The sequence below is a fragment of the Cuculus canorus genome, chromosome 6 (genome assembly GCF_017976375.1).
Source record: "Cuculus canorus isolate bCucCan1 chromosome 6, bCucCan1.pri, whole genome shotgun sequence".
NCBI classification, from domain to species: Eukaryota; Metazoa; Chordata; class Aves; order Cuculiformes; family Cuculidae; genus Cuculus; species Cuculus canorus.
This window is the reverse complement of record NC_071406.1, coordinates 13317209-13605566: the sequence shown is the minus strand read 5'-3', so window position 1 is coordinate 13605566 and position 288358 is coordinate 13317209. Positions and strand designations below refer to the sequence as shown.

Here is a 288358-nt window from a genome sequence, read left to right as displayed (position 1 = left end):
GCCTCCTTTCCCCCCACATCCTAGATTTGGTTGCTTTCAAGAAAATCTTCTCCAGGCTGTTTTAAGTGACTTGTACATATGGGAGAGTCTTATCTGCCTCTGGAACTTAGCTGTCAGATTTTTTACAGATGATGTAAACTGGCACATCTTCATGTTTCTGGGATGGGGATGAAGGCAGAAATATTTTTTTTTGTTGTGGTGTTTGATTTTATTTTTTTCCAAGTCAACACTGGGGAGATGAGTGTTCTCTAGGATGTAAACTGGAGAATCAGATCACAGACCAAGATACCGGAAATGGGAGCTATTTTTAGTGAGAACAGGTTCATGAGTGGAAGAAGGGGAGATTAAAGATGACAAAGAGAAGAAACTGTCCCCTTTGTGCAGTATGTTCTTGCCCTGGCTGTATCAGTTCACCCTATGTAAGTGTCATTTGTGATGGGGTCACAGAGTTATTCTTTCAGTTGTCTGGAAGCTGTAGGTCACATGAAGAACATCTCTTAAGGATCTGACAAAATGTTTTAGACAGAAGACATCATTTTTTAATTCTTCAAAAGACAAGTTAAATGTATTCATTGCATAAGAAATCTATAATTTAACAGCAGCTGTGCAGCAGCCTTTCCATGCTATAGTGCAGTCTACTATATTGATGATTTCAAATATTTATACCATCATCCCACATTCATGAAAAATATTTAAATTAAACATGCATAGGAACAGATGCCATTCTGTTCTGGCAAGAAAACCTAGTCATAAACTTCTGCTTATGAAATGTTATTTCACTTGACCCCTATCAGTAGGAACTCATGAAAATTAAACTGGGAAAGGAGAAATATTTTATGTAAGCTCTTCTCTCAGTGAAACCTTTGAGTGGGTATGTGAAGACAAGATGCTGCTGTTAATAGCAGAGCAGAGTTTGATTTAATAAGGTGAAGCTCACTGCTTTAATTCGAAAGTCACTGCCCAGTTAGCAGTTTCTTTTCACCTGCAGAAGGTACTTGTTAAACTTTCTAGATCTAATTGCAACTTATTAAGTTCAGTACTTAGTTGTTAATTATTAGAGATGATATACAGTAACTACATTTAGTTTTGTAATAAAATGCACAACTTTAGATCTTGCTATACTAAAAATACCCAGAGAGAGAGAGAGACTTTCTTACTAGTTCTACTTAAAGTGATGTTATAAAATAGGGAAAAGGGAAAGGAAATGTCATGTAAAAATGCAGGCTAAGGATGTCATCATCACTGGTCTATTCATGTTAAGCATTTACATCTCTCTGCGTGTAGTCCATATAGGACTACATATGCATTTGACTGGCATATTTGTAGCAAGGTCTGAACAAACAATTGATTCTCTCTATTGTATCTAATCTATCTTGGCATTTAAACAATCCCTTGAATCCTGTTATCTGAAGGAAGTTAGAAAAATAAGCAGGTGATTTCATGGTTCTCTCCGCTTCTAATAGATCCTGTTTGAGATCTTAGTCTCGGATTTTCTTCTTTTTCTTTTGGCCTCACATTTTAGCAGTGTTAATGGGTTTTGTTGCATTTGCCCTCCCTCCCCCCTCTCTAGCTGATGTAAAAAATCCTGTAGGACTCAATGACACTGCAGTAGTTACAAAGTATGCTATTTGTCATCTTACTCCTCCTGTTTCAGTTTGCAGCGTTTCTGGGGAAAGGGATGTTTTGGATTTATACACTGGCTCTACTTTTTCCATACAATAGTGTCCTAGGAATCAGAGCTGGACTGACAGAAAGGTTTGACTATTCCCGGGGCTGAACTTATCCCACAATACTGAGCAGTGACAATGAACCACTACTGCAAAAAGCATCACCCTGCTACTTTACACCAGTACAGAGCACAGATGTTCTACCATGGCTTAAATGAGATTCTAGTAAGGAAAGGCTTCTTTGGTTTGTGAAGGCGGCTCTGTCAGCCCTGTTGGGGGGCAGCTGTGGGCAGCTCAGTATTGCAACATTTTGGTCTGAAGTCACTGAGTTCTGAAGTTGTGTTACATAAAAGATTGTATGTGCCCGAGAGCATAACGTGCAGTAGATTCCCCAGCTGACAGAAATCCAAATAAATTGCCAGACCTCCTATGAGTTAATAAACTTCAGCCTGCCAATGGGGTACAATTTGGCTTATTCTACTGACCATACAGTACAGTTGCTGGTAGACTTTTCCTTCCTCAATTTTCTTACTATTATCCTAGTTAAGAAATGACAAGATAGCAAGAATAGCAAGATTTCAGGGTTAGGAAGTCATCAGGTCTCTTCTCCATCACCTTTTCTGCGAAATGGCAAAGGCAAAGACAGAACAAGAACTGACTGGTGATATGACAAGAAGGATACCTTCATTTTTTGTACTCAAAGCAGTGTACAGACATTGTTCCTTTTGTGGCCTAAACTTGATACTGTGTGAGTTGGAAGTAACAGCCATGTACAGCAAAACAAGATGCATGACCTGGGCTATGCAGACATATGCTTACCTAGCTCCCATTGTGTCCTACTCTGCTCTTTTGTCCCCATCCTCAAAGGTCAGCTCAAAAAAATTCTTTACTTTGTTGTTCAGGAGTGGAAGATTTGTGAAGTGATGGAGAAACAGGAACAACAGTTAATCGAGCTGGGTTTAAATTAAATCTTATCTTTCACACTGAGTTGTAGCATAAGACTTTTTCATGAGTTGCTTAACTCTGATTATTTCATAAATAGGTACATGCTTACCTGCTCTCTGGGGCCTGGGAGGGAAAGAGATATATTCTTGATAGCAAAGACTCAGTAATAAGAGATTGAATTCCTCAGATAGATATATTTAGTTTATAGTCATAGCCTGCTTAAGAATTTTGTATTTGTTTGAGTATTTGTGATGTCCTTGTATTTACAATATATGTTTAGAATAGGTGATATAAAAACTCTGGGGCTGTATTCTTTTCCTTCTCAAATGGTCTTTTCCTCTGCCAATTACTTCCTATCTAACACCTTTAAAAAGACTCACAAACCTCTAGATTTTGAAAGTTGCCAGGATCTCACAATGTTACAATGAAAGGTCTTGTCAGTACTGTTCTTGGGCACTTTGGGAACAAAACAGGCAATGATCAAAGAATTCTTAAAAATCAAAAAAAGAAAATCGATCAAGAAATCTATCTCAAGGAAATGCCAGAACTTCTGCATATTTAATATATTTTACAAAACAGCAGAATATTTACCATAATAAGTTATGCTTTTACTAGGGTCAAAGAAAGTAGACCCTATTTTCTGTGGACTGCCCCTGGAACATTTGTTTTGTGCATCTTCACTCTGTTATTTTAACATAGTGACTCTGATGTATTATTAGTGTAAATTCTTTGCATTTAAGAAGTAAGTGGATCAGTTGGACTGAACATTTATAGAAGGTCCTAGATTGATAGTCTTAAAAGCCTATAAACCTCTGTTTACATATAGTTGACACACAGTACAGTTAGAACACCAGCGCTGCAGCAATCCTCTCATGAGAAAATACCATGGATAAGAGAATGGGTTACTCGGACTCCTGGTCCAGCCATGGGCTCTCCAAAAAGTGTCAGAAGGGTAATTTGCTAAAGGCCTCTGGATGATGGACAGGACCTGTTCTGGGACCCTCCAAAGTACTTGTAAGCAATGCAGTCGTGGGAAAATGCTATTAAGATGCAGATAGTATCTTCATAGCTATTTGCATCAATGGAAATTAATAAGCTATCGAAACTATTAAGGGTGGGTAGACTGGTTGAAAATGCGCCCTCAGCCATACAGGTGGCAATCTGCAATAATTGCACTGGTTATGACAAAGTTGCTACAGGTTTCAAGAAATGCAACTGAGGAAAGAACTGGCTTTATCTCTGGTCTTTTGATAAGTGGCATTTTGCTAATATAATGTGTACACACCAATATCCTGTGAAATTCCTGCACGTCACCAGTGGTTTTTATTCATGCCCATTAAAATGCATTACAGTGTGGAGGTTGCTGAAATGTAAATTAAAGGCTACGGCGCTCGTAGTTTAACAGCTGCCATGTAGATTGACAGCCTTTGTGCGCCCAGCTGGCAGTGTCAGGTTAGTGGGTCTCTAGTCACAACATTAATCAGCTTTATTAGTGCCACTAATACCAATTTGTAAGCAGACTGCAAGGATCAGACGGCCCAGCTGTCAGGCACTGCATATAGATTATTACAGGATTTCTTTTTATTGTTTAAGATTGGAATTATAATTTAATTAGGGAATTTAACTATTTTTTACACTCACTAAAAACTAGCAAAGATTTAATAAAACAATTTTAAGGTTTTTTTCCTGCCCCATTCTACCATCTTTTCTATTACCCATTCCCCATCCTCCTCCCTGCCTCCAGCCCAGCATGCAGAGGAGAGAAAATGAATTCGCTTCACAAAACCTGTTGTGGTGTATCACTTGCTGAGATGAAGAACTTCTTACACTGCAGCAACAGCTCATATTGTGCTAGTCAGGATTTCCAGTTGATTTCAACAGATTTTCCTTACCGTGTTGATGTGATATACCCAGTGCATTGAAGGACCAAGGAACACAGAGATTGTTTTTATAATTTTCTCAAAAAAACCTGCTATCTGCCTGCCTAGTTCCTGGTTTCTTCATAGTTATTACTAATTTTCAATCAAAATGTGTATGTAAGCTTCACAAATATGATAACTCTACTAAATTAGGGTTGTGTTGTACAGTAAACTCTGATTCAAGAAAAGCAGAGCAAGTTTGAATGCATGGATGTCTCATAAATCTTCCCCTTCTTTTTGGTGTGAGACCTCTTGTCCTTATTACATTACACATCAGTTTCAACTCAGTTTTAATTAATGATTTTAAATTAGGCTAAGAGGATATTAGCTTGCAAAGCCTAGCAATGAAGAATGGATGTTGTGGCTCAGACACAACCTTCCAAAATCTCTGCAGCTCACATCTTATAACACTTTCATGTCGGCCATACAGATTACATTTCCTGCAACACTAAAGCAGCTTTTCTAGTGGGTCAGAAACATGATAGGTTTATCCTTTAGCTTGTCCTGAAAATAAAACTGGGGAGGGAAAAAAAAGCCCTCAGCACCTATGTAAAGCATTGAAATAAAGGAATGTAAAGATGAAATTTCATGGACTTATGAGACTTGTGCAAGAGATATTTTTAATGGGTATCACAGAGTTTTCTGATGCTCCAAAATGCAGGCAAAAGGTAATTCCAGATGACGGAGTCTCTGTGTGCCATGGTTCCTTCCCTAGATCTGCTGTTTGGACCATGCAGAAGTAGGGTCAACCCCTCCAGATTGTGGCCCTACTGGGATTGCTGCAGAAATCGGCAGGTTCTGCAGGGCTGTGACTTTCATGCTACTGACTGTCCTCTGTGGTATGGTGAGTCCTGTGTCCCACATGGAAAGCTAATGGGACACATTATTTCTTGTTTTGTTGGAATTCTGTATATCTCAAAAAAACAGCCAGTACTGAAATACATGTGAAGAGGTCCTATGCAGCTGATATGCTTATCTGATCAAATGCTCAGTTTACCTAACATATTGCCCTTGCTGGGCAGGCACAGAATACAGTTTCTCCTCAGGAAAACTGTAGTTTTAATATATGAATCCTAGCAACCCAAGAAACAGACAAAGTCTAATCCCATGTTTTTCAACCCAAGTGCCATGATTATGAAGAAGTTCAGAATAAAAATAGGGCAAATTCAGTTGACTTCTTCTAGTTAAAGTTTTTGATTTGTAAGGAGGCATACTGGAATTTTTGGCAATTTCTAGATCTTAGGTAGCAGGCCCAGAGAGCGAGTGCAGTGCTAATAAAGGGAGTAATTTTTAAACATGAGAAAAGTATTAAACTGTCGTATGTGAAGTCATATGTCATATGTGTCACTAAAAAAATGAAAGACTTCTTGTGATGAACAGTAACAGTGACCTGATGAACCTCAGATGACCGGGGCAGTGAGAAGATGGTCAGGAATGGCTATCCTGTTATACAACAGAGGCAAGTTATTAACAGATGAAGTTGCAAAGATTACAGTGCTTACTGCTTTCTGGCAGCAAGCCACCTCTTCGCTAAAAGTGCCAACTTGGTCAGTGTCACTGTTAGTAATCCCAGTGAGGCAAGGGTAAGTCCTCATCTTCCAATAAGTAAAAAATCTGGAGAATACTTAAATAGGGGCTGCTCATGGATACTTCCGAGAATTTACAGATGGTGGGAAAAGTACTCAATGGCTGGAAAGAGGAAACCCAGTGCATATATTTAAAGAATGAAAAAGATAATAGAGACAGAGGAGCTTAAATTAATTTCTTCAGGGTATACTGGACCGAGAAGTTAAGGAGGTAATGTATACACCTATGGAATCAAAGGCAACAGACCTGCCGGTAGCAAATCGTATCAAACATCTAACTTCCTACTGTAGGAGAACAATACACCTTTCGAACATTATATTAATTGTCTCTGTTGACTTGGCTTTTTGATACTGTTTCACAGTACTTTTTCATAAACACCGAAGCGTATTTCTGATGAAACCACTGTGAACTGGGTGCCACTTTGGCTGGAAAACTGTAATTGCAGATTATAAGAAGGAAGGACTGGAGACCAGGAAGAGCAGTCACAGATCCAGAAACCACGATAAGGAAAATAAGAATGAATGAATGTTTTTTCTGTGGAAGAAAAGACTAAGGGAAGACAAAGTAGTCTTCAAATACATAAAACGGAGAAAATTAACAGTTTACTTTGCATAAGACAAAAAGCAATAGGTTCAAATTGCAAAGAGAGTTTAATCATTAGGAAAAAAAAAAAAAAACCTTTGTGATGGAAACAATAGTTAAGATTTTTTGAGGAGATTAGGGAGCCTTTGATATTGGAAAGCTTTACAAACAGGTTGGGTAAGCATCTGTCAAAATGATCCAAGCGTTGCTGATCTTGAGTTTGAACACAGAGGTGAGCTAGATTTCTCTTGAGGCCTCTTCCAGCTGCCTTCTCCTATAAAATTTGACTCTGTAACATCAGTAACATAATGCATGAGCTTGCTGTGGGCCTTGCCTTGCCGATATCATCAGTGAGTGCTGCTTGGTGGAAAGTAGCACAGGTTGTCTGGGGGCCAAGAAGCCAGTGACTCACTACCATGCCCCAGAGACCTGATCCACTTGGCATCTAACTAGTCCTAGCCCTATTCGAGCTTGTTTCCTTGTGTGTCCTTCTCAAAGCAGGTCTCAGCTGGAGGACCAGGACATCTTCACATCTCACGTTGAGTAAGGAAAGCGGCTGCTTGGAGGGTATGCTTAGCACTGTCGGTCTAGGCAACATTTCAGAAGAGGATCCTTACAGATCAAGCTGAGCAGTGTTATGCAATCCCACAATGACTACAGTGGAGGAGGTAGCCCATGAGTGTAGAATGTTACTACCTTTGTTACTGGGATAGTGGCTGTTAAATTGCCTAGAAATTGTGTAGGATCACAAACAAGTACACCTCTATGCAGGAGAAGTGCAGGATTCAAAATGTGAAACTAGATTAAACCTGTAAAAACTGTGGAGACTTTCCATAAACTAGTCAGACTGAGTGAAAGGTCATCAGATCCTTACAAGCTCTTGTAGCTAAAGCATAATTATGCCAACCCTTCTTAATTTCAGTATTTAGAGATAAGGTTCTCAAACTCAAAAAACTTATTCTAAAATAAATGTTTAGATCATTAATTGTACATCTTCAATATTTGATGGGCTTAAATGTTTTATTGAAATCTCACAGAAACAGAGAAAAGTTGCTAGAACATACATGCTCTACTTATAATTCCTTTAGAAATTTGCTGGGTTTATTAACTTTATGGAAACTCAGATAAATTGACCATTTTAATTAAACGTAAACAACTTTGTAATAACAAGCCTGACATCTCTTCCCAGAGAGTCATCCTAGGGGCCCAGTGCACTTAGAAATACCAAGGAGTTGCATTACAACCTGCTGAGACACTGCTGTACTGTCAAAATGATGTAGCAGTGAGCACATTTTGAACAGTCCTAACCTGATGTTCTGAGTCTCAGTCAGCTTTAAAAATGTATTGTTTCCTTCCAGCTTTATTAGTTCTTCATCCCTGTGTAAAGGGTAAACTTTTCAAGGCCTAGAAATTTGATTTAAAGTTTTACACTTGTTAGTTCTGAATTCAATAGATAGGACTAGAAGAACAGGAGGGATTTTGATAATCTAAATCTGGTGGGTTTATGGGATGATGGTCCTGTCTCTCTTAGGGATACTGAGGAGTCCTGGGGTCTGTGCAGTGTGAGTTTGCATTTTCTTTCATCACAATTTTCAGAAGTTCTGTCTGTGCCTGGCGTGGGTCTCTCCACAGTCAGGCAGATCAGTATGCGGAAAATCATCAGTCAGTAGTAGTGGTAGGAGTTAGAAGTTAATCTGTTTCTGTTCATAGCGTGAAGTCATCAGCCTGCACATCTTGCGTCTCTGCTGCAGACAACGTGTCACGGCGAGGACATGTGAGTGACGGTTGGCTTTGTAGGCACGTCTTGCCTTGTGCTTCGATGCATGACTTTCAGCGTGGCAGGGGTAAAGAGTTAATGCGTAGTCATCCTATAGCATGTGTTGGTTTTTTCTAGCAAAGAGCTGGTCCTTTCTGGGGCCTGAACCTGGCTATCACTTCTGTTCTTTACAGGCTCTAATCCCTTTCCCTTGACTTCCCTCCTTTGGACCAGCCAGAAATTATATTAACAAGCATACTTATCCTCAAGTAAGAAATACGTTCTATGCATCTCTGCCAGAAACTGAGAGAGGGATCAGTTATGTAAATTATGTACAAACATGCATTATATGTTCAGTGCTTAGCACAGGTTGTTGAAGCAGTTCAAGGTTTGCAAACCTATTATGAGGAAGGGGAGCTGCCGGAGTGGAGGGATTTGTTCATTCAGACAGAGGAAAAAAAAAAAAAAAAAAGGGTCCTTTTTTGCTTTTCCTGTTTCACAGCTGACAGATGCATTTGTCACTGTGGGTGCCTTTTGGCAATGCAATAAAATGGCAGCCAACCAAGCAAGCAACACAAAGGCTACTGACTCTATAAATGCAGGCAGCCCCTTTAAGGGCCAGGAGCAGGGGTTTGACGCTGAAACTGGTTGGAGAGCCACCACTGAGACCTGTGTAGAGCAGGCAAGAAGCAGGTTAATGCAGCAGCTCCTGGAAGGGGAGAGCTGGAGGATGAAGCATATTGATCCTCTCTTCTGTGCTGAGGGGAAAGCCTCAGGGAGCAGCAAAGCAGCATGAGGGTGGAAACTACTTTTGCTTCCTATTTTCAGTTGTTTCTGCACTTGGAAAAAAACCCCAGTGCTATTTCTTTGAGGAAAGTGGGTTCAGATTTCCTTCATGGAAATCACTGTGGCAGAAAGGAAACATGTTATTTGGGAAAAACTTCTGAGGAAGGATTAATCCTACTCAGGAGAGGGGTGAAAGTCAGTAAGGAAGTGGAGGAGTGCGAAGCTAATGTTGCTTTCCTTATTTACATCAAAGGCTCGATCTCTGGAATCCCTTCTGTCCCAGCGATGACATACCCATTGCTGGACCTACCTCGAGAAGATGCTTAGTTGCTACTTGTGTGTGTGTGTGTGTAAAAGCCCATCCCAAAGTAGGTCATAACTATGAGCTGGAAAGGACTGAGCATGGCTACGGAGTTCCTCTCTTGTGGGCGCCATACACAGGCTTGAGATTATTTTAGAGAAATAAAAAACTACCTAGGGAGCTAGCGCTCTGGTCGGGTTTGTTTTAAATGTCAACTGCTTAGTGTGATACTACAGTGGAGCTCAGTCGGCAATAACTGGCATTTATCAAGACAACCCGTTTATTTTTTTTTAACATCTCATTTATGGCAGTTTTACGTTCTTTACATTGGACTGTAGAAAATCCTCTTACAGATTCAGAAATGATCCCCCATATATTTATATAAACAAAGCTTAGGAATGGGAAATCTAAATTGTTAATCACTTATGCTGTTTTCTCCATGGAAATATCAAGCAGCTTTCCTTTGAGAGGGTAAAATACCCTCTTTGCACTCCATACAAAAAGGTTTTCTTTGTTACACCTGCCAGCATGAAAAAGGATTAATTTTAACAGAGCTTAACCTAGCCATCTAGGGGAAAGCGTTCAAATGACTCCATGTCTTGGTTGCTTTTAATGGTACTGCTCTGGTGACTTCATTTCATTTTACAAAATATAAGAGAATTTTTTGACCTATGTCACTCAAATTTGCTGGACTTCTTCACAACTGGTATGGATAATACAAGCAAGCCTTGGCTGTACTTCACTATGGAAAATACGTATCTATTTCTTTGGGATTTTTCTATGCATTCATCAGGAAAAGCAAATAAAAACTTATGACTGCACCTTATTTACCATTACTTCATTTTATAAAGCAATGAACCCTAATCTCATGATGCAGTTCTGGCAAAGATTTGCAGAAGGCTTTCATAGTGTTTTATGCAGTGAGTAAAAAATTGTTGAGTATTGTTTCTGGGTCAGATTATTGGCATCTCCTTCTCTTTAAGGTATTTTAAAATGAACCTGTCTGTTGTGGAAAATGCAAGCCTAGAATTTCTGCCCAAAGGGACAGAGTACTGGAAAGAATAATGTTAATTAAAGCAGGGGCTTAACAATAGACATATAGCAGCTTTTTATTATCTTGACACCTTCAGTAGCCATTAACGTAAGCAAAGAGAAACGCATGGTGCTACAATGAGCACTAGTGTCATGCGTTCAAGTAAAATAACACTGCTCATCAACATAGAAAGGCTGTGGAAATCCTCTAGGAGAAGGCACTGAAGGACCTGCATACTGAGGGCTCTGTAGCAAGAACTGGTGTGGAGCTGCTCACCTGCACAAGGCCCCAGGGACGCAGACCATGTGCATCTGTGATGCAGGTACAGAGCCGCAAATAAGAAAATCATAGGACATTTAGCTTTTTTAGCTTTTGTAATTTTACTGCCTTTAATGTACTAGTAAAGTTATCAGCATATGTAATGAACTGTCAGTTTTAGCTTCTGCTACTAGGTCTTAAGGAAAAAAATTGTGAATGAGCAATGCTGCAGAGGTCATAAAAACCAGGGAGAAGCGTGAGCTTTTTAGTTTTCCTGTACTGAGGCAGAGTAAGCATCTCTTAAACCATCCCTCTTGCCTAGTTAAGAAAAAAAATGTGTCAAACAAGTTTCCCACTGGAAATTATTCAGACTTTTAGGACTATCTAAAATATCTTAAGTGCAATAGGACTAATTGCTAACATAATCTAAATATTTGGATTGTGCTGCTGCAGATGGTATAAGGCAAGAAAACCAGAACTGTGAAGGGAGGGCGGGTTGCTATTGGGTTTTTGTATCCTTCTTGCTGTCTTCTTTTCTTTATTCTTGATCTTAGTGGTGGTGACAAATAGCTTATTTAGAATTTGCTTTAAAATATTTGTAATGAGTAAACTCACTAAGCTGAAAAGTAAATTTGTACAAAGGTCCAGGTGACATCAGCTTCTGCAAATACATTGGAACAGATCAGTAAACAGGAAATAATGAAACAATTTAAGGAAAATAAATATCATGAATTAATGGAATGAAAAAAACTAATAAAATGTTACCTATTTAATATAGAACTTCTTGGTGTGAAATGTTTTATGTCATTGAATAGCCTCACTGTAACTAGCATTTAATCAACTTTTGGTACATTTGGATTTTGTTCATTTTTGCAAAATCTCTTGAACATAATGAAACATGTCACTTCAAATGAAGTTTCCTGAGGTACAAACATTTTAATTAAGCTTAAATATAAAAAAAGAAAAGGAATTTCTATAAAGCATTAGTAGTTCTTGTACTACAAGCAAAACATTTTTAATTCTATTGTTACATTTCCTAGATATGTATTGGCACACAAAACAGTATACAATGAAGATTTCCAAAAGGAACAGAAAATTGGAACTTGTTTTTTTTGAGGGAGTGGCATACCCTTCCCCTTCATATGATTAAATCTCATGATTTCTAAAATTCCCATGACAAATTTAATTTCTTCCTCTTTTATTTTTGTGGAAGTTAAGGCAGAGAGCTTGCCTCTAGTAACTAGTCCTTTGCTGGCCAACTGTGTTGACTTAGGAGCTGTTTGAAAGAAACTATGGACAACCTCTGTGAACTTGTTTTGCCTTGGTCATTATGTGTGGTGCAGCCACGGGCTGATGGAAGCACTGGAGATGTGTGACCGAGGCCAGCTGTGTGGCTGTAGGTCATTTTAGGTTGTAGTGAAACCTCAACAATTGTGAAAGTCATCCTCTTCTAGCTTGTGTGACCTGAAGAACCCTTTTCTTGCTGTCCCTTCTTTAGAAATTTGCACAACATCTGAACTTGAATGTGTTTAGCAGTAAGTTGCTGAAGCCAGAGAGCACACACCATTGTAAAAGTAAAGTTCTAAGCATCTAATGTGGTAATTAATTAAATTTAGAATAAAACCCTTGCCAAAAGGTCATGTCTACAAATCAATAGGGATTTGATCTGTACAAATAGGTCTACAGATCAGTAAGTGCAATGATATTGCACTTAATTAAGATCTGCTTTCAATGAATCACTGAGTGTAAATTTTTATTGCTGAGGAGCAGCAGTGTTAGTAGGAGACACCACTTTCTCCTGTGTCACTCTGCTGCTGTGCAGTTTCTAGACAGAGGGAAGCAGAAAGCTCCTTGCCATTGTGTATGTAGAAGCTGTGCTTCTATTTTTTCTCTCTTGGGACAGAGTGGCCTATTCATACAACAAGTAGTAAGGCTCAAAACACAGACTACTTCACTGGTGACGCCGGGCTTTGAAATCACATTGAGATTGTGAGCTTTTCAAAGCCAGCTTTTCCCCTTATAGTAAGCAACTTTGATGGAAGTGCTGCTAACTTTTAGTTGCATTTTCCTGTGGAATATATGGTTGTCCTCCTGAGCTTTCTTGCACTACTTGACTGAGTTTTGTTATAAAGTGAGAATTCCCAGACATCTGCTTGGTTACATAAATTATTTTTGGGAAACAACTTCATTTTTTGGAAAGCACAGTAACAAATCACATAATTTCCCCCCCCCCCCCCACTACTTTTATTTACAACTTTCTGAAATTAAGTATCCCTTAATTACAGATTATATTTAGTGTTTCTTTAAGAGCTTTATTATTTTCAGTCTCATATTGGCATATTCCGTGTTACATGAAACCTAAAGTTGATCTGAAGGTGGACTTCAGCAAGACACTGTGGTCGAGAGGTATAAAAGGCTTCAAATGGAAAGGAGGTGACAGAATGGAAGGCAGGAAATTGGTTGCCTTTTTGAATCCAGGACTTTTTCTAGTTCCTGGATTTTCATCTGTTCAACACTGATCACTGCTAGAGGAGAAATAGGAATACAACCTTACTTCAGAAGAATTTCTAAGATTAGTATATGAAAGACTGAGAAGAGCTCAGATGCGGTGCTGGAGAACTTAACAATGACTTACGATATGTTATAGTTTTTTGCAGTCATTTAAGTAGAGAAATGGGTTTTAACATATTTCATGCTTGAAATCTTCCCTTTGCAGGTAGTTCTGATACCTTTGGCAACTGTACCTCGCATTACTAGACACCATTGTGTATTTTCAGATGCAGTGAAGCATTTTAGCCTCTCTGAAAGTGTCTTGTATGACAATTTCAGTAGTCCATTTATTCTGAAAGCATTGCTTGTGAAGTAAATTGTGCACTGAAGCGTGCTTTAATAGACATATATGCAGTCTGACAAAAACTTGTCAATGTATCCAAAATGCCAAAGACTTTGTTTTCCTTTGACTTCTGAGAGAATCTTATTGTGCTGAAAAGGGCAAGTTAAGTTTGGGGCTTTTATGGTTTGTTTTTGTTTTCTGGTTTTATTTTTCTTTGCTCACTTCCCCTCTGTCATTCAGTTTCCTGGGGAATAAGCAAAGCCTCAAACATAAGACAACGTCCTTTTCTTATCCACTTTTCTGAAGACTATGGTCAATGCAAAGCTGTTCGGTAATGGAAAGGTGTATTCAATCTGCTGTCCTAATTTACGACTATTTAATCCTTCCTGCAAGTCCAAGACAACATTACAGATGGGATGTCTAGTGAGTTTTCTGTTTTCCCATAGGCTTTGTTTATTTATGAGCAGGGTAATATACTTTTCTATGAATGCATCTATATATGGATCCAGGTGTGGCAAAAGTGTCTCAATCTCAGTGTCCTTTCTGCCTCCCATTGCTGCTCCTGGGAGGTGCCAATCTTTGTAAGCCCTGTGGCACTGAAGCCTATCCCCTGCAGATATCTCTAATATCCCCCAGCCTTTAGGAAGGGCCCAATGTTACATTCAAGTGCCTGACGTGCTCCCTTAGTGTCCCCTAGGTATTCCTTATAGCCCTACTGCAAAACAGATGGCACTGCTCACATTTGGGAGGGATTCCCGTCTTCCCTTTATCTTATTTCTTTAAATATACTTTAATCTACTCAGTTGTGGTGGACAAAGTTTGAAATCTGTGCCTCCACAGTCATATGCTAAATTTTGTTTGTCCTACTGAGCTCGTCACCATCTCATCTTTTACAGATAAATTAATTTCCTTTAACCATAGTGTATTAAAACACTTCTGTGCAGCACCCATATCGTGGTTATAGGTAAGGTCTTCGAGGACCCCCAACTACCTTAACATTTTGAGGAATTGTTGTCAGCGCCCTCATGGGACAGAAACATGTGATTTGCTTGACTACTGCAGTTTGTGAAAATAACTGAGAAATGTTTTTGTAATTATCTATTTAAGCTGCCTTATAGTTCTTCATATAGCATTCAGTGCACTCTCAACCCTTGCCAGTTTTCCTCACTGTTGTCCTTTAGGAATAAAAGAAATGTATCACCAAAGTTTATTAAATAAGTATGCTAACCCTGGGTTTAGGTGTTTATGTAACTTGGTTACAGTTTGCCTGTAAACAAAACCTTTGAAATATTACCTTATAGTAACTTTATAATGGCACAACAAGTAACATATAGCAGGGCCTGACCTATAATTGTTTGCACTTCAAGTGCTTAACAAATGAGATACAGAGCATCTCCCTGGTAAATGTTTACCTTCTCTCCCTGATGATGACAAGGGTTTTCCATCCCTAGCTGATGACAGATGAAGAATTTGGAAAATCCCTATCTCCCGGCTGGGAAAGGCAATTGCAAAGTCACTTGGCTTCTCTTTGTTTCTAGGAAAAGTGAATGAAGGCAGGGATCTACAGGATTCCTGCTTAATCCTTTTCTCAGGGACTCTTCTCTCCTTTTCCTTTGGTTTTGATTCAACAGAACTGTCCTGTCCATTTTACCTTGTCGTGTTTTTGAATCAGAAACACTGTCTCTGCATACTTGCCACTCTATATTTTTGCAGTGACAGTCCGGGGTGGGAAGGAAGAAAGGGGCAGATAAAAAATGGCCATGTATCCCTCAGGGATGCTCTGGTCATGCCTGAAGACTGATGATCCTTTGCAGTATTTATCCTGACTGCTACGGTTTATCTAGGAGGGGGGAGGGGGGGGCACTTTTATTTACACTCCCCCTAGGATATGTGCAAGACTTTAAAAAAATAATTAAAAAACAATTATATATATACACATAAAATAAAGGAAGAGAAAGGGGGGGAAAAAAAAACCCTACCAGAAAGGATCTCCAAGATTATATGCTTGCTTGTGCAATGTAGGCTGAAATGCTTATCCATGCTTTTGTGATTAGCAGACTGGATTATTATGTAACCCCGCATCACCGGGTCTCTCTGCTTCAACTCTCTCTCAACCCTCTTTACATCAAGTTCCCACCGCAATGGAAAGGCTGTGGTGAAATCTCAACTTTAATATCCTTATGTTGACTTAAGCAAGGCTTTATGTGGTCTTGGTTCGTCTTACGGCTCTGATCTGACTTCATCCTACTCTCTGGGGATGTCCTTGTGTTCTGCTAAAGCTGCCATGGATTAGGTTGCAAGGTTTGTGAATGAGCATTTCCTTGTTGGAGATTCACGTAGAAATCTCCCTCTAGGAAATGGGGAGGTTTATCTACAGCTGAAATGAATGGCAAACCTCTCACTGACTCCAAAGGAAGTGGAATTGGACCAAATAAATTGATTTTTCCCTATATTAATCAAATTCTACAATCCACATACTGCCTTACTTGTCCATTTTTTTGGGTTAAATTTAAAACACATTGATGTTTAAGAGTAATCTCAGAATGACAGTTATTAATGATCTAATTCAGAGCCCACTAAAGCTAAAGGGAATTTTTCATTGACTTCAGTGGGATTTGAATTGGGCTCAGAAATTGCATTTTGACTGCCTTCTTTGCTAACCTTTCACATACTGCTGACTATTAGAATCAAGTCATTTTTTGCCTTCTTTCCTCTTGTGGTTCTCATTGCTGTGCATTCTTCAAATAATCTATCTCACTGTAATATACTTGGGGTTTTAATCACCCAGCAAAACCCCATGCCGTGCTCAGATACAGAAACAGGCACTCCTCACCTTCCCCGTGTCCCGTCAACTCAAAAACATCGATACGCCTAAACTATCTTTATACAACACAAATATACAGCCTGTTCCTACGCAGCATATCAGAAAGAGAGCAGACCCAACTAATTGCGAGAGAGGACTGATAAATAAGGACATGTTCCTACTTCCATTATCAGGTGTCACCGACGATGGGTTGGGAAGGGATTGGGTGGGTGAAAGGGTTCCCTTTGGAAGAGTTTTTTCACCTAAATTTGCTCCTTGTCTTGTCAGACCCCAAACAGGGAGAAACCAGCCTGCAGCCTCAGACAGAGGTATAAGAAGCTTCTACCCAAATACAGGATAGGGAACATAGCTAGACAGCAGTTTTACAGAAAAATGTTGTGCTTATGGATCAAAAATGGTCAATAATATGGTCCTAAAGGGCCCACAAACCCCCTTCCTCACCCCAAGGAAAAATTGAATGTCTAGGCAGGAGTGAGTCCAACCTCTTTAAGGGGCAGAACCTGTGCTAAAAATAGAGTAAAAATATGGATAAATATGATTTATTGTGAAAAGCCAGGGTGGTGCTTACAGACAGATTTTATCTGACAGATTTGTTGGAAGTTTCTTTAAAGGAATTGAATACAGACAAATGAAAACCTCTGCAAAGGAGCTGATAGGTACTACTTTGCATTTCCAGAAAGTTTTTCAAACAATTTCTGCTTGATAGCTTTTAAAGAAACAGCTGTCATAAAACAAATGAGGTAATCCTTTTAAGGATTAATAACTAGCTAAAAGATGGGTGCAAAATATGTGGGAATAAATGGTCATCTTGCATGATAAAGGGAACTTTGTAGTATCCAGCTGGTATCTGTGCTGTTCAACATATTCATAAATGAACTTAGATATTAGATTGAATAATGAAAGCATTTGGTGATATAAAATTATTCTGAGTAATGAAATCAAAACTGAGGCATAAAGAGTTGCAAAAGAATCTCACAGCAGTGAGTGACAGCATGCTAGAGTGGCAGATGAAATTTACTGTCAATAGATGAAAAGGAAAATGTAGATGGGGAAACAACTATAATGCACGGAGGAATAAAATTTAACAGATATGGCAAATTACATTTGTAGAAAGTAATGTTGCATTTTGTATTGGGAGTGACTCTAGTAAATGAACTGCCTCTGATTCAGAGACTTTAAAAATCGTAGTACATGTAGAAATCTCAAAGAAATGTGCTGGTTCTTGTTTCAATAGCAAATAAATTTAACTTCAACCAGTATATAACATAAACACACGTAGGACACGTTTTAATGCATTTTGCACTAATGCAGCCTCACCTGCGTATTGTGATCATGTTGGGCACTGCTTTTGAGAAAGAAATGGGTTAGTTGGAGTGATTCCAGGGAGAAAAACAAGGATGATTTCAGCTGTAAATAAGATGGTGATCAAACAAAGAGAAGAATGTGTTATTATGGTATCAGGAGTTCTTCTAGAGTGTGGGGGTTTTTTTATGAATAGGACAAAGAGGGAATCAGTATCCACCCAAACAGCAGATCCTGGGCCTTTGGCTCCAGTACAGCTTGTTAGATGGCAGCTTGTGTGGATCTGGCTATCCAAAACATTTTTCCTCCAGCACTCAAGTAGCTTCTGCAGCTTTAGCGTAGTGTGTCCCAGTCCCAGAGACTGGTAAAGCATTACCTGCAGCATATTTTGTAGCCTAGTAAATCTTCAGATCTGACTCCCACCATGACAGAGATGTGTTGCAGTCTTCATGTTTTTCATTAAAGAGTCCATTTAAAGTTTATGAATTCTTGCTCAGCAGTTCTCAGAAGCAGTAGATATGTGATCAGCTTCTCACAGATCTGGCATCTTCTAGCACAACTGATATTTTTAGATATTTTCTAAATCTTTTCCTTGCATGTTCATCTCCCCCTTTTTCAGCATACTTGACAGAGACTTGAGCAAAGCTGTCCCCCATGCTTTGCCCTTGGTCTTCTGGCTTCAGATTGTGTCTGCCAAAAAATCCACCTGCTTGAGATGCACACTCTGGGAGGCAAATGCTACATATTGTGCCTTGGGTTAGTATGCAGAAGTTAAAGAAGGAATTATTTTGTATATTCTTTTTAAAAAGTTACTAAGTATTACGACAGCTATTACAACTAATTGTTCACATCCATTTTGATAAGAATCTACTTGACCCCTTGATATCTAAAAAAGCGGTAGACCAGGTTGGTTTCTTTGTTCTTTGTGCTTTCAACACAAAAGGCTGAGCTGTTGCATCTCAAAGTTACACTAGAAAGTACAGAAAAGAGTTACATTAATATACTCACAAGCCTACTAGGTAGTTCTGTTTCTGTTTGAAAATGCTTTTGGACTGAGACTTAAACAAGAAGTCGGATCTGAATTTTAATGAGGAGGTTAAAAACATAAAAGAGAACAAGTCTGAAGTAAAGAGCAATAGCATTTTTTCAGGTTTCCCTTGGCGTGATAGTAAATGCGATGACGCTTTCTAAGCTCAGGGTGGTGTAAATACAAAAGATGTGCTGTATCAAATTCTGATTTTAGTTTAGTGGACTAATTTTCTGGTTTTATGAGTTTGCAAACATGTTGTTACTTATTAACATATCATGACTTGATTTTAGTGTTGACGTAAAATTTCTAAATGTAAATGACAGTAATATATACTCTTAATTTTCCCTCCTTTTCCTGACTGATATTAAAAAACAAGAGATATAGATATAGATACGTTACTTGAATTCACTATGTCTTACATGCTCTAAAAGAGCGATTGACTTTTGTTATTGCATTTTGTAGAAGCTTAGTGAAACTGCTTGTGATTTATCCTGCTTTAAAAGGTGGCAGCAGCAATGGCAACTGCCTTAGCAATTTGCCAGAATGAAGCCACATTGAATCCCAGTATGGTTTTCTGAGGGTGAGAAGAAAAACTGCTCTGTGAAAACTCCCTGTGAGATAATACATAGAGTATTACAGCGAAGAGCTGTGCCATGTCCAGAGAGGTGAGCTTAGTCTACTGTGGAGTATGAGCAGCTGGTCCATTGCTTAAACCAGGAGACTAGATGTTGGCTAAAATGATCTTTGTTAAAATGGTGTTCTAATGTAAGAGAACTATTTGTAGGCCGTGTTATCTTGTAACATCTTTCTGTAAACAAGATGAGGCAAAGTTAACTTTTTTCCCATGTGAAAAAAATCTTCCAGATTCCTCAAGAATTATTGCTTACTGCAAAATGAGCAGCGTTGCATAGATAAAATGCCCATCGCCTAGAAATCCAAACTGTTTTAACCGAGGATGTGAATTGCTCGTGGCAGCTCAAATTCTGCCGTGTGTTCCTGCTGCTGAGAGAGGGATGAAGAGCTGCCTCTGAGGGCAGAGTTTGGCCCGGCACCTTTATGAAAGAAATCTGATTTGTATGTTTCTTCTTTCTGCAGAGATCAAAGACCGTTTACTCAGCTAAATAGCAGGGGCTAGTGTAGATTTATGGAACCAATTTAGAGAATTAATAAACCACGCCATAAATCTTGTTAAGGTCACACTGTATGTGATTGTGCCTATATGCAGACGTGGAAATTTGGTATCCTTCCAAGTGAGAAGACTAACTTTCTTGAGCTTAGTTACAGTAAGTAATTAAATTCATGCCCCTTAAATAATGGATCATTGAAGAGAGTGTTGGGTTTTGGGGGGGGTTGAGGGGCATGGCGTTTGTTTTGTTTTGATTTTTTCTTGTAACAGAGATTTTTAAATTATGTGCCCAACCTTCCAAAGTACAGAGGGCTTTCAACTGCCTTGGACTTTGGTGGGAGCTGAAAGCACTTTGCATCTTGCAGAACTGAGGCCTTTAAGAGCTCCTGAATCAAAACACCTATGAATCTGGAAAAGCTTGAGTCTGGATACAAGCACTAAACCCTGTGACTCAGACCTGTTTTTAATACAAATCGTTATTTACAGTTTGCATGGTCTTAAAATGTAGTAGCTCAGCAAGTATGGTCTGTATAATAGACTGAAGGAGCATGAATAAAAGAAGAATCATCTCATGAATAGAGAGGTTTAAAATAAACTGTATAAAAATAGCTTGTTACTTAGGAAATTTCTCATCTTTAAGTCTTACAGAGAGCCAGAGACTTGATCTTTAGGGTTTTCTTGGCTTTAACTCCCCTTAGGTCAAACCCTGCCCTGATAACTAAGCCATTCTCTCTACTGTGCAGATATAAATCTTCTTCCACACAGCTTTTGGCTCACTAATTCCCTGTAATTAACCTTTGACATTCTCTATGTTTTTGTAGTTTTGTCACTTAAAAAACACTCTTTTCTCATCAAACTTCAAGGAAGGTATGTATTTTTACACACATTATATATATCAACTTGGATGCATGAGCAATAGGCAGGGATTTTCCTTATCCTTAGTAACCTGCAAACATTTTCAGCCGTATTTGACACAAGGCAAGAGGAATGTCTCAAAGACAGGCCACCTGTGCTGTTGTGTGTGTTTCCCCTTGTCCAGCTCCCACAGCAGGTGACAAGGTATTTCACATGGTTATTGTGTGGGGATAGGCTCTGGTATCTACGGATCAAATCCATCAGAAAATGGATGTGGGCAGTTCTGCTACTCTGGGACAAAATCCTTGTTTGCTTGATCTGTATTTCAGCCTCGGTGAGGTTATCACAGCTCTGGTGAACTGTGAAGTTGGGATTTTTGTTAATTAGGACATAGCAAAGCTCAAGAGACTGCAGGTATCGCATTAATAGTGGTTCTGTATCTTACCCCTAGCAACAGGGTTGTCCGAGTTTGTAAAAAATACATGCATAAAAAACCCCTCTTTTATAGCAGGTCTCACCACCTCCATTTTTGTATCCTCCCTGAGAGAACAGCCTCTCTCTAACGAGCCATTTCTAACTCTAGCTCTTGGTTTGAAATGCTGCTTTGAATAGGATGTGAAAGAGATACGGTAGTGTGTAGGAAGAGGAGGAAATACAGTGGGAGGAGAGAGACAGCAGTGGAGCTGCATTGTCATCTGTCTTGATTATTGTTCAAAAAAAACTCCCCATGTGTAGTCACTTGCTTTGATGTCATTTAGTCTGAAGACCTAGAGGTCTCGGCCCTGCTGAGCAAGGTAGCTGGGGTAGTTTTTCAGAGTTTTTTTCTCCTCTCTTCTCTCAGCCTTTCTGCGTGTGGTGAATTCTACTTGGCCAGGAGAGATGGTTGCCAGCTCAGACCGTTAGCCATGGGAAAGGGTAAACATCTGACAAGTCGCTGAAGCTGTCCAGGTGGATTTTGAGCTCTTGGATGGATCCTGAGCTTCAATTCCCCTTCCCTTAGAGTGACATTTCTTGTTGCAGCACAGCAGTCCCTCCTCCCAGAGCTAACCAATGTTTACAAAGTTAGTGGGCTAAGATGCTAAAGACATCTAAGATCTGTTGAGGGCATTTCATCTGTCTGCCCGGTTGCATATTAATAGGGTGCACTGTAAACCAAGGCTTGCAGCTGAAGGGCAGGCAGCTTAGCTCAATTCTTTCAAACTGCTGTGAATGTAATTACACCTAACAAATCAGCCTTTGAATGATGCCCACCAAAAACGAAGCGCACACAGATTTATTGCCTGGTCTGTGTGTGAGAAAGGCAGAGAATGTGATCTGAAAAGGAGAGAATAAAAAATTAAAGGATCCCACAAAGTGCAGACTTCTCTTTAGATGTCTAAATTGGAAAAGAGCAGCAAGTTTTTGGTTTTATATTTAATACATCATCGGGTGTTTTGCCTCTCAGAATATGCCATATCAAACGAGTGGCCACAGAGGAGGTACACAGAAGGGTGCAGAACCACACACTGCAGAAAATGGAAAATGCACAGTGACAGTTCTGTTACTGTCAGTCATACAGGCTGGTTCCATACGGAAGACCAGCTCTGCCTGCATACCTTAAAGTGCAGCACTAAACATATGCGCTTGCCTGCTTCTGACGGGGGAATAACAGTTGCATCACTGACTCCAAGGATCTGGAGTGATTTATTTTTCCTAAGCATTCCTGATAGAATATTATTACACACTGGCCTATTGCCAGCAGTCAAGGTGCTATCCAGTATTTTAGCATTATATTCAAAATGCACACATGTATCAGAAAAAAAGGTTTCTAGTAAAAAAAAAAAGTAAAAAAAAAAAGTGACATGAAAACCTTACGCTTTCTGAATGCTATGCACATACTCATCAACCAGGGATAATTAGGCCTGTTGAAGCCAGTGAATACTGAAAACGTACAGAGGGTTTATTTGTTGCTCTGAAGGGGTGCAATAACAGGTTTGGTTTCTTTCGCTGTTTGCCTGTCAATCATACTTTTAATTACCTAATTGTTAGATCTGTTAACAGCCAAGACTGGTTGACAACTTTGGGGTAAAGGGCCTAATAATTTTACTGTCAACAGTACTCCAGTTTTTTCAGTACAAGGAAAGAAAACAAATGCAGCCTTCAACACAAACAAATGGAAAAAACAGCTCCAAAAGCAGCATGAAGCGAACGACAGGCGAGCTGTAGCACACTGAAATGGTCAAGCTGCTGTAAGTGGATGAGCATTGTGCGTGGAGTTGTCCAGTCTGGGGTTGTTGTTTGCATTTGCCTAAAGTCTGAATCGAACACTAATTTGTGCTGAGCGTACAGAAAGTTTGAGAGGTTCAGTTTTAGTTAAAAAGTGTTTTGTGCAGTGGTTTCTACCTCTCTAAAGCTTTTGTTGTCTGGTTTTATTTCTCCTGACGCTTTTGATGGTAGGAAAGACCAAATGTAGACAGTTCTGCGCAAAGTAGGCATTGCTGTCAGAAACAAAATATACCACTCATCATCTTGCAGGAAACTGAACTACAAATGACAGTGTCCGTGCCCCACTATCAGCACAGCTGACAAACGTCTGGGCTATGTTAAAGGGAACTGAGAAACTTCTGAGAAGTTCCCCTGGTGTGTGCTGAGCTTTCTAGACCAGGGAATGATTCAGACACAGAGCCTTATTCCAGGAAGAGAACATAGCTTTAAAGTAATTTCTTGCTTTCTTAAAATCTTTTCTTCTTTCATACCCATATATATACTTTGTTGTTCATACATTGACATACTGTTACATTATTTGCTAGGCATTTAGTAATGAACCCGTATTATCACTTCCTTAGAGTACAGGAGTTCACAGAGGCCAGAATTATGACAGAGGCTTGTCTGTAATCAGCTTTACACAACTGTTCTGTAAGGCATAGTCTGGCCTAAAGATATCACACTCTATTTTAAAAACAATTCATTTTTGCGTTTGCTTTTTATTGTTATCTTCATTTTGTGGGATAAAACCAGAGATTGCAACTTTACTGGGAGTCAAATATTTCTCTGACTAGAATGGAGCATTTGATATTACCAAAGGTTAACTGCTATCACAGGATCCACTAGTTCAGTTTTCTCCTTTTGGATCAGTGTTTAGGCTATTGGAGTTTTCATCACGATGAGGTAATGCTTCTATTTTGTCTTGTATTGATTAACTATTTTCCCACATTCTTCTGGCAGAGCGCAAAGGTTTGTAAAGCATAAGAGGCTTTGTCTGCTGCTGTTTAGTTAGCATTACTCTTAGTAAACATAGTTACATTTACTAATTCCCTGGCATGCTCTTAAATACTGTTACTACAAAACCAAAAGCATGAAATACTCTTATGCAAGCTGTATGCAAACCGGTAACCACTTTCTTCCTCAAATAACAGCCCCTATGAATAATGTCAGTTTACCCTAGATTTTAGCTCAACCATCGTTACAGATTACTGGTTATATTATTTGCTTGTAATGCATAAAGAAAATCAAAAGGAATCTGTCAGAGAGGCAGGCTAGTTGCAGCCTATTTCCTGGCTTGTTTGTGGAAAAGAGGCGTTTGAACCAAAATATTTACTTTTAAGGAATGTAAAAATTGCTGTTTATCGTTAAAGGTTCTGATCCAGACATCATTAAAACCTATTATGAGACTTTTACTGATTTAAAGATGTTTAGATCGGACCTTAACAGGCAACCTCTAAGCACTTTTACAGGATCTGGTGGACTGCAAAAAAAATTATTTCATAAAACCTTTATGTGCTACTGCTGTTGACATCCTCACTGACAAGTCCAATGTCATAATTTCACTGTTTCCAGCTGGCATTAGATTTTGGAGCAGAATTATGGCTCTATTCCTCAGTGTGTTCACTCATCCTGTAGCAGAAGTCATCATAACAGAAGCCAACAGAGACAAGTATTCTGGTACAGTTTGCTGGGATATATACAAGGAGATATGATGATTATTTTTTTTCAGTTTTAAGCTTGACACTTAGAGACAAGTAAATTACTGGAAGTTGTGTTAAACGACCCAAAAGTTAACAGTATGCAATTGTTTCTCATCTTTGCTTTTTGCTCTTTTCTCAGTATCTTAAAACGTTTTATACAAATTGCTTACGGCTCAGATGTCTTCGCATTAACAAAGCAGAAGGTTACTGTTTTATAATACCACTGTGGATTGAGTGACTGCTACCATGGTGTTGCTTGGGGGGCAATGGATCTCTTGCTTATTTTTCCGTCTAAATAAAGCAAACTTTAGTGGGACACAGCCTAATGGCAAGATCCATCTCACAGATACAGATAATGAAAAATGGTCCTCAGGAAAGGGAAAGTAGGTGACTCGTTGTTCAAAGCCTGGCTTTTGCCAGTGTCCACACTTACTGTTTCCTGCTGGATAAAGTGCTTGTAAAACTCATCTGCCTGTTCCTTGATAGATCTGATGTAAATAAACTTATCCCAAATGACAGCCAGGGCTTTTCCTTGGTGCCTCATGGGACATGCCCTGTGCCCTGCCACCTCCGGGTAGGGGGATTGGCTGGGGACGCTGGGGGTCCCCAGGCAGCATTTCCAGGCATGGGAAGGACAGCTCCTCGTGCGGCTGGTGGCTCCCGGTAGCCAGGATTCTGCTTCTGCTTTCACTGCTCTGTGATCCCTCTCTCCCACTTTTCTCTACCCCTGCCCTCGCTTTTGCCCATCCTCTGCCAGCGACTTCCATGTTTGGAGTAATTCTGGGTAATTTTGAGAGCTGGACTGAGATAGCCTCCTACAGGAGCATCAAGTCCATGCCTTCTCTGCGGCAGAGACTGTCTACCCTGGTATCATCCAATGGCTTCTCTTTACTTTCTGTTTTTACAGTGCCAGACTAAATTCTTTCCATGAAAATTTTTTAAGTACTTCTTTTTGGGATGCATGGAGGTTTCCTTAACTCTTAACTTTCGTCTTCCTCTCTATGGCATGGTGTCTATGTTTTTGACAAGTTTATGTCTGTCTCACCTTCTGGATTCCTTTTGTCCAACATCTGGTATACTTGTTCTTCACTATTAGTTCTTCTAGGTTTTACATATGTTTTCAGCTACTCAGTGCTTTCTTTTCAGAAGCTCTTTTAGTTGGATTTGAGCTGTTTCTCTCAGTGGTCAGTCCTTTGTGTTGGAACCATTTGAATTATTCATCCCATGAATGATCTTGTCTGTGTTCAGTGAATCTTTCATGTCTCTAAGGGTAGACACGGATAACAAAGCTCTAGCAATGCATTACAAGCATGGATTTCCTTTGCTGATGCTGGGAGCTGAAATGTTATTCTTCAGTATCAGTAGGCATTTAGCAAATTTGTTTGTTCTCTGTCCACCAATTATTTTGGACAATTGGATCTTATTTTCTTCTTGTCTGTGTTTCAAAATAGTAGGACATCAAGTTATTAATTTAAAAACATCTTTCTTAACTTTCATATTTTTAATACTCGTGATATACTTTGTCATGGACTGAATTCTTCCTTCTGTGCTTATCTTGAAATTTAGCACTGCTGTTGTTCTAAGCCCCTTCTTTGTTCTGTCCTCAGTGATGTTTTTCTTGTCTTGATGTCATTTGTTATCTCCTCTTTGCTGTGGTGTTACTGGACTGAAAGATTTTCTATACTGTTTGCCAGTAAATAATATAAGAAGAGACCAGCTTTGCCAAATGTGTTTGGCTTCTTATAAAAATAATTATATGCAAAGATTCATGACCCGATTACTAGTTATATCCTATGTATACAATTATTTATCAAACTACTTGTCAATCCAGGAGCAAGCAGACTCCTCCAAACTCCTTCCTCCTGTAGGCTATGCTCCCTCCTTCTTGGCTAAAAACAACTGCAGCTAAAAACACTCATCTCTGGAGGTACAAATGTATCTGCTATGCCTCCTCCCTGGTACTTCCGTCAATGTGATGCAGTCAGGTTGCATGCCTTCAGTAGACGATTAAATACATAGTATGGCTGCCTGGATTTGGGAAACCTCCCAGGAACATAAAATTAGTTAAATGTAAATGGGCTAATCTAGAGAGCAGACCACATGGAAGCAACCTCTGAATTGCAGGGACCTCTAAGGCATGTGACAAGGAACACTTCAGGTACTTATCTTGGAAATATTTGTTGGAGGACTTCACATTGGATGTTGAGGCCCAAGGGTTCTTGGCCTCCAGGCCAGCCCCTGAGGATGGATAATCAAATTCTCTGTATTCTCAAATAAAGAAATGATCCTACACAATACAGAATACAAAAAAAAAAAAAGGAGGGGGTTGACACATTCCCATCTCTGAAATAATGTGTTTTCAAGGCTTAACGGGGGAAGTCGTAGAGCAAAGGGCAGGTTTTAGTTGGGTCAGGTTTCTCGCAAACTGGATATGTTGTATAGTGCTGAATATGGTTTCCTGGCTTGTTTCATACTGTTATTGTTTTTATTTTTTTATCTGCATTATCCTAACACTCTAAAATCCCAATTTATAGGAATCCCACTGTGCTAGGGTTTATACAAACAGAATAAAAAAACCAGCTTTACCTGCTGAGTTTGATTTCTGAGTATAAACCAGGAGAAGAACATGGTCTGCCTGAAAAGCCATCATGTCAGACGTGTGGTCTGCGACCAGGGGAATTTGCTATGCAGAATTTACATAGATTTTTTGACAAACTTCCAGAGATGCACACGTCCTTATCGTAACTGTGCATAAGTCTAATGAAATCTGGAACTAATAGTACATAAATCTTCCCACTCAAGCCGTAAGTTGGATGATCGAGAACTGTAGTATCATAATAAAGGTTGTATTCATAGGTTGATTATTCTTTTTTTTTCCCCTGTCCTCACGGGAGCTGTGTTCAACTCCTCAGCTGATGTACTCCTAATCTCTGACCGTGCATTCATTACCATAAAACTTACTCCATGCACTTTGAGCATGAAATAAAACACGAAATTTAATATCATGCTCATTTTAGATACCTATTTCAGGTTGTTTATACAAAAAGAGGCAAAAAAGGAAATTGATTTCTTCAGTTTTTCTTTAAGGAAAATTGACAAGCTGCTTTGAAGACTTGCTTTGAGGCTAAGTTATTAGTTGTGCTGTGGTTTTAAGGAAAAGGTGAAGACAGAAGATGAAATTAGATCAGCAACAGGCTAAAAGTCCTTTCCCAGAACACCTGGAGAGGTTAAATAAACTGCATATGGCCCGCATTGAATTTACACATTGTTAAGACTGCTGGGAGTCAGGGAAAAGTAGGTAGACTGCTAACTTGCCATCTTAAGCTAAAAGCAGCTGGAGGAATGATTATTGCAGTCTGAGATAAGCATAATATACAATGAGATATATGTCAAGCTTATAAAACACAATTCTTTGACGTGACTGAAATCTCCACAAGTCTAATTATGGTCCTGTATGCAAGGTCGTGGAAGCTAACCCATGCAGGGTAAACTTTTGTTTGGTTTTATTGGCAGTGTGGGGAATTTGAGGTTTGTTGGTTGTTTTATTTTTCTGTGGAAGGTGAGTGGGTGCATTTGTTTGTTTTTTTGCTAAAGTAAAAATGCCCTGGCTCCCTATGGGCTTGCAACAACATCAGAGTTTGCTGATGCCCTGAAATAAATGGCAATCACAGTATGCTTTCACTCAAGTATTCATGGTATCAAGGTTGGTTCATTGAAGCACCATTTGGTGCTATACACTGACAATGTGCTTTTGTTTGTAACAAACTCTGGAGCCACAATCTTCACCCTTCTAGTGTTAATCCAAGATCTTGGCTTGCTTTCAGGCTATAGAATTAACTGGGAAAAGTTGGAACTGCCTGAGATCTCCCAGCTGTCTTGCACAACAGCCTTTCTTCCAGTGCAACTCCTGAAGGCAGTCAGAGGCAATTAAATATTTGAGGGATAAAATACTAAGGAATTTTGAAAAACATAGAGATTAATTTAAAATCCACTCTCTTTCAAATGGCAGAAGACAACAGGTGGTAGCAAGTGATATACAGGTTTCTTCTGGGAACAATTAAGAGAGTTACACTTTACTTAGGTATTTTTTGTATGGTTTGATTAGGTTTGTTCTCCCCATATTGCACTCTGGGGTTGATTTTTTTGAGAGTATAGGCTCCCTACTGCTAGGAATAGCTGTGGAACCTGCAGAGCTTTTATTGTTCTGTTGCCACGCATTGGGCCCTTAACTGATCTCACCAAACCTGTAACAATAGCCCGGGAAAGGAATCAAAAGAGCATTAAAACAGATTCTCACTCTAAAATTCTGGGATCCTCATCTACACAGAGAAGCCTAAACTGTTCTGGCTGATAGATTGCATACAACACCCCACAAAACCTCATTTGAGGATCATTTCTCTATAGGATACGTTGGTTGCAGGTGACTATGGCAAAATCCAGTAGAGAGAATACCTCTACTTTGGGTTGTTTCTTATAATTCACAGCTATAAAAATATAGGCACAGCCGAAACATTTCCTGATCTTCGATCTATAAACACATGTTATATGTGTAGCTCTAAGATTGTTCTGAGTTTGATTATCCTGTGATCTATTGACAGAAAGACTATTTTTAATTTTTTTTAGACGCTTCTGAAAACTGTTATGAAGAGGAGTGGGAAAACTTGGCAAGCAAGGTCATGATTTTGTGCTTTGTGGCCAGGTTAGCCTTTAAGTATGTATGTCGGACAACAGGTTATGTAAATGAGCATATTTTTGTGTTTAGCTCAATGGAAGTCAGGCAGTAAACAGATATGTGGTCACTTGTGATATTTTTGCATCTGAATACTAAAAAACATTGAAGAAGCTAAAGACAGCTATGTGAATGGTATGTGGAGAAGAGAAGGCCAGTGAAGTTCATTCAAGAACTCCTATTAGGGTAGAAAGTCTTTTATGTTAGACACCACACTAACACATAGCCAGGTAGAGTGGCTGCCCAAAATGTTTTCACTCTGAAGAGTTAAAGGGCACACAAAACGGTACCAGAAACAAGCACTCTGAAATAATGCAGCCACATGCAAAATCGTACACCTCAATATAGAGAATATAGGTCACACAAGGTGGAGACCATTTCCATGAATGCAATGACTTGAAAAGGGGACTGGGATAATGACAGAAACCCAGGTAATTTTGAGCTTACAAACAGATGCTGACTCTTAAAATAACAAATATCGTTATTGACTATATAAGGATTAGGGAGATAGGGAGCCACTCCTGGGTTACTGAGGGTCAAATTCACAGAGTGCATGAAAAACATAGAAACAGTTTTTAGGACAAAGCTACCAGAATGAGTTGAGAACTTGGAAAGACCTCTTGATCAGTGAGAGAAGTAAGAGTGGTGTTTTGTTACTGATGCAGCAGAATGACAGATGAAATGACCAGAGCTACTATTTGTGGCTTCAACCCTACTAATAAACTTCTTAAGAACACAAACCTCTGGATACCAAATCTGGTGCATTTTATATGGTTAGATTGTGTCTATGCACTAGGGAATCCTTCTTGGATAGTGTTGGACTGGATTAAAACATGTACTGTTGCACAAGACTTCCCTCTTGCATCTCATTTTTCAACTTGATAAGAAGATGCCAATACCTGAGCTTTGCGGGGATGTTAAATCTAAATTTTAGCTTTGAAGTTTCAAACTTTCTCAGCTGTATATGGAAAAGAATATTAATGCTGATGGTCTAGTTTCTTACACAAAATCAGTGGTAGCTAGCGTTTTGATAAGTTCTTAAGAGAGGTGGTTAAAAATTTTCAAAAGTCAAAGCTTTCTATTGTGTTACCAGATAGAATAATAGATGAAAGCTGAGAAGGTATGCCAAGTAATTCCGAAATCAACTTTAAAGCACACGATCATGTCTTGGCAATCTGAAAGCAGTGCGTGGAGGAGAGAAAAGGGTTGGCAGAGGGATGAAGAAAAGAAGTATTCTACAAAAAAAAAAAAAAAAGAAATGGCATGTCTTGGCAGAGAGACAATGTTTGCTAACCTGTTGAAGGGTTCAGTTGTAAAAGAACTGTGTTCATGAGAACTGAAATAGAGCAGAAACCATTTACCACTTGATGTTTTAAAGCAAACTGCCAAATAAAATTCTGAAAGGTTTCACTTTGCAGATCAACTCGACCTTATCATGTGATAACATAGCAGGAAAATCTGTGCTATCACTAGGTTCCTTAATAATGCATCTGAGAAGACGACAAGTCACATTCTGCTCTCAGTTACAGCAGAGTAAGCCATAATATATCTGCTGAATTCATATTTATTTAGGCATAACTGACAAAATTAGTTAGTTCAAAAGGTGCAGATGAAATAAATTCAGTCACTTGGGTGATAAATTAGAACTGTAAACCAGGAACTGGATGTTGAGCAGGGCAAGTGTCAATTTGAAGTAGGTGTGGTTGATATTAAAAGTGCTGGAGATACTGTTAAAATCCAAATCTGGTCTTGCACATCAAAATCCTCAGTGTTTGTATTTTCAGACACATGCTCTTAGTGTGCCTTTTCTTCAAGTGACTTTCTAGATCAACTTTTATACAAATATATTGCATACAATTAGATAAACTTGAGAGAAAAGGGAACCTTAGATGTAGCAGTAACCATTGGGGAAACAACCTGAAATGCTTCTAAAATCACTACGGAAAGAAGTGTATGGGAAAAGTGAAGCTCTAGCAGCCTGGAGAAGACCTGACTTTGTGGTGACTGTGGATGTGGCTGTCTTGTGCAGACTTGCACCCTGGCACAACAGCCAGGCAGTGCCACTGCTTTTCTGCAGCACTGGCAGGAATGCCAAAACACACAACTTGCCACCTCTGATAGGTTTTAAATAAGTATTATTTAGACTGAGGTTTTACTCTTCAAGCAGGAAACAGCTGAACTTTACTCACCCAGACAGAAGCCCTCTTACCCCTATCCAAGGACAGATAACCCTGTTCTTTGCTCACCCAAGTGGATGGGCAGGCACGCAGTGAAGCTATGTTTGGATACGCAGGGGTTTTGTCCAGCTAGAAAGATCCCTGTGTTTGTACTTAGCAATTAACTTTGCTGTTATCTGTCTCCCGTGTAACAGCTCTGCTGTGAGTGCTCCTCGGGCGAGCTCTGCCTTGAGTACACAGCTGAGGATGTAAGTGGGATGTACACAGCGATCCTGTCTCATATGGATTGGTTTTGGTATGCAAGGTGTTTCTTGACTCGTGTTTTCTGAGTAGCAGCTCTCGTTATACAGGGATAAAAGAAGGGTTAATCTAAGCCTTTTTTCAGCTCCCCTCCTTTTCCCCCATGCCAAACACACACACTCTCAACAAAATCTCTAAATCATGCTCTCTTCCCGGAGCTCCAAGACTGAGAGTTACACATAGGACCTCTGTAGCTGCACAGTGCCACGCTATTCTGAACGAGATGCTGAAGGCACTTGAGTTTCTTTTACTCTTTCCCCTCCCCTCCGCCCCAGATTTAACCTAGTTTTATGGCATGAACAGCCCCAAAGAAAGTTGGAGAGAAAAGAGATGAAGGCCAGAGAGCAGAGGAGGACCAATGAAAGAAGCAGTAACCATTCTGTCATTCCTTTGGAGAGCAACACTGGACACCTTTAAATGCAGAGAGTGTCCTCTGCCTTTTTGCCAAAGCCCTTTTATCTGTGTGAATAAAAAGGGAGGCAGGTCAGCCTAGTTTCTGTTGCCAAATAAAAGCATGAATAAATTAGGCTATTCTTAGTAGGCAAGTGAAAGGGAGAGGGGGGGGGAAAAGTCAGTATCTATTTCTAAAGCAATTTCATATTCTGCCCCAACTGTTTGCACATGATAGAAAGGGGCTGGAGCTGCCTACTATTATGATTAGTACTATTGTTATCGCTGAAGGGCCTCATTGTTCTAGAAGATGTTAGGTTTGCACGATTCACAATCCATCTCTATTCATCCAGGAAAGGTTAGGAGAGAGGATCTGATATTCTGCAAAGGGTTTTCTACCCCCCTCCTTCCCCCTGCCTTCTCCTTTACTGGCTTAAGGCAGAAAGCAGGCAGAAGGTCTCCTATTAACTAGAATTAGGAAACAGGGATCTAGGTGCCTGGGAACAGCCGCTCCGTAGCTCTAATCCCAGTGAGGACCTTAATTGTATCTGGTTTAACAGTTATTCATGCAGTTTTACTGCAGGCAGGCACAGTGATTAGGGACATTGGTTGGAAAAATCTGTTCATTAGCCTAATAAAGGCTGCCTAAGCCTGCTTGTTCAGCCACTAATAATCCAACTATTAGTGCCATGCTAGATACCATGGTATTAATATGTGTGATTTACTAGTGTCACAACAGCAATATGGGTCAGTTTAGTTGTTCCTTGGTTTTACAGTCAGGCAGCTTGTGCTGGTGTAGGAGAGAGAAATGAATGAGTGAATGAGTCTGACAAAACAGATCACACCATATAGCAATTCCCCGGTATGGTTTTGTGTGCAATTCCAAAGCAGCCCAGGAGCCTTAGGAACAGGGTTGTTTGAGGACAAGAAAATAGTCCCTTCCCGCAATGAATATTCTTGAAATGCAGTTTATTTTTTCATAGATTGTTTGCTCATCTTCTTCACTGAAGAGCTTTGACTGTATGTGAGATATTAACAGAGGTTAATTGTCCGGGAAAAGGTGCGTTTGACATCCTCACAGCGTCACGTGGTGCTTGGGCACACACACCTCCTGGCATGTGCTGAGACTAACACCCAGCTTCAGAATATCCAGGTTTCCATTGAAGGAGGAGAAATGGAGGTATAATTGTCCTTTTTCTGTCTCCTCGATTTTCCTCAGCTGACCTAAACTTTTCCTTTCCTGATAAAAGGAGGTAAAAATGCTGCTCACACTTCAGGGGATTCATCTGCCCTAAGCATAATCCTTGGGTTGCTAATTAGAGTGTCAGTGCCTCCTTCTGTAGTAAAATCCTGTCATTCACCTTTTCTTTTATTTAGGGGAATGATCCGTTGCATTTTCCAAAGGAAGACGAAAATTATACTAACGTAATATTATAAATAAATTATTGGCAGATATCTTTCTAAAGAAGATTTTAATGAGATATTAGAAAATTAATGGAGGGTAATTACTGCTTTTTTCCTCCTGTAGCTATCTTTCACCTGCTTGTTTTCAGTACTTCTCCCTGTGAAACATCATATGTAATGCATACTTGCCTTGACTTTGAACCAGACTAGATTCAAAACCACAAGCAGGGTACAGAATGAAGCATGTACACACGCTGTCTGTATCTGTTAGTAGCAGTGACACCTATGATAAAACAAGAAAAAATAAAGCTAACAGGCAGGTAAATGATCTGTTATTACCTTTAGCTACCCATCTAAATGCAACAGATGTACATTCTACTACCCTCTGGCAAACCCAAAACAGTTCAAATAGAGAAAAACCAAACTTCTCCATCTTTACTGGACCTTATTTTTTCTCCTCCAAACTCAGAAAAAAAACCTATCCCAAACCCTCCCACAAAGTGCAAGAGCCAAAATCTCTCTTTACTCTGTGCTGGGTTCTCTATGCAGGAATGACATTGTATCAGTACAAAAGAAGCCGGCTGCTGCTCAGTAGATATATAGATCCCTTTTCAGACAACAACTTTATTTTCTATTCTAGGCATGTATTTTAACTGCAATCACTGTATGCCCATTTATAAAAAGATATTCTTTTAATCCATTTGATTAATACTTTGGGGGATCATGTCAATGCTATTCGTAATTTTTTATAGTATTGCATTTGACTTGTTTGTTTAGTGAGGTTTAGGGACGACATACCAGGTGGGCACGTCCAGTTCACTGCTGTGTCCATGTACAGAGGTCTACATCTGGGATGCTGGTGGTACACTAAGTGATGCTAGACATTTCATAAATTTCAGTCAAGTGAATAAGTGTATTTTTCATGCTCCCGTGATCATCAGCTTCATTTCTGTGTTCTAAAACGCTGCTTCCAGAACTACTGCTGCAAATACCACGTAGATTCGGGTACCAGTGAGGGATGTACTTAACTTTCCCTGTGCTGTATTGGCTTGGAAGACAGCTGAACAATATTTACTTGTGAAAAAATAGTAGTGAGAAGCATTGTGACTGATGTTCTTTAATGTCAAAGTTTGGAATTCTAAATGTTAAAGCCTAAAAGTGGGACTATTTCTAGGACTTTACTGAGAAACATCTCGTGCTCATAATTCAGAAATGTCAGGTTTTATCTTTTTAAGTAATTGCAGTAATTTGGCAAATATTATTAATAAAATCAATTCCTCCCTACAGAATTAGAGGCAGCCAGTTATTTAATACATGGAAAACTTCAGGAGCAGAAATAGATAGCATGTCTTTGTATGGTTTCTGCTGTGTCTCCCTGTCTGATGAGTGATATTTTGTGTTGTAATGTATTATAAGATGTATTACATACCTTTGTTGGAAGTAATCAGATTAATTTCTTATGGCTGAAGAGGAAGAAACTCTGATTCTAAATATGAGGTACCTTTGAAAAGTCCTAGATGTTCACTATTACCACATTTTATTATAATAATTTTATTATTACCATATTTGCTTTTGCTCTTTGAGATACACCTCTGTATCTCCTTCAGTCCTATTTTTTCTATTTTGTTTTACATTTAAATCAGCAATGATAGACATAGTAATATGTCACAGAGATAAAACATTGGTAACAGTCTGGAAATAAGACAGATCCCATTTTTAAACAAAAATAACACAGGAATATTGTTACAGATGCTGCTGTGATGGGAATAATTCTGTAATAAGGACAGAAGAGACAGCTCTGTTGTACACTGTTTCCATCACTGAAAATGCTTGTGAAAAAGTTTAGCAAGAAAAAGTAAACTTTTCATGACTAGCTTCCAGAATCTGCAAAATAATTATAATGATATTTCCAGTCTCCATTAGATCTCATAAGATAAAACAAGCTTAGGACTTCTGGATGAAAAGCTCATGAAAACCAACTGTTCTTATTGGCCATATCTCTTACAAACCAATTCCTTTATATCATTAACAGACTGCTTTGTTTACTACTTTGTTTATTTTGGAGATTATCTTAGGTGGAGGAGTGCAAGTATGATATAGGATAGCCCTGACTGCTTTTTAGGAAAAATAAAAAATAATTGCTCCACTAATGCGTTCAGAGAAACTAAAAAGAGGAACTTTTTCTGTTGGGGTATAGCAATAAAAACCTGCACAATAAAAACTGTAGACTCTTCAATGAATTTAATTCAATGAGAATATGATTTTTCCATTGCATACTGAAATCTGGTGGTGCATAACCCCTTCTCAGGGGTCATTTAATGAGCAAAGGGTGCCAGCTGTTCAATCGTGGAAGCACAGCTTCCCTTAGCACCTAAACAGTTCCTGATGGTCCACAGCCTCTTGTATTAGTTCCTTCATTTAGGAATACCACAACACTCAGTAGTGATAGAAACAGTTGACCATGGTAGCGCATGATGGAGAGGACAAATTGCCAATTCTTGAAGACAGTACAGTAGAATGAACCACATCTTGTTTTATTTCAGGCCTGCATCCAGGATTATGAAGGACTAGGACAGAGTTGCGAGAAAGCAAGAAAACATCTGAATTTTGGAGAAGACATCCCAGTTACGTAGATTAGATATCTATGTGGACTGTGACAATGCAAGAAGGTGGTTCTTACCTCTCTGTAGTTCTTTGACAAATAAACTAAGTGTTGGCTAGCAAAACCAAGATGCTCATAGAGTCTATGTTAGAAAAGCAAATGTCGATACTCAAACATTATGGAAAGGAAATCCAGTGCAGGAGTAGTTGCCAATTGACAACTGAAAAATCTGAAAAACACAGAAATCATCTTTCAGCTGTATTGTGTACATGCTCATCAGATGTCTCCTCAAGAAAGTGGAATATAATTTGCTCTTTTAGCAATAGATGCATTCAACAGAAACTCAATGAAACTTCTGATTCATGCTACCAATAGTTCATGAAAAGATAATTCAGTCTAGACTTCAGTACAGTTTTAATTGGATTCCACGGATTTTAGATAAGCTTATGGCTGGAAGCCTAATTCTAAGAACCCTTACGGAGTCGGAAATGGTAACTTTTATTTCAACACCTGCTAAAAACCAACTTTAGACATGTCCAAAAATACATTTCTACATGTACCTTGCACATGCATCTGGCTGGGAAAAAAAAACAAAGAAATCCACTTGCAGCCTCATATTGTGTTTCTTCTGAATGCTTGGAAGTGTACGGCAGTCCACGTGAGGGTTTTCTGAGGCATGTCTTGTATACCTCACTGCTTGTTTTGCTGTGGTAATGATTTTAAATTCAGGCCTCGAGATGAAAAGACAGAGATCATAGTCATTTGTGGTAACTTCTGTGACCTTATTCAGCCTCTAATAAATGAGGGAGGTAAGGACATTTATCTTACCTGCTAGTAGCTTAAAATTGACTATTATTTCTTAGCCAGCTTCATCATAGATGAAACTTCCTAGGTTTTCCTCACACTACCAGTATTTATATTCTCCAATGTATAAGGACAGAGTTATCTAGAGTGAGGAATGTAATTTGCAGAAGGCTGCTGAAAGAGCAGCCAAACAGTGAGTTACTGTGAAGGACTGTGCTATCTGATGGTGAGAATGTTGGATGAGGATTCATGAGACTTGTTGCCTATTCCCAGATCTGCCTTCTGCCTGTTGAATGACCTTCAGCAAGTCACTTTCTCTTTTGCCTCCACTATTATTTTACCTGTTAAAATGTGATAATGAAACACTTTTTTTTTTAATAAACTGCTAGCTGCTGACAAACAACACTGATGAAAAGTGCTGTACAAAAGCTAAGCCGTATTGAATATTTAATTGCACTTGGCTTCATTGAATTATGACTGACAATACAGATACTGACCTGTAAGTAGCTTTCTTTGTCTGGTAGACGTTATTATACAACAACCACATTTTCTAATTATCTACTTTTTTTTAGCCTCCAAAATATTGTTTCACAGATAACACTGATTTTGCTTCCTGCTGTAATCTCAAGAAGAAGCTAAAATCCTGAAATCTCTTCTTTGGCATTTATTCTGCTTGCTGACCTTTGGAAGGAAGGAAGCTCAAGTTGCCTATTCTGATTAGCTAATTTGAGATTGGTTAGTAGCAGGCTGAAGAGTCCAGATGACTTGTATTTAGGTGCAAATTATTGTGTTTGCACAAGTGTAAGGCATATAGTTTCTTCAAGCCGTGAAGCAAATTGTTTCATTGCTCTACCGGACCCACCTGTTGTCCTCGTGAAAGGAAAGAAGCAGAGGTGGTTAGGGTGCTGTGTGGGACATTCTTGCTCCTTTCTGTTTCTGCGTGATAATGCACGGACTTGCTAAAATTTAGAGGCAAGTAACATTAAGGTAGCTCACATGCTTTGCCAGAAATATGTGCTGAAATAAATCTAGCTAAAATTTAGGGGAATGCTGTAGGCGTAGTAGCAGACCAAGAAGCCCAAGAAAACAGACCAGGGATCCATCATGCCACTAAGCAAAAAGATTGCTATTAACCGTAAAGGCTTTTTGTTTTTAAAGGGCACTATCCTGGTGCAACTTTCCACTGACATCTAACTTAATTTCATTCTGATGTTCTCAGCTGTGGATACAGAGAGACTATTGTTTTTCCTAACAATATCTGAAGGTTTGGTAAAATTTAGCCCTAAAATAACAGCTGTCGGTGTTTCTTAATACTAATGCATATATTTTCAATATGGTATATGGTTACTTTATTGGGGGATTTTTTCAGAAACTCAGAAAACAAAAAACTTCATGTGTTTTATTTCACTTGCTGAATTATGAGTTTAATATCTCCATTGAAGTTGGGGGTTTTTTTATTCCCCTAGAGCTGGTACTTTGAACTCTTGGATCCTATCTCTTGACTGGGTGGTCAGTAGCATAACTTTAATTGACAGGTTTTGGACATGATGCAGTAGGGATGTGCAGACTCCTTAATCATGGAAAAATGATAGCGCAATCCTGAAAAAAAGATCTAATAACTTTGAAATTGCAAAGTCATAAACCTGACAAGAAAGAGATATTCAAAAGTTCAAATAGGGTGTAGTGCCCAGAGTCCATCTGTTCTGAGTGGCAGCTAGATGTCTATCACTCATGTCTTTGAATATCATCTTTCCATCTTAGAAATAAAGGTTGTCCCAAGGGGTCTGTGTTTTAGAGTTTCTGTCATAGAAAAGATGTACTTGCTTCCATAGTTATGCAGTGTACTGCAAGAACTAAGGAAAAAACAGTTGATTGATATAAAAATAGTGAACCAATAAAATGTGAGGCTCTGTTAATACTGGCTCAAACACTAGGAAAAGAAAATTCCGTAAAACTTAGACATCTATCCCTATGCTTGGAAGGTGCAATCTAAAAATATTTCCCACCTATGTCTAGATGATGAAAATTACCAGGACAAAACTGTCTTATTTCCTGTTTTTCAAACGTGGAGTATCCTTTAATGTGTATGGAATTTTTATCCCAATGCTGTTCTTTCAAGTTTTGTCTCTGCCATTAATAATAACAAAGCCATATATCTATACACATTTACCCTCAAAGCATAAGATGGTGAAGTTTCTTCTGGAAGTTTATTGCTCACTAATGTCTCCCTGGAAGTCTAGCCTGAGCAGAGGTAATTCAGAAAAGGAATGACAGCTGAACACTCAATTCCCCTGGGTTCCTCTAAGCTTTTGTTTTCATATATTAGTTTCCTAGTTTTGGAGATAAGAAGCTGAACTCCTTTACTTCTGTACTGCCCCATAAAAATTCTTATTTGCTTTGTAATCTGAGCCACCCAGTGAACTTCATAACAAGTAAGAGTACAAAATCCAGTAAAGTAGAGTGTGATTCATCCTCAGCTGAGTTATACACTTGAAGCCATTGCTGAAAGGTATTATTTTTAACCACTACTATTATGCATTTACATTACAGTAACAAATGAAAACTGCCCAAGATTTGAGTGCCACTGAACTAAAGCTCCTTTAAACATTTAAAAAGAGATGATCCCTGTCCCCAAGTGTTGGCAAACTAGTACATTTATTAAATATGATCTTGAGAAATATTGGCACTAAGGCTAATTTTAAGGAAGAGTGATTTCTAATGTTGCTTCTCATTTTATTACATGGTTTACTACATGCCTCTCATCCTATTTAGTGATGTTATGTATAAATTTTAAGTAATATACATTCTGCTTTCTGCTGATCTTTTTTAGATTTGTGAATTTGTTTAGAAGTCGTACTAATTTGGAGGAAAAGGATAAAAAGAAAAGGTATTTGGATCACTTGAAATCCATAGGCTTGTACATAATTTGTAGTACATGTGCCACAGCTGTTAGAAAGACTCCCCAGACAAGAACATAGTATATAGATGTAAACGTATTTATATCTGCATGTATCTGTACTGTAACAGCCAACTTCTGTGTTAAGTCAGGATTTCATTTTGGTCTTTGTTACATTAAATTTACAGGCTGTTTGCCATGCCTGACTTCTTAAGAGTTTCACAAATGTACATGGGTTACATCTTGATGGGGCCACGGGGCAGCTGTGGGTGCTGGCGCTCGCTGCCCCCTTTGCAAGGGCGGAGTGTGGGGCTGCTCCCAGCATTGCACCCAATTTTCCCACAGCCCTTGCTCTGCAAACATCTTGTCTTGATGCCACGGGGTTCATATGACTGTGCATATGCGTCTTGCACCAGGAAAATCATAGCTGCCTCTAGGTCACTTTCCTTCACTTTCTTTTCCAAAGGGGAGAACCAATGCCAAATGAACCTGAGCATTAGCCAGTAAACAGACTACTCTGCTGTTCTGACTTTTAGATGTGTTATTTCTTTTATCTACTTGCTTTGAGCTGAGAACATTTTATGAAATAGTCGTATTTTTCTCTAGAGCCTCTTTTGTTTACTTTTCACTCTCAAACTGGTGTTAAAAGGAGCTGAACTGATATCTGCTACAATTTCTCTACCTCAACAGAACAGATGCACTTAGAGCAGAGTGCAGCAAAGAAATAATTTTAGCTTTATTATTTAACAAAGAAAAGCTAATCTCTTGATGAAAACATCACTGCAATAATATTTAATTAATTTCTTTTACAGCTCTTCCCCCAAGGAAGCTCTTCCTCTATTCTTCCTTGTAGACACAGCCACAATGCACCTTGCTTGTGGTGTGGCTGCAGCACAAATGACTGCTCTCACAGGCACAGTTACTGTGACACAGCTAGTAGTTACAATTAATCTCAGACAGATAAAGTCTCAAATCAGTACAAGTTGATAGATAACTGGTAATGGGAGGAGGACAGTGGTTTTGGTTTATATATTATTGGGTTATGACCCACCATACATTACTGGCTCAATGATCTGGCTCAAAAAGGCCATGTATGTCACTACATCCTTGGGAGAATGACCTGCTGCTGCTGGGGTGTGAGAAAAAAAGACAGGGGCTCCACTGGCCCTCCACCTCCATTGGTAGCCAGGAAAGGCTTGAAGACACTGTGTGCAGGAACACGTTATGCCAAGTGGTTTTGGGATGGAGGGCAGAGCTGTCAACACATGGACAGCAGTAAGATGATGCTGAGTCTCCAAACAGTTGGACACTTCTTGGAATTGATTATCATCTTCTGTACTCTTCTATTGTTCTTAGCAATAGCTCTCCCTTGCCTAAGAATTGTGTTATTAGAGAAAAATTTAGCTTTCTGGCATCGGGTGGAAATGCAAATCTTCATAGTGGTAGACCCCAGACATTCCTATATAGGAGAGTGGGGATGCTTCTTCCACAAAGGTCAATGAACCAGCCAGAGTTAATGCTGTTACAGACTTCATTTCAGTAAGCAAAGAAAATACTACTTTTGAAATAAAGAATTGTAAGAAATTATTACTGTGTCAGGAAATTCTGACTTGTTCCATTTTAAATCAGCTAAAAGATTAAACACAAATAGTACTGTCACTAACATTACCTTGTATTTGAAAACAATTTTTGTTAAATGTGGGGAGATGTTAATGAAGTCCAATGAAGTAAAAAGACCAGAAATATGACACAGAGGACATGCAAAAACTACTTGTCAGTAACATAAAGTCTATCTGGAACTTCTGTTTCAAGTAGAGGAAAAAGAAAAATACACACAAGGAGTTCAGATCCAACCAGAAATGTAATAGTTTCTGAAATTATGTTGATAAACAGAAAGCCTGAGAGTGATTTTATTGAAAGAAACCTATGTCTTTCAGTTCAGAAATGTAGGAATAACTCAAGAGCTTCTAGAAGTCAGCTGAGATTGACATGCACACAAAACTACAACAGTAGGAAGAGCTTTTCAGCCTGAAAGTCTAAGGAAAGGGGAGAGGCTTAGGGAAAAACTGCATGGAGCTGGATATCTTTCCCCAGCCAGCCACAGTCTCCATGTCCCTCACATGCACCACATTGCGATTCTGCTGCTGCTGGTGCCAAAAATGTCTCAACTTGGAATGGGGAGAGAAAAGGAGCCTGAGGTTACAAGAGGAGGTTACCAAGCTGGGCTTTCTCAGCTTTCCCCTATGGCTTTGGTTTCACTAAGCAATTTCTTTCTATAAATGTATTGTGAGTACTTACCTGGGGCAGAAGGAGCAATTGAAGCTAAAGGACAAAACTGGCTAAGAATGAATGAATGAAAAAGCGGACATGGACAAAGGTATGTTTAAAATTAAAAGATGATGCCATTTCAGCAGTGACAGTCCTAAAGCTTCTCTGTCTCTGTTTTTATTAAAGCCTGACTAATTTTGAGCTGTAAATGGATTCTGTAGTATGGCTGTTAGCCATTGCAAGGCACAGATTTGTGACCCAGAGTGCTCCTTCCACAGTTGTGCATCAGAGCCTTATCCAGCAGTAAAAGTGCAAGCCCATAATATTGATTTTTGACTAACTGATAATCAAAATGAAACCGGGAAATGAGCCGATTGATGTCTGACCTGTTTCTGAATATCCGAATAAAGTAAGTTAAGCTTCTTAAAGTTGACATAGATATTATAGAAGGAGGTTTGGTTCTTGCTATAGTTGACTGTGCAGACCATAACGTGGAAGTTTAGGTTTTTTGAACTGTTTTGCACCAGCTCTAGTTCTTTTTTCACCTCTTAGCAAGTCTGTGGCTTTCTCTCTCTAAATTATTTTTTACTCAGTTTTCTTTTTGCTTTAGCAAGCCAGGATTTCTATTATCATATTGAATAACTGGACTTGTCATTTTGCCTTTACTCTTTTGTCTACTTAGAAAAATAATAGCAAGCAGAGGAGCGGAAGAAAGTTTGTCATTGTCTTCATGTAAAAGCATACATTTCACTTGTTCAATAACATTTTTTTTCAGTACAAGCTCTGGACTGTCAAATTGACATACAGTAATTGGTTATTATTTCTTTCCATCCTTTGAAATTCAGCTTTTCTTCAGTGCTAGTTGTCGTCTTCTGAAAAAAATTATCAGACAGCCTCAGCTTGGGTAGTATGTGTTCATCACACCAGGAAATCAGGATTTTGATATTGCATATCCAGCTTTTGGAAATGGCCTCTCCTTTTGAGACATTACTTCTGTCTACCTTTGAAATGCTACTATGTATGTACCTAGATAAACTACCAAATCTTTATGGGAATCTGTTACTGATGGTGCAAAATATTACCTTTCCTATTTCTCAGTGATGAGCAGTTAACCACGTATCATTCATTAGTCAGTTTTTAAATTATGCTTTTGGAACACAAAGCCACCGACTGAAATGAGACAGTACTGTAACCTTCATGAAAATCTGCTTACTTTCTCCACTGAGGCTCTGTGCTTTGGTACCAGTAGTTCAGGCAGGACCAGCAGTGAGTTTTCACCAAACAGAGAATTTTCTTTGTGTACAGCAGCAAGTGACACTGTTGAGGTAGTTAGAAACATGTAATTGGACAAAGTCCTTAAGCCTGTTAAAGTCTAGTCTATAGCAGTCCTACTTGATTTCCATATGTGCTTTTATTTCTATATGAATACAATCTTTTTTTCCACTTTAAATCTATGCTTTATGCTTCTGTAATTTTAACAGATTTTATCTGAGGGAAAGAATAACTCCTGCCTGGGGGTAGTTTGTTGGTTGGACCTGTGAAAATGAGACATAATTCAGATGTGCTGAAAACAATTGTTGGAGTTAAGGCCATGTCAAAATGGAAACTCACTAATTCTGTAGTTTGCGTATGTTCATGTGGTCTCTATAGACGCAAGAAATGTCCCGAGTAGACAGACCCAGGTTTAACTTTTATAAAACCAAACCATGATTCAATGAAGCACAAACCCAGTGTACTGTTTCAGTCTTTAAGGTTTTGCTTCTAACCCCACAAGGCATTTCCTCCTGTAGTCTCTGATCATCTTTTCTATGCCAAAACTGAAGGTCTGGTTATTTTCTTGTCCTCTTTGGTCAATTTTAATATCAATACGTTTCTCGTTCCTTTCCTTTTTTTTTTGCTTGTAAGGTTTATTTCTCTTCCAAATCTGGTCATCTGATGAGCTTATGTTCAATATCTTACTAGCCACACTTGTGTTTCTGTCAGAGACCTACTATCAATTGCACATGCAGCATAAATGTGTGAAGATCAGAGGGAAACGATATTTAATTGACCACAGCCTATTGGATTTGAGTAGTTGTGTATGACTGTGCTCACCAGGAAGTGTTAAAGTTGTACAAAAAGTTCCTGAAGTTCCAGAGGGATAAGAAATTTCTATAAAAATGCAGATAAGGACAGAGGAAGCTAATAGTTTAAACACAGCAAAGGAATTTGATTAATACCTCAGGTTGGAAGTAATTGATTTTATGACTTTCATCATACTGACATTTAGAACGACTTACTGAAAGTTAGAACAGCCACAGCCCCTCAGTTAAGCTCAAGGCTAACTTTAGTTACAGGACTCTGCTTTTAATCATGAGCAACTTGTTAGTCATCATCATATAGTGCACACCAATTTCCAGTTCTGGAAGATCATTGTAGTCAGTTCATAAATATCTGCATTTGTCAGAGAAAATGAATATCAGATAATACCTGAAGTGATGAAGACTAAAAGTTAACATCTTCATCACTTCTGAGAGCATTTGGCATATAGTAACAGCTATAAATATTTTTTAAGTGTAGGGACTATCAGTCCAAAACAAGGCTATTGTTACTGATTTTGTATACAAGTAAAGCTTAAGAAAAACTGTTGAAATAGATAATTTAGAGATGACAGATGTTACAAAGGAATTAATTTCAAGAGATTTTTAACTGGCAACACTAGAATTACTTCATGTATATGTCATTTGTTGCTCTTTAGAAACTTGCTTTGTACTGTGACTAATTTTGTCAAGTTTTGATGAAATGAAGTAGATCAGTTTCTGTTCCACACTTAATGTTTACTTTATGTACACAATTGTTAATTGTTTTTGATGGGGCTCCTTTCTAAACCAAATGGACAGGAGTTTTTAAGCAGCTGAGAGCTGCCTTGCACAGACAGAGATTGATTGAGGTAATGCTTTTTTTTTGCATGTGGGCATTTGTACGTGTTATTTCACGACAAATATTCCTCCTCCCATCAGGACCATATGCATGTTATATGTCTTGTTTCCTAACTAATCCTTATCTCAACTATTCTGCTCTCCTTGTATGTTTGGCTTCCCCTGACTATTATCCTGGGACTCTGCAAATCAAACATTTGTTCCCTTGAGTCTGATATTCCAGTTTCCACATCTTCATTTGTAAAGACAAATGAAGTTTTGATGGCAGTATTGTGTAATCTACTGCATGCCAGGAATATCTAACATACAGTTCTTTAGAAGGACAATCTGGTAATACATGTCACCACAATGTATTTTAAAGATGATTAATGGGCTTTTAAATGATTCCTCAGATGAGCTGTAGATCTTCATTATCTCCTCTGAGGACATTGCATTGGATTTATTTGGAGAAAATGAAATTAGGGTCATGAACCTTTTCTGAAAGGCTAATTTATATCTTCTGAAATATTGTAAAGCATTACACTCTAATGATGTGGTACGGTTATTGATATTATAAAGACAACTGTCAATAACATCCAGAAAATAACTGTTATTTCTTACTTAATAACTTGGGAAGTTGCTTCTGTCTTTAAAGCTACTTTTAATAACTGCTGTTCCTTCTTCAATTTCATCTGGATACAGTCAAATTTTATCTGCCTACCCAATAATTAGCTGCTATCAGTCCAATCAGTGTAAGACTAGTTAAGCTCTTTTTTTTCTAAAATCCAAAAGCTGTCACAACACTGCTTGACAATATTATGTCATGATGACGTTAAGTACTCTGCCACCTCACACACTGCATAATGGCTAATTTGAGTAATATTAATTGAATTATAGGATTTGGGATTTTGATGAGCCAGAATTTGCCTGAAGAAGTCTTGGCACATAAAATATTTCTGTGTAATTTATTGGGATGAAGACCATTACAAGGAAAATGTCATTTCCTATTGATATATTAAACCCTCCCAAGTAAAACACAACAGATCTGAAAATAGCGGCTCTGGCCTATTTTGCGAGTTCCTCATTAGCTGACTGGGAGTTTATGCAGCGAGGAATATAAGCGATTGGGTTTTTGATGCTTTATCGCTATGTGTGGCCACATATTTAATTCTGTCAGGGGGGTATGGAAAACTTTGCACAGCAGATGCCTTGTACCTCCATCGTGTTTGGGAAGTGGGTGGTTTGCCTGGAAGTACAATTCTGTCTTTAAACTTTTCTGCTGGTCTTCAGTTTCTCCATGGTTTCCTGTGCTGCGACTATCTAAACACTTCCAAAAAATTGTGTTAGCTTTAAGTGGTCTGTAGTGGTCTTAAACATCCTCTGTGGTGTAAGGAGGCTTGGCTATTTGGATTGCAATCTTTTTTAATACCAAATACATACGTTTTAATGTGTAACTGAGATTAAATAGGGCTTTAGCTGTGGACTGCTGATTAAACTGACATGTTCTGGGATTTCTGTACTTCACCACTTAATAGTACACTCCAGGCATCAGGCAGCTGCTTGGAAAGGGTGAGTGTTTTGTAAAACTCCAGTGATCTTTCTCTGTTTGAATGGCCTTGTCTCTGGAGAATCACAAGCACCCGCGGAAGTCACTGGTGCACCTACGTTTAAGCATTCAGCCCTCTCAGGGTTTGAATTAGTGCCTGTCACACATGTGCAACACACAGAATGTCTCTCTTTTAAAGACTGGCATCTCTGGCTGTGTTTCTGTCACGAGACACTGGACCCCATAGTAAGCTTCATTGCACCAGTGTTTTGGGCGAGGAGATTGTGTGTGAGCACAATGACTGCCTGAGGTAAAAAGTTCTCATTGCAGTGGCTGTCAGAAGATATCTCCCAGTTATTGGCAAGCACAAAAAAGTCACTTTTTAGGTTTTCAGGGCTACAATGGTGTCTTGCTAAGCACGGACTCTCCATAGCATACGTAACTCCTTCAGCCAGCCCTCTCTGAAGATGGCTTATTGCTCTTTACACATTTAGGATAAATCCATGTCCTCAGTCCTGCACAATGGCTTTCACAGCTTCTTCAGGGTTTGCTTCAGGTCCCCTTCCTTTTGCAGGGCACACATCTTCTGTGCAGTCCACTATGAAAAAAAACTGAGCAGAGGAAGGCAGTATGGACCGCAAGTGTGCTGGAGCCGATTAGCATTCTGTTCCTTTTGTGTGTGTATTTCTGTTTGGTTATAAAGTCCTCCAAAATAATAATATGAACTAATCCCTTCATCTCCGACATTTCTTTTTAAACTGAATACAATCTTTTATTCCAGATTACATCATTCACTAATTAAGAAAACTAGGTAGAGTACTAGAGTATATATTTTTCACCTGAGGTATTTCCAACAGCCCTTAACAAAAGGAGTTACTGTGGTGAGTCTCAGTGCAGTGAAAAGGAAAAAAAAAAAAAAAAGAAAGACATTTTGTGTACCACTGCAGAATAATTGTGGCAGAACAATTGCCGAGTAGCTCCCCTGTATGTTGCTGGAGCTGTCATTGCCTGTGATTTAAAGCTCTAGAAGAGCTTTTTGCTGAGCAGCTCTGCAGCAATGGTTAAAATACCCTTCAACTGCACTATCACTTTCCTTTTTAAAAGTCAAAACAGGTCAGTGAGGGTGACAGAAAGTTCTTTCTCCCACTTGCCTTCATTAAGCTTTTGCTTAAAAAAGAAGAGAGAAGGGACTGAAGCATGCAGCAATTGCTTCAATAACCTTGCAGCAAACTGCCAGAAAGTTTTCCAAGGCTCTCATGCAATTGAACCTGGTGAAAGGATCCTAGTCCCCTACTCCAGCCCACAGCCCTCTCTAATAAATTTGCTCGAAGTTCTCTTTTTTTCTGAGCACTTAATTGCACAGGTCTCCCAACAAACTGGTGCCAGCCTGAGAGAATCAGAGTTGACAGGGAAGGGAAAAAAACAAGCTGAAGGAGGACGCTCAGGGTTGTGCAGGAGGCTGGGAATCTGCAGTCTCCAGTTTCCACTGCCAGCCACTGTGCAGGAGTCACTGGTTATGATTGGGTTACAGCTCATGACTATTTAGACTTGGACATGGACTTGAAGCCACTTCATGTCAGTACAAAGAGAGGAATGTAACACTGTCTCTCCAGTGCCAGGGGGGAGAGATTTGTAGGTTGGTATGTGACCTTCGCTGCTGGCCCATGCAGGTGCTGTTCAGAGGCCCTCCCCATTCAGCTCTTGATACTGATACTAGATTAGAAAGAGAGAATGAAAAAAGTCGTTGTTAAAAACGTTCCTCTCTGTTTTTTCCCTTTATCTCTGTGAACAAGTTGTCTTTTGATTTGCTTGGGTTTGTGGGTTTAGGAGACTGTTTTCCTTTCAAGGACTTACTCTTGTACTATGTATTTTTTCCTTTAGTGAATAACATTTGACTTAGTAAAAGAAGATTTGGCTTGAGGCAATTCTTAGGTTGTGTTAAAAAAAAAATATTTTGTGAGCATGCTGTTCTGTCACACCATTTTTTTACACTTTAAATTGTAGCTAATTAATTTATACCTGTATTTCAGTGTGTGCATGTGCGTGTGTGTTAAGAGAGTCAAAACAAGGAAAAGAGAAGCATACAAAGCTGGAAAATTCACATCACCCAGGGCAATTAAAAGAATAGCTAATGATAATCACCAGATCTTACTGGTTGCTGATCTTACTGGCTGCTGATCAGGTAAGGGACTAGCATCCTCTCTGGTCCTTGACACCATTTTCTCAGTGTCAGTCGTATTTCCAAGCAGCCCGCTGTTCTGCGTGCTCTGGCAATTTGTGGTATTTAAGATATTTTCAGAGATGACGTGTTTGAAAACTGTTTAGCGAATGTGCTGCGCCGTCCTGTAGCTGGAAGTGGAACAGATCAGCCTTCCTCACTCTGTAATGCAAACGTCATCTATCAGCTAAGGAAGACGGCTTAATGCAGATGTTAGAGACTGACTTTTGGACTAGAAAGATCACAGGGTTTCTGAGGAGCTGAAGTGTGCAACAGAGCAAAGTTTATGTTATGTAAATGCCTTATGTTAGTAAGTGCCTGGGTCAAATTTCTTCTCAAGTCTTCTTTAGAAGGCTGAACTATGATGTCATCTTTTAAAGACTGTTCTTTTCTCCATGAGTGCGAAAGGACTAAACTAGGTAGAAGAGAATTGCTTCCTCTGCTTCCAGACTCCCTGCCTGGAATGCAATGCAACGCAACAGAGCAAGCCTGCCCAGCCTTAACAGCAATTTTTTCCTAACTCTTATAGGGTTTTCCTATTGAAGTGGTTGGTGTAATTAAGAAGCAGCTCAGCTGCTGCTGATTTTCTTTGTTTTATATTTACTGGAGAAAACCACTGGGTTGTTGATCTGTAAGTTTTATGATATTATTTAATTACATTTAGTTACAACCCTGCATTTTGGCCAATTTATTCTGAGTGCAGCATTTTACAGAGCCTCATTTGGTTCTAGTATTAATCCCTTTCCTTCACAGAAGTTTGCATACTGCTTTGGATTATTTATTCTTCACTGTGCTTCCAAATCCATTATTAATCACAGAGGTATTGAAATACATTTCACAGATAATACTGGACATACTGCTGTATTGTTTGCTCACATAACAGTCATGCTTTCACTCGTCAGGTTTCTCATACATCAAATTATCATTAGATAAGAAAAAATGTTTCCGTGAAGATTTGCCAACAACTTAATGCTGAATGCTCAAGCAAAATCCTGATGTTCCCCATTCCAGGTGATGACTCCTGGGGACAATAAATGAGCAGATGCTCTAGTTAGATGAGAGCATGTCACCTTCAGGGATGTGAACATTGCAAGGTTCTGCTGAGTGGACTTAAAGAAACCTCGTTTACTTTTTTCTTCTGCAGCAGTCCAGATGACTAAATAAGAGAGATTTCTTTTATGGTTACATTTTGCTTAGAATAGAAAGGGACCATATTTTAGATTTGAGACTGTCCTGCAGCTATCAGTGACTGTAAGTCTAAGAACTTAGGGCTAGAAAGATCCATCTGGATCATGGTGTCCAGTTTCTGGGTCTTCCAGCCTCTAGCAATCACAGGCTGCAGGCTATGCTTCCCCAGGCTTGATTGCATCATTACAAGCTCACAGCAAAAACCTCAAAAACCTCGACTAAAAAGAAAGAAAAATCAAAGATAAAAAGCAGGAGTTTAGCAACACTCTACACCCCTACAGGAGCAGAAAATATATGATAAATCTTGATGAACCCAGCAGTCAGCCCTAGCCTACTGCATGGAGAAAGGCAAATTCTCCTGTCCCCTGCTTTCTTTGCAGGCTTTCCTCCTGAACTCTTGTGTGAAAATCAGTTTAACCCTGTGAGTCTGAACAAGTGCATCGGTCAAACTTTGGGAATCCTAACACCCGTGTGAATCTCACCGTGTGAGATGTGTTAGAGCCAAATGAAAGGACAGCTTTGCATGTTGGAGCCAACTAACCCATTGCTCTGCACCCTCCAGAACAGGACTGTTTGGAGGAAAGCGATGCACCTACGCGATGTGACAGGGAGGTTCAGGTTGGATCCCTCACAGAGTTTTGCCATGTTCAGCTTTGTAGGGATCTCAGCACGGCTCCCTAGCCGTGGAACTGCATGTCACTATTCCAAAAGCCCTTCTCAGCCAGCATTGGCTTAGGTAGCTTAAATATGAGCATATATACAATGCAGGGAATAGGGAAGAATGTATGAAAACTGGAGAATTCAGTGCTGCGGTCAGAGAATAACCTTCAAATACCTGTTTTTCCATTTCCACGTCTGTACTTAAGGGAAGTAATAGCACTTTGATATAAAGGCATTTTTCTGGTGTTTGAATGGATGGCTGGTGCTGACATTAAGATATAAATCTGCTCATTCTGAGGATTGGTTAAATAAGTAAAATAATGTTATTACAGCAACTCTCTCAGCTATTCAAAATGACCTTTTCTTAAATTAACACAAGTGAAAAAGGAATAACTTTTCTGTCTGCCATGCAGTGAGGAACACACAAAGTCATCTGGGTTTATCAGACTTAACAACAGGGTGGAGGAGATCTACTGTGTGATCTTCATTTATTTCTGCAGTGTCTGGCTCTTATCAGCACATTAAAAGGTCAGTTTCTCTGGACAAATAGCAAAAGTAGTAACATCTACATCACTCAATTTGGATCTCTTATCTGAAATTCAGAGGAGTAGCAACAGAGGGTTACAGAATTTCCTTCCAATGATCTCAAAGGACCCTGCAAATGGAAAAAAAGCCTCAAAAAACCCACCTCCACCCAGTCACTGGGCCCCAGAGAAGTGTGACTATTTTGCAGGTGGTGAAGACATGTCACAAGCAAGAGGTGACTCATCAGATATACATAGGAGAGCTGGGACACAGTAAAGAGTAAATGAACTTGACTTTCTTGCCCGACTGTGCTAAAAGCTACTCCTACAAAAGTTAATAAATGCATAAAATAAAAGTGGGGATTTGTTTCTGTTGCCCTTTGAATTTCATTTTAAGTCACGTGCAGGTGACTGTATCCTCCCCTCTAGTGTAATATTAGCTCTAACTTGGTTTAGCCTTTGGGAAAGACGTTTGATTGGCTGAATTAGAAAAGGAAGCTCAGTCCACAGGCAACTACCAAAACCATTTTAAATGTTGGCTAAAGTTCAGCCTATTTTGAGGACTCATGAAGTCTCTTTATATGGTGATATTTATAATTTATGTGGAATTATCCTAATCTTTATAATTTATATAATTACAGTATATTAATGTGGTTGCTCTAGATTCTTTTTCCTGCAGACAAACTTCCCAATGTACAGAATTACTTTTGGGCTCAGTAGCATCCTCTAAGCTGTAACTCTTCTAGCTCAGCAATAGCCTTGAGAGCAGTTTGCCTCTAAGAGTTTCTCAGTCATAATATTTCCTCTCAGAAATATGTTTGAACTCTCCTTGTTTTACTTGCTCTTTCAAAAGCCCAAAAGCCTGCACTGCCTGCTTTTAGACTGTTAGTTCTGGGCTTGAAATAATGGGATTGCACACAGGAAGAAAAGGAGATTTCTTGGGGTGGAACAGTGTCTTTGATGCATCTAGATGGAGAGTTCTCTGGGGACAGGACTATCTTCCCAATTTGCCTGTTGAGAGCTCAGCTCACTGAGGGAGCCTGATCTGGAATAAGAGATCTTTCCAAAAGACAATGCATGAGAGGTTTATAGTAAAAGAGCTCAAGAGTTTTGCTTTTCCTCTAAGAAGGGAAAAGGTTATCAAAAGGAAATGGAAGTTTTATTTGGGGGAATAAGGTTGTTGGATTTATATTTTTTTAAAACAGCAACATCATGACCCCTCTGTGTTCATGTGTCATTACTTCTGCGAAAATTCAAACTTATCTTCTCTGTGTTTGGGTTTGCAACATCAAAAGGACCATAGAACAGGCTTCTTTGATGTTAAATTTTTCTGCTGATGCTGTCTGTGGTCAGGTAATACCACATGACTAATGTGAAAAGGTTTGACCTTTGCTTATTTTCCCATGTTCACTAGCAAGGCAAAGATGCAATGCATCAGTGGGATATGAGATATAGTCAACAAAAAAATTCCTTGGTATTAGAAAACAGATTTTTAGCTTCCCAAAATCAACCCTGATGTATTTTCTTCACATTTAATTTTTTGTTTGTTTGCATAATTGTTTAATATTGAAGGAGAGAGTGTGGTTTTGTCATTTAATTAGTAAAATCAGGCCTTGGGACTATCAGGCCTGTGAAGAACTCGCTACTCTTGCTCTGCTTGGCTTGACTATTGGCCAGCCTAAGCAAGTCATTTTGTGTCTTTATAAAATCAGGATAATGGTTCCTCCATTGTAAAGATGTGAGATCTACTGCTGAAAAGCAGTACATGAGAGTTAGGTAATATTATTTCTGGCTCTCCTACAGATGTGCTTAGTGTTCAGTTTTCCCATCTGTAATGTGGGGATGTTAGAACTAATCTACCTCCCAGGGTTGTTTTGCTTAATTCCATAAAGTACTTGAAAACCTCACATGGAAAGAGTTATAGGAGCACAAGGTTTCTTAATAAAACTCAATTCATGATTAATGTATTTTTGAAGTAAGTGACTTGAACCTTCACCCATAGTTGGTAACCAACATGAGCCAAGTCTTCTTTGTTGTTCAGCAAAGGTTGGTTGATATTTTTTTCCTTACATATTTAATTCTTATGAGGCTTCACAATTCTGGTTTCTGGCTATGATTGAAAGCAGAAATGCCAAAATACCACAAGAGAAGGCTGGGGTTTTTTACTTTTTTCTCTGACCCTCCCAGAAGCTGGAAGTTTTGAAACGCGCAAGAGTCTTCCCCACCATCATCCCCTGTTCAGTCTCCCCCTGCAAAGATGTGTCTGAAGTTGTTTTCTCTGGAGATTGAGATTTATCCAAACATGGTCCATACCCTGTGCCTTCTGAGATCTGCCCAGCCACGCTGGACGTGAGGTACAAGTGACTCTTAGGTGTATCAGGACTGCTCTGTTCAGATAACCACCAGGTGATTTATCAGTATTTATCTACCCTGCCTTGAGCTATACAAGACCACATCCAATTTTATCTACTGCACATTTATTGTTGTTGATTATTGCATAGAGCATGCTAAGGATCTTTTGAGGTGCTGCACAAATACCGAGACTGAGGTGGTCTTTACATCAAAGAGCTGTAAGCAAAAATTAGTCAAACTCATTTATCTCATTGTCAAAAACTCCTACTAACTGGTGAGGAAGCAAAGTTGGACCAACCCAAGGGGCTTTTAGAAAGCCTGGCTTTCGCACCTCGGCATGCATTACAAACCCGGATTTGCAGGATCTTTGCCTGCAAGTAATCCATACTCAGAGCACTCTGCACATATAATTTGATGTGTGTAAAAGAGGGATCGTGCCAGCAGCACAGAAGCTAACTTGGAGCTGAGGGAAGTTTTCAGTCAGTTTTGCCAGGGTTTCCCTCCGTGGGAAGGCACGGATGGCTTTCTCCTGCCCCCTCCTGGTGCAGCCTTCAAAATGTGGCTCTGAAAGCACGGCAGGCAGGGAAGAGGCTGAAAAAATGGCACTTCTTTTCAAGAGATGAGCACCTGGAGTGTACGGCAAAGCTGGTCTGTTTTCATGGCACAAAAAGGAGGTGTTACCGTTTTGGTGGGGTTTTTTTTCCTTGCTTCTTGGCTTTGTAAATCGAGTTGAGCTCTGTGAAAGTAAACTGAAGCTGGCTCTGGTTAACGCATTTGCAGTCGAATGGGTAGCAAAATTTAGCTGCAGAGTCCTTCGGGAGTGTTATCTAACACACTTCATCATGGGAATACGTTGTCTTAGGATATATATTTTTATTTCTTTTTAAGCTAGACTGATATTTAGCCAACTGAAGAATAACGTAATGCAAATCACTTAAAGAATGTAGATAAGAATATGTAGTCCTCTACCAAACATAGGGACTCCACTCCAGGAGGTAGCTGGAAAAGCAAAGTTTAATCTCACAGATGAAACTTAGAAGTTTGTAATTGTGCTCTCGAACGTGAGAGCCCTTAAGCGCTGTGCTACCTGGAGAGATGGCACTGCCTGACAGTGCAGAGGCTGCTGAGCTCTGCACCACCACCATATTTCAGCACAGTCAGGCGAACAAACCAGCGCATGGTTAAGCTGTGCAGTGTTTGCCCACAGAAACAGTAAATCAAAGTGTTACAAGTCAAAATAGCTACTGCATTGCTCTTCCAGGCTCAAACCCTTTAGCCTTTTGAATTGAGCACAGGCTGAATATGTTTGAACACAAACAAAAATGGAGTTCCCTAGAGGTGGGCATCCTTAAATTGGGGCTATCTGTGTCTCCTCTTCTCTGTGTTAAGCTAGTCTACTTTTAAAAATTGTCATAAAAGATAATACAAGGACATTTAGGCATTTTTTACAGTATTTTCTTGAAATAAGGCTAAATATTCTTGTCTCTAGACTAAAAAATCTGTTATGCACTTGATGCAAGTTCCCTTGACACCAACATGTTTCTGCACAACAACTTCATTTTCACAAACTTATAGTTTTCTAATCACAGTAAAAGGAACTGATGAAGAGTTTCTGACCATTTTGTTAAATACCTATTCTGTTATCATGCCTAGGATACACCTATTGTAGAGGTTCAGTCTTCTCCATTTTCTGACAAATCTGTAACATTTTTTTAAGTTTTTTTTCAGCCAGCTGTGATTGTGCTGCATTTTTGGAGACTGTTTCTATTTCATGGGAAGGTGCTGAACTTTCCATCCAGTCCCATGGGATTTTCTGAGCCAGGGAAAGCACTCTTTCTACACAGCTATATTGCAAGCTGAGCTGAAGTGGTAGGTGCTTACTAGGGTGTTACCTTTCTTCAATATGTGTTTGAAAGGTCTGTCTTACAGTGCTATGTGGAGAAGATAGTAGATATGGATGATATATGATATAATGATATAGAATCATAGAATGGTTAGGGTTGGAAGGCACCTTAAAGATCATCTAGTTCCAACCCCCCTGCCATGGGCAGGGACACCTCCCACCGGATCAGGCTGCTGAAGGCCCCATCCAACCTGGCCTTGAACACCTCCAGGGATGGGGCAGCCACAGCTTCCCTGTGCAACCTGTGCCAGTGCCTCACCACTCTCATAGTGAAGAAATTCTTCCTAATGTCCAGTCTAAATCTGCCCCTCTCCAGTGTACATCCATTGCCCCTCATCCTGTCACTATGAGCCTTTGTAAAAAGTCCCTCCCCAGCTTTCTTGTAGGTCCCTTCAGGTACTGGAGCACAGTAGATTCCCCTCTATGTAAAATAACATCTTTTTCACACATTTTGACTGAGAAATTTCCATATGAGGTCTTGTAACTCAGCTTCCTCTACATACCAGGCTTCCTGTCCAGTAGCTGAAGAAAGGTGGGTGATAGACTTTGTGGCCCTGGTGGCTCTGCAGCTGCAGCATTGAAGGGGAGACGGGATACAAATTAATTCCTGCTAAATGGGCAAGGACTTTCCATTTTCCTTTAGTCATATCCAGTATTTTTAAGAACATCTGTCTGCACAAAGATTTCTACTCCTGAGTTGATGATTTTTAGGGAAATTTCCAGAGATTAATTCCTTTCATTAAGTTTTTCTGGGCTTTTCACAGAGATTCTGGTTAGATTTTGGAGGGCCATGAATCTGTGATGCATTTCAATAATATCTGCATCCAGCAGCGTAGCTATTGAAGCTGAAATGCATAGAAAGATCTGAACAAAACCATCAAAATTCTAAGGGGTGAATAAATAGTTCACCACTCAAGTATTCCATTCAAGAACATTTTCTGTAAATTTATGTTTATATGCAACAGACCACAAAGGCAAACAGTTTCAAATCAAATAAAATAGTTTAATCAGACTGATAAAAATAACATTTTTTTTCATAGTTCTTTCCATCAAGAAACAGACATGAACTTCATTTCATGGTTGCGTGAATATTTTTTCTCCCTTTAAGTTCACCTGGCAAATTGAAAAACTATTTATTTGTACAGGTCTGGTTGTGAATCACCTTGAGTCAGATGTGTCCCTGCTGGGGAGGACACATTAGCCCCTGCCACATTTAAATAGTGTGTTTGATTTTCTGCTTTTCAAGTTCACCACAATCCAGTTTGGCCTCAGATGGCCTGAAAAACACCATTGCTCAAAAAACACTTGAACTGCTGCAGGGCTTTAGGGCAGGTAAGAACCAAGATAGGTATTAGATAACCAGAACTGCCATTCCTGATCTTTCCCAGATGCTAGCATATCCAGAGAAGAATATTAAAAAGCAGGCAGACTTACCTTCTAAACAGAGTAAATCAGATATGAATTTTTGTAACAACACATGATCTTATGTTCAGATTTTCATTCTGCATAACAGAGGACCTACTACTCCCCACTAGTTTTGGCATCGTGCCCATGACTTGTACTTGAATCATATGAAAGAAATGATATCTGTAGATGGGACCTTAGGAGGTGACCTAGTCATCTAGCCCTATCCCTGCTCTATGCAGAATCAGTGACACTGAAAGTGTTCTTCACAGAGATTTCTGTAAACAAGTCTTACAAACTCTCGTGATGGTGACTCTACAGCTTCCCCAAATAATGAATCTGCAATGCTTGCATCTAGAAAACATTATTTCTCTGCTTCTCCTTCTGTTGTTTTTTTGTTTGTTTTGGGTTTTTTTTTCCCCCAGTTTTGGGTTGTTTTTAAGAAATCCAGCCTAGTTGTGCAGTTGTTAGAGTTGTAGCATCATCAGCATGTTCAGTGATTAATTAGTCACGTTACTATTTGTAGTTCATTTTCAAATTTGGTTTTAAAAACTTTTTCCCTACTGGATTGCATTGGTGTATTAGATTAGAGGTACCTTTCTTGCAGACATCCAAAGCTTCTGCAGTCAGAGGAGGACCGCACAGTTATTACATTTCATCTCCTGCATGCCATAGACTTCTATATTTCATGCTGTTATTCAATACTTTGCATTTGAATTAAGCGTAGATTTTATTTCAGCTAAAATATATTTCCTGCAAAAGCATCTAATTTTTATATGAATACATCAGGAAATGGATAATCAATCATTTCCTTTAGAAGTTTGTCACAGTGGTTAATCGCTGTCTTGTTTGAAAAATTGTAACCATTTTAAATTTCTGATTTCTACTTCCAGTCACCAGTTCTCATTATGCTTTTCTCTGCCAGATGTAAGAACCCTTTAGTATCCAGTATGTTCTTGTCTGGAAGTAACTGTTCCATGTAATCAAGACATCACTCTTTTTTTTTTTTTTCCTCAATAAACTCAGTAGATGGGTCTCTAAATCTCTCATGGTCAGGTGTCTCCTTCATTCATCAGGTCAGTCTAACACTTGTTCTTTGTTGCATTTAATTTGATAGTAGAGGTTAGTAAAAACTTGACTCGAGACTTCTCTGGGATGTTCTACTGTGAGGAGTACATTGTTTGTAGGTGTCTGTGGACCATGGGAACAACTTGCCTTTTCTTGAGTCTTTCTGGAATTAGTAATTTCATGCTGCCTTACTTGCCCCTGTGATCCCCAAATCATTCTGCAGTAACACAACTATCCAGGGTCCCATCAGCTTTATTTTGCTCTCCGCCTTATATATCACCTTCGCACTGCCTGCACATAGTTCAAATGGCCTCCTTTTAACAAGTGACCCAAAATGCTCTCTGCATGAGTGTTTTCTCTTTATCATTATTTACCCGGCTGCTAATATTTGTGTCAGCCATCTGTCTGTCAGTGCTGACTTTATATTCCCTTGCACAGCATCAGTGAAAATGCTGAATAGCACCAAGTATACTTCAAAGCCCTGCAGAAAGCCAGTAAAGCATCCTCGCTTGATGATGGTCTGATTGATGCAGCTGTTTTTTGAGTTATGCTAAATAGCCATGTCTTAGCCATTTAACATAAGTTTCCTTGATGTTACATAGCATTTAACTAGTAAGTATGTCATGCACTAAGTCTAAAGCCTTGAGAAAGCCTGTTGTATCTGCACAACTAGGGTTTTTTTGCAGACAGAACATGAAACCAGTTTTATTTGAGAGGAGCTATTTCCATAAACCCATGTTGACTGGCAGTAATTAAAATCTTGTTCTTTCATGTTTCAGCAGTTCAGTCCTGTCTCAGCTTTTCCACTGTTTTACCTGGGATTGATGCGAGGTTAACTGCTCAATAACTCCCCTGTAATTACACTTGATTTCCTGTTCTCCCTCTCTCTTTATCTCTCACTTTCTCTTTTTCTCCATGCTACTAGCCTGCTTCCAGTCACCTGGAATCCCTCTGATATTAAATTTTATTAAAAATTAACGTTAGCAAGTGAGAGTTCTCCTCAGTCAAATATTTTAGGACCCCTGGGTGTGATTTATCCAGGTCTGCTGATTTAAAAATGTTTATCTCTACTGGATGATGTTTAACATCCTGCTTATTTCCTAATGGGCTGGAAAGTACTTATTCAATCTTGGTATCTTATAAATGCCATTATGCTGTTATTTTCCAAAATACTAAACAGAGACATTTATTGAACAAGTCTGGCTTTTTGTATTGTTGTTCACAATTTTACTCTGTGCAATTCAAATACGCTCCAAAAAATACTGCTTAGCATCACCGCAGACCAACTTTTCGTAATATCTTTATTTTCCAATATCAGTTTCTTCTGCATCATTATCCTGCACTTCGGAGAGTTGCTGTATTTCTCCCATTCATTGAATCTTTAAAATACTTTTGATTTACTACTGAAGTAGCTGGGCCTTAACCAGTCTGTCCTCGATGATGCTGATGGACTGAGTCTATTCTGAAAGAACTTCTGATTTTCATTCATGTCTTCCTCTTTGATTTCTTCCTCCCACTCCCTGTTTTCTCATAATTTTCCTCAGCTGGAGGATATTAGCCATTGGGAAGCACCAGCTACAATTGTCTTAATTTTGTCCACTTTTAATTACTAGCTCTTGGGATAATGTCACTTTCCAGCTGTAAGACTGATAGATTCTTTGTTAATCAGAACAAGTTGTGAAATGAGTAGTCTATGTTGGATGCAGTATCTTTTACTTATGTAAATGCATAAGTGCATGTTTCCATTAAATCACTTCCTCACTCCCATTTGGATGAACTGCATTATACCTAGGATTAAGGAGATTATTAACATTTCCCTGGAAACACAGGTCAGATCTGGGGATTTCTGCACTGGTTGCAGGCCTGAACTTCAGTTTCCACAAGAGATAACAGATATCAGACTTTGCTTTTCATTCTAGCCTTATCTCAGCTTTGGTTCATTCTTCTCTGCCTAAATTGCTCCATATTCTGATGCCTTCCTCAGGGCTCACTGCTGCAGATGGTGTATTTATATTTACTTAAAGATTGCATTCCATCTTTCAAACGAGATTAATAATTTTTTTCAAGCCGTTGTGGTTACCCAACCTGACCCTCTATAACACAGCCTATAATTCTTCTCCCGGAATCCAGTATATGGCCCTATAAATCGTACTTGAAATGTGGCATATCTTTTTTATAAATGCATCTCATGGACATGAAAATCCATTGTCACTTGGACTTTTCCCTATTTAGAATAAAACCTAGTGTCTCAGCAATGTGTAGACATCACAGTACCTGTGACTGTTCATAAGTTTGCAACAGTGACTTACTCCTAGCTGTATTTCAGTATCTGCCTTCTCCCTATCTAAAATGCTGCCCTTAGTTTCTTTTAAGTGGATATTGTCCAAGCCACTTAGAGTTCCAGATGATTAATGGAAGATGCATGATAAAAAACAAATAATCCAATTACCAATGGTGACATCCTTCTTAGATGCGGATGCAGGGGTATGTCTACTGTCTGTATGTCTTTGATTGCGAAGTTTTACTTTTGTATAATGTCTTTCAAATGGGGATGGAGCTATAGCCGCTGGAATTAGGAGGGCATTGCCATTCGCTTTGTGAAAGGGATACATCTTTTTGTATCTATGGTTAGTGTCAGAAAGCAGGAACTAGGGTAGAGCGTTCAACCTCTTACTCGTTCTCCTGGGTTTTACACTTAATTCTTATTTCATTTAATTTCTTTTTCTGTGGTGAGATTTTACACTGAGCCCTAATATACTCCTGCAGAATGGCATTCTCCTGGGCCTATTTGAAATTCTTGATCTTTTCTGCATCTGTTTAAATCCTGCGTTCATGCACGTACAGTACAAGGTCAACCCTTTTGTTTGTTATTTTTATGGAGTTTAAAGAAAGTCCAAATACCTGACCGAGGTACCTGTCTGGTGCAGCCTTTTAACAGTTGCAAAATGTTCAGACTCGGAGAATCACATGATTAACTGTTTCATGAGCAATACAAGAAACCATAAAATCAGAGGGTTTGCCACATAAAGGGTATGCTTCACAGCTAACGGGTACCTAGGGCTGGCTCATCACTGACCAGAATACAGAAGGCGAAGAATTGTATGCTCAAAGTAAACCAGCCAGGCAGTATGCTGCCAACTTGTGCTCCTAACAGAGCCTCATGTACAGAGAGGTTAACAGTTCACAAACAAACCACAAAGCTCAGCTCTTCCTTAGATTTATCATCTTCAGATTCGATCTTCCCCCACTGCACAGCTAACCAGCTTTAGAGATCAAAAAGTATAGAAGATGATCTGTCTAGACATTTTGGGTTATTTCTGTAGGAGTTACACACTTGAGTCTGGTACTGGCACCTTCCAAGACAATATTAAACAGAGTCACCAGTTCAGTGTTCTTATAGTTGTTGTTTTCCTAAAGGATTGCCATACATCTCAAATAAAAAGCTGGACTGCCTTTTGTGGGACCGCCTGCACTGCTGAAATCCCAAGAAGTTACTCATGGAAGATGTTTTGGAATGGCTACAGTTAGCCCTGAAATTATAATTTTACTTTTTATCTTTTTTGTTTCTTCTTCCCAAAAGATAAACTCCCTTTAGACATTTGAAGGGATTTTGTTATATTTCTGCTACATTTTATTGGTGTGAATCTTTGGGGAGAGGCTAATGTCTAAAGGAAATTTATTATTAAGTGCTAGCTATACTGTTGCCCAGCACAAAGCTTGTTATTGCCATATCTTCACCTAAATTCTGTTATTGGTAATTATGTTTGTCTGACCTACATTCTTCTGTGTAATTGTAGCAAGATATGGTATCTTTCAATTCCTGAGTAAAAATATCCACACCAGTTGTGGAGTGTTGCTGGGCAGTAGCTTTCACCCTCAAAAGGCAATAGCATTTTTGTGGTTGTGGATGCATTTTTTTTAAATGTATATAGCACTAGGATCCTATGGGGGTAAAAAGCAATGTAGAAATAAGTTAGATATAATGACATGATTTTTCAGAACCTAGGAAACTAATGGTCAATTAAATCCCAGTGGAAGGTCCGTATTAGCTTCCTAATTTGTTTTGGACCCATGACTGGAATGCATGCACACATGCTATTCAGTCCAGAGCATTCATGTGAAAGATCCTTTGGGTAATTTAACAGCTACAAATGGCACTTCCATCTAAAATTGTTATTACGTTTTGTTTCTGCACCGAGTCTTCAGTAACAGATCTGATGATCAGGTTAGAAAATTCTCTCTCTCCTACTGATTCTATCATCTAAATAAAAGAGGAAAATTCAGATTTCTTCTGAGGTTCTTCAGAGGATAGAAAGTCTTCTTTTCTACCTAACAGATTTTCTTTGATTTCCCATAAATGACATGAGAAATATCTTCCCTACTTCTTCACCTTGGAAGTTTTCGAAGTTTTGCACCCATGAAGACGAGAGGATGTAATGGATTGTTAGCATTTCCCAGTACGTAGACTAGATAACCCAACCACAAACCTGGTTTCTGAGCCTTTTACACTCTGCCTTATTGACCCAAAAGTTTTTCATCTGTTCCTTGGGGACCACTAAGAATTCTGATATTTTCTCCATCTGTTTCTTGAAATTTCCCCCGTGAGCACTCGGCGTGTTTCCCTGTTCCTTCCAGATGACCCTCTCTTGCTGTTCCCACTGAGTGTCATAAACTTCATGACTACTTCCAAGAAACATTAAGGTGAGTCGCATTTTATTTATTGTGCTGAGTAATGCCATTAACACATTCTAAATTGATCCATCAAAGAAGTCAGCCTGGAGAGCCTGCTCAATGGCAAGTTCAGGTCAAATATTTAGGTGGGGCACTGCCATTCACCTGAGCCCTATGTGAAGTTGTTATTGAAGCATGTTGTCTAAAATACCCCTCTGGGCTCTGCTGGAGTTGCTGGCCTATTCCATGAAGTCGACCAGCTGCTCCTTTTAGAGCCCCCTTCTGAAATGTGAACACAGGACAGTGAAATTGCTGTCCCACTGCATCATTCATCTGGAAGAGATGTTATTAATAAGGAGCGATAGACTTCCCATTGAATTGGGACAAAGGTATGTTTTTTTAATCGGTGTTGTGTTTTCTCTTTTTTTTTTTGGTCCGGTGCTGAGCCCCTGAGCACACCCTGGCTGAGATTGAATCTTGCTTTAGGGGAAGCTCATAATATTGACACATCCAATGACTGCAATGAATGTTGGCAAAAGCAACCCCTTCATCCAAGGGAGAACAAAGTAGTCAAAAAAAAAAAAAAAAACCTAAAACCAACCCAGAATCAGATAATTGCCTGAGATGAATCAGAGATACAAGGACTGCTGTCTGGAGCTTCTTAGAAACTGCTTTTTAGTCTTCAAACTGTCTATGGGACACAAGAGGGAGCTATTTTTTTCCTAAGAAAACCCAAATAGCTTAATTTTTTTTTTTAAATCAATAATTAATTTCTACTAAACCTGTTTCTCTTTGTGTATTTTGCCATGTAGCTTCACTGAAACTGTGTTGTGGTCTTCTCTTATCCTGTCCTCTTCCAGCTGTTCCCCCACTTTGGGCTGCACATACCATGATGTTTCATGGTGCACCCTTTGGGAGAACGAGAAGCAGCCCCTAACAGAAATCTCATCTGCAGGAGTACTGAGCAAGCTGGAAACCTGACACATAGGGGAGAACGGGAAGAATAAGACCACAGAATGATAGTGTCCCTGGTTACCAGGGAAACACTCCTAAATTGGAGCTTTATTTATTTCAATCAGAATATTTGTTTTCACTTGAAATATTTTGCTAAAGGTTTGGGATTTTGGATTAAAAAAATATTTTTCAGGGGAAAAACTTTTTAAAGTATCAACATTTTTTCTAATAAGTCTTTAAAATATGCAGATTTTATTTTAAAACAATATGGTGAATTAAGTCATCTTCATCTTGTCATAAACACCTAACCTTGTTCATAACTTCATAGAAATACAGGCTTCATTGAAGGGACTGGAGGGACTGAGAGAGATTCGTTGGTATAAACCAGGATCAACTACATCTGAGTTTCTCCAAACAGATATTTTTTTAACATGCTCGGTGAGATGTTCCCACTGGGGGCATTCCCCAGTCATCCTAGGTCATCTTAGAGTTTCCCTACCTCTACAGTTAGTAAATTTTCTCTGATATCAATCTAATCTTTGCCACATTTTTAAAGCAGTTCAATACAATTTTTTACTTTACTCTGTAAAGCCATCTTTTGCATATTTGCAGACCGTTATGCGTCCTCATCCTCTTCTAAATGCAGTAATGTCAACATCGCTTTCTCAGTCAGTCTATAATCCATCATGCTTATACTCTTCAGACTCTGCATCCTTCTTGAAGTCTCATGTCCGCAGCCCACATGAATGGTTTTATCCCAGCATGCACATTTCTGATTGCAGAAAGGATCCTACTTTTTAAGCAATATCTGCATCTTTTCCTTTGAGCTGAACAGATATCTCACTATATCCAAAACTGTGTGTTTAAACATATTTTACCCTTCATGCCTATATAACAACAATATTTTGACAATGTAATTCGTCAGTAGCGTCCTCCTGTTAAGAGCTATCATCTATAATCTGAAGAAGTGATACAAATCTTAAGTACTCATAACCCTCTTGACTTGTTCATCAACGATGATCTTACGTAGCCTTCACACCTGCCATTTCTCTGGCATTTTCCTCCACAGTATCCATTTGATGCTCATTAGGTTTTCAAGTTATTTTCCCAGCTTTTTAACTATGTGTGCAATCTTGTATTCTAAATAGAGTTGTTTATGCCCCATGTGTTTCAGTGAGTATTTTGGTAACAGTACACATGCAGGCGATATATTTGTCCTACACGTCTTTGTCCCAGCATTCTGCAGTTCCTTCCCACTCGTGCCTGAAAATTGGAGTACACTGGGTTTTTTTCTTCATCTCATCATTGTTGTTGTATTTTTTTCCCTCTAGCATTTTTAGAACATAACATATTTTCATGTAAGTAGTGTTAATTACGTAACAGCAATTTATCTCAGATAAGATCTTTTAATTTTGCTGCAATTTTGCAATTAGAATGCAGAAAATTTCAGGCTTTGAACCCTGCCTTTTATGTCAAGTTGTCTGCCCACAATTGATGAGTATAAGTATCTGATTTGCCTCAGAAAAGGAAGTGAAAAAAGTACCATCTGTAAATTTATCGGGAATTTAAATATCTTGGAGGTATGGCTGAAGGAATAGATCATGGAGTGGTCAAAGAATTGCTCTGTAATAGTGATCACAGAGTACTCTGATTAAACGCCCTAAGAACTGCTATGAAAGGGCATCGAGAATAAAAGCAGGTCTTGCTTCAGACACATCAGCGTAAGACAATTAGCCAGTGTCTGATGGACAAAGAATTGTGTGGCAAGGAACCTAAATGAATCTTTTTTGCTCGTGCATCATGATTTACTGAGGTTCTTTGGAGGGGGCAGCAAGCATGTGGATAAAGGAAAGCCAATTCATATAGACTACCCAGATGTCTAAAAAGCTTTTTATAATGATTTTGTGAGAGCCAAGTAATGGTTGAGGAAGAGGAAAGGCTCTTGTATGAGTTAAAATAGATTAAAATAAGTAAAATAGAAGAGTAAATGGCAAATCTCACAGTGGAATTCTACACGGATCTGTTTTGGACCTCTGATCCAATTGTGATCTTATTAACCGTTTAGTCAACGCACCATGTTCTCGATTCAGGATGCTGAGTAGATAGTAAGTCTAACTTCATGTCTCCTAAATATGTTGCTTCCACACCAAGTCCTTCTATAAAGGGACTCCACTGGGACTTTTTTTTGTTAGGGACACAAAACTGGTGTGTACTATGACCTCTACTGCTTCATTAGGAAGGATCAGTTTCTAACCTCACTATCAATTACAGCAGATATTTTAGTGCTGGGCATGCAAGCAAATTTGACCAAAGATTCCCTAGCTGCCTTTCTACAAGCATGGACGTTGATGTTGTATCATCTTTAGGACAGGGATGTTATATTAACTTCAGGAGATCTTACTGAAGTGGCAGAGAGCAAGTATGCCGGTCTTCCCAGTACTGATCCTCTTCCCATGGGGAGAGGTTTAATGTTCTGCTATATATTTTTAATCTTATGAAAAGTATCTCTCTAGATGTTCATCTATATCTCACCATCGCTCAGGATACTTAGTGACACAGAGTTATCACAATTACAGATCCTAATTTAGGTATTTTTAACATGTTGGTGGAACACCATAAGCCCCATGTTCTCTGGGATCTGCCATGGCACTGCCGGGCTATGCACAATATTCCTCACTCCACTGTATCTATTGCTGTCAGATTTGACTATCTTCATCAAACTGATCAGCTGACAAATAGACTGTATTGCCTTGAACGTCAGAGTAGATTTTTCTAACTAGGTCTAGTTACTGAGCATATGCGCGTGCGAGAATAGCAGTTGCCTGCCTTTATTTCATCCTCCTCCTCTGACAAAGCTAAAGCAGCTGATGTTCCCGGCCCAATATGATCTTTCAGGCCTTTTGGCATCCTCTATTCAATCACCTCCTAGTTCTCTGAAATTGAAATTGTAGCCCTTTCAAGCTGCTGGGTGGGGATGATGGAGAGGAATTACTTCAGATAAGTAGACCCTTGCACATATGTGACTCAAAGAATAAAATGTGTTACCAATATATATCCTCTACGTTTCTTACAATGTATACTTTTTTAACATCAGACAGCCATAGATTAGTATTCTTGTGACACTCTAGACTGTACATCTAAAAAGAAGTGTGACCTCATCAGTGTCCACTGAAGAAGATTCTCTTGTCTTTTTAGAACTGCTAGCATTGCTGGCTCTCTGCTGATCTGCAGCAGAGCTCCCTGATATACAGAAAGCCCAAAAGGTACTAAGTCCTGATGACCCTCACTCTTTATACCCTGGCAGTGGCAGATCCTGCTTAGCATGGTGAGAAGGTAAGGGTTTTTTTTTCAGGATATGTGTGACTTGGAGAGGGGGAGACTTCCCAGGGTTATACAGTGTCAAAGGACATGAATTCACATTCAGTGGGTGCTGTGGTGCTGTGAAGAATGTACCTATTTGGTATGTTTTTCACACTTAGCCAGGTCAAAATTGGTCACTAGACTTGAACTGAGGGAAGAGTATTTCTATAGCAGGTATCAAGATCTGTCTGTCTGATTTCTACACTTTTGCTGCCTTCTGCAGCATGGTTCACGGTCTGTTTCCCAATGAGCGCATGTCCCAAAGCTTGTCTACTGTATTAACCTAAATTAATTGGCTGAATAGCAATTGTCAACATTACTAAACTAAGATCACCTGTGCAGTTCCACCCACAAATGCCCATGAGGTCAAAGTGTCACCCCTGCAACTGGGTCTGTCGTTAGTGTTTCCAGTTCTTATCCTCTTGCATATTTCAGTCTCTGAAACTTTTGATTTTTGATGTTGGAAGCGTAAAATGAATGTTGTGAACTGTTTTATGATTAGAGATGTCTAGAGCTGGAGGGGGGAGTTAAAAGGAGAATAAGTATTTTTTGCCTTACTAGGGACAGTACTGGTCCTGATGACCCTGCTAGGTTGTTCCAATTCTGTTTTCCCCCCCTCTTGAAGGACTGTAGTTCTTCAGCATAAGATAAATAACCCTGTTTCCTCTGACCCAGAAGTACTTATATGAGTCATAATGTTCTAAATATGCCTGTTGGTGTAAAACTACATGCCAACGTGAAATCCTTCTTTAGGATTCAAGGTTGTTTCAGAAGAAAGTGGATTTTAATTCTTCACAAATGTTTTACTTTATTGTTCTTAGAACTGGAGGTGATGGAATCTATAAGTGATTTTAATAACATAGAGCAAATATATGAATGTTTACTTTTAATCTCATAACTGCACCCGAGTGAGGGAAAAGAAAAGGGAGACGAGGAACAGAGAGCACAGAGATTTAAGCAGTTCTGACAAGGACAGAAAAGAAATCAGTGCTTCCAGAGAGTCTCTGTCTCCTAAATTTCTTTGTGGTCTTTACTGGACCATCTATAATTCTCACAGAGTGGGATTTTCAGAACTATTGGGGAGGTCAGTGGGACCTGGAAGTCTTCTAATTTGTGTTTCTGAGCCAAAGAGATTCCCCTCAATTACCTTAATGTTATTTAGTATAAGCTCATCCTGACTCAAAGTGAGCAACCTCCTAATGAACTCAAGTGAACAAAACATCATAACTAAAATTTGCTCTTGAAACTTGAAGTCCCTTGAGTCAAACTCCTTTGTAAGTGGAAGGAGAGTAGAAGAGAAGGAGGCAGATCAACCTGGACAACTGCTGGGGGTATGAGAATTGTATAAGGCCAGTAATGGATTTATCAAAAAGAAGAGTTGTCTAAAAGCTGTAGGAGGACAGTGACAGCTTTGCCAGGTTTTCTTGTTTGTTTGTTGGGGTTTTTTTATCACTATTTAAAGTTTCACAGAAATTATCTGTTCTATAGAAATAATACTTTGAGATACTTAAAAATACATAGTAGCCAGAAAAGCCTCCTGTAACTCTAGAGGTGTTGCTCTTTCTGTCTCCAGAGAGACTGCGAATCTGCAGGTCTTGAGTGAACCCCCCGAGCCCCCCTTGTACTTCTATTTGTTAAAAAGTACAAACAGTCTGTCTAACATGGGAATTAGCGTTAGGAGATGCTTGCTTAGCTTTACAGCCTGGATCTGAACACTGGGAGGAAAGGAAGTAAAAGTGGTGAATAGCACAGTCATAGTCATTCAGAAGGTATTCAAGATAGAGCCATGGAATATAACTCTATTGCCTTGTGCTCCCCTTTGTAAACAAAGCCATGAAGACAAGAGGATTCCATCCCCCTGGAGATATAAAGTTGAGTTATGAGTACAGGTAAGCAAAGTGCAAGGCAATATCTGTTGCATTAAGACATTAGGACTGAACAAGCAATTGGGTCATTACAGATCTCAACAATTGTAGATAACTGTGTCACATATATCAAGATATTAACAGTCTCCACATGCTTCTTTCTCCAAGATATAATTTCATATCAGGGGCCATAAAATATTATAAAAAACTTAAGTTCAGTAGTGAAGGGTGTGAAACTGAAACTATAATGTCTTGTAGGATAAGAGCAAGAAAGAGACAATTCTACTGATATCCAAGGTCCCTGTGACAGCTAGGCATCTCTGTAAAAGAAAACTCAGCTATGGCTCTTGGGAAGCAGGTCATGGTCCATGGTATGGAAAAGGCAGGGAGAACCCAACAGCACGCCTCTCAAAGAAGTTCCCTCCACATTCAAATCTGGTTGTCAGTTTGCAATGGCGTATGTGCATGGATACCCTGACTATGGACCAGATTTAGCAGCAAGGAAGACAGGAGTACAGGATGTTAATGATCTGTTCCATGCATGAAGCAGAGAGATGAGGAGGTCCTGGTTCCTATTTCTTGTGCTGATTTTTCACAATGCTAAATTCAAGAAGGAAAGTAGAAACTTCCATCACAGAGAGCTGTGATTGTGGTTACACCTGAGGCTGCAGGGATCTGGGTTTTACTATGGGGAAACGATCATTATCAAAGATGGTTTTGAGCTCGCTCGGATGAGGTCAAACAGAAGGACTAGAAGCACAGACAGCAGTGAGAAATATTTTGTTCTGCCTCGCGATGGTTTTGGCACACGCCGTAACTGCTGTACGTTGGTGCCATCTACTGCCTGGCCTGTCCCTGCCCCTGGGTCTCTGTTAGCATCACCAGAGCAGCGTGTAGCAAAAATGCAACACAAGTAGGAACAACTATAATCTTCTGTTGATGCCTTGACAAAAGAAAAGAAATTAGAACTATATGTCATGATGATAGCAGCACTGATTTAAAGAGAATAGACCTGCTAACCAGCAACACAGCTCACTGGCTTTGGAGGTAGGACAGAGGAAACAACAAATTAAGGAAACAAGATTCCTTAATTATGTCCACGTGCTATGGCACGATAAGTGCCATAGCAAATATCAACAGCATTAAGGCCGTACCCTCTGTAGGCAGAAATGCTGCAGCTTTTGCAATGCTGATGGTATTCAGCTGCTTCCCTGATGTCAAAGCAGAGGTTCATGTGGCGTCTGTGCCAGGAGCCTGGCACTAGAAGATAGACCCCACAGCCACTGTGATTGCTGTCATGAACGAGCAGCTATTCACCTTTGAAAACCCTCTTTGCATGCCAGGACTTCTCTGTAGTTTGTGTCTCTCTTTTAATGTCATTGCAATAACCCACATGTAAAGCTTTCATAGTAATCCTTTAAGCTGCTGTTCACGGCTGCTATAAAATTAATACATACAAGGGATGTCCTGATCAGCTGGCCTGAGCTGTACAGCACGGTTCACATCAGTACAGTTAACTTGACCAAGGCTACTCCAGAAAACTGTGTGCAGAGAAGGCAGGAGAAGGGTGTTTTGTAAAAAAGAAAGAGTTTCTGGTTGTACGTAGGGTTACACTATCAGGGGACTACATAATGACTAGGCAGCTCCTCATATATGTCAAATGTTGGCTCCTTAAGTAGCTATAGAAATTGTGAAACTTCTTTTAATCTACCATAATTATTCAGATTAAACTTTAGTATTATCGGCACGTATGTTGAGCTGACCTAAAGGATCTTTATTAAGAGTCAGGTGCTGCCTCACATTCAGCAGCAGCATTGTTTTCAGTAAGCAATGGCATCTGACAAAAAAAAAATCTGAAAAATAGAACAAGGACAGAGAGAAGCAAAAAGAGAAATTAAAGCTTCCTAGCAGAAATAAGGACTGACCTAAGCAAATGGAAATTCAGTGGGGTATGCTTTGTGCCTTTTATCCTCAGAAAATCCTAGGGAGGAACACCTCATAAAATTAAAGGACGGTAAATATAAAGTCCAAAAGGAAATGTCTTTACATCACATATTGTTGGTGCAATTCACTGAATTGCAGCACTGAAGAAGCAGCTAAGAGGGAGGAGGTATGACTGAAGGCCAGGCGACTTGTGGCATTCAGCACACTTGTAGCATCCAGGTCCTGAGATCTTGCTTGGGCTGCTGATGGGCTCCTTCAGGTGGGACAGCTGCAGGGGTAAGAAGAGGGACCAGGTATCCATCCCCTGTGATACAATTTTCCCTTGTAGCACAGAGAACAGGAATAGGGTTAGCATTTCTTTCAATCCATGGCGATTTTGTTCTTAACAACTGTCAGACTGGGTATTTATAAGGTCCTTATCACTGCTGTGGTGAAGGATTTCACCATATTCAATGTATTGCGCCCTCTTTGTGAGTGTGCTATCCTCTTTTTACAGGCAGTAGCAGCTAAAATCCTGATTCCCAGGTTTGTGACCAGACACCAGGACCCAATTAATAAGAGTGGTGCCTGGCAGCAGCGGTAGCAAACATCTCCCAGTAGACCTGCCCAAAGGAAAAGGGGAAACAGTACTTGAAAAAGACACAGCATTTGCCTGACTCACAGTTCAAGGTGAATGACACAGGTCTCTTTGTTTACTTTGTGACAGATTGTCTCAGATCTTTTCAATGCTGACTTTTTTAACCTGTTATTCTGAGGCCTCATTTGATCATTATGATTACAAGTTAATCTCACAACCACAGACTCTTTCAAGTGCTTATGGAGTGCCTGGGTTCTAAACGATCTGTCTTAGTTTCTCTAGTCACTTTCCTCTGCTTCAAATGAAGATTAACATTCATCATAAATATGCTCTAACCAATTCCTATCTGTGGATAAATACTTTTTTAGATGAGAATGTGTATTTCATATTCCATAGGAGAGCCTATTGGCAAAGCCTTCTTGCTCCAGCTATGGGAAGCATCGTGCTTGTAGGCTCTCATCCTGCTGGGGGGGCTTCAGCCACCCCAACATCTACTGCAAAAGTAGCATAGTGAGCTGTAGGCAACCCAGGAGACTCCTAGAACGCATTAAGGATTATAGGAGTTATATAGACAGCCTGACCAGGGGCTGTCTATTACTACCAATGCAGGTGAACTAATTAGTGACATCCAGATTCCACGATTCTATGATTGGAGGTAGCCTGAGCTGCAGTGATCACACACTGATGGAGTTCACAGTCCTGAGGGATATGTTGTAGGCAAAGAATAAAATCCTGGATCCTGAATGTTAGGAAAGCAAAATTCCAGCTCTTCAGGGAATTAGTCAGCAGGACACCCTGGGAAACTGCCCTCAGGGACAAGGGAGCAGAACAGGGCTGGCAGATCTTTAAGGACGCTTTCCATAGAGCTCTTGATCCCTAGGTGTAAGAAATCAGGAAAGGGAGGCAAGAGACAGGCATGGTTCAGTCAAGACCTGCTGGTTGAACTAAATGGCGAGAAGGAAATGCATGGGCAGTGGAAGCAGGGACAGGAAACCTGGGAAGAGTATAAGAACTCTTCCTGGTTGCATAGGGATGGGGGTTACAAGAATAATAAGAAGGGCTTCTACAGTTATGTCAACCAGAAAAGGTAGGACAAAGAAAGTGTAATCCCTCTGAGGAACATGACTGGCAAACTGGTACCAACAGATGAGGAGAAGGCTGAGGTACCCAACAACTTTTTTGCCTCAGTCTCCTCTGGCAGCGTCTCTTTCCACACCTCTTTAGGGACAGGGCGATGAGCAACCTGATTGAGTTGAAGACGCCCCTGCACACTGCAAAGGGGTTGGACTAGATGACCTCTAAAGGTTCCCTCCAACCCAAACCATTCTATGTTTTTTTTAAGTGGAAATTATCATAAAGAAAAAACACAAATGAAAGTGATTTAATTCTCCTTTTAAGAGGGACATTCTTTAGTAATTATGTAAGATCACTTTTCTTGATAATTCATTTTTATACAAATTCAACATAGAATTTTTCTGAGATTTTCTCCAAGACGCAAGTCAGTGGAGACCACCTTTCAGGAGAAGAAACTTGAGTTTCTCACTGGGAGCTGATCCTACACATGACTTTCAGGAAGACCAGCTGTAGCCACCAACAAACACACTATCAGAGCCAAATGTAAGCCTTCAAGGGAGTGTGATCTGACAAGCAGCTGCCACTACTGAAATCTTTCTTTGTAGACCCTGACATCTGGCTTCTTCATCTGCCAAGCTTGGTCTCCTCCAAGATGCCGCAGCAGAGAAGTCATTGCAGCAGGTAGGAAACTGGGAGGACAAAGATCACAATTCCATGTGACCAGGAGAGAGATGAGGTTGGCTGGATGTAAGTCACTAATTTGCAAGTCCTTTGTGACTTCTTTTATTTTCTACCAGTTTGCTCTTGACTTTGCGGTTCTAGATGAATAAATTATGGTTGCAGAAGAAGGGAAAGGTGAAAGAAAGGAATAGGAAGGGTTGCACTAAAATTTTTAATCTATGTTTGCATATTCAAAAGGTTGGTATAATTTGACATAGCTTCAAACCAAAGTTCCAAGTCCAAGTGCCTCACTATATCTAAAAAGGATGTGCACGGTAATATTGAAGGTGTCAGCAGAAAGAAGTGAGATGGGGCAAGTAGTTATGCATTCATGATATCTGAGCGTTAAACAGTGAGGATGAAAATGAAGGCTGACAATGTGGGGACGTCTTGAACCATCCTGGATATTGGGGACTCAGTGACTAGAGACTCTCCTGAGCTTGACGTGCCATGGCAATGTTCAGGTCTATGACTAGAGCTCAGCTCCCCACTGGTGCACAGAGTTTTTGTTTGATGCACAGCACACCAACACTTCAATCCTTTTTGAGGGACAGGTGAGGCCAGGCTGAGGATTTTGCAGATACTCAATAAGGCAAGATTTTATTTCAAGAGGTGGTCACTTGAGATCTGAATGGTGAGACGAGGTAAAAGGAAGTTCAGGTTGCTACACTTGGCATGACTGCATCATCCCAGTGAAAACAAGGTGTTTGTTTTCCATGACTTAGCAACTGTTGTCTGTACAGGGAAGGAAGAAAAGACCAAGATTAGTCACTCTTTCGAAGCAGGGTTTCTCACTCCTTCCTCTGAAGTGTCTGGTCCCAGTGTGGGAGGCAGGCTAGGTCACTGGTTTCAGCAAGGAAAGCACTTTCTGTTGCCTCTTGGCACTGTGCATGTATCTGTTTTCCAAAAAGTTTAAATGGTTCTTTGCTTGATAATAATTTTTGCATATAATTGACTGAACTGCTTTGTTCAAAACTTGGCTCCTACCTAGACCTCAGTAAGGAGGAAAAGAAATTGCCTGAGTTTAAATGCTCCCCTGTTTATAATCCAAACACTGCAGCATGGAGCTATTGCGTGAGAAGTGGGAAGTGAACCTGACTACAAGCCAGATCCTCACAAATGAGAAACAAATGTCAGTCTTTCACTATCTGAGACAAAATGTAAAGTAAACAGCTACAGAGGTAATTCACTTTCTAACCTATCTCATTGAAGGATGAAGGTATTCCTAGCAGTGCAGGAGAGTGTCTTTGTCCTAAATATTTTAGCTTATGTGTCTTCAGCAAAAATCTTTTATATGCAATATAAATTGTTATCGGCAGGAATTATTAAAGGTTAAACAGAGCCTTTTAAAATATACCACGAGATGGCAGAGTTGGACTTAGAACAATTACATTTTTGTGTGAACTAATGACTCTCAAACTGCAAACTGTAAAAATGTCTGTGTCCTACAGAGAACAAACAAACAAGAGCCACTCATTAAAGAAACATCTTCCCATGGCAGGGAATTACACGTGTGTATAAACCCAATAGTAGCAAACAAAGTAACCATCTCTGTCTAGACCTAAAGCCAGACACTGAAATGTGGGCTTCCTCTTGAATACTGCTGGCCACAGTGGAGGGAATTGCCTGGATCATGATGTGTAAGAGAATTGAGGAGTGATTTGGTGGTATATCTATTTTTTCCAAGGTCCAGAAAAATAAAAAGTCAGCTAGGAGCAGCTGCAAGCTGATTTCTAAAGATGCCGGAAACGCACAATGGCCCACTGCTAAAAGCCAGTGTTCCCATTAAACTTCCATGAATATATTTGCCATAAAGATAAAGTTGCACATTTCTTGGAAAGTGCTGACCCTCACAGATTGTCCCTGCTAAGCAGCTCCCTCCAACAATATCTTCCCACAGCTACTGTGATGTCTCCCATCCAGTAGCTGTTGCCTTGAGGAGTATCCTGAGAATCAGTTTTCCTATTTTTCAAAGTGTTTGTATGATCCCCCAGAATGCTTATCACCAACACGCTGAACAGCAGGACCCTGCTGTTTCTGTATGCCAAAATAAGATAGGGAGAGGGTGTGTGCTAGTGATGGAGATACTTTACTATTAGGAAAGAAGTTACCAACAAGTGCCCAGGTCTCTGGAAGCACAGCTCAGCATTGCTTGGATGCTGACAGCAGAAAGGTGCAGGCTTCTATGGGAAAATCTAGCTTTGTCATGTATCTTTGGACTGCTTTGAAACCATGGACAGTCTCCCCCAGCTGTGTGAAATTTCGTTGCTGGGTAGCTAGAAGATAGTTTAGGCTGTGCTGTTATCACATTGATGGGATGGGTATGATGACTTTTAATAAACTTGTGGCTAGTTGTATTCTAAATATACAACCACACACACATGCAAGTAATGTTATGAGCATTATGTACGGTATAAATACACGTTATACTAATTTCCAGCCCTTTTGAGACTAAAATGCCAACTTAGAATTATTTATCCATGGAGACCCTTGCATGTGCACCTCCCACCTTTCTAAAATAGCTCATTTCACTCTTTCCATGTTTGGGGAAATTTTTTTAGCGTTTTCAGTGCCCGGTTGAGGTGCGATTTTCACTTTTCCACTAGATGGCAGATTGTCACATTGAAATTCTCATTCTGGTCAGTTAATGAGCATCGCCTAGTTGCTAGCTTTGCAGTTGAACCGTTTCAAGTACAAAGAAAACATTAAAACCAGAATAGATATGGTGATGCACTCTTCATCAATTGGATTAAAATTCAACAAGTTCATTTGCTTATTTATAGAGCTTACTATACATCAGTCTGACATTTCAGTACACAGGCAGCTTGTTGAATGTTTCCTGAGAGCACCAGACATATGTGCTTTGGAGCTCCATAGTGGGTGCACAGCTATTTCAGGGCTCTTCAGAGAGGAGTGTGTTGGCCAAATCACCCCTCTGCAGATCCAGGACATGTCTGCTGCTGCTTTCTGGACACGTGGATTCTCAAAAAGTCCAGCACTATGGCACAAATCAATTTTTTTTTTTTCCACTCTGAACCCTAAAGAAATTGAAACTATTTTCTAGGAGCTGATAGCTCTTCTAGTTGTGTATTGCAGAGATTTCCAGCGCAACCTCCCTTGCAAGTGGTGAGCTTCCTTCACTAGAGCAGGTCCCAGCCTTCAAAAAGTCTCAGCAATAAAATCTATAGTCCGAATGCTCTCGTGTTTCTGTGAGGCTCTCCAAATTCCAGATATGGGTTGAAAGATGGCCTTGAGTCACAGGACTGTTTAGCTGGGTCCAGGTTTTCTCCTCTGGAATTTGTTATTTATAACCTTAAGAAATTCTTCTGTGGATGAGATTGTCCTAGTGTCATTTACTGAGTTTAATAGATTTTTTTTTTCCTGTTTTTCTTTCGTTTGAGAGATCAGAGTTGGTCCCAAGGATTTCTCTCCTACCAATAACTAAGTTTGCTATAGTGCCCTCCTGGCTCCACAGCCTGTGCTAGGTAGGATTAGCAGTTTAAGCATTAAGGTCTCTCCATCTAAAATCACAGCACAGATTTCACATGCCCAGCTCAAATAGTGATGGGGATTCGAGCTCCACTGGTCGCAAAGCAGCCACCGGCACCTGAAATTTCACTTCTGAAGGAACATGTGTGAGTTTTGCATACACAGGCAAACAACAAATTACACTTCAGGAAGTGTCAGCTTTGTCAGGTGCTATTGCCTCAGCAAGGGGAGCCTTTTAACAGCCCCAGAGAGGTGTGAGATACTCACACCTCTCTGTATGTGTTTTCCTAAGTCCTAGTGCAAGACTCTCAAACTTTCATTTGGGAGGATCAATTCTTCTTAATAGGTTTTCAAAGGCAGGAGCATCTCCCACCCTCCTGCGACCTAGATAGGACCTCGGTTTCTTGCAATGCTAATCGGAGCCTGTTAGAGCTGGACTGACCCATTGGACGGTGGCAGCATCACGCACACAGAGGTCACCCAGCCCCTATTTTTTGTAAATGATGCCCAGAGCTGGCTGTCTCCTGAAAGGTGGTGATCTCGCTTCTTCACACATCTAATCTGAATTACTCCTGTCGTGGTGCATTAGCCTTTGTTAGATGTAATAATCCGGACAATGCTGCTGCCTCGTGCTGCTAGGAGCTTTCTTACTCCTGTTACGTGGTGATCTTTTCTGTGCACTTTTGTAGATGTCAAGATGCCAAACCAATTATCTGGGTTTGTTTGTTTGTTCTCTCTCTGCCTCAGGATCCTACTATAGTTTGTTCATGTAAAAGGTGGATTTGCGGATCCATCTTTCAGGGAGGGTTTGGCTCTTCAGAGAGTTGTAGAAGTCCAGTGAATACAGCCATGTAGAAATAGTTTGTTTCCCCTAAACGTAGTCATTCCTTCAGGCTTCCAGCTTGCTTCAAGCCCATTCCCATTTGTGTCCATCTGTAACTTGCTGCAACAGTCTTTGGTTGCCAAATTTTGTTTTCACTACACACAAACTGAAGATCCATAGAAATTATCTGTATTGGTCTAATGGAAATCTGAAGACCTGTGGCAATGAAAAGACCAGTTATATGGCAGCAACAGGTTTTCTGTGCATAAAAACTTGTGACTAAAAGTCCAATACTTCATAGACTGTGGAACTGGGAGCTTTATATCATTTCCAGCTCACTAATAGTGTTGCCAACTCTCATGATTTTATCATGAGTCTCATAATATTCTTCTTAAAAGCTTAGTTTCTGGAGTCAAGCAATTACATGAGACACTTTCTCTCTTTTTTTTAACATTCTTTTCTTAGCAGCAAGTTTCTAGCCCTGCTGCTTTTGGCCAGGGGGAGGTGGGGGGAGAGAAGAAGAAAGAAAACAGAAAAAGCTTTTAAACCTTACGAGGGTTTGTCCTGGAGACTCCAAAAATCTAAGAATGCAAACCAAAAGAGGTACATAGATATTACTATTTGCTGTTCCTTTTTAATCTTGTAGGCTTTTTTTAAAGCCAGCCTTGTGCACAGCTCATGATTTTTGACTGCTGAGGTTGGAAACACTATTTTGACAGACCTAATACGTATGTGTAGCACTGGAAGTCCTGTTGTGGCATTTATTTTTAGAAAAGCTTTTTTAGCTCATTTGGCACATTCTTTATAGCTCCATCTACCTTGTGTAGTTAGACTCATGGGGCCAGATCCTTCACTGGAGAAAATTAGAGCAAGACCAATGATTTAAACCATCTGGAGATCGAGCTCATGGTGCAGTCATCTGGCTTTACTGGCAAAGGGATACAAAATATAGTCCCAATAACATTTTTTAAAACTCCATAAAACGTGCCTAAAATAGTCCTCTGTCATTCTGGAGCAGATGTGGTATATACAGAGAACACAGGATGGAAAGCTTCAGAGGATTTTCTTGCTGCTTATCTGAGAAGATCCCCATAGCTCACTCCATCAGATCTGCCTCTTGTAGGTTTTGCACTCTTCCTATGCACTGCACGACAACTGAGCTCCTGCTTAAGCACGTCTATGCTGGGTGCTATAAAATCATCTTCACAGGTGTGCTTTCCAAATCCAGGGAATTACCTACTGTGCTTCCTTTTCTTCAAAACTTATACCCATTGCAGTGAAACCATGCAGCTTAGCACACCTGAAGGAGCCCCTCAGATAACAGCCCACACTCAAATCTCTTTGTGCTGGACTCTCAAAAGTCCTCCAAAGTCAGACAAGGTCAGTGCCACCCTGAGGTTGGATACCTCAAGAACCACAGAAGAGCTGCAGGAAGTGGTCTCGGTGACTCAGCTGATGGCAGTCCTCCTGCTGGTTCAGCATTGAGATGATGTGCCAGCATGACGTGAGAAGGCAATGTTTGCTTGGACATCCTTCAGATGAAGTGCAAGATGGGGACTCCGACCACTTTGTTTCCAAAAGGTCTTACAAACCTTTTTTGTAGGAACAAAAACTTGAGTATCCTTTCTGGAGACTGAAGTGGTCAAAGAAATGTTATTGCTAATTCAAGTCTAGGGAAATTTATTTTTAAAAAAAGTAATTCCTTCCCAGCTCTTCCTCCAGATGTTCTGCAGTAAGAGTCTCACTGCATCATGCAGAGCTCCTGAATGTCACTCAACCATTCCCCTTTGCTGGCTGCACTTTATGAGGCCAAGTTCCTCCTGCTGAACTGTTACCAATGAGTTGCTCAAAGCTGTTCTTTGACTTTAATATCTGTAACTGTATTGTTGATACTGCTCTAGAAGTGTATGAGCCTCTCTCCTACTATTCAGTAATTCCAGTGACAATAACCAGAGCAAATTAAACATCAGTTCTCTGAACTTCTGTAATACATTCTGCTCAGCTATCTCAAGTCACTTCATGGAAGCTGAGTGTTTTGCAGCTCGCTCCTCTCTCCAAAGGTGGTGGTAGGAAGGAGACGACAGCTCAGATCCTCAATTGCAAATTGTGCAATGCCCTGAACCACACTTGTGGCTGTAACACTTCTCTCCCAGGAAAGCATTGTAGCTAGGATAGCCCATGTCCTCCGGGGCTGTTCACAGGCAAGACCCAGGGCTCTCCATGGTCTTCTGAATTATGGGTTTTCTTTGTTGTGGGCTTTCTCGTGGTTCTGTCTGCGTCACTCCTTGACTGACTTATTCTCCTGCAATAGAGTTTATGCTTTTACCTTTTGACTACAGAGTATTTGCTGTCTCATATTACAGCAGCTCTACTGTTTTTCTGTTATTGTGTTTGCTTTGGGGTTTTCTGTGGATTCATCCAGAACCTGATTAAATTTTGTCCTGGGCAATGATCTCTGGAAAAGCTGGATAAAATGGGCATTAACCAGAGAGCATTTGGAAAGAAACACAGAGGAGGGCTGTGCATAACACAACCAGAAGGGTCAGGGACCCAAAGCAGGCTGATGTAAAGCGCTGTAATACTTGTTGGACTCACTCTCTTCCTGCCACAGTATTCAAAGTTGCCTTACACTTCAAATGGTAACAATGATGTTCTCAGCAAGGTGAGGAAAAATACATTCATATCAGAATATTGCACATTTTTCCAACAAGTTGTGGGAAGTGAGTTGAGAGAAGTTCCAGGATAGGACAAATCATTGGGCTACACCAGGATCCTGTAAGTTACCAGCCTTATTTTTGGAGGACTATACTGCTGCTTCGGGCTGCTGAAACTGAACAACAGGGGGACTTTAAACAGTACCCTTCCCCATATTTGAAATGTATTAATAAATTTGGACTGCTGGGTTGCATTCAGAGTTTGTCAGCATCTCAAGATGATCTTTGAAGAGAGGAATGTTGTTCTTTGCATTGATTCTAATCTGGATGGTCAGTAGGGAGGTGTTCAAACCATAAGCACCTGGCCCCCTTGGGGCTGCCTGGATGGCTGGGGGAATCCACAGCTGCTCCAAAGAGGGTTTCACAGCAACAGCCTAACTTACATGCTCTGGCATGAGCTCTGCAGAAGTCTCTCCCTCTGGATTGATTCTTAGGAAACCTAGAGCAATGCCCTCCTAGACTAAGTTGCTTAGTGTGGTGTCCACATTTTCTGTCGTTCTCACCATGTTACAGTTAGTATTTAGGTTACACCAGCTGGAATGGAGAATTTTGCAATGATACTTGAAGATTAATTGGCCTATTAATAGGTCATATTACCACAGAACCAGCTGTATCCAACATTTTTATATCAACATAATATCATAGGGTTTGTTTTATGCTAAACAGTTTGGGGATTGCCGGTTCTGAGGAAACTGAGGATTAACAAACTGCATTATTAGTAACATAATCTCACTTCTTGCATGTAAGATTGTTACTACAGTATATTTTCTAGAGTATTCTACTCTAAATTTTGAAAGTCTCCAGGGATAGAATTTATTTGGTCTTGCTTTCTTTATATTCGTAGAAATGTTGTTATTTTCATTCTGTTTTGAAAAATGTTATTTGAATCCATGCATCATGAACAATGGATTGAAATGAGTGAAAGGTTAGAGAGTGGTAGAAATGCATTTCAGATTTCCTATCAAAGTTTACGCGGTCCTTGCTAGTCACCTTCTCTCAATACGATTGGCCCATAAATGCATTAACAGATGTAAATTGTCTTGAATTACTAAATAGCTACTGCACTTAAGCCAAAGACACATTGCAGTGATGTTCAGTGTGATTCTAATGTATAGAAGTTGCACATTTGTCTTGTGTAGGGCTACACAATCTAGCATTTTATCTACCACTGAAGACTCTATCCCAGCTGCATAGCCCATGAGACATGCATGAGTCACCACCTGTGTGTAAAGCCAGCAGGATTTAGGCGCTGTTTTAGAAACTTTTGGAATCTTTCTGTAAGAAAGGAATTATACTAGTGTTATAGGGCTACTGATCTGTTCATATTACCCTAAAACCAATACTGAAGAGAAGAGAGAAAGAAGCGGTTTAGCTGTGTGGACAGGTTTGACACTGTGCATTTCAATGGAAATAACTTTTGTCTCTGTGGATGTGTAACTTTATAGCATCAGTTCCCTAAGTATATGTAAAATGTACTCTGCCAGTAAATCACTTCTTGTGTAGTCAATATGCACACTTATTTGTAAAACATATGCACACTGTCATCTGTCGAATGTTTTACATGTTACCCAATTTCAAGTGAGTAGAATAAAATAACTGCATTAGGCTGCAGTATACTGGTAAAACATACCTCCTTTCTTATCATAAGAGGAAGTTTTGAACCTCACTAGTAATTGTGGGCCATAACACCAAACCCTATTAAATAAGGTATAAAATCTTGCCATGGTGGCAGTTTGAGTTGTGTTCCCTTCACGAGGAGCACCGAGCAACACATGAAGTTCGGCATAGAATCTAGAGAAAAGGGACATCCGAGCACTAATCATTCATCAGCAATCCTTCATGAAAGGAATCTCGGTGAAAACAAAAGCAGGAAACTCGACTATTCTGAGAAGCACTTTAAAGTAGCACTAGTTTCAGCTACCAGGTATTTGCACTATCAATCAAAATATATTTATTCATCAGTTGAATCATATATTAAAACTCCGGGCTATGCAGAATAAGAGGCAGAAGAGAAATATTGAATGTATACATATAAAAATACTAAAGCCTACACTTTCTGGAAATAATACATAAATGTCATTTGCTGACAGAAAAACAGATTGTTGTAAAAGGAACTCCAGAAATGACCTGACATCAGAATCACAATTTCCTGTGTCACAGGTTAGTGAGAAATTGCTTCTTTACAGCCTAACAATTCAAGGAATAATGACCTAACATTGTTCCACTGTGAATTGGGGCCAAGAGATATATTTTTGCAGGTAGCAACAAATAAGACCAAACCTTGCAAAGAACTAGAATGCATAAATCCTAAAGCACACCAGAGAATTCACCAGTTTTGACATAAGCAATCTATAAACAATATAACCGATTTGAAATATATTAGGTATGATTGCAAATATTACTTGTCTCTTCAGCAAAACCAGGCTGGACAGTACTCTGGACAGTACATAGAAGGGTCCTTATTTACGGATTTATAGTCCTTCTGATTCCAGATGTTGAAGTCACTCACTTATTAATAAATGTAATGGAAATTCACATTGGTTTGATAGTTTTCAGACACCTCATGCTGTTCAGCCAACAGTTTCATACACCCGTGTCCACATTTTTTGCTCATCATTGTAAGATGTTAGTCAAGCTTTACAGTAAAGCATGCATGTTTTGGATACTTGACTTGAGGTAACCCACAAACACTTCATTGTCAGAGAAGGCAGACTGCCTCTGAAAATTTGAGTACTGAAAATTAAGAGCCCTTTCCAAAATTCCTAGCATTTATGCAACTTTGACTGTTGTTCTGCAACCCTTGGAGATGTTATTTTGATAAAGGAACCCTCAATGCACAAAAGCTCTGAGATGTGGATGATATGGTCATATTCTTGATTCTAATCTTTTATTTCTTCACAGCTTCCTAAAACTAGGACCAGTGTAACAGTCCATGCTTTTGCTGAAATGTCATCTAGAGTATCTGTGATTCCTCCAAAAGACTTTGAAAAGGTGACATACAAAAGTAATAAGGTGAGATGTTTTCAAACACTTTACATACACTGAAAGTCAGTGCAGTGGAAAGACTGAACTCTGACAAAGGATTTCATCTTGAGACTGCACTATCTAGTAGCCTGAAATTGGGTCAAGGAATCGTGATTTCCTTTCCAGGTTTATCAGGGACTCTTTATCTGGTCTTGGACAACATGAGTGTTAGATATCCTAATTAATAATTATGGAATGGTAAAGCTTAAAAGGATAAAGGCTTTTTGGCTGAGGGAAAGCACAAACTTTTATTAGAATCACTGGTCACTGCAGATAATGTTTCAGCAACCTAACACAAGGGCAAATCACTGCAAATTGTTAATCAGTATATACACACTGATACACAGTGTGTATATTCAATATAGTTTAATGAGTAAAGCACCAGATCATACATTTTGTACTGACAAAGATCTATGGTCTCCTGCAAAACCCAACAAATTTTCTCTTTTTGGAGTGAATGAAGTCTTCTTAGTTCTCGCTCATGACATATGAACATAGTTTCCAACAAAACTCATTAACTTCCTATTAGTGACCAAGTTTTGCTTTCTGTACATTAGCGACTCCAGTTGTTTGCAGTTCTTCAAGTAATGCCACGTACAGGTACCTCCTATAGGTACCAGTTACTGTTTTGTGCATCCCACAGTCTGCTCTCCTCTCCTCCCTCTAAGGAGACAACACACTACAAGTAACCCAATCGCTTTGGTCAAGAAAATTCTTATCTAGCTCCTCATCAAATTAAGCAATTTGCCGGTGACAGATGAAGTCCAGAAGGAGCCCTGTGAGGCTGGTGTGCTGCCCTTCTTCTTTCACAACTCCCCAGGTAGGCAGAGCCCTGTAGCCCATGCCCTACCTCGCAGAGGACCTGCAGTTAGAGGGACAGGGAGAAGAGGAATAGAGGAACGAGAAATTGTAAGGAAAAGGATCATGAAAAAAGACTGCCCCTCAGAAGCTGTACATTTTGTTTTCACATACATGCCAAAGAGCAATTCTTCTGCAGTGCTCCTTATTTCCTTTCCCCGCAGAAGCATGATGTACTGCTTCTTTTCTACAACTGGAAACACCGTTGGAAACTGGCACAGACCCAGATCTACACTTTTCATGTTAAACTAGGTTTCGGCACTGGACTTTGGAGTTTCTACTCTTAGAGTAAAATGTGCTTTCTGTTTCAGATCTGAATGAGAGAAGGGACTTTTCACCGCTTGAGAATGGGCTGGGTCTGGCAAGAGCAGTCACAAGTGTTCTTGAAAACTGTGCAGACATGATGGGCTTTGTGAATTTTGAAGAAGCTTCTGTCCGTCTGCTAAGACTGATAACTGATGGCACGTGTATTCCTAGTTCATGGTGAGTGCACATTGAATTGGTTTAGTAATCATTTTAAGAGTGGTAATATCAGTCCATATAGTCATGAATAAGGTCCTGTTTTAGCAAGGCATTTTAATTTGTGATTAAGTTCAGTAAGACCTTGCATGCTCTCTGAAATGAAAGGTAGATTTCCAGGCCAGTTTTGCAGTACATAAAAGTACCATCTCCTTTGCTGATATAGCATGGAAGTATCCTTTTATAATCACGAAAAAAACTTAGGAAAGTTTATTGCATTATCTCAAAATTCATGATCCAATATAGATTAAACCTGGCAAGAATGAATTCCTTCAGTGGGGGCAGGAGAAGGAAAAAAGAAGCTATTAGGAAATTAGCATTGAAGTTACACTTAGAATGTGCTTTGGAGAGAGGAAAACTAAAATAAGGCTTAATCAAAATATAGAATGCAAGAAGATGGCACCTGCCTCAAGGAATTTACCACTGAAGCTTTAAACAAGAGGCAACATATACATGGAGGCAGATAGGAATCAGAGCTGAATATCATCCCGATGAGTATTGTCTCATTGTCTGCCCACAGTTATGATTTACTCCAGGTAATAGGGCTACTTTTAAAAAAGAAGGAACATATTGTGCCAAAAAAAAATCTTCCCCATTCTCCTAGCAAATTCTGAGCCAGCACTGCACACAAAGTTGTTAATTTATTGAATATCATTGTAATTAATTATATTTTATGGTATGAGGTGCATTCAGACTTGATGCAAATTCCTTGACCCCAGAGACAGTACAGCTGTTTAGATCTGGGCAGAACTGATCACATACTACTTCCCATTTGGATTTGAACCAGACATCGTGAAGGTATGATTTGCATGAAACATGATTTTAGGCTTCTACCTCCTAGTGATCATTGCACATGTAATTATTTTCTTTGTTCTAAAAGAGAGGCACATTTAAATGTGATTTTTTTTCTTGTAGTTTCTACTCATTAGTATCCTCTGGAATACTCGAATGGGCTTTTTAATTTATCATGAGGATCTATGAAGATTTATAGGAATAAATCCTATAGATATGAACAGAACGGAATGGAGCATCCCCCATTGGTTTTCAACAATTTTCTTTAAATATCTAATTTAATAAAAAATACATTCCTCTTTCAGAACTATATCAGACATTATAAAGGCCGCATTTGTGCCTTTTGAGGCTAGTCTAACTTCCTTTGTGGTTAATCAGATTTGTTCCGTTGACCTAACAGAAGTGGGACAGATCCCAGATTAGCAAACCTGGACCTGGTGATATGTCAGACTTTTATCTTTGTGAGTGCTTTTTTTTATATTTGTGATTAAGAAAACCTCTCCCCTCAGTCCAGAACATTTCTGAATGCATCCTCTGTATTCCCACACTTGCTACAGCAAGGTATAGTAAGGGTACATTGTCATAGACCTTTATATCTTTACTTGGTTTCATCCCCATCAAGTTGTACAAGAGCTGGAGGGAAGACCAGGAGAGAGAGCTGCACTTTGACCCCTTGTTCATAGTTTGGTTCTTTTATGTATACCAAATGTCAGTCATTCTGTCGTCTATTTAATCTTGGACACCTATGGAAGATTAAGAGAGGGCAGTTCAATGAGCAGAGCAGGAGAGAGAAGGATGGATGAGCTACAGCAGTCAAATAATGTAAAAGCCAACTCAAAGTTCTCAAAAAACTTCAGCCGTTGCTAGCCATCATCCTTCTGACAAAAAGGAAGTTTCCGTTTAGACTTAAAAAACTCCATCTTCTAAAGGATTGGCATGTATGAATTCTAGAAAGGAAAACTGTCCTTCCTAACTACAGAACTGCTCTGACTTAATCCTTTAATTCTTTGTTTTGATTATACAAATGTTTTTGGTCAACAGCTGGATGTACACGTGTTTGTAACTATGCAGCAAGGATTTAGAACTTACCTAATATTATTTTTTTGCCAGCTTCTCTTTCTAGTCCATCCCAAACTCTCTTATTTGAACCTACCATTCAAACTTCCAGGTCATCTTTCACCAGTAAAGTAACCTGGGAATACAAGTGGGCTTTGTTTTCTGCAGATCAAAGACTTGATTTGTTCCTACTGTTGGCAACCTAAGCCATTGTGTGGTGTTCTTCAGTAGCTAGGTGCAACAAGACTCCTCACACCACAAAATTATCCACCTGCATGGAGTAAGGCTGCACTGCTTTGCCAGAACAGACTGTACCATGGGGAGAGGAGAGAATTTCTTTGGATGAAATAGCGGATGCATGCTAGTGCTAGTCTTTGACCAAAAAAAAATTGCAATGTTGGTGGTTAGCAAAACAACCTGTTGCCTTCCAGTCCTTCCCAAGCTATCTGAATGGAATAAATGGGATTTGGGGATGCATGCACAGCCAGTTGCCATCTCCAAATGTCAGTCTTCTGATGCCATCCAAAAAAAAAAAACCCAAACCCCCAAATGAGGTGTGCAAATCTTCAGGCAGAAGGCATCCAAATTGATGACAGGTTTTTAGGATTAAAATTCTACTAAAATTCTAGTATCGAGCCTGGGGTCCAGTCAGGTTGCTTTGCACAGGCGAGAAGAAGTTTTCTGAGTGGCATAAAGCTTATTTTCCACTTGCCCGAACCCGGGCTGCGTGTCCGGCAAATCCGCTGGCAAATGCTAACACTGCCCAAGGGACTGAGCGCGCAGCTGGGGCTGATGTGGCATGCGGTTGCCATGGCACTGGCCATAATCCTGCCGGAGTCAGATACCCTGATGATACGGCGAGTTTCAGCTTGCTCTAGGGTACAGCACCGTGACCCTCCCCGCCAGCATCTGTTTGCGTTTTAAAGTTTTGATGAATTCCATAGCCAAAGAAATCAAAACAAATCAAGCAACAAGCCCAGTCTGCTTAAAGTCCCAGTTGGAACCGCCGCGTTCCTCATTGGCATTACCGCTAAAGCACCAGGTCAGTGCAAAAGAGAGGATATTTGGGACGGGAGTAGGGCACTTTTGGGAGATTCTTTTCCCTCTCCGAGCAGCTTCGGTCCCCAAACACGAGGATTAAAAGAGATCGCCGTGCGCTGCGCTTAGGGAGCAATCCTTAATGAACGCTTTTCCCAGCGAGGATGTTTCCGAGGGCTAAAGGCGCTTCAGGGAGCGGCCACAGCCCGGGATGCTCCGCGGGGCTCCGCTGCCTCCAGCTCCGGCTGGAGAAGCAGCACCAACTCCCGGGGCTGGCGGGATGGGAGCAGCAAAGTTGGAGCAAAACCAGCCCCCCCGGCTCCATCACCGCCTCCGCGCGAGTGAATCCGCACAAAGCCGAACTTTTTGTTGTTTCGGGCATGGGGCGGGTGTACTTTTCCCACAGAAGGGGGATTTTTGTGGTTGCTTCGCAGATGCCGTCCCGCTGAGCGGAGCTGGGGGTCTCGGGCAGGGATGGGGGAGCGCATCCCATCCCGGCTGCGAGAAAGCCACGCACCTAAAATGCTGCGGTTGGCCGAGGGGAGGGGGTGATCCAGGATGAAAGAGGAGGGGAGGGAGGAGAGAGAGGATCCGGAGGCGCCCGCTGTTCCCGCGCCGAAAGGGTGGGAAGGGTTTTATTTCGCTTTTTTTTTCTTTTAAGGGGGCGTGGGGGAAAGAGACCCTACAGACAATTTTCCTGTTGTGTCAGGACTTGCAAGCGCTCCAACGTCTTCCCTGCGGGCTGCTCAACTTCAGCCTGTGCGTGTATGTATGTGCGTGTATCTATGTGTATATAAAAGTATGTACATGTATATAAAAGTATGTACCGCGTCCCGCCTCCGGCCGGGGCTGATGGGCAGCGGGAGCCGCCCGGCAGCCGCACCTCTCCAAACTGCCCCCATCCCTCCCTCCCTCCCTCTCTCTCTCCATCCCTCCCTCTCTCCATCCCTCCCTCCCTCTCGGAGAGGCTCCGCAGCAGCCGGGGGGAGCGCGGCGCCGCCGCCGGGATTCGCGGCAGCTTTTGGCAGGAGCGGAGGGGGGAGAGGCACAAAAGGGAAGGACGGAGGGAAAGTCCCTCCCACGCCCCCCTCCCCCAAGTTTATGATGGGGGTCCGGAGGAGCCGCTCTGCTCCGCACCAACCGCTCGCCTGCTGAAAACTTGCTGCTCCGCTTTTTTTTTGGGTAAAGTTGATGCTTATTGTGTCTTTTCATTGTGGTTTTTTATGCACCCCCTCCCCCCCCTCTTCCTTCTCCTGCTTTTGTCAGAGCTGCCCTGCGACGGGATGGGGGGGGATTTGGGGGGGGGTATTTAGGAAGGCGGGGGTGGTGGTGTAGAGATTTCGTGAGGGTCTCTTCTCGCAGCGGGTCCCATCCCGTGTGTGTCCCCCGCAGGTGACCGGGGATGAGGGGAGAGTCTCCCCCGGGTATCGCCCCCCCAGCCCAGGTCCCCTCCACGACCATTGTTTCTCGCAGGGTCTGCGATGACAGTCCCAGCCCCGAGACGCTGCCGGGACCGCCTTGCCCCGCTGGGCTCCCAAAAACCACCACCGAATTTGCGTTTTCTTACAAAAAAAAAAAATTAAGTTGCCTCCTCCCGCTTTGTGTCCCCCCCCCCCCCCCCCGGGAGGGGCAATCTTTCGACAAGTATATTTGCTGAGGAATTTAAAAAATTCCCTGCTGCAACTTGATCCCTGTGTGATGAGGAGCGGCTTGGAGAGACCCGGACTCCAATCCTATTAAGGACTTAGAGAGTTGAGAGTTTTTCCCCCGGACTCGGTGGCTTTAAAACAATCGGGGAGGCGTGGAGGGAGATGGGCTCATCTGGATGCCTTTTCTGCCTCGACTGATTGCCATCATTTCCTGGGAAACCCGATTTTTTTTCCAGCGCACAGGCTTAGGATGGTTTATCGGTGGTCCTGCCGCTGGCCCTGCTCCTGGCTTTTCCACGGCTACGGGATTTTTTTAATAGATATACTTCTTTTTATTTTGCTAACTTGTAGCCTGGGCTTCCAGAGTCGCCAGGCTGGGGCTCGAGAGGGGGGACGGGATCCGGCTCTGCTCCCGATCCCCCTGTGCAGTAGCCAAGGGCTGAGCCTCCCAAACTTGTGCCTTCCCATAGCTGCTCCCGTATTTCCTCCGGGTCCGAGTTCTAAAACTCTGTGTGCCCATCTCTGTGTGGATAGAAATGAGCATTTTGTTGGCCTGCCGTGTGTTTACAGCCACAGATAAAGGGAGTAGTTGTAAAACTTTGTCCGCCTCCTGCCAATCCCCTTCACTTTTTTTTTTTAAATATATATTTTTTCTTTTGCTTCTGAGGCTCTTGGGATGTACAAGAATTTGAAAGTAAACGTTTGACTCGTATGCTGCATAAAACAGCGTTTAAACAAATACTGTATTGGCATGCACTGTGGAGTTGATGCCAAAAAAGTAAAGTAAATAAGCCATGAAATTCAAAATATACAGATGTGGGATAGACTGATTTGTTACAAGACTTGCTGATTTGATCTGTTTGTTCTAGCTACCTTGCTTTGAAAAGAAAAAAAAAAAAAGGGTTTGGGTTTTTAGTTCTAAACCGGGTTCACTTCACTAGAAAAGAAACTACGATCATATGGAAAAGAGGATCCTGTTAAATAGTTGTTTCTGCTCCCGGGATGTTTTAAATGCATGGTAATTGCTGCATACAGCAACTACAGTTAGTGAATTGGTTTGGTTCAACTTTTCTGATGGGCAGATATGGTAATTTGTATTTTGGCTGGAACTTCAGGAAATGTTGACACCTGTCAAACTTTGAATTGCAATAAAAAAGTCATATTGAATGTTATTGCAAAACTGACAACTTCTAAGCAGTGAATGAAATTCATTATGGCTTTTCCACTGTAAACAACTCTTGGAAATTTGTCATTTGATTGAAAACATGACCGATCTGTAGCACTAAGAAGTGCCTGATACACTGAAGATGAACTGTTCATCTATGGGTATGTGTATATCCAAGCCTCTGGTGTATGTTTGTGAAAGAGCTAATCTTGAAAGCAAGGTGAGGTAAGATTCACTTGATCTTGAATGTTGTTATTGCTTAAAGTATGTGACTTTGAAGTGCCCAGAAATGCAACTGCTGTTCTTCAAAGAAAAACAGATCTCGAGGACTGTTTCCAACTTCCTTTCAATGTCTTTTTTTTTTGAGTGTGTCAAAGGGGATGTGTACAGATGGACAAATACTGTTTGTGTTAGGTCATTCATTTAGAGAAAAATTAGAGCCATAGGAGAATTTGAACTGGATGTGTATGCCAGTATAAATCCAGTGTCATTTCATTGAAGCTACTCCAGCTTATACTGGAGGAAAACAGAACTTGACCTCAGATATCCACTACACAGCAGCCTGCGTTCCCTAAGTCACACTGAATACTGAAGTCATTTAGAAAAGGGAACCTTTTTGGGGCAGATATATATAACGATCAGGATTTTTGGCATTGTTTTGAAAACCAGTTTGAACTTCTATGGCAAAGAACTATTTTTTACTGTGGTTTTGTGATTTTAAGGACCTTACAGGTTTATACCACAACTTCCTTTTCTATAAAAGCCGTATCGGTTCTGGGGCTATGGGATCAGCCATATGGGGAAGGGTTATGTCATCACTATGGAACTGTATAGGTTGAAAATACTGGGTTTGTGATCCTGATACTTTTATAGAGAGTTTGACTTCAAATGAGTTTTCCAGTCCTCTGGCCCCATCCTTTTTGTTTAAGGAGCATATGACCTAATATCAATAGCATTATCCTCAATCTCTGCTTCTAAGTACAGATGACACTTGGTTAACTGTCTTCTCCTGTTTTTGGTGGCCTACTGTAAGCCAGTTGTTTGCCCTGTAGTCTGAAAGGTACACAGATACTTCATGCTTTTGTACTCTGAGAAGTGCTCTGTTCATAGAGAAGTTTCCAGTGCAGATTAGCGAAGGCAGTGGATTCAGTAAGCAGTCACCAAAATCTGTATGTATTTGTGCAGCAAACACCTATCTATTGCTCCATCACAAAGCCTCCACTTAATAATCCGGCCAAGGATTTCAAGGCAGTGAGTTTTTTCAAAGAAGCTACTTAGGAACATTAGATGTGACTATAGCATCAAACTAATTAGTTGCCACTCCATTTCTATGAAGCTTCCAGTGCTTTATAGAAATGCGATATTTGCACTTCTCACTTGCTGCTGAGGCACTGAGGTTAAGCAGCCTCTGCTTTTTGTCTGCTTTTTTACTGATGGGAAAGATTCCAGGGCATTGTTTGAGAGCTGCGCAACCCCCTTATATACCTGGGTAAATATTTTAAACAGTTGCACATTTGGACAACTTTCCACAAAGCATTAAGTGGTATTTAGGGTTTGCTTCAGCTGTGTTCCCAGGGCCCTTTTAAAGAAAACCAAAACAACAGGAGGTATTTGGGAATTAATTAAAACAACACTAGATAAAATAATACAAAAGAATTAATTTTAGTATGAATGACAGCAAGAAGGCATTGTGTTAGGAGGTAAATAATACATGTGTGCCTGTGCGTCTCTACATACATGTACCTACACACATGCATGTGTATGATGTAATACGTATAATTCTTGACCTGAGTGTATCGCAGGTGCTATATATGTGCATCTTCTGCCAGTTCACTGGTATTTGGTGTACAAGTAATGAGAAGTGTATCTTGCATGTTAGTCTTGATAGCTGAAGAGGCAAAATCACGGTTTTCCTTGTTAATGTGGAAATCCTGGGTAATCGGGTCTAATTTTCTGCAGGCCGGTCCCATCTGGAAGTGGACGGCGTTAGATGTGTACAGTCCAGGAGCGGCCACAGAACTTTTCTTCATTCACCCTCGTCTACTGTAAAACTGTACCCCACACCCTTTAACTTCTTGTAAACAAAACAAAACAAATACATAAAAGCTGAAAGGCACTGCAGGAAGGGAACCAGGAAGGTTGTTGTTCTGTAATCCCAAAGTCCAGAGCCATAAAAACAGTTTGGGATTTCAGAATATTCAGTACTACCAAAAAAGAGGCCTTTCTGCCTGGAAGTGGTCACCCAAATTAGAAAACATTTGAAAATAGGCTCCTTTGGGCCCCCATTGTGATGCCTAGAAGGGTTTCTGGTACTGTCATGGGCACAGCTGCCCAAATACATTAGTCACTGGCAAATCTTTTCTCATCATTTCACAATTATTTGCATTTGGCTGTCACCTTTCTGCAATTATAAATATTCCAAGAAGAAACAATACAAATTAGAACTGTAGGTACCAGGATCTTTGTACTGGATGTATTTCTTTTTGCTTTCTAAGTGTTCTTTTTCATATGAAAAGAGTTTAGCAGCTTTATCCTTATTCAAGTCTTTTCTTTTTGTATCTGCTGGGGAGAAAACCATTAATTTTGAGGAATGGTGAGAGTAAGCCTTAAGCTGTCTTTGACATTTTAGTTTAACTTGAATAGGTTATTTTTTTTTTTTTTAAAGAAAACAAGTTGGTGGGAAGTGTGTTTTAACTGTGAGCGCCCGATTTCAACCATTAGCATAAGAAAAAAAGTTTTAGTGCATTTACTATTGTATTGAATGAAGAGTTCCAACAGTCAGGGAAAAGAAAGTAAAAGGCTGTAAAGAAATGATGGTCTATTCAGATTATTCAGCAGCCCAAAGCTCTGGTCATCTGCCTCTGAAATCTGTGATCGGGATATCACTTTTATCTTCCTGTGCCTTTCTCTCGCCTTTTTCACATGTTCACTTTTGTCAAGGTTTATTGATCACGTTTTCTTCTCTGCAAATCTGTGGAAAATTTAATGAACCAAAAACAACAGAGAAATAAAGGGAACTTTTTATTCATTAGCACTAGATTGAATTTTGTTCTATAGTCACTACCCTCTTGCCTCCCATGTGCATCATTGTGTCACTCCTGCAGTACTTACAGTACATACAGTGGGGATGGCTGCATTATTAATTCTCTTCCACGGAAAAGTTTGTTTAATGTTGTGATCTGATGGCAGATCCAGCCCTGCTGCTTTTCCCTTCTTCTCTGCCCTCCGACATTCAGATTATTGACTGTGGAGCTTCTGCCGCTAAATACCTTAAAGTGTGTATTCTGCAGAGCATTTACCTCTTCAAGAATGAAATGTATTTGCTGCCTAGCAATTAAACCCGAAGTTAAATGATTGCAGATTAGTAGTAGTTATTTACAATCCCCGTTGTTTTGATGCTGCGATCCTTGTTCACTACACATCTGCTTTACCACGGTGCTGCCCCAGAGCGCTTTGTGATGCAAATACTTTTGTTAACTTACAAATAGTTTCAGTATCTAGATAATCTCAGGTGACATATTTTAAGTCTCTTCTTTTTTCCCAGATGGACTTAAAAAGCTGTAATTAAATGCGGCTTCCAGTATGATTAAGCTTTGCTAACGTTTTCCATGGAAAGATTTACTTGAACTCTGGCACTTTTTGATCCTGTCACTGGAAGATTTTTCAATAAAGGCCCTTTTTAACATTAATTTAATTTCATTTAGTGCAGCTTGTAAGTGCAAGGAAATGAGTTAAAATGGAATATATATATGCCTGAGACACTTCTCGGATGTTTCTTGATTCCAAAGAACTTCACAGCTACTCAGTGTTAAAGACTAAGGTTTAAATCCCAGGGGACGGAAAACCATGGAGTTCTGTAGAATAGTCCCAGATACTCTCATAATGAGTACCATCAATGCGGATACTTTTAAGAGATGAGCTAAAAGCCACAAAAGGGCATCTGTATGTGAGCTTGTAATTTCAGCTATAGTGATGGCACATCTGTGACTGCATCTGTTTTTCTATGCACTGAGTAACTCTCCGTTCTGTGGGAATACACACCTGTAATCTTAAACTGCTTTTAAGTCTAGAGAGAAGACTTTGCACCCAGCAGAATGAACCCTGCTGGGAAAATCTGGGCTCTTGTTTAAAAAAAAAAAAAAAAAAGTAATAAAAAAGTCTTCTATCTCCTGTAAAATGTGGGATTTTACTGTAGATAATTCATTCAAATGAAACTAATGAAATATCTCCAGAGAGCATGTCTTCTCTGGGATGCTCTGCTGCACAGCGGAAGCCAGTGTGTGTCCAGCCCCTCAGGGATGATCACCCTGCGGTCACAGTCCCTCACCCATGCTATGAGATGCCAAGTTTCCCCCTTCTCCGTGGGGACCGCCTGGCTCTCCCCAGCATCTGCAAGGGATGGTCAGCTGCACAGCTTAATCCCTGGAGCGGCAGTGGAAAAACTTCCAGTGTAACAAATATAGTTCAGATGAGTAGGAGGTGCTGTAATATCACAGCTTTGTGGTTTAAGTTCATCGCTGGGAGGTTTAGATATCCAGTCTCCAGAAGTTAAATTATCTCTTTTTCAAATGTCCTATATATTTGGTAATGATATTCTCTTGGAGCAAGCGGATTACCTGGAAGTTGCTTAGCATTGTGTTAAGCAGTGGGATTCAGTTGCTAAAATTCATGGAAAATCCCTTGAAAACATCCCACCAATTCTTTTTTTTTTCAGCTTGGAATGGCATATCCAGCTAAAATCAGTACACTGCCCCCCTCCAAACTGACCTGAGGAGTCCTATTAGAGCCCCTTTTATCGTGCCTTCTTTAAAAGAAAGTCTGTTGATTGTGACGGTGTTAAAAGAGCATCAGTTCCCAACACCAAGATAGCTCCTTTTCAGAGCAATACTCAGCACTGCCTCTTTGTGCAGTGGACAATGCAATAAGTCAGACAGGACTTTCTGAGCCACCTCTGTAAGGAACTGTAAGGGCTGCTGAAGTACACTTGTGTTAAGTTGAATTGATTGAAATTTAATGGCTGTTAGTAGCTATGAATGGTAATGATTTTCTAGAGTATCTTCACCATGCTTGACATTAATAACTGGAGAGAGTGTATGTGTGACGCTAGTGTGTTATTCATTTTTAAAGATGCTTTCCCCTGGTTCTCTTTCCCATAATTTAGTTGTTTCGAAGCTTCAGAAAAAAAATCTTGGGCTTCAAAGAGCACGTACATCTTGTCAACATAATTTTGTACTCATGATTTTTATTTTTTCCAATTCCAACATAAATCAGACTACAATATAGTGAGAGTGATGAATTTGTTTTACATGCCATCATGAATTAATGTTATGCAAATAGAATCTTTACAGGTGCCATGATTTACTTAATAATTTCAACTTCTAATATTTAAGCTCATTCATTATGTTTGAGTGAAAAAAAAAAACCAAACCCACAGCATGTTCATATTTTTAAATGTGAAATGTGAGATTTGTGTGCATTCGCTATGTGTAGTTGCTGTGTAAGCACATTTGATGGCTAAGAAAGAATCAATCAGTGTTTGCATTCGGCAACTTATTCCTGTAGATGTTTCAGAGACATTTCAAAGAGAATAATCAAATATTTGTGTGTAAGGAGAGGAAGATGCTGGTGAAACATCCTTCAAGGGTATAAAGAAGCAGGAAACCACCGAAGTAAAGTTTTTCAACCTTTAAAAATTGAGCGGAATGGCACAGTTTTGCCATGCAAAGTGGCCTTTATTTCATCCTGAACAGCCCCCTGCGAGCTGCTCCCAGGCCTGCTTCCTTCCCTGTGTGGTGAGGATGAGCTGAGGAGCTGGTGAGAGCTATAGGCATCTCGGGTCAAAGGTGAATGCGAATGTGATAGCAGGGTTTTCAGGCTTTGATATCATTTTTAGTGTACTACCCAAAGGCTAAGGACAAGGGGGAGAAAGTTTGACACATAAATACATCTTGAATCTCTGAAGATAAGAATAGATTTTGACTTTATTTCTCAAAATATTGAGGTCACTGTGGTCTGATGACAGGCTGAAAGACCATCACTCAATTTTTTTCTTTTTCTTTCTTCCCCCCCCCCCCCAAATGAACAGACAGGAGCTTATTTTTGATACATTGTGCACGTCGATTTAGTGACAGCAGTCAGGTTTTGAAGTTTGTGGCCCCAGGGTCAAGGTTTAGCATCACTGTCTGGGCCTCCCTGCCCAAGCAGTAAGAATTTTACTGATTATGCCACAAAAGAACCAAACCTCTTAGATTTGGTAATGTAAATTAATTAAAAGTGAAGCTTTACAAAATATATTTGCTCCATGCAACAGGACTGTGTGTTTCTATGATTGCTACAGCCATTAGGCTTGGGAGTAGGCTCAAGGATTTGTCCTTGACCTCTTCAAGCCCAGGGGATCTTTGGCCAGAGAGCATACTTGGCTCTTAGTAATTTTGGCAACTTCTTTTGCTGTGTGTGTTCTTGAAGGACTCAGAGGAGAAATTCATCCTGGTATGTCATTCAAGCCAAGGATTTAGTTGGGTGTTAAAGGGCCATTTGGGAAGTGGTGCACAGTGTATGTACCATGGTCAAGTTAATTATGTTTCTTTGGCAACCACAGCTTTGGTATTTCCTGACTAGGGCTCCTTGATGGAGTCATATTCCAATATCTGGCATCATCAACACTAAAACCTATTGCAAAATCAGGTCAGTTTTGTCAAACAGTGGCAGGAAAAAAACAAAAGAAATGAGGGATTTTTCTGACTGTTAGAATTCGTTTTTTTTACAATTAAATGCAGGTGTGGTGTTGAAATAAGTTTCTATTTTGAGTTTTAAAATAGAATTCCATTGTGGAAGAACAGTAGCAATACAATTGATTTTTCACTAGGCTCCAAGTGATTGTTTTAAAATTTCTTTGGTGGAGAATTTCAGCATTTCGGGGGTTTGTTCCAATTCACAATAAGTCAGAGTTGGAAATCTTGAATTTCTTTGTAAACTGCAGTAACTCTATTCCTACCTTTGCTTTTCTCCTTTCCAAACTGTAAGACAATACAGAGCTGAGCACAGTACATGTGTTACTGAACCATTTCCATTACTAATTTTTCTGCCTTTGATTTATTGTGTGTGTTGTTGGGGTTTTTTGCCTTTTTTTTTTTTTTTTAATAACGGGTAGGACACCATTGTGCATATTGGAGTTCCATTGTCTCAGCAATGCCTGCATCTAATGAATGACTGTGCTGCAGCACTCTTTATCTCTATTTTCTGTTCAAGAAAATGTTCCTACTTCTGCATTTTATTCCAAGGCCTCTGGCAAGGCTTACTAAAATTTAAACTGCATGTTGGACTTACTCTGAGAAATTCACTGGTGCTGGAGGTGAGTTCATCCCTCTGGGACAAAGCACACAGTGGGAGGTGGGTGGCAAAAGGCAGGTCTGGATCTGCTTTTAGGGGACGGGGATGAAATGGGGCAGTGCTGGCAGCCACTGGATGTTGCACCATTCCCCCCAGGAGCATGCAAGGTGAGGGATCCTCCTCCTTTGCTTTCCAGAGGGCATTTCCAGCAGTGCAGATGGCAGGGGATCTTTGCCAAAGCATTAATTTCCTTTAATCTCTTCTCAGAGTAGAGATACCCAAGAGCCAGACGCCATCCATGCTGCTGAAGGTGGGAGATGAGCAGGGCTTTCTTGGTGCAGGGGATCTTGCTGACAGTGACCCGGTGTAACTCTGCTGCACGATGTTTTGCCAGGGAGATTTACTTCAGATTTTACTTCAGATTAGGTTGGAAATCTGTAGCTCATTGGGTGCAGTCAGATGATAATGTGCTCCAGCTGTCATGCTGAAGAAAGGGGGCACAAAATAACCTGGGGCCCCTAGCCTGGTCATTTTGGTGTCTTCATCCTTTGCTGTTGAAGATGCAACTTTGCAGCCTAAGGGGACCTCCTGGTTTCACCTCAGTTCTCCCTCCTATTGCTGCATATGGAATAACTAGCACATTCATGGGGTTTGCCAGGAGAAAATCTACTCAGTGCAGTTTAGGACTCTCTGGTGAAGCTGAAGACCACTAACTGCTCAGAATGTCCTCTTCAAAGTGGCTCTTCCTCCTTTCCTTGGCCACTTTCTTCTCCTGGTGTGGTGTGGCTGAGGGGCTGCCACCCTGGGGCTGGCTGGATGTTAGCCCTTCAGTAATGAAAGGGAGGACAGCTGGCTTTTAGTTGGTATTTTCCCTCTTTTTAGTTGCTAGGATGAGGTCTGTCCTTCTCATGCGCCAAATGGCATGCCTTCTGGGTGTACTAAATCCCACATCCCCAGAAACCTCCTGTGTAGGCTGGACTGGGAGCCGTTGGTGCAGCAGTTCAAACAAAGTGCAGTGCTGCAGGTGCTCTTTTACTGGCTGATTGCTTCAAATGTCACACCTCTCCTTGACTTAATGTCTATGCTATTTCAACATCTCATGTGAGCTAATGGAGTTTAGGCATCACCCGCTTCTCCCTTTCTCCCTCGGGGTTGCAGATTTCTGGACACCCTTGAGATGGAGTTTTAAGGTCATCAGTGGCATTTTTAGGTCACAGAACTGCAGCACCCTGTCTTCGCGCCAGCTAATCAAATGACTAATTAGTTCTTATATTGCTGCCGTTATCTTCTTCTCTAGCTTTGGTTCAGCTCTGTGGGATGAAGCCTGCTAGGAGACAACACCTGAGAAATGTTTGATTGGAAACTTAGAGGCAGATATGGTCAGGAGACTCCATACGAGCAATAATTTCTCCCTGTGTTCGTCTGCGTATATCAATTCATCCACGTATATTAAGGCACCCATCAGAGCACAGTGTTTAAAAACAGGCTTCCCTGTAAGGCTTCCTACAATTATGGCAGTGAAGATACCAAATACACAGCATTTATAATTCCATTGTAATTTGGGTTATTTCTGCCAGGTTAATTTTTTTTTTTAACAAAGGCAGCTGTGTACATATATTTTAGTTTATGTTAGTGTATGTGCATCTTTGCGTAAGGGTACTTTATCATGCACCCTCTAAAATGCTTGTAAGAAGGGACTTGGGCAGTGCAAACCTTTGTGTGCATCACGAGCACATTAACCCGCTGTATTTCCCACTTTTCTCAGGTGTTGATGGCATCTGGTCGTGACAGATGCTTTCTGATAAAGCCTTCAGATCAACATGCCTTTGGAGACATCAGTGCTCTATGTTGGTACTTGCAGGCTGCTGTATTCAAATACTCTTCTTTAATTGTCTTATTAAGTAGAGAATTAAGCTCTGTGCTTTGACTGTTTTGGTGCCAGTGATTCTTATTGCAGGCTTTGGCACGGCACCGTGTTGTGTTTTAAAGAGACAGCATCACTTTAATGACGTGGGAATTGAGTTGGAGGATAAAAATCCACTGAGAACAATGGCTGACTGAGAGGATGGTACGTAAAATCTGATTTTATGTTCTTCCCTTCAGACTGTTAGGTGGGGGGTTTAGTTCAAATGCCTGCAATGATTTAAGAAATAAAAAGCAGAAATTCTCACTGCTGCCAGACCACAGGCTCCTCAGCGCCAGACTTGCAGACGAATGTCACATGTTGCTGTATGTTTTGAAAGCGTACCATGTGTTATTCTTTAGCTGTCTCAGTAATCCCCCCAGCTATATCATCTTCTCCCTAGCCAATCTCACAGAAGAACTTTAATGAAATAAACTTTCCTTTTCCTCCCCTCCATGTAGACCCTGGGATGTGTTCCCCCCATACCTGTCACTCCACGCAAAGGTCTCCGTCCACAAATTTGCAGAAGTGATTTTAACTTGGCTTAATGAAACTCTGCCTCTCGTGCTTTAAATCAGGCACTTTTGACACTGATATTGCAGCTTATGTTGTGTGTTAGGATCAAGAGCTCACAAATGGCTAAACATATGGTTAAAACTTTTTTCACATGGAATATGTTTCAGTTTAACTCAGCTGTGGGTCTAGATAATGAGTGTTTGCTGTTAGAATCATTGCATTTCAGAAACAGTTTTTTACTCCTCCTTTTGTACAGTCTTGGATTAATGTTTCCTCCAGCTAATGACAGGACAGGACATGCAAACTAGATTAGAGCATAGTGTGAATAGTATGAGCTGAAAATTCTGGCATCTCACTTTATTGCCTACGAGGCTAAGCTGTTTACTGCGAGGTCGCAAGAAGTAAACTGAAAGCAAACAGGCAAATAAGTCCAGATCTCTTAGGTCCCCACTGTGATGAGAGTGTGTCCTAGGGGATTTGCCTCTCAAATATTCTGTGCGCTGCCCCCCTTGCCTGTCCTCCCCATCCCACAACAATGCAGAGCTTTCCCACTGATGACCAAAATGCGTACAGATGGAAGGTCAGTCTGTCCACCCATTGGATATCTGGGTGTCACTCCAGCAGCATGGCCATGGAATGCCACTCCTCCTCCTCAGCAGCAGTGTCGGGGTGAATGTGGCAGAAGAAGAGGTGACAGAGCCTGATGCTGAGGCTGTTAATGGGTGGTAAAGGCTGCTTTGCCTTAGAGCCATTCCCAGGGGGCTGCCGTCCGCAGGAGGTCTTGCTTCTGACTTCAGCAGGGGCAGGAGACAGCCAGTGCTTTTGCTCAACATCTCTATTAAGTTCACTGCAACAAAAAAATGTGGCTTGGAAAACCCTGCTGCTTAGGTTTCCCCATAATAGAGTGTTTGCGTTGATCTGGGGGTAGGACTTCAGATCACATCTCTGATAGGCAAGAAACTGTTGGGGTGTTAATATACAACAAAGGAGAGGTGGTGAGGTCTGGAAAGACCAGAGCAGCTGGTACGAGGCATGATACGTGCATACCTTCATGTGCTAGCCGTAAGTACATTCTAGATCGCTGTTGAAAAGCCATTGTATTTCTTTTGTATTCCTTCTCTTTTTCTTTTTTTTTTTTTTTTTTTTTCCCAACAGTGCCATGAATGGGATTTATGCAAGCTCCTGCATCCAGCTGTAGCTTGTAATTGTAGTTGGTGCTCCCACCATCCTGGGACCTCAGCTGCTGGGTATGCTAGCTGGTGTCCCAGTTTGCAAGCCTACTGGCCATACTGGGGAATGAATGGGTCTGCATACTTATTCTACTTAAAAGCTTAGATTTGAATCCATATTGGAAGGCTGGATCCCAGCCTCTATCTTGCATGTTGGGCTTGGAGTTCTCTCTCCAGTAAAAATTAATGATTTATTAGTTTTCTATGAAAATCAGGCAATACTAGAAAGTTTGTGTTTCACATTTAGGTGTAATTATGAATGTGATGCTTGAATGATGAGGTCTATAGTGTTCAGAAAAAAAGCTGTCATTGCCCCATGCAAGTGCAGTGTTTTTACCAGGCCACGTCTCTGACAAATCAGTCCAACAAGTCCTGCTGTGGTGGGGACCTCCTTCTTTACAAGTTCCTCATATTTAATGGGGACACATAGTGCTAAAACTGGGGACAGTAACCAGCTGTGGTGTAGTGTCAGAAGTACTGCTGGGACATGACAAGTGTCCATACTGAGCCCAGCAGCCTAAGGGAGAGCAAGTTCTCTGTCCTGCCAAGCTAAAATGTTCATCCTGTGTCTATGGGGAGGAAGAGGGAGAGCCTCGTCTCTCAGTGGTGATATCACAAGGGAAACTGCTGGAGAATGGAGGGCAGATTGGGCTACTGCGAGCTGGAAGGACTGTGTGTATCAAGGTAAAAAGGTGAGGAAAAAAAATGAGAAAGTAGGTGTGGTGATGCCTCTAATCACAAAAAAAACTTGTTAATTTCTGAGTGGTTATTTTCTGTTCAGGGCTGTGTTGTGTTGACTACAACAAGGCTCTAACACTGCTTGATCTTAAGCTAGGGCTGCTCACTGAGATAAGATAGGAGGAACTTTGGCCCTTCCTTGAGTTAGGCCAGTTTTTGTCCTAGTGAATAAAAGATATATCTGAGGAAATGCTTTACCCTCTCTCAGGGTACAGTTTTCTAACTGTGCAGTCAGGTAGCACTGGAGGAGTTTGAAGGAATCTCAAGAAAAGGTTCCTGTCTGCTGCCATCCAACTGGAAGAAGGTGGAGGGTAGAATTCTGAAGTACCCAAAGTTTTCAGACATAAAATTTTGAGATCAGGGATTGAAACAGAAAACTCCTGTTTGCCTACGTCTGGCAGCAGAGTTGGATGAAGAGTCAGTGCAACTGCTGGTAATGCTAACCCGCCTTTAGAATCTCACAGGATCGTTTTGAGCTCTCTGGAGTCATTAAACACCCCAAACACCCAGAGATGCAGTTTCCCAAACACCTCTGCTCCCTGAAGGAACCCTAAGATGCAGCACTGCAGGTTGCCCTCTTTTTCTTGCTACCCTGGGCTGCCATGGGTAAGGGTGTTGCGTAGGGCCCATTGCAGTATGTTTGCAACATCAAAGGTCTGAGCTCTAAATCAGTATCTAACGTGTCCTTTTAGAGGCAGAAGAATGGGTGACCAAGTGTTTTCACACAATAAGCATATGCAAGAGGGTAGATTAACTTAGTCCCTTGGAAATACTGGCAGATGTTGCAGCTCTGACACCCTCATCAAGGGAACATGGCAGGTTCATAACCAAAGCTTGTGAGATTAAGTGTGATCAAGATCAAATGTGACCAAGAGGGCTTTCTTCCAGCCTTCTGTGAGTTACTGTTACTCTCTCATGGAGACTCTGTGACCTGTTTGTGTTAAGGTGCTAGACATGGAGCTGTGCCTTGAAACCATCCAGAGCTTGTGCTAGAGCAGAATAGCTGTTTGCCCTGCAGCCCTCCATAGACAACACACGGTACGTGGGTTCTCCATCGTGCCTTGTCTCTGTACAAGTATGCAGGGGCAGTTCAAGATGATTGCTATAAACTAGAGATGTCCACCATGTTTGGGACTTGCATTGCAGTGACAGACCTATCCTTTGTAACGTCATTGTGGTGGCACATGAAAAGCTGCCCAAACCTGACCATCTTGATTTATGAAAGAGGTAATTCTAAATTTGGTTATTTGCTGAGGGGCTTCTCATAAAGCAATGACTTCCCTGAGCTTTCCTTATCTGAGACCACCCCTCCTGTGGTCTGCAAAGATCATCTTATGTTTCAAGGTATTTGTGGGATGCATATATGTTATGGCTCTGGTCAGTAGCGGTGCCTGTGTAGATTACCTTAGACAGAAGTGCTATTGCAGTATTATATGGGAAGTTCAGAGACCTTTTACAGTTTATTTTTTTAAGGGAGATATTTACCCTAAATTCATTGATCTTCAGTGGAAGAGCCAGTGCCCTACAGAGGAGAAGGCTGAAATATGAAATTAGAAGCTCTCTGCTCAGCTAGACCTGCAGGCTAGTGCAAAAACACATTTAGCTCTCTGCAAGCCTCAGCATGCGCTGCCTCTTGGCTCACGTGTGGTTAAGGGACATGAGGGACAAAAGGGACAAAAAGACAGGTTCCCAGATAACCTGCTGGCTGCTGGGGTAAATACCATTGGGAAAAGAAGCGATGTAAGACATCAGACCTATAGGAAACCAGTCTTCATTAGTTCTGCAACCCGTCGGACAACATGAGTTCTTTTATTAACTTTTTATTATGGCAAAAGTGACTAGTATAAAAATAGTCTAGGTGCCAAGGGGATAAACAGTGAATTATTAAGGTCTGAATATTTTGTTGCTTTTAGAAAGATGTTATTAGATTTACTAGCTTTAGTTAAATTTACATGGCCGAATTACTTCTTAACTGAGTAATGAGTTTTGTGGAGAAAAACCCCATCTGTTTAGGTGTTTTGGAAGGACTTAATCCAGAATACAACATAACTCTTTAGGCCATTATGGAAGAGGAGAGCAGCTATCTTTTCTGTGATAAGTTAAACAGATGCTGGGTGGGCATTTGAGTCTTCTGGAAGTCAGCGTGACCCGCAGTGTGTAGAAATCAACAGCAACTGCACCAGGTTAGATAGCAAGGGAACTATTCCCAATCCTAAATTAGTTATACTGCCAACTGTGATTTTTTTTTAGATTATTTCTGTTTTTGTAAACTCTTGGGACATTTTAAGATAACTTTTTATTTTTTTAACATAAATTTCATCCCATTTTTTTAACATACGAATGACCTTTATTTTCTGAAAATAGCTCATGGCAAACTGACGACTGACTATGGCAATTCTGTTTGAGGTCACCTGCAATAAACTTCTCTCCCAATACCCTTATAGGGCTTAGGGTTGCCGGAGGGGTAAATGTTGGCTTCCTCTGAATCCATGTTGCTTGTGTGTGGCTCTTTCCCCCCAGCCCAGCTCCTCATGCAGTACAGTTGCATGTTGGACAGAGTCCAAATTTCCTCCCTCCTGGGGATTCCTTGGCTGTTAGTTTAAGTGATGGCAAATGCAAACTTCTTGCCAGAGCTTGCTGTGTGGTTTTGGATGCTTTTTTTAGCCGTTCCCTGAGGAATCAGCTTTTGTCCTTCCCCACCATACTTTCTGCTTTTGGGAGAGAGGCCTTGAGCTGGAGCTGATAGGTCCCACCTGGATTTGAATGCATCCCTGACATGGCTGCCCAAGTGTCTGTCACAGTTTTCGAAGACTTTTGCTTTATTGTTGTCTGTTCAAAGCTGGGCTATACAATCACGTGAGTGTGTATGTAATCTTTATCTTAATAGCAGAATGAATCATTCATGCCTGTAATAGAGTGTATCTAAGTTACTATTAGATGGTTGACTGCAGCACTGTAACTTGATTTTACATGCTGAATGGAGTTTTAAATGAGAAAAAAATGAACTATTTTTAATAAGTATGCAAAACAGCTTTTATCTTCAAAAGTCACGTGATGAAGACATGGTGTTGATGTGAGACAGGGTAAATGTAAGTGATTGCCCATCTGCTGCAAGTGCAAATCAAAGTTTTACAGGGTATCTTCTCAAACCAAGGAAGTGCAGATAGATCAGACCATGGTCTGGGAAAGCACTTGGTGGCCACAGTCTCCTTCTAGGTAGAACAGCAGTAGCTAAGAGTGTATTCTAGCCCAGAAAACTGGTGAACAGCTCTTCTGTTTGAAGATCTGTCAGCACTCACTCCCTGCGAGGGGTCTGCCCTTGTCACCGGAGGAGGATTTGGTGCCTGCCCTGGCGCCAAGCTCTGCTGCACAGGGTTATAATCCAGAGCCTTTGTCCTGCTGCAAGGTTTGTGCATTTACAGCTGAGCGCTGGTTCAGTTGTGGTTTTACCCTCTGTCAGCTATTTTCATCAATCCTCCTCCTATTTGTCCTGATGGTTTTGTTGGGAGTAATTGTGCGGCAGGATGTGTTTACAGGATGGGGAAGAAGAGTGCTGGTTTTATGAAATAGCAGGTGTTGGAGGAATGTCATGTGTTTATGCTTCATTTTATACTGGGCTTCCACAAGGCACTGCACTTTCTGTGACCATCCATGCTGTTTTTAAAAGCAGAGCTTTTGGATTAGCCCAGAGCTATGTAACCCCAGTCAGTGCATAGGTGAGAAGGCACTGGTGTGGTCTCCCCTTTCCTGGTGGTTTGAAAGTCTCTGATGGAAGAGGTGGTGCATAGAAATGCTCTGTGATGATACCTGGTAGGCAAGCAGAAATGGTGATGAGGGAGTGCTTCAGTATGGCCTCCTGGATGGAGAAGTAAACCCTTGAGGCCAGCAGGAGCATGGCAGGTGGACTCGGCATTTGGCGAAGTTGCCGGGTGACTTGAAGAGAGCACACAAGGAGCAGCACAACACTTCAAAGTGGGATTCAAGTAAGAACACCTAGACTGTCTGGGGGGAAAAACAGAGTAGATGACGTCTAGGAAGAAGCACCTACTGTAATACCAAAGTCCTCAGGAGTCAGTGGCTGAGTATGAAGAGGCTGCAAATGTGCTGCTTTTGGTAACGTAAAAAGACCCAGAGAGGTTTTGGGTGCTTGTACTGCGGTGAAGAGGCAGCTGGAACTGAGGGTGTAGCACTGGTAACTGCTGGAAGTATAATGCATTCAGGTCTGCTTCACTCCATTACAACAGAGATTGACAAATTGGAGAGAGTTCAGGAGAAAAAAAAAAGTAACAAGAGAGCTTGAGGGATTGACTTATGAGAGAAGACCGAAAGAGCTGAATATGGATAACTTGGCTAAAGGATGACAAATGGGGTGGTTGAGATATAAATCTACAAATATCTGAAGGGTGTAAACACCAAGGCTATGAAGAATTATTTAGAGTGGTACAATGGGGTGTAACTAGAAGTAATGGGATGAAATTTAAGAGAAGGCAAATTTCAGTTGAATAATGGGAGAAGCTTTTTGACAGTGTGATGTATTAGGCTGTGGGATGCTCTTCCAGCAGTAGTCCTATTGCTCACTACTTAGGGCACAACCCTGTTTATTAAGAAGCCAGAGTTTCCCAGAGTATTTATTAAAGACAGTTTCAAATCACATGTCTTGGTTTTTATGTATTTGATGTGGAGGCATGCAAGCTGTATTCCTCAAAATGTGCATCATGTCTGGGTGTGACGTATTGGCTCTTAGTATTGAGGTGGTGGAGGAGAACACATGAGACTGAGCAGCCCTTCGAACCACAGCTTACCCCAGACAGCCCCGCTGGCATGAAAAGTTCAGCTGGGTCAGTAGTGTCTGCTGTTTGATCAGGACCTCCTGCACTCCTCCTCATCCAGGCGTTGTAGTACTACCATTTGGTGTTTAGTTCAGTTATGGTCTCTGGAATAGACATCAAAGTTACACTACACCTCTGTGTAAAGACCAAGAAATCTCCCACTTTGCTTCAAAGAAATCAGGACAAACAAGATCCTGTTGATGCCCATGGTCTATGGTCTTTTATAAATCTACAGTACTGTACCTTAACGTTTTCTTTAGAAACTCCCATTTCTTCTGCTGCTTTTCATTTCACTTGAAATGCAAACTAAGGTCAAAGGATCGCTTTCTTACTGGCAGAACACACTGCATTGTCTGTCATTTTGAAATGTCCTCCACAGTAGCTGAGGAAAGGTTCGTTTCTCTACTCTTTATGCTTAAGAGTGACTCTCTTAAATGCATTTTGGCTTTCCTTGTCTTGAAGGGCTAAATTAGAAAATTAGGTAAACTAGCTGTGTAAATCAAGTTAGAGCATCTCAACTAAAATGGTAGTTTATCTTCGACAGAGGGAAGATGGCAGATTCATGTAATTAGAGAAACAAATGCAGCTGTAGCACTTAGCATACACTGGCAACTCAGCTATTCTGTTGAAGAGAGGGAGGACAGAAAACTTTAAAGCATTGGCATGCTTGGAGCATAAATGAGACAAGAGCTGAAAGTGTATTTTATAATTGTTCTTAAATGTGTTTTGCATTGCTCTTGCTGTCCCTGAAGAGGTCTATGTCTGTATGCTTCAGGGAAATTTCTGAATTATATCCTCTTTCAGTCTGTGGGAAGAAAGAACCGCTGAAGGGTTTTATTCTCTTCTGGATGGGGTTGAATATTTTCTTTGCTGAAAAATGCAGTTTTGGTCTCCCCAGAACTGGATTAACTTTTGTGAATGCTTTTCATTGGGGATTTTTTATGTGGGGAAACGTCAAAACAATTGTGTCTTCATCGCAGCCCGTTCCGTCACTGAAGGCTGTGGTGAGAGCACACTTCTGGATAGGAGAGCTTTGCTTTGAACCACTTTTCATATCCAGAGTGAGGGTGAATGTGTGCTCAGGCCCCCTGGTCTCAGGAGAGCAGCATAACCACTAAGCTACCTCAAGTTTGCCACCTTAATCTAAGTGGTTTCCATTTAGCAGAAATAAATCATTTAAGTCAGTATGACTCCAGAACTATTTTTAAAAAATTGTTTGGTTTCACTACTGTGCATGAGTATCGGTTATTCTCCCTACTTTATTTCTGAGGCCACTTTAAAAAGGAATTTTAATTATGCAGCTGGGGTTCACTAATAGCATTTGCAGGAGACGTTGTTTATTTTATTTTCTGGAGTTTGATTCATGATACTTTTGCACCTCTGTTAGTAGACTTGGGCCCTACCCATTTACAAGGCAAACTTTCCAGCCATGCAGTCCTCACAAAGAGGACAGGGCAAATGTCGTCAAGTTTCTTTTAACTGCTGTTGTAAACTCCTCTGAACCCCATTAGTGAAGTATATCTTTGCAAAGCTATGGCCTGAAGCACACAGAGGGAAATGGTTGGGGGTCATGAACAAGGACTTGTGGGAAAGGACACCTCAGACTAAACAGCGGCAAGTTTTGGGGTCACCACAGCAGTCCAGGCCACTTTCTTTGGTTATAGAGGTCTTGGAACACCCATGCAAAACGTTGATGTGTGCCTGCAGCTTCCTGTCCTTTTTCTAACACCTCACAGGTGTGTCTGTACCACCCAGTTCCCAGGATGGTATTTGAGAGCCAATCCTTCACAGGAGGGCTGCATTATGACCTGGAGCATTTGAAATATTTTCACCTGTTGATCTGGGTTGATAATCTGCAGCTGAAGTACCAGGGAGGTAGGTGGGAGTCATGAAGTCTTGGTAAGAGCTGCAGAATTCAGCTCCTGAAAGCCTGGCTTGCAATAGTCAACTTGTGCAGCATGACGCAGCCTATAAAGATGCAGTAAGTATACTTTTATCAGTATAGGAAAGAAAAAATGCTGTACTTCTTTATCTTTTAAGGGCAATGAAAAGTTTTGAGCTAACTTGTGCGGTGAAAGGATTAATTTGCTAGGGGTGTTGGACCTGTGTGGATGTTTGATTAATAAAGCAGTAGAGCATCTTCTTACATTTCCCAATAGCAACTGCAGGAGAGTTGTGCATGGCCTTTTCTGCTCTCCTCCTACTGTAAAACAGATATTTTGCTGACTGCTCCTCAGAAGGACAGATCAGCACCCAAATCCACCTTCTGGCAGGGCATGAAAAGGCGTGCAAATTGAGGGAGTCAGCCTGCGTGCAAGGAACGCACCTTTATTTTTCTTTTGCCATATGGGAAAACACATAAATGTGCATGTATGAAAGCCACACTATGGAATCGGAGGCCTTTGACTCAAAATACACATAAAGGATGGAGAACTTTTAGAGAATTGTATTGGGGGGTTGCACAGTTTCTCTGCTGCCTTGTCTCTCTTCCTGGGTTCTTATCCTCTATTACTCCTCTGCTAGTGCCCTGCCTTTATCTCTTGTAAGTCCTGCTCCTGGGCCCATGGAGGGCCTCTGAGAGTAAATGTTTATAATGTTCATTTAGCTTTTGGTGAAATCTTTTCCAACTTTCAAAGAAAGCTCTTTATCTTGCTCTGCACAGATGCAAACTTTCAATAGGAGAAATTCCCTGAATTCAGCTAATGACTTCAGGATTCCAAGTGTTGCTGATGTGCTATAATTCAGTGTCCTTGTAACTGCGTGAAAACTGTGTGCTACCTCTGATTTTGAGCTTGAGCACTCCACAAGAATGGATTTAGGCCTTCTATACTTGTAGTGCATACTAACGGTGTCTGGTTTTGTTTACATATAAATAAGATGTCTCCACAAGATTCATTGGAGGCCAAGCTTGGGGTTTAAAAAGGAATAAATAAGCAATGGAAGAGTTATTCTGTCATAAAGAGCGTTGTGTCAACAGAAGTTTATTTTATTTACCTGTAAGAGTGGGAAGTGCTCTGACTTGTTACAGTTTGTTATTGCTTTCTGTTTTGTTGGGTGCTAACATGGCTCTTAGATACTTTTGTGTTCTGTTTTCCCAGGAGAAAAAAAAAAAATATCAGCTTCTTTTTACCGTTATTTTCCTTGGCAAAAGTTATTATTTTATTTATTGTTAGCTGCCATAGGCTGTAGATGAACTAGCTCATCCGTGGAGGTACATAGGTCACTGATTTACTTCGCACATGTATTGAAAAAATAGCGAAGGTACCACCAGCCATAGGTGGTGGAAGTTCTCCCTTGTTGCATTCTCATTTCACAGGAAATCCAGATCAGTAGTGACTGAAGGTTGTGATAATTAAGGGCTGTTTGCTCTGCCCATTAATATCCATATTAGTACTCCACCCATACCTCTCAAAGTGCTTTTAAAAAATGCCTGAGCGTTATATGCCAGATGAATGTCTTAAAAAGATGAATCACAGGTGGACAGTTGGGGATATTGAGACCTGATAATAGTGTTTGGGAATGGGGGCCCTTGGAGCACTGCGTCATGGTGCTGTGTGCATTGAGTCTCCTTTGAGGTCATGTTCTTCTTGAGCCATGGTCCACACCTGTGTCCTACAGTGTCCTGCAGAGCTTAAGGTCTTGGCCGCCTGCCAGCATTGTGGGATACTGTATTCTAATGCAGAACAAATTTCCCGGGATTTATTGGGATGTCCAGAAAAATCACCTATCTTTGCAGTATGTCCATCCTGGATGAATGATTTCCTGTCACTTTGCTCTGACGAGATGGGAAAGTGAACGGCTGTGACTCTGAGCTGTGTCCTCAGTGTCTTTTGTGAGGGCCAGGAAGAAAGGGCTGGAATGCTGGAGATGGGCTCCATCAGTCTGTGCTTTGGGTGAAGTGCACCTCTAAGTTAGCATCAGGTAAGCAAGTGTTAAGGCGGGTTTAGCAATGTCCTGGCAGCTTGCTCCTGGGTTCATGCAGCGTAGTACTGGGGACAGACCCAGCCTGAAAGTGTCTAACATGCTCCATTCAGAACACATCTGCAAATGACTTCCAGACCTGCCAGGCTGGGGACTTTAACTAAGCTACATCTCCTTTGGAAATGTAGAAATTAAGGTGAAATAATTAGCAACCGATCAGTACTGGTCCCCTGATTCAGTCTTCCTTTGTTATGGTTTACACCCATAAATCCTGGTAGCTGTCATAGGCGTGTGCGTATATGTGGGTGGGGAGAGGAGGAGAGAACTACTGGTATTGATCAAACTGGATCTTAAACTCCGGTTTGTGTTGAGCCAGAAGGCTTAATCATCTATCTTTAACAGACAGTGAAAAGCAACACTGGGCTTGGTAGACCGCGCGTATAGTGCTGCTTGGAATCGCTGACTGCTGCTGAACCAGGCTTTAGATTTTGGAGACGTTGTCCAGAGACAGAATTGTGCTGGTGTCCCTAAACTTTCCTGGGTCTGAATAATGTTTTTCTAGCAGAGGTTTTGTAAGTATGAAGCCTGAAGCCAGCATAAAGAAACTTTATGATGTGAAAATTAAGTTTTCTCTAGTAAGTTGCAGTTTGTCAAAACAACAGCACGCATTCCAGTAGGGCTACAATCTGGCTGGATGCAAAGATTTCTTCTCTCCCTTTGAATAGCTGAAGAAAATGGAAAGCTGGCATGTCAGTGCTGCATGGATTTCTGCACATCCCTTTTAACAGCTGGGATAAGCTACTCTGCTTTATCACACATTTCACTTGCGTTATGAATCACTGCCTTCTGTCCATGCAGCTCACATACAGGATTCTTTGCTCTTCGGAAGCTCATGTGTTTGGCTGAGGGGAGCAAAAAAAGGTTGTAAAAGGACTTTCTCAAGGATAAGATGGATCTCAAATTTGGTTGTCAGACAAGAAAGGAATTGTCATATAATTGGAGCAGGCACTAACTGATATGTCTGCTTTTGGGGGAAGTATTTTGGGAAAATTCTCTCTGTTTCCCAATAAAGCTCTTGAAAGTGTCTCACAGAACGGAAATTCCGTACGTGTTTTTTTCCTCTGGAAGCAAAAAAAAAGAACTGATTTTAGCTGATTAGTCTGAAACGAAAGAGAGCAGCTGTCTGCCCTAACTCTCAGAGCAGGGGACTTAAAGCCCCCCTAAACTTCATGTAGAGCAGGGGACTTAAAGCCCCCCTAAACTTCATGTAGAGCTTGGACTCATGGAGCTCACAAACCTCGTGCTCCTGCCAGCATCCTGGGATGGGCATCCTAGCTGCAGAAAGCAGCCTATGAAGTGAGGCTGCCTAGGAGCAGCAGAAGCTGGAGGCTTCAACTGTCTGCCTGGACAGCTGGTGAGAAATGAGGCAGTTTTCTGACCCACCCCCGCAGCAGGTAGCTTGAACTGATGCATAGATGCAGACATTTCCAATGTGGACAACCTGAGGCTTTCTGGTGGAAGCCTCTTGCGACAAGAGGCTCCTGACCTCTGGTTGTGTGTGTGTTGGCGTGTATGTGATGTGTAGCATATTGCTAATAAGGTTGTGTAAAGTCAATGAGATTTGGAGTCTTTCTGAAGCCCAGCTCGGTTGGGGAAGCTGCTCAGAAGGTCACAGTTTGGATAGGAACAAAACGGAGGTGCCCAACAGTTGTCAGCAGGTAGTCAATAAATCAGAAATATCCGAGTTGTTCCCTTTCTGCTTTGTGACCTCAGTATTTTAGAGCTTTCCCCTTTAAGGAAACTCACCTCTGTGTGAATTTACTCACAGCTGTAAGAACGATTTAGTTCCACTCATTAGTGATGAAGCAAAAGTACATAATAAAAAAGAAAGGATAATACATCACCTCATGTATTTTCTTCCTAGGCTTGAGGCATACAAGGCACTTTAAAGTATTAGTTGTTTCCAGATATAGTAGACGTACTGTTGTATGTTTTGGAAAACGTAACTGTCTAAGTAATGGGAAACCTCAGCCATATGCTCCACTATTAAATCTTTGCTCAGAAGTATGGAGAAACTGTTTTGCTGTATGCGTGTTTGTGAGAGTTATAGGCTGTGCAGATCAGCAAAGTGCAAATTAGCAGTCCTCTACTGTCCTGTCATATCTCGACGCACAATAACAGAGTTCAGAAGTTCATTGCTTGGGGGAGGCAAAAAAAAAAAAATTAAGAAAGTTTGCTCTGACTTACTCATGCTTTTATGAAGGCTGTCTGGAGCTGAATAACCCTTCGTGAACTTGTATCCTCCACCCCAGCTGCAGCCTTTCAGCTTCAACAAAGACCACTGGCTAAATCCAGGAAGCGGAGCAGCGCGTGGGTGCGGGACTGACTCCACGTTCACACCCTGCCTGCTGCTGGGGCGAAGGCAGCTCCTTGCCAGCTGCGGCACTCGCGGCCTGCGAGCAAAACCCTCTGCATCTGTGCGTGGAAAAAAGAATTCTTTACCGTCCACAGAAAACTGCACTTTCCAGTGTGTTTTTCCAGCAGCGCAGCTTTTTGAAACCACAATAAAAACACTGGGCTGCAGGGTTTTTATTCTTTACGTACCTTGCCGCACAAAAAGGGATGCCAAATGTTTCTCTGGAAGCAGAGTTTTCAGCCATGAGCAATGATTTAGGAGGGTAAGAATATCAGTTTTCAAGACTGTTTCATTTGGAAAACTTTGAGCTTTACTTGAGACACCGCTGATCTATTTCCTCTGCTTTGATTACTCTGCTTCCATATACATTTAGCCAGTGGCTGTTGTTCTTTACCCTCCACAAAAATCTGTTTTGATGCCCTAAACATTATCATCTTTGTTATGCTAAGGTGGGAGATGGAGCGGCATGCAGAGGGAGAGATAAAAGCAGTGTTGTTTTATGGATCCTACGCAGTGCACTTTGCAGGAACTTTTATCATACTTTGCACAGTGCTCCGTAGATGGTTTGTAAGACCATTTGAAAAACACCAACAGAAGAATATTAACAAAGATGAGTAAGCACAGATTTCCTTATTTTACAGGTGAAGAAGCAAAGCTTTGTAAAATTTGTTGGTATGGGATCTGGTCAGTGGTAAAAATGATAAAGCTCAGCTTGCAGGGCCATTACATCCACATGTTGTGCTAGTTGGAGGGAAACGGTAGTTTGAAGTGACAAAGGGAAGAAGTAGATACAGTAATTCAGTCATTAGACTTTGCTGCTTGTGTGGCATGACATGTTTAGGACATTTATGACAGGGTGACCTGGATTTCTATCATTGAGGTATAAAAACGATCCAGAACCTCAACTGCCCCTGAAAGAAGCTGTAATATTTTGGATTAGGGAACTTGCATTAGAAATTTAATTTTTGTTATGCTCAAAGACTAGAAGTTTCCTTGGAACTTCCAGTACTACAGCCTGAAATGAACTGGGCAGCCTGTTGGACTGAGGGGGAGAAGGTCCTCGAAGGAGCGGCTATTGAAGAGGAGTGCTTTACTTGCCCGATGAATTCCCTGAGCGCAGCTCTGTATTGGAAGTACTGCTACCTATTTTGCAATTTTTGTTAAAATGAGTGGTTAAAAATAGTTATAATAAAGTTCATGATGAAAGGTTAATGCAGAGTAGTTAGAGCTTTGCACATCTCATGCTGACTGGTGGCCTCTCCTGAGGGGGAGAGGACTTTGAGACTTGCTGCATTTGGGGATGTGTCTGAGGGACACTGTCGGGCGGGGACTCGAAGCCCACCTGCCCTATCCGGAAACAATTACAAGTCCCCTGGTGCAAATATCTACCCTTGAGAGGCTGAAACGTTGTCCCAGGTGCCTTGCAGAGGCATGTTCATTGGCTTTTCTGGCCTGCCCACTTGCACCAGGATGCCCCAGACTGCTGCTTGTGCGTGAGAATGAATTTGGGATTTTTCTTCTGCACAGTATTGGTCAAAGGCAACTTAAACTGACCCAGCTGTTACGGTCCTGTTTCCATATTTACCCTGCTGGTACTCATGCACTCACACAATATACACATTCAGAAGCTGAAAACTGATCTTTTTTTCTTTTTTCTTTTTTTTTTTTTTCTCTCCTTCCCTCCCCCTGCTTTCATCCCAGAGTCAGGTTTTTGTCTGGATCAGTTTACTGAACTGATTGACACTGTAACAGCGTTTAATGTGAGTGCAAGAGAAAGGGAGGGAAGATGGGAACAGGAGGGATGATGGGATCACAGCATCCCAGGCCCACTTTGGTGTAGGCCCTCCTTGATTGCGGGGATAGGCTTCATTTGTGGTGGCCAGTGGGGCATAAATGTGAAGATAATGTATGCAGGAGAGTACAGCAAAAACCCTATTGATCAACCTCCCAGGCCACTGGAGGTAATCCTGTATGTCAGCTAGCTACTCTGCAACCTAAATAGTATAATCTCTTAGATATTTTATTTTATGTTTATTTTATTTTAAAATTTGTTTTTATTTATTTATTTTATTCTTTATTTATTTTATTTTTTTTTTTAATCAGTTGGCATTGCAGTGGTTTCGCTTTATGTCATCTGCACTTAGTCTTGCTTCCGCAATGTGATACTGCTGCTTATCGGTGACTGGGATTATGCTGCAGCTGGAGCTGAACTGCTCATCCAGCGGCTCCAGGAGGAGAGCTGGTCTCCGGGGGCTGGTCTGAGCAGATGTACACCAAGAGTTTTGCAGCCTGCAAATGTCAGGCTGATGTTTTTTCTTCTGACTGAATATTTCTGTGTCCCCATAACTGTAGGTACAGTGCCTTTTCTTAAGTTGCACAGGACAGAAAAGTACTTTGGTCCTCAGTGAGTGATTTCCTCTAACATTTGTATTAATGCCCAGGAACACTGACTGACCGTCCTGGTCTAGCCTGCTTGTGAGCTGCTTCCTGCACACTTTTAGCAGTGGTTCAGTGTCTCCCACTGGGCTTGCCAGTAAACTGGAATCATCTGTCTTGCAAATGGTCTCATCTTTAATTAGAAAACCTTTAAAGTCTGCAAAGTCGCATGGGGGTGGGTGCCAGAGTTTGCGATTCTGTAATGTAAGTTCCGTTGCCTTGCTGATTTTAGATATAAAGTTTTTAAAGAAAAAATCTCTTAAGCCTCAGTATAACAGTACCCATTGAACCTTGCTCACAGATATACAATGGGTTAATCTGACCACACACCCTGCCCCTACCCCTCTTTCATATTTTTCCCCAGTGAAACACTGAAAAAGGTTTTCAATTCATTTTCTCATCTTTAAGCCCTATGGCCAGCTGTATGTGCAGACTCAATTTTATTTTTGCTTGCTGTCTCTTTGCAAGTGCTAATGTTTATTTTTTTGGTTTGTGCTGCAGTCCAGTATCCTGAGCCTGTTTGCTCTGTGTCAAATGTTAGCTTGTTTTTTCTATTAATTACATATTCTTCCTGGCTATAACTTTTGCTATCTGGCTGCTGCCACTGAGTTTCATCTATATATAATATGTATGCGTATAAATGCAACCCCTTTCTGATGAGAATGCTCTGTGGGATTGCTGTTTCTGCAGCCAGTGAAAAAACGCTGTAGGCTTCTTGGTGCATCCTCCAAACCCTTCTCTTCCATGTTCATCCTGTGTTACGGGAATCTACCTGGCCTCAGACTTAGAAGTACCCTTGTCTAAGGGCAGGACCTTGAGTGAGTTCTTTACAATTAAAATTGTTGAATTTTTCTTTTTGATGTTGTAGGAACCAAAAAAACATGACCATGACTCAGCTTATGGGGTTATGGAGAATGCTAAGTCTTTGTGATTAATGCAAGCTGCCCTGGAAGATACATAGGCCAAGGCAATATGGACCACAGGTCTTCTGTTCCCCATGACATTCCTATAAGTTCCCTCTAAGCTATATCATCAGGGAAGGATGATGCTTCTTTCCAGAGACTAAAATCCCCAACTCTGAGAGTTACTTTGTGGACAAAGCTTGAGTTGTGTAGAGATTATTAATGAAATAAAACAGCTTCATGAGAGGCAACCCTTAGTGCTTTGTCTGCAAAGGAATCGGTCTTTCATGAAAGACTTCATGTTCCCCTGACTTATTTATTTATTTTACATTGAATGAGAAAGGTTGTTTAAAAAGGGTGGTGGGGAAGGCCGCTGGGGAGAAGCCCCCTCCCCTGCTCACTCATCAATTCTTATAACATTAAAAAAATTAATTTAAATTGCTACTTTCCTCAAAATGAAGTGTAAAGCTTTCATAGTTCTGTTGTTTAATTTCCCAGCTGGATATGAAATTAAGGAAATTGTAATTGTTTGACCTCTCGCATCAGGGAGTCTAGGTATTTTTTCTTTTGTTTCACAGGAGTACATCTATATGAGAATAATGGCTTCCCCAGAGGCTCCATTTCTGGCAAAATACGATCTAATGAATTAAAATATATCTCCTCTTGTTGGTGCTTTTGCACACTGTGTCCTGCCCTAAGTTTAAGTTTGAGGTGGCTCCCATTGAATTGTCTGAACACTCTCAGCACATGTTCTCCCAATGAATTGTTCATCCTGAAATTTGTCTGTTGATTACATCCACCGGATTTGATCGGCTGTCTTTGTTATGCAGTTCACTATTTTTTCTTCACTAAGCATTACTAATGAGCCTTCTATAAACTTACAGCTTTTTGAGGTTTGATCCAGGAACCTTGCCAAATTCAGCAAAAACAACTAAAAAAGCATCACCTTCCCCCTTCCCCCCTTTTCTCTGTGTTCTTTGTTACTGAAGAGGTCTGCAAATTTCAAATACCATTTACAGCCAGACAAAACCCCCCTTCTCTTTTGGTGATTTCTCCAAAACACCAGTTGGTTATTGTTGGCAAGGACATCACACTGGAAAGGGCTAGCTGTTCTGCATGGTTTCGAGGCCAGAATACTGCTGGGATTTTCCCTGGTGGCTCGGTGGAGCTTGCCGAGTACCTGCCTGGGAGCCACAGGGTCCCCACACAGCAGGTGGACCCTTCCTGGGGTCTCAGTATGTTGACATTGCAGAACAAAGCTCTTCTCCACCCAGGAGTGAAAAATAATAGACTATCACTGAGGAAGCAACAAACATTGGTCTTGAGATCTCTGTGCTTGCTACGTCTGATCAGATGCATATAAGGTTTTTCGGGGGATCTAATACACTGTTTCTTGGAGAATGGCTAGGCATGTTGGAGCTTGGGGTAAGCATGCATTCATTTTGAGGGCTCTTACAGAGAAAGTTTTGTCATCAAGTCAGCACTTTGAGAGGTTTCTCGTGGTAGGAATGGAAGCTGAGCTGTCTTGCCACTAGGCTAAGGATATTTTGCTCTTAAAGAGAAAAGGTGAGCAAACACAAACTTCACTGATGTGTTTAGCTCTTGGTGATTGTAAGCATGAGTTCAACTGGATCTGTAATCTCTTGCTTAGCACGTACTTCCTAAATGGGCCACACAAGTGGCATTATGCACTCCCGTAGCAGCTGGTAAAAGAAGCTCCACTTGTGCAATGGGAAGTAGTTGGCGAGAGAGGACTGTTGGGAGGGTTTTGCCAGGAGTTAGTGGCCTAGAGAAATGACTTTGTCAAGGCCATGCAAGAATTGGTGTTGGGGCCTGCTTTGTCACATTTTAGGTTTTAGAAGCTTTGACTTTATGTAGTGTATCTGCCTGGGGTTTTAGTATGCAAGAATCTTCGTATTTGTTTCTCCAATACCAGTTGCTTTAGAAGAGGAGAACTTTCCAGCTTGCCCCAAATAAGTAAGTGGCAGAAAGCAGAGGGCTGACTGTGCTTCAGGGCAAACCTCTCTATCCCAGGACAGCAAAGGAGACTGCAGATGTCCGTCTGCACCTATGGGAGCTGAGGGAAGGGCAGGGGCTGCTCCGCACTGCCAGACTGTGTCAGTGTGCAAGCCACAAGCTGTGGGAGAGAAGGCTCTGCCTGCAGCAGGCAGGCAGCTGCGAGGCAGGCAGCAGCGACCAGCTTGCTGACAGCACGGTTCTGGCACCGCGAAGAATCGAGCCCTTTGTATTTCACCATCCAGACCTAACATACTGACATGGTCGTCATCAGATACACTTGACACATGTTTAAATGGTGCATCTCACTGCCTTGAACAAGTGGGAATGTGTTCTTGGACTGCTTTGCTTGCCACATTTCTACGGAGTTTCCCACTGTCCATTTTCCATAGTTACTTACAGCAATTAACTGGAATCCAGGGCTGCAGCGGCTGCATGCATAGCCTCTCAAACCACACCTGTGGCTTTTTTGTGTCGCATTTAATTCATTACTGAGTGATGCTTCCTGCCTTGTCATCTTTAGTCCTAGATGAATGAATGGTGTAGCTAAATCAGCTTAGCGCTGAACTAAAGCGGTAGTTCGTGTTTAGCTGTGGCTCTTGCACAAGTCGTGCGGAAACTTATTTGTGTTGGTATGACTGGGTGTTCACTGGAGGCTTCAGCTCTTTTGATATCGGATCCACTCACAGCTTGCATGTCCTGCCTCAGCTTTATTTTCCCTTCCAGAGGCATAGATACCACATGAATCACTGTGTCTTTGCAGAGGCTCCAGTGGGTGAAGGTATTTGTGCTGAAACCTCACCAGGTTGTAATTAATCTATAGACGAAAGGAAATGGTTTTGTGACAGCTAAATGAAGACCAAATAATACAATGTGATGAAAGGTATGCTCAGCAGTCTGATTCAAGATCTGAAGTTTATATGCATTTAGCTTTACAATGAGCTGAAAAACGTTTGAAACAAGAATTGCCTCAAGTCCCAGTTAGTGGCAGATAAAAGTAGACAGAGGAAAACCTGCAGGTAATTACATATTAATATGCAGAAAACTGAACAGAGATTTAAAAAATTACATCCTGTTACTCAGTGTATTTGAAAACATTCAGAAAGCTTACATATAGATTGTAAATGAGTGCTGTACACAAAGAGGCACGTACGTCATGTATTAGATACGTGAGATCAGGGTATGTTCCAGTGAACAGGCTGTCTCTTCTTCAGGCTTTAGTTATGCTGAAATAGAAAACATCTGATAACCTTTTAAAAAAAAAGTGCAGATTTTTGTAATTTAGCTGGATTGGGTTTTTTATTCCAAGTTTGGATTATTTCACAGAAGGAAAGAAGTTGCTGATCATCTTGTTTGAAAGTTAGATGTTTCTCCAGTAAAATATTTTGGGTTTATTTTGTTTCATTTCTGAAGAGGTAGTAATATTTTGAATACATGTTTCAACTTGTTCATCATCAATTGCACCTTTGATGCAGTTTCTCTCTCATTACTTCATGTGTAGCTGAGCTTTTAGCAAAAGACACAGTGGTAAACCTGGCAGATTCCCTGTAGTTTGGTGACAGTGACCTTTGGAATAGGCATTCAGAAATTGGTTAGCATTGAACATTTCAAGCAGCAGCGGGTCCTTAGCTAACTAGATGATCTTCCAGACTGTTGAGATTTCTCAACTTGTGTAGCATCATGGAATCCTAGAAATTTGGGGGGACAGAGACATGTGGGGGCTCTGGTCCAGCCCCAGTGGAGACTGTCATTAGCATCAGATCAAGCTGGCCATGGCTTTTTTGACATAGCCTTGGGAACCTCCAAGGATGAAGGCTCTTGGGGTGGCCTGTTCTGGTACTGCAATGCCCTCCTAGAGAAAAAGCTCTTCCAGATGTCCAGCCTAAACTTCCCAGGCTGTGAATTTGAGGCCCATGCCCTATGTGTACACAAACCAGGAAGGGTTTGGCTCCATCAGTTATAATTGCAGACTCTCAAATGATGCATGCTTGCCTTTTTTCACTTTTAATCAATTCCTTTGATAATCGCACAGCATTAGATTTTTGGATTTAAGCTGAAAGCAGATAATGTTTATGCATTTTTAATGGCATCTCTAATTTCATTGTGGCTATATCATACACATACCTTAGTAGCATTTGAAGTCTCTGACAGTATTGTTATTATTCTTACTATTGTTATCATCACCACTCTCTCTGTACTTAATATGAACATGGTATTTCAAGTTCCTATTCCTATTTTTCTCAGCAAAAAGCAGTGTTTTTATGACTGGGCAGAGTTGCATCCTCATAGGAGGATGAGTTGGATTCTGTTACGGCTTTAGCATCATCAACAAAATGATCAAGTACTATAAATTTGCATTATAATTATGATATCAGTCAGTAAAACAATATAACTTGATTTTCAGGTTGACAAAGTATGTGCCCTGGGAATTTGGAGGGAATATATTATTTTCATTTGGAAGCTGGATAAGTACTGACAGAAGTATTTCAAGAATATATATGTAGTTCAATGAAGTTATATTTGGCAAGTATTTTCTAATAAGCCCACGTTTTAAGGCCAGAACATTGCATTTTTAGTTCCTGTTTTATTTACTTATCATAAATGATAATAGGATTCTGTGTGTTTTTTTAAATATAATTTGCAATTTGCATGCTACACACCTACAACAATATTCAGTTCCACCACCCTCCCCATTTTTTTTTTGTCAAAGATGTGAATTATACCTTTATTTAAGTAGTTTGTTGATAACTTGAATCTTGAAATAAATGGTGGTGAAAAATTTTCATTTTCAATACTTTGGTTAAGCCCAGTATTTTCAGAACAGTGTAATAAAGTGGCTGGTGGGCTTCCTAGGGATGCTCTGGAACACCTTATGTGTGCAGAGGTGTATTGAGTACCTGACTTCTTGCTGTAAAATTTCTTTAAAACCTCTTGTGAGGGACATCCAAAATTGTCCACATGTGAATGATGGTGATATCTAAGTCACGCTTTGCCTCTGTTAGGGAGGATACCCAAAGTCTTATACAGGACCCCAGCTGCTGCTCAGAAGAGGTTATTCCTCTTGAAAACAAATATTTGCGTGTCTAGTGACATAGAGCTGTGGAAACTTCAAAGTTTCAGACTTTGTCTTCAAGATCTTTCTGGTCCTTCCTTAAGGAAGGCCTGTCTCAGTCATGCTCAGGATTTCAGGTGTTCTCCAGGATGACTTAAAGGAGGCAGTGAAAGCAAAGGGCAGGGTAGCATGGAGAAGGATGCTGTCTCTCATACCACATATATGAGCACATCTGCTGTGATATTAAGCAATACCTCTTCCAACAGCAGCTGGTTTTACATCTATTTGTGTGGGTGTCTGATACCTGTCAGCTGCTTTGTGAACAAACAGCACCCATGGGAACTGAGCACCCTGACTGCACAGTGGCATGATTCTGTGAGTTTGCTTTCTTACCTTCCTGCCTCTCTCCTCCTCTTCCTCCCTGATTTCTATGATGCTTTCTTTTGTAGATGGCAATATAGGATGAGGCTGCTTTTCATTTCCATCAGTTTTCCCTGCTGTGACTAAATCTGTTGCAATTAAATTTTAATTGAGATGCACGCTGCTTAAATAGACACAAGACAGCTACAGCTATTGCTAATTAATTTTCTTCCAAAATGACAACATTTAATAATTATATTCCATGTCACTTAGATTATTTATACAAGTTTAACTCTGGGAATTTATTTAGAGACACATCAGCTGTGAAAGTCCTTTATGGTGTTAATCTCCTGTAAGGCAATCGTGATTAACTTGAGTAGTGAGTATGTTTATGGTGCATTTAGTAAAATAGCATGTAGCTCTGCAAGTTGGGAGAGAGATTGAAACATTTCTAGGAAAAGGTAATAGTGTTTCTAGCTACAGCATTCAAATCCAGAAAAGCCTCAGTGATAACAATCTGCGCTTCCGTATAATCTTTGATCTGATGATCTCTAAGTACTTTCTGCCTACAAATGAGCAAGCTCATGCCTTATGACAAAAATTCCTCCCGTTTCTCACTTCACCTTGTATACCACAAAGAGATCATCTGGTGTCCCACTTTGCAAAATTCCTTGCCCTCTGCTACATTGCTCGAGTACCAGGCAATGAAAATGAGCTTTTTGTATTTTAGTCTGAAGAATCCATTACTGGTTGCTGTCAGGGTGTTGGATGAGAAGGACCATTTGTCTGTTGCAGTGTGACAGTCCTTAGGCAGTACTGTGACAATCTGGGGAGTCTGTCTGTACAAGAATTCCTGCATCATGGCATGACTTGGTGTTTGCTGCAAGGCACGTCCTCAACCTTCGAACTTTGAATGCTAACCAAACAGGTAGAAACTTCTTGGGACAGTTGCAAGGGGAATTTTTCCAGCTTCTGCTGTGGGGGTGCACAATGGTGGTGCTCCCTCTGCAGAACAAAGGAGCCAGCTATCAAAGGTGAGACACATCAGCCTTGGGGATTTACTGGCAGATCAGTAAGCTTTGGGAAGGGCTGCAGTATCAGAGGGCAGGTGCTTTTTTTTTTTTGGCTTGAGGGCCTTATGTAAGGTGAAAATTAATGCCAGAAGCTACAGTGAAGGAATTTTGTGGGTCAGAGAAATAAATGTGGGAGGGAGGGACAGGTAAGACTTTTTGATCCCTCTGAGTACCCAAGACCAATAAAAGACAAAACTAGGTGAGAAAAGTGACTGCAAGTACCTGGTTGTGCATATTTCCTCTGCTAGCATAGAGTAACTCTTTAAAAACCTTGGCACCTCTCTGGTTGTCACTGTTATGTGTCAGTGCAAAGTTAAGCTGCTCTGGGAGCAGAGCTCTGGAAAAGTGTGTCTGCATTTATTAAGGACATTGGGGATTAGTACTCATACAGCAGAGCAGAATTAGCTGGATCATGCATCCCCCTTCCAAGAAGGCACTACAGAGACATTATCCAAGGACGGCACAAAAAGCAATTGTGCTGTGTGCTGCTGTGATATGAAGAGGTTAAGATTTTGTGGATCTGGAGGGCTGATCAGCAAGGCAATCGGAGTGTCTTAGCCAAAGGAGATTTGGTTAAATGGGTATACTATGAAATTCTTTTGTTGGATATATGGGACTGGCATATACTGTTCACCTTACATAAATTTCTGTGTCTTCTTGAAGCTAGTAATTTTGATTCCTTTTATAGTGACTACACAGGGTAAGTAAAAAAGTACCTTCAGAACAATTTCACTCTGTTAACATGCATTTGAGTGAAAAACTGGCTGACTGGTCATCTGTCTATCCTTGTGTACTGTCATGGAAGCAAAATTGCATTAAAAAAAACCCTTTTCATTGTTACTTCACTTTATTTTCCCGTCATCTTTGACAATAGCAAAACAGACTGGGCAACAATTAGTTCTATTTTGGCATCTATTTGGTTCCTTGTGCACTGTTGCACAGTGACAGGGTGAAGTACTTCAGGAAACTGCAACTTGTGTCTTTTAGAAGTAATGGAAACTTTTTGCATCTTTATTTTGCGGCTTTTCTCAGCACATTGTGGCTTATTTGACTGTCCTCTTAAGCAGGTACCACAATTAATTATATACAGTTTTTTATGCTTATTAGTTATACAGTCACAATTCTTGGCAAAGACACAGTGGGGTGAGACAACGGTGCATGCAGCCCCTTTTCTCCCCAGTGGGCCTATCCTGGGAGCTGAGGGCTGCTCCATTGCACCTGAGGAGACTGGAATAATTTATTCCTATAACAAATAGACCTCTTCCTCTGAGTGTTTTCCCCGAAGTTATTTACACATGATGTTATTTGCTTTGAGTTCTTGCATGTGCTGTAATTTGTATATGGTATTTGAGTTGCTGACGGTTTGTTCTTTTGATTGCTGATTTTCATAGTCCTGAAAAATACATAACTGTATCAGATAGCTGTAGGGGCTGTAACCAGAAAAGCCACAGGTCTCATAAAAGCTGGAAGCGTCTTCTCCAAGTTATAGTATGAGTTGTCATGTCCAGGTCCCAACCAAACAAACAAAAGACAGGGCAGGAGCCACGTGGCTTTTGGTCTTTTGTATCGTTGCACTGGCCTGCAAAAGGGAAGGGTTAAACATTAATGAATGTTCACAGCTACCAGTTCTCTGCTCTAAAAATCTCAGTAGGGTGCAGCAATGAAAAGTCAGCTCTGTGCATGCTTCTGATTCATTTCTCGGAAGGCATTTGCCTGGATATTCACATAAGTAATTCGGTTACCAGAGTGCGAAGGGGAGACTTCTAATGTTTTGTCAGTATGCCACTAATGATTTGGGGATGGCTAACAATTTTTGTTTTCAAAAGAACCCAATTTTCTCTAACTGTTTTTCTAATAAACATTTCTAAGTTAGCAATAAATCTGTGAAAATCTGAGTGTGCAGTAAAGATACAGTGTCCAGAATAGGAAGTGCGTTGAACTATCTCACTTGTAATGCATGAAGGGCTGGAAGAAGCCCAGGAGGACAGACAAAGTGGTCCCAAATGCTGGGTAGCTGTGGACATGCTTTAAAGACAAGAGGTTGTGTGGACATCTATAGCTGGTGACATGTCCCCGTTCTCTGTGCCTTTGGTTCTGTAAAAGTTTGGGCTCAAATGGATGACTGTAGGGATGGGAGATAACATATGTTTCATTTCTTCAGTAGAGAAAAGCCTAACTTGCTTTTCAGTCAAGTGCTAGGTTATGACAGCATGAAGACTTGAAGAGGTGTTTCAGGATTTCTAGTGTATATTTTTGAACGCTGAGGATTCCTGACACTGTGTTATACAGCAAGCAAGGGGGTATAAGAAATACGCTCTTTCTTTTAGTGAGGTACAAGTGAATTATGATATGACTTATGCAAATGATTATTCCCTTACTTGAGGAAAAACACTGTGCAAAGGCAGTTAACTGAAGAACCCTCGTATTTCTCCTAAAATCAGAATAATGAGTCCTAACAAATATGTTAACTGGTTCCTGATTTTTGGCGGGGATCTGATTCTCATCAAGGAGACCTGTAATAGAACAGAAGGCACTCAAAGTCAATAATTTCATTGGCGAAAACCAGTTATGAATGAGACTGGCAGTGGACAGTTCTGGTCTGTATGACTGAACGCAGTCAATGAACACACATTTAGTCCCTGACTGAAAAAAGTGCATATGCATTTACTGAAGTCTCCCTGAAGCCAATGAGATTGAAAGCATAGTGTGATAGGCTTTGAAGGGCTTTGAAAGAGGAGACAATGGTTGAGGCAAAACAAAAGAGCATGCCATCAAAGGATGTAAAGCAAAGTGACAGGAACAAAGTGACAAGCTAGGAAAATGCTCTTTGCTCCCACATTCTGAATGGCTGTGAAATCAGCTTTGTACTCATTAGAGCCAATGTAAAGGAACTTGCTGTAAATGAAAATGAATGGCTTAGAGGCTGGTGTTTTGAGTTCAGATGCGTAGGTGAGTGGCGGGAATCTCAAGGAAGTGCCAAACTCTGAGATATTGTGCAGAAGGAAGAAGGAGTCAGAGGTGGCCTAGAAGCAAAATCTTAAAATGAGGTTGGAGGAACCTGAGTACCACCTCATGTTTCAGACTTGAGTAACAAACAAGATGCTCTCTACCTCTACAGCAACTGGTATCCTTTGTCCTCTTCTAACCATGTCCAGACTGCTGTGAGAAGACATTTGAAAGGCAGACTGAGGTTTCTATGTGGTTGGAGGGAATCGGGTCTGAACTAGATCGATATGTGAGTAAAATGTAGGAAAGATTTACTGGAGAGAAATCCCAGAGGCAACTCTGAACAAAAGCTTAGAAACAGCTTAGCTGTGAATGAAGACGAAGATGGAATGAGAGTTACAGGCACAAATGGGATTTTGGTTTTGGAGAGAAGACCACCAAAGCAGAATGGGTTTGTGAGGAGAACGAGCAGAAAAAGAGACCAAGGGCAAGAAGAGCAAGAAAGGTGGCTGTGATATGGTTTAGAAGATGGTTGTGGAGGAATGAAGTGATAAAAATAGAAGAGCAGATGAAACTTTAGGATCATGGAAGGAGTTGTAGGTGGGAGGGGAAAGCCTTTTCTTGTTTTGACTGTCTTCTCTAGGAAGAATTCAACAACCTTGCATGCAGAAGAAAGGATACAGAGATAGATTATCGTTATTTTATGCATTAACATACACCTGAAATGATGTACAATAAGGTAAAGAAGTAATAACTGCTACTATTAATACTAAAAAGCTATATATGTATATATATGCATACATGCACTCTCCTGTAAAAGGGCTCCGTCCTGAGGAATTTGTATGAACACTTTGCATTTTATCTTAAATGAGATTGCTACTAGAGAATAAAAACAAACAAGGAAGAAGTATATGCAGGGTCTTATTAGGCTAGCCTTAATGATTTGAGTCTTATGTAATGAAATAATAAAAGCCATCTTTTGTGTGTGTCTAGTGGCCATAGCAGTCACTGTGCCCCAAAGTCTGGTATAGCCTCTGAGTAGCTGTGGGAACCCAACAAGAGTGAATGCAGTTTCCAGTGCTCAGCCTCTGGCCTGGTTACCACAAAATAAAGTTCTTTTGCTTCACTTGCTTCAACTGCCCAGATGCATGTACACAACATGGTTCTTAAACCACTCCTCTGAGCCATAGCAACCTCATGACATTTGCTAAAAGTTTACTGCTAGCCTACGTTTTGTTCCAGTAAGTTTTGTGGACATGAGATGTAGTGGCGTGTCATCTCAGCTTGTTTTGTATGTGGAACAGATCCCGCAGGGCAGCGTAGGATCAGACCTTCTCATATTCTCCGTCTTCTGTAGGCTTTGGAGACACCTCTAATGGGGCTGAGAAGGAAGGTTTTCCCCCTAGCTTTTGTAACAGAAGAATGAAATAAATTACTCTGTTATTTCTTTCCTTTTTGATTCTGGGCTACTTGCCAGCGGAAGAATCCAAGTTGGTTCTTGTAGGCTACGAAATAAAAATTGCATGATATTCTGATGGTGAACTGTTTCTTATCCGTCTCAGTCGTCAAAATACTTGTAGACATAACTGTATAGTAAAGGAATGTATGCGTGGCAACGCTGCCATTGTCAGGACATAAACACCTGGGAGTTTCTGTGTTCTGGGAGATGTTTATTGCTTGAGTCTTACTAAGTCCTTATTGCAAAAGAAAAAAAAAAAAGATAAGTTGAGAAGTTGTAAAATAGAGAAGTTGGAGAATCTTATCAGCAGAGACAGACATGATAATATTCAATCATTATAAATGCAGATGTTTTGATCCGTGAGGGTATGACAAATCAACCATTTATAACATGTGGATATTTAGGTCCTTAAGATAGCAGAGAATCAAGGTGCTCATCTAGGCTGCCTTTCTCTCTTTCTGCCATCAGAAGACTTTCCTGTACTTAAACTCATGCACATCCAGTGACGAATCTTAGACTTCAGCAGATTTTATGGAAAAATATCTGAACAAATGTCTCTGTGGTGCTAGAGTCTGTCAACAGCCTGAGTCCAGTGCTCTTCTCTTTTGAAACTGGAGGCCCTGTTTCTAATCTGAGTTTCTCTAGTTTGAATTTTAGATCTTAGCCTTTCTAATTACTATTAGGTAACTGTAATTGGTTTAGCTGCAGATTCTTGTAACCTGACTTACCTCTGGCTCAAAAAGCGTCTGTTGTAAAATTTTTGTTCGTTGTGTATGTATTAATATTACCAATCAAGTCATCCTGTGAGTGCCCCTCTTTTGAGATCTTTAATTTTCCTCATCGATAGCACTGGAGCCTTTATAATTTTCATCATTCTGCTTGAATTGTGAATGCTGGAGGTAGGCATAGTGTTCCATTAACAATATATCCATGGTTAGACAGAGAGGCATTATAACCTCCCAAATTCTGCATAGACAAACATGTTTCACTTCAGTTGTTTGTATACTGGCAATCTTCATTGAGCTTGTCAGCCACTGTTTGCTTGCCATAAACTTTCAAGTCATTTCCAGTCAGTATTTCTCAAACCACAGTCTTCATTTTAATCATCTTCCAGATGCGTAGCCTTGCATGTGGTTGCTTTAAAATATATAATTGTCGTATCTAGCCCATCTAGGGATAGAGAGCAGGTCACTAGTACAAAGCAACCATCTTTATTGCCACATCTGCAGTCATTTGTCACTGACAAACTTCATGACTCTTTATTTGTTTCTAATCACTGATACACAAAATGACTGTAGCTCTCCAATCATATGAATGTTTCCACCAGATTCAGTAGTACCAGTCTATTTTGTGTATTAAATGAGCTATTCTACTTCTTGTTTATTACTCAGGTTTGCAGCATTAAGAGTCTACGCAATTAAGGAATCTCTTTTCTTTGAGTCCCTTGGTACTTTGATTAATTTTAATCTTGACATCTTGATTTCTGGCTAAATGAGTGCTCATTTTCACCCTTGTCTTTTGTCATTAGCTTAATACCCTCCTGAATACTTTAGCCTGTCTCCTGAAAGACTTATTCCCTTCCACTGAAATGACAGCCAGCCACGTTGTACAATCCGTTTTCTCTGTAGAAGATGGACCTTTGCTGCTGAAAACTGAGGGGCTCTACCTTTCACTGCTTACTTAACTGTTAATTTTTGGAATTGTATATAGCCCTGTAACTGGAGTTGCAGCTTGCAGAAATCAGCACTGTTCAGAGTATTAATTTCATTCTCTCTCACAAAATTCTCTGAAAGGACTCTTGGTCATTCTTGACTCTTTCTTTGCCAGTGTGCTTGTCTCTTGCAGACTAGGCTGCATCACAGTTCATGGGCGCATCCCATATAGCTCTGTTCTCTCCTACTACGGGAGATAGTCCCACTATCGACTGTCTGATATTTCAACAGTTTTGGGGGTTGCAAATGTTCTCTTACTTGTGAGCATGAGGCTGGACTCGATGACCTCTATAGGTTCCTCCCAACCCCAATACTTTGAGATCCTGTCAGAAACTCTTCTCCCATTCCCATCTGGATGAATTTTTCTGCGTTCTCCCATTTATGAACTTCCAACCATTTTATGTGGTCTGCATTCTGCCTTCAGCTGGCAACTGTAGTTTTATAAAGACAATATGTGTTTCTACCCAGCATGGAATAGCAGCTTGTGTGGTGTATGTGTTCAGCAGAGGAAAACGAGCCAGTTGAAGTGTTGCTTTTTTTGTTTTTAATTACATTCTTGTTTCCTTCCCAGGCTTCTCTCTTCTACATACTTACACGTGCGTCTCCTGAGGGAGGATTCAATAAGCTGATGAAGTGAATTGGAATGTTTAAAAATAAACCAAAATTTTGTAATGAAACATGTTCTGAAAGAACCCAGTGCTATAGGGATTTTTGCAAGGATGCAGTCCTTCATCTATCTTTGCTTGAAAATAAAGTTTTTGCTTCCTTTAGCCAAATGAGGTTTTCTTATCCAAGCTTTGGAGCCTGTTCAGTGTCATCTGGATGGACTAGTCACTACAAGACAGTATTACTCATCCCACCCCTGCATAAAGCAAATCCATTAAACTTCACTGCATGTGGTTTGTATTTGGGGTTTCATTCATGAGAGTTGAAAGTGCCCAAACTACTGCAGCACAGAACGGAAGTGAAACCCTGGGAGGATTCTCCTTCAGTTGCCACCAGCCAAAAAAACATTCATTTCCACCTTCTCAAAAGCTCCTTCAAATCTAATTTAAAGTTAGATCTTTTTCTTCTAGCCAGATCTCCTGCACCAACCCTCGCCTGCTCTGTGGAACCTGCATGAATATCTATGTTCAGAATCAGTTTTTGCTCCCCTTGTAGAATGTGCATTTCACTTTCTTAGTGTCTTTTACGCATAAACCTGCTGAAAAGTCAACAGGTTAATTGACACTGATTTGGAATTAGTCTAATTTTGTTCTAAACAGTTTAACTGTTGGTCCTGCACCCTGGTCTTAACGCAGTCTGTGTTTAGCTGTTACCCACCTTGGTATATCTGCCAGGCACCACAATATTTTATCTGATGTGTCAGTTATTTATAGTTTCTGCTGTTGTTGGAGCACGAAGATTTGAAAGTGTTGGGTTTTTTTTTCCTGGCTTGCAAAGGTTTTCTAAAATCAAAAAAATACTTTTTCCTTAGATGCATGTGCACGCGTATAGGTAATAGTCATCTTGTTTATTTTTGGAAAAAAAAATCCCAGAAAATTCTATAACAGGAAATTGATGTAAATCCAAAGAAGTTTTCAAAAAAACAAACAGACAGCACCTTTTGCCGTAGTTCTCTCACTTTTACAACAACAACAAACAAATAAACAAAACCAAAATGAAGATTCATGGAGCAGTTATAATGATGACGCATCACTTTTGAGCAATTTTTGTTTACCTGGTGGCATCCTCCCATACTTTTGCAGCATGTTAACACACAGTCTGAATGCAGGAGTGTCTCGATTATCTTCTTTGACGATTATTTTGCATGTTGGAATTCGCATAGTAAAAATTTTCTCATGATAAGACAAGTAGGATTGGCTTTGTTTTCCTGTTTCACCACAAAAGGCTCTTCTCTCCACCCCCTACTCCTCCATTTTCTCACTTCTCCCAAAGTGAGAAACAAAGATAACTTCTGAGAGAGTGGAGGGAAAATCATGTACCCCAGCCTGCATGTCCCAACATGGACCAGTGCCGAACCTGTGTCTGGCTTTGAGCTTTTATGTCTGCTGCTATGTTTTGATGATGTATTGTAATTGTTTATAACTCAGCATCTGAAAGATAATTTCTGTTCAAGGTTCTAAGGTTGGCAACTTGAAGATGTACTTGAAGTGAGGAAATGAATGAAATTTATCTGATATTTTTGTAAATTGGTCTTATTTGCAAGGAAGCAGCAATGTTGAAGTGGCAATAATGTTCATGAAAAATACAAACAGCTGGCTAAACCCAAAGAACAGGTGAAATGTGAGTTCATTTATTCAATATCATCTCCTTTCCAATAACCACAGCCCAGAAAGTAAACGGCTTTAGGAAGGGTAAAAATGTTTACGATTCAATTCAGTGGCCTTAGTTGTTACCATCTGGGGCCATTCCTGAAGGATGCATGTCTCTGTGGGTCCTGTGTCACATCTGTCAGCCCTGCCCAGGACCAAGGGTGCCACGGTGCTGGGTGCCCGTGTGCAGGCACCAGCATCACACCCTTGCTATCCAGGGCCTGTTAGTGTCTACTTCCTGCTGGAAGGTCTCCAAGGATCATCCAACTGGTGAATGCTAGTTTTGGAGCAGGCAGATGAATGCTTAAAAGACCTTCCTACAGTGATACTTTCTGATCACTTGTGTCTCTTCCTGAGGTGTATCTGACATTGCTTCCTTTCATGAGCATGGCACCACGTGAAGCAGTGGATTGTGTTCTCGTGTTTGGGTTCTCCAGCAGCAAAGAATAATAGAGCACACTGGAAGGCCGCATTAATTGGAGCTGTTTGCAGCTCATACTTCTTCCATCAGAGCACCTTATGTGTCTCCATTTTGTTTCCCTGCAAGTTCCCTGAGTGTTTTCTGTCTCTCTTCTCTCTGTGCCCCCCTGCCCTATCCCTGCGAAGCTAAACATCATGCCATGCCTTCTCCTGCCCCAGCAGGGCTGTGTTTCCCCATCTCCCATGTTACTAGGTCTGTCTGCAGCCTCTTTCTTCCTCTTTCCCATGCTACTCTTTCCTTTCTCTATGGGATCTGCCATTGCCTGCCTTGTGCCTGTGCTTCCATTCACTCATATTCTTCATTATGATCCTACCTGTTGTAGTCCCTGTAGGGTCATCCCTCTTTCCCCTTATTTCTTCTTTGTCTTCTAGGCTCTTCTTCATTTTCTTAAAACCCCCATCTTTCCACATCCAATTGATCATCATTGTAAACAATCCTCCTTCTCTCATGCCTCCATCCCATCATGAACTTCTCCATACTTTGTCTCCTTTCTTTACCCCCCTGGGCAGAATTGTGCCCATTGCTGCCTGGAATATCCCTGGATGTTCCAGAACTGATTGGAGGTGATATTCTGAAGTTATCACATTACAGAGAAATGCTGCCAAGCACCAGGCAGTCCGGGGTGCGTTTTGACCCTTCACAGTAAGGCAAGAGTGGCTTCTTCCTCATGCCTTTGGCTTGCTGTTGCCATATGGAAATGGCAGATGGTGTTGATCAGGAAGTTAATCTAGAAGCGTATCCGTTTCATGCCATACACGAAAGACTTGTTCATTAAACTTAGAACTCTAATTTAAAGCCAATTAACAGAGTGATTTGAAGAGACTTGTTGTTTTTGAAGTTCAAAAGAGATGCTAAGTCTCTGATTTCAGCCTTTGTACATTCCAGAACCTGTATAACTATTGCAGTGTTGCCAACTTTCCTGTTTTGTTTTTTTTTTCTCTTCTTCCTTCCCCCCCCCTTCATTTTTTTTCAGTGATGCAACTTCTGCCATCGGCTGAAATTGTTTGGTGAAGCCTAGCTCTTTTAGGAATTTTAGCCCTACGTTTGGGGGTGGGTAGGCAGAACTTTTGTGTCTTTCTATCCTCTTTGCTGAAATCCATCACAGCTCTCTCCTCGGTATTATTATTCTGTAAGCAGGAGTTGGGGAAGGAGATAGGAAAACGGAAGAAGCCCTGAGCAGCTCTGTGCCCTCCTAACACCAATTCTGACAGCATAGGGTTGTCTCTGCTTCCTTTCCTCTCTCTCCATAAAGTCTCCCAGAAGCTGGTATGGACCTACCACAGAAGCTTTCTCAAGCTCAGAAAGGGCAGCAGAGGCCTTCAGACAGACGGCTATTGGTCTACAAATGCATGGCCCAGTGTACAGGTCTAATTTTCATGGATAATCTTTCCAAGCAGACAATTCCTAAGAAATACCAAGATGGGAAACCCTGTGTCAGGGGGATTCCAAAAGTGATTAGTTTGGAATTAATATGTATGATTCTTTTACTTCAGATTGATATTCTATAAACCGTTGCAGATCCTTCAGCAACAGACAGCGTGTTTGGGTAGTCCCAGAGTTTAGTAGTGGCAGAAAAACTTGCTTCGGTAATTTGAAGCTGTTGCTGATATAAAAGAAAATAAAGGGGTCAAGTTTTGCTGTGTTATAGAGGCTATGACTTCACAAGGTTAACTGCTGCTACTTCCTTGTGACCGAGAACATAATTTGGCCCAAACCCTGGGAGAATGAAAAGGATCACAGTAGCCACTGTATTAAGACAGTGTTCAAAACAGTTGGCTCACACTGAGTTTCATAAGCAGATCATGCATTCAGAAGGCTTTAGCTGCATGACACAGTCCACTGCAAAAGAAGGGATAGTAGGAGTATCTCTTTGTTTATCTTAACTAAAACAGCATGTCAGGAAACGCTACCAGGCAGTATTCTACCTACATGGGGGGTGATGTGGAAGGGCAGATAAAGCGTCTCTTTGTGGGTGCGCGAGGATCAACCTGTTGAGAGCTGCGTGAAGGCTGCCGTCAGTTATCCCAGCTCACATTGGTCATGCCAGGAGTCAGCAGCAGTGGGCCTTCATCTTGGCTGCTCTGCGGCGGAGGTGCTGCTGGTGTCAGCAGCCAACACACCTTTGCATCCGTTTGGGAGGGTTGGCACCTCACTGGCACTGCTGGAGCTGTGCATGAGGAGGTTGGGTAGAGGTGGACTTTAAATGAAGGAGACAGAGGATAGACATTGGTCTGAAAAACCCCACAGTATTCGCAAAAGTAGAGTGGCTTCTGAAAACCTCCTTGGGAAATCCTTTCCTGCTGCCTTTGGGGGCTGCTGGGCATGAAGGTAGCATTCACCATCTGTGGTGGCTTCTAGAAGATTGGACCCACGTGACGACATCATTGGCAATGCCTGCCCTCTGCCAGAGAGGCTCAGTCCCACACTCCTGCTTAGTCTTTGAGAAGTGGTGGCAAAACTGGTGATTTGTGTTTCACAGAAAAGCCTGGGGGCAGAAATATATGTTTCCTGTCTAGGGGAGGAGAAGGGGCTTGTTGAGAGAAGAAAAATCCCAGAGGAAGAAATAATGCTTTTTTGAAAAGTGTGTGCACATTTTGGCTGATGAGTATCTGTTTATTCCCAAGTTTTCTGGCAGTCCTGCTCAGGGTGATGGTCTCCAAAAAAGACAGGCATTTTGGGACATCACTTTCAACCATTCCTTGGGCACTTAGCAGGAGGGATTGTTTTATTAGGAAAGTTTACGGCTTCTTGTTTTCCCTCAAAGGCAAATGTGACTTTGTTGGTTTTGATTCTGTTGGGATTTCTCCCTTTTAATATACAACACAGCTGTTAAAATATCTGGGATTGTCTAGGGCAAATCATATAGCACATTCCTTGTTCAGATCTCAGATGGCTGCCTTTTTAGTGTTGCTGCAGAATTATATTACAGGGCATATGAATAGTGCTGGTATTAGTGTCAAAATCAATTACCCAACCCTCCTCCTGCAGAGAAAGCTACAAACCTTAGGAACAATCTGAGTAATCCATTCTGGGTTTCTAATTCTGAGTAATGATGGAGGGCAGAGACTCGTGCTTGAATAAGTGCACAGGGTCTTTCTCTCTATAGTCACTCCTAAATGCATGCTCTTTACAGGAAAAAGCAGGCTCCCTGTGAAACCCTTTTTCATGCCAAATGGCTCGCTGCTAAGATTAATCTGTCATTGAATTTATAAATTCTGTGTGGCACAGAGCAGCGGAAAAAGTTTAGCATTGAACAGAAAGCAAACTATGTATTGCTTAAAAAATGAATGCTGTGCTCCTGGATGGTGTGGATTGACTGCCTCCATCAATATATCTTCTTATCATGGTAATAAAAATACTTCCATAGCCTTGTGCCTCCGAGGATCTCAAAGCACTTTGCAAATAGGGTAAAGTACTATTTCCTATTTTACAGCTGTGGAAACTGGCTGTGAGAGAGGTTAAGCTTTTTGCCCAGGGACACAGAGGAGACTGTAGTAGAACCAAGATGGGTATCTAAATCTCCAGAGTGCTAGTGCTGTGTCCTGGTCACACATCACACCAAAGCACAGTGGAGGAGTCTGCTGATCAGTGACTCTCAGCCATCATGCAGAAAACCTCAACAGCTGGGATAAGAATTCAATGTCTGTGCTTCATCACCCCTTGGTCTCTGCCTCAGTCAGTGAGTGGAGGTGCTGAGCGGGACAGGATCCAAACAAGGAGAACACTTATGTTCTCCTAGGCTGGGACAGTCGGCTCCGATTGTGGAAGGAGAATGACGTTTGGTTGCTCCTGACTTGGGGAAAACATTAGAGCCTCACATCCAGCTTGCTCTGCCACAAGCACCTTTACGAAGGAAAAGTAATTATAGACTTATTACTCTAAATCCTATAAGATTAGAGTAGTTGCATTCTTTTTTTTTTCCTTCCTAATCCAGTATTTGAGAAGGATTTACCTGTTTAATACATCCATTTATTAGAAACACTTGTTTGTTGTTTTTCTTTTGTAATTCATAATTCATCTGAAAAGAGAGCATACAAGTACTAAGGCCAGGTTTTCAAATACAGGCCTGATGGCTCACCATGTTCCAGCTGGATAAATGACACATCTGAAAAACTGGGTCCCTACTGAACTGCCTGTGGCAGGGATTTAGAAGTCTCCCTTCAGGTGCCTCTCTGGAAAATAGCATGGCTCTAACCTGCTTGTTTTACAGAACTATTGCTATTACTAGTTGCTTCCTTCCCCTCTCTGGCTGCTGTGCTTCGCTGCCTGCAGCCCCCTGAGGAAGCTCCCTGGTGTATGAGGCTGCCAAAGGGTCAGGGTGACTGGAGAGGGAGGAGGCTGGGAGGGATGTGAGGGTGAGCGTCTGGTTTCAAACAAAAGTGCAAAGCCTTGAAATGAGGGACTAAAAAGAAACAGGTGGGGGGCTAGTAATATAGCCTCTGAAGTTTATTTGCTTAACGAACAGAAGCCCAGACTGTCAGACCTAGGTCAAATACTCCTCCACTTTGAGTGTATTTATTTCATACGTGGTCTGTAACCCAACCTGATTTCTGGATTAAACTGCTGTAAAGTCCTGGCCCCCACGAACCCATCTCATGTTTGCCGTCAAGCCCAGCACATGCCAGGGCAGGACCTCAAGGGGCCACTTCAATATTCACTGGAGCCTTGTGTCATGTGTAAAGCCTGTAATTGTGGGTCCTGTCATTTCCAATGCAAGCTGTGCTCTTTACAGCTGCAAATCATGACCGCAGATCCATCACTTAGTAGTCCTATTAATGTGAGCCCTGCCTGAAGGCTCCTGGCATAGGCTGCCTGGGCTGCAGCACGTAGCTGCTTGGTGGGCCACTATCCTACTGGAGCCCAGGCAGCGGTGGGAGTGCTGGAGGACCACATGGACCACGTGCCCGGTCCCTCTGGGGTGCCAGCAAGGGTGCCTTTGTTTTTATAGGAAAGTTTTGAAGTAGCCATTGAGCAGAGGAGAAAGGAGTTTTGGACAGCTTGTCTTGAATGGTGGTGCAACACGGAGTGTCTCCAACAGTGGAGGTGAAGGATTCTGGGAGCGTGGGACTGTGCTAAGGCGTGGAGCTTTCTGTGTAGTGGGGAAAGAGGGGCTTTGCTTTTTTGCTTGTCTGTCCTTGATGTTACAGCACATACCAGCAAAACAGCGAGAGAAGACAAGCAGACACAAAATAAAGTGGTTGTGCCAGGGTCGTGGACAACTAAAGGGTAAAAGTTACAAGTCATGCATATGAGTTCCAGAGATCTTCACATGCTTTGAAGTTTTTAAGAGTGTTAACTTTTTAAGCCAAGGTGTTCAGGAGTCAGTTAATACTCCAGAGTAAAGGGAGGGAATATTGAGCTGATGCAAAAGCAGTAAAACCACCTGCACACAAGAAAATGATTTCTGGTTTCCCAGACATTTTTTGGCTGATTCTATTAATTCCAGCAACATAAACAGCTAGTGCGCTCTAGAGTATCTCAGGAGCTGAAAAAAATTTGCATCTGAAAATTTGCATGTGAAAAATTGCAGATCTGCATTAAAATTAGAAAGGAAGGGAGGAATTAGCAGTGGGTTTTCCCAAGACCAGACTGAGGCTGGTAGTGCCAGGTAACTTTGGGTTCTGTAAAAACAGGAGTCAGGTGGAGACATTTGAAATAAAACAAGTTAAAGTGGGGTGAATAAAAGTATTTGCAGTCAGAAGTATGAAGCACGTCTCCTTATTTAAGCCCCATTTTTATGTTAAAATTGGGACACACAGATGTTTGCTTTTGGGAGATGAGATAAGTCTGAGTCATACGGAACAAAAGATTGAGCTAACAAAAAGTTTAGGAGCTGTTATTTTTCGTGGACCTAAATTGACAACTACCCATCCCCCGCTACCATATTATTTGTGTTTTGATATCTTTTTGCTTTGTGGAGCTTTCATGGGCACTTAAATCACAATTTGTAATGGGGGTAAGGCGATGCAGCTGCTCAGGATAGAACTTTCTTGGGAGGAAGAGGATTCAATATGTGTTAGTCCTAAACAGTGGGAGCTGGAAGGGCTCTGACAGACCTGCTGTGGCTTATCTGTAAGCACTGTTGAAATGTTCTGTTCAGGGCACTTGGTCAGAACCAGTGCACGGAATAAGTGCCAACTCTTTTAGAAAAAAACCTCTACCTTAACTGTATTTTTAGCTGTATTTTTATTGCAAGTTTTTGTCTGAGTCATTTTTTTTTGTTATGATGGGATAAGTCACATATAGGATGGACAAATTAGTTTTATACAAGTTAAATTTTTGTGTCTTATCTATGTTTTAGTCCTGGAAAGTCCTTTGGATCTGTCAGATTTATTATACAGCCTAAGTTTGAAAGGGGGAGTGGGAGGGAAATGAATTTTGATCCTGATCCTTGTAGATCCTCAACTACAGGAAGCTAGTGGGATGTGAGAATGCCCATCCCTTTGCAAGGTTGTGCCCTTTCTGCTTAGACTGGCTGCGCTGCTAGATTCAGAAACCCAGGAAATGTTTACTGCTCGCCGTTTACCTTTGAGTTCTGCTGAACCATTGGCTGCTTCCTCGTGGAGCTGATTTTGCCTGTTTTGTGAGTGGTGACCAGAATCTGGTTTTGTTTTATGTCCTGTAGGGTTGCTGAGCTGGAAGATGCACGCCTAAGATGGAAACTTCTGCTTCAACTGCTGCTGGGAAAAAAGAAGGGAAAGGTGCAGTTCTGGAGGGAAATGGCTTTACAGAGACGGGGAAGAAACCCACTCCTTTAGCAGCTGCAGGAGTAGCAGTGGCACAAGGAGGTACTTTATGTTTTCCACACTTTGAAAGCAGCAGGGGTGTTTTTCATTAGACTGTAAGAATTTAATAAGTACAGTGGCATCTGTCCTCCTGTGAACACGCTGAGTTTATTGGGGTTCTTGGCCGTTGAGGTCACAGGAGCAGGAAGCTGTGTCACCACGTGGTGTCCAAACGTCACTGCACTATGAGAAGTCACTGCCACTTGTAGGGAACTGGACTGGGGCGAGGGAGAAAATGGGTGTAAGAGGTGGCTGTTGGAGAGTTGAGGCATCCCGCTGCTGCTTGCTACTGGCTGACTGGTGCTGTGTGGCATAGGCAGCATTGTGCCTACTGCTCCACCGTGGAGGAGTTAAAGGGTGGCTGGCCAGGCTGGCTGAGGCTGGGGGAGCACCTTGTCATCGTGACTGGGGAGGAGTGTTGTGTGCCGGCTATCATCCTGCTAATGAGCTAAACAGACTGCACCATCTTTAGCCATTCCTGCTGGGATTTCATGGTTAGGGAGGAATCTGGAATTGCCCATTCCCAATGCAAGAAATTTCACAAAGAAAACCGGCAGTTTGTGTCATTCCTGTCTATGTCAGAAATAGCTCGGGTCCTGACTTTTTTTTAGTGTTTCAGCAAGAATTTGGTCCTGCTGGTGTTCGAGTCAATTGGGAAGCTCTTGTGGACACCCACAGGCATGGGGTTGTTTTTGGTAGGTGTAATGTTGTTGTGCGGGGAACATGCAGGCATGCTGCTCTTGCCTCCTCTCACCTGCTACGGCAGGCAAAATGCAGCCCCAGGAAACACATCTCTTGCTGCCACACACGTGCTCATGGATCTTCAGGCTGATGCAAGGACCCTTCATGGGGGCTTCAGCTGTGGGCAAGGCTGTGCCTGCCAGGGAGGCACCACACTGGCCTTGTTGGGGACTGGGAGTCCTTTCTGGACAATGTGTAAGGACACAAACTTAGAAGGGGCTGCACCAGCTTGGATGTGACAGGAAACATCTCAGCTGTGTAAACTTTTCAGTCAGTTTTTGTTTTCCTCTTTAAAATATACCTTATTGCTAGCCAGAGTCTACCTCAAAACGAACCCTTCCCCTCCCCTTCCTTCACTGCAGGGTGGTTTCTCATCACCTCAGGAGAGCAGCATGACTCCTCTGTGCACTCTTTGGTTTCTTAGATAGCTCAACTGGAGTGTGTGTTTTCTGTTGGCTGAGTTTTGAAGGTCGTTCTCAGCCCACATTGCTTAAATCTGCTTTATCTATCCTTCCTTTTCCGACATATTTATTATCCTTTTTTTCATTTCCACGTTAACCCGGAAAGATTCAGGTGTACAGAAGAAGGCAACAGCTGCTAGATAATGATCTAGCAGATTAGTTTGTGTTTTTCATAAATTTTGTTAGTCTTTGCTAGCCAAAGGAATGTTTTCATTAAAAAGAGCTAGAAAGTCTTTTACATAGAGTTGTTTGGAGAGAAATACAATTTCATGCTGCTGAATGAGCTTGAGCTACTTTCCTCGTGAGCATCATGCAAAGTGGCAGAAAGGAAGGCTCACTGAGTGGCAGAAATAGAAGAAAGACAGGGACAGCCACATACAGAAGTTTGCCATCCCTCAGCAGATTTTGGTCCCTACACAAGCTGAAGGAACTATGAGGCAACCCACTTGAGGCATCATCTTGGTGGCTGACAAGTCCAAAGGGGCTGATGGGTGCCAACAAAATCCAAGCACATACTAAAATTCGAAGCCCATGGACGTACTGTTGTGAATAAGCACCTTTTACCCACTTGGCACTTGCCTTGGGAGTGCCTCCACCAAGGAAGCAGTCACTGCATTTCGAAAGGTGCAATGGAAATGTGGATGCTCCTGAAGTGGAGTGTCCATCAGCCCACTTGGCACCCCTAGAGACTTGATCCATTTACAGGTTCAGTATTTCTACTTTTATTAAGAGGAAGATGAGAAGTAAGTGGAGGATTGTTTGAAGATGTCAGGAGATTTGTGATGAAAGCATTGTGTAATGAGAAGTAAAGAGCAAAATCTATGTCATGCTGTGAAGAGAAGTGTTCATAAATGACCTAAAATGGCTAGCAGTGAAGTAGCCTGCAGTTGGATGCTGGCCCTGCATCGCTGCAGGTGATGCACTGCTCTTGTGGTTTGGAAGGCCTTCCTTTGAATTCTGACTAGACACAATAAATGCTCCTCAAAGGGAGCAGAGTGGTGCATGTGCTTATAGGTAGAAAAACTAAGTCAAAGTCATCTTACAAAATCAGTTAATTGCAAAGTGTGATTTAGCAGATAATAACAAAAAGACTGGGTAGCGATAAGACTCCACATACATGATATTTGTGCTAATATAACATATTTGCTTCACTAAGCTAGTGTAATTACTCATAACAGGCCAGCAATATACATATTTATACTCATATTCTTATAGAAGAAAGCAAACGAGGCACAGAGATTAATTATGTTGTTCAGCTTAAGGAAGGGAACAGTTTTAAAGGGAAGGCCTCCAAGCTCTCCACCCTGCTTTGGAGCCATATGAATGAGTCTTTATACTCATTCAAGACAAACTCTTGATTTTATTTATTGTAGAGGTTTTACTCTTTGTACTAACATGTGAGAAAGTGGTAGGAAGGCTCAGCTAGTGCTGCAGTTCACTAAGCTGCTCTCCAGAGCCAAACAAACATAATTTGCAACACATTTCTTCTCCTTTATTCTACTGAGTCACACAGATGGAGTGCCAACATAGCGTGCTTCTCAGATCATAAGTTTTTCTTTTTCCCTTGTAGAAATCAACAGATTCATAAAGTTTTATTTATAATTAAGGTGATTAAAGCAATAAACTGAATATTAGTTAAATAATTGAAGATAGTTCTCAGCCCAAATTGCTTAATATTTTATTATATGATTATTTAGGCTATATTATTATAAGGTTAAAAACTTGTCCAGTCTCCATTTCTAGTTCCCTTGCTTTGAATATTTGTCCCAAATATTTGCAGCCTTGGACAAATTATGTTACGGCTGTAGGAAAAGGGGTCGGCATTGTTGATGCTGTAAGCAGAAGAGTCCTTTCCTACTAACAATCTGCATCTCGTATATTTAGTCTACTGAAGCTGCCACTTTTGAGATCTTCTGTGACATTTTTTTATAGCAACTCATTGATCAGACGTACAGAAATTGGCCTCGCAGAAATGACATCAGGGAAGTCTCTCCTAATTTTACATTTTTCCATAAATCATGCTGGCCAAGGAGTCAGAGCTCCTTTCTTCTGTTTCAATAGGTGTGTGTGACAGAGATGGAAGCTGGTTTTAATGACAGTATGCAAGAGGTGTAGACAGCCTGATCTGCAGGAGAACCTCTCACTTTCTGTGCCTCCTCTTCTGGAAGGGCAACTCATAACTCTTCATGCTTAGAAAACACTTCTGTTGAGTGCAAAAGGGCATATTGCTGTGTAAGGTAGGAGACCTTGGGGCAAAGCACCATGTGAATTAGACTGGGTTTGGTCCTTCAGGCTAGCACTGCAACATCCTCTATATCCGCATACACAAGGAAGCCCAGGTGCGTGGCTGCAGGATAAATTTAAATGAGCCACTCTTTCAGGGGCAGAGATATTTAGGAAGATGGGTTTCTCATCTTGTAATAAAAATTAAATACAAATTCTCCTAAATGCTAACTGCCTGACTTTAACAAGGCCCAGAATGCACCTTTCCCTCCCACCCCACCTTCAGCATGACACAAACACCAAGTTCCCAAATTGATGGTGTTTATGTTTGAAACATTTTTCTGATGTCTGGCTCTGTCAAGACTAATTTTAGCATTTCTAAAGCTGGGTAGAAATACAGCCTCATTACTTTGATGTCAGAGCATAGTTTACTATTAGTATATTCTGGGGTTTATCATTTTAGTCATGTTTAACACGGCTGCAGCAGGCATGCACTATTAAATCTGGCTTATTTTACATTCCTGTCCGAGATTATTTATTTGGAACAATTTCCTCTCTATCAAAAGACACGGCTAATGCTGAGTTTTAATGTGTTATTTACACACAAAATAACCTATTTACAACTCAGTATCTGCCGCAGGGAGAATGAATGGGGCAGTGCTCCCTTCATCCTGTTGTATCTGAGTTTAACAATCTGGGTTGCTAATAGAACCATTTATCACAGGGTGGTAATTTATTTTATGTTAGCTGCACAGGTCTCCCTGCCTCTGATCTATGGAAATACTTTGTATATAATGAAGTTCAACAAGTCATTTGGTGTAAACATGGGGAAACCAAGCTGCAGAACCAGTAAGACTCTGGCTACATTATTTTTCCAGGAGGTAACGACTCTTCTCTGGTATTAAGGCTTCAGTTGATGAAATACAGCTCTTTGCCCCATGAGTGCTGTAAGGACAGAGCATGGGGCTTTTCTGCAGTGGATCAGAGATGGGGATAGAGTTTGGTCACTTGATTTATAGGCTGGCAGGAATGCTCATTGCTGCAGAAGTAGCACACTCAGCCCTTTCATAGGCAGAGGAGAAGGGCAGGGAGCACCTCCCATCGCTCTCCAGAGGTCTTCTATAAGCAAGCCCCGAGTGGCGTTGGCAGGGAGTCCTTGCGCAGTTCAGCTTGTCTCAGGACTGGATTATGGGAAGACCATGTAAATGAGGAGGAGGAAATGCCAGCATCCCAGCAGACCTCAGCGCATTGAAAAAATATATGGTTTGTGTGGCCTGAGGCTCAGACAAGTTAGAAGAAGAACAGCCCTTATGATGTCATCTTCTCTGTCCACCCTGGAAGGGCAGGGATCTTCTCCAAAGAATGTTTTTCATTCAGTTGTTCACAATTTCAAGGCAAAAAAATATAACCGGTAAAGCACATTTTTCAGTTCCCTGCCCTGTATTTCTTTTGTGTATACAACTTAAAACTTTGAGATATGCAGTTAACAAAAAAGCCTGAATTGACTGTGGGAGGGAAGGGGGCAAGTGGTTAAAACTGAATGATGGGAAAATCCCAGAATTCAGACTACTAATTTCTCCTGAAGCCACTGTGTGTCTATTGCATATAGCTCAGTGACCCTCACCTTAGAGCTTCAGTGCAACACTGCTGTAAGGGTGATAGCAATTACAAATTTTATTTCTTCCCTGAACATTTCCATAAGTCTCCTATAAAAGTAATTCCCTCGGAACTTAAAGTGGGTTTCTTTGTCACCATAGACCTTCTGGCTGGCCAGAGTGCCTACAGGTCTCTCTTGTGTCTACCCAGTTGTGTCCCTTTGGGAAGCCAGAGGTCTCGGATGCGCAGACTGGTGCCATGCTGAGGCTGTTCCTCTCTTGCAGGATATCAAGGCCTGTGACTAGCCACCAGCTTTGAATCACACTGGTCACCTGGCACCTGCTCTTTGGCATAGTTTAGAGGAATCCATGTAGAGATGGAAAGCCATGCCATTGTTAGATTTAGTGAGCAGTATGTGGTGTTCAGGAATGGCAGAGAGCACTCCCAGAGCAGCAGGTTTATTTCTTCAGCTGTGTGGGACAGAATTTTAGCAGCTAAAATTGCTGCAAACTCTGCTACAAAAAGCATTTTCTTCTGCCCGCACTTTTCCCTCTATCCGTGGTCTACAATGCTGCATCTCTCTAGTCTCTTCTCTAAAACAGTTAGCAATGCGTCTTTATAGGATAACCCTTTCCTTTGCCTAATCAAGTAATTGGAGTCTTACTTCTCGGCCGCTTGTTTTTACCCCTCATGGAGGAACCCCCTTCCCGAGCCCCTCTTTAGGGTTTCTCTGTGTTTTAGCCAGCCCTGTGGGCAAAGGTACAACCTCAAGGTGGATAACTAGTAATGTTTACAGACTTTTCGTGTCACATTGACTTTTTGTGTCACACAGATGATGCTGGACTCTGTATCACCAAGGCATTTGATGATGCAGCAACTTCATAATATTAGCCAGCATTCATTGGTTGTCCACAGCTCCCCCAAAACTGTCATACCGGAAGTACCTACAATTTCAGCCCATTAGAGACGCTGAGGTGCTTTGAAGAGAGAGAAATTTAATCTTATCCCTAACCACATGGCAGGATTGCACACCAACTTAAAAAGCTTTTATGAGTTTCAAATGCAAAAAAATGATATTCTTCACAGGCTGTTTCTGGTGATCCCAACCACTAAATACCACCTGAAAGACCACTGTATTTTGCGAGTGTCTTTTTATTATTATTGTTAATAATAGTCATAATAATAATAGCTTTGACTTTTCTATTATTTTGTAAGCTCCAAAAGCTTATTCTAACAAGTTCTGATATTCTCTTTCCTGTGTATTCAGTTTAGACCTCCAGTAAAGCACCTCTTGGAGGGTACCTAAATGTAACCTTTTCTACCTCTGCTAAACTTACCTATTTGTGAGTTGGTCATTTATAGTCAAGTGAGAAAATCTAGTGGTGATAATGGATTATATTTATCATGATGCTTTCCTGGGCTGTCTCCTCTGTGCTGCCAGCAGGTCCCCCGTCGTTTTGAATTTTTAGTCTCTTTGGCAGCTTTTTGCCTGAGCATCTTAGCATTTACACAGGTTTTGTAAATTAATCCTCCCAACACCATCTATAAACTGTGGCATTTGAGCTTGCCATAATCATGGGGGACCAGGGATGGGACTTGTTTTGTCTGAGGTTGACTGCCTAAATGGTAGGTGTTTAGTTTGCAATCCCTCTGCATTAGGGTGAGGTAAATCATATTGTGGAGATGCCTGCTTTGTTCCCTTGAGGCTTTCCTGCCTGATTTGAGGTGGCTAATATTAGGTGGACAAATCCCAGTCTTACTGATTTGGCCAAAATTGCAGAGTGAGGTTAAAGCAAGGAGTCAAGGTGTGACGAGATTAATACTTGAAAGCCCTTCATTCACATTCACCAGTCTGTAGGCTGATGAGCAGTTTGAGAGCCCTGACTGCCAGGGCTGAACTGAAATCTCACCCTGCGGCTTCCCAAGTCACAGGCAAGCTCAACACCTGTCAACAAAGCCAGGGAAACTGCTTCCCAGGGTTGCTCCAGCTTTACACCAGGATTGACAAAACTAGTGTTTTAGCAGCCATTCAGACAGATGGGCGATTTAAAATTCCCACTAAAAACCAAGGAAAAATACCTAGTAATTTCTAAAGGCTACAAAGGCTCCTAAAAATAACCCAAGTGGAGGAAGGCTGTTAATGCAAAAGTAATTAATGATGTTAAAAGAAGCAGCTGGAGAAGCCAGTTGTGTAAATCACTTTAAAGGGAACAGATAAAATCCATTGTTTTATCGCACAGATTAAGTCTTCTTTTTGACACTAAATAATTGATACGATTTGGCATAGTGTTCCATGGCTGCCTGCATGGAGCAGTGAGACTGTTCCTGTGTTCAGATGGGTGGCAGAGAAAAATGTTCTTAGAAATGCTGTGCACCCAATACCAGCACCAAGAAATGGGGCTTGTATTTCTGGCGCTTCCTTGAGAATTTCTGTGTGGCCTTTAGAAGACAGCCACACACCTCAGAGCAGAAAGAGGACATAGCATTGCTCATCTCCTCCTTAAAATGCTCCCCATGAAACCTGGTGGTCTGCTTTTATGTAGCAATGAGTGAGGTGCAAAGGCCTGTGAGGCTCAGCCTATTCCTCTGCACCATTTTTTATCTTGTTTTTTTTTCTTCCATAGGAAAATATAACTGTGCTGTCTGGTGGCTTCTGGGAGCCTGGGTCTTGTGGAGGTGTTTCTTACCTTGGCTGGCCCCTAGAGTGCTTGCATACTTCAGCCTCTTGCACTTTTCTCCACACATGAGCATCATGGTAAAACAAGGAAATAGAACAGAGAGGACTTTCCAAGACCAAAGTGGCTGTAACAGGTTTAGCTGTTGCAAAGAGATGTCAAGAACTGGTTATCTCTGAGACTTAGGAAGTTAAAAGGTGGCATGCATGGGACACCCATGCTGGTACAAAGGACTTAGCCCAGGTCTATCTGGTCACCATATCCACTAGAATGTCTGCATCCCTTGAGTCACAATATCTACTAGCAAGTCCTTTCTCTCACTGATATTCCAAGTAATCATGGTCAAGTGACACAAATTCTCATGTTCATCTGCCAAAATGGAGTTGTTTCTTTCCCTCCAGGGGAGCTGAATACGAGTTGTCTATGCATCATATAACGCCTTTGAGAACACTGTGTTACAGCAGTCAGTATCATTCCTTTTGGCTGTGTAAGAGTATGAAAATGTTTAGTAGCACTAGTAGAATTTTACTGAATTTACTAAATTAAGTTTGGTTTCGGTAATGCCTCTGTCCAGTACCTAACATAGTGGGCTCATGATTAGGGGGGCTACAATTTTTTTTCCAGAACTAAGTGGGATATAACTTGCAGAAACCTTGAATTTTGAAATTAATCAATATCCCAGGAATTCTGTGTGGGTTTTGTGTTTGGCAGGATGAGTTCTCTGACCTTAATGGTAATAGCAGAGAAAAAACCTCAGCCGAGATCATAAGCTTAGCTTTTACTGTGGAGGAATGAAGTGAATGTAGTCTCTTCATGCTAACTGCTTTAGGGTTGTGTTAAACTTGTGAACTTATTTGTGTTTGGAAGTGACCTGCACTGAGTGTTTTGTGGCTCCTGTGCTGTGTTGGGTTGAAATCAGGCAAACCTTGGTGGCAAGAACTGAATGAAATTTTGCGAACATAGGCTGACTGAGTCCAAAATGAAAATAAATTAAAAAATCCCTCAGTGTGAACCCATATGAACACAAATGAAAAAGATTTCACACAAACTTGTTTCAAATCAATTCTGCCTTTTCTGCAGTCTGTCAGAGAGCTCCATGGGGGTTTTCTTCTTTTCTTTTTTTTTTAATAGCTCTTTCCCTCTTATAGAATCCCAGATATTTTTAAAAGACTATATTCCATTGAAAATGCTTCCAATTGTAATTAAGTTGTAAATAAGAACAGTAGTGTCGCGAACAAAATATTTATATTTACTGCCACTAATATCTGATTTTTAAAATACAGCAACATTTGTAGGGATTGAATGGTGCTGTTTTAGACAGAAAGCTGCCCTCTTCCCTTACATGGATCAGCTCCTGACTCTTGACAGATTTTTCAAAAAAAATCACAGCTTGCAACAGATGCATCCTTAAGTAAACAGTTAAAGTAGATGTTTTGATGGCTTTGTTGTATTGATATAAAAGATCAGTGTCTGAGGGTTCCTGAAAACCATCCAATAGAGGCGGTATCTTCCTGCAGTACCCTGGCCCCATGCGCACAGCTTCAACGGTAGTTTAAACAGAACAGAGATACTTCTGCACCTAAAAAGATGCTAGAGAAGATGGTAAGGGCTCAGCACTCCTGACCTTGGGTCAAAATTTTGAGAAACGTTTAGATTTTCCCCAAGTGACACTCTTTCCCTGTTTGTGGGTGGGAAAAGTAATGTTGTCTGCCTTTTTTTTTTCTGTTTGGGGCTCGGTTTGCTTTATGGCTGCTCTGTGTGGGGTGGGGACAGCAGTGATGGGGAGCCAAGCAGCTGCCACTTCTACATGCAGGCTGTTGTGAATACCGGTGTCCTGCATGAATACACGGAAGTGCCTTCATTGTACAGCTCGAGGTTAAGCTAAATCTTGTTCATTTCAGTTCACAGGTAGAGCTGTTGATGTTCTTTCTGAGGCATTTATAGCCACACTTTAAAGTAAAACCAGAGAAACATAAAGGTGAGGACTTTAGGCATTGGTTTGCACTTCCCGTTTTAACGAGAGGAGTTATTATGTGTTGTGGGAAGCTGACCCGACTCCCAGAGGCTGCTTGTGTGAAGGTACCCAATTTTTTGGTGACTTCCTACGGTGAGGGCATGGAACGGAGCCTGGGGAAAATTAGTTTCAGTTCCTGAACCAGCCCTAAACTTCCTTCATGATTTTGGGAAAGCTGCTTGACTTCCCTTCGCTCCCCCATTTATATAATGAACTTGCGTTGTTCTTTGGGCCTCGAGGCCCATCCATCAGCATCTGGTTAGCATGTTTACGGCAGTGGTCATACTGAAGCACTTAACAGGTCAGACTGCATGTAGGTTGCCATTCCCCCCTTCCCACTGCCTGCAAGAGGGTGCTGCTGCCCCTGGGCACCGTTACAAGGGTGACCTTGTTCGTATGTCTAAGGTGTCAACCTGCTGCTGTCAAAGGGACCCAATAAAACAGATTTGCAGGGTTAGGAAAAATAAGGTTAATTTCTTATAGCAAAGACACTTTCAATATCTGTAGCAGAGAAACCTTTTGGGGATACATAGTGTTGACTGTGTTTAAAGGGATCACACTGTGCTTTGCAATAAGAAAGTTTTCAGGTCATCTTCCCTGGCAAACTCTGTTGGAGGACATTGTGTTGTTAATAGCTGTGTAAATCTCTTGTACTGAAACAAGAGAAAATTAGTTTTCCCAGTTTAAGAGGATTTTCTACATGTTTAATCTACGGGTGAGGTTCATCAAACAGTTTGCTGAAGTTCAAGTACCTTGACAAAGTTTTGGATAGACATGAATGAAGTTACAGAAACCATGCAGAGCTTCGGGGTTTCACCCTGACCCAAGGAACAGACAGTAGTTCTGGCAGTCTTCTGTAATTAGACCCTTAGGAAAGGTGTTTTTCTGGGAATCAGGTGATAGAAGGAGAAGAAAACCACTGACATGGGATGACAGCTTCAGAGAAAACCTTGGTTTCAGCTCTTCTTCCTCTGTCCATGTGCACACTATAAACCTGCGTATGCTGCTGCAGAGATGCTGGCAATACTCTTGTTTGGTGCAAGTTTTTCCCTTTGGAAAACTCTGGAGGAACCTTTGTATGATGTTACAAAGACATCCTTAAAACGTCTTTACTGCAGGGTCCTGTATTTCAAATGCTGGAGCAGTGACCCAAAATAGATATGAGATGGCTGAATGTGTGAAAAACATTTGCATCTCTTTTCTGAGCTCCGTGCATGATGCATTACTTCTGTAAACAAGCTAAAAGGGTTGGGAAGGAAAAAAAGGAGTTTTGCAAACTCCTGTGCTTCTTTTAATTCCACTTGAAACAACGTCTTAGCAGCTGAAATAAGATGCAGGGCTATCTTTGGGGCACAGAGAGCCACTGACACTTGAAACAGGCTGGATTTATATGTAGTTACTAAGAAATATAGCAAAATGAAAGTCTCAGACACTGAGTTCACGTGCATTACCCATTGTAAAGATAAGTAACTGCTGTTATAAGATCACTTAAATGGTTACCTTTGGGACATAAAAGGGATCTTTGAAGACAGTAAGTCTTAATACAGAAATGTTTACTCATAAAAAATACATTTGGAATGGGGGAGGGGAACACATTTTCTATTAATGTGGGTTTTGCCTTTTATGGCAGGTTGTAGCAGGTCTTTAACCTCTGTAGCACTTGAGCGAAGATAGAAATGAGCTTAGCTCTAAGTATCAGCCCAAAGGGCCTTTCCTCACTGCCTGTATCTGCAATGTGTCTTGTAAAGGTGGTTTTAGTTTATTCTTCCTTTCTGTGACCCAAATGAAAAACAATTCCAACTTCAAAACCTTCCAGTAGTTAAGTCCTGAGGGCAGAATAGAAATGTCCTCCTGAATCTGGTTCACTTAACCTTGTGTTTTGTGAGATACAGGACTAGTGGCCCAAACCGTGCTTAGACATGGTGGGAATTTGAAGGCTGACTAAGGCAGGGAACAGAAAAGGGAATTTGGACCTTGAATGCCATGGTTGTAGGCACCATAGAGGAGGGAGGATGTTTCCCTAGATGCTCAGAAAAGGTGCAGATGTGCAAGCCTAGCATTCCTGATCTGCCTCTTGAGTCCACGTGAAATGGATGGTGGGTCATGCTGCTTGCGAGTTTTCTAGTAAGGGTTCTGCAGGTAATTTTGAAACACTTTGCTATGTTCCAAAGTGAGGCAAAAGGTGGTGTCAGCAGCATTTAGTCAGTGCTATGTGAACCAGTAATTAGGGAGGACATGATTTCTGCTTAAAAGTTTTGCAAAATTATTATTAGACAGGTAAGACACAAGGTGCCAGGAGTCTCAGAGTGGTAGAAGGAAGTTTAGAGTCCTTATGGTAGAATATGGTCAAAAGTCTTTATTCAGATAAGATGATTCATGGAGCAGCAAAGGTAGCCTAACCAGAGGTGCAGGAGGACGGCTGAGGTGTGCAGAGAAGGCCTTTGACCAGCTGTTGCCCAGAGATGTGAGGAGCAAGACTGTAATAGCAGAGTTTGAGCAAAAATACACCATTTTATGGGATCTTCGAGAGGAAAACTAGATAGCAAAGGGAAAAGTAAGTATTTGAGTGGAAGAATTACATTCTCATAAGAAGGAAATGGCTGAGTGCAGAAAAAGACAGAAGATATAGAAGTTAGAATAAAGTCCACGTTTGTTGTGAAGATGTGGTTACCAAGCTGAGATGACTGGATTTCTGATGATGTTTTCTCTAAGCCCATGGCCCAGTGCAAATTTAGCTGTCCACATGCCAGTGACAGAGTAAGACTGTTGGTGGACTTTTTTATTCCAAAACATGATGTTCATTCAGTAATCCTTTCTGTAAGTAACAGAAGTTAGGTTTTGAGTCACATACTGGCCTGTCTTTGTAGTTGGTACAGCATGTTCTGGTCACGTAATGAGGCAGAGGACAGATTAAACTAAAGACAGGCAGCAGGATTTTCATTCAGGAAATTGGTATGGTAATGACAGATATGGAGTCTTGGCATGTCTAAGATAGGCTTCATCTAGCCTCTTCAGGTAGCAGATACGAGCACAGCTCTCGCTTATATTCACCCAGTCAAGCATGAGGAGGTAACAAGTTCTCTAGGGAGGCTGGTATTTAATATCTGCCAGATGCCTCCCGGAGAATACTAATACAGATCCCAGGTTTAGTGTGCCCCGGGAATGCAGATGGTTGGTAGCAACATGCCTGGCCCGGCAGTTACATCTCCCTTAGCTCCACAGCAAAGCTGCCTGAATTTTTATCCCCTGGATTCTAAACGCGATGGCTTGGTGAAAGGAGCTTCTTGATGACTTTCCTGGGAGATTTTCTGGAGGCTTAGAGGGCAAGAGAGGGAGAGGTGCTGAAGTTGCCATCAGGGCATTACACCAGTGGGTAAAGGGAGTGGCAAAATCAATTGCCCCAGATGTCACTTGGACCATTCTCTTGGGCAGGACAAGCCAAGTGCTGTGATGCAGTGAGGGCGATGGGGAGGGTTGTATTCATGGAGCACTTTAGGCAGCTCCTGCAGATCACGTATCCCCCTCCAAGACCACAGTGAGGGGAGAGGGAGGTGGCATCCAAGCCTGCCACAGCCCTTGTGGGAAGCCCTGGCGATCCCACAGCTTGTCTTCAGACTGAAGCAGGAGAAGTCCTTCTATGAATCTCAGATTCTTACCAAAAAAGGGGAAGAAAAAAAAATAACCCCTGCAAGGCTCCATATAAATTAGGACAATAAAACTGCCTGTGGTCAAGATCAAATTATACGGTCTAAATCTATATAAAAGAACTGGAGTGGGTTCAGTCCAGCACTAATGTCCTCATTGCTGTAAGTAGCAAACAGGGGAGGAGGAGGAGGGAGGGCAGGCACTGGGCTCCCAGCACCAACACACCAGGGAAACAATTTGCTGAGGTGGTTGAAGAACATGTTTTCAAAATCTGTTTGTATCCATAAGGGTTTGAGAAGAGGATGTCGTCTGCTTACTTGGTAACTTGTGTGTGGCCTGCAAGTGGTTTCAGATGCTTGGCCAAAACCAAATAATCTCTTCTTTTAGGAAATTTGAAAAGTATGTGTGCATCCCAAAAAAAGAATGGTGATTTGCAGTGACATCGCATGCTCCTGCCATAGCACGTTGTGTAATCATGGCACTGTGTGTTGGAAAGCTGGAGGAGAGGGATAGCTGAGTTCTCTCTCCTAGAAACAGAGACCAGACATTATGATTTGGGCTTTCAAAGACTCTGAGTTAATAGATTGTTTTTAATGGGAGAAACGACTACTGGGGTATACCATATATCTTCCGAATTCAGCTGAATGCTGCAAAAATGTCCAAATTAGGACATGGTACTTACTTGAAGTGAAATAACAGAACTAGTGAACTTTATAGTGAGAAGAACTTGCAGATAAAGTTGAAATTTATGATGGTGTAGGAGATTTTCAAACTGAATATTTTGGCTTCTTTTCTGAGTACCCTGGCCACACTGACAAGTTTATAAATCTCTATGATGTTTGGCTAATATCCTGAGGATCTGCACTGTCCTACTCGGAAATGGTAGCTGCCTTCAGTATTAATTAAGGGCTGTATTAGGGAGAGCGGTAGGAGCAAGAGGGGTCTTTCAAGTCTGGCAGCTGCTGCTTTCAGAGGAAATGAGCAGAGAGGCTGCACATGCACAGCCTGAGAGCTGAAGGGACTCCTCGTGCCCTGCGTCTGCACAGCAGCTGTATGGGGCCACTGTAGGTGTGAAAGACTAATCGGCTGGGGGGAAACATCAAATCTCCTGGGGCAAGGGGAAAAAAAGAGCTGGGAAGGTAAAAGCAGTAGCAGGTTTAGGCACAATCCATAGAAGACCACTGCAGACTTAGATGAAGGAAAAGACACTGAGAAATTTAATAACCTGTTATATTTATGTAGCACATGTCATCCTCAAAGCGTCTTATGAACTTGATGTGCAAACTACCTGTGCATGTATCCTTTCATCTGCCAATGACTGTGGCTGCCTTCGGTGTGAAGCCTGATGATGGCTGCTTTGCAGCATTACAACAGTATAGGACAGCAAGTGGAAAATGCCTTAACTGATTGAATCGGGAGCAGGCAACTTTAGGGAGGCAAAACTTAACCTTTGGGCAGGATGGAGAGATTGAGAATGATTGTGCAGGCAAAGGGCACGCGTGATAATATCTTCTGTGACTACAGTCAATCCGTGATTAATCCTTTAGCGATCCCACCCGATAAAGCTTTCTTTAGGGAAAGATGGAAAATTAACCTTGGCTCGCTACAAATCTGGGATGAGCTTTCTTCAGTGTCACTTGGCAGTCTCCTACCTCAGAAAGGACTTGCTGACTCCGACTTGCATGAGCAGCTTTTCTACCTGAGATCCAATGGGATCAAATAATGAGGTTCTATGGATGGTGTTGTGATGTCCAATTCTTAAATTTTCCCACTTAATGGCATTTTTGTCTCAAAGGAAGGGCATTTATTTTTAAAAAGGGCCAATAAACAAGCATTAGAAATCCAGGGAGATGTACGAGTTGATAGCACTTCAAAGTTGTTCGAAAAGAAGAAAAATGCCACACCAGCAGCTTTGCCCCTGTTATCTTCCCAAGGAAGTTCTGTATTTTCAGGCATGATAGTTTTCAATGTCACCCACCCTGTAAGAGTTTTGGTGTGCTGTTTAATCCCCCAACTTAATGAGTTCTGCAGGGATGCACCATGATAGCTAAAGATCATTTACCTGAATTGCTTTTTAATTTCTGGAATGGGAAGCTGCTTGTGCAGCAGGATAATTACATTAAAATTTACAGCAATCCAAAATCAATAAATTTAGTCATATTGGGATAGAAAAGGAGGGTGAAAAATCCCCCCACCATTAAATTATTTCACACGCTGTGCTTGATGTTCCAAGAACTCAACAATAAACTTTGGGGGATGGGAGAGAGGAGCAGAGAACCATTGGCTTCCTGAGACTGGTCAGTAAATCAGCTTTGCCCAGTGATTTCTATAGTGAAATAACACATGGTTGTGTTTGCAGAAGAGGGAAAATACAGCAGATAATGTCCTCTTTCTGATTTATTATAATTCCAGGGTATTAAAGCAGAGAAAATGCTTTATACTCGCTGGCCCCTTATTCCAGCGGGAGAAAGCTGATGGAGCACCATCAGCTGCAAACTAACTCCAACTGTCCACCTGAGCTTTGCTCTGTCTGAATATAACAGCAGAGCTGAATAATCGTTGGGGTAAGTCAATATGGGAACTACTGGGGTTTCAGGTTCTTGTTGTCTTCATGAAGATGAGATAGAAAGCTTTTTCCAAATTAATACTTTTGCCACGTACAAGCTATTGGCCTTATTGCATGGAGAAATTAATGAAAGCCCATGAAGTGTGTTGTAAGAACAGGTTATGTTGCCTCAGTCTTTCCTGAGCATCAGAGCCCTCTACTCCTCCCTAAACTGTATCCAGGAAAGACTATATGAGTGACAGTCTTCTTTTTTTAGTGAGTCTTCAAAACCCAGAAAATCCAGCAGTGCTCTGTCTTCTAGAAGCGCTGAGGGAGGAGGGGTGACCTTGCAATGAGTAGGTTGGTCTCAAGACCTTTGTTTCTGCTGCCAGCACCTCTTTGGTGCAAGCCAAGCCCTGGCAACATCAGTGCTGCTCTAGCTTGACTGCTGGGCCACCGGGCTGGTGGTATCCGTGGCACTCCGCCTTTTCCAGGGTCCACCCAGGAATCAGGTTCCATTCCTGCAGGTGGGAGGAACAACAAATAGATGCAGGTAGCCCAAACATACTTCTACATTATTTGAAAGAAATATTATTTGAGCAGACAGTTCAAAGGGGTTTAGTTGGACACATGGAGATTGGAGCTGTGGTTTTGGTTTGGTTTTTTTTCCCTTCTATTTTCTTTAAAAGAAAGCTTCCTGGTTGTATTAAATCTCATTCATTTCTTCACTGAGGCACAGCTTGTTGAATTCATCTCACAGGAAGATGTATTAGGCGTTTCTGGACTTCCCCTGCTCAGACTAACTCAATTTTATTTTTCCTTTGAAACCACAGAAAAGCTGTCGATGCTGCATCCAAAAAAGGATGTTGTATGAAAGGAAATCTCTTTGTCTCTTGTATTTGAGGAGGATTATGATCTGGCATGACCTCATTATGGGTTAGGCGAGAATATTTCTGGAAATACTAATTAAATACTTTTTCCATCCCTTGTGCCCTTGTAGCATGTGTAGGCTTTATAACAAGAAAAAGAAAAAAAGCTGTCTGTGAGGAATTTTTTAAGCTCTTTCCCCAGTTAAATGAAGGAGATACACTTACAGTTATGGTAGCAATATTAGAAGCTATTAACCAAAGTTTTCTTAGTTGTGATGAACTAGAGGAAAATAATTATCTGAAAGCAGAGAGTAAAGCTGGGACTCTCCAGGTGATTTTATCTATACTTGACTTTAGGAGTCTGAATAACTGTTTTAATTTCAACAAGATCATTCTGGATTGCGGAAAGCATCCGTCCTTCTCTGCAGTTTTTTTTTGCTTTTAATTTTTTTCACATTCAGTTTCAGTGAGCACAAGCAGGAGTGCACACCCCCACAAACTGTGTCGTTTGAAAAACTGGTGATGAGCTGTAGCACAGGGTGGAAATCTTTTACATGGGCGCAGCTAAGGAAAAAATTATATAGGACTATAGGACCACATCTAATGTATTTATTAAGGGATATCCTCCTGTTTTTTCTTATGTGATATTCTCTTCCTGGGTTTACCCATTTTACTTCAAGAGCCATGTCCTCAACTTGTGGCATTTCAGTGAGTTTTAGCAGCTCCGAATCCAGCCCTGGCCGTCTGAACTGTTTCCTATTGAGGTCAGTGGGAGTCTTCCAGTTAACTTCAATGGGAGCTGGACTTGGCCTCTGACAAAATGTCTTTTAAAATTGCCTTCAGCAAATAAGCTTGTAAATGTTAGCACTAAAATAGCAACTTGCAGGCCCAAATATGTCTGTATTGAAAACACATGCTGCCAGATAGATAAAAATGTGTTCTTACAAAGCCTTCAAACATCATCACGTGAAGGTTGTAAAGTTATTTTTTTTCCATTGTGAAATGATTTTGATTGTATATTTAGCACTTTGGTTCACTACCCTGTTGTATGGTACTTCACATACGATTAAGTGTAATGAGGCAAAGCCCTGGCTTGTCTGGACGAGTAGTCGGTGGTTTTTGTTTTCAGTTATTGTTCTAAATCCAGAGACGTGGTTCTTTTTTCTGTGAATGTGAGATTTTCTCCAAATGCCAATATTCCACTGGTATGTAACAATATCCAGTCCTTCATTTTGTTTGAAGTCTTGTTGCCCCCATGGGTATGAAATGGGACTGCTAAATGAGGAAAATGGACACTTTCTCATGTTAACTTCATGTCATTTCTCATGTTAACTTTAGGAGTTGCTTCTTACCCTGCAAGCGGCCAACCTTACATTATAACATTGTAAATGGAGAGAAGATTGTGGGGGAATTGCTCACATTTTTACCTTTTTTTTTTTTTTTCTATCTGCCATTCCCAGTGGTTAAGGTAAATGAAAGCTCTGGTTAGGGTGTCTGGGGGCAGCCGATGAGTGGCCCATGGCTGGTTGCTCACTTTGCACCACTGTGCAACTGCCGGAGCATTTTGTCTGTCATCAGCATCCTGAAGTGCTGCACTTGAGATAGTGATGGTTAAGGCAAATGGAGCTGGGCAATGGCTTAAATGCCTCTTGTAAATTGTCAGGCCCTGGGAGTGGATTGGTAATGGATAAGTTGATTCAAGCCAAAGCAGGGGCAGCTGAGGAAGTGGTAACTCCATCAGCCATTCCCAGCTCTGCTGCCTCTGCCTGTCAGTGAGCCGGAGGCACCCGGCCTTCAGCGGAGGGAAATTAGAAGATTTTATCTGGGCTCATCTGGGATGACTTGTGTAACCATCTCCATCCTCCAGATTCAAGGTGATAATGTTTGGATACTCCTCCCAGCCACATGGGTGATGCAAACACTGTTGTTGCCTTTGTTACTGTTTCTCTCATCAGGAGTAATTCTTTGCAGGGGTCAAAATCAAAGCTCTTCCTATGAAGTCTATTAAAATGAATTGAACCTGACTGCGTAGAACAGGGAACAGGAAAATCTTTGACACAGTAAACCCGCTTGGGGAGCTAATGGAAGACGCAGCTCAATGGATAAAACACTGAGAAGGGCTGGAGATTGCCAAGACAAACAGTTGGACTTTTCCAGACCATGTCCTTGCCTACATGGGACATGCTCACATCAGGGGGTCCTGTCAGTCCCTGCGAGTGGTGGCAGGAGAACAGTTTTGGTGCTGTTGGTTTTGTGTAACTCCTTTTCCTCTCATGGGGGGACTACTGAAAGAAAATCTTCTGTTAGTTGGCACTTGGCATTTATGCTGTCTCAGAGAGGCCTCTTCAGGCTCATCTGCGTCAACAAACTGCTTTAGAGGAGAATACAGTCTGTACCAGCAGAAGGGCTTCTCCTGCAGCTTAAAACCCATTCCCCAGGACAGATCACAAAGAAAAATGAAGTTTTCCCAGTAATTCCTTTCTCTTCTTTGAGGTTTTAATTGGCTGGTTCATCAGTCTGTGCTCAGGACTTCAGGAGAGTAGAGCAGTGCATGTGTAAAGGTACCAGGACCCATCCTCCTCTCTCAGGAAGCTGAGGGCACCTGCAGTGCTTTGCAAACTGGATGCCAGGTGGCCAGTCGAGCCTGCACCCATCGTGTAGAAGAGAAAAGCATGCAGAAGCTTCTGCACAGATTGCTGCATGCCGCAACATTTTTGGCTTTGCAAGAGAAGGGGCCCCATTCCTCCCTTTACCAAGGAGGCTTTCAGGAAGGTCTGACCTTCTTTTTCTCTGACTCTTGAGCTGATATAGGTCTGTAAGTTTGGATAAACACACTTGTAGGATAAAGGTGCAGATGTTTCAGGTCCTGGTTACTGCCTTTGCCACATGCAGTGAGACTACAGCACAGCTCAGCACAGACACTGAGCCTAAGTCGATTATATGGAAAAATAACATGAGCAAAAGCAGGGTGAGGCAGATGAACAGTATGAAATTTAAAAATCTCAGCCCTGTTATTAATTTCTCTGGAAAATGTGAACTAATGATTCTGCTTTTAATTCATTAGTATTTAGGCTAAAAATACGGTGGCTCTGAAAGAAAATGATAGAGTGAAGGGAAAGATGTAATAAAATCTCCCTCCTCCTCTTAAAAAACCCCAATGTTTTGCACAAAGCAAAGACAATTCACTGATTAGAAATGAAAGTTGTAGTCCCATGAGGCCAGGCTGGAATTACTGCATACCACTTGCCTTTGAAATCAAGGCCTCCAACCTTCTTAATGTCCAGGTGGGGAATTCCGGTGGCTTTACTCTAATCCAGGCAAATCTGAAATCCAACCCTGTTGGGAGGAAACAATGTGGGAAACAGATTCATCTTGATCTCGGCTTTGTGCCTTGGAAAACGATTAAGACCAACTGTTAAGCAGCTCCCAATAGAGTTCACAAACCTGCCGGCCTCTGTGTGACACAGATTTCTCAGTTTAGGCTTCACCCCCTAAAATAACAGATGGAACTGATCCGGTTAAGCTACAAAGTGTGTTTCCCTTATTCTGCAGTTGTTAAAATATTATTTTTGTAGTTGCAAATTATTTTTAACCTGATTGCTTTGCTGTGATTAATTTTTTTACACTTTGTATTCTTACTTGAAAAAAAATCAAAATGAAACAATATAGTGCTGCTGACTGCAACCACACTGACTTCTTTGAGACTGATGCCCTGAGACACTAAATCCTATGCAGTACTGTGGAGGTCACACACATGGTCCTATCAAACTTACGCAGTAGGGTTCCTTCTATACCCTTTTTCCTGTCCCGATCTCAGTCAAGATAACTGGTTTTATAGTAGCTTTTGAGGATTTCAAAGTGATTTAGAAAATCAAATCCTTTGAGGTAGAGAAGTATTCTTGTTCTGCACATAAATAAAAGGGGGAAGCAGAAAAGCTGCTCTTTGTTAAAGCTTGTTTTGGCAAATCCACGAAGAAAACCAAGGACTCGCAAGTCCATCCACCAATATAGTTGTCTGAAAAATTTCCTAAAGAAAACCTGTTTCCATGAGATTTCAGGAATCTGAAATGGTTAATGCTGGAAGGACACCCTGACCTTGCAGAAGCTTCCTGAAAATGAGTACTAGAAAGTTTTGAGGTCTTACAACACTGGTTAAGGGAGAGGGGCAAGAAAAGAATAATTAAACATTCATATAATGTTTATTATTCTTATTTTTATTACTTATGTTAATTACATATGGTTACAATCAACACCCATGGGTAGCAAAACTTGTTGTTTGTTTGATTCTCCGGTAATTTTGCAAGTGGTTACTAGCAGATCTGTGAAGTTTGGCATCAGACCATGCTATTTAAGGTTGGGATTTCAAAAGCTTCTAGTGGAATTCAGAGCATAGATCCCTCCATTTCTTCCCTGCAAATAGACTTTTTATTCTTTGCAGTGGATTTGTCATTATTGCAGTTTTGGCAAGGATGTATGAACAAGTTTTATTTAACACCACTTCTCAGCATTTCATTACTTAAAAGGCATGGGCAGCTTTGGTCTCCTCCCTTGCTTTTTAGACAGCATATCCAATAGGATGTTTTTAAAAGTACTATTAAATATGCAGTATTGTGCATGTCTTTAGCGCTATGTCAAGGACAGAGGGTTGGATTCTGCTTTTTTTCCTACTGAAAATATTTTGCTAAAGTTCTGTGTGTGTGTGTTGTGTGTGTACACTGGCCACCAGTACTGCTCCATGGCGTACGCATAGTTTCTGTGTCTTGCTAGGACCAGGAGGAGCTAATAATCCAGAAGGAAAACCAGTCAGAGAGTCTGTTTCAGCCTTAATATGGGGGCAGGAAGTGTAATGGAGGAATGTTTCTGCCATTAGGGGGGTTCCTTAAGCTCGGATTTGTTTTTGTCTTTACCAGCCTGATTTTCTCCAAAGATTGCCCCATTTCACCCCTTTGAGGCTGCCCAGACACTATATATTTGAGTTGAAACTGCAGCTTTCTGGTTTGCAAAGTGGCTTGAAGAGACGGTTGCAGCTGGGTTCCCAGTGCCCAGCAAGGATGAGGGGCTACATGGCAGCACTGGCACCTCGTCTGGGAACAATGCCAGTGGAGCCCAGGCAGGGTAGAGGAGGGGGTTAAAACCTCCTGCTGATCTATTTCAGAGTGGAGGCAGACCCCACAGTGTACTTCACTGCCTGCAGGTTGTCCATTTCCTCTTGCTCCTCATCTGCAGGGCTCCAAGCACCTTCTCCACCAAATTACATCCCTACCCCACTAGCATTAGTGTTGTGCTTCCATGTGTACTTTGCTGGTGTTCATTGGGTTCAGTGATATTTAAGCATGTCCTTAAAGCTGAATCTGAGTGCAAGAGTTAGACTGAATGGGAATGTCAATGTGACAAATAAATGCTATACGGTTCAGGCAGAGTCTGCTCTTCATCTTTGCAATTTTGTAGAGCTGCTTGCGGTTAAGTATGAGTGTTTCCTTCTTACATGCTGGGAATGCAGTAAATAAATGGAGAGCATACAAGGGGGCTCTGTTAGCACCAAGCCAGAAGTCCAGTCAGATAGTCAAGGAGGAGTTGGAAAGAGTTTGAGAGACGTTCGAGTCTGTAATGGCTAGGTTTTTATTTAGCAATATACGTACTTAATTTATGCTTGTAGCAAAAGCCGTTGCCTATGCAAAAGCAGGCGTGCAATTACATGTGCGCTTCTGCTCGGGATTCCAGGCCTTAAGAAAGAAGCGATTATCATCATAGATGAGCTATACTGTAACGGCTCTTCATGTTGTATAAGGAACATCTGTATGCCACATTATACACATGTGAAACTATTCTTATTCTATTCATTTGATTTCCATGGGAGTTTGCACAGTAACCGTTTGCATTCAATGGCTGCATAGAGACTTGTCTTGCAAAGAGTTCACCATTTATGTACGCAGCTCTTGGTATGCAGAACACACCTAAATGGTTGACATTTACACTTGTGCAGTTAGTATTTTTGCAATGAAAAATCCAGTTGGTTTGCCCCAGAGGACTTGCCTTGTGAGATTTTCATAGTAATTACAAACATGGTACTTGCCAATTATTCTGTTCAGGTACATTCCTTAACGAATAACAGATTTGTTTTGATAAGAGTTACCCCTCTGTTCACTGATTATGAGAGAATGATTGGAGGTGAATGACTGTGAAGGAGTTTTTGCAGTTGCCAGTGAAAGATCTCTGACTTTATTTATTTATTTATTTATTTAACTGTTTTTAACAGTGATTTCCTCCTAGGCTTCTCCCCATAAAAACCCTCATTTTTCACAGGATGCAATTTCCTCATTTTCCCAGTTCTTCTAAGGCTTGGGGAAGTACGGTTCAGCAGTTCACCTGCTATATTGAGCTACCTCCTTAAGGAAAGAGATGCACAAGGCCTTGCCTCAGAGGCAGTGGAGTGTTTAAACTTCTGCTTTCCCCTGCTCGTTCTTTAACATGGCTATTTATTGTTAGTGTTGTTACTCATACAGATGTTCTTCGCAAATTTTACTGAGTTATTGTCCACACTAATTTCTTATGGCAAAGGGTTCCCCTTTGGAGTCACGTGTCAAAATCTCTTATGTTTGCAAGAGTTAGTGAGTGGTGCATTACCGTTGACCATCTTGATTTCCATTTGAGATATCAGATAGTGTTGCCTTGGCTTCTGACTGTGCTTTTTCTGAGGCTAATAGTTTCCACTTTTCCAGTTGCCTCTGTCAAAACCAAAAATTTTTTAACTGAGAAAAACAACTCAAGAGGAAGAGTGTGTGGATGATCAGCTCTTCATGGTTTTCATTCTTTGCAACACAATAGCAGGATAAAGAAATTACATGGGGAGAGATGGATTCTAAATAATTATGTTGATTCCGTACACAGGGATATGCCAAGCCTTGCCACAGAGGTACTGCTGCTCTCTTTTATGTGGCTTTTACACAGCACAGAGGGAGCCCTGTGAGCACCACAACAGGCTTTCAAAATATTTGAAGGGTTGTTCTGGTGTATTACCCGTACCCTTCCACAAGAAGTGCTCGAGGGGAAGGGAGAGGGCAGGAGGATGCCGAGGACTGCAAAGAAAATTCATGAACATTAACAGAGTGTGAGAATTTTTGGTACAAAGTTTAAGGTTATTTTTTGGCACTGATAAAGTAAATGTTCATCTGTGAGTTTTATTAACTGAATATTTAAACTACAGGGGCAGTATAATGTTTGTGTATATCTCCTTGATGGGGCTTTTTCCCATTCTTTTTTGGGGTCTGGGTTTAATAATACTAATGTTCTCATCATATATTTTAGATAACGGTCACCATATTTGCCTGTCTCTGTAGGACACAATGAAAATCAATTAGCTAATGTTTATAAAGGAGGACACTCTGATTCCCTTACTCTGACTAATTACTCTCTGAATACCTGTATTGATTTAGCAGGAGTGTTCCCAACATGGGATGTTCTTTGCAGGGAGAAGAACATCCAAGTCTGGCCAGACGTGCCTAGGGGATGACACATGCTTCTGGTTTTCCAGACAGCTCTGAGGAGTATATTGACAAATGCCTGATACTTAAGTGTGTCACCTCCTCAAGGCTCTGCAGGATGGGTTTATTGCAACTGAATATCTCCAGGGTTTGTTAGACCAAATAAAACATGACTTGAGGAAATCCTTAGGAGAATCCTTAGGTTCTCCCTATTTGGCCACTAAGCATGATTGCTTGTATTGTACTGCTGCAGCAAAGTGTCTTCATCAGAGGTGGTCCCCTATGTAGCCTGGATAAACCAGAACAAAACAGGATCAGACCCACATCCTGTTCAGGGTCTGAACATTGGGGAAGGCAGTACTTATTCTAGGATAATATATGGATGAGTGCGTGTGTTTGGGTGCATACATAATGTTCATACATGTCAGATCAGGAGAAATGTATTCCAATATGTTTTTTTTTTTTTCTGCTCTAACAAGTACAAACTTAATCTGGTTGTAAAAGTACCAGTTTGTATTTAATAAGGAGGTGGCCTGGATCCAAGCACCCAGAGATACCAGCACTGCTGGGTTTGTGAATGAAGGAGGACTTAGCTAGGGCTCTGCAGACACACGGATACATCTTTTCTGGCTGTTCTATCCTAGGGAGGACTCTGGCACCCACTGTGGGTGACAGATAATGACAGCTCCAAGTAAACTTTCTGACTAGAGAATCCAGAGCTTCAGGCAAAAAGCTGGACAGAAGAATGTGAGCTGAAAGGAAAAATCTAATGGCTCTTCAACCACCAGGTAATACAGTTCTGAGTTCAGGTTTTAAACTCATTGTTCAGGTAGCAGCAGCAACTGAACCTCTGCAGCCCAGACTGCAAAACCCTTTTTAGATCTGTGCAGAATTAGCCTGTCCCGAGCCCAAACTGCCACACTTTAGCTTATTACCTGAATGAAAGGCACCTTGCCCTGGGTGCCTCACAGCTATCAGTACAGATCAGCAGTTTTTCCCCAGCAAATGATGAAAACAGTATGTGTGCAGCAAGGAGCTGGAGAAAAACTAGCAATCAGCAGTGTGAAAAGCAGGCTGTTAGTCCGGGACATCCCTGGTTTCATGGCTTGCAGTGCTCTGGGAACAGGATGCAGACTGGCAAGTGCACAGAGCAAGCAGACTAGCTCCTCTACCAATTCAGAAGTCTCTATCTCATTCTTTGCCTATCGTGAGTCTCTGAACTGAAGGAAAGTTTATCCCAGGCCAGGTATGGAGTGGCAGATATGCATTTCTCCCTCCTATGACTCAGAGGCAAAGTAGCAGCTTTGGTCTGGCGGAGGTGTAGCTGGGTATATGTTGCAGCCCAAGCATAATAAAGGTCTGGAGGCTATAAGTGGGGAAAACCATTCACAGTCCTCACTTGGCAAAGCTCTTTAAAAAAAAAAAAAAAAAAAAGAGCACTTTGCCCCAAGCCACAGAACCTCCCAAATCTCAGTTGGTTCCCAGAATTCAGACAGCAGTGTTCCTACGAGAAATGAACACACACAGTTCATTTTAATAAGGATCAAATTGGCAGCTGCCTGGAGTATTAGTTACAAGAAAATAATAGATGTGGTAGAGGGAATATTTAAGCCATTAAAACGACTACAGGGATGTCCTGTCAGTCCTTTTTCTTTGGCTTCTTCCAAACAGTTGTGCAGCAAAAATGTATCATCAGGGGGAGGTGAACACATGAACATCTTTTTGGTAGGACAGTGCTGCTCTTGAGGCTTTCGCCATTTCCTAGATTGCATTAAGGGTTGCTCTTTGCTGTAGCTTTTACAGATAATTGCTTTTGTAGGCCTTTCCCATAACTGCTCCAAAAGTCCAAATGTATCCCGAGTCTTGTGACTTGACTGAACAGCATGTATTTTTTGTGGCTCTTGTGATGTTGTGTCTTTTAACAGTAATCTGGCATCATCTCAGCTTTGCAGACTCAAGGGTCAGATGTGATGACTCAGTTGTGACAGGACAGTACTGCTAATCGTTATGAAAGTTTCTCCCTGAATAAATTCTTGTGTGTTTCTGGGCATACATATGTTTCATGGTGTATTCCTCTTTAAGCAGCCTGAAATATCTGTGGATCCCTGACTAGGTTCATAGATGTGAATCAATCCTAATTTTCTTTGGAACTTATTGTCTTTGCCTGGTGTGGTAGCGGAAAGATCTTAGGTGAGATACCAGTTTCTGTGCAGATGAGCACAGAAGCTTTACTGAAAACCACATAAATCCTTTTGGGGTATACTGGTTGTGGTGTTGGAGAGGTTAAGGTCACAGCATCAGAGAAAGAACCAGGAGACTGTGTTTCAGCCCCTTTGACAATATGGAAGAGAAACCGAAGTTGCTGGTTCTCCCTATTTGGCCACTAAGCGTGATTGTTTGTATTGTACTGCTGCAGCAAAGTGTCTTCATCAGAGGTGGTCCCCTACGTAGCCTGGATAAACCACAACAAAATATCCTTGTCACTAAGTCTGTAGATCTGGAGGGGAAAGGAATGAGGGATAGAAACAATGGATGTTTTTTGCTGGTTGCCAAGATTTATAATGATGATTACGATGATGATGAGTAGCTGAAGGAATGTTGCTCACATTATAAACCACTGATCTCCTGATGCTCATCAGCAGAATTTCAGTTCTCAGATGTTTTTAGCACTGGGGTGTTTTCTATCCTTATCCAAGCCGTTTATTTAATACAGCTGTAGCCAAAACCCCAGCATGGTGGCTTCCAGCTGTAGATCCTGTTAGCCCCCTCCAGACTCCTCCTAGAGCGCCTGCTGTGCTGAGAGCCCCGCACAGGGAGGAGGAGAAGCATCAGATGTCACTGTGCAACATATCTTGTTTATCTTTTATTTATTGCAGGTATTTATTTAGGGCAGGTCTCTGCTCCATGCTCACAACTTCGCACCAGTGGTGGCTGCTGCTTGCCAGGTAAAGGCAGGAGGAAAGCAAGAAAAGGGGCATGAATAAAGCAGCGCAACATTTTTATCAGCATTGTCAGGTTTAGCCTCAGATCAAGTTTAGTGAGTAAAGAAGGGGCTTTGAATTCCCACCATACAACACATTAAGATTAGGCTAAATTGATTTTGGAGGCTGAAACCTGGGAAACCTGTGTACCAAACACAGCTTTTTCTTTTTTTTTTTATTTTCTTGCCTTTTTTATTTCTGTCCTTGTGTAACTAGTGGGGAATTGAGGTGGGGGGGGACTTGCCTGAAAAACATTAGTTGGCTGCAGACACACTTCTCTCCTTCCTCTGCTGCATACTCTCCCACACTGTGGGACTGCCGCCTCATGCATGGAAGGATTGTTTCTGTGCCTCTCCAGTCCTCATGCAACTTTTGGTGCTTCTTTGATGTGTGCTGTCATTTGTAATTGTCAAGGCAAAAGTAATAAACAATTCCCAGTCAGTAAGTCCAGGCAGCCGAATGGACAGTGTTTCAGCCATTTAAAGTCTCTGCTGGGCTTCTGTGAGCACTGGCCCCAATGGTGCCAGGCAGCAAGCTATGTGCCATTTTTGGCACTCCTCAGAAACCTCAAAGCTGCGTTTGATGGTGGTGTTGGACACTGACAAGCTCTGTCCTCCAGACACCGCTCGTACCCCTCCTGGCACCTGGGAAACGGAGCTTGGTGGAGGTGAGCGATCCTGGAGTAGGTCTCTCCTAAACTGATATGCAGTTTCCCTTTATTCCCCTGGGTTTGTGCGCTCTTTTCCCCATGATGGGCTGCAGTACAGCCATTGCTCCCACTGTCATCTGCGTGTCAGTGGCTCTCCAACTTCATCATAGGTACGTGTGGGGAATGGCACAGCCCCTAGGGATGGTCATTGTGCCAGCAGTGGTGGAGCAGCCCTACCTGCACCCCTGTGCTTCCCACACTAACCTGCTCAACTTCAGGAACAGCATAAACCTCTCAGACTTTGAGAAAAATATTTGTTTATTTATTTGAGCAGTAGAATAGGACTCAAGCGATATGAGCTGTCACAAACTAATCGAGTTGTTTTGAACAAGTCGCTAGAGCTGGGATATTCTTGAAGCACGCAGCAACAGCTAAACTCTTTTGCTGTTTTAAAAAATGACAGTAAGTCCGGAAGAACATCAAGGGGCGGAGGGGAAAGAAGCGAAGTGCAAGTTAAATTAGTACTGAGAACTTCAGAACCCCCCCACCTTTCACATTCCTATATTCATCTCTGCACAATGGGAGGGATGTTTCCTTACAGTGCAGACCACTGATAGCTGCAGTGGCTTTGCAACGCTGTGCATGTTAATAACTTCAGTATATTTGTATATATAAAATAGTGCACATAGTCTGGTTTTAATGGGAGTTGCTTGTAACGTAGACAGCCTGTGTGGTTTGGGTCCTGGATACCAACATCCCCATGCTCCACCTCTTTGGCATTAGACCTTGATTTGTGCCCTGGGTTTGGGGAGGCAGGTGCTGATCCTCCACTCTGAGGTTAGGAACTCATCCACAGCCACTTGCTTATGGGTAGCTGTTCATGAAAACATAATTCAGGGGACATTTATTTACCGTTATCACTGTCAGCTGCAAATAGTAAGTGCAGGTGAAAAAAACACTAGTAAAGCTAGGCAGAAGTCAGGCAGGCCCTTATGTTGTGTGTGATACTGGTTTATAGCCCCTGGTTTTTAAATATCTGTGCAAGGACACCCACTTGCGTGTATGTGTGTGAAATTAAAATGGGATTGTTACTTGGCCTGCATTTTAAGAGCTTAACCTTAAAAGATGTTTTGAAGACATCTTTCTGCTTTGTGGGAAAGCTCATACTCCTTAAATCGTTCTTTTTAATGGGACAGGGGAAGTCCACAGGGAGTTTCATGGGCAGTTCACACTGTCAACTCAGCATTTTTTGCACACTCAAAAAACATAAATCTTCACAGTCAAAAAAAAAAGGAAAAAGCCTCTGAAGTGATGATCTTAATTCTTAGCAATTTTTTTTATTTAAATGAGAAAGGTCTAGGCTTTTCTTCTTTTTAATTCAAACAAATAAATATTTTCCAGAAAGCAAACATAATTTCACTGTGTCTACAGCACACAAGGGAAAGAGAGAAAAGACTACTTGACCCCAGAACAACATGATGCTCTTTTTTTTCCCATTGTCTGGTTGTGGTGTAGGAATGTGCAGTCTGCAATCAGACCTGGCAGATGCGCAACTTTTGTTTGTAAAACTGACTTCATTATGCTGTAGGGGTGGGCTGACCGAAAATGTTTGGGATGCTGACAGTTTCTGGCCTTCCTGTTGAATCATCCATATATTTGGCCTGGACTGAACAAGCAGTAGCATCGCTAAGCTTGGATCTAGAGTCTTGGGAATGAGGGAGCAGCTGGCATGTTTTAACCTCAGCTTTTTAGTACTAGTTCTCATTATCTCAGCGTTATCATGATTTTACTCCACCCCATCCCTCCATTTTATTTTGTCTTCTGCTGAGACTACAGACTTTTTGGTTCAGGGTCATCTCCTCACATCGCGTGCAAAGAGTAGGGCAGAAACGGTTTTTACTGGAGCTTTAGATAGCACTATCACATTACTAATAACTATGATCTAATGTTATATATCACTCTAGAACTAAAAGTCCCAGCCACCCACCAGTACTTAGCTATATTTTACTTCTGATGGCTTGTGCGGTGCTGCACCTCCTGCTTGTAGCACTCTAATGGCTGTCTCTTTACTTTCTCAGATGTCTGCCATAGTCTGAAGCAATTCCCTTAACGTTAAGGCAAAGGCACCAGGGACAAAAATGATGGGTGATTATGTAATTAAAATCTGTATTAATTTACATGAGATAGTTGAGTAGTTCGAACTTTTGTGTGTCTTTTGGAGCTCTTGAATTGATCTTTTCATTTGTCTAGTAAGACAAAACATTTTTTCCACCCATTTTCTAAAGTGAAATTTCTTTGTTTTCTTAATATGAAAGCCCAGATCCAATATGCCCCCAAATGATATTTTTGTTTCCTTTGCAACCACCCGTGGGGTTTGAACCACAGACCTACAGCACTGTAACAGTGGCCTCCATCGTGTGTGAATTAAAGAGATTAAAACCAAAGCTAGACAGAAGGGGAAAGCAGCAGCTTGGGGATGGGCATTAGAAATAGGGGACTGATGTTGGGACGCTTTGCACTCCCTCCATGGCAATCCGCAGCAGACCTTGCTGTCTCTATAGGTCACCTCTTGTGTCTCCCTGTTGCTGATCAGACTACCGAACTTTCCCTTTTTTCACATGTCCCCTTCCACATCTCAGCTGGAAACTTTCCCTTCCCGGTACTGCAGGACTGTCACACTCCTCCTTTCTCTATCTCTGCTGATATTTATCCCTCTAATTGAGTAAAATGTTCTGGGCTGAAGTTTCCATGAAGGATGCTATGCAGAATAAACTTGGTGCTGCATATCCGAAAATGTGATCTGTAATTTGTATTTCCTCCACTGTATATGTCAAGATTATTAAATAAGGATGTGGGTGGATGCAGTTATTAATATCGAGTAGACAATGCAATGTTTTTTTTACCGTTTCCTTCAGTCGATCCTTCTTTATTACTTCTCATCTCACTTGGAAACACAGAATGTTTGATTCATGGCTTTGTGAGCATTGTAGCAGTGGGGCAGAGGTGCAGGAGATGGAGAGGAGGTTAGGAGGCATCATTTGAGTGTCTGTCACTTAAAGTGACCAGCAAACTCCCTGAGGAGAGTTCAGCGTCTGTGAATCTCATTAGGTTGTTTATTTTATCTTACCTTCTTAGTATTTGATTTTTGCTTGCACTTAGAGTAGCGTTAGAAACCTTGCACTTCTGAGTAGCGTTGGCTTGGGATCTGAAGGAACGAACAGCTCATTACTATGGCAAAGCTCAACTCCTCTGTGTCTCGTGACACTCTTACAACACAGTGACCTGAGTGGTGGCCCTACCAAGGACTCTGATCCTACCTTCTTCTTACTTTGAGTTTAAAAAAAAGAAAAGGCATTAAAATTAAAGTCTCATGACTATAATGAAAAGGTTATTTCCCCTTCTCTTGCAAGTGAAGTTCTATGCAATTGCAGCTCACTTTGTCCTGTCCATCTCGTAGTCTCATTAGCTGCTGGGCCACAGAGGAATTGAGGAGAGAGAGTTGGGGGTTTTATCTGCATGCTGTTCCAGTGTGGAAGATTCAATGAGACGATGGCTTGTCATTTTTTATTAATGAGTTGGAGCCTGATTCATTATAGATGTGTGGAATGAGCTCGGTGTGGCTGCAGGGGGAGGGGAGGGACTCTGCCGATTAAGAGGTACCTCCACCATGGGTCTTCTCCTGCTTAGTCTTAAGCAAATTGGCTTACCAGCCTGCTACGGGGCAGCTGAGTTAGTGTGTGGATCCATGTGGATCTGGTTTCCCACTGCCCAAGCCTGTGTGTTTCAGCCGGTGACAAGTAGCCCCAGAGGAGAAACAAGCACTTAGCAATGCTCAAAAATTAGACATTACAAAGAGGCTTCTAAAGCACGGTCCCTTAGGGTCTGGCTGGCTGGCAGGTTGGTGGCTGAGAAAAAGGTTTCTAATGTTTCTGTTTGAGGGGGTGGATTGGTGTGGTGGAGAAAATCATGTTCCCACCAACAGAAGCGAACAGCTGTGTGTCTTATGGTCCTCTCTTGCATGCTGGTGGCATGAGTCATACGTATGTATGATATGCATATATATAGATACACATAGATATGTTAAAAAAATATATGTTTTTATAAAAGCCACTTGGTCAGAAAAAAACATTTGTGTTCAGAAGGAGGTTTGTCAAGTACTTGATAGGTTGAGAGTAAATGACCCTCTTGCCCTTGGCAAATCCAAATACCTCTGAGTCGAAGTGGATGCTGGCACTTCGAGGACCCCCCAGCCACACCACCAGGAACACCATCTTGGCAGGTGCAGACAGAAGCAGCATCATCCTCTGAGGCCACTGCCCCTTCACCACTAGGTCCCAGCTCCAGCAGCCCATGCCCACAGCGTGCCTCTCCGTCACTGACCACGTGCCTCCTGCAAGATACTTTCTTGGAGGAGGAAGAACCTGCATAGTAAGAACTGTTGAATGTTAGAAAACAGGATAAAATACTTATAGATTATTTAAGCCATTTAAAAAAGCCCAGCCCAAGCTCTTCTTGCAGAAACTAAATGAATGCTACTTTTGGTGCATCTGTGTTTCTGCCTATCACTAGTAGAAGCCCTGTAAAGCTGCAAAAGGGGCACTTCTCTCTCACTTCTTGTACTATTTCCATAGGCCTAAGAAGTGCAAGTGAATATTGCGGCTTTTAGAAGTGCCTGTGACAATAATCTGGCCTTTTGGAGAATAACCAAGTTGCAGCTAGAAGCACAATGGGCATAATTTAGCATGCTTGTTGTATTGTGTTTGTTAATGTTTAAATTTGGAAGTGCTTTGCTCTTTGCAGAGATAGGTAGCCATTTAGCATTTATTGGTGCAGACGGTCAGAAAGAGATACGCAGTTGGAGATGTTTCTTGTGTTCTTTTTAATTTAAAGTGAAGGTCATTCAGATTGAAGTTATCTGGCTGCCCTCTATATACAGAAAATGTAAATTCTGTGTGTTTGGCAATGGTGTCACAGAGGAAGGGTTTTGTATATACCCTTGTGCCATGCTGATGCACTGACCAGTGCACGAGTTCCTTCTCTGCATGAAACCACCAACTGGAAGTGATTAAGTAAATATTCTTGAGCATTGTAGAGAACCATTAATTTAATAGCTCTTGTTGAATAAGGGAAATTTTTCTTGCTTTGCACTTATACTTGCCCTTAGATAAATTCTGGCTGAGGTTATGTTCTGGTGATCTGCAGAGGACAGAACGTGCTGTTTTCCAGTATTGTTATTTATAATCGTGCAGTGTGGTTCAAATGTTTTAAAGGTAACTGCGCAACTGGGTACACACAGAAAGAAAGATATGCTGTTCCTGTCTTCAGTGAGAGCTTTCTTTTCTAACATTTTCAGGCCCTCAAGGCTTTTCAAATGGTAGGGTGTACTATGTAGAAACGTAAATAAAAACTCAGGGTTCCATTTGTTATTATTTGCTTGCAAGGAAAATAAAAGATCAAACTGTCCTTGCAGTAAAAGTGCAGGATTGCAAGGGTTAATGCAACAAACAGACCTAAAGGAATCTTTTCCCCTTGTAAAATATGCAGCCAGAGTGACAGCAGTATTCCCAGAGTCAAGTTATCTTTTACATTAGTGAATGTTGTTCCTAAAGCTTTAGCTGGGGTAATAAATGATTCATGGGAACCACACCTTTGTGCACAGGCGTCCACTTGATGTTCAGTCCATACGCAACTTCAAGAAGCCTTGTGCAGGAGCTCTACAGCTCCAGTTCAGCAGCTTTCTCCCAGTAACTGTGACAGGGTGAAAGGCATTTGAGTAACAAATGGTAAGTCGAAGGGAAAGGTTTCTCTTCTGCCTCTTAAAGTGTAAATTAGCAGCGTGTGTTTGTGCTTTCTGTGCAACCCAAGTTTGATGCACACTCCTGAGAGTCTGGATGCGGAGAGAAGACTAGGGAGGAGGAGGCTGAGTCTATTCTCTTCGGAAAAGAAAAAAATAGGAAGTGAACTTTAAAAGTTGTGTGCCTTAGTTCTCCAAGCGCTTCCCCAACATGCAACTAATGAGACCTCCCAGTACATCTCTACCGGGAGGGAGCAAGGCAGACCCCCACTGCAGAGGAGCTCCAAGTCAGATGACATTTGGAGTTGGGCTGGAGAACAGGTCTCCCACTCCCTGACTTGCTCACGCTGTTAAATGTCCACCAGGAGACTGACCTCCTCCCAGATCCTTCTGTGCCCAAATGCAGCTGTGAACACAGGCTTCTTCTGGGAGACGGTGGCTATCCCAGGTGGGAGCTCAGCTTTAGATTTTGTAAGGCCAAGGCTCAGTCCCTGCTGCCTCCAGAGTTTGCCCTGCTGGGTTAGTAATTTGACAGTTAGTTATGACACTTGATATGAAGTATCAGGTATGTTAACTTGGCCTGACATAAAGCACGATAAATGGTCTATGCTAAACCAATAAGCCACTGGCATAATTAGACTTGTGCATGCAGAGGGTTCTTCATCTGATCTGGAGGATGGATTGTAAAATGATGGGGAAAATTACTTTTGGAAGACCACAGATAGAGTGGAAAACAAAAAGTTACACATATGAGAAATGAACCCTATCTTTACTCTCTCTGCTTGTGTTTATACTAGTGAAGAAATCAGGGTAGGACATATTCTCCGGCCCTGTGGGCCAGTTTGACAGCTCTGCTCACGTCCATATGGCTCTACTGCCTTCATCCCCAAAGCAAAGCAATCCTGTCTGCACCACATACAGGGAACACCCTTGGGCCAGTGCTCTCTTCCCAGCTGTGCCCACTGCTTCCTGGGCATGGCACTGGAAGGAGGCTGCTGTCAGTTGAACAGAGTACATTAGTAGATCTCTGGTGGGACTCAGCCCCACGGATACCTCTCCAGCACAGATAACTGAGTATGACTGTCAGATTTTGAGACCGTGTAATTACTAGATAGATTTGTCCAAGTAGCAGGATTCATGCAGAATTAAAAACATCTAGAAAACAGTCTTCTCTTTGGGAAAAACAAGGTAGGCACAGCTTCCACTAGAAAGTGGACATTGCTAATAGACCATTATGTCAGGACACTGGACAGTCATTCATAACACTCATTGTGTTCTGAGATCCAGTGAGAAGTGAGTGGAGAGAGGCAAGGAGGTATAAGGGCTAGCCTGAGAAGTTTTTCAGCAGCTTAGAGAGGAGACCAGAATTTAGCAGGACAGCAAACATCCAGGAATGACAAATACCAGTGAAGGGTATTTGTCTCGGTTCATTCAGTTTTCTCCACAAAATCGTGTGAAGAGGTTTTTTGATTTTGATCTTGAGTTGACTTCTAAATGGGTAGTCCTTATGTCGTTCCTCTTATGACTACCCCTCGTGTGAGTGTGAAACATTGCTCCAAACATACAGCTGACTTTCCCAGAGTCTCGTTTCCAAGTACCACAGCTCTCTGGAGCAGCAAAAGTAATATATTGGAGACCTGCATTTTATGTATCTCTCTCTCCAGCAGTTCATGAATAGTAAGCACAGTGGGTTTTACAAGGACAGATATGGAATATTCTCCATTGCATTTGAGTAGAAAGTGCAGCATACAATTGACATAGCTCAGTCTTGGGTGTTTGCTGGTTTAAAAGAAAAAACAATTTCCAACAATTGAAGGTTTTTTCTTACCAGACCAATCACAGACTTTTGAAGCATGAAATGAATTTCACTAGTCCTTGCCAATAAGCTTCTTTCTCTGATATTGGTTTTTATGAAATGGCTATAATCTTTGCAGGTAATGAATGAAAGCTACACTATGAAGTCCCACCTAACATTCTTCTTCTTGATTTATGGTGTATTAGTTAAAATAGTAAACTGATAATGATTGCAAAATAGTGATAAATCACTATGGACTGATGTATCAGAAACAATAGAAAATGTTGTGGAGGAAGAAACTTGGAGCTGGTTGAGGAACAGCTGGGTGTTCCATAGATATGAAAGATTCCAGAGAGTCCACAAAAATACAAATTAAAAGACACTCTCCCTTTGTTTCTGTCAAGATTGGGCTGTTCCTTCCTTCTGTATGAAATAAACTCAGGACATTTATGATGAATTAAAGTTCCCACACCCCCTAGTGTATCAAATCTAATTAGAAAGTGCTAGCGGAAGTCTGTTCAGGCCAAAATCCTGGCTGCATCTGAAGTTTAGATCTGGATGTGGTCATTCCATTTTGTATAGTTCTGCAGAAAATCCGTATTTAGATCTTGCTTCTGCCAAAAAATTATCATTATGGTTAAATTCATACATATGAGTAGTTTTCTAAAGGTGAAACAAAGTAATGTTGTTATCTTGCATTGCCTTGGCTTCTAGGTAATGCACCTTTTTTCTGTTTATCAGATGTGTTTTCAGATAATTCATATTTTTTTGTTGGAATCATATAATTGTAATATGTTCTGGCTCAGATGTACTTCAGATAATGATATGCCAATGGATAGATAAAAGATGGAGCAATATCACCCCTCTATAAAAGTAGTTAGAAGAGACCATGATATGTCCTAAAGTCTTCTGAGAACCAAGAAGTTACCTGATCTTTTGAGAACTTGACCTATCCCAAATTGATCTTCATAGAAAGGGTTTGGGTTAAATTCTCTCTCTTATCTTGTCTCGTAATGGAAACTTTCTTCGCACTTAGTGCTAATCATACCAATGAACCAGCTCTTATTGGTACTAGCTTGCAAAAGGCCTCTTTTGTTCTTGTTAGAGTATCTAACCTCTAAATCTATTTAATACCCTTTCCCTGGTTGTCCATCATTATGACACATGATTTTCCAAAGGATTTACTATTAGTTAGCAGCACAGGGCTTTCTCCCTGGGGTAGCAGCTACTTGCAGTGAAGAAAATGCATGTTCAATGTAGCAATTTGTCTTTTTTTATATATTTATTATAAGAGTAAATGAGTTATTGTGGGGGACTTCAATATTATTGCAAATTAGGTGCTACAAGCCAAGCTGTGCACATTTGTTATGTTTCCAGGCATACACAGCATGCATAGCAGTTCAAAAATCAGCAGTCATATTATATCTAGGCCTTTTCCTGGGCAGCTGCTACTTTACAGGTATTTTTGTAGTATGACTGTTCCATAACTCTGCTTACTTCAAGTGAAGGGAGGGGGGAATCTGTCACAAAAGTGATTGCTATAAAAAAAAGGTTTTGATGAGCGTGAAGGCATGAATTATAAAATCTCTCAAGATTTAGTTTCCAAAGTAGGCACTGGCTAATGAATATACAGAGAGCATTGCTTGTCTTATATTCCTTCTATAATAGTAATTTATGAACTGGGTTTTTTTTTTCACTTGCAACTTTCTTGATGTACTTGCAGGCTGGAAACTTATTGAAATTATCCATTGCTCCTTTATTCAGAAAAGTGTACAGAATCAAGCAAAGCACATAGAACCAAATTTTACCCCACCTCTGCTTCTACAAGGGGTTTAAATTAATTGCTGAACTTTAAGTCAGCAGAATTAGTCTAATGTTTTGCTTTCAGCAGCCACCAAACATGGAGTCTCTGTTTTGGGGAGGGAGAAGAGGGTGTTCTGTCTTGAGTGAGGCTTCTGAGTTTATGGCTTAACGGAAACCAGACTCTTGCCTGAAAAATATCTTTTCACATAATTTCATCTCACAAGAATGCAAAAATGAGCAACTAGGCAAGAGATCCTTGCTCAGATCCTCTGCTTCCCAAACTGAGCCCTTTTCTCTAGCTTAGCCATCAGCCTAATCCTGGATTTAGAGACTAATCTGGATTCAAACTCTGTTTCTTTTGATGTTCCTACAGGGCAGTTGGTGTCTGGTGGGAGGGAAAAGCATCCTGTGTACAAAACAGTATGGAAAAAAAATTCTGAGAAGTCTCCTTGGCTCCATCACCTTTCAGGAAAGAGGAACAGATAGGAAGGTGCAGCCCTCCTGCAACTCTGCTCTTCTGCTTTTTTTTATTCCAAGGAGAGAGAGCCCATGTGTCATATTTCATGTAATACTGGTTGTATTCATCATAGATGACCTGGATCATTTGTACTTGTGGTTTATAGTCTCTCGACATGCATTGTTTTCTCTAGCTTGAAATATAGCACATTAATGAGGTATGTATCTGTTCAGATGTATGCAGTCAGCTCATGAAAGATGCTTTGGTAGCATTTCACCTAGTTTGTCAACAGCTAGTGTTTTGGCAGTTACAGAGAAGAAAAACGTCCCAAATTCATACAAAGGACTAAGAAAAACAGACATTAAACTTTCGGAAGCCAAGTTTACATGTGGTGAAGCTCACTGTGTAATTAGGCACATTGTAAAATCCCTAATCCAATTAAGGCACATCCACTTTTGATGGAGCTCTATCGATATTTCTTTTCTGTCTTTGCTGGGAGTGGGCTGCAGCTGGTGTAACCGATGGCCTGAGGAGGAGTGGCAGCTCTGGAAAATAACACGAAGGTTGCATGCTTACAGCGGTTCATGCTGTAGAGTCAGGATGGATATGTTTGGTGAGAAGAACCAGGGATGCTGAAGGCACGGTGGGACAGCCTGAGGAGCTGGTGCCTGGGCTGCAGCTGAAGCTGGACCAGATTGTAACCTCCAGCATGGGAGAGTCACACTAGCCTTCAGTCTACATGAGATGGCCTATGCAAGAGGTCTGCTCCTCTTGCTGTGTGGAAACCCCTCATTTCACCTGTGTTTTCCTGTTAAGCCTGAGCAGCCTGTGCTTGGTGGTGCCCACCTGGGTGCTTCGCCACACTGGCTCCTTGTGTGCCAGTTGCTCACTGTTCCTAATATTCCTGATGGTCTGCAGTGGCATCTTTCCCCTTTCTTAAAAACAAAAAAAAGGAGTCAATTTTCGCTGTTTTCCTTATATGAGTTCTGGAGTTGTTTGGCAGTGAGAACAGAGTAACTAGGAAGTGCTCAGAGTCCTATATTTAGCTTCTCATTTGGACACAGGTTTCAGCTCTGTGCTTACATGTTTGAGCAGTGCCTTGGAAAGCTGTAGTATATCAGTTTATAACTGTTGACTTCAGTAAGCATTGGACTAGGACCTATTCGCAACATATTAGATCTACAGGTGCAGTGGGAACAGCTTGGATTGTATTCCTGGTTACCAAGACAAACTAGAAAGACCTTTCAGACAAACTTGGGGAGGAAAAAACACTCTTGCTCTTTCTCTATCAGACAAAGAGAAGAAAAAGAATTTTCTTGCTTAGAATTTGTGAGGCTTAAGCAACTGTGGAGTAGTACTGTCCTATTGCTGCAACTTCTTATTAATATATAATCATCCAGAAAGCTGCCTCAGTTTGGCAGAACTAATTTTATTTGCATGTTCGTGTCTTCTGTATCAATGAATTGTGGGTGCCAATCTGGAGTGACATACTAGGGACAAAGAACATGAAAAACTACATCTTGAAATACATCTAAACTCAAATAGTTCAAGTCTCAAGGGGTAAAGCTGTTATGAGTATTCCTGTTGAGTAGTAACAAGTAGTCCCATTAAGCAGTAGCTGGAAATCAGCATGCCTCCAAGACAACCCAGCAACATTTATTCCAAGACCGATTTGTGAGTGAGATGATCAGCAGTGTCTTTGTACTTCAGTCTGAAATACTTATCCTCCAAACATCTCTCTGAGCTGCCGGTTTCCAGAAGCCAGGGCTGCCTCTTAATCTTTGTTTGCATTCGCCTCAGAGATCACTATTTTCTCATTACAAACTGCTGTGCTTTTTAAATGACAATAAAGGTAACTTTTAGCCCAGAGATTGAGCTAGTTGTTTGATTTAACTGAACTAGTGGTGTATACTTAGAGGCTTTCTGATTCACAAGAGTTTCTGTATATACATTCTTAGCAGAATCTTTGCTATCAGATTTTTTTCCTCGTATAGAGACTCTATCAGAGCTCATGCAGTATGCTTTGTAGAAGCTGAGACTATAAGTTTCTCCCAGCTGTACAGAAATCTTTGTTGCCTTTAATTGTTTAGTATTCCACAGAAATAAAATTGTCGTCATCTTTTTTTTTCCATGCGCCACTCTGATATAAATGCATCTTTTATGTTCGCAGATTTGGCCAACCAGTATGTTATTTCAGCTACTTTTCATTAACAACTTGGGGTATTTTAGCTGCGCAGTAGCTTTTTCACTGTGTTTCAATGCTAGTTTACTATTGAATGAAATTTAATACATTGCTTATAGTTAGCAGGGAGGAATGTTACCCTATCATCAGTTCACTGCTATGATGCTTACTTTAAGATTTTAACAAAGAAAATATTCTTTGGTCTTGAAATGCTTTGCAATTCCAATCAAGCTGCTTAAAATAAACATTGTTTTTGAACCAAACTCTTCCCCCCTGCCCCCCTTCCAAAACAAACAAAATATTTCAGTGGCCATCAGATAGAAATTTGACCCTAATTACATGCTTTGTCTATTCATGCCATGTAGTAGGGGTGCAGAGAGTGATAGTTTGAAACTGAATGTACTTTAAAATATCATCAGGCGCTGGCAGAAATACACAGCATGTATGTCGAAAGGTATAATGGGAGTTACGGGCTCTTGTAAGCTACAATTTGCATATGTGAAGTGAGGAGGGATTATTTTCTATAGTGATTAGCAGTTCTGGGACAAGCCCAGAAACCCTTACTCAGCTGTAATTCCTGATGCTCAGTCATTTTCACATATTCATAATATAAAGGGGCATTTTGCATTAGTTGAGTTTCCAAAGAGCATCCAATTTCTTGCACCACCAGGTTTCAGTAGTCTCTGAGACAAATCTCTAGTGCTCAACACCACAATTTTCCTTGTCACCTCTTGCTCCAGAATCAGGATGTAGAGTTTCGTAGGGTGGGGGGGGGGGGGTCCCTTGGAGCAGCTGCCCAGCTCTCTTTGCTTGTTAAGTCACCATGTCATCACTCGCATTCCTGGACATTTCTCTGGGGAGCCCAGGAAGCCAGATGGCTTCTGGCTCTCATAGCAAAGCTCTTATCAGAGGCTGGGTACTTTCAGCTGCCAAAACACCAGTATAGTAGCCCCTGGGAAAGCAGGCTGCCCAGTCCAGGCTCTGCTCCATGGGACCTGAGTGGAGGAGGCAAAGCATTGGATGTAGTGGTGATTCCCCTGTGGTCAACTTAAGGACTGATAATATTAGTAAATATTATCATACAGACATAAGGTGCTGCAGGTTGATGCTGGTGTGGAAGCACCTACACAGAGAGCTGAATCACTCAGCAGAAAGACTTTTTACTCTTCCCTTGGTTGTTATGGCCTTGTTGCAACTGTCTTGACCCCCATGCCCCAGCTACTTTTATTAAGCTCAGTGTGCCATGCTAAGGTCTTGTCCTTCCCAAACTCAGTGCCTCTTCTGAAACCCAAATTAAAAAGAATAACAGTAACGTTGTTTCATTTCCCTTTGGTGGTTCTTTTTTGTTTGTTTATTTACTTGTTTTGAATATGGTTTATAACTTTGACTTTGGTTTCCCTGATGTATAGGAAAATTTTGTGGTAGTTCTGAGCTGACATTACTTCTAGGCAGTGACTTAAAACAAAACAAGAGGGAGAGAGAAAAAGGAGGAGGTTGTCTCTTAGTTACAGAACAGCTAGTCTGTTCGCATTGAAAGAGAGACTAACTCAAAGAATTCGCTGTAATTTGTATTGTGGATCTAATTTGTGCAAGTCTTAAGTGCAGCCATGTGTTAGAGTGTTTGCAAAAATTAAAACTTTGAGATGGGGGAGGACATTGAGTTTAATTTGTAATTTATGCAAACCAATATTTTAGTCTCCCTCAAAGAAGACTCATGAGCTCTCTTCAAGTTCAGAATGTTTAATAATTTAGAATAAGCTTTTCCAAGGTATCAAAGACAAACTCTCAAATGGAAATCACATCCTTGGGCCTCATCCCTGTTTTGATCAAACCTACACTTCCCACCTCTACTGTACGAGCTACCAAAGAAAAGTACTACGGTAGGTCCTGTGTGGACCATGAGCAGTGTCAGCTATGGCTTCTAAAGGAGGCATGAACACACATCTAATACAGATATCCTGGCCTATCTGAGCTCAAAATGGCTTTTAATAAAGTGAAGAAATCATAGTGAGCCAGGAGTACCATTGGATCCTATAATGAGATATAAGAAGTGAATGTGTTCAGCAGCCATGTTAGAGACACGGTTTTGAGCTGCTTTGATGTTCCTGCAATTACTTCAGTCAAATAAAGAAATTAAAATGAAGCACCAGTTTGTTAGATGTCCCCCAGCCCAAAATCGCTGTGCCAGGATGGGGCATCGATGGATGCCCCCGGTATTTCTGCAGTAGAGGCTTTTCGGTGAAGAACATCGACAAAATGAACTGTACTGTTCATTTTAATGCATTCTGATCATTACCCTTGGGTGGTGTACCTTAAGTGTTCCTTCTGGGACCAATACAATTTAATATCTTCATCAATGACAGACAGTGGGATTGAATGCACTCTCAGCAAGTCCACAGAAGCTGTCTGGTGTCTGAGTGGTGCAGTTGATATGCTTGAAGGGATGCCATCCGGAGGGACCTTGACAGGCTTGATAAGTGGGCCCATGTGAACCTCATGAAGTTCAGCAACTGCAAGGTCCCATACCTGGGTCGGGGCAATCCCCAATATCAATATAGACTGGAGGATTAATTGATTGAGAGCAGCCCTGTGGAGAAGGGCATGAGGGTACTGGTGAATGAAAAATTGAACATGAACCAACAATGTGAGTTTGCAGCCAAGAAAGCCAACCTTATGTTGGGATGCAAAACAATGAGTGTGGTCAGCAGGTTAAGGGGGGTGATTCTTCCCCTTCACTCTTCTCTCATGAGACTCCACCTGAAGTGCTGCATTCAGTTCTGGAGTCCTTAGCACAAGAAAGACACAGACAGGTCCAGAGAAGTACCACAAAAGTGATCAGAGAACTGGAATACCTCTTCTATGAAGAAAGGCTGAGAGAGTTGTGATTGTTAAGCCTGGAAAAGAGAAGGCTCAGCTGTTCAGTACTTAAAAGGGGCTTATATGAAGACATTTTACTAAGGACAATGGTTTTAAACTGAAAGTAGGTAGATTTAGATTGGACATTAGGAAGAAATTTTTTACAGTGAGGGTGGTGAGACACTGGAACAGGTTGCCCAGAGACGTTGTGGATGCCCAGTTATTGGAAGTGTTCAAAGTAGGGTTGGACTGGGCTTTGGGAAACCTGATCTAGTGGAAGGTGTCCCTGCCCATGGCAGGGGTGTTAGATTAGGTGATCTTTGATGGTCCTTTATAACCCAAACCTTTCTATGATTCTGTGTTTGTAGGTTGTTTGGCTTGAAGCAGGTATGCTGAATGTTTCAGCAGCATAAGACACAAGATGTCTGAAAACAGCAGAGAGTCCCAATTTGGACTTTCAAAATCTCTTAAAATGCTCTTGGAATATTTCTCTGAGTGTGGTAAAGCTCTTTTACACCCTCCTCAACCTGCTCTAAAGAAGGTACAGATTTGGAGTGTGGCTTGTCTCAAAGGCACTCTCCCAGACAATTTGGATGCTGTGCTCCTAGTAATGATGAATGATGTGCCATAAACAGGCTATTTTATATTTTGCACACACCCAGTCATCATGGCTTCCTGCTTGGGAACTGTGGTATTCAGACACATTAGCAGCAACATCAGCAAAGGCATGTAAACACATTTAGACCCATTAAGTCAAGGCCAGAAGAATGTTGGCCCATTCTCACTATGAATATAATAACTTGTTTACTAGTGCAGGTCCAGCTCATGTGCTGGGGTGGTTTCTGGAGCAGCCCAGACTGGTGGCCGCATCCCAAGGAAGCTCCTTGACATTGGGGATTGACTGAAGTGTGGGCCAATTGCAAGGCCATTGCGGTTCTCTTCTTTCTTCTGCTCTGTTGTGCGCATAAGGGATGATGGCCATTTTGGTCATAGTTTATTCCTGACTCAATGTTTATTTCTCAGAGTTGCTGTTGATGCCAGTTTCACTATTCATGATGAAAAGATGAAAAGAAATTATATTGAAACCCACCATCAGGATCTGCTTGGGCAAACTCCTGTTATTTCATAATTAGTTCTGATGTTTTTGGCCCAGCTGCTTAGAAATCAGCTCTAATCATCTTACAAAGCCAAATTTCTGTTTTTTTTCTTGGCTTTGGCAGTGCTCCTGCAGTAACGTTATGATGTCTGACTCCAGTGATGCTGACAGTGAGTTTGTATGACCGAGTGATCAGGATGGAGCAGTCATACCTAGACTGTCCTTAAACGTACTCTTCGGTGAAGTACGTTGATGTGTTTTTGTCTGACACCACAGGGTGATGGTTCTGTGACTTCAGTGTATCAGTCTTGCTTTGTATTGGAGTCAGTATTTTTGTACTTTCATGTGTGTAGGTGCCAGCGGCACCATTTTATGGGCAATTGAATGTACTATAGTATCAGTGCTCAGCACTGAATATTTCAAAAGTGTTCTAGAATAAGCTCCAAATGGCTGAGGCTATGGGGAGTGAAACCAGACTCTGATGTACCTGCTTGTTTGCTTATTAATAGAGCTACTGATTGATTTTTATGCGTTTGGGGAGTATGTGTGGTTTTTTTACAAGAGGTAGCTTGGTATTGCAGCTCCAGTTCAGTAGCCTTAAAGGACTTCTGCACACGTTTTGCAATGGGTCTTTGAAGGCAATGACTCATAGGTGGGTTTGGCCTGACTGCATGGAAAAGTGATTTTGATCCTTTCCAACAAGGGGCACTACTGCCAGTCTGCGTCAGCCAGCACACACTCTGTTCTCCTTGTGTGTATTCACATTTCCTGTGAACCCATGACAAATCTGAGCATGTGTGTGGCAGTATTTTTCTTTTCTAAGCTAAAATGTGCAGTAGCAATGGTCCAAGTCAAGCTAAACCTAAGTACTTAGATACTTTGGGAACGTTCCCGTTATAACAGTTAGGAAAACATTGATTGTACAGAAGGGATTTTTGCAAATCCAAGTGAAAACCAGCGAATGGAAAGCTCATTACAATATAGTCATTAATTCTTCCGCTAAATTAACAAGGTTAAATATAATTTAGTGAGTTTCTCAATGTAGGTCTGCCTGATCTATTAACAAGACTTTAAAACAAACACTCTGTGATAATCACATTTCTTAAGAGCTGCATCAAAAGGTCAGCCCTGGATCTGTGATATTTTGGCCTACCCCATGCTCTTGGCACCACTTCCACTGTTTAACATGCAGTGAATAAATAAGCACTCTGGAGCTCTTCCTTCTTTTTTTTTTGTTTCTTTCGTTCTTCTTCCCCCTGAGTGTAAAAGGGTCTGAGAAACATTATTGGTGGCAGGAACACCTTGTGCAGATCAGAAGAGAAACCTCTCCTCTGACTTGAGCTGTTTCCCACTAATTACGCGGCTGGAGTTGAACCTTTAGGCAAGCTATCCCATGGTATTGTCCTGGACAATCCCTACCAAATCAGGATTGGTCAGGCTGAATGCAAAGAGAGTAGTGATTATCGCGGTTATTTTCTTTTTAAACATGCTCCTTAGCTCTACTTTGCTGGTGTTGGTTTTCAAAAAGCACTTATAATAAATGTGGGCCATCTATATATAGCCCAACTTTTGTTCATTTGCACAGTTCAGAAAACCTACTGTTTGAGGTTAGTCTTGAGTAAACTTGTACCATTTACTTTGGAGCATTTCAAAAGGAACAAAAACACAAATCATGATGAGGCTAATAAGAAGTTTGGGTGTTTAGTTTAAATGTGTACACAGCAATCATTGTAGAGGAAGTCCTTCTCTTTGGGAGTACATTATTATTAAGCAGCGTTGCTATTTGCCTGGTTTTGTCTGGTCCGCAATTTGCATTCACTTGATGGATTGCCAGGGTCGGAGGTGCACTACTTGGGAAACACTGAAGTGCCGTCTCAGCAAACTCTTAAGAGGAAAGGAACACTAATACAAGCATTTGCCTAAACTCCTTGAGTCTTCTTAGGCTTCCTTAGGCTGTGCTAGATCAATATGACAGTTTGCTAAGAAGCTTTGGACATGCATTCACAAACTCTCTCTATTGGCTTTCTTGGCATGTTATTCAGGAGGTAGCTGCTAGTGAAACATGTCTGCTACCAGCACAGAAGATTTATACATGCATTTTCTTCTCCTGCTAAGTGATTTATTTACTAGCAATAATGCCTTGCAGAGCGGCTTGGTCCAGTTTGCAGAACTCATTATGTCGACCCTCAACAATCTATAGATGAATGGGATTGCTCGCTCTCTCTCTCTCTCAGGTTTTTTTTCTTCTCTCTGTCCCGCTTTTTTAACCATGGTCACATGGCTCCAATCTTCCTGTTCAGTGAAGTGAGATGATCCTAAGCTGATGAACATTTCTTTCCATGCTATGCACAGAGGTGAGTTCTCTTGTGCTACCTGTCTAAGAGCAGGGAAGGGTTTACTTGCTTGCTTGCTGTAATTTTATTACTTTGCTTTCTGATTTCGTTCTGTCAGTTGCTTGCAAATGGGTGGGTTTATATAAGAGACAATTTATATAGTTTTTTTCCTGTGATCTACGAGCCCTGGAAAATAGAGCAAAAAATGTAATATTGCAAAAGTTTTTAATAGCAAAAACTTTGCACTGGCCTTTACTCACAGAGCACTCAAATCTCTTCTGTTCTTGGGCTGCTGAAGTCTCGCGCTGGTGCCTCTCAGCCTTCCCGCTCACTGGCTGGCTTTCATTCCTGCCTCTCCTGAGCGCTTGGCAAGATTCAGCTCTTTTACCTCCCCCTGACAGAGGATGGGAAATCAGCTGCTCCAATAGTCCCTCGGCTTGGGGGGGTTATGCGAAGGTGAAAGGTGACCAGATTATTCACGTTTTTATCTGTGAAGCGCTAGCAGTGCTCTTCATGTCACTGACAGGAACGATGCAGGCAGTCTGGGCTCAGATGTGCCAGGGTTTTCGCATTCCCCTCAAAGCCTCATGGCCCCATGTGTCGGAGAGGTGCTGACCTGGCAATGGCAGGCCAGAGTTCCCAGTTCCTTCCATGGCTGCAGAGTGGGCAGCAGGATCTCTCCATCCATGATGCACTGAGTTTTCACTTAGCGGTGGAAGGTGCAATTCAAGATTTGGGGCTCACTGTCCTTTTGGGGAATGAGGAGCCTTGTTCCCTTGTTCCCACTTCACCTAAGTCTTTGTTTAGGGAGTACCATGGCACGTTCAATATCATTCCCTTCCCCAAATGCCTGAACAGATATATGATTCCTCGGACATGTGATTTAAAAATGTTCCCGGGCATCTTAAACTGTTTCACATTTTATTAGCCCTGCCAAGTTCTAAGCACACCTTGAATAAATTCATAGTTGGTGGTTGTGGCGTATGTACCTTGGCTATCGTGGGCGGATAAAAAATGTTTTATACCCCTGAGGAGCAGCAAAAGAGTGAGCTCTCTCCATGCAGCCAGAGGAGTGAAAAAGTTGGATTAAATCATGTCTGTCTGCCTGTGGTTGAACTAGCAATGAGGCATTTTCAGTCAGAGGTCAGGGCTGTGGTCAAATTTCTGCTTCAGTTTTTGCTTGCCGTAATTTTCCCTCATACCAGATTCTCTGTGAAACTCCAGAAGGACCGAGACACTCTCTGTGTCTGACCTTTCAGGGCAGGATTTTTCAGACAGTCCTGTTTCAATTGAACTCACTGCCAGAGCACGCAGGAAGGAAGCGACATGTGTTAGTCATACACCCTGGTGTGTATTTAGCATCCAATTTGTGTACAGTCCAGGAATAACCCGGCATAATTCTGCAAAGCTGGACTCACGCTTAGATGTTTTGATGTTTGGGCTAGGAGGGGATTTCTTCATACATGAAACAGGCTTTCAGCACTTGGGACCGATCAATACCTTCCTCCAGGGAGTTCAGGCAATGCAAATATTTTTGCAATAGATGCCTGAGCTCAACCTCTGCAGAGTCGTCTTGGGCTGACTGAGCGCACTTCAAATCTGGGCTTTACTTGCATTTACGCACCCAAGCCAGACCCACCATGTGTGGGCATGGGCATCATTGCCCCAGCTTCATGGGCAGCATCGTGGCCTGGGGACAGCTGCTATACGTCTGTTCAGAGGGGGAGCGCGTGCCACAAAAGGCAGATTGTGGGAGGTGTGGGAAGAGCCTGAGCATGCTCGCCTTACTCACCAGGCTTTGGAAGTAGTGGTGGGGGCAGCCGCCAGGCTTGACATCTTGAAACAACATTAATTAAAAGTAACTTTTTAATCCTTGAGGGAAGAGAAACAAGAAGTGACAGTCTCCTGGCTACAGCCCTTCAGTTTTTATCCTAGTTTTGACTTTTTGCCTGAGATCGACAAGCCACAGAGAACAAAAACATATTTTAAAAAGTTTCTTTCAAAGCGGATGAATGTTAATCATGAGGGTGGGAATTTTTGTTGGTTTGGTTTTGGTTTGGTTTTTTTTTTTTCTGGAGGAACTGGAACAGCAGACAGTCTCGCCTGAAATCACTATCCTCCTGCTTTAGAGGGGTGTCGTCCTGCTCCTATACCTAGGGCAGTATTTCTGCTCTGAGGTATTCACTGTTGTACGTTCTGTCTGGCAGTTTTAGGGACATCAAGCTGATGTGCAGGATGGCCAGTCGGTCACATCACCTGAGTGTGGTACTAGGACGGTCTCTGTGAAGGGTCTTTGACTTTGGCGATCTGTGGTCAGAGGGACTAGCATGAACCTGTATCTGGATCTGTGCAGTTGGACATCCTTGAAATTGAGCTCTTTGAAACCAAACTGGAAGTGATGCAAGTCAGGCAGGAGATGACATTTCTCTTCTTACTGCAAAATCCTGCCCTGTTTTCCCTCTGATACAAAGTATTCATCAGCACATTTGCTCCCTGGCAAGGACTTTGTCCTCTTACTGACTGGGAGCACTTCAACAGTCCTTCTCTGCTCAACTACCTGTTACAGAAGCAAGGATTTCCAAACAGTCCACTGATCCAAATATCTGTGTATGCCATGCTGCAATTAACATTCCTTCTGAGCGCCTTGCATTAAGCATCTCTATATGTGTCTTGAACGAAGCCTCTGAGAGATTGTCTTTTATGGAGGAGTTATAAGAGATTTCTTATGGATGAATTCACCTATAGAAAATACAGAATTGTTAGTCTATGTAGTTCAAGAAAAAAAACTGAGTTAGCCAGACCCAGACACGAATAAGTTAACAATACTCACTAAGGAGCCTTGAGTGGAACTAGAAAAGAGAAAAATGGCCTGCTGATAAAAACAAAAGCCTAAAAATTCGAAGAAACCCTTCCTTCCACCCCAGCCCCATCTAATCAGTCTAGGACAGAGCAGGAGCAGTGGTAGGATGGAACACAAGATCCACTGATGCCAGTGTTGTATCTCCTCCTTCCCTTCTTTATTTGACCCTCTTTTAAAGGAATGTTTAGCAAAGCTGTTTATTTCGCATAAACCCAAGTAATAACGTGGCCCTGGGTGACAGGACCTGAATGAAGATGACAGCAGTTTGATTTAACGATTAGCCACCTGACCCGATAGCACCTCTGGAATCTCAACCGCAGAATAAATTCCCATTCTTCCCACATGGGCTGCATGTTAATCACGGGAAGAAAAGCAAAGGGTGGTTGCAATAGGGCCATTGTTCCTGGGGGCAAAGGCTTGAAAAGAAACTGCCCGTCCCTGCCTGCTTTGTGCTGGCTTCACGCTGAGTCTTGGACACTCAAGTTTCTTTTACTGCTTCTGTATCCCCCCTCCGACGAAATGCTTGTTTCCAGTGGGGCAGATTCAGTCGGGTTCAATTTACCGAGGGGCTTGCCTTCTCCGTGAATTATCGTTATATAGTTTCTAGTATTTGTTTCAGATGAAAGACGATGCTCGCAATGCTGAAGTCTCTGTTTGCAGAGTTAGTGGAGCAAGTCACCGAGGGATCCCTGCTTTTCCGAAATGTTCCCTAAAGCAGATTAGCAAAGTGGTAGGGCTTTGTTTTGCGGGAAACCAATTTGGGTAAAATCTTGCTGTGCTTTTTGTTCCCTCCCTCCCCTCCCCCTGCCCTCCCAATTCTTTCACAGCTCCTGCATTAAGCACAGTTGTAATGGTACAACCCTTGCCTGCGCAGGCTAATATTCACTTACAGTTCAGCCTTCCAGCTTGGTAGCACAGGGAGAGATGTGGCAAAGGGGAATTAAAAAATGATTGCAAAGTCAATGGTTTAAAGAGTAATTACAGAGTCATTAAAGGTTATTACGGGGAAATGTTCAGCTGAGCAGCGATTAGCATTCCTGGTCCCTCAAGTTCACCATGGTTTAAGGGCACAAGTAAGATGAGTTGTGGAGGTCTCTGCTGTGAGGGGAGAGAAGTGGCTTATAGCCCTGCAGCTCTTCTGGGGCTTGAAACCTGCCGCTGTGGCCGGGCGCTCACTGCCCACCTCCTGCCTCCCCCAGGGCTGCTGTCAGCTGCCCCTACGGATCATAACCATTTCCAAACTACACACTGCCATGCTCTGCCCGGAGCAACACTCATTCCAGTTAGCTTGTGGGTAGTGATCCCAGCCAGCCATTCAGAGCTGCCTCAGTCCTGTCCTGCTTCCTACCTTCAGGAACAAAAACCTTCAGGTGCTGTCAGTATTCAGTACTCTTAAAACATGGGTGGTAGAGGGCTGCATGCTGCCATTTGCACCTGCAAATAATTTTGGAGGTTAAAACTCCCGGCAGGTATATTCTTAAAACCAACACCTCAGCGTTGTCCTTGCACGGTCACCACGATGCACTTGCGTGGCTGTGTCACCCCAGTGCTCAGAGGTGCTGGGCCTGGGGTGCTGTCCTTGACATGGATGGACATCGCTTAGCCCCAGGGGGAGGCTAGAAAAGCCTGTTGTCCCTCCATACACTAATTGCGAAAGTCTTGAAGAGCAGCGGGAGCAAACAGTGTTGTCTCTTGTGTATTTGTGTTAGTCCATATGCAGTGAAAATAAAAAAACATAAATCAAGTCAAGTCTGTTGAGTCAGTGCAAGAAGAATGAAATACTGCCCAGAGACTCTGACGTTTTGTAGTGGGAACGCCAAGTATGTATTTGAACAGACAAAACACATAGGTAGAATAAAACTAAGTATTGATGACAGTATTAGCAAATTAGAGATATTTAGGTACAAGCAGGTATCGCTCTCATCACTTAGGCAGTTGGCTTCTGGTCTGTGCTTCTGTTTGGGTTTTCTTTTGAGTATTGAAAAGAGCATTAATATGTTGCCAGGAAATATTATTTGCAATGTAAACTTTAAAAAAAAAAGAAATGGGCACAGCAAGCCCACAAGAGCCCTAGGATGTGCAGAGGCAGACCCCACCGGAGCCCGGCCTTGGGGCAGGAATGCGCTTGTGCTTGAAGGGGAGCAATGAACAAGCACATCCAAAGTGGGTCTTTGGGCCAGGGAGGAAGACCCTGCCTTCCTTCTTGGGTGAAATAAAATGAGTTTGTTTTCAATTTAAAAAGAGGTGTAGTTTTTAAAAAGTCAGTGATGATAAAAAGCTACTTTTCCTCCTCCTCTGAGGGTGAAAAACACTTAGTTTGTTTACCAACTGACACCTCAGGAGGAAAACAGTGCTGCCTTTTCACTGTACAGCTCCTTGCGTGTCTCCCCCAAATGGAGAGACCAGGCACGTCCCGCCAGCCCGGCTGGCTTCCCTGGGATCGCAGCCCATCCAAGGAGGGGGCTGCATGCTGACTCTGTCCAGGCAGCTGGTATTCATTTATGTTTTACAAGAAAGCCTCTCACTGCAAATAGCTTTTGCAGATCTCTAAGATGTCGGAGCGGCATAGGGAGGGAGAGAGGGAGGACGTGTTTTTGGCTGTACAGGGCTTACTTCCACAGTGCTGCTCTGCGTTTCACGCCAGCCTCTGCTTTCCCCCCACCAGATCCATGTTGTTCTGCTGCCAGTGGGGGGGGGGTGTTCACATTGATGTGACCAAAGCTCATCCAAACACATTAATTTAAATTCATTTGATTTAATTATTCTTGTAGGCTGCTTCCACCCTCTTCGTAATTCCTGTGACATTTGAGATGGGGAGTGGTAGAGGCAAGACTTTGTATCCCAGGCTTTGGAGGCCCTGCAGCAGCAGGGAGATAACCGGGCATCATAGCCAGAGCGTGGAGGTGCTTCTGAGGCCATCAGCTTTGCCAAGTGTCAAGGGCTGAAGCAGAGCCTCTCGCTGCTGGTGCAAAAGAGCCACCTTCCAGGCCAAGAGCTGCTTTGGGCTGAGAGTTGGCAGTTTGCAACATGCTGAGTGAGCAAGAGGTTATCATTCAGCAAGCAAAATAGCAAAAGGAAAGCCGCCCCCCAGCCGCTGCAGCCAACTGGGAATATTTCTCACCTGTTTTTTAACCCCACTGATGAAAAGAAGGGCAGATGTGGAGTTGCTGTTATGTTTAGCTGAACAAAAGACATTGGAGGTAAGAAAGATCTAACTCAAGCAGATGTTTCTATTACCCTGGCTGGCCGCTTCCCAGCCTCTCCACGCACCGCTGTGCCATGTCAGGGAGGGGGGTGCCATGAAAAGTCAGCGCAGGTGCAGCGGCATCAGCTTTGGTCAAGGTTTGTCTACCCCTGCCTCTGGCTTCGATCAGGAGAGAGCAACTGATTGCAGGGCAGGTGTGCAAGAAGGGAGCAAGCACACACGCTTCTTCCCAGCAGTGTTCTCACGGCATTGCAAATCTTCAAGTTCAAGGACTGTATGAATTGCAGGTGGCATCACTGGATCTTTCTTCCATAAATTTGCAGCCATTTTCAGAGATGGCATGTCTTTCTAGGGCAAGCACTGTCCTACTGCTTAGGTTTGTACTGCATGAAGGAATGATCTTTGATCATTTTGGCCCATATCCCCTTGGTGTTATTCCGTGGTTAGCAGGTCTCGCATGGGAAGAGACTTTGAACTAACAACTTGTAGCAATGTCTTCATGGCAGCCTCAACTTGCTGAACTTCCCTGGGTTGTTCTTTTGCAAACTGATGAGCATAGATTTGCTCACTCTCTTTATTGAGCCTTATCACGGAGCAGAGCTCGGTCTGCTGGACCCAAGGCTCCTCACTTTTAAGTGCCTAAAGTAGGAAACGGGTATCTCCAGGCTTCCTGAACAGTCAAAGGAGAGAAAAAGTTTCCCTTCAGCAGAAGAGCTGGGCCACCGAGTCTGATCCTTTTGCCTTTCCCCTTTATTTCTGCATTGTCTTTATAGGGAGACCCTTTGTGTAGAGACCTACAGGTGTTCAGGTGGTGTGATTCTCACCCTGTGAGGTGAACAGATGCCATCTGTGACTCTCAAAAGGACTGAGTGACTGGGTGCTGCTTGGCTTTTTGTAGGTTCCTAACAGCTAAGATAGGGTGCTGTTGGGTTTTTGGGTTTGCTTGGCTGGTTGTTTTGAGTGTTTTTGTTTTGGTTTTGGATTTTTATTCCAGGGATTGTGTGCAAGACATCTTAGAAAATGGGCCTCTCTGGTTATGTACTGTTGAGTACTGATCTTCTCTGAGAATTCAAGTTATACTGTATTTTCTGTAGGCTGCTAACGGTATGTAGTCCTGTATTCATAGCGAGCCAAATATGTAGCTTCATGGTGGGAGTAATTTTTGCATGGCTTGCCCTTTCTGGTTGTATTTTGGTTGCAGAGGACTTGCAGTCCCTCCCTCAGATGTATCCTCCAAGGAGCAGTACGTTTTACCTTAGAAACCAGATGCAAACACAGAGACGTGTTCCGTGAGTAGTTTGTAACACTGATGATGTTCAGCGCACTATGCAAAAAGCCTGGGCACATACGGAGGTGCTTTGTGCAGACCCGTGACCTGCTAGCTATCCACTTTTTCCCTGGAAATATTCTGGTGCTTGACAGTGCCTGGAGAAAATGGAGGACTTGGAGGAAGGACAGAAGCCAGGGATATTTGGGCAGATGCTCAGCTCATCTCTACCAGTTTAGCCCAGAAATCTGCTTTCTCTCGCCTTTGCCCTTCCTGTCTACCTGGCAGCGGCAGTGGGGCTGGGAACACAGGCGAGCACCAGTGGGAATCTGCAGCCTCTCTTTGAGTTCGACCCACCCAGACTCTGAACACAGGTCTCCATGGGTGAATGATCAGTGCCTTAAACAATTGTGCTGCGCTTTCCCGGCATCTAATTACCAGGACAAAGCAGTCTGTAATAATGGATATTGCAGAATAGCTTATTCTCCTGGAGGATTTGATCCATACCCCAATGAAGTTGGTGGAAAGACTCCCATTGATTTCAATAGACTTTACGTAAGGCTACTAGTGTGCTGTTGGTTGCTTTGCTGTTAAATGCAATATGCTTTTCCAAACTTTTTCATTTAAGAGAAGATCTCAAAACTGTACATTATTTACTCAGAGCAAGGAAGTGCAGTCCTTTTAGAATGACTGTCCCTCTATCTGGTATTGGGATTTTGATTGCTAGGAAAAGAGCGTCTATTTTTCAATATTGCCTAATTTAGCTTTAGAAATGACAATTGGTAATTGCTTGCATTTTTTAATTTTCCAGTAAATAAAGCTGTACAGGAGTTTCTCCTAACATCATACCGTTTCGCAAGCCTGGCAAAATATTTTATTTGCTTCCTCTGCTGAAAGCATTCACAAGGGCTGACCTATACACTAAAACACTGTTCTCTTGTGCTTTCGCTCCTTGTGGCTACAGTCTCATTAATATTGCTGCATGTAATAAACTCCTTAGACTTTTTTTTTTTTTTTTTATGTAGACCAGAAGTTTCCTCATCTGATATTTTTGTGAATCTCAGAAAAATATTTTGATATAAACTCGTGGAGAAACAGTAAAAAAGTTTATAATTTGTATTACGTGTTTATTTTAAAAAAACAGTGGTGCTTTAAAATTCTTATGGTCCCATGGAATTCCCTATCACCACATATGACTCTGCAGAAAAAAAAAGCTTGTGTCCAGCTAACATAACTGTGTCCCTCTAAATGAACCATTTTCTTTAGGAAACTAAAAGTTTAAAAGTTGATGGCGTTCCTTTGCCATTGACTGGTTTGATCCTTGTTAGCAGGAGCATATAAGATGACCATACCTTGGTCAGGATTTTGGCTGAAGGTTCAAAACCCATGTTGTGAACCTCAGAAGTTCTGAGGGAGGTACAGAGGGATGGTGCACATCAAGGAGGGCAATGCTTTGGGGTGCCTGAGGGTGGTGGAGATGTGCCCAAGATCAGTCATGTGCCTGAGTAATGGAGAAGGGGGTTGATGGGTGGACTGGCAAGCGCTGACACCATCAGAGTTGGGAATCCCCTGAGGTAAGCGCCCAGAGGTGGAAAAATGGGACACCACTTGTCATTGTATTTGGGGAGATGGAAGGAGAGGGCAGAAATAAAACAGGAGAATATTGAGAGCAAGACATTCAAAGCTGCCACAGAGGAGGGTGCCTGGGAAAGGAACAGCCGGTGGGTGACTTCCTCCCAGCCAGTCACTACCAGTGCAGGTCACACAGCTGCTGAGCACAATCCCATCCCAAACCCAGAATATAATAAGCTACCAAAAACAGAGGAAGAAAGCCAGGACCAGGAGGGAGGTTTTCACTTCTTCATTACCTGCTGGGCCAGGAACAAGGGGTATTGCAAGAAGAAATCCTCTTTCATCCCTGCACAGGAGCTCATCCCAGCTCAGTGGGGGTGTTGGGCTGTGTGTAAACTTTAAACTACAACCATCTTTACACGTGACTGTACCAGTGCCTGGGTGGTGCATTGATTCTTCTGGGCAGACAAGCCTGAGGGACGAGCAGCACCAAGTGCCACGTTCATCCTGGCGTGCTGACTGCGATAAAACAGCACACTTTGCTGCCAAGACAGTGACAGCTATTGTAAATTTGTCTTCAAACTACGATGATTTGGAGCAGGATCCCTGCAAGGGGAAGCTGGTTTGTCATGGTTCAGAAAAGTATTCAAAATGCATGAAATTTGCGTGGAACTCCCTTAATCTGCCTTTACAGAAAAATTCCTTTCCCACTTCCTGAGGGCAGGCCCATATTGTTGAAGGCAACATTCTTTAACTGAGGGATATCATTTATTATAAAGAATCATGGGTCAAAGTATCTTAACCCAGATCAAGGGCAAGGTCTGTGGGGACTGCCTGGAGCCTTTCGTGGTAACTCACAATAAAGGGCAATTATAGAGTGAGCAGCTGACTCCAAACCCATGCCATCACTGCAGATGGCAAATGTACCTACTTGGGTTGTGCATCTTGTAAAGGGAAAAATTACTGTAGATTCAAATTCTTAAAGTGGATGACCACAGCTAGCAGGCTAAATAAGCCTTTCCAAAGTGAAATCCACGTTGCTTAGCACTCCCTGTATTTTTCTTAGTAGTTTAACCTTGATATCTTTACTGGGATTAGAGAGTGATGAAAGGTTGAATTATTTGTCTCTCAGCTGCCACCATGAGCGGTCTGACTGCATCTGTTCGAGTTCCTGGTTTCTCAACATTTGTGTTGCATGCGATGCTCTGAGGGTGTTAGGCACTAAGATTGTATCACTCTAAACTGCTGTTATTCACTTGGGATGCAATTTAGTGGTTTGAAAGAGACGGCAGTTCCAAGGAAAAAAACCCGAACAGATAAGGATTCCTGTGTAATTAAAAGAAAATTTTAAAATTAAGGGTTTACATATGAATGCATTTCTGTCCAAGCTTTTTTGAAGCTGTGTGTGAGCATTGTTATGGTGTCTAAATTTTTTTTTAAAAAAACTAAGGGCAACTTTTTCTTCATTTGCTGCTGGGGAAGCTGAGGCACAGCTTGGAAGGGAAACCTCTCAGAGGTTGTTAAATACAAAGACACACCTCTGGATCGAGACTTAATGTGAGAAATTGCTTGAGTGGAGTACTCTGGATTATCGTGGCATGTGTCTTCTGGCCTTGGGGTCTTCTGTGGGAGATGGCCATTGCAGGAGATGGCACACCGTGAGCCTTGTCTGACTTGGTGCAGCTGCTTGGAGGTCCTTGGGTATTGCTAGTCAGGAGGTGGGGAGGAGAAAGAGGACACCAAATGTACCATCCCCTTCTAAATAGTAAAATCTGCTTGTTGTGCTGTTTTGGAAAGTCAGACAAAGCTGTAGACCTGTATTTCATTCCTGTTTTGCACATACATTTTTGCCATGTTCAGCTAAGTGGCTGAGCTGGGTGTTTGAAAATGCAGCCCTGGTGCACAGAGAGCTCTGCAGAGGAGGGGAGGTTAGCAATGCGTGGGATATCTGTAGCTGCTTTAAGTGCCAGGCTGTGCTAGGAGGTACTGTAGCCTCTTCCTCTGTCATTAAGGCTTATCGTTGGCACAGACAGTGATTGGAAAAGGCTTTTTGCAAGGCTGAACTGTAAGCAATAAAACTTGCATTCTGATACAGGCATAGTGCACTTAGCTAATAAAAATAGCTTTGGTGTCAAAAGGTTTCCATAAATGTGGCTAAAGATATTAGCAGTCGCTGTGCTCGCCTTTCACTGATCTATAGACCCATGATGAGGTGAGGTGACAAAAAACGGCTTTTTGTTTCCACTGGGAGGCAAAGTTGCTGAACTTTATTTAGGATGCTGAGGGAGCAGTCTCAGCATTTCCCAAAGCAGATCATCTCCCTGCTCTTCTCCCGTCTTGGCAGCCCAGATACACTCCTAGCCACAATGGATTCTGTCTCAGGTGTCTTGGTGTGGGCAACAGAATTGCCCTCTCTTCTTGACCCTAGCTGGAGTGTGCGTGACATGTCTGACGTGGGTGGATGGAGACCTGGTTTCACATTTCTCACTGCCTTTGCGTGACTGAGGCTGGGCCACTTGCATCGCGTTGCTTAAAATTTCAGGGTATGAAAAGAGAGGAATAACTGCACTGTGATAGATACGAGAATGTGCACCATCACTCTTCTTAACTGAGAGCTGTTTTCCAACGCCCAAATCTGACATCTAGCCCTAGCTGGAGCTTCATTAATTCAGTGGAACTGCTTGCACACTACATTATTAGCGGACATAAGTAAGTGTAGCAAAACTGGACTTATAGCTAGTAATTTAAGGATTTATTGGGAATAGATGCTGATAGAAAAGAAGCGTCTTGTATCTGAATGTGAATGTTAATTGGACAACAAAACACTATTTGACAACAGAGTAATTAATGGCCCTTACCCGTTAATTGTCAAGCAAATTTCTTTCATATGATCACATAGTTATTTGAGTCAGAGGAAAGTTTGTTAACCAGTCTGCCTGCATTTCCCAGTCATATGTCAGCCTCACAATCAAGAGAAGGTAAGAGAAGGATGCATCCTAAGAAACTGAAAAAAAATAGTAATCTGGAAAATTGTTGTGCCCATAAACTCATTTGCTGTCCAACTAAAGAACTGAAAATCTCATAGGGAAGTGTGTGGATAGTTAAGAATAGCCATAGCCATTTATGGCCATTGTAGTTCAATTAATCATTTAGAAATTAGACAGACTATAGCCTGTCTTCCTTTCCCTTCACATTGCAGCTTCCTCTGCTCTTTTTCTTCCTCCTCCCCCTCTCCCACATCTTTCAGTAAGTGAACATTACAGGATCTGTGGTACCAGCTGATTCCTGGAGAACGTGATAGGGTCACCAGTGTGGTTAGATGTGCCATCACCTCCATCAGCCATGGCTTTGACAACCAGCACAATGCCAGCACAGGTTTGTCTGGGCCCTTTCTTTCCTTCTTCCTCAGCAACCCCAGCAATGTTTCAAGGTACTGGTGCCTACCTGGTGATCTTGGTCCCTGAGGAACAAAGCCACTCTTCTTGCAATTTGTTTTCCTTGTCTCCCTAGTCCCCGACACAGATCCCTTCTCCTTTTAAGCACACAGAGGTGTGTTTGTGTACAAGTGAAGAGTTGTGAAATCAGGGTCGGTGATGGGAAAAAGCTTATTCTCTTGTTCAAAGGCATCTATTGTTGGATCTTTGCTGCTCAGTTGAGGGCGCCAATGGCGCTCCCTGGTAGTGGGTGCCTTAACCCAGGGGCACGTTCAGTTTATGGTGATACCTCCACTTGTGGGGCTGGGTAATGGAAGTCATCCTCGGACTAAGAACTGGAAAAGTGGGCTTCCGTGAAAGCACTGACTGCTGCTGGTGAGGTGGCATGGGAATGTGAGCTGTGATGACGTTAGTGCAGAAATTAAGGCACCATGGCTTTCTCAGCCTCATTTGTGCACGCTAGAAATTCAGTTGTATTTTTCAGAATATGTGGAAAAGTTCCTCCAAAATGATTCTGAACAATAGTGTCATTGGCTCAGAGGACGAGCGCTCATGTAGGCCATGTTTGAGTTATCAAACCCAATAGCTAGAGGCAAATGTCAGATTATCATAACTGCTCTGTAAACAGAAATCATCACATAATCTTTTGTCTCACTCATCACATCCAGGTGACAGCCCAGGAAGCCTATTAGCAAATGCCAACACGCCTACCGCATAGGGGTGAGTTACGTGTCTGTGTTAAACACTGCAAGGGAGTATAGGAGCCTCAGCAAGGTAACAGCAATGAGTCACCTGAAGTCAAAGAAGTGATTTTCTCATGGGAAAAACTGAGATCTGACATCACTGTGATAGAAAACCTTTCTTTTTTTTTTTTCTTTAAGTTTCTTATTGAAAATATCATGCATGATAAAAGCATAGCACAGAAAGAGGGTGCGTATACCTGCACCACTCTGGATGGATGTATTACAGTCTGAATTTTGCAGTCGGAAGATAAATTATAGAAGTAACCAAGCCAAACGAATACCAGAGCCAGCGGTAAAATTGCAAGAATTACAGACATACTTCAAAGTAAAGTGCTTGTACTAATAGTCTGATAGCAGTACCCATTTCAAAGTTAGAAGAATGTTGTCAGTAAAACAGTGTTCATAGATGTTTTGATCTGCCAGTGCTGCTTTTCTGAAGAACTTAATATGCCCATTTCTGCTGTTGCCCTAGTTTGAGGGCCCAGTACATGAGCAGTTGTGTAGATCCCATCCTGCAACGATACAGTGAACTGCAAACATTGCTTTCAGTAGACGCTGAATAACGAAATAAAACCCTAAATGATATCAGAAGTGGTTTTCCATAGTAGGCTTCCCATCTTACAGATCTCTCAATTTAGATTGAAGCTATCGGCACACATCAGGCTCTTGATTTGAGAGGAGGGAAACAGCTCCTTTTTCTGCTCATTGAGGACAGATGCTAACAGAGGGACATGCTGCAGAATCTCCCAACTTGAGAGTTACAAGTGGGGAATTTGTTGTCAGTGCTAAATAGAGTTTTAAAAAAAGGCAATTAATTAGACACAAATTAATAAAACAATCACAATTCATGCAAAACATGAGGTTGCAGAGAACTGTTTTGGATTACCTTGTGTCATTAAAAATATTCCTGCTGACACAAAGCTCTTTTGATCAGAGTCACATTTGGAAGTCCTTTCTTTTCCTACATCCTTTAATATCACATTTTTTCAATAAGAAGGCCTTTCCAAAATTGATTGGGGAGTGGGGGTGTTGTAGTGATCATTAGATTGTTTCTGTGCAGATGTCATTTGGTTTGCTTTAGCTTAGCTTAAGCCTGTGCTTAAATTTAGTCCCCCCAAATTGTCACTTTTAACCCAAAAGAAAAGGGGTTGCACAGGTTGTCTTAGATATTAAAATGCATATAAATGAAACAGCACAGTTTTTGTGGTTAAGTCTGGCCAAAGTAACATGCTTCACTTCCCAAAGCTATGGGATAGATTCACTGGCTGAATTAATATGGGGAGTGATACAGGATATTTGAACTCTTGTCAGTTATTTCATTCTGATTTTTCCCAGCAGTAAAATGGACTTGCTCTGAAACCTGGAAAAGAAAGAAATAAACTTGGCAGATGTAGCCAGTTTATGATTTATTCTGAGTTTGTAGCCTGATCCAAACACCACTGAAGTCTATGGAAATCTTTTGGGGGATTTCAAAAGGAATCTCATCAGGCTCTTGATTAATATGCTGTGGAGTTGGGGGGGCACGTTTGGGGCCAAGGGAGTCTTGCAGAGCTCATCTTTTTTTCCCAGGGTTTGCATTCTCTTGGTGTACATCCTTTCATGCAAGTCTCTCAGTGTTCCCTGAACCATATGTATTTGGATTAAAAGGTAATATGAGAAGCACTAGGAAAAGCTGGAGCCAGGTCCCATTTTATTGCAGGAAGGCCTCAAAGTGATGTGAGGAGGGACAGCGTGTCTGACATCTGGGGCTGTGGGAACGTTACTTAGCGGTTGCAATAGAGACGGGATTTCTCGTTCACTCATGTTTCCCTCATGTCTGTGCTTTTGTGCTCAGGGTCCAACTCTGAGCAAATTTGGGTGTGGAATGGAAACAGGATGAAGAAGAAGAAGTTTGCATAATGCAATCTCCTCGTTCAAGCCCCAATGTAAGGGATGCTCAGCATGTGGCATCTTGTCTTGGGGTTGGGTGGACCAAGGCGAGTCGCAAACCTTGTGCTCTGGATTTCAGTTTCATGAGGCAGCGTGTATGTTTGACCTCAATCAAGCCAGTTAAGCTTGCTGAAGCATCTGGAGATAGAGATGAGTAATAACTGTAGAAGAATTTAGCATGTGGCATCTTTTAACTTTGCAGTTATCTGCACTGTTTTCTAGACTGGAAAATTTCCAGATTTTTCTAGGATGGGAAAGGCCATCATGTGATGTATGAAAATGAAACAGGCTTTGCATCTTGATTTATCCCTACTCTTATTATTGTGCGACAGAATCAGTTATCTCTCAAGAGGTGGTATTAATTAATGTTTACAAAATTTTGCAAATTCTTGCAGTTCTTGGGGAGAAATGCATCGCAGAACTGTCTTATTACTTGAGCTATTTATTAGATAGCACCTGACAGTATGTAAAACCTCCTGCTTGTAACTCTCCCCGGCCATGGGTTGGTGTACATTGTGAGCTTTCAAACTCCTTTTGGAAAAGTTTGTCTTTTAAAAGCTTATTATTTTTCTCCCCTCCTTAAAGTGGGAGGGAGTCACAGATGATCTTTCACATGATTCTTCCAACACCCAGTCATTCATCAGCAAAGACTTAAAGATAATAAACTTTTTGTTTCAGGCAATTACTTAATCTCGACAAACTCCTGTGTTAAGCAGGGCTATTAACTGAGCAGGCCATAAATCAGCATGTTGCCAGGTGGGTGAGTCTCCTGAACTGCAATCACTCTTCAGGACCTTCCAGAGACCCCTTACAGTCTTAAGCACCCTCATTACACAAGCAGCATGCTAACAACCAGCACTTTGCATGAGCTGCCTGGAGAAGCCACTGCAAACTGCACTGGGACCATTTCTAACACCAGGCAGAAAATTTTCATACCACGGCAGGATGATACATGGGAGTTATTAGCCTGCACCAAAACCACAGCTGGGTAAAACAGATAACTTCCTCACCCCTCTCCTTGTCAGGCCTTCTGCTTAGTTAAGAGCAGCAGGCTGCCCTGTCTTGGTTAAAAGCCAGCTTGTGCAGTACCCTCCCAGTCTTTATGGACTGAGAGCGCTTCAGGGACTGGATGTCCTGAAGCACGCAAGATCCCAAAATTCTTCTTTGAATGCTACTGAGATGCTTATCACCTGGATAGAAGTGCAAGGAAAAAATACCCAGTCCTGCAATTTTATCATGACTAGTAGAAAGCAGATCTCTTTGCTTCAATTTCCAGAAAGATCTTTGGTGAAAAATGCACAGCAGACTCCGTATGGAGCTTTTCAGACTTGATTTGTTCAATTTTACAAATAATATAAACAGACCTTTCATATGGAGGGGAAATTTTTCAAGCCATTGCCTATAGGAACAGTTTTATTTCAGTTTGGTTTAGTGCCTGAAGGAGCATATGCATAAAGAAAGCAAACTCACTCCTGTGGTTTGGATTGGAGAGGCTAGAGATGCCAGCGCTACATTTGAAGCACAGCTTGTCCCGAAAGATTGAGAAGGTCTTTTTAGCACAAAGGGGTCCGGGTGTCCCCGCGATAGCAGCAGGCAGCTCCGTGGCAGAGGAGACCGCTCAGGTAGGTCTGTGCTCAGGGCAAGCTGGCATGCTCTTTCTTGTTGGTGCTGGCACCTGTGCTTTCATGGGATTTAAGCCTGGGAATTTTTCTAATGCAAGGCATCTTTCCAGCTTCTGCAAGTTGTGCTGGCTCCTTGTGCAGATACCTCCTGGTGCACTACCCGATGGATTAGGGGAAATCTATTTATTTTGCAATGGATGGTCAGCTCAGCGCCTCCAAAGGCACAGTTTGGCCAATGCTAGCAGCAATCATGCGACCCAAGACTGGCACCTGGGAAGATGGGCTGTGAGCATGAAGATCACCCAGCTGACTACCTGCCCTTGGGAGAGGGTAGCTGTCTTTCAGCAGGATGTGCTCTTCAGTCCATCCAGCCCTTCAGCCACACAAAATCAGCCTGGCCACCATATGAGAGAGTGACGTGGTATGAGGATGGGTGGCCAAATGAGGTCAGGGCTTCTGCTTTCAGTGGCAGCCTGGGCTGGAAGCTGTTGCTGAACCACAGCCTAAGGGCCTTTGCTCATGTGTGTACCAGCAATCTCATGGTAAACTGATTCAGGGAGCTGATCCAGCCAATGACCCATAAAATGAAATTTTAGGTGGTTTTCAACTGGATGAACTCCCTGAGCTGGCTTGGTGTGTGATTGCATGAGTGCCAGTGCCACTCTGGGGAGGGAAGAGTGTGAATGCATGGCTGGGTTGTGAGGCAGGGTCGATTTGAATGCAAAAAGATGTTCCCTTCTGTAGACCTGCTTTTAGGGATACAGCTTGGGATGATGCCCCTCTATAAACTTTTATTTACCTGAATGGAAGGTGCACAGTCAGGGCTCTGCTAGACTCGCTATCAGATGAGAAGTGTCACGCAGAGAGCACTGTATGATAGATGGTGTGCTTTCCCTCCATTCTCATTCATATAGTTTTGCCCTTTGTTGCTTAAGCAGTCTTGCTGTCTCCAGTCTGAGGCTGCTGAACTTCCCCATCCCTCTATATCTCACTGGTGGAGACCCTAGGTTTAGTCATGTCAGATGCAAGCAAGGGCATTGGTGTCCTCTGATGTTCCTGCTGCCTCCTGGTCATAAATGCCGATTAGTACTGTCTCCGTAATGCCTCCATCTAACAGCAAATTAGGATTTAGCCTCATATTCTAAGTGAGCTGAAGCAGTTGTGGTTTTGAGAAGCAAGGATAAGTTTGTTCAGATGTTAAGTCAACCTCTGGGAGCAGCTGAGCCATATAGAGTAGGACATTCAGCTGCCTGCAGACTCAGTGCTCTGATTCTCGGCTCCACAGGGTCCCTTCCATGGGAAACAGGACAACTGTCAGGAGGATCATGCATCAAATGCATTTCTCACTCCTTGGGGTACCCAGAAAAGAAACGTTTTGAGGACTTCGAGCCAGGTATTTGAGACTGTGGAAGAAAGGCAGAGGGAATGTTGGAGAATACTTCAGGAACTCAGCAGCCGACTGAGGTTCACACAGTCTCTTTTCACCAGCCGTTTCAAGTGATGTAGCTCCCACAGCGAAATGAGCTTTAACACAAAATACACAGGGGAGTGAAAGAGTTGCAGAGAGAACAGTCAATGGCAAATCCCCTTGGCTCATTTTTTTTATCGAAATCTCTGCATCAGCTGGAAGTGCAGGCAGTTAGTGAATCCGTGATGCTAATGGCTTCCCAGGAAGCAGGATGATAACAACTTGGAGAAAACTTCTCCTCTTAAACCTGTAGGCATTCTTTCTTCCATGAACGTGTTTGTTTTGAGGATCTGTAAGTTTGCATAGATATTTTTGTTGCTCTGATTTTTTCTCTTACTGCCCGTCCAGGCAGTCACAAGCTGAACCACCATCTGGTCTGCCCTCAGCTCCCTGTGTGCCCCTCACACACTGGGATTTCCTCCTCACTGGTTGGGAGGTGGTTTTTTTTTTCCTTCTTCTTTACATTCTCTGGCAGCAGCTGTTGGGAGAACAAGCCCCAAGATCCATCTGGCCCTTCAAGCTTACCGGGCTGTGTCTTTTCTCAACAAAGCAGCAGTGGCCACGCTTTCATACAAGAGTTACATTATATAACAGCAACTTGCTCGAAAAGCAAACTGCCTTTTATTCACTTGTGCTGCCTTTCTCCCTTTAGAATTGCAGCCACAGCTGAACCACAATGCAGCCTCAGATCTAAGTCAGTCTAGAGGGTTGGTTTTCTCTTTTTCTTTTTGCTTTTCTGTTTCTTTCTCTTTTTTTTTTCTTTCTTCTTTCTCTCCTATATGCTTTCTGGAGGAGTTGGCACAATCCTGTGTTATTAGGACATAAGCCAGCTTGTTCTAGTGGAATTTCCTGCCTGATTTTAATTTCCCTCTCATTTGTTTTTTCCCCCTCAAAGTGAGACAGAAAAGCTTTTTAATTGCACTGCCGTAGGTTGGCCTTTCGGGATATTATTATTCTTATTAAGTACTTCCTGTTGGGAGGCGGCACATGAGTAGAAGTAACAAGGATCTCTGTGCAGTCAGGGCTTGTGGCCTCTTTGTTTGTTAATAACTGTCAGATTGGCAGCGTCCTCAAAATACATCTTGGCCTGACAGCCTGGCAATTAAGTGATTTTCAAGACTCTCAACATTCGCAGCTCAAGACCTGTGGAATTAATAAGCTGCATTCGGCCTTTTGGGTTTGTTTTTTTTCCGTTCAGTAGTCTCAGCTCCATGTCCATCTAATAAAGAACTGGTATCAGTGGGAAAGTCTTACTCTGAAAATCCCCACCGTGGAGGTAGAAGCTCCTGATCAGGTGTGGTGAGGCAGACTGGCGTTTCCTAGATGGGATTTGTATCCTGTTGTCCATCTCCATCCCAGCCTTGGTGGCTTGTGTATCAGCAGACTCACCGTGCCTGCACAGGGTCTAGCAGTGAGCCTGGGATGCTTCTGGCCTTGACAGCAACCCTGTGCAGTGTGGCTTAGAGATCAAAACCTGCGTGACTTCTCCAGAGGAAGCATGAGCGGAGCGGGTTACCATATACCATCATGCTGCTGATGTTTCAAATTTCATTGTGTCCCAAAGAAGAATTCAGTGCTTACTTAGCAGAAAAAGGCAATTTTATTTTCTTTTTAATTTCCCAGGAAGCAAAAATTCTCAGCAATCTCTTTCAGAAACTCCCCATGTTGGCAGATATTGTTGTAATAAAGTCAAGGCATTTCAAGTTCATCACTTCCACATTCTTCTTGTAGTCTAAAATATAATAGATCATAAACCATCTTGATCTCTTCTGTGCCACTTTTGACAGCAGCTGCAGATTCCTGGAAAATGTTTTCTGACGGAAAATTGTTCTGCCTTAAACCTTCCGCCAACTCAGGCTATTTAGGACTGAAGATGATGACTACTGACAGCACGGCTGATCAAGAGACTTTTCTAATTATTGGTCTTTGGAAAGCCATCAGAGCTTTGGTGTTTGAGCACCTGGCTGCAGGACTTCCTTGTGCTCGTAGGGTTCCCCCTGGCTGCAGGAGACCTCAACTTTCGTGTTATTTACCCTTCCCAGAGGTAAAAAAAAAAAGATGATTTGTCCCCTCAAGGCTACCAGATATCAATAACCTGAAGAGCCCATGAATTCTTCTAGAATAATAAATAATGCATTGCCTTTATTCACAGATGCCCACCTGAATATCTGAAAATACTTCTACAGATGTGCGTATATTCATCCTCTCAACACAATTTCGAAGTTTTTAAAAGTTTTGGGTACAACCTGTTTTACAAGAGCAAAGCCAGAACTTCCTGTGTGGGTTGCCTGCAGTCTTCAGCAAATTCTTCTTTTCTCACTTAGAAGCAAAGTGCCCCAGTTTTGGTCATGTTTGAAGTAAAGAAAAGCCAGCTCCTGCGTAGGAGTGTGTTTCAGGTTTACGTGGTCTCCTCATGTCCCTTCTGGCAGCAGCTGGGCTGCCCCCACCAGGACAACTTCCCCAGCCCTTCTGTGGCCAAGGCAGAAAGCCCCTCATGCAATGTCTTGGATGGTAGATAGCAGCTTGAGGTATTTCAGGGTTTAATTTCTTAATAACAATTCTGTGTTCCTGTAGAAAATGTCAATGAACTCTTACATCTTTAATCTAAGTTTTCTGTGTAGAGGAAAAGGCCATTTTTAGCCTCACTTGTGATTGTTCCAGCTCCTTTGCCCAGGAAGACTGGCAGGTTTAATGTCCTTAATGAAGGTTAGGCAGTGCATGGGAGTGAGCTGAGGGGAGCTGCCAGGAGCTTCAGGATGGGTTAGATATCACCATGGACAAGAGTATCCTACTTCCATTGGGGCTTGAGTTCACTTAAGCGCACCGCCTCCTTCTTGGGGTGGGGAAGAAATTTATAGGCAAATTCCTTTGGTATTGCCTCGAGTTGGCCATGGGGCCGCGGGGAGAGCTTCCTGATCTAATCTCGTCCCTTCCCAGCTGCAAGAACCAGCTCGCTCTGCAGACGCCTACCTGCCTGCCCCACTTTTGGACACAGCCTGTGGCTCAGCAGCGATGTTTGAAAGCAAAAATGGTGGCGAGACTGAAACGTGTTCCCTGTCGGCATGGCCACCAGGACCATTTTTCTTTCTGCTGTGCGCCAGCAGCACCCGTGTCCTAGGTGGCAGCTGTGTAATGGCAGCCAGCAGCATCTTCAGACTACGTTTTTGTTTTTCTATCTGAGCTGAGGCAGCAGAATAAACTTTTAGGATACTCCTCTGGGCCTTCCCCAGGAAGATTGATGGGCATTGTGATGGTTCCCAAGGAGGTTTCCTCCAGGGTGCTGGAAGAAGGGCAGCTTTGCATTTCCGGTGTCTGATAGAGAGGTTTGCTGTGACTCATGGCTTTTATAACAACTTTTATTGTGCAGGCAAGCCCAGAAACTGACTTTATTATGTATAAAGTGAGCACTGCATCCACGTGGGCATCCAAAGTGTGTCCTCACAGGGAGCTGAGCAGCCACACATGTGTGCCTCTGCTGGCTGGCAGGGAAACAAACAGCTGCTGCATCTTTCCATGGTGGTAGAGTGCAAGGGGCTCTAGCAGTCCTGCTGGAGAAGAGGCAACTGTTGGCGATATTGCCCTCTGCTTCTCACTGTGTCTCAGTTTATGTGAGAATGAAGTCATGGGAATTCCGTCCCAGCTGTGCTTTGAGGTGTCAGTACTATAATGCTTGTTTCAAGGGTTTTTTTTTTTTTTTGTGATTTTATAGTTGAAGAAGGGCAATGTATTTCTTATTATTTCTTGTTTGCCTTTCACATATCTGCATCCTAGGTGAGCCCTTTCTACTTTAAATGCCCCTGCAAGGTATTTACCGATAGCTGAACAATTTGTACAAGAGAAGTTGGTTGTATGTTCCTAATCACTTAATTGAATGGGAAGCTTGCCTTGGTGCACCTAACCCATGTTTAAACTAAGCATGCATTGTCTGAAAAAATAATTTGGTACATCAGGCTACCACTATCTTTCTTTATTCAGTATGTTAAAGGAAAAGAAAACTGGTTCTACATTCCTCTGGATGGAAAAAACTGCCTGGTTGTGTTTCAGAATGGCCTGTAATGCTCAGGGCAGAAGGGTCTCCCGTAGGTGAGCTGGTGGGATTCGGCCTCCCATTTGTTGTTGCTCTAATATTCTTAGCTGGCCAGAATGAATATTTGCTATTATTGTACCGGCATAGTAACTCTTTTATTTTGTCAAAGCCACTGAGCAGGTAATAAAACATCATAATAATTAACCAATAGTAATTCAAGTATGCTGTATGAAAACCAAACCAAATGCTAACAAGCCAAACAAAAGAAAAGCATGCATGGTGCAGCCCTGTTTATAGTGCTGTCTGCTGGAATCATTATACACGTTGATACAATAATACTGAGCACTTAATTACCACATCATTTTTAAAGTGCTGTATAAACATTAACCAAACCTCTGAGGTAGAGAGGTATTATTATCTCCATTTTAAAGAGGGGAATTTCTGACAAAGCGAGGTTAGTCGGTAATTTAGTGTCATGAAGTCAGGCAGCTGGCGGTGCAGGAAGTGAGGCTGCAGCCCCATGGCTGGTCCACCACAATTTTGGAGAGAGAAAAGCAGAGCTGCTGAAGCACCTGAGATGGCTTTTTGTGAAAAGTACAGCACTGTCGTCCAGGGAGACCAGATACTCCTCCCGCCACCTCTCTCTGCTTAGAAAATATGCAGATTGGTGTAACTAGCAACCACATAATTTTCCTGTTTCGAGGTAGGCACGCAGTTGGTGTATTTTGCAAAGTATCTAAAGTGAAGCTCTCAAACAGGGGCTCATGGGTGGTTAACAGGCAGCTTGTGTGTCTGCTCCTCCTCCCTGTATTGATCCGAATGGTAGTTCTAGGGATGGCTTTCCCTGCAAAGCCCTTAATATTTTGCATGGTGGTACATGACTTCATCCGAGGAGAATCCCACAGGCGCACCAGCGTGATCTGCTCTGTCATGTTTCTGTGACCCAATTTTCCCCATTCTTTGTCTCAGACCTTCCCTGACCCCAGGCCTATTATCTCTTCCAATAATTCACCCGGGCCATTATTAATGGTGCATTAACTTTGGCTGTGCTTTCAACTGAGATGTTTTCCTTGTGCTCATTCATTCGCTCAACTCACTTAAACAGCGAGATCATTATTCTGGGGACGTCACACAAACACAAAAACATCTCCCTTGCTGACACCTACAGCCCCGCAGCGCTTTGCTGGAGGGGCAGCCATCCAAATACAACGCTGAAATGCCCAGGAGGGACTATCAAAGGGAGTAAAGTCACCACACACACACTCGGTTGCCTGGGGAGGGTTTGCCTCCCCTACTTGCACAGTGAGCATGCCTGTCTGTCCAGGGATGTTCTGTAGCCCACCAAAACCCAGGGAGCTCCAACATGAGGAAAGTCACTGCAGAATGGCTGGGGAGCAAAGCACACCTGCTTTTTCAAAACAAACCCGACATTTGCCACTCTGGGTGCTCTGGGTGATGACTGAGTGAAAGACATTTCATGTTTGTTGTATCTTTAAGCTTGTCCTTGAGATGAGAGTGGGATTTGGACATCCAGGAGAACATGTGGACAGTGAGAGAGAGGGTCCTTTACTCTGAAGATGGGAAAAACTAGCAAGTGCCTCTTCTCGCGTCTGAGGGGTTTCCATGTAGTGTCTAGTGCAGACATCAGTTATTCTCCTGTCAAAGTCACTGGACTTGAGGAAAAAACAAAAAAAAGCTGAAGCTCTTAGAAGCTGCTGTGTCACACCAAGCAGTGTCCCACCTCTTCCAGTAACAGGAATGTGGCCCATGACAGCCCAGAACTGCTGCTGTGAAAGCACTTGTGGGCACTCACCAGCATCTTCTGGGACATCCCTTTCATATTTTTTTTTGTGTCAACTGCTTGTGCACAGCTACAAATGACACTGCAGTGACAGGAGTGCGTGAGCTGTTGTCTGGGAAGTTTTTTTCCTGCTAATCCGAATCAATTCAATACCTTGGGGCTCCAAAGCAAAGAGATATAGTTTCTGCCTGCTGTCGTTAAGGTTCACTGGGGAACCTGCACTTTTTTGACTGCATAGACTTGGGCAAGTTATTTTATGTTACCCTGTTTCAGTGTCTCTCTGGTTTAAAAAAGGGCTGTGTTTCAAATTCATGTTTGCTTCTGCTCCTAAGAGGAGGTGAGATTTTGTTAGTTTTTGCAAGGTAGCTTGTGTTCTCTTTATGAAAACTGTATCCTATGCATTACAAAAACCATAGAAAATCAAGCCAAAAATGATTTCAAGAAGTCGGTAGTTGTTTTTCCTCTTTTATATAATGTTAATGTTTATATAGGTGTTTTTTCAAATTTCTTGAAAAGAACACTACAGGTATTGAATTGCCCAGGCAGCAATCCTTTAATTTTTTTTTTTACCTCAACAAACGTCTTTCCCTGTTAACTGCAAAATCTTTATGCTCGGTTTCTTATGGAAGTTCTCTCACAGCCTGGACTGATTGTTCCCACGGAAGACTGTTGGACATCCATAGGAAGAGTGCATTTTTTTAACTCACCTCGTGGCTTGTGCAGCTCATGTGTGCTTTAGATAAATCAGTGGGAGCCCAGTACAGATCACATGGTACAGAGGGTGTAGGGGAGGCATCGCCCCAGCCAGTCTTGCTGCAACATTCCACTTGCACGTGGGAACAGAAGACATCCTTTAAATGCTTTCCTAAGTGCTTTCCAAGTTATTTTTGTTAAAGTGAACTGCAAATGAAACCTAATTCAGCAGCATGGAGTCTGATTTCTTTTCTTCTGCTGCTTTTTAAAATTTTCATTTTAGCTATCAGATGTGTAGGCTGAAGTATTTGGAATAGAATAAGCTTATTTGACCCTTCCTAATTCTCCTTTTTGGGCTCAAAAAGAGGTGCTGCTGTGAGTGATGTCAAAACAGCTCCTTTGCTCGCTATACAAACCCATACATGCCGTGTGTGTTACTCTTGAAGCACAGGTTTATCTGTGGAGATAATCAAAAGCCTGCATCATCCTCAAAAAATGCATGTTTCTGATGCCTCGCTCCCTGATTCCTGGGATTTTCGGCAAAGGGACATCCCCTTTAAACTTGTGTTTCTGCTTCATGTCTTTTCTCTTTGAAGCCAGAGGGCTGGCTGGCCTTTGAATAGGCAAGGATGAGAACATAGCAGTGGGAGGTCCGTGTCTTGCTCATAAACCTTGGCCAGAAAATCAGCCCCAACAAGTGGGGACAGGTAACAGCGTCTTTCCCCTTATCAAATGGCACAGAGCAGACGCATTCCTGCACGAGCAGCGACTGGGTGGAAGGTGGGGCCTCCCTCCTGACTTGCTGCTCTGCTGCCGTGCTTCTCGCTGGAAGCTGCGTGCCACAGGCTTAATGAAGAGCCACGTTATTTCTGTATGAAACACCCTATTTTCCCATCATCCCTGCCCCTTGAGTGCTGCTTTGATTTGTTCTTTGGTTTTCTTTTGCTTCCACATGAGATAGAAAAAATGTTTCTCTCTTGTTCCAATGCTAAGGGACTTTTAGAGGTCCCATGTCATGCCTTCGCATCCCAGTGTATTGTACCGCATGACTTGGTGTGGCCCAATTTTTTCCTGAGGCAAAGCTTCCCTCTTGCCTTCTGCTAAAACTTTCCTCTCTCTGTGTAAAACAATCATAATTAGTGCTAATTGGGCAGGTTTGGGGTTAAATCTGCAAAGATTGCTTGAGTTTGGTAAATCCTCTGCCACTGTGAAGCAGATAATGCTAAACAAAAGATTGTCTTGATTAGATTAAAGTTGGCAAATTCATTACTCTAATCATTATATTGCCCTTCCCGTGGCTATTCAGGAATACATCACCATGACTTACTTGAAGTAATTGAATATAATTGTCTTTTTAACTCGTATGTGTAAAACATCCATCTTTGTTAACGGCATGTGTTGCTGTCCTGCTGCCAGCTCGCTGTCCTCTTTGGAAGGGGTGGGAACAAGAAGCAGAGCCAGGCTGACGTTTATGAATTGGTAGTTGATTGCCTATAAAACCATTCATTATTTCTGACCAAGCACCTGGAAGAGAATAAAAAGGAACAGCACCAGCCACCGAAGTCCATAGGCTCAGTTGGTGCTCCCAGGCAGGGGAGCAGAGGAGAAGCCCTGAAGTGGGACATTGCAAAGGAACATCACCAAAACCAGCCCTTTCCCTCATCCTCTGTGGCAGGAAAGCACAGAGCATGTGGTAGGCTTGGAAATGAGAGGGGCAGAGTGAAACGGGCACCCAAGGCAGGGGCACTGCAGCTGATCCTCCCTCTCATCTAGGTTGAACTGCAAAAAACCAAACCAACAGTGCCAGTGGGAGGGAGGAAGTTCATGGAATTTTTTCTCCCATTAATAATCAGAGGTGTGAGGAGGGAGAAATTCTCTTCAGATGTCATTTTATACCAACAGATAGCTAGGAAAGGAGACCGGGCAGCAAACATCCTGTGTTTTCTTTTCCCCAGCTCTCCTGAGTGACAGGGTAAGACTCTTTTAGCACAAGATTTCCAATATTACCTCAGCAATCAATTATTTAGAAATCCACAGTTACAAAAAAAAAACCCCATAACTGGTCCGTGCTTTGGGAGATTGAGATCGGCCTGTTGTTCTTAATGGTTTAATCATTATTAGTGAATTAAACTGCTCCAGGGAATAGGCATAAGGATTAGGATATGACTCTCTGTATTGTTAAAACAATACCACTTTGCCCAGCATAGTTTCAGCCCATGTCAGCTCACACTTTCCTGCAATTTGAGGATTCACCCAGCCCTGGACCTGCCCAATACAGGCAGAACGACCACCCTGTTTTGGGAGGTTGCAAGATTTCACCTATAGGAATGCCAGCTGGGATGCGTAGACTGGCCTCGGGACCATAGAAGAGTTTGGTTTATTTGTATGGCATTAGTATGGGGTGACCACTGCAGGAAGCCCAGCCTAGAGGCTCAAGCTGGAAGAGATATTTGTGTTATCTGGCATCAGATGTTAGTGCAGAGATAGTTGATTTTGCTTGGTGCATGATGATGTAAAGCCTCCTTTCCCCACTCTCGCTGGTCCCTACGGCATCCACGGGTTGTGGCTATGGCAATGTCCTCAGGGAGAAGGGCAGCAGCTCTAGGTGCTTGCCAGCCCTGGCAGTGGTTTGGGCTGAGTGTGGTTTGGGGAGACCAAAGGCTGGATGGTGCTGTGCAAACAGGGACAGGGTGTGACGGCTGAACTCTGCTTCATTTCTGACCTGGAAAAACACTGTCTGCCTCTTAAAATGAAGACTCCTTACAAGTGTCCTTATGTAACAGATCACCCCTTCCCAGGACGGTTAAATGATGAATCTCCTGCTAGTGCAAATCCTAAAGGATGCCAGTTTATTCTCTCCCTCAGCTGCTTTTGGGAGAGGAGGGGAGGGGAGCAGAAGGGGGGAAGGCGGTTAACAGTTACCCTACTGTGTCCTGACATTAGGCGAGCTGCAAAAATGCTCCCAGTGTATCAGATTGTGTGCGGTGCCAGCCCTTCGCTGGAGCACGGAGAGCAAGTCTGCTGCGGAGCCTTAAATACTTTCCACCCTGACTACCTTAGCTTAACGCCTTTCAGCAGAGTTGGCAGGAGGGTTGTTTTTGTGTAGTCTCTCACCTCTCCTGGCTGACGCGCCTGTGCCGCGCTGTGCTTGGGGATTGTACGTTGCAATGGGAGTAGGAGCCTCAGATCCTCTTATTGATATGCCAGGAAAGACATATACAGGGATTTCATACAGGCTTTGCACGACGGATCCAAAAGGAGCACAGCCTTGACGGACGGAGTCATCGTAGTTCTGTTGCAGCTGGAGCCGCAGACGGGAAAGGCTGAATTTGAAGTCTTTCATAGAAAAGAGTTTGGCGTTTACTGGAGTTTGCCGAACATCAGCGAGAGACTTGGCCCAAGCCTTGACACTGTGTTTTTGAATGATGCTTCCCCACTCTACAGAGAGATGCTACCTGTCACAGAGGCAAGTCCCAGGGAAATACTAAGCGCAGACTGGGTTTTGAAATGCTTATATAGGAGGTTGGGTTTGTTTTGCTTTCAATCCCCAGTTAGATAGAAAGGCCAAGAAGCCAGAGAGGGAATGAGAAGACATGTGGCAATGTTAAGTAGCCTTTAATGAAAGACTTCTGAGTATTTGTAAAAGCAGAGCAAAACCAGTCTTTTCTCTTTAAGCTGATCGCTGGTACAAATCTAGAAAGCAGCATTATTACAGATGCAATGAGCCCTATCAGAGGGTGATTGTACGGTATTGTTACTTAGGCTCTGTTAATTGTATTTTTTTTAGCTTCTGTAATTTTAGCAAGAAAGGCCCAGGTGGCATGACAGCATTGTCGGGGATGGCATGGAGAAATAACCTGATGAATTTTCCATCAGCTCAACTCACTCAAATATTCTCACCGCTAACTTTTGGGGTCAATAATAAATATTAAAACCTGTAGACTTAATAAGTCAATGTAGGTGTTCTCTGCCTTTTGAGACCACTTTATCTTTCCATCAAAGATGAAACAAGCTTCTCAAATGAATAAAAAATAGGGTCTCAAGTGATTACAAGTGAGAGCAATTTGGGCTTCTCTCTCAGAACCTGGCAGTAGGCACTTTTGAGCGTCTTCTGACTGCCTGGACAGTCTGTATTAGCGCTTCTGTCTCTGTTACAGTTTTAGGTAAATATTTCCAGTCTCTGTGTACAGACCTTCAAGAAAGGTGTTTGCTGCCACTCCAGGCATGAGGGACGACACAGGTCTAGATCCCGCCAGGCTCTGTTGAGTCTGATTTGCGTTGCAAGTCTAGTTTTCCTTGGTGCTTCCTATAATCTCCTCAAGTTCAAAGAGCGCTTAGCTGCTTGTCTTTGTCAAAAACCCTGTTGGAGATCTTTTATGTCGAAGATGTAGGATTTCTCTGCATGACTTTGATTATTTATTCATTCCACTTCTCTCGTGTATGATAGCGCTGATATCATGAAGACCCCTTGTCTTGCACCGCTCTTGCTCTGAAATTCATGGAGATTTAGTGCCTTTGAAATTGTTTTAAAAGGAAAGGATAAGTTTTTGAAGTCCCTTTTTTCTTCTTCTTCTTCTTCTATTCCCCTCAACAGTGCCGCAGCACATTTTTCCAGCCTTCCACGCTCCTTTGCCAATTGACATGCGCCACCAGGAAGGACGATACCATTACGAACCTCACTCTATCCACGCTATCCATGGGTAAGTCTTGCGTCTCCACTCCTGTGCCTTGCTGACATGTTGGCCATCCGCGATATGCCAAATCCCACTGCTAAGGTCCTGGGGACTTGCTGCCCTCCGGGGAGGCTGGCCCTACTGGTTCCCTCATTCCCCGCTGTACCTGTCTAGTGGCAATACCGCACTGCCTGGTAGGAGTGCTTTACAGCTCCGTTAAGCCTATACAGGTGCCGTATAACAGCAGAATGGGAGTGCAGGGCTTCTGTGTGGTTATCTGGCTGAGGTCCCGGGGACAGGCTTGACTTGCATTGTTGCATCCGTAGTGTTTCTTATGTTATAGAGTGCCTGGATCATTTCTGGCACTGTCTTGATGAAGACCCAGCGTTTTCTCTCTATTTGGAGACCAGTTATACCATTTGTCCCTGCCCACTGGCTGGGGGAAAGTTGGAGAAAGGCTGCTGGGAGTGCGATGATTCAGTCTCATTTCACCGGATGACAGCCCGGACAGCAAGTCCTCACATGGGTGTCTGTGTGTGCTCTGGAGGAGCAGGGCCCTGGGTTTTGGTGATGATCTCCTCACAAAAGCTTCCCCTCCCAGCAGCAGCTGATGGCCAGCAAGCACAGATGCCAGTCAGGAGTTGTACCTTGAGAGGGGGCATCATGATCTCCTCATCCAGGACGTGTCAGCTCAATAGCCCTCAACACCTTGGAGGGCACATTTATACAGAGATCTGGGTTCCCCTCTTGTGAGCTTTGACTAAGGCAGGGAAGAAGGTGCCAGTGGAAATGTGGACAAAGGCTGTAGTGACTGTGTGGCCAGGAGGGTTTCCCCTCATTCGTGAAACACACCATCCCCATGGGAGGTGAAGAGCAACCTGATGGAGTTGGTGGTCCCACGGCAAACCCAACATCTATCAGATATGAGCCAAAGGGCAGGTCCCAGGGTACTCGCAGTAGGGGAATTCAGTAAGGGCTGGAAACATTTTTCAGGAAGAGCAAAGGAAGGACTAAAAGGACTCATCATTTAAAAACTCTTATTTGATCTCCCAGAGCCCTGCTGTGTCCTCGTTGTCTGGCCGAGGTTGGTGCTCACCAGTTTTGCAGGGGCTGTTTTGTATTTTGCAGGGGCTTTATTCCAATTCCAAAATGCTATGGGAAAAAACAATAGATCATTTCCCTGGATCCTACCAGAAAACAACTGGTTGGTTTTTTGTGTGGCAGTTAGTTTGATTGGATGTTTAAAGGGGCAGAGCAGCTCCTTCCATACTGTGTGCAAAGGGAGAAAGACAGAGCAGGTTGCTAACACGGGAACTGGGGGAGCAGAGGGCACTGAATGAAATAGTTCTGGTCTTGTGTGCATGTACATACGAAAATTGTAGAAAAAAAGAAAGATTAATAAAAATACATACTGGGAGATAGTTAATAAGCCAGAGCTCTGGCTAATAAAGCACCTGCTGACTTCTGAAAAGGGCAATATTAAAGCAGTGATGGGAAGAGAGGATGGCAGATGCTCAAATGTTTGGCATGAGGTGCCCCACTGAGTGCTCCTCTTCACTCCTTGCAGGCAGGATAGGGTGTGCTGCCTCTGCAGCAGCTTTTTCAGTGGAGTCACAGAGCAGAGTTTTCTCCAGAACACAATCAAGATCTTGCTGGCTGATGCCATGTACTTGTGTATCACAACGCCCAGTGACAGGATCCAGTATTCTATCATATTGGGGTTGTCCGGCAGACCAAGCATACAGAACCAGCAGATCAGGTTTCAGTTCATCTGCATCAATATTAATAATTCACTGTCTTAGTGGTGACCGCATTTGTCTGTCAGGGGACGTAGAGGGATATTTGGGTAGAGTTGTCGGTAAGTACCTATCGTCTTTCTTCTTTGAGATTCTTTACCTTCCCAGCAGCATCTCTCACAAAAATAACTTGCAAGGAGAAAAATTGGTTGTTGATCTTAGAATAGGAAACATAGTTCTTTGAAACATCAGTCTTGCTACCTGATCATTGTGTTGAAAATTGCCTCTGTGGCTGGTGAAGCACCAGAGCTGAACAGCCAGCTACTTCTTATCTGTGGGTTTTTTTAGGGTCAAGGAAATGCCATTACTCTTTGTCTCTTTTCCAAGTGCCCAACATGAAACCATCTAGAACATGGTGCTGAAGCTGCATAGGGATTGTGCATCTCTTGTTCAATAGGCTTACTTGGCTCTGTGGGCATGGGCAAGCCTCTAGAAAGTTGAACTCCATCCTGGTAGTGCAGAAATCTATCCTTCTGCTTAAAATAAAGAGCTCAAAAAAAAAAAAAAAAAAAAAAAAAAAGAGGCATGTGCATATTTTCACTCTCAAAAATTATGGTGAATATTTGTAAGAAAAATTGTGTCATTGAGTTTTGGCTTTATGATTAATGTGATCAGTACCTGACAGAGAGCCCCCAATTTATCAAGACCATATTCTAGCTGTCTGCTGTCTTGCCGGTACCAAATTTATCTAATTACATGAACATTGCACAGCAAATTAAGTATAGTCTCATTTGTTGCTAACTATGGGGTCTTATTATCTGCCTGCTGCATTATGTCAAAGGTTTGTTTCCTGACTGCTCGATGTGACATGGCAGTGCGTTCCCCTTCATCACTGTTTGTGTTTGGCCTAATGAGAACAAACGTTATTTTATTTTATGCTAACTGGGAGGAACTCATCTGCAAAGCTGTCTTGAGCAGGACCACCTGTGGGACCCTTTTCTTGATAATATAGTTGGGAATATGGAAAACTCAGGTAATAAAAGACACACATGCCAAGACGAGGGGCCTAAAAGATTTGTTGTATGTCTGCTTACTCTTGTCAGTCTTTGTCTCTCAAGTAATTTCCTTGTTAAATAGCATGACAAATAAATTTCAAGGCTTGAGTCTTCTTCCAAATCACTGAGCATTTATTATATGCATCCAGAAGATGGTCATGTCAGTATTGCCTTGAAATATACGTCTAGAGATTTTTTTTCACCATGTAATGGCATTTCTCATGTCTTTAGGGTGACTTGCTTTTCTGTACAACCTCTGTTGATTTAACTTATTTGGTGATACGCCACTCTCTTCTTTTTCAACGTCTTTTGTTGGCTTTAAGAACAACTTGGCAAAATCATGGGGCTTGCTTGGCTAGTCTAGAAAAAGAAAGTATTTCATTCAGATGATCCTTGAGCTCTCTGTAGTATAAACTAATAGGAATATTGTGGACTCAAGGCAGCATCCTGGATTCTGATGCTTGTGGGCTTGTGGTCATACGGAGAACGGGGGGAGGGGAAAGCAGAACTGGAACCCACTGGACACTGAGAAATGTTGTAATGCAGAATGGAGTAAAACTGAATACAGGATGAAATATCTTCCGGGACTGTAGAGTTAGAGTGAATAAAACAAATTGTATTGGTACCTATAAATTTTATGAGGTACCACTTCCACAAAGCAACATTTTTTAATAGTAAGGTTGCAAACTACAGCACTCAGAAGCTAAGTAATGACAGAATAATAAATTTGAAGACTCTGACTAGTTTTGTATGCCATTGCAATAATGCATTAAATTACACAGCCATCTTTTCCCCCCTGGAATTGTTGCATCTTCAGCAGCATAAGATGGCCCAGGCTCTGTTGGAAGAGCAATGGTGGGTGTTAATACGCATCTCATGCATGCAGCTTTTATCAATTTATCAGAATTTCACTTTTCACAATTGGTTGTAGGCAGAACATAGATTAGCATTACTGGAGCAAAAGTCGTCAGCCAGGGTGTTTCAGCAGGTTCAAAGCTGAACCAAATTCACTGTGTGGGTTAGAACAGGTCCTTTTCTAACAAAGAGGATATTTCATATTTTAGCAAGCTTCTTCACAAACACTCTGGTGGAGCCCAGTCTCTACAATAACTCTCTCTACTTTAAACCAAGGGCACTCAGCATTAGCTTTGCAAGATCAAGTCCTAGATTACAGAGGAAGGCTCCTGGCAGAAACAGCAGATCATTACTGATAGCTCCCTTCCACTCCCCACTTTTAGGTGTGCTTAGCTGATCTCAACTTTTTTTTTTTTTTTTTTAAAGCACAAGAAAAATAACTAAAAACTCCTTAGCTCAGCTTAAAAGTCCCTGCCAATGCAAGAGCCTTCAGGGCTAACCCTTGTAAACAACATGCCTAGGCTTGACTCAGCAAGAAGCTTTTCAACAGTAGCTCCTGAACTGTGGTTAAAACTCATCAGGCATTAGACAGTGTAACAAACAAAAGCAGCCTTGTTTTTCTACTGACATCCTGGTGGTGTTGCAGGATGCAGTTCTGAAATTATTTATTAACAAAATATTGTTGTTGCTCTTCTGTCCACACATAAAAATAGTGAAAATATCCCTTAGCTAATAATCACAAATTCCATGGCTTCCATGAGGACTGAATTGTCCCAAAGCCCTAAACATAGATAAGACTCCATCTCCATGATAATGTGGAGTTGCCCTTAATTTCCCTCTGGTAGGGATTTTATCTGGTTTAATCATGGATCTTCCTCCATTTCCCTGAGATCTTAATATATTACACATTTTCCGTGGTATTCAGCCTACACTTTTTTTCTTTATCTGATCCTATTATCCCTGCTTGTTGAAGTTTGTTTTCTTTTTACTGTGTTGAAAATTGCAGAGTACCCTTTCAGGACCAGTTCCAGTGCTCCCAAGCCGTTTAGACAGGGTAATTCACAGGCGGGCAAGATGACTGTTAAACTTTTCATCATAAAAAGGCTTTGTCTCAAGTGCTTACGAATTTGCCGAATTTAATATCAAACCAAAGATTCTCTGTCTTGGATATCTGTTTCAGGCTGGTCTTCTCTTTCCTTTGTTGTTTTTCTGAGAATTAGCCAAGGGAGGCCAAGTAGGGTTAAGGGAAAATATGTTGTTTAACCATACAAAAAATAAGTCATCATCTTATAACTGTGCTTTTAGAAAAGCCAGTGTCTCTTGCTTTATAGGTAAAATTTGGTTTTGTCATAGATATGCCTTTTGCTCTTCCTCTTTTGAAAAAACACAGACAAACACCTCCCCTCAATTTTGCCAGATAGAAATCTTTTGAAAAATCTCACTTCCAAGACACTCAGTGAAGAGGTGTCAGAGTTTTGCAGTGAAATTTTCCAAGTGCCCCTGGGGCCCTGACCACACTCCAGCCAAGCCCTGCCAGGGCTTCCCTACCAGTGCTCCCCACTTTCTGCCAGGGACTCTCAGTTGTCCTCTCCACCCAGGGGGATTCACAGCCACAGCTGATGGTGGATTGGAACCGGTTGTATAGCAAGCTCATGGAGCTACCTTTGTGCATAGTTGGTGTGTGTAAAGTGCCTTCGGTTAACCTCCGTGGGACATGGCACAGCTTTGATCCCATTAGGTGGTTTAGAATGGGACCCCAGGTAATCTTCATTCCTGGAGCAAGGACGCCACTCGGTTGAGCCACAGAACGTGCATGCCAATAAAACCTGTGTGTTTTCATATTTACTTTGCTACTGGAGTAGAAAATCTTTGGCAGGTCATGATTGATGGTACTGTGCTGCTTTGGAGATAGAGCAAGCTCCCTCCGGAGTAAAAGCAAACAGCTGCTCAGAGAGGCCTTCTTATGTGTTTTGCAAAGTTTTACGACTTTCACCAAATAGATACATTACTCATTTGGGAAACAGGTTTGGGGGCTCCCACATCCAATTTATTCTGTCCCCTTCTTTCCCACATGCTTCTTTTATTTATTTAAGAAAATAAGAATATGTGAGTATTCGATGGTTTGCAGAGGCTGGTCCCCTCCAGAAGGCTGGTTGAAACTTCTCTCTGGTCTGTAATTAGCAGGAGTGTGTGGATTTTAGGTGGCTCTTCAGTAACCTACAGGAGGTGATTTGGGGAACTATCAATACCAATCTCACTGTAAAACTACCAGGATTAATTTTTGATGGTCACTTGATCCATCTCCAGAAGACCACAGATTAAATACTGGGCTGTTGCTGTTCTGTTTTGGGAGCTGGAAAAATTACTTTATTTCTATCTGTGCTTTAGTTTTTCTATCTCTAAAATGCTGGTACAGTAATACCCTCCTGATGTTTCAAGAGCTAAGAAAAGTCAGGTGGTCTGTGGCTCATGAGGCTCTCCATAAGGGGTTGTGACATGTTTTCAGGTGTCAAGAAAGAAGTACACAGCGCTACCTACCTGTGCAGAAACTGAGAAGGCACACACATAACATCTTCTGCCGTCAGTGGGAGGACAGGCTGATCAGGTCTTCTGAAAATGGGACAGACATAATCCAAAACGCTTATCAGGGCTAGAATGTTTTTCTAGGTTTTTCCAATCTGATAAACTATGGAAATTATATGAAAAAAAAAACCAACAAACCAAACACAGCTCCCCCAACTTTCTCTTCTAAATCTTATTAACAATTTTCAAGCATTCACCATTATGAAAGTGATTTGTACACCCACGCTGTTCCTTAAATTAAGAAGATAATTTCATTGTTTTTATTTAGTTAAATAGCCCTCAGAATACTTCAAAAAACTCAAAACTGAAGTCCAGAGGCACCTGGAGGTAGATGGTTTCAGCTTCACTAAACTATGCCATAAGACACAGATTTGGCTTAGAAATATTTGGATTGGATCTTCAGTTGCTGAATGCTGGCATTATCACACTGGAGTGAGGGCCTCGGTGAGCTCAGATGGAGTCATGCCCATTAGCACTCAGTGAAGATCCGGGCCACCGAGCTGCTGGTGCTGTGACACCACAACGTACTGAATGAAAAACTGCAGCTCTAATTTAGCCTAATCACCAGCAGAAGTGCAAAAACAGCTAGGAGGTTTTAGTCTTGAGAGAAAGAGCCTGATCTCTGAGGTCTTTTATGTAAACCTCTGGCATATGTTCATTTAATATGATGTCACTCTTTAATCCACCATTGCTTTTAAATGTCATTCTCAGAGCTTCATGTCAGCAAGTCTTAAGTGATAATCCCTTTGCTTACCTCACTTTATAGTAGATTAAAAGTGACTTCATGCTTCTACCTTATCCACTGTTAAGCTTGTGCTTTAGGAAAAAATTATTTGAACTCTATTCTCCAGCTGCTTTCTAAAGAGTTTCTGAAGAGAGTGCAGGTCTTTCAGAAGTTATCTCAATAGTATTGCCCATTCTTCATTGCTTTCAGCGTCCTGTGAAAATGGATAAATGTTCAGTGCTAACCTCCTGCCCTTTTAAACTCAAGTGTTACCAGTCTGTTTCCTAAGATTTTTCTTGGCTAAATGTGGAGCGCTGCCCCTCCTGGCCTCTCCATTTTCTTAATCCAAAATAAATTCCCTCTCTAGATGGTCTTTCACTTCTCACCAGCTTCTTTCAGTCATGAGGACCAGAGACGATGACCTGTCGCAGTGGGCTGCTCGTGTAGCGCTTTCTCCTGTACAGCACAGGGATGTGCAGGTTCCAGCTTTCTGGCTGTGTATCTCCTGGTTAAACTTTCACTCTGCCTTGTAGCAAATCCTTTCTTAGCATAAGAAGATTCACCTTCCTAGCCGACCTTCTTTTTTTTTTTTCTCTTAATTTCACCCTTCTGGTCATAGCACACCTCGTTGTGTAGCGTGTCCCTCCAGATACTTGCCGCGCGCTGTCGTATTCTTCCTTCCCACACTAATGAACTGGGCAGCCTGCAGCGTATACTCAAATATCAATCTGCTCAGCCTCCTCATTTTCACTGTGTTTCTCTGAAATCCTTCCAGTGTGTGTGGAGATAAATGGACAAAGCTCATCCATCCCACTGGCTTGTGAAATGAAGCCTGCGGCACGACACTTTTCAGGTGCTGGTTAATCTGGGATCCCAGCTACCAGTGGCCATGGGAAGCAAATAACACAAGATGCTGAGAGATAAAAACTAATGGCAGGAATGCTGGCTTGTGATACTGGAAGAAAAATGTAGGGTTTTTAATGTCCATACAGAGTGGAAATTTTCAAGTCTCATCCAAAACTTCCCCCCACGCAACAAAGAGCAGAGAAGTCAATTTACCCTGGAAGGATGAAGGACTGAGTCAACTCTGCTGGGATTAGAACATGTGGTTCGAGGGATCCTAGGTATTTTTGGTCTGGTTCTCAGACCACCCAGATGGCTGGGGGGAAAGGAATTAAAAAAATAATGCTAATAAAAAAAAGGACCCTATGTGGAAGAACTGTGGATTTGGATATCCTGCCTGCAGCTAATGCCATGCACGCAGATCTTCGCAAACCAAAGGGCAGAAGTGGGTGCTGTTTCTCTGGCAAATCTCAGATCTGCAGAGTGGTCCCGTGGGAATGTGTGTGTTTAAGTGGGCTTTCTAGACTCCTGGCTTTGACACTGAACCACATATATATATTTTTCTTCTGTGTACCAGACAATTTTGAGGATTTGATTTTACATAATTTTCTGCCTTGGAGGCTTTTCATGCCTGTTCTTCTATGTTTCACCATTGATATTAAATAGACAACTAACAGAGCTAAAGTTTAGAGCGTTACTCAAGGGCCAGATTTTAAAACCTGCCTGTATGATGTCAGATTGTAAATCCCACTGTATTTGGTCTGGCTAACAACTTTATTTTGAAAGTTGGTGTTGTGGGTTTCAAAATAATGTTGACCCTTAGGGCCAGCTTGTTAAGCATTGGTAATACAAGGGCACAGCGGGTTCAAACATGCTGGATCACAGCTAATGTCAAACTCCCCCAATTTCATTGATACTCAGGACCCCAAAGCCAATCCTAGTAAAGGAGTTAGATGTTTTCTTTAATACAGGTGGAGCCTCCTCACAGAGTAGGTATTTCTTCCTGCCACTGCTCATTTTATCTGTCTTACAACTCTCCCTACCTCACATACATCTACTCAAAACACTTTTAATAGCAACTAAGTGCAGTCAGGCATGCCTGAAAAAAATACACTAGGGCTGTATGATATACAGTCACATTGAGCTTTTTGCATTGAAGTCTCTCTGCGAAGTAAATGTGTTATTAAATCCTGTAAGGGCCTCTGAAATGTTTTCCTTTCAATCCTGAAAAGCATGCTGGAGAAGAATTTGTCTTATTCCCCCTCTTGCCCCTTCATGCCCTCTCCTAATTTGGTTCTAGAGCTACTTACAAGGCTTTTAATTTACGAACCAGCTGCAGGATGTTACCTGCTGATTGAATGCTTCATCTGAAAGTCTTTTGAGATCCCTCAGAACCACATCCCAAATTACCACTGGTAGAGGAAAGACTACCAGAATGTGGTTAATACATTAAAAATAGGAACCTTTCAAACTTACAGCTGCATTAGATTGATATTCTTATGTGCATATTCTTGTTTGAGACTATTTGTCTTCACTCTGAGATAAATCACTTGACATGCTTGCTGTCTTCCATCCCAACTCAAGTGCAGTACGATATTTTACAAAAGAAAACTGTATTGTAGATGACAAAAAGCAACGTCTAGAAAGATAGGGCGGTGAAGGAAGTAATGCATTTATTCATCGAGTCAGTAAAAGAAAGGAAGATCAATCTAATGAGGATTAGCAAAGAAGAAGAGATGTTTGTTGAAGAGATTTGAAAAGAAATGATGAGCTAAAGAAGCAGAGAGACATAGATAAAGTGATCTAGGCTACAGAACTGTTTTTAAGTCTCTCCTTATTCAGGAAGACACCTAAGTATATGCTTAATTAGAAATACTTGCTTAGGTCTGTTGACTTCAGAGGAACTTCAGTGCATGTTCACATACTGTCCTGGAGAGAAGTGTTCTTCTGAAGATGACATAAACCAGAAATGTTTATTAAGTCCCACTGAGGTATTCCTGCTGTAAAAATAGTGTATATTAGAGATTTTTCACGTGGTAATATGGACTTTGCAGTTGACTTCAGGCCTGTTACAGTGATGTAGTATTTGTTGGTATTTTCATGAAGGGCTTCATTTCAGTAATGTTTCTTTAGATAATTTTGACAAAGTAGAAGTCAAAACCTAATGAAGAGGGACTACAGCTCTGTAGTTACTTCTATGTAACATTGGTGAGCATCATTACAGAGATCCTGGGGCTGATGTCAAAGAGGCCAACTTGGAGAAGCTTAGTTGCAATGGTACCATGTAGACAAAATGTCCCAGTGTTTGCTCCCTAAGAACAGCAGATTTTCAAGGAATTAACAGTGTTTGAGGTGCTGCTTTGAGTAACTGATCACCACTCAGGTCAGACAGTGTTGTGGTCCTGCCTGTTTAAAAAGACCCTCAAGGGGCCAGCGATGTTTTCCATTCCTTGGAAGAAACAAAATGAGGGTTTTTTTCTGCCATTTTACCCTGATCATGAAGCACCCATGTTTGCATCTTGTGGCATCCAGTGTGTGAGAGTTAGTGTATGGTAGGGACTAGGTCATGGTGCATAACTCTGTTATCTGTAGACCAGTGGGAAGGATTTTGCAGTCAGTTCCCAAAACAGAAATCATATAAAAGTTTTTCTAACTTTTTCTCTTTCCTCCTAGTCCTCCAGCCCAACTGGTTTTCTGTAAGAAGTAATGCCAAGAACTGATGAAAAGTGAGGTATCTGCAAAGTTTTATCTAGTACATTTGAATTCTTAAATAGTTATTACCTGTTTGTGTATTATTTCCAGTAGAAGTCTCCAAGGAGATAAATGTTCATAGTGAAATCATTGTCAGCAGACCCCAAATCACTTTTATTTAGATAGAAGCCTTACAAACTCCAAATAAATTTCTAGCCATCTTTGAAAAAGAAATTGTACGTGCACACATAACCAAACCAATTTTCAGCTTTGGTCAGGAAAGTTCAAACCCTCCCTCAGATCATGCAACAATGAGATGACCAGAATGCAAGAGACTAAATTGGAATTGAACCAGGTTAGATGTTTTACAACTCATGTCTTTTTTTAAGAGTCCCACAGGACATTAACTGAGGACAAATGCACTGGACTTTGGGGCTTTAGCGGATGGGAATGGCAGCTGCTCTCTATTCCTCACCAGAGGAATACATGGTGTTGCCTGATGAGTCAGAGGGAAAGGCACTCTCCCACCAACACCACTTCCTCTGTGTCTTGGGATTTTCTTTGCAAGTCATCCTGGCTAGGTCTTGACCTCTTTTGGCATGTGAGATCTAAACCTGGTATGACTCCAGACTTCCCTCGGCCATGTCTGAATCCTGTCAGTGCCAAGACGAATATTACCGTAAGAATTAGAAAATCTTCAAAAAGAGTTGTTTGCTGGTTTGTTTGAGAGCCAGCTTCTGCAAAATGTGACGAAGGTAGGAGTGCCTTGAGCTGTTGCTTCTTTCCCTTCAGGTCCCGATGAGCTGATGGATCTCAGGATCCTATCAGCCTGGCTTCTCCATACTTGATCTTTGTGGAGCTGGGTTTGCATTTCTGGTGAATTATGTGACAGTTTCTGATAAGGACAGATGGTGAGCAGAGACTTGGGCTTGATTTGCCCACAGTGTGTCACGTTGCTTCAGGTACGTCACACTGATGCAGCATATTGAGTGAGAGACCTTTCCCAGAGGGACCCGGTAAATGGCACAAACAGAGGGACAGAAAATTCCTCGAAGTGCCATGCTTCCTCCCAAAATCTTGCACTAGAGGCAGTCCTTTCCTATCCCTTTATTTCTTTTTTTACTATGTTGCCAAACTGGCCTTCTTCCATACTCTGGTTGCTGTGATTGATTTCATTGCTTTGCCATCCGTAAACCCAACCCCAGCCCTACCAACTCTATGTACAGTGGTGGGTTTTCTCCCAGGCAGGGTCATATTGTGGTTCACACATTCACCAGCAAAATTACTGCAGTCTATGAACTTCCAGTGCAGCAATGATTTGTGTGTACGTGTGTTTCTGTGTGTGCTGTCTCTCTTTCTGTTACCAGTGCAAGGTCTCAGTCTAATCTCCCGCTCCTGTTCTCATCCTCAGTGGGTGAAAGCTAGGCTAAAATATAATCTCCTTGCCTACAATGCATCATGGTCTGTTCTTCCCCTGATTGCCTTTGAGTTTCAAATGAAAGAGCCTCTGGAGTTTAGGAGCAAATCTTTGATTAAAATAAAACTGGAGACTTGTAGAAGCTATTCTGAAGGCTAGAGGTAGAAGATAGAGATGATGCAGCCAGAGAATCTGGCAATGTTGGAAGTGTCACGAGGTCTTGACAAATATGCCAGTAAAAATCCATGGATACAATAGCATGAGCTGCATTCATTGTTCATTTTTGGCTCATCAAACTTTTGTCTTGCTTCATTGAGCAGCAGAATAAGAGCTTTCAAGTGGGACTTGGAAAATTAAAAGTTTATCTCCTACCCACAGGTCCTTACAACTCGTCTTGGACCTGCTCTTTTCCTGAGCTTATAAAATGGCCTGTACCTTCTTGTATCTTTTCTGATTGACTAGAAGCTCTTTTATAGCCTGTATGGATGGTTGTATTATATACCAAATTACATTATATACCAAATGTGTACTGCAGTGCTGGGTAGGGGTAATTAATATGCCATGACATTATGAACAGCTTTAAAACTTGCACTGTAACGTGACATTCATAAAGGGAATTGTTAATATTAGAAGTTCAGTTTTGGATAGTTGAATTTTCCTTGGCTACGAATAACACTATGGATTACTTAAACCATAATATATTTTAAAAATCTGCTTTATTTTCACCTTTATGTTCTTTGCTAATTTTAACAAATCAAGCAGCAAATAGAACAACAACAAAAAAACAACATGCCAAGTGCAGGACCTTAAATCCTATTTTCAAAGTAAACTCTGAACCAGAAGTGTTAGACATCAAAATCTCGTCAGCAGCCCTCTCTCATAATGAATGCACGTTGGAGCTTACACTCTACCAAATCATCTTGGGCTGCAGAAGGTACTTGAAAGTGCAAAACCACCTTGAAGGTGAGTTCCAGAAGCTGCTACTACATGGAAAACTTCAATGCTGGATTTTCAGCATAGCTTTGATTTCCAGGACTGGTTTATTCATCACTGTGTTGTCTAAACAGGTAAAATAATCCAGTGCACCTGACCGGTTCTGCTTTCTCATTCCCAGACCATATTACAATGGCCCTGTGTTTACTTTTTCCAAAACTGGGCAGAAATGTTTAAATAAAATTTTGTGCTAAATTATTAAAGTCACTGCAAATGTTTTCATTAAAATTTGAGTATGCTTAATATCCCTTCTTTTGAATTTTAAATAGAACAAATACTTGGTAACTTAATACCCAGCAATATCTCTTTTTTAGACTTTTACCTTATATTAATAAAATGAGTGTATTTACATAGTTCCAACATAAGCATATCTCGTTTTACTGACTAAGTGGATCATTTAAAGGGCACACAGTGTTAACACTTCTTGGCTCGCCTGAGACTTTACATCATGCTATGCACTGGATTCCACAGTGAACTTTATCCTATGCAAAAAATTGATCATTTTCTCTATCCCTCCTGATAAAATGTTTGAAAAAACCGCACAACTCTCTGGTCATTTTAGACTGTCCCCAAAACACACCTGCTTTCATGGAGTTGCATTCAGGCTGCCTAGAGTGTCGTCTCAGACATACTTTGGCTGCTATTGCGGAAAGCAGTGGCTATAATGTGTGTGTTTGTCACCTGCAGTTGGCCATGCAAATACATCAGCCGCCTCTTCCTTGGTTCTGCATGGTTGGAAGGTTTGACAGAGTGACTAGAAATGGAGCTGGAGGTCTCATCCCTCTCTTCACTTAGATGCCATAACAGAAACATAAGATGGTGCTTAGAGAGATGCAAGAGTAGTTTTTGAGGTTTGTGGAGTGATGAAGAACCTCCTGCTTCTGCTCCCAGTCCAGTAGTATGGACCATCACCAGAACTGTTAGGAGGATGTCTGGGGGCTTTTGTGAGCACTGATGCTGTAAAAAGACCCCTGTTTTTCAGGCAGCACCCCAAAGCCAGCTGTGATTCCCTGGAAAGAGGAGGATAAAGAGTAACTGTGCCTCTGCTGTTGCTGTTATAGGAGAGAAACAGCTTGCTTGACCTCAAGCCTGGTGCTTTGGGGACTTAGATGTTACATCTAAGGTGAGACTGGAGATACTGAATTTCCTGTCTTTACCCAGCTGAACTTAGTGCCCTGCTTCTACCTGGGCTGAAGGAAGATCTGAGGCATCTCATACTGATGTGGGGCACCATAAAGGCAAGAAAGGCAGGTGAGAGCAGTGGCCAGGGAAAGCAAGACCACATCACAGCTGCAAAGAAGGAGGTCACTGGAGGGTAGTGGCACAGTGATGAGTTGTGCTGAGCTCAGCCATCCTCTCCTGCCAGGCCAGTGAGTGTCAGACTCACTGGACTCCAACACAACCACGGCAAGCGTGGGCTCTTTGGCCCTGAAAGGCCATGTGCATGTATGCATCACTCTCCAGCTAGGATGACGATTACAATTCTTTGAAATGTTTTTCTGTATTTGCATTTACAAAGCTGGATAAGCCTTTTTAAAAAAAAAAATCTGATAAGTAGCAGGCAATTGAATTAACCACTGTTGACTGTATTGCTGTCTCTTAACAAACTCCATCTGTATGGTCTCCCTTTGTAGACACAATTTTATAACTTAATTTCCCTACCAAAACATCAGTGTTTACTTTGTAAGAAATCTGTTCTTTGTCAGCTTAAACCAGTGATTTCTTTATTACCACTCTGCGCAAGGAATGACAGCAGAGAGTTGGCACTGGAGCAAGTCTGGTTGAGTCTACAGCGTTGTAATGGAAACAGGGTGAACTGAGGGTCAAGTATAATGGGATTTGTATACAGAAATGTGTCTGCATAAGGAATAGCTGCATGAGATAAGAGGATGAAAGATGAGGCCTGCAGGTCTCTCTTTGCATGGCAGTGGAAGGGAGGCGTTGCTGTTGGTATACCCTGCTGCTGACACAGGAGATGGTGTTACTTCTGCACCGGTGTAGTAAAGATGCTTAAATCACGCGTGCGTGCTTCAGCACTATCTGACGTCGATGCATGTTGGATGGGGTGGGGCAGTGGTAGGTGATTGCTCTGAGAATGTCTCGTATGTAATTTTTATTGATTTCAGGAAACATAGGGTCAATGAGGACTTTAAAAGCTATTATAGTCTGTGGTGTCCCTAAAAATTTTCCAACAAGGTTGTCAATCATGGCATAGTGAAATTAGCTCAAATAACAAGAGGCGTGCTGGACTTTTTGCTATCTTTCACAGTAACGGAAGAAGTTTTTTGTGATTCCCAAGAGTTTGCAAACCAAGGTTGAAAAGCACTTCTGTAAACGTTCAGCAGTAAACTTTGCTGTGTTATTGGAAAACTGGAAAAATAGGAGAGCCACCATAGAGAATGACACCAACAGATTTGTGAGCAATCGGGTTTTGGAAGGAAGGTTTCTCGGGTGGTATGTGAATGACAAGATATAAAACACATCATCCGTGAGCTGATGGTTTGAGGGGTGGCGGAGCATCCTGGCTCCTTTGAAGTCTGTTGCAGTTGTACAGTTCAGCAAACAGTGCTGGGTTTTTACCACAGGACTGGGCTTCTGTTTATTGTGTTTAGTTTCTCCTGATATAGAGACTTTCTCTGTCTTACACTGCAGGCTACAGGTAGAGAAATGCCAGTTGTTTATCACAGTCAATTGTAGTGACATTCAGCTTTCTCTGAAATATTTGTGTTCATTTTTTCCCTATGGAAAATTAACTATCAGCTGAATGTCATCCATGTTTTAAAAACATCCATGTTTCCTTTTGATTCACTTTCTTACTGGTTATAAAAAAAAAATCACACTTTAAGAAGAAGAAATTAAAATGGAGAAGGTATCTTATTGTTAATTCTCTTATTTTGTACAGAAAACTCCAGAACTTTCCAAGAGAAAGCTTGTTTTGAATAAAAAGGCTTTTATCCTTGCAGTCATACCAGTGGAAAACTTTTACCTAGTTCTACTCTTCAGCATATAATTGCTTGCTTTTCAGCATACTCATAGCCAGGGAAAGGATGGTTAGATCAGCCAGCCTGCTGGATCAGATCTTACATTACATCTTGAGTTCTTTGAGTGCTATTAGCATTTCCTTTTAGAAGTGAAGAAATATTGACAGTTTGGTAGGTTATCTTGCATTTTACTGCATGTTAGGGCACTTCAAAGTCTTTATGTAGTGATGGGAACTGTCATGAAGTAGATGTGAAAAGGGCCTTTGGTCCAACTAAACCTGTCAGCTAGAAGATTTAGGGCAGATGGTTATTATTAGAAATCAATGTATTTATTACATATTGTTCAGGAATATTTCCCTTTGGAGTTTTCTGTGAGTGCTGTCGCTGTTTAAAATGTGTCAAATTCCAGTAAAATTAATTCCTGTAGAAAATGCAGGGAGCCTCAACTGAAAGCTTTGCTGTTACAGGAATGCACATCTTTTTTTACATGTCTGTGCTGTGATGCACTAGAGGCTGGTACACAGCATGCAAGCAACATGTCTGCGGTGTGTGTACATGCGTGTGACATGTTCCAGTGTGGCTATCACGGTCACCACTGCATACAGAGCTTCTCTGTGTCTAGAAAGGCTTTGTAGAGATCTTTGCTGTACCTATTCCCGTTTCTTTTTATTCCCCTTTGTTAACCATGCTTTTCTGGTTGCTTCCAGTTGGTTACAACTTACTGCTGCCTAGAGCAAGACCAACATCTTTCTAGATCTTGAACACTGATGGTTTTCCTCTGTACTTCAGAACAGAGAAGCAGGACATTTCAGGCTTCTTGTTATTAATTGGGTATAGGTTTTCCTTCCTTGATGCCTTGCATAGCTGTAGGATTTAAGGACCTTGGGTTATGGGAAGAGGACATTCCCGATAGCAAAGGAGCATATTAGCATCAACATTAAAGCTGGAAGTCACTGTCCTGGAACAAAGATTCATTTTCCATTCACCTCGTGATTTACAGCACATTCCAACCAAGTGATTTGGCTATGGTCTTCTGGCATAACATTGTTTGCCCTTTCCCTGACATTTTGCATATAAAGAAAAGTTATGAGCTTCTTGGGCATTCAAGGTACCAGGAAATGCAGGAGTCTACCTAATTTGTTAACATGAAATTATAGATGTCAGACATAGACTCTGTTAGTTAACGTTGGTTAGAGTAATGCTGCAGCCAGTTGATTGTATTACAGTCATGATGAAGAGGAATGGTCCTTTTTTGCTTTTCTGGGATATGATTGGTACAGAGCCAAGGCAGATTTAAAGTGTAATGAATGAATTAGCATTTTCTATGGTTTGCCTGACTCTTCCATGAGCTCCACTGCTCTGGTGTTCCTGCCACTGATTTGCCCTCTCCACAACAGGTTAGTGCTGGCATAACATGGAAAGGGACTTTTCAGAGGTACTATAGGAATAGCCTTTTAAATGTTAAACCTCTCTGTAGCACTTGAACGTTATTTTCTTTTAAGGAAGAAAAGCTCCCATCGAAACAAAGCATGGCAAGAAGACACTAGGAAGGGATCAAAAATTCAGGTCTCCTCCCCACACACAACACTTCCCATTTGTTTTCTCAAGCCCAGTGTCTTCACAGCTACAAGTGAAATATTTGCTCGAAAGTGCTAATATTCTCAATGTGTGTCCCAGTGGAAATCAGTCAGATGTGGGGAAATGACTGTGTTGCATCCAACACATCTTTCCAACACCCAGTTCCCACATCCCCTCACCAGCACAGAAAATCCTCTCAGATCTCCTTCAGCTTCCTGTTCAGCTCTGCCATCAGGATCAAGTCTGTGTCCACACCTTTCCCATCTCATTCCCCACTGCTTCCCATCTTGTTTGCCCCCTCCCACATCTGCAATGCCCAGCCCTCATCATCTCCCCACCTGCAGCCTGCAGTGTTTCAACATCCCAGTTCTCGAATTGTGTCACTACTGGGATTAAGTTCTCATGTCTGGTGGTTTCAACCTGAAGTTCACATGCCTCCAGGTTTGCATTGCTCCCTCAGTCTGTCACTGAACTACTTTCATTGGCTCTTGCACTTTTATCCATGCATTCTTTCATGCCTTTTCTGTCACTCTCCTTCCCTCTCTCCCCCTCAGCTACCTTCCTTGAAGTTCCCCTTCTTAAAACGTGCTACTTCTCTGAAGGCTTTCATCATTAATCTCTCAAGAAACTTATCTTAGAGACTCATCAGCTGTGCTTTGATTTATTCATTGTGGGGTTTTTTTGGTGGGTATCTCACAAGAACTGAGCTGGTCATTCTTCTACCTCCATAGCTAAAGAAAAGCTTGTGTGAAAAGGCGGGCTTTCAGAACTTAAATTAAAAGATCATGTAAGTAAGATAATTGGATAAAAAAGGATATTAGGATCTGAAACCAAATGTTTACTTGCTTTGATGTGCTTTGGGAACATATGTCTGCACAGTGGGCTGTGTGGCTGATTAAGTATAAAACAACCCAAGAAAAAGTCACCACTATTAAGCTTAAATCAAAGATCTCTGCCAAAGACACTAATTTGATTTCAGTCTGAAGGTCCCATGTCAACTCTAATTTCTACCTTTGATGTCTTGCTTCTTTGTGTGTTGTATAATGGAGGGCAACCTTACTTATTAAAATTTTGCATTTTTCTTCCATTTTAAAAGCAAATATTGTTATTGTTGTTGTTGTTGTGTTGCAGTTGTGCCTTCAAGTGTCAGCCAAAACTAGACCTGTATTGTGGTAAATGTGGCATAAATGCAAGAAGAAACCATACATAGTTAGGAGAGTTTCTAATTTGAGGGCCTATTCCTGTACGCAGGCTCACAAATCCTCTCTGTCCGTATGTTGCTGCCAACAACCTGTGAGCTTAAGAACGTTGTTAACTTCTGGTGGATCTTGGATGGAAAAAAAAGTTTCAATCTCTAAGCCAAAATATTTTTAATTTCATAGAGGCATAGAATCGTAGAATAGTTTGGGTTGAAATGGACCTTAAAGATCATCTAGTTCCAAATCCCCTGACATGGGCAGGGGCACATCCCACTAGATCAGGCTGCCCTGATCAACTGCCCTGATCAACTGCAGTCAGCAAACTTGCTGAGGGTGCACTGAATCTCACTGTCTATACCATTGATAAAGATATTAAACAGCACTGGTCCCAGTACGGACCCCTGAGGGACACCACTCGTCATGGATCTCCATCGTGACTTTGAGCTATTGACCACTATTCTTTGAATATGACCATCCAACCGGTTTCTTATCCACCTTACCGTCCACCCATCAAATCCATATCTGTCCAGTTTAGAGAGAAGGATGTTGTGGGGGACCACGTCAAAGGCTTTACAGAAGTCCAGATGTATCACATCCGTTGGTTTACCCGTGTCCATTACCCCATCATAGAAAGCCACTAAGTTGGTCAGACAGGACTTGCCCCTGGTGAAGCCATGCTGGCTGCCAGTAATCACCTTCCTGTCCTCCATGTGCTTTAGCTTGTCTTCTAGGAGGATCTATTCCATGATCTTCCCAGACACAGAGGTGAGGCTGACAGGTCAGTAGTTCTCAGGGTCGTCTTTTCTACCCTTTTTAAAAATGGGCACAACGTTACCCTTCTTCCAATCACCAAGGACTTCTCCTGACTGCCATGACTTTTCAAATATCATGAAGAGTGGCTTGGCAACCACATCAGCCAATTCCCTCAGCACTCTGGGATGCATCTCATCAGGTCCCATGGACTTATATATATTCAGGTTCCTCAGGTGATCACAAACATGATCCTCCTCTACAGTGGGAGGGGGTTTACCCTGCTGGTAACCGTCTCATTGTCCCATAACCCACAAGGGGTGAGGAGAGTGATTGTCAGTGAAGACTGAGGCAAAAAAGTTAAGTACCTCAGCCTTCTCCTCGTCTGTTGATACGAGGTCACCATTTTCAACCGTCAGTGGGGGTACGTTCTCCTTAACCTTCGTTTTCTGGCTGATGTACCTGTAGAAGCCCTTCTTGTTGGTCTTCACTTCCCTTGCCAAGTTCAGCTCCAGCTGTGCCGTGGCCTTCCTGACCCCATCCCTACACAATATGGCAGCGTCCATATACTCTTTCCAGGTTTCCTGTCCCTGCTTGCACTGTCTGTGCAGTTCCTTCTTGTTCTTGAGTTTGACCAGCGGTCTTAACTCAGCCACGCTGGCCTCTTTTCCTGCCTCATTTCCTACACAGTCAATTTCATTTTTGTCAATTTCATTGACATAAAAATAAAATCACTTATATCAGGTGAAATTAGGTCTTCTATTCCACTTGTTCTTGATTTTAGAGATTTTAAACTTGGTATTGAAGTCAGGTGTGTTTGAAAATGTAATTGTCTTTTGAAAAGAAATACGAAAAATATTTAGCTTTTAATTTGGAAACAAAAAATTACTTTTCCACACCTGGAGCAAATATATTAAATTGACCTTATATGCTAGAAGTTGCATAAAGTCTTGAATATGTTTTTCTAAGGGATGGAAAAAAAATTATGTTGAGAAATAGCTGAGAAATAGGTTATGGTACTGTTTCCACGGTGCAGATGGAAAACAGAGGAGCTGAAAAATTGGAGGCTCTTCCTATTGCATCTTCCATCAGTGGCAGAGTTTCCTTTGACTTCAATAGTGCAAGCTGAAACTTTGAGGCATGATTTTTAAAGGTATTTAGACACCTGCCATTGTCAATTGATGTGTGGTGGGATTTTTCATAGTGTCTACCTGAATCCTTATTTAAGCTGTGCTCGAGTCACAAATACACAAATAAGGGATTTTATATTCATAGATTTGTGTTTGTGAAGGCCCAGAGCAACTACTAGCTTATCTGATCTGACTTCTGTGACACTGGTCATAGGATTCCCCCCCTTTAGTTACTACGCTGGGAGAAATTACTCATTTGTACTATTAAAACTCTGAACCCTGCTGTACCAGAGTTAGAGCTCATCTTTTAGAAAAACATCTAGTTTTGCCATAAAGTCTTGCAGCAGTTCTGAATTTACCACTTCCCCCCATAAACCCCTCTAATGGGAACTTGCCCTTGCTGTTAAAATATCTTTTTTGTTTTTCATGCTTTGCATGCCTTTAAGCCATATGTGAGAGGAAGGGAGAAAATGGGAACTACTAGAAGTGTACCTGTTAAATTTCTGCAGAGAAACTGTATCAATTTTTGTCCCAATTCACAGCTTCTTGTGAGTGCACCAATTGCTGAATTAGCAAAGGTAGCTCTGATTTTCTTTAATATTCATCTTTGTGTGTATGAAATATATATTATTAATCCCATTTTAGAGCTGAGAAAATACAGGAAAGAGAAATACAATTACTTGTACTGAGCATCCTGACAGAGGAGAGCTGGGAGTTAGCAGTGATGTCTCTTGGGTCTCCATCCCGATCTCTTCCTAACAGGACACATAAGCTGTCATCTTCGAGTTGATAGCCCTATATTTGAGCATCAGATCACTTTACTGGATAATTATCAACTTGTTGCAGTGCCATGAGAGCTGGGACGCGTGAGTGATTCCCTGTCACTTCATTACTGGGCTGCCTCGTGGTCTCTGGCAGTGGCTGCTCAGGAGAGGTGGCTGCAAGGCAGCTCCATGCCATTCCTCCCAGTGCATCCTCCTCTCTCTGATCCAAAAAAAAATGAGAGGGGAGGAATCTTTGTGAATGATCAGTGAATTCGACAGTTGTGGCCCAGGTTTGACCTCTGAAAGGTATCTTGTTTTGAGGGACCTCACAGGGTTTAATCCAGAGGATACTGCACAAGTGTCGCGACCTCTCGCCCTTCCTGTAGTAAGGGACTTTAAATCAGAAATAAACAGAGTTGAAGTTGAGAGACTGATGAGATCTGTTTAGAATGAATCGTTTAGTATGGATCCTGGGGCATTTTAGGTTTCCTACTGGATACAGCTTTGGCATCCCATAAGTAGAGTGTCTGCCATGAACATGGTTCCTTATTCAGGAATCCATATGGATCTTCTCCATCTCCTGCAGAATTTGGATGGTGATCTAGGTACACAGGACTTGTAAAAACCAGACCAGGAACTTTTATTTAAAACAAAACAATGTTTTTTATGTAGGGTTTAGAGGGGACTGTTGGCTTTAAAATCTTTTTACTCACAGCAAAACACTACCAGGCTATGATAGCCCTCCCCGTGAGCAGTACTGTTCCTAGCTTCCATCTCTGTGTGGCAGCTATGCAAGGGTTTTTTATTGTACAGCAAAACAATTGCCTTGCAAGTGTCCGTATTTGATTAAGTGTATGGAAAAGTATTCAGCCCTTTGTTTTCCACTGAATGAATATGTTTAGCATGTATGTATTAGTTTAGACTAGTCATGGGACATTAGTGCTGGTTAATTGTCCCATTTTTCTGGGATTTATTTAACTGATGGAGATTATTTCAGAAATGTGCGACTTCTTTAACTGTTGTATTCATCACTGGGTGTTCCTCGCACAGGCTTCAGACCCGCATGCAGCAGTGGGGAGATGATGCCACATCTCTGTCACACAAGATTTTGGGATTGCTGGTACATGACCACAGGAGGAGAACAGTGTGAGAACAATTGCTCCAAGGCCCTGTTTGTAGTGTCCAGTGCTGGTTTTGCAAATCCCTGGGGGGCTTTCCTTCCCAGGACCCCAGCCCAGCTCCTCAGAGATGGTGATGCTCCTCCACCATGGGACCGTGAGGATTCTTTCTCAGCGCTGTGCCCAGCTGTGATGCACTAAGCATGGCACACCCCCCCCCTCCCATGAGCAGCATCAAGGCTGAGTGCCTGCCAGCTCTGAGGTACACGCAGGGACACACTGGTCCACCTCATTGGAAACCATGGGCTGAGGGTTTTTGTCTTGCTTTTAAAAAAAACCTACCAGATCTTACCCCAAACTTTGGGATGAGACTGTGGAGCTTCAGACAAGACGGCACTTCTTTCAGCAAGAATTCAGGCAGCAGGAAATTTAAGCAGATTTCTTCCCTCTGGTGAAGGACGGTGGAGTGAGCAGCTCCTGAGAAACAACCAAAAATCTCCTGGTGTTCCAATGGCAGTGTACTTGGATGCTGGTAGCTCTCTTTGTGCTTATTTGTGCTCCTCTGCTGCTGCTTGTACCCGCTTCCTCACAGTCCCACTCTGCAGGTGGCTGGGGCCAAGTAAATAGTGCAAGGATTTCTGCTCTCTGAAGACAGTTATCCACTGTAGTAGTGAAGACCTGCTCTTGTAAAGCCTTCAGCAACGTGCATGCCCCCAGCATTGCCACGAGACCCCACAGCCCATGGATGGGATCAGGTAACGTCTCCCCCACCTCAATGTCTCTCTCCATTAGAGAATGAGGAACGAAGAGCCTCTCCTGAGTGGGGGAGGAAATTAATCTGGGCTCCCATACTTCGTCAGAGATGCAAATTGCTCTTCAAGTCCTGAGCATTAATTATAGAGCCTGGGTTTCTCACTGGAGCCACGGGGAAAAGAGGCCCTTGGCTCCCATTAAATTTAATGGCGTTTGGACACCAAATTCCCTTAGCCTATTTGAAAACCAGAATCCCAGTTTCTTCAGAAATGCATGTGGTCAGGTGAAATCCCTCATCCCACTGCAGACAGAGAGATTTTTACAACATTGGCTTCAGCAGAGCCGGGAGCTCTCTGCCAGGCACCAGGGTGTTTTCCTCGTGCCATCTGCAGAATCCAGGGAGGGGGTGGGAAGTGATGTACGCATAGCAGAGGTCTGGGTAGAGAGCTCTTGGGACACCCTGAGAAACCCAGCACTGACACCACAGCATCATTGCATGTCCTGACTCACAGTACCAAGCTGGGGATTGCCTGCTGTGGGGCTTGGGACGTGAGGATGGGGAGCACTCTGTGCCCGGGAGGCGAGCTGGGCATGGGAGCAGAGCTGCCTTCCCCCAGTGCTGCTTCAGCTCTCCCACATTTAAGCCACTGCCTCTAAGAAGCAGCAGCTAATTGTTCTCCTTGTCTGTGAGCAGACCTGTGAGGCTATGACATCCTCTCGCTTTATATTTGCAGAGTGCCAATGTGGTGGCACAATGTGGGACTTGAGGATGAGTTAAAAAGTAATGCCAGTGACACAACTGGAAAAAAGGGGGAAAGCAGTCAAACTTTTGGGGAGTTAAGAACAGAGGATCCCTCTGGCCAAGTGGGTCGTTCCTGGTAAGCAGCTGCTGGAAGCCGTGTTAGTTTGGGACGTGCTGCACTGTAGGGCAGTGTTTTGCTATAATTGTAGGTGTACAGTGGTAGGAGGTGATTCCCTGGCTGTGAGGGCTTACAGGAGCCAAACCTGGCTGAGAGTACTAGTCCATGGGTAGAGAGACGTGGCAAGGAGGGGCTTTAAGCAGAGTCATAAGGAGAAGCTTGCTCTCCAACCCAAGCTTTACGCACAGGGCCGGCCTCATATTGAAACACCGTCCAGGTCTCCAGCTGCACGTATTTGGGGTGAATTCTTGATCTTTTTCCCAGTGTTACCTTTTTGGCTGGGGTGGAGTTTTCCTGTTCTGAGGGAATCCAGCGTTTCTGCCCAATTTAGCATGGAGAAAATGAACAGCAAACACTTCATATTGTTATATGCATTTTACATGTTGGCCTCACAGTTTGATCAGCAGAGGCTCCAAAGCCTCGTAAACCTGGTAATACATAGTTTCAAGCCTGCATCAAAGAAGTTCACAACCCTTTTGGGAGAAGCTGTGAGTACTGATGAAAGAGGGAACTTATTGTATATGTAAGAAAACTTCTTTCATGGCTTATGTATTAAGGCAGGCTCTGTGGCCCAAGGAAGATTTGGGCTGCTTTTAATTTACATCCCCCCTCACTTATATTAAGTCCTCGTCAGAAGAAAAATTAGTCAGATGTTTTCTTAATGACATCATTTTTTTTTTAATCCTGTTTCATTTCTTCCAGATGAGGCGGTGGAGATTATTAGAAATGAATTGAAACTAAATCTGGAACAGAGACTTTGATTCACTTCTCCCTCCTCCCCGGTAGAAATAAATTGGTCGTCTCTGTGCTCGGCTGCCTTTATTAGCAGCTTCAACAGAAACCAGCCCCAGCAGCCTTGGCTGCAGCTTTCCTGAGCTTGCTGCCACCACGGCTGATGTCATGGAGGGAGGCACTGGAAAGTGACTTGGAGAGGGACTTTGGTCGCCCCATAATTTTGGTAACGAAATGCCATAGCGATGCAGGTGGGGAGGTTATGAGGCCTGAAATAGCCATGCCATCATAAGTTTGTCTTTCAGTGCTCTAAAAGAAAACAGGCTTGATGCTGGTGGGTGTTCCTCTAGTGAAACCCTGGTCTGGGTCTAACGAGTGCGTGCGTGTCGGTGGCTGTGCATCTGCACAAGTCCTTTATATCTGATAGGTTTTAACTGCCTTGTATTTCACACCAGTGAGCCACAGAGTATATCACTACAGGAAAGTACTTTGAACTATAAATATTTTAAAAGGCATTTAATTTACTATCCATCAGCAGTAAGTGTTCAAAAAGCCACAAGGTTTACTAATTTATCAGAAAGACAGAGAGACATGCGGAAGATCAAACAAAGACAAACATGCTTGTAAACTGCTGAATAAGTCTGCAAAGCTTATATTACATTTCTGTGTGGTTTTGTTGATATGCAAGTATTACAAACAAATTAAAATGCACCTGAACTGTTGATAAAGCAGGGTGGGACCAAGATCCTGAGGTGCAAGTGGCATGTCTAAACTGCTCAAACCTTCGTGTTTGTGGTCGTCTGTGCATGGAGAGACAGATCTTGCATGCGCTCGCTAATGGGATATTTGGATATTATTATGGAAGGATCTCTGTAATACTGTCCCTTAGCTCAGCCTGCATCCCAGATCCCTGACCTTTGAAAGATTCAATCCTCGTGGTCTCCTTTGCGCAGGGTGCAGCCCCAGGGGGTGCACATCCATCTCCCTCAGCTTTGTCAAAGCAGCCAGCCAGGGACAAATGCCGTCCTTGCCATGACCTGCATCTTCCAGCAGTCTGTGAGTACAGAGAGACCTAACACAAAGCAGATTTTGCTCTTTCATTTTGCCTAATGACAGCTCTGCCTCTTTTGGTGTCTAGCTCAGGTCAGGACGCATAACTTTTTCTCCTTTCTTTGCATCCTCTGCGGTTTGCATAAGACGCTTGAGGGTGCAGTAAGAGGCATGTCTGGGAGATGTCCACATGCTTTCTCTTCCATCCTTGCTCACCCTGTGAGATCTGCCTAAGTGCCAAAACATGCCTGTGATTTTTTCTTTTGTTGACTGCTGAATCCCTCAGCATTTACTGACTTCTTTCTCAGGTAACACTTGGCTTGAGGAAGATCTGAGGGTTTTAATAGAGGTGGCCCCCAGAAAACATGCAATAAAACCGCTTTTGAACTTTTGCCCTCTGAACCATACCGCTGACCTGTCAAGGTTTGTGCAAGCTGTGATGGACGCACGCAAGGAGGGCTGCTCCACCACCACTGGCCAGGCTGCACATGCTGGGCTGAGAAAAGCGTGTCGCCTCCAAATTGTACAAGTACTCCTTGCACCTTTTACATGCTTTTGCAGGCAGCCCTGTCTAGGGCTTTGTCTGCACATAACAGCACAAAACTTCTGGATGCCCAGGAGCAGAGTGGAGCTTGCCAACCCCTCAAATGTCTTCATGTAGCCAGTCTCCCTGTGCAAGGAGATGGAGTGAGATCTCTAGCACAGGACATGCTCCAGGCAGCCTACATGTGCGAGTATGGCCTGAAGCAGCTCATGCCACTTTTCACAGCAGCCTAGCTAGGGTGAGCCGCCCTGCACAAATATATGTTTAGTGCAATGTGGGTGTGGGTCTGCAAGAAGCTTGCACTGGCTTCAGGCTCCATGTATGCCACGAGGGGAAGTTTTTCCCACCATGATCTCAAACCCCTCCCTCGTGAGCAAAGGCAATGGGGTGGGAGGGAGTACAGTGGCAGGCAGCTGTGCCCGCCCTGGGTGGCTGTGAGTGATGGCATGTCTCTCTTTCCTTCCCAGGCCTCCTCCTCTGAGTGGCAGCCCCGTCATCTCCGACATCTCCCTCATCCGCCTGTCTCCACATCCCGCCGGGCCCGGCGAGTCACCCTTCAGCCCACCGCACCCCTACGTGGCACCCCACATGGAGCACTACCTCCGCTCCGTCCACAGCAGCCCCACGCTCTCCGTCATCTCTGCTGCCAGGGGCCTCAGCCCCGCTGATGGTAAGGCACTGGGCTACTGGTACTGCAGCAGTTTTCTAGCTCATCAGCACTCGGAGATTTACAGCTGCGAAGACTCCATAGCTGCTCTCTGAAGTGCGAGTGCTGTCTCTTTCGGTTTTTTGGGTTTTTTTCTCCTCTTTAACTACACATTTGTTTTGCATCATTGCACTGAGAAAGCAGAGCGTGAGAATAGCTATTACTGCTGGATCATATTATAAATATTTTGCTTACAGTACGTTCCTTTCTGCAGCGCTTTCAACTCTCTTATGAGCTTCTCAACTCTAATGTCTCTACTGGGTACCCTGCTTCCACCAAAGAGGGTCACAGTCACTCCAGCTGCCTGGCCTGGCTGGGACTGACGTTGCAGAGATGAGGCAATGCTGGCTGGGCTATCCCCTGTTGTTTCTGTATCTCAGGGCAGGATGGCTCCCTGCTGAAGGAGTGGGGCCGTACTTACTCCTGAGCTGCTCAGGAGCAGCTTTTGGGGAAGGCGAGGGCATGCAGGGAGCTAGTTCTGGGTGGTGATGCTCTCCGAGCCCCAGCAGACCCCATGTCATGGACCTGGGGTCAGAAACAACCAAGCAGGGAAAGAGGAAAATGCGGGATTCTGCTTTCACTTGGGGTGGTACAAGAGATGCCTTACTTCATCAGAAGTGCTTCATTACATGGTTGTAGGTGACTGGCTCAGTGCCCAGGGAGCAGATGGGGTCTCTGCACACCCCAGTATCTCTCAGCTCCTGTGGTGCTGCAGGGGCAAGCGGCCCTACACCACTACAAAGTAAAGCACACTAGGGAGCATCAAGGCCCCTGGCTTAGTGTCTGGCAACATAAAACCTTCTTCTATGGCTAGAAAGACATTGCTAGGGTGATGAGGAGATGCATGCGTCTTCTTCCCTCCCCCAAAACGTCATCCAAACTCCCAGCTGCCCATCATGGAGAGGTCGAATAGCTGGTGTGCATGTGCTCTGCCCCATCCTCTCCTTCCAAAGTTTCGACGTTTGCTGTGGAAAAAAAAAAAAGGCATTTTGCCTTGGGTTGCTTTTCTTTCCCTTTTTTTTTTTTTTTTGAAGGTGGTGGTAAATAAGTTAATGCGGCGAGCGGGTGGGGAGGCAGGTTTGAAAAATTACAGCTGGGAGAAAGTGAGCGTAATTGGCTTTGGCAGCCAAAATGGTTTTATGCTGCCAGACACTAAACCTAGCTCTATGCATTAGACCTTGGCTTTAATTTCCTTGCACCGCTATCGGGAACTGGGCTGCATTTGTCTTTCCCTCCTAATAGGCAGGGATGTTAATGCTGACAGGGTTACTGCTGCCGGCAGACTAGGCCCTCTCCCCCCTCCCTGGGGTGCTGGCTGCGTCCAAACGGGAGGATTATTAGAAGGGGGAACGAGAGATTGTTTATAAATTTGCGGAAATGGAGGAATGCAGAGGCCCCAGCTTAGTTTCTTTTGTCCGCAGAAGCACGCCCAAGTGCACGTCACGAGAGCCCTACGCAGAGCCATACGGCTGGGGTTGGTGGGGGGCGCTGGGGGGGAGACGGGGCTGTCAACGTCAGCACCGAAGTCTAACGTTGCAGTGGGAACCTTCTCCCCATGTTTTTCTCCTCACCCACGGCTCCAGCAGTGGCTCACGAGCATCTGAAGGAACGAGGTCTCTTCGGGCTGCCTCCGCCACCACCAGGAGCCAATCCCACCGACTACTACCACCAAATGACGCTGATGGCTGGCCACCCAAACCCCTACGGGGACCTCCTGATGCAGAGTGGGGGAGCAGCCAGCACAGCCCACCTCCACGACTACCTCAGCCCCGTTGACGGTGAGTAGCAGTCCAGGTCCTCCCTGGCACAAGTGAAATTTTTGTGAGGATGGATGGGGCTGTCCTCCAGGTGGAGATTGCTGTATGAGGTCACTCTGCCCTGCTGAAACTTGTGGGTGCTGCACTATAATTTTGGCTTAAAAGGTTGCCTTGTTCCATATATATGTATTAATCGTACGTAATTTGAAATATATATGTTGTGGCCTCTTTGGGAGGATGAGTGCGTGGGTAGGAGATGGGCTGGTCCAGCGGGTAGGGCGTTGCTGCCACCTCACTGCCTTGGCCATGGGTGACCATAACATCCCTGGGGGCAAGCTCCAGCTCCCCGTACCACCCCATGTTTAGCTTTTTTGGTGTCTGGGGCAAAGGCTGGCCACTTCCGTGTATAGCTGTGCTCGGTGCAGTGGACCCCTACTTGACTGGGACCTCTCAGGTCCCCAAGGAGAAAAAGTATCTTAACATGGAGACATTATGGAGAGGATATGTTAGTAGTTTGCGGAAGAAAAAAATTATAGGAATGCGGCATTTATGCTAGTATCAGTAATTATAAACCTAGAAAGTTCTGGCTCCTGGCTAAATGACGAAGAAATAAAATCATGATAGGAACTACAGTGCTGAGTCACCACTATGGTCTGACTGTTGCCCTGGTGAGATGGGTGAAAACTGTACGGAACCATATCTGAGATCCAAATTATTTTTAGAGCTATTAGAATTTTCTTTCACTGTTTGCCATGCCTTGTAAGAACTGGGGTTATGCAGCTATTACAAAGGGCAGTTTGGGGATTATTTCTGCTGCAAGAAAGAAAAGTCTTGGCTCAACTTTCGGATCCCAGCTTCTGTTTCCTGGGTTGTGTTTGGATTTGCCTGTGGACCATTATAGTTTTTGGAGTGGAAATCTGCATCATTTCATTACCGCTTCAAAGTTTTTGTTGTTGAGTTTTTAAGATGAAAGACTTTGTGGTCTTGCTGCTTCATAAAGAGACTGGTTTGGAATGATAAAAGCTGCTCTGGCTGTTCAGTGATTGGGTTTTACAGATATTTCTAACAAAAACCGAATTTCTCATCTGCAGCTGCTGTGGAAGTTTTACCTGAATAGTCATTTTCTGCTGCCGGTTCCTAGATTAATTGGGAGCCTGGGTTCCAGTCTGAAAGGGAGAGCATATGCTCTTCAGTACCATCCTACCTTTAACACCCAAAATATATTCCGAGTTTCTCTGTTACAAACCAGCTGGTCAGTTAGACCACTCTGTCTTCCCTCCAAAGGGTTAATGTCTGTGGTTGTAGCAGATGGGTGCAAACCAGCCCTGCCAAGTTCTCCTCAGGCTCATGAACAAGGCTCTTTCCTCCTTGCCTCCTTATTAGTCCATCTCTGACCAGCGAGGCCTCACTGCAGTGCCGGATAAACAGCCAGCAAGGGAAGCAAACACAACTGTTTTCATGCTAGCACAGGCTGATTCTCGGCACACCAAGATGCTCATCCTGTGGTTTGCTGAAGATCAATCTTTATCTGAAGTCATCTGAGATACTCCCCTTGGCAGAAGACTCTCTTACTGCTTGCCTTCTCCTGAAAAAAGCTCTAGAATGAATCACATATCAAAGATCCCCGTTTCATGCAGCCAAGCTCATAACCATTATTCATTGGAGAGCTGGGGCTCACCGAGCATTTATTTTGATCTTTCAGTAAAGATATGTTGATGAATAACTGGAAAGCCTTTTCTGGGCCTTCGCATGCTCTGAGTGAGACGTAAACTTTCAAAACATCATGAGGATGTGACATGAGACACCAGAATGCTCCATTTTAAGAATGTGAAAAGGAGCAGACGCCTGGTGCCAGTATCTGGTCTGCATGTGTGGGTTTATCCATCAGCCATGATTGAAGAAAGAATCATGCATTATCAAGGCAGAGACAAAATGGGTGGCTCTGAAATGCTGGCTGAGGAACCAGAGCCTCCCTCTCTTTTTAGAAAGTTATTTCAAACATTTAAATCAGCCAGGCCTAAGTAAATAGTTGAACAGATAATTTAATAAAGCATCCTCTTATGGTGCTTTTCTGAGACAAGAATACCAGTAGCATGCATAAAGCCCCAATGAACCACTACTTCACAGCATGTGTTGGTCAGAGAACCCTGTTCTTCCCAGCCAGCCCCAAAACATAAGAACTTCACAAGAATCGGTTTGTCGAAAATGCAGGTAGCTCCTGTTAGATCACACACAGCACCATCACACATCTGTGATAACACTGGCACCTACAAAGAAAAAGAAGCAGATAAGCATATATTAAAACTGTCTCATTCACTGTCATGTCACCTTCAAACATCTGTAGATCCATGGAAGCCCTAGACTTTGGGTATGGTAGTTCTTACACATACACCTACCTGGACCCTTCTGGTTGCTGTAATTGCGTTTCTTGGAGAATTTCTCAGTGTTTCTGTGTTTGTTGGGGGGTTTTGATCCCATCAGGTGTCTAGGGTCAGGAAAAGTAATAGGGCATCACTGTTGACTGGAGCTTATTGTTATTGACCATGTGTCAGATTTGCTGAGTGTTGCAATGGTGACTTAGCTAGGGTGCCCCAGAGCTGCGTCTCCTTAGCAGGGTTTTCACTGTGCAGCTAGAAGTAGATGAACCACTAAAGTAGACCAAAACTAAATTTCACCTACCAGAATGCTGGTGTCTTCAGGCCAGTGCCAGTGGAGACTAAATAACCCTTCAGTCAGCTGTCCTGTTTCAGTCATCCAAGCAGGGACTCATCCAAGAGGGGAGTTTGAATCCAGGCTTTTATACATTTTCTAAAAAGCCTACACTTTCAAATCAAAAGTTAACTGCTTTCCAGTGTCACAACATTGCTTGTGAGATGCTTTTGAGACTAATTTACAGGTTCTGCTCACCAGATGAAAAAAAATCTTATGCATTTCTAGTCTAAAAGTGGGTGTCACATGGTACAGAGGTTCCAGCTGACAGAGCAGTTGCACAGGAGAATTCCTGGGGAAGTAAAGACTGGTGGGGAGCACAGATGAACACAGAGATGACTGCAACTTTCTGAGCATTTTTAGTGCATCTGACTTTTTTGTTTTCCTAAGCACAAGGCTTCCTGTAATTACACTCAGCCCTTCAGGAGGTTCCATTTTCTCTCAAGAGGAGCATATCCAGACTGACTCAATGCTTTTACTGTTATAGCCCTGTACATCAGAAGATCTCAAAGTACTGTATAAAGCAAAGCTGCTTCACCACTGGATGCCCAGAAGAGAAAGTAGATCACATGATCAGTCAGCAGAGCAGTGACAGCTCGAGGAACAAGATCCAGATCTTTGGAATAAGGCCAAGGCAGGAAGCAGAGTTCATCTTTCAATCCATCGTTTCTGTTTACATAGTGTTGAAAGTGTGATTGGGTTGTCCATGCTGAAGCAGGGAATGGGGGAAAGACGTCTTTAGTCCAACTTTGGTCCCGGTGGCACTGCACAGAAGAAGCCACTCAAATCAGGAGCATCGCATAGATGTGTTTGTGCAACCTTACAGCTACCTACAGCAGGAGTGACCCTGCAGTGCTGTCATGGTACTTCATCCAGTTCTGGAGTTAGAGGTGGGGATCTCTGCCCTGTTTCTTGCTGCCTGGTGCATGGCAGCCACAAACGCCTTGACTCATGACCAGCAGTTTAACTGGGAAAAGGCTTTGTTCAGCCCAGCGTATCCGACATGCCAGCGGCTGGTGCAGTCGCCTGGGTTGTGGGCAAATCATCAAGCAGGACTTTTATTTCGCCATGTCAAACAGTGATTCAGCTTCACTGGCCTTTTCATTCAGTGTTGTTGGAGCCTTTCTACTTCAAGTAAATGATTTAATAGCCATTGGGTAAGGAGCTGGGCTGTGCAGCCCAGTGGTTATGCAGTCAGTAGGCGTGTGTCTGTGAGAGGTGAGTTCAGGACTCTCCTCTAGCAGGTTTATGTTAAGCAACTGCTCCATTGGGATGAAGGGAGAGAGCCCAGTAACCTAGGAAAAAAGTGCTTTGCCTGGGGCTTAAGGAACCAGCGGCTCAGGGAGGTTGCAGCCTGGGTATGCTGGATCGAAGATGACTTCCCAAATAAGCCAGCTGTTGGCTGCTCTGGGCAGACGGCACGCCTTGCAGTCGCTTCCTTAATAACTCTGAAAGATCTTTTTTTTTTTTTCATTTATTTTCTTTGTCCCAGCACAGAATGGAAACTTGCTGAAATCTCAGAAAAGGTTCAGAGAATGGGAAAAAATTTCCCACCCATTTCTAGCCAGCAGTGCTGTTTTCCTCCCCAGAAAAATATGTACAGAAGAGAGAAAAAGTCCCAGAGCATCCCATAACCACTCTGTCTGGAATCCTGCTACACTCTGGTTTCTAAAGAATTCAATTTACTTATGCAAGTTGAGTTGTCTAAACAGTTACCTTGTGGATTGGGAGTAGAAGAATGCAGCCTTGTCTTTCAGTGAGGATTTGAGGGAAGCATTAGTATTCCTTGAACTGCAAAGTTGATTGGGCCCTGAGGACAGAAGAAAGAAGGGTCTCAGGGCAGCCTCTGGTGCCAGAACAAATGTCCAGCATCTGCTGCAGTCTAAGTAAGATGTGTGTTTCTGCTGGAGAAGGGGAGAGGGCAACATGGAACTGGTTATGCGAAGAGTATTTGTAGTTTATGGCTGCTGCTTATCGATTAAGGGATTATCCTGTGTTTTTATGCTGCCCCAGGATTTAATCTGATGATGGGAGGAGGGGGATATTTCTGTACATTTAGGGTGGAGTTTTCTTGATGAGCAGCCAGGAAGAGGGCCCATTTGATAACACTGTATTTATCCCAGAACTTGGCATGGGGATACAGGGGAAGTAGTGGCTCTGGACTTGTCTCAGTGAAAGGCGGGGTGAGCCCACATGCCCTATGGGTTTGGCCATTTGGAAGTAGATTCCCCAATGTCCCTCTGCAGTTGAAGACACAAGAACATGCTTGACCATAAAGAAATACCTGAGATTTCCTTGCCGTCCCACTGAGTGCCTGGCTTTTCCTTTCTGGAGGGCTTTGCTGCCACTACTTCTAGTGCAATACCAAAGTCTGAAATCTTCCTCCGGGAAAAAACATCTCTTCTCGTGTCCTGCTGATGGGCCACAGCCATAATGAGCAGACAGAGCAGGAACCTCTACTCCAGCCTCCCACCGGAGCTCTGTGGGGTCTGATGCGCCAAGGAAACTTTTACCTTTTTACCAAGAAATCTGGACTTTCTGCCCAGCTTTCGGCTGGCTGGAGAGGTGGGCTGGGACATTTGGCAGATGTGGCCAGTGTCACTTGAAAATTCAGCCTTGAATTCTTACTAGTTCAGAAATAGGGTATTTACACCACCTGCATCAGGAGACAAATGGCTTTCAGTTGTGAGCTGTGGTGTTTACACTTACCCTGCAAAGATAATGCTGGTGTAAAGTCAAGCTCCTTCTACTGAAAAGTTATTCCAGGCAGTTCTAAAAGATTTCTTAAAATATGTTGACGGGGTCTGTGTATGAAACAGTATGGAAAGGACAGTGCACACCAGTTAAAACACTGTAAATTGTATCTCAAATGGACTTCTTATAAGAAGAGGCAGCAGGGAAAAAGGCCTGTGGTAAACTTTTTATTGACCTTCATGGGCTGCCATCCACAATGCTGTAACCAATTCTCAGAGCTTTCGGCTCAACCTTTACTGTGCCCTTCCATTCACCAGTTCACATCTCAGTTTTGATCCCTTTCAGTCTTTTGGCTTAAAGCTTCTTGTGTCTTACTTAAGGCTAAAAGATTTTTTTGTTGTTGTTTGAAATATGAAACAATTTTGAGTTCTAAGGAGGTATCTTTAGCTTCTGCAAAACTAAAAAAAAAAAAAAAAAAAAGTGTTTCTTCCATTCAGAGCTAATATACACCGAATAAATAAGATCACAGCTGTTAGTATATCCAAATAACGAGTGCATAAACATAGTCCGTTTTCCAGGTGGGAAAGAATTCGTTTGAATTAGATAGATGAATACAGTTAGATAGATGAAATGTCGCAAACAGGTCAGCTTTTACATTCATATTTATTCTGTGCTCTGGAGTCCATGGAAGTCAATGGAAAACATCTGCTCACTTTAGCAGGTGTTCATTCATGATGAGAGGTAGAAGTAGCAGAGCAAATTGATACAGAAACAGCCACCACCTATCCTGTAAATGTACTTGGGTGGAAATATTACCAAACGTCAGAGAGGGCAATCATACAGAATATCTCACAGAGTGTCTTATTGCTTGTTTTGCTGTGTGGGCATTGGCCCATCAGTTCTTTCTGGTCCTGGGTGAGAAAATTTTCCCATCTCTCAAAGCTGTTCAGGGGAAAGGACTTGAAGGTAAAGATGGTCTTCATCCGAGGTAGAGAGGCACAGAGGATTAGTTTAAGAACTGAAACTCTAATAGATGACTGGAATTAATTTTAAAATAATTTCCTACTTTTATTCAATATGTGACTTTTTAAAAATTCATTTTAACCTATGATGATTTTAGGTTTCTGAACAAAACAGCTTCTAGAACAACAAGAGAAAAACATACCAATTTTTTTTTTTCTTTCAAGAGTGTTGAAGGGGATACTCTGACAGTTTGGAAAGTTCCCCCAACATATTTTCCCAATATCAAAAAGGTCTTGAAACTAACCCCGATCATTTTGATAAGTCAGCATTTTTGAAGGGGAGATGAGAGAGGGAGCACTAGTGATAAATCCTCCCAGGGTTCTCCATCTCTGTGCCTGAAAAAAATGGATCCCGCCCTCATTTACTTCTCTGGACACAGTCACTCCTGAAGAAGTTGTGTGTGATTTTTCCTTTGAAATGTCACTGGACCTCAGGCAACAGAGGATTTTGCTTACGTATTCGAGTGGCTGTCAGTCAGCCTGTATTGTACACCTTGCCTGTGTGTACAGCTGTACTAATGCTTATGTTTGCTGCTGCCTGGTATCGTTTAACAGTTGTGCTCAGTGTCCTCAGATCATGGGATTAGGTCAGGCCAATTTTATTATTAAGAGCAATCCTAGTGCTGCTAATTTTGAAAAGATTTCCTCTTCCTAAATGCACTAGTGAGTGCTTCTCTGTGTGGTTAAACTCCTTTTCCGTTTCCCAATCTCTTCTCTATCCAGGCACCTGGGGTAGGCTGTCATTGGGAAGAGAGGAATTATTCATCTATAGCATGATTTTAGGTCACAGCTTTCCCTGGAAGCCCACAAGACCTGAGCAACTTTTGTGTAAAGCATCAGCCCAACCTATTGGATCTGCTATCAAACACTTTAGATAACCCACGGCACTCGCAATATCTAGATTAGAGCAGATGCCAACACAGTGCACAATACTGGTTTGGGGCTAGAGAGGTCCCCAGCCAGCTTGCAAATCTGACAGCTTCCAGTAGAGTTTTATATGGGGGAAAAATGACATACATTTGTGCAGCAGAGACGAGTGCCTGCGGTGGAAGCACTTCGAAAACCCAGGTTTCTGTTGGACATTGGGACATCTTCCCTATGCAAATTAATGGTGACCAATGGCTGAACCAGCACTGTGGACATAAATCATGGGAAGGAACAGCGAGAAATGAGTACACGGCTTTTCTTCCTATTTAGTAATTTATCAAGAGAAGTGGCACATTAATAAACAGATCTCCCTTGAGGTGTGGGAGTAACAGAGATAAATATGACTGTCAAATCTGGCCTGCTTCCTTCTGTTAGAGAAGGAGGAGACTGTGGGAATGCAAATGCAGAAAACAGTATCTATATCTGGGAAGACACATATTATTCGTAGGACAGAAACACTGACAACCCAGCTGGGATGGAGCCCCATTGCGCTAGATGCAATATATACTGAATAAAACACAAACCCCATCTGAAGGGGCTCATCTAAATAGATGACACTGTGAAACAGGGACACAGAAAGAAAAAACAACTTGCTCAAAGAGATATGTCGGGGGGGACTGGGAACAGCACCCAGGTCTTCATAGGTCATGGCCTGTGTATTAAATCAAGATGTCTTATAGTCAGAAGGAAAAACAAAACAAAAAAAAAAGAGAGAAAAGAAATAAAAAGGAAAAGAAAAAATGGTTTAATTAGTTCAAATCAATACAGTTGCAGACAGAGCGCAGTTTTGACCATTATGATCTAGAGTCACCCAACCCTTATATTACTTGGTCCAGAGCTATGGCAGGGCCCAAATTGCATGAACCAGTGTGAAACCAAGTTTGAGCCAAGGACTCTTCATCCTTTATTGGATGCAGATCATTGCCACCAAGGATGAGGTACTTAATGCCTTCTTTGCTTCAGTCTTTAACAGTCAGACCAGTTATCTGCAGGACATTCAGTCCTCTGATCAGAAAGACAGGGATGGAGAGCAGAATAAACCCCCATAATCCAGGAAGAAGCAGTTAGTGACCTGCTGTGCCACTTGAATGCTCACAAGTCTATGGGGATGGATGGGATCCACCAAAGAGTACTGGGGGAGCTGGAGGAGGAGCTTGCCAAGCCACTCTCCGTCATTTATCAGCAGACCTGGTTAACAGGAGAGGAGGTCCCAGGTGGCTGGAGGCTTGCCAATGTGACACCCATTTACAAGAAGGACTGGAAGGAGGATCCAAGGAACTACAGGCCTGTCAGCCTGACCTCAATTATGGAGCGGTTCGTCTTGAATGTGTTCACTAGGCTGGGAATCGGGCCAAGCCACCAGGGGTTCATGAAAGGCAAGTCATGTTTGACCAACCTAATCTCCTTCTATGACCAGGTGACCCACCTGGTGGATGAAGGTAAGGCTGTGGATCTTGTCTACCTGGACTTTAGTAAAGCCTTTGGTGCTGTCTCCCACAGCATTCTCCTAGAGAAGCTGGCAGCTCATGGCTTAGACATGTGTACTCTTTGCTGGGTAAAAACTAGTTGTATGGCTGAGCCCAGAGAGTTGTGGTGAACTGAGTTAAATCCAGGTGGTGGCTGGTCACAAGCGATGTTCCCCAGGGTTCAGTGTTGTGGCTGGTTCTGTTTAATATCTTTACCAATGATCTGGATGATGGGATTGAGTGCTCCCTCAATAAGTTTGCAGAGGACACCAAATCAGGCTGTAGTATCAATCTGCTCAAGGGCAGGAAGAGTCTACTGAGCAATCTGGACAAACTGGATTTATGGGTCAAGGTCAATGTTACAATGTTTAACAAGGCCAAATGCTGGGTCCTGCACTTGGGACGCAATAGCCCCATGCAATGTTACAGGCTTAGAGAAGACAGAAAAGGACTTGGGGGTGTTGGTTGACAGCCAGCTGAACATGAGCCAGCAGTGTGCTCAGGTGGCCATGAAGGCCAACAGCATCCTGGCTGGTATGAGAAGTGGCGTGGCCAGCAGGAGAAGGGAAGTGGTTGTCCCCCTGTACTCAGCACTGGTAAGGCCGCACCCCAAATACTGTGTTCAGTTTTCGGCCTCTCAAAAAAAGAAAGACATTGACTTGCTGGAGCTTGTCCAGAGAAGGGCAACAAAGCTGGTCAAGTGTCTGGAACATAAGTCTTGTGCGGAATGGCTGAGGGGACTGGGGTGTTTAGTCTGGAGAAGAGGAGGCTGAGGAAAGACCTTCTTGTTCTTTACAGCTTCCTGAAAGGAGGCTAAGATGGGTGTTTGTCTCTTCTCCCAAGCAACTAGTTGCAGGACAAGAGGAAATGGCCTCAAGTTGCACCAGTGGAGGTTTAGGTTGGACATTAGGAAAAATGTCTTTACTGAAAGAGTGGTCAAGCACCACTCCTTCAGGAACAGGCTGGGGCTGCCCAGGGAAGTGATGGAGTCTCCATCCCTGCAGGTGGTCAAAAAACATGCAGACGTGGCATTTCGGGACATGGTCTAGTAGGCACAGTGATGTTAGACTGTTGTTGGACTTGATGATCTTAGAGTTTTTTTTCCAACCCTAATGATTCAATGGTTCTATGAAGTTTGGGGATGCTCCACTCCTGCCTTTGGGCAGGATCAGCCATCACTGAGGGGAATTTGTTTACTCATTTTAATTTTGCCTCCATAGTGTTTGGAAGGTTTGAATCTAGTTCCTCCAAATCATGGGACAGCTGTAACACTCAGGAATTGATTTTTACGGACCAGTGTGTTCTTTCTGTTTGCTACCTGGTCCTTAAGTCATGTTTTCAAGGTTCCCCCTGCCCTGTGGTGCTGCAAAATGTGGTTATACAAAATGCTATAAGAAAAACATGCTTAGTAGCTGTACAACAGCTGGATTTTTAGGAAACATCCCCAGTATTGTCTGTACTGCACCTAGCAACTCTTGAAGCTTCTTAAGTGTAGAACTAAAGTCACAAGACTGCTTGGTTCAAGTAACAGCTTGGCCTTGGACTTCCAGTGGGACCTTGGACAAGTCATTTTTCATGTGCAACAAGGGACATTATGGATAATAAGGACACGAAGGTGCTACACCCTATTGATTACACAGCATCCAGGCATGGTCATGACAGAGCCACTTATGTACCCAGATGAGTCATGTGGAGAATGGGAGGCTGCAACCCAATCACTAGCCTCAGGGAAATATTGACAAAAATTTCTGCAAGGCAATACAAATTAAGGAACTCTTTGGTCATGCTGGCAGGATATATTTTACCTCCTTTTACATCCTATTCACCTTCTCCCATACCAGCATAGTCATCAGGACAGAAAATTTATGCTCTTGCAAAGTGCGGGGCTTGTATTTGGTGATATGCAATCAAAATCAGTCCCTCCAACCAACTAGAGGAAAAAAGTTCATATTGCCTGTCTGAGCAAGCCACTGTTTTATTCACAGTGTTTAATAAGATATACCCACAGCAAGATTTCTGAGGAGAGCACTGCTGGAAAAGACAAGTAGTTCAATGCTTTGCTCATTGAGGGAGCAACCCCCTACATCAATACAGGTCAGGGGTTGACTGGCTGGAAAGCAGCCCTGCAAAGAAGGACCTGGGAGTCCTGGAAGTCATCAAGTCCACAATGAGCCGTTAATGTGCCCTCACAGCCGAGAAGGCCAATAGTATCCTGGGATGTGTCAGGAAGAGTGTGGCTGGCAGGTTGAGGAAGTTTACCCTCCCCCTCTACTCTGCCCTAGTGAGGTGGCATCTGGAGTACTGTGTCCAGTTCTGAGCTCCTCAATTCAAGATAGACAAGGAACTGCTGTAAAGAGTCCAGCGGAAGGCCATGAAGATGATTAGAGGACTGGAGCATCTCTCTTACGAGGAAAAGCTGAGTGAGCTCAGTCTATTTAGCCTGGAAAAGGGAAGATTGAGAGGGGACCTCATGAACACGTAAATATCCAAGGAACAAGTGTCAAGAGGATGGGCCAGAGTCTTTTTGGTGGCGCCCAGCGACAGGAGAAGAGGCAACAGGCACAAACTAGAGCCCAGGAAGTTCCACCTGAACTTGAGGAAAAGCTTCTTTACTGTGACAGTGACAGAACACTGGATCAGGCTGGCCAGAGAGTTTGTGGAGTCTCCTCTAGAGATATTCAAAACCCACCTGGACACGTCCCTATGCAACCTTCTCTAGGTGAACCTGTTTTAGCAGAAGGATTGCACTGGATGATCTCCAAAGGTTCCTTCCAACACCGACCATTCTGTGATTCTGTCACTGAAGGAGCTGGAGAAACTGAGCCCTCCTGCACACCTGGTTGCATGATGGGGATTACTTGCCAAACCCCATGTACAAGTAGCGTATTTTAGTCTTAGAAATCTTGGGTTTTTTAAAAAAGCAAGTGACCTGAATGCTGCTCTCATTGCTTTGGAGAGATGAGCCGTTCTGGGCAGGGCTGGGACTGGGGCTGGCTTTGGATCTGGTACCCTGGTATCTGAGAACGTTGTGGTAACGCCCATCTCCAGCTCCCATCCGTGCCACCCTGGAGATTTGTAGGTGAGTCAGGCCTGGGCAGAGTTTCCTCTGGATTAAGTCATTTGTTCCAGTCAGCAGTGCCGAAACACTGGGGAAGGCCAAATCTGTGCAGTATTAACTCGCCGTGTACTGCACATCCACAAATGGGGCTGGCAGTGTTGGAAATGACTTCATGCCCGAATGATTGACAATTGCTAATAGGGTCCAGGCACTGGCAGGTCTCTTTGGAGGGGGAGAGCTTGAACTTCGTGCCTGAGCTGCCAAATTGGTTTTCTTAAAACTCTTAATTTACTTTTGGGTCTCCTTTGTTAATTGGATGGTGAGCATTGTGCTCATGCTCATTTGGTTTCCGCTCCCTCCACACACAAGCCTATGCACCATTTCCTAGGATCGCTTCAGCTGTGTTGTGCGGCAACTCTGGCCCTCTGCTCCTGCCATCGAGTCAACAGGGACAGCTGCGCTCAGGAAAACTTTGCAGGGCCTTTTCCTCTTGATTTAGAGTTAATTTGGTGCAAATGAACGGGGGTGATGGCCAGGCTTCTGTTTATCCCGCAAGGAGGGAGAAGCAAGTGGACATTCATGGTGCTGCATGACCCTTGTCATTCAGCATCCAGCAGAGAGGAAACCTCCTGTCAAAGTGCAGCTGGTCCCTGCACTGCTTCTGACTCCTGAGCATCCCACAGCAGTCACGAGTGCAGGAGGTCTCAACACCTTCTGTCCCCCTGGAGGAAGGGAGCAACCCGCTGGTTTTTGCTGACAAAGTCTCTTTCCTACAGTGTCCAGGTTTTCGAGCCCACGGGTGACTCCAAGATTAAGCCGAAAACGAGCACTGTCTATCTCCCCGCTGTCTGATGCCAGCATTGATCTCCAGACAATGATCAGGACCTCCCCAAACTCTCTTGTGGCATATATCAACAACTCCAGAAGCAGTTCAGCAGCAAGTGGCTCCTACGGCCATCTATCTGCCGGGACAATCAGGTAAAGCTCTGGGACCGGCTCTGTTCAGCTGCATAATAATTGTCCCAAATGGAAGGGAGCCCTTCCAGCAAGGGAGGCCTTCCCTTCATTGCAGCCTCATGCTTTTGTGCGTTGGGGCTGGGCAGCATATTAAATCAAGACCCCCATCTGGTTTTGCATGTGGAAGGGTACTTTGTGGCATATGGGAGGGAGATGTTGCTGGATTGGGGTTATTGATTACCAGATTTCTAGTAATTACAGTATGATCATGCCTCTCTGCAAGGAGGAACAGAGAATAAATTCATTTAAAAATGCTGATTATGAACAATTGGACTCTGATTTAAGAGATTGCCTGAAAGTATTCTCCAAATTATTGGTCCACATCCTTAAAAAAAATGTTGCCTGGGTGGATTTAAGACTAATTCTAAAAACATATTTAAAACAAATCTAAGCCCTTGAGTAAAGTTTTGCTCAAACCTTAATTAAAAGGCACTTCTTCCAGGCAATTCACTGTTGTCAATTCCTGCTGTGATTACTTCACCCAAGTTTCACAATTTTATTATTCTTTTTATTACCTAACTGTTAAAAATGTTAGTTCTAATTAACACTGATGTTGCAAAGCAAGGGTTTATAAAGATTACATACTCCTAAAATTTGTAGGGGAAAACAGAGACATTGTTATTAGTAACTGTAACATTAATTTTATCAGTTACTTTATCCAGCAGCATCATTTAGAAATTGACTGTAGAATCAAACATAATGTTAACTTAAACAAATAGCAACTTCTTGTCTGGTAAACATATTTCTCTAGTCTTGTCACCTGTTGTTTTTAACTGGGAATACCTGTAGTATCTCATCTTACACTCAGATTTTAAGCTTTTCAGGGTAGCATCTGATATTTTCAACAAATCAGTAGAGTGCAGAATCTGACCAAATGGTCAGTTGTTTGCCTCTGAGGGAGTAATCAAGTTGTAATACTGGATTTGAAATTCTTCTCAGTATTCTAAAGGTGTATCTTGAATTTCAGGAATTGTAAAATGGGTTACATATATAACAGGATAGATGTCAGCAATGTGAGGTGAAAAGATTTTTTTATTATTATTTTAACAATGTCTTAGTGGGAAGAATGAAATCCTTTCTCAACTACTCAGACCAGGATCCAGTAGTACTTCAGAAAGGCATTTTTGGATTTTGCTGTAACATAACAAAGCTGTGCAGCAGCCTGCCATCACACCTCATTTGCTGTAGTGTGTATTTAACTCCCAGAGCTCTTTTATACTGTAGCAACTTTTACCCTTTATTCTTTTGGTCAAGTTGTTATTAACTGGTTTGGAACAGAAATACTAATTGTATGGTTACCAGCAAATAAGGATTTTTTTCTAAAAACAAAATTGGAAATTAAGTGTGTCGCTAATTATGGCCCTGATGTCTGAACACTGACACTGTGGGCAGTTTTAGAGATGTGAGAGAAAATACCATGACAGTAAAGGTTCAGTGCAACCACCTCTTAAAGGTGACAAATAATCAATTTTGAGGCTGAGAGTCTATGTTTCGTGCATCACCTGCCAAAAGCATGGGCAGCAGAGCGTCTCCTGTGCTTCTTCATCACTGTGAAGGAGACTCAACCCTGGGAGTAAACCACTTGTTTCCACAAGCAGTGCTTCATTTTTAATGCTGTTGACTGTTGCATCCTGACTCAGACCTGGTACCCACAGTCAGCACCCAAGCAACCAAGAACTGGTGGTGTTTCTGGTCACTGCTGACCTAGATCGGAGCTGAACCAGTGACCTACATATGAAGGGTGACATACTTCAGCAGTCCCCTGAGCTAGCGCTCCCCTTACCTGAATGCAGAGTAAACTACATGGTTTTGGACTGTGTGAAACGGATAGTTATTCATCCCTGCTGTGCTCTCTGCCAGATGAGCCACGTGATACTGATTTTTTGTATACAGGACAGCGTAACTCCAGGGTTGCAAGTCTGCAGAACACGTCTGCCTGGGAAAACCTAGAGACTGCAAAGCCAGATGTGTTCAAGTCCCATCTTCTTCTGCACTCTCTGCCAAGGGCTTTGACTGTTTTTAAACACAGGAAGCAAAGAAATTACCATCAGTCTGATACATGGATCAAAATGATTCACAAGTTTGCTGAGGCACACAGAAGACAAGTCCTGTCTTTGCATTAAAGCAAACTGTCAGGTATATCGTGGCTTTGAAGGCATCTACACAGCCTATCTCCTGGAGTTTTCAGGAAGCTAGACTTGTCTCAGTCACTAGCCAATATGATAAATGTTGTTTAAAATAACTCCTCATCATTTTTCCTCCTCCTATTTCTTCAGCCCGGCGTTCAGCTTCCCCCACCCGATTAACCCCGTGACGTACCAGCAGATCCTGACTCAGCAGAGAGGCCTGAGCTCAGCCTTCGGACACACTCCTCCCCTGATCCAGCCATCCCCAACCTTCCCCCCGCGGCAGCATATGGCGGTCATCTCTGTCAACCCACCGCCAGCACAGATCAGCAGCAATAGCAACTGCATCTCTGACTCCAGCCAGGTAGGGACAGCCATTTTGTTCTCTCTGTGCATAGGACGAAGGGAAATGAAAGCATGTTCTCTATGGAATGGGTGCTACCCTTCGTGGTGGCTGTGGAGTTTTACCCACTCTCTTTTCACTCACACTTCCCTTTACACTGCCTTTTCTTCCTCCAAACAAAATGTTTCTGGATTAGTCACAGCCAAGTTTTGCATCCACCTTCCTTCTTTGCATACACACCCATGCAGGAACCAATGGCCTTGGTCCATCAAAGCCTCGAAGATGAGGCACATGTCATCTCGGGCAGCAAATCTCCTTGAACATGTCATATGTGCTATTGAAGTCCAGCGATATCAGCACGTGCTGGAGTGATTTGATGGTTAAATACCCAAACACTGTGAACCAAGCTCCATCAGTTCCTTTACCAGTCTCTCCTTCCTTTTTTTCTACTGGCGTGAGCCATGCTGATGGTTCTAAAACACCTTGTTCCTCTTCTCTTTAACAAATAAATGCATCCCACCTAGGTCCTCTAGCTATTTTATGTATTATTCCTTCTTTTTCAGTAACTTTCTTTCTTCGGGTATCCCTGCAGTTGATTTTTATTGTTAAGGTTTGCAAAACTAGGGGTCACATTTTGAAAACTAGGAATGCCATATTTTGTATAAAATCCCACACCTCAAATGCATCCTTGTAAATACCCGTGACTTCATACAGGCACATGCATGTGTGCAGAAGCCCTCCACATATACAGGGTTAGTGAATGCATCTAGCACGTTTTTAATAATTTTTCCTGCCCGTTTTCATTGCCTGGCAGTTTAAATTGCAGTTGCTTTGCTCCCGAAAGACTTATTTCAACTCATTTCACACCCATTTCAAATTGTTGTTTTAGTTCTATCATACTGAGCTTTTCAGACTGGTTTATTGTTTTAGGGTTTCTCCTGGCTGCTGCATGGCAAACTCTGTTTGTTATTGAAAGTTATTTGATTGATTGGTTTTGTTTTCTTCTTACAAACTGGCTACCAAAATAATGTTGCTGTTGGGAGTTAGTCTCTGTTTAATAACTTGCAGGACCGATATTGAGCAATTAGCAAGAGTGTATTTAAAATCTTAATGTTCCAATTTTATGCACATACAATGGGATGTTTTTTCTCCTGAAGTCATTTTCATTTTTGAAGAGCTTAGCAAAATATACACATCACCTTTCATGCACCCAGCCCTCCAGAGCCCTCGCACGTAACCAGAGTCCCCACTCCCCACAGGAATTCATTTTCTCAACAAATCATTTCATCACATTGAGAAATAAAATCGTGGCTTGGGTGGGGGCTGCATAAGGTTTTGGTGGTTTCAACAGGGACTGAATAACGCTGAAATGGAGCAGTAGCAGTGAGGCCAGGCTCACTGGTGAGCGTGCAGAAGCTGACACTGTCTTTGATTCTTCCCTTTCTTCCATCTCTCTGCTTTGCACAAGTCCACATGGCAATTACGGCCGGCAGACCAATACCCCATTGTCCCGGCTGCTCCTGAAGTTTGACTGATTTTTCAGATAACTTTAAATGAAGAGGTGGGCTGCAGCCAGTCTCTCATCCCAAAACCCAGTGCCATATTTTGCCTCATTTTCTTTCCTAGAGCAAACAGAGCAGCGAGTCAGCCGTGAGCAGCACAGTCAATCCAGTAATTAACAAGCGCAGCAAAGTCAAGACTGAAGTTGAGGGCTTGCCCCCAGCATCCCCAACCACACAGGTAATCTTCTTGGTGTGAGATGCGTTGTGGGGCTAAGGCAGTGAGCTGCTGGATTTCATTGTCTTTGGGAATGATACTCTTGGCACTTTTTACTGCAGCTGGGAGCAAGACGTGAAAGTCTGCCAGGTAGGCAGGTGTCTCTGGAGTATGAAGTCCCAGCAGGACACAGGACAGAGCTTCAGTGACTGAGGGAAGCCTTCGATGGGTGCTTGAAACTCAGCTTGCTGTTGCTGTGCTTGGATAAAAAAAAAGGAGGGAGGGAATTTTTCAAGTGTGGTAACTTCAAAAATGTCTGAGTTTTCTCTGCTGCAAAGCAAGCAGCATTAGTGTCTCAGAGCAAACATAGATTGTGAGGGAATCTTGCATGTAGGTAGAAAGCTTGCCCCTACGACTTCTTGATTCAACCAGGCATTGCTCCTAGAAACATCCTTTAAACTGGTGACACAATAATTGACACCAAGAAGGGCCCAAAGGCCTTTGCTTTCTTTGCAGAGCTCTGTGATTGCAAACTGTTTAATGGCTGACAGTATCCATCTGACTGTCCTTTATCACAACTGTAAACTATCAGGAGTGCTCTGGGCACTTCATTTTCATGAAATATTAGGCCGTGTTATTGTCAAGCGAACGCAAGAGTTGATGACAAATTTCTGCTTCTGCCCTGGTTCAGGAGCAGGTCTCAGCATGATGCATGGGGACAGCAACGTGTGCAGTCATCAGGGGGCTGGTAAAATTGATGAAGATAGCATATCAGGGAAAGATAAACATGCTGTAGTCAGCACGATTAGGGCAAAAAGGCATCTCTGGGGCTTTGAGTTTAGGAGTGAATCTATGTGCTGCAGAAGCATATGCCCCCAAAAACCAATCTGGCTACCACCCAGGCTAATAGGGTCACATGTTTATTTCTTGTAGCAAATGAAAAAAGATCTGAAAGCCATCATCTGCTTTCTCAAGCATCCCTATCAGAGGAGCTTTGGGACAGAGAGCTGCTTGCTTGACGGCTGTCATCCTCCATTCTCTGCTCCAGTTTGATGAGGAGCGCACCCAACAGCAAGGAGTGCTTGGGTAGCATTAGCCTGGCTCAGCCCTGCAGCTCTGCCCCAGAGTTTCGTCTGCTGAATCTTATGTGAAATAAGCACTGAAAGGAGGGGGAGAATCATTTAAAGTGGTGCAAGGAGGCTTGATTAGAATAGCAAGGTGAAATTAAGAAAAGGAAAATGAACGCTAATTGGTGTAATAGTTCCTAACAAGGAGATCTGTGAAGTAATTCCCCTAGGGAAATGTAGGCTTCGTGTCCTGCAGCATTTTGGTATTGGCTGGGAAATAACTGGAACGTACCTTGTGAGAGACAATCCATTCTTGGCAAGAACGGATTGAAAAACTGAACATAGTAGTGACTCCTCTTCAGTTAGTCTAAGCAGCAGCAGCTTGTTAAATTTGGGAATTCACGTTCTGCAGGAGACTGCTGAAAATTTGAGTTACAGTTGGTTAATTACTGATACATTTTTTGCAGGGTATGAAGCTTAGCCATCCCAAAAAAGCATGCATGTGTGTGTTTTGTTTTGGAAATGCTGTACTGGAAACGCCTCATATGAATTGTGGTTTGGGTGTTTAAAATCTTTGGCCAGACAGTATCTCCCGTGATGGCCTGTGCTATAAAAAATGCAATCCAGACAAGATTTGTGGAACACAGTAGAGCGACAGGCATGAAAGACCTGTGTTACTGTGCTCTTATGATACCTCAATAGCTCCAGTACAGATTCAGATTAATGTTTAATTAGCCAGAAACTAAACAAGTCCATCCTCTTCAACCAATTACATTTTTTCAACAGACAGTATAAAATTTTGGCAAAATAATGTTTTTAGTACAAAAAATTCACTTTTCCAGAGACCACATGGAGAGAAATGTTTCAGCAAAAATAATGTTCACAGCTCAACCAAATAGGAATTGCAGGAACAAGAAGCTGCTGTTTGAACTTTCTCACAGTATGGTTCTGGGCCCTGATACAGTTTGAATCTCCAGAAGTCTTTCTGTATATTACTACGATCTCCTGTCCCAAGAGCCACCTTACAATACTTCTTTTAAAAAAATTAATAGTTAATTAAAACAAATCTCTTCCTCTCCGTATCTGAGCTTTTGAATTGAAAAGTCATAGCTGGCATGTATGTCATCAGCTAGTCAGTGAAAATTATTGAACTTCTGTACAGTACATCTCACTTTCCAAGCCATATAACACCATAAAGTCATTAATCTTTGCAGCCTCTCAGTAGGCATTGGAAAGGTGTTGGTGAGGAAGGAGATGGCAGACAGGAAGTTTTGGGCACGTCAGAGGCAGTTAGAGACAGGTCGGGCTGTGTCTACCCACATATGAGGACTATTGGAACATCAGATCATGATGATCAGTGTCTGATGTGGTTAGTCACCCAGATGTTCCTGTCTAAATCCGTCCTGAAGGGTGGGACGCACTGTGCTGGGCAGTGGAAGTAATTGGGAGGAAAGGGAATAAAGGGGGTCAAAATCTGCAGGGTTTTGTATTGCTAAATTCCCAAACCAGTATTGGCTGCCGATTGCATTGTCTATAGTGCGAGTGCCTGGCGCACACTAAACCAACAGTTGTCCTTACCTCTAGATTATGTTGTATGTTACACTATTATGCAGGTGTCAATGCTTTAATCCTCATAGCATTGGGGGGCTGGCTAGGTAGAGAACTTAAGGAGAGAGCTTAAGGCATGCCCAGCATTAAACTAACTCACTTATGAGTCTTGACCCTCTAGAGCACTGCTCTGCAACCCACTCATCACGGAGTCTTGCTCAAACTTCCCAAATTTACCTATCTCAAAGAAGTGTTTTGAGGGCTCACAACTTTGTCCCTGTGGAGCACCCTACAGGCATAAATTTCTGAGTTAGAGTTAGGCACAATTTTCTCTTCTATTGAAAGACGCATAAAACAGGAGCTCCCGCTCCCCAGCTCGTGTCAGGTGAGTGTGGTAACCACTAGCCTCTGACTGCTCTGTGGTTTCTTCATGCTTGTATTTGTCCACACCCCCAGATCAGAAGATTTGGTCCAGCAAATGATGAAACCAAAGGTCAAAAGCCAGCCTTTTTCTTTCTTTAGCCTTTCCTGTGACTGCCCACCACCTGGCTGGAGCCGCTACTGCTGCAGCCATGGCTTCGGGCTGTTTCGTGTCTTGTCATTAACTCTGACCCATTTCTATCAAAACTCTGTAACTCATTATTTTGCTGTAATCAAGGATGTTCTGTTGCCACAATGAGCATCTTATACAATGCACTCTTGTGTGTTGCAGGAGCATCTGACAGACTTGAAAGAAGATCTAGATAAGGATGAATGTAAACAGGAGCCGGAGGTTATTTATGAGACGAACTGTCACTGGGAAGGGTGCACAAAGGAATATGACACTCAAGAGCAGCTCGTCCATGTGAGTAATGGTTGGGAGGAAACCCCAGCGATAAATTTGGGTTTCTGTGCACTTGTCCTCATTTTTTATCACTAGCTGCTGTACAGCCAGAACTCACTCTGGGAGCTACTAAAGGTGCAAATCAGAGATACAGTGTGTAAACACTGCCAAAGCAGGTCGCTGCTCCCTGGGGAGTTGAGCTGCAGGAAGCCTCTCATAGATTATTTGATGTTGCTCTCTTCTCAGCTGCTGAAGCTGCAGTTTTAGCACAACCCAATGACAGAAGGCTCCGTGCAAAGGACCTGGTCTGAAAATGGGGAAGGAGACTGAGGCGTTTCCTCTTCCTTGGCTGGCTTCACTGAACTTCCTCACTCACCCACACCAGCAGTGGGCCAGGGATTGTCCATACTGTCCTCGGACCTTGCCCAGGCTGTGGAAGCCTTTTATGCTGTTGTGACATGAGCTGTGGGGCTGCTTATCACTTAGGGGATGCTAAGTTGACCTACTCAGCTCATCCTTCTCACTAAAACAGAGCAGTTCCAGAGTTTGGAGGTGTGCTTCAGTGTCTCCATCAGGATCTGAAATAGAGAAAGGGAGTTGATCTTTTGAAAATTGGGAAATAGGGCTCCTGTAATCACCACTGTCACTAAACCAGCATCAGAACTGCCCTCTGAAGGATCCTCAAACTAAGTAATTAATCTGATTTTCTATTGTAGTTAATTCCAAGAACCTCTTGTGTGCTTTGCTTCACCTGGGAATCCATGGTTTGATTTCCTTTGCCTTCTGAGGTCAAGAAATGCCTCAAACTTGGAGCCAGTGCCTGTGAAATCAGACACCATCTGTGTCTGAGCTCATTCTGCCTCCAGCCTTACGCCCTCTCAGTCTCATTTTGGGTCTGTAGTTTGACCCCATTTGTTTAAAGCCAGCCCGGAGCTGCTGGGACATCACCATCCCCAACAACCCTGCTGCTTGCAGCAAAGTATTGAATTGAGCAAATTCTGTGACAAGAGCTGCTGTTTTCTTTCCCTTTGGCATTTTGCTGCTTGCCTTAGCCTGGCTTCAAGCCTGCCAGGGCCCATCCATGTGTAATTCACTCTTTCCGAGGGATCATGTCTGCTCTCATCCTTTTTTATATGTCTTCATTTTAGTCATGTTTAGATGCCGCCAAGTAGGTGTCAGTCTCCGTTTCCCCAAGGTCTGCACACAAACATTAGCTTAAAACAGAGGGACCACGCTTTAAATGATAGTTTGGGGCATGTGCTCTTCTTCCATCTAAGGCTAGTATCTGCCCACCTCTGCCAGAAGTCACTGGTTCAATGCAACGAGTCCTTGAGTACAGACAAATTTGGAAATGGTTTTCAGGGCCAAATGAATGATAATGTGCTTAATGGGCTGTGTGTTGCATGCCACAGGGCGTTGCTTTTCCAGGGTTAAACCACAGCAGCCTTTTCAGATGGGCTGGGCTCACATTTGTCCAGCAGTATTTTTGCATTTCCCTCTCAAACATAAGAAAAACTCCTTAAGTGTGCCCAGAGCAAAGTGCAGGGCAGATCTAGGCAGCTCAGCACAATTTATTTCAAGAGAAAACCCAAAGAAAAATATTTCATGGAATGTCCAGGATATTCCTAAATTTGGAAGGTTAAAAAAAATGGAGGCTTCTATACTATGATTACTAGCAACATGGGGTTGTGGATTTAGGATGCCCGAAATAGACATGCAAATGAAATACAGATGTCATGGGCCAACTTCTAAGAAGGTGGTATCCCACCATGCCTGAAAAAATTCCAGCTTGTGTACACAGCAAAGTACCTGGGCATGCAGGCTCCATTCTCCACACACAGTGGGCAACGTGCTTGTGGGAGAAGTGCGTATCAACACAGAACAGCAGGAGTGAGGACGTACTTTTGCCAGCATTACTGCTGCTTCCAGCCCCAAAGGTCACACAATTTGAAAGAAGCCTAAGCAAAGCCTCCAGCCAGGTGGAGATTTGATGAGGGCTATGGAGCTGTAGCTGAAGTGTGGTGAGTTGGGCAACCATGAGTTAATAAGCCTGAAGGAGTACTACAGTCCCCCTCCCATAAATGTGTCTTCCTCTGGCCTAAGCAGGACTGAACAGGCAAGCCAGTGCGCTCCTCAGCTCCTAGTGCTGCCATGCATAGTCTTGCTTGCAAGTCAGACTCCCACGCAAACAGAGCCAGGAGTTATATCTTCCCGTTTTGATCTGGACATGGTTTAGCATGTCCATGGGTCTCCTGGGGGCTTGACCAGATTTCCACCAAGGCTAATCTCTCACATTGACGCCATGTTATAAAAACAAAACTGTAGGCAGCTGATCTCCAAACCTATCCCAAGCCTCTCCCAAACCCAGCCTTCCCTGACCCTCCTGGCACGCAACTTTGGCTCTTGGTGTTTACCCATGGTGCCTGAGCCACCAGCTGAGCAACATGCACTTCTTGCCCCTGGGTAGACCTGGTGCCTCAAGCAAGCACCTGGATTGGGTAGTGGCACACAAAATGCCAGGGCTAGATTCACCCAGGACTGTGAAGGCTAATGACTCTATTTTAACATGGTTTTGTGTCCTTATGCTGCCTTGCCACCCTGAGAGAGTCTCATCCCAAGCCGCAACATGTGTGCTTGGCCTTGGCCAGGAGACGAAGGCTGGAAAAATCTCAGTCCAAAAAAAAAAAAATAATAAAACCCAAACCCAAAGTGGTTTATTTTAGGATTTCCTGTCAGTGAACGTCTTCAAAAAATGCAGGAGTGAGGACAGACATTATTTTTGGCATTGAGACCCCATTCAGAGAGACAAGGCTTCTGCAGGAATGATGTTGCTGATGGGCTGGTCTCCAGCTCTGTTTATTTTTGGTAAGGCTTCATCTGCCCTGGGCTGGGAAAAGGCAACCCTCGTCATCCACCCAGGGTGGATGAAGGTGCCCTTCTGGGCCTGGCTTTTCAGCACACCAGCACAGGATTTGGGGGACTCAAGTATTTAGCAGTAATTGAGACCACCGAGCTTTCCTTGGTGCGTAGCTCACAGATGCTGTAATTTCCTGCCACCTGCCCATGCTGGACAGCAGGTGGATGTCTAGGGCTGGTGTATGGGCTAGTGTGCAAGCAGGTTTAGAATCATAGAATCAGAGATTCAGTTAAGTTGGAAAAGACCTTTAAGATTGAGTCCAGCTTAGGCTTGTCTTCTCCTTTCCCCCATTCTCTAGCAACACCTCAGGAAAGGGTCCCAGCTGCGTCTCCCCAGGAGACACTGAGGGGATTCCTCTCTTCCTAGCTCAGTGGGTCCTCATTACTTTTGCAAACCTCCCATTTATAACTGCTTTAGACCTAGCGCTTCACCTGGGAGTCCACAGTTTGGTTTCCTTTGGCTTCTGGGGTCAAACTCAGACTTCCCTCAAACTCATCCCTCAGACCAGTGCACCTTCCCCTGCAGGACCCACCAGAGCACAGATATGGCTCCCCCATCCCTGGTGTTATCTGTGCACCTGGCACCCAGGTGCAACGCCTGACCACAAGCGCTGGGGAGGGAACAGCTGGCTTTTGAAGCACCACGTGTGCTTTGCTGGCATCAGCTCTTCCAGCAGTGACCTGCTTCTTCCTTCTGTCTTACCAGCACATCAACAATGATCACATCCACGGGGAGAAGAAGGAGTTCGTCTGCCGCTGGCAGGACTGCACGCGGGAGCAGAAGCCCTTCAAGGCTCAGTACATGTTGGTAGTGCACATGCGAAGGCACACTGGAGAGAAGCCACACAAGTGCACGGTGAGCTGGCAGGAATGCATGTTGGATTTATTTAGCAAGTGCGACTTCATTGGTCACAGGAATGTGTATGCAGACACAGGCATGGCTTCAAGCAGGTCTCTCCCAGGGTACCTGCTGGCACCTGACTCGGGCCCAGTCCATCTCTCTGTGTCCAGCTCATAGGTAATGGCGAATTACACCCTAGGGACAGGGTAAGTGGTCAAGGATGGTGGTCGAGCTGTTAGTGGTCAAAACTGCATATCCTTGGGGAAAATAGGTTCAGCTCTACCACAGAGATCTAGACTGACTCAGGACAAATCACTTAAGGTGGAAAACTAGCTGATTTAGCTGCTTGTATCCAGGAAGGAAATCCAGTAACCCCACACCATGGGGAACCACCTAACCCTGGTCGTGTCCATCTCAGCATCACCCAGTACTGCTCCTGGGGCTGCAAGTTTTCTTCGCCTATGTACCTAAGTGTGCACATAAGCCTCCTTCCACCCTGGGGAGCTGGGCCAGTGCTTCCTGCCTCTGCTTTCTTTATCCAGAGGTGAGATCAACCTCTGGGGGCTTAAGCCCCAAGAGGAGCTGAGTTCTCAGACTTCCTTCATGCAAGCATCATTGTGCCTAGTGTTGAATGCTGCCTGACAAAAAGCATGACATGCTATTTTGTGTCTCAGCCATGTGGGTACAGGCTCATCTAGCACCTGGGAGAGCTGGCTCACTTCCTCAACATTCTTGGGATATTAAAGCGCCTATCTGCCCTCATGCATGGAGTCTCTCACCACACTAATGGCTGACATGAGGCAGAGAAGGAGCCCTGACAAGGACCTCTGAGGAGAGAAGCAAACTGTGGAGTTTAGTGGCTGTGGCGAACTGGTAGGAGAGGTGTTTGCCATGTCTTTCCTCATATGGCCTCCAGCTCCACCAGGGGAGGTTCAGGCTGGACATCAGGAAAAAATTTTTCACGGAAAGGGTCATTGGGCACTGGAACAGACTGCCCAGGGAAGTGGTCGAGTCACCTTCTCTGGAAGGAGTTTAAAGGACGGGTGGATGAGGTGTGTTCAGGGATTGATAGGAATGGTTGGACTCAATGATCCAGTAGGTCCTTTCCAACCTAGTCATTCTATGATTTTATGATGTGCTTCAGCCTTTTTTCTTCTTGAAGGTCCATCCCTGTCTTTCGATATCCTCTGCTCCCTGCCTTCTCCTCCTGCCAGTTTTTTCAACTGCCTTCTCCTCCTCCTCTACCGTCAGCATTACACCGTTCCTCTGTCCAGAGTCTCAGGGATAAGTCTCTCTTTCTGCCTGGCAGATATCTAAGCCCTCCTTCCATATCTTCCTCTTCTTCTGCTCCTTTAGTCACTTCCAGCCTCGCTCCCTCCCTGGCTCTGCCCCCGCTCCTGCTTACCAATATTAGGATACATATGATTTGCTTGCTGCATAACTCCTTTATCAGTCTTCCCACCCTGTGCTCATTTAATTTAAAGCACAAGCTCCTGAGGGCACAGGGCCACGTCCTTTGTTTTAATCTTCCAAAGCACTTTGCCCAGTTCTAGTGCTTTACCAATCTTCCTTAAAAATATTGAGGAATATTGATAATGCGCTACAAAGTGAGCAGTGAACGAAAGTGTAGCGCTGCCTTTGCAGGTAGAGGAACTCAGAAAACAAAAACAGCAGGAATTGCATCCTCTTCAGTGCTGTAATGGAGCAGGAAAAAACGCAGCTGCACAATCCTGCCTCTTTCAAGACTCACTTGTATCACACTGGACAATGGCAAAGCCGTGTGTGTTTGAGTGTCAAGCCATCCTCTGCCTCCAGGAGAACTGCAATCCCTCTATATGCGATATGTTGCAGCAACTCACACGGAACTGGAGTACCACTGATTTCCAATTGCCTGGGATACATGGCAGCTCTGCAGACAGTGCCCTTCTTTGGGAGAACATTCCTTGTCCAGATCTGGTGGTGATTTTTCGAAGCACCATTTGTTTCAGACAAGAAGTTTGTGGTAAAGCTACAGATGAGCCCAACTGCAGCCTGAGATTTGGTAACGGATTGTTTTAGCAGTTGACAGCCAGAATTCCCACTGACATAATCAAATCCATGCATAAAAGTGGGAATAACTGCTTTGAACATGCATAGGCTGCTTTGCTGAGAAGCTCTTATTTGAAAATGTGGCCTCAGTACTTTTGCTCTGAATAGCTGCATTTTTGTGTCAGTATCCAACAAAACCAGAATGGATACATGAATCGCCTTGTGCTAAATTCCCTTTGTTTTCCAGCAAGTGGAATGATGTATTTCAATAATTGTAAGCGACTTGAGTTGTAAATGACTGTTTGCACAGGACAAAAGAAGAGAGGGACGTACTGTGCTGCCTCAAAGTTGTGGCATGTCCTATGGGCCAAATGGGCTAATGAAAATTGTCTGAGGAAGGGGAACTGAATCCATCCCACCATGACAAATCTATGGAAAGAATCATCCCTTGCAGGGTGCTTATACTGTACTTGACAAGGTCTGGATATCTTGGAACAGCAGAGCAAGTTTGCCTTATGTCTACCATCTCTGTGCTAGACCTTAAAGGGAAGCTTAAGTAACCCCACTTCTTTTCCAGCTCAACAAAGTTGTATGTGATCAGCCTGTGCCTACATGCTTTATGGGTTTCGTGGGCTGCATGTCTTCCTCATTCCTTAGCAGTGCAGGTGTGTTCTATGCCCATGGAGCACAAGGAGACAGGTACTGTGGCTATTGCATGCAGCTGCCTTTGGCCTCTGCCCTCTGGATACATAGGATCACTCAGCTGCCCACAGGGAAATCAGAGACTGAGCTGTGTCATGACCTGTCCTGCTGTGACACCAGTTTCTTCACTGGCCAAGATTCAAATATAGCAGTGAAGACCTGTCACATCTTGGCTGAACTTGTAGACACATTTAAGTGGTCTGACTAAAACACAACACCTTGCAGCTTGCATTAACGTGCGTTTTAAGGTGCTTCATAGGAAGTGCATCATGGGCTTTTCAATGCTCCCAGATGAACTGTGAGTGCAACACTTAGCTAAAAGTTGGAAGGAAGCCTTGTATTTCTTAAAACCTTTTCCAACATTTGTAAGTTTCCACTTGTTTCGTCAAAGAGCATTTAAGGCAGCCTCCTTGGTTTGAGGTGAAATCTTCCCGTGTTGCAGGCAGGGCAGGTGCAGGGAGAAGTCTCCAGCCCAGCCGGAATGGAGAGTGGCAGGATTTATATCACCCGAAATCTCACCATGTCTCTCAAGCTGCTCCTTCTCGTTGTGTGGGCACCTGGTTTCCTTCCAGAAGGAAGCTTCCTGGACTGTTTTGTCATCCAAAAATCCATCTATCTTCAAGATTGAGAGTTTTGGTTTTCTTAAACTGGTAATGTCAGACAGCCTGACCACAGCATCCTCCAAGAGTAGACCCAAGCTGTAATTTGGGAAACTTCAAAGCTTGCTAGATTATTGCTTGTGTGCTTGAGAATGGTCTGGGCTTTCCAGCACTGGTCCTAGTGAAGTTTCCAGGCTGGTCAAACTGTCAAGAAGCCATCAGTTCTCTGTGCGGGAAGGCGAGAGCCTCCGTTTCCAAGTGTGTTAGCTGCAGAGGGATGGCAGGAGGGGCTAAAAAAGCCCTGGCAGGAGCGGAGGGTGTTCAGCCCTGCTGGAAAAAAGAATCTCTTGTTGAAATGTCAGGTGGGTACCTAACAAGGAGCAGCACCTTAAGTATGACTCACTGCTGAAACTCTCAGCCTGTGAATTCTCCCAACAAAGTGGATGTTGTTCCCTAAAACACAAGCCCTTTAAAGAGAAGTAAGAAAGAAAGAATGAGAAACAGATGAGAAGGGTTTAGGCAGGAGTAAAGTCAAATTTTTCTGGTTAATTAATCACTCCTCCTGTGTTTTTTTTACTTTAGTTTGAGGGTTGCTCCAAAGCCTATTCCCGCCTGGAGAACTTAAAGACACACCTGAGGTCCCACACTGGAGAAAAACCCTATGTCTGTGAACACGAGGGCTGCAATAAAGCCTTTTCCAATGCCTCGGACAGAGCCAAGCACCAGAACAGGACGCATTCCAATGAGGTAAGCCTGGGTTCACCGCAGCTCAACGGAGGGCTTTTTTTTTTTAATTTTGCTGACAATAAACATACACTTTACACACTGGACTCATGTAAAAAGAAACCAACTGTAATGAGAGGTTTTTCTTATTTTTTAATGGGATTTATTTTGCTGGAGAGCCAGACCACATTAACTTTATATTTATGAAAGCCATGTTTGAAATCGTAAACAGATGTTAAAGTATGCAAACTTTTTAATCGGCTTTGGAAATTAAAACAAGCATTTTCCAAATTTATAATTTTTAATAGTGCAAATAGAATTGTACGGTTGTGCATATGGTGCTTAATATTACTGTGGACCAACTCGCAGTAGTATAACGGCTACCCTGGATCCTGATTCTCTGTAAATAATATTCCCTCCATTGTTTGATGTACAATGATAAAGCACAATGCAATGCTTTGTTAACCTTGGCTAATTAAGATCCACTATTAGTACTTGGGGAGCAGAGGAAATTGCCTTTATTGTAACGCATGTGATGGTCTGTTGCAATCAACCACGGCCGACGAGTGAAATTTATATTACCACTAATTAGCTGACTGAGGAAGCAAAAACAACACTCCAAAGTTCTCATAGCTTTTGCAGCCATGAAGAATTCAGTCTGTAGCCTAATTTTCAATGTTTAAATATAGACTGTTGGAGAATGGAACACAATTGTCATGGATGACAGCTTTTTAAAGTGATGCTGTGTCTACAAAGGGGTTTTTGGGAGTATTTCTATCTCTGGCGTAATATCAGTTAGTGATAATCAGAATTCTCTAGGTTTCAGAGATTCTTTTTGAGTCAGAATAAGGGCTCAAAGTCTCAGATACCCTTCTGTGCTGTGTGATGTTGAGATAGACCAAATGAATGACCTGGATCTCAGTGTTACTTGAATTGGTTTGGACATGAACCCAAATGTCAAGATCGTACTTCACCAGAGAGCCGCTTTCCCAGCAGGATACATGTTAAAATTAACCCATATCCGCACTGCAGTGGGTAGTATGGTGTTGGTTTAAGGCTAAACACACCTTGACGTCAGCAAGACATACAGTCTCTCATCTGCTGAGCAACCTGCCTTCCCAGTAACTGGTGTTTGACTAAGCCAACATTTACATTCTACTAAAGCTTCTTCCTCTGAAAGGTATGCAGTTGTGATTCAGTCTCATCTTTCAGTTATTAGAAATTGCTTGGTTTCTGCTTTGGATACCGTCTCTACCTTCCTCCAGTGCTGGATCCAATGTCCCTTTTGTTGTTGCTATTTCCGCCCTCCAACACTGTAGTATGAAGTCACTTTCCATCTGCTCTCTCATAAGCTAAGTAAGTCAATCAAGCCACTGAAGATTCCCATTACTGCAACATTTTTTCCTACTCTTAAATCAATTTTGTGTCTCTCTTCCATTACTAAGGATTCTGATGTGTATGGATGAGGACTACTGATACAGCTTTCAGTCGTGGGTGCAGGCTCACACTGCCCATTTTGTGCACTCTGAGGCAGTATGTGAGCTACTTTTTGCCCATAAATCAATTGAACTCAGATCCCTAGAGGTTTTTTAGGATCCCTCCTAGGCAGGCCAGAGTCTCCTCTTTTGTTGGGCTGGATAGTGTCCCATGTTCCTACCTGTGGAATTTTGGCTTTGGCTTTAGTATTATATGTTATTTCTTTGATGGGTTCAGTTTCCCAATTGATCCAGATCAGGAGCTACACTGGCTCTGGAATGACTTGTCCCTTCTTCTAAGGAGAGCTTGGACAGACTTGAGGGTCTGATCCTTTGGGTTCTCATTGTGCAAGAAGGTGAGGCTGTCAGGCAAGACTATCCAATTCCTTGTCTATGTTGAACCATGATCTAATATACTGACACTTGGCACAGGCTGCATGCAACAACACAAATTAAAGACTCAGGTAACAGCTTGGGATTTTGTCTTCAGCTGTGTCTTCCCTCAGTGGATGTCAAAGTGTTCTGAGGTGCAAAAACAGCATAGCCACTAGTTTTACACCCGGCCAGGTAAGCCTTACCATGGGAACTATATGACACTGTACGATCACATTTTGAGGTCATTGTCACTCTTGAACTGTTGTTCAACACTCCTCATGTAACACAGGCATGCCCCGAGACTTGTGGGAGATCTGTAGCCTGTGTATGACAGCTCTCAGGGCCATATCCTCTTTTTGAGGAACATATTATATGATCCTTTGCAACAGATGACATCCCTCATGGCAAAGCTCATTACCCTGAGCAGCAGGCCTGGGTGAGGGTCCTGCAACCAGCTGTGACCATGACCAGTGGATTAGCAAAGTGCACTGAGACCTGGGCTTACTGGAATGAAAGGCCTGGCTCTGGAATGACTCCTCCCTTCATCTCAGCAGAGCTTGGACAGACTTGAAGGTCTGCTCCTTTGGGTTCCCATTGTGCTAGAATGTGCATCCACATGGATGCAAAGCAGGCGTTCATGGCTGTGAATATTTCCTATTACCCACTGGTAACTCTTTTGTGGTTCCTAGACACCTACTGAATATTTTCCTCTGCTTGCAGGGTTTACCTCGGATACACCACAGTTTCAGAGCTAGTCATCCATGTCTCTTCTGTTGGGGAAGTTCCAGATTCCCTGTATTTGTCACCATCGTTGTGTGACAGGACATAGGTGTATGGTCCAAACATGCTGAAGTTCAAGGCTCAGGATATATTACCGCACTGGCTTATGTTTAATTGTTGAAATGTCACATGCACTATTTAAAATTAAACTGCCTATTTTTCGATGCCTATTTGAATCCTTTTAGGAGATACCTTCAAAATTACTCCTGGGAAAAGGGCTTTCATCCTGTGCATACACAAAGAGTGACATGTGTCCACAGCCAGCCAGAGGCTCAGCGTGACATTTTCTGCAGTTTAAGCTGAACAAGGGTAAAATGCATAAATTCAGTGCTGCTGAGTTCTGGAGGTCTCCAGTTCTCTGACCCTAAGGAGAATCATGCTGTATGCATATGGGAGTAGGAGGGAGGCATCCGAGATACCTGAGTTGTTGACTTCACTAGGACAATCCACTGCTTTAGGAATTGTGCTCAGATCAGTTCCAGGAGGTATGCCTGATGAAGACGATGGTTGTACCCTGTTAGCTGGAGTGTCTGCTGTTCAAGCGACAGCAATCATGTTACTCTACTACGGGTGTCTGAAAAATCAGAACTGTCAGACCTAAAGATACTTTATAAAAAGTCTTTGAAACTTTAGTGTAGGGTTTTCTAGCATGTGTAGTGAGGGTTCTGTTCTTTAGAAAAGGTTTTAATAGCAGCAATAATATTTCGATAATGCTTCATCCAAAAGGTTGCTTGAGATTTATAAACCAACTATTTTACTTTTTGTGCTTTGGTTTACCCAGCTCTAAAATATATTAAATATTTACCTCAGTGGGGTGTTATGGGGATTTAGTCTGTTCAAGTGATGCGTCAAGATCAGTCAGGAAGCATGCTTTTGAATAAAAACCAGACTTACTGTGTTTTTCATGTGAAGATGCTGGCTTTCTGCAAAAAAAATATGAGCTCCTTTGTATTTTTTCAATCAAGGTTCTGGACAAAATTGTAAAACAGATAAAAAAATTAATAGGAATGGTCACTTTGGGTAGTCTTCAAACAACATTTATCTGGTTTTTTTCCTGGATCTATCCCAATGCGTTGACAGGAAAATGCTTAAGAGTATCTGTGAGGCTGAAAGTGGAATTTCTGATGAATTCAGAGCTTCCAGAGCAGCAGCAGCAGCTCAAACAACTGTGGTGCTAATACACTTCAGAATTGGAAACTCAATAGGAAAAAAAAAAAGTTAAAAGAAGAAAAGTATCTGCTGACTTCTGTTTTCAGAAGCATGGCTTCAGCCTTGTTTTCCTGTGGCAATCAATGATTCATGAATTCAGGACTGGAGTGCTATCGTCTGAGAAAAACATTGCATGCCTGTGGTTTGTTTTGCACAATAACAGTTTTCAAGGTGACAGGTGCTGGAGTAGTATGATAGATTGGGTAGAGTGAATCTAGTCTGGCTTGGGTTTGCTGGAATTCCATCAGCCAGAAGGTCTCAGACATTTTCTTGGTGTAGACCCCACCTTAGCAGAGAGAATGTGTTATGGCCAGTCCTTTACATTACCTCCCTCCCATTCGTAATCAGGAAACATTCCTGTGGCCACCCAAGCAAATACATACATGGTTAAGTAATATTAGGAAAATATTTCATGAATTCTTAGCTGTCTTTTAATCCAGCAACTGAGAACAAGGAGTTTAGCCAACATCAAATGACTGGCCAGGTCTGTGTGGATCGGCAGCAGCCCATATATCACATCTTAGAGATCTCAGTTTTACAAAATCCTGTGGAGCAGATGCTCCACATTTTGCTGCTGCTAACTGCTGTGCTCATTGTATTTTCTTGGCCCATACAATGTACCTGGACTATCTGGGCTTGTTCTAAATATAACACAAAATTTTCTTGTATTGACAGAAACCCTATGTCTGTAAAATCCCTGGCTGCACGAAGAGATACACAGATCCTAGTTCCCTCAGGAAACACGTCAAGACCGTGCACGGGCCTGATGCCCATGTCACGAAGAAGCAGCGCAATGATGTTCACCCACGACCACCTCCACTCAAGGAAAATGGAGACAATGAGGCAAGCGCCAAGCAGAGCAGCAAAGTTTCAGAGGAGAGCCCCGAGGCCAACAGCACCACAAGGAGCATGGAGGATTGCTTACAAGTCAAAACGATAAAAACAGAGAATTCTGTGGTAAGAGCAGTTGCTCTTAGCAGAAGTGATGTGGCCCCTAATTTCTGCAACACAATGGGGGCATGAAGTGTTTGCATGCCATTTACCTCTCCAGGCAGTTGCCCTTCACCTGCCAACACCCTAGAGTTCAAGTCTGGAGATGAAACTGCAGGGCAGGGCACAGTCCCTTACATTTTACACCTTTATACCCAGCATCTCAAATCCCCACCCTCATAATCATGGGGGCCGTGTGATGCCCACTGTTGAGCTTGACCTAGTACTGGGAAAGTAGGTAAAACTTGAGAGTGTTGTGGTTAAATGAGCTTTACCTGCCTCATCAACCATAGGGCGCAGACCAATGAACACTTCTTGAAGCAGAAGTCCTGGCTTAAGCAGTCCCTTTTTTCCTCCTCCCTGCACCCTTTGCTCCTTTTCTTTCCAGACTGCTGCTGCACAGCAGTTCTACCAACACAACTCTGTTGTGGCCTGTCTGATGAATCCAGTGGGGATAAAAGTAGCTGTTTATTTTTGTTTGGTATCTTAAAGCAAGTTCAGTTCCTCGGTCCTGTGCACCATACACAGAGGCATAGAATTGCTGTGGCTGACAGGGACTTCTTGAGATCATCTAGTCCAACCTCCTGGCTCAAGCAAAGTTCCCTAGAGCAAATTGCTCAGGAGTACATGAGTTCAATACACAGATCCCAGCTGCCACAGAAAATTGTAGTGGGATGATGGGATGGAGGACTAAAACCAGAAATAAACATGGGAACCATGATCATACTTTGCAAGCTCATGAGTGGCCACCAGCTGAAGCAAAGACTATTTATCAGCCTTCTGGCTATTACAGCAGCTCCACAGTGGGCAGTAGTGTGTTCAGCGGTGCTAATGAGCTGTGTACACATTCCATCCTCTTCCATCCCATGCAGGGAGCCCACCTGTTCTTGAGCGCACCATTGCTGGTGGAGGAGATGGAGCATTGCAACACATGGGTCGCTTTTGCCTTTTGATGCTTCTCTTCACCTTTGTACCCAAAGCTCTGGTCTGCTGAACCAGTTCAGAGTAGGGCAGGGTAAGGGCTAGATACAGCAGAAAAGACCTTTACCTGAAAAGGAGATTGTTCACACAGTCTCCAGATCTCTACTAGAGCTAAAATTACTTTGGGCTCCAAAATACATATTTTCTTGATTTAAATCCAGGTTAAGTTTGCTATTCCTATGAAACAACACACCCTGGAGCTACGAAGATTTTCCAAAAAAAGGTTAAGGGATGTGTTGTTGGAGAAATTACTAATTAGCAGCATTCAGTTAGGAAGGGATAGAATATTATCACATCCATAGTGTCTCTAACTGACTAAAGGAACAGTTTTACTGTGATGAGGCTCTGTATTGGGTTACAAATACTGAGTGTGAGAACCACTGGACAGAATGACCTCTCTCCCATAGTCTTCCTCCATGTGTTTTTCTTTTTTTGTGTGAAAACTTGGACACAATCACAGCTCCCCACCCCGTTTATCCCGAAGGTGTGGGTTTGTTTTCCTAGGGCTGTGTGCTCCCAGGGCTGCAGCCAAGCTGACGGCCTGGTGGCCGGGCTTTGGGTCAAATGTTCCTCTCGGCTCTCCCTGTCCAGCACTGTGTGCTTCACTTCTAATGGGCAGCACCTGACCTGGCAGGCCCATATCCAAATCCTGTTTCCTGATTGAGGTCAGGGTGGTGGGAGGGTTGAGATGCTTCACTGGTTCCCATCACTCAGGAGTCTTGTTTTGACCCAGCTTTGAGTCTAATCCCGAACCCACAGAGACCGGTGGGAAGTCTCTCACAGGTGTGTTTATCTGGGCCCCCAAAAGTGCATGACAGAGAAGATGGGGTACAGGAGAGAGAGTGGTGCTGTCAATTTATATTGTATTCTGCACTTCTCTGCTGCTCCTTTTACTAACATGGTCCTTTCTGTTAATGCTGTCTTTGTCCTAACAACCTGTTCTTTATTCCCACTTACTTTTCCTTACTCTACCTTCCTAAGGACAGTCGGTACTAAGGTGAGCAAAGAAACCCATTCTGTTAAAATAGCTGTATAACACATGGTCTCCTTCAGACCTCGTGTCTTCAGCTGGGAAGAGATGGAGGGGTGTGGAGCAATGGGAAGAGGGTATTTGCTTGAGTGCAGAAAAGGGGAGGACAAAATCAGTGCCCCGGGATTCCCTTTGCCACCTTTGTCCCAGCATCACTTCTTGTCATTAAATCCTGGGATTGCAGTCTCTACCATCCCAATGGAAGGACTGTGAGCCCATCAGAGCCAGTCAGCCCTGCCCAGGAGGGCTTCTAGGAGCGAAGTGAAACACTGAATCACCCCACACTCCCACCTTTGCCTAGGGCAAAGTATGTTGCCTTTTCAGCACTCCCTTTTTTTTGCTGGAGCAGGGGCCTCAAGCAGAGAGGCCAAGCATCCTGTCTGGTAGCCCCAACAGTTACCTCAGAGCAAGTTCAGACCATTTAGTGTCTGCTGCAAATAAACTATTCAATATGAAATGTAGTTCCTAATGTAAATAAGATAAATATTTATGGTGCTTATCTGCCTTATCTGCAAGTGGGAGTTGGCAAATAGTGAACCAGGTTTTTATCTGGCTGGGAAGGTTGTCAGCTAACCTAATTATATGTTAAGGTATTTTAAAGACAGAAATGCGTTGTGTCTGAAATACTCAGGCCTTGATCCTGTGTTAGATATGCCAGTGTTTGCTGCAATATACATTGCACAATCAGGTAACATACTGCTTTTCTAAGCATCTATCCTTAATCTTTTGGCGAAACAACATTTGATTTCTCTCCATCCTCTAGTTGAACCCACCACAGTTTTTACATCTGTGGGGTGCTGCCCCACCCTCCTTCCCCAAGGAAGGTGCCCCTGCCCTCTGGTAGAGCTGAGATCCTACAGCAGGGAAGGGTAACAAGAAAGGGCCAAACATCTGGAGTCTGCTGGGGCTGTTGGGCTCCTAGTTTCTTCCATCCGTATTTCCATCTGCCCAACTCCTCCTCTTTTCCTTCCCCAAGATGTGTCAGTCCAGTCCTGGTGGCCAGTCGTCGTGCAGCAGTGAGCCGTCACCCCTTGGCAGCACCAACAACAATGACAGTGGAGTAGAAATGAACATACATAGTGGGGGAAGTCTGGGAGATCTGACAGCATTGGATGACAACGCTCCTGTTGTGGACTCAACGGTTTCATCTGGTAATTCAACGGTCAGCCTGCAGCTAAGGAAACACATGACGACAATGCAACGACTTGAACAGCTCAAGAAAGAGAAACTCAAGACAGTTAAGGATTCCTGCTCATGGGTGAACCCAGCTCCACAAGCCAGAAACACCAAGCTGCCTCCCATCTCAGGAAGTGGTAAGCTGTGGGTCTGGGCCATGTCCTATAGGAACCCTCCAGACTTTGACTCAGGTTTCATAACTAAGAGTCTGCCCTGGAGAAGGATCGTTTCTTATTACCTCTGAGTCAGCCCTTGGTGGACTGGAGAGCTTAGGTGTAAACATAGCCATCTGATGATATGCAACAGAAACCTAGATTCTCAGCGCTATGAAAGAAGGCAGAGGTGTCGGTGTCCTTCTTGTTTCTGGGCTTGCCCAGGACCCGACCACAGATGTCCTTAGTGTCCCAGCAGCAGCTGCAAGACTGCTTGGCTTTATTCCAAGTTCCCCAAGGGCTAATGTGCCTCCTGGGAGACTGCTGGAGAACAGCAGTAATCCAAACAAGCCCTCCATCCCAGATCTTGTTCCGACAGGCCTTTTGTCTCTTAAAGAGCTCCTGGCTATTGCCTACAGCTTCATATGCTAGTTTCCCACTGGCTGGGAATTCCTGATAAAGGCATCTTTATGATCCCTACAGTGCTCCTCTAACTTTGCCAAGAAGTCACAAGGCATAGGACCTGGCTATTACTCAGGGCTTGGTATATTGGAGCTATTGGTTTACTCTGGGAAGAGCCTTTGAGTGTCAACTTTTGGGCTGTCATCTTTCTACCCCAACTGCTGTGCATCTGTCCCAGTGAGCATCTGTAGTTGTAGCCATGCGCTGTCCCTGTGACACTGTTCATACCAGTACTACATTTTTACTACTGAGAGAAGCCCACGTGGAGGCACTTGCTCAGCAGCTGAGCATCAGCAGGGTACACATTACAAAGACTTTGCAGCAGGGAGTTCTTGTCTTTTCTCCTCAGCCTTCTTGCTTTTTGTGCATGGACATAGAGCTGGAGATGAAGCTTTGAATTCAGTGACAAAAAATAAAATACACTGTAAAATTATTCCTGTAAAATACTTGGGGATTGCCTTGTGTGTCTGTGTTCTGGCACCAAGAACACTAGCAAGTGGAATTTCTCAGCTTAACTAAACCTTTTCCTTTCCTGCAATCTTTCTCCTAGGCTCTGTTCTAGAAAATAGTGGTGGTTCTGCTGCGCTGCCTAATCCCAGAATAATGGAGCTGTCTGTCAATGAGGTTACCATGCTGAACCAACTCAATGAGCGCCGTGACAGTACAACAAGCACCATCAGCTCTGCCTACACTGTCAGCCGCAGATCATCAGGGATCTCCCCATACTTCTCCAGCCGCCGTTCCAGCGAGGCTTCACAGCTCGGGCACCGTCCCAATAACACAAGCTCTGCCGACTCCTATGACCCAATTTCGACAGATGCCTCCCGTCGGTCGAGTGAGGCAAGCCAGTGCAGTGGAATGCCAGGTCTGCTGAACCTCACACCAGCTCAGCACTACAGGTTAAAAGCCAAATACGCTGCTGCCACTGGGGGCCCTCCTCCAACCCCCCTGCCAAATATGGAGAGGATGACCCTGAAGAACAGGATCTCACTTATGGATGGGCCAGACCCCACCTTGCCCTCCATCCGACTCCCACCAGGTCCCAGGCGTTGCAGTGATGGTAACACCTATGGCTACCCATCAGCCGCAGCATTTCCCCACGAGGTGCCAGGCAACTGCACGAGGCGAGCAAGTGACCCAGTGAGGAGACCTGCTGGAGACCCCCAGGCCCTCCCACGAGTTCACCGCTTCAACAGCACCAACAGCATGAACCCCTTCCATCCTCCACACCCTATGGACAGGAGGAATTTTGGCCCTCAGAGCTATGGTCGCTCCGATGGGAGCCTTCCACGGCACACCTACTCACCCCAGCCGCTGAGCATCGCTGAAAACATCACCATGGAAGCTATGTCTGGGGAGGCAGAGGCGCCCATTGGAGATGATGACATTATGTTGCCAGACGATGTGGTGCAGTACATCAAATCCCAGAGCAACAGGACAGTAGCTGAGAGTACTTCCATGGGGTACAGCAATGAGATGCAGAGCTTCCAGGGAAATGGGAAACTGCAGCCTCCAGCCTTGCCTGGCCAGCGCAGGATGGCGATGGCTGAGACGAGCATGAGCCAGTTGGGACCCATGATGGCAGAATGTCCCATGAGCTTTGATACTTCCTCAGACATGAATAAAAATAACATGCCTGTCCAGTGGAATGAAGTCAGCTCGGGAACGGTTGATATCATGTCCAATCAGTCAAAGCAGCAGTTTTCTCAAGGGAACTTAGCAGTGGTCCAGCAGAAGCAGAACTTTGGTCAGTACCAGAACTACAATCAGCAGCAGATGCAGCTGCCAGAAAACAGCATGAATGTAGCACAGCAGAGCTTTATGCAAAGAAATGTGGGCATGGATGGGCAGAGGCTAAACTGTATGCAGCTGCGGCAGCAGTCTGTGAATCTAGGTGCTGGTATGAACCCTGATCTGGGCTTGCACACAGGATATAACCAACCTCATCAGATGCTGAGCCCCAGTGCAATCGGCAGCAACCCTAATCAGATGTCTCCTTGTAGCAGCATGGCAGCCAAATCTGGACAACACCTTCACTCTCAGCAAATGGACGTGGCGACTGGCCAGTTTTTAATGTCTGGCAGCAACAGTGAGCGCACAATGCTGGGCCAGGTCATGCCCGAACCGAGTCAGCAGAACTACTCATCTCAGCAGACCCACCTGAACTTCCCGATGGCTCAGGAGGCCTTTCATCAGCCCATCATGACCTCTAACCAGCCCAGCTTTGAGCCTCAGCAGAGCATGATGGGTTCAGCCACACAGGCGTATCAGCCCGGCATGGTCCAGCCTCGTCCTCCGCCTGAGCCGAGCCCAGCCAGCAGATCCCGAGGCCTCCGCACTGTTCAGCAGCTGGGCTACATGAGAACTGCCCACCCTACAAACACCCTCAGCCCGGGCCAAGAGGCAGCGGAGGCTGCCCATAAAAGAACCGGCGATATGTTGGCAGCACCGGCCCAACAGTGTGTGGATGGCACAAGGGAAAACAATTTGATGTGCTATTATGGTCAAATCCACATGTATGAACAGAACAGCAGCTTCGATAATCACACGGACTGCCGGGTCAGACAGCAGCAGTGTGCGCTGAACAGCAAGCCGGCCACTCTGCCTTCCCCGGGCACAAACCAGGTGTCCAGCACGGTGGACTCACAAGGTCTTGAGCCGCCCCAGATAGATTTTGATGCCATCATGGATGATGGGGACCATTCGAGCCTGATGTCAGGAACCCTGAGCCCCAGCATTCTGCAGAACCTCTCCCAGAACTCCTCCCGCCTGACGACTCCACGAAACTCTCTGACACTGCCTACCATACCCACAGGAATAAGCAATATGGCAATAGGTGATATGAGCTCCATGCTAACCACGCTGGCGGAAGAGAGCAAATTTCTAAACATGATGTCATAACAGTAAAGCACAAGGCCTTAGCTCTATCCAAGGGGCTGTGCGTGAAGCAGTTTCATGAATGTGCTTTACAAAAATAATCTGTTTCAATAGAGTAGGTTTTTTATAAGTATTAAATACATTAAAGGGTTTCAAAATGAAAATTTAAGAAAGTCTCTGTACAGAATTATGTATATCCAGGCAGTTCAGCACTGCAGGGCTGCACCTCTGGTGTTATTTTTGGGCTTAAGTTTCCCAGAGCACTGAGCGGTATCTCCACCAAGCTAGGGGACAGCATGAGTGTGGTTAGAGATGAAACCCTCCCTCCCGGCAGCCCTGTAAATGATAATCCTCATCAGTTTTTGTCACTTACATTTATGAAAAATTCCATTTTCAACCCGTCCCAGAAAAAAATGGGAGGATGTGGTTTTGATCAGAATTAAAGCCATAGTATGTACTCTGCTCTGAGGAGAGTAGGGTTTAGTTAAGTCTCCAAACAAGCCCTCTGCCAGCAGTATTGTTTTATACAATGAATACCTTTGTATCTTGCAAAGAGCATTGATTTCAAATGGCTTCTCAGCAAAGTGCCTTACCATGCTTTCGTGTTAAGTAGCCAAGGCCTCTCTTCCTTTAAAAATCAAATATAATGTATTGCCAGAAGCGTATATAAAATGTACATTTAAAAAAACATAGTGGTGTTTCTAAGAAAACATTGGAAAGACACATTGATGAGACACATAAAAGGTGAATGCACACTTTGATCTGATGTGTTTACAACGTGGTTTATATCATGTGCAGAGTGGAGCAGAGGCCTGGGAACAACAATCACTGGGAAATAATCCCCCGTGGCAGGAAGGCTCCATCGTGCAGACTGACACATGCATAACTATGCGCCCTCTGAGCGCAGTGACTTTCTGCGAGGGCCCCACATGCATCTTTAATGCCAGGTTTCTGAAGCACGGATTATCATATCCCTGTGCAGCTTTGCAACAGCTTCGCTTTCTTTTGGGTTTTCCATGCTAAGGTGCTCACATATAAAAGTGATGGTGATGGAGAGAGTTTTGTGATTGTTTCAGCCAAGTCTGCACTGTGGCGGTGTTGTGGGAGCTGGTTTATCTGGCCAGGGTTCGTCTGTGTAAAATACTCCATGCCGGGCTCTGCCCTGAGCTCCGTGCACACAACAGGTGTATAGTTGTGCTGATGCAAGGCCAGACATGAGCTAATACACCTGCTCTGCAAGGAGGCTTGTTGGCATGTACCCAGTGCTGCATTAACATGTCTCACAGCTCTGATCAGCACGAAAAGAGCTGCTGCATCCAAAAAATACACCATGGACAACCCAGGCGTTATTTTGGCTAGTGCTTTGTGTACAGTATATAGCTACTCTTTGTACTTAGCCTGATTCAGTTCAGCACTGCACCTGCAGTCTACAGTGTAGGCAAACGTCTGGATATTCTAAAAATGGGTATTTGAGTCAAAATAGTAGCTTCATCTGTGAGAATCTCTCGGAAATGTCATTTTGGAAGATATGAGAGGAGCAGGGCTTCCCAAAGCGAAATCCTCCACCAAAATATAACTGCTTTTAATAATGATCTGCTGTTTCCAGGCCAGTCCCACCCGGCATTGAAGTCAATCTTAGTTGCATTACTTATTTTTACTGTCCTTAGACAAAAGGATAGAAGTGGTGCAGTGCATGTACTTGGGCAAGAGGCCTTGATAACTTCTGACTGTGTTGAATAAGGACAACTCTCCTCGTCCTGCTCTCATAGCATCAGATACTTTGTACGCAGTGTGTTGAATGGCAGGGGACAAGTGTGACATCCCCTCCAGGTTCTCACAGTTTTTGACCTGACAAGCATCTGCAGAGCTTCACTTCCTCCTTCCCACCTCCCTTCTTCCCCTCCTATTCATGTGATGTTCTCACTTGCATCCAGCTCCATCCCCTGCATGGGACAGGGACAGCTCTAAAAAGGTTCTTTCTGGTGTTTCTGCTTTCTTTTTGCACAAAATGATGTCAGGCTTACTGCATGACCAGAGGCTGAGGGGAATGCCACGTGTTGCCTCCAGGCAAGCTTTGCAATATTAGGTACGCCAGCAGCCATGGTTGGCAGTGGTGGGCTGGGACAGCCCTGCTGCCAGGTAGCCCTTGGCATGACTGGTGCAGGGAGGTGCTTTTTAGCATCCTGAGATCTCGCCTGTCTTCATCCCAAATGCAGAGGGTATGCACAGGATGCTCTCACCCCCACCCTTCACCCTCTGAAGCCCCAGTGACTCCTGCTGATGTCCAGGGGGCTTGAGGACAGGAAAGTTAAGCAAGGTGCCTGGATGTTTATTTGTGTCTCCCATGAAACATGTGTTCAAAGGGATTGTTTTATAGTCCGCTGTATATATTTTCCTGCAGTTACTGACCTTGCCCTTGCCTTTGCATTTATGAAAAGAGGGCAGTACATATTTTAGGACATTGTATGGTGTCCGGGATGCTTGGAGTACAATTGGGCATCCCTTGTGCTGAGATGGATCAGAACTTCATGTGTCCTTCAACTGCTAATCTGATTTTTTTCAATAGCTGCGGAGGGCGATAGTGGCTAGAGTCACTCTTCACAGGTATCTCAATAGCAAAAAAACAAATACAAAAGCAAAACCAAATCTCCAATGACTTGAGATTTGTTAGACTTTCCAGTCATGGTCTTCCTTCATTTACTGAAAAAGTATTATAGTAACCATTCCAGCACTGTATATATTATGTATAGAAGATATCGTTACTAAAAGTACTGTAGGTGATTTGTTCTGTCAAATTTATATCTTAAGAACATTTTTAGCTGTTTTCTACATCATACGGAGGTAACATGCTGAACCTGTATATAAACATTTTGTACATTAAAAAGTAATTTTTTTCAGAATACCTTGTGCCTGTTGTTATTGCTTGTTATTGCTAATAATAGTTGGTCTTGATCTGTCATTGCCAGAGTTGATTGTGCTTAGGAACAGCTGCTGAGAAGCTAGATGGGCCTGGTGTGACTCACTGTACAGATGTGCAATGGTCTTGCCTTGAAGAGCTTCCTGCCCAAGTGTCTTTCGTTGGCCTCTTGGCAGAGGGGATTTGAAGAAGGATGACAGTGCAGCAGGGGCAGCAGAGAAAGGCTCAAAGCAAGCACTGGAGAAATTCGGCAATTTTGGCGTCAGAAGATTCATGGCAAAATGGCTCCTCATCTTGGTCAGTGTCCAAAAGGCAACAGAAATGGGACAAATCAGCAGAGTCATGATGGGCCATGACAGCAATTTGTTGAAATTGGGGGTTGGAGAAAGGAGAAATTAATCTATTCACTGTGTGGAAGAAATGATAGGGTGAGCAACATCAGTCATGATTCAGTTAGAGGCCGGTCCAGCCCCTTGATGAGAAAGATTTCATTGGACTGCAGCAAGAGTTTGCTCAGCCACTGAAGAGACTGATTTTCAACTTGATATCATAGAGGTAGATTGCTGTGAACAGGCCTTGATCTTTAAGGGAGGGTGAAGAAGCTGTTCATAAGTGATCCTTACAGGCACAGAAATGAGTTTAGAATAAAGTCAGGTTTTGAGCAAAGCACTTGGCATTTGGTCCAAATGAACCAAGTAGTTTCATGCGGAAGCAACTGAAGGTTATGATGTCCTTATTTTCCTCCATGCAGGACCCCTGCTAAGCTTATTGGTAGAATCAGGTAAGTTTGGAACAAATCCTCACCCTGTCATCAACATTCCTTCACAGTAAGAGATTGGCGTATCCCAATAAAGAATTAGTCTTGCATCTTATTAGACATGCAGGATGGGGTGGATTTCCTCTGGAAGACATCTGTCACTCTCTTAATTGATTAGGGAGCCCTTGTAGCCAGATTAGATTAGACACCTTCTCCAGTAGAGTGAGATGAATCACATGCTCCTGTGAATTTTGCACCAATTTAGTCACTCAGCATAGTTTGAGGTTAAGGCAGTGAACAAGATGTTGATTAATGTGTTAATGATCCCGTTAGTCTGCAAATCCATTGGATAAATATCATACCCCTCTGTACTGTCCAAGAACTACAAATATCATGTTTAAACAAAATGCAGTAATATTATTGAAAGGAAATTGTTCAGAGCTTTTCTATTGACAAAAGGCTTTGGAGACTCAGAACAGCTCCTACTGCTTTTTTACTTCAGACACTTAAAGTGGGTTTCTAATCTAGATCAAATGCAGCTTTTAGCTGGTATTTCACTTTAGAGTTCGATCAGGGCACAATTCTGCCTGTGTGAGAACATACTTATTACTTAAACTGGGCTAACATTTCCTTGGAACCCACTCGAGATAATGTGCCAGCATGTGCATTTTTACTGCTCAGCCATCCTGGCATAAACAGGGATCGAAAGGCTCATTGCTCCAGTTGTAAGCAGGTAATAACCTTCTGCAACAAATATTGTTTATAAGCCGGAGCTTGGAGTTTATATTACTGTGGCAACTTCATAGTATTCAATTAACCTTCTTTTTTAATCATCATATCCCTTATGACAATGAACCATCCTAATGCACCTGATTCTGACCCTCTTTGATTAGCGTTGCCTCACTCCACTCCCAAAACCAAGAGGGGCATTGGCGGAGTAAGATCCCACTCTGGGTGAAACCATCACAGCTCTTTAATATTGCACTAACATCTCAGGTTTTCCTGGAGGCGAGAAAAAGCCCATAAAAGCTACTGTTGCTGGATCTGATTGCACTTACTGAGTACGGAGTCATTCCGATGGCTCTTTATTGCAGTGGTCTCAGTGGGGATGACATAGGAGCTCTTGTTCTTTACGAGCTGTTGGATCTACTTGGAAGAGTATATGTGTTGCAAGTAAATGGCATGTTTTATATTATTGGAAGGACAATTTATGACCAACCAAGGCCTCTTGCAGACAGCTATTTAACTTGTAAGTAAAATGACCTAACACTTAAGAAATTTAGAACCTACAAAACAACCTATGTTGCAGCCAATATACTTATTTCTCCTTGATTTATGCTTCATGTAAAACGTGAAATGGCTATATTAAATATGTTTGCTGTAAAAATAAAAACAAAAAAAAAAGAACAAAGTGATGCTTTCACATATGCTGAAGGTTTGTGACTCTTGTAGCTTCCTGCAATTGCACTAGCATCTCTGGTTAATTGCACAGGTCCTTTCCCCTCCCTATTTGCATTTTCCCTGCACTGGCCTGTCAGGCAGAGATGTCGGGGACATGATGGTCTGCCTGCTGTCAACATTGAAAGAGCTGCTGCCCTCAACTGCAGTGCACTTGCTGGGAATGACTCTCTAAGTGTGAACGGCTTACTGAAAAGCAAACTCTTGTGGCTGTTACGTCTGACCCTCAGAGACTAT

The 288358-nt window shown here is 42.5% G+C and overlaps 1 protein-coding gene across 6 annotated transcripts; it reads left to right on the top strand.

The window, feature by feature from the left end:
* Positions 1 to 88240: 88240 nt before the first annotated feature.
* On the top strand, positions 88241 to 285850 carry GLI2 (GLI family zinc finger 2). Of its 6 annotated transcripts, none has more exons than XM_054070500.1 (14): positions 88241 to 88321; positions 138629 to 138791; positions 214200 to 214305; positions 241162 to 241364; positions 242984 to 243178; positions 255810 to 256011; positions 258327 to 258540; positions 260146 to 260259; positions 263563 to 263694; positions 267296 to 267445; positions 271342 to 271506; positions 275997 to 276278; positions 279299 to 279635; positions 280663 to 285850. In XM_054070500.1, the coding sequence occupies exons 2-14, from the start codon at positions 138659 to 138661 to the stop codon at positions 283011 to 283013; spliced, it is 4584 nt and encodes a 1527-aa protein (XP_053926475.1). In that variant the 5' UTR covers positions 88241 to 88321; positions 138629 to 138658; the 3' UTR covers positions 283014 to 285850. The 6 variants fall into 6 exon arrangements, with proteins under 6 accessions (XP_053926475.1, XP_053926476.1, XP_053926478.1 ...); XM_054070501.1 differs by lacking the exon at positions 88241 to 88321 and adding an exon at positions 88558 to 88738 and having other exon boundaries at positions 242987 to 243178; XM_054070499.1 differs by lacking the exon at positions 88241 to 88321 and adding an exon at positions 88559 to 88738.
* The last annotated feature ends 2508 nt before the right edge of the window (positions 285851 to 288358 follow it).

Coding starts and splice junctions, on each gene's coding strand:
- GLI2 (XM_054070500.1), top strand. CDS start 138,659: ATGGAAACTTCTGCTTCAACTGCTGCTGGGAAAAAAGAAGGGAAAGGT. Junction 258,541..260,145: donor GCATCTCTGACTCCAGCCAG/GTAGGGACAGCC, acceptor TTTCTTTCCTAG/AGCAAACAGAGCAGCGAGTC. Junction 267,446..271,341: donor AGAAGCCACACAAGTGCACG/GTGAGCTGGCAG, acceptor TTTTTACTTTAG/TTTGAGGGTTGCTCCAAAGC.